General features: G+C 36.1%; 21 protein-coding genes across 27 annotated transcripts; 12 read left to right on the top strand and 9 right to left on the bottom strand.

The window, feature by feature from the left end:
* Positions 1–9,102: 9,102 nt before the first annotated feature.
* LOC144551977 (putative germin-like protein 2-1) lies at positions 9,103–10,106 on the bottom strand. The gene is made up of 2 exons (XM_078300089.1): positions 9,932–10,106; positions 9,103–9,704 (listed from the first exon to the last, which is right to left on the bottom strand). Exons 1-2 carry the CDS (start codon positions 10,047–10,049, stop codon positions 9,172–9,174), a joined length of 651 nt encoding a protein of 216 aa, XP_078156215.1. The 5' UTR covers positions 10,050–10,106; the 3' UTR covers positions 9,103–9,171.
* Positions 10,107–35,893: 25,787 nt separating this feature from the next.
* Positions 35,894–54,026, top strand: LOC144552101 (phospholipid-transporting ATPase 2-like). Its single transcript, XM_078300204.1, has 24 exons — positions 35,894–36,053; positions 36,450–36,663; positions 37,901–38,017; positions 38,220–38,312; positions 38,416–38,590; positions 38,927–39,093; positions 39,317–39,421; positions 39,686–39,783; positions 40,353–40,495; positions 40,860–40,956; positions 41,526–41,635; positions 41,775–41,936; positions 42,183–42,337; positions 42,747–42,827; positions 43,229–43,349; positions 43,950–44,056; positions 44,784–44,915; positions 45,063–45,216; positions 45,846–45,963; positions 46,038–46,211; positions 46,624–46,675; positions 47,043–47,170; positions 53,082–53,232; positions 53,529–54,026. The coding sequence occupies exons 1-24, from the start codon at positions 35,932–35,934 to the stop codon at positions 53,757–53,759; spliced, it is 3,207 nt and encodes a 1,068-aa protein (XP_078156330.1). The 5' UTR covers positions 35,894–35,931; the 3' UTR covers positions 53,760–54,026.
* A 49,674-nt stretch (positions 54,027–103,700) lies between these two features.
* Positions 103,701–104,636, bottom strand: LOC144551506 (uncharacterized). Its single transcript, XM_078299478.1, has one exon. The coding sequence runs from the start codon at positions 104,634–104,636 to the stop codon at positions 103,701–103,703; it is 936 nt and encodes a 311-aa protein (XP_078155604.1).
* Positions 104,637–107,389: 2,753 nt separating this feature from the next.
* LOC144551498 (uncharacterized) lies at positions 107,390–107,764 on the top strand. Its single transcript, XM_078299468.1, has one exon. The coding sequence runs from the start codon at positions 107,390–107,392 to the stop codon at positions 107,762–107,764; it is 375 nt and encodes a 124-aa protein (XP_078155594.1).
* Positions 107,765–110,888: 3,124 nt separating this feature from the next.
* On the bottom strand, positions 110,889–116,914 carry LOC144552100 (70 kDa peptidyl-prolyl isomerase-like). The gene is made up of 13 exons (XM_078300202.1): positions 116,397–116,914; positions 115,910–115,996; positions 115,329–115,589; positions 114,905–114,979; positions 114,727–114,807; positions 114,131–114,325; positions 113,775–113,864; positions 113,312–113,487; positions 112,874–112,996; positions 112,371–112,517; positions 111,834–111,961; positions 111,627–111,747; positions 110,889–111,161 (listed from the first exon to the last, which is right to left on the bottom strand). The coding sequence occupies exons 1-13, from the start codon at positions 116,575–116,577 to the stop codon at positions 111,108–111,110; spliced, it is 1,719 nt and encodes a 572-aa protein (XP_078156328.1). The 5' UTR covers positions 116,578–116,914; the 3' UTR covers positions 110,889–111,107.
* Positions 116,915–120,161: 3,247 nt separating this feature from the next.
* LOC144552098 (kinesin-like protein KIN-12A) lies at positions 120,162–128,664 on the bottom strand. The gene is made up of 16 exons (XM_078300200.1): positions 128,234–128,664; positions 127,255–127,392; positions 127,071–127,154; positions 126,823–126,948; positions 126,460–126,519; positions 126,304–126,357; positions 126,103–126,195; positions 125,745–125,840; positions 125,100–125,245; positions 124,557–124,706; positions 124,219–124,348; positions 122,952–123,782; positions 122,766–122,864; positions 122,004–122,156; positions 120,927–121,691; positions 120,162–120,696 (listed from the first exon to the last, which is right to left on the bottom strand). The coding sequence occupies exons 1-16, from the start codon at positions 128,489–128,491 to the stop codon at positions 120,382–120,384; spliced, it is 3,498 nt and encodes a 1,165-aa protein (XP_078156326.1). The 5' UTR covers positions 128,492–128,664; the 3' UTR covers positions 120,162–120,381.
* A 7,079-nt stretch (positions 128,665–135,743) lies between these two features.
* LOC144552097 (cell division control protein 6 homolog) lies at positions 135,744–141,389 on the top strand. The gene is made up of 17 exons (XM_078300199.1): positions 135,744–135,931; positions 136,028–136,133; positions 136,534–136,754; positions 137,135–137,209; positions 137,294–137,391; positions 137,543–137,649; positions 137,865–137,924; positions 138,055–138,128; positions 138,504–138,554; positions 138,830–138,879; positions 139,297–139,360; positions 139,562–139,651; positions 139,882–139,947; positions 140,322–140,426; positions 140,618–140,707; positions 140,790–140,952; positions 141,211–141,389. The coding sequence occupies exons 1-16, from the start codon at positions 135,776–135,778 to the stop codon at positions 140,829–140,831; spliced, it is 1,455 nt and encodes a 484-aa protein (XP_078156325.1). The 5' UTR covers positions 135,744–135,775; the 3' UTR covers positions 140,832–140,952; positions 141,211–141,389.
* Positions 141,390–143,099: 1,710 nt separating this feature from the next.
* On the bottom strand, positions 143,100–145,359 carry LOC144552096 (U1 small nuclear ribonucleoprotein C-1-like). Its single transcript, XM_078300198.1, has 5 exons — positions 145,207–145,359; positions 145,046–145,087; positions 144,516–144,602; positions 144,110–144,245; positions 143,100–143,636 (listed from the first exon to the last, which is right to left on the bottom strand). The coding sequence occupies exons 1-5, from the start codon at positions 145,255–145,257 to the stop codon at positions 143,464–143,466; spliced, it is 489 nt and encodes a 162-aa protein (XP_078156324.1). The 5' UTR covers positions 145,258–145,359; the 3' UTR covers positions 143,100–143,463.
* Positions 145,360–146,663: 1,304 nt separating this feature from the next.
* Positions 146,664–148,099, bottom strand: LOC144551490 (uncharacterized). The gene is made up of 4 exons (XM_078299458.1): positions 148,023–148,099; positions 147,300–147,496; positions 146,842–147,066; positions 146,664–146,755 (listed from the first exon to the last, which is right to left on the bottom strand). The coding sequence occupies exons 1-4, from the start codon at positions 148,097–148,099 to the stop codon at positions 146,664–146,666; spliced, it is 591 nt and encodes a 196-aa protein (XP_078155584.1).
* A 2,315-nt stretch (positions 148,100–150,414) lies between these two features.
* Positions 150,415–151,113, top strand: LOC144551484 (uncharacterized). Its single transcript, XM_078299452.1, has 3 exons — positions 150,415–150,714; positions 150,806–151,008; positions 151,095–151,113. The coding sequence occupies exons 1-3, from the start codon at positions 150,415–150,417 to the stop codon at positions 151,111–151,113; spliced, it is 522 nt and encodes a 173-aa protein (XP_078155578.1).
* Positions 151,114–154,919: 3,806 nt separating this feature from the next.
* SEC (Tetratricopeptide repeat (TPR)-like superfamily protein) lies at positions 154,920–171,550 on the top strand. Its single transcript, XM_078300201.1, has 28 exons — positions 154,920–155,225; positions 155,686–155,831; positions 156,337–156,435; positions 156,674–156,724; positions 156,818–156,934; positions 159,702–159,758; positions 160,214–160,333; positions 161,049–161,111; positions 161,210–161,288; positions 161,700–161,809; positions 162,455–162,508; positions 162,591–162,658; positions 163,427–163,529; positions 163,929–164,131; positions 164,536–164,632; positions 165,212–165,283; positions 165,568–165,644; positions 166,062–166,172; positions 166,600–166,684; positions 167,008–167,175; positions 167,939–168,049; positions 168,143–168,229; positions 168,721–168,848; positions 169,137–169,219; positions 169,516–169,621; positions 169,903–170,049; positions 170,216–170,336; positions 171,115–171,550. Exons 1-28 carry the CDS (start codon positions 155,102–155,104, stop codon positions 171,214–171,216), a joined length of 2,889 nt encoding a protein of 962 aa, XP_078156327.1. The 5' UTR covers positions 154,920–155,101; the 3' UTR covers positions 171,217–171,550.
* A 2,671-nt stretch (positions 171,551–174,221) lies between these two features.
* Positions 174,222–174,659, top strand: CYS2 (PHYTOCYSTATIN 2). The gene has a single exon (XM_078299448.1). It carries the CDS (start codon positions 174,222–174,224, stop codon positions 174,657–174,659), a length of 438 nt encoding a protein of 145 aa, XP_078155574.1.
* Positions 174,660–186,490: 11,831 nt separating this feature from the next.
* LOC144552095 (small ribosomal subunit protein eS8-like) lies at positions 186,491–189,373 on the bottom strand. Of its 2 annotated transcripts, none has more exons than XM_078300196.1 (6): positions 189,169–189,373; positions 188,977–189,049; positions 188,014–188,248; positions 187,470–187,568; positions 186,980–187,161; positions 186,491–186,732 (listed from the first exon to the last, which is right to left on the bottom strand). In XM_078300196.1, exons 1-6 carry the CDS (start codon positions 189,170–189,172, stop codon positions 186,657–186,659), a joined length of 669 nt encoding a protein of 222 aa, XP_078156322.1. In that variant the 5' UTR covers positions 189,173–189,373; the 3' UTR covers positions 186,491–186,656. The 2 variants fall into 2 exon arrangements, with proteins under 2 accessions (XP_078156322.1, XP_078156323.1); XM_078300197.1 differs by having other exon boundaries at positions 186,980–187,158.
* Positions 189,374–191,384: 2,011 nt separating this feature from the next.
* On the top strand, positions 191,385–196,266 carry LOC144552089 (U11/U12 small nuclear ribonucleoprotein). 2 transcript variants are annotated; one of them, XM_078300187.1, is made up of 6 exons: positions 191,385–192,708; positions 193,108–193,222; positions 193,529–193,636; positions 194,334–194,740; positions 195,070–195,161; positions 195,257–196,266. In XM_078300187.1, exons 1-5 carry the CDS (start codon positions 191,537–191,539, stop codon positions 195,137–195,139), a joined length of 1,872 nt encoding a protein of 623 aa, XP_078156313.1. In that variant the 5' UTR covers positions 191,385–191,536; the 3' UTR covers positions 195,140–195,161; positions 195,257–196,266. The 2 variants fall into 2 exon arrangements, with proteins under 2 accessions (XP_078156313.1, XP_078156312.1); XM_078300186.1 differs by having other exon boundaries at positions 191,386–192,708; positions 195,271–196,266.
* A 1,386-nt stretch (positions 196,267–197,652) lies between these two features.
* Positions 197,653–201,872, bottom strand: LOC144552094 (Gut esterase (DUF1350)). The gene is made up of 11 exons (XM_078300194.1): positions 201,770–201,872; positions 201,239–201,556; positions 201,010–201,079; positions 200,140–200,264; positions 199,810–199,918; positions 199,649–199,712; positions 199,514–199,569; positions 199,078–199,185; positions 198,738–198,887; positions 198,460–198,630; positions 197,653–198,074 (listed from the first exon to the last, which is right to left on the bottom strand). Exons 2-11 carry the CDS (start codon positions 201,493–201,495, stop codon positions 197,835–197,837), a joined length of 1,350 nt encoding a protein of 449 aa, XP_078156320.1. The 5' UTR covers positions 201,496–201,556; positions 201,770–201,872; the 3' UTR covers positions 197,653–197,834.
* Positions 201,873–203,971: 2,099 nt separating this feature from the next.
* PUB9 (plant U-box 9) lies at positions 203,972–207,372 on the bottom strand. The gene is made up of 2 exons (XM_078300185.1): positions 206,931–207,372; positions 203,972–205,292 (listed from the first exon to the last, which is right to left on the bottom strand). Exons 1-2 carry the CDS (start codon positions 207,207–207,209, stop codon positions 204,207–204,209), a joined length of 1,365 nt encoding a protein of 454 aa, XP_078156311.1. The 5' UTR covers positions 207,210–207,372; the 3' UTR covers positions 203,972–204,206.
* A 21,334-nt stretch (positions 207,373–228,706) lies between these two features.
* On the top strand, positions 228,707–231,611 carry LOC144552192 (U3 containing 90S pre-ribosomal complex subunit). Of its 2 annotated transcripts, XR_013510968.1 has the most exons (7): positions 228,707–229,080; positions 229,244–229,439; positions 229,704–229,776; positions 230,114–230,163; positions 230,753–230,866; positions 231,270–231,484; positions 231,517–231,611. XR_013510968.1 is itself a non-coding variant. In XM_078300328.1 (6 exons), the coding sequence occupies exons 1-6, from the start codon at positions 228,783–228,785 to the stop codon at positions 231,388–231,390; spliced, it is 852 nt and encodes a 283-aa protein (XP_078156454.1). In that variant the 5' UTR covers positions 228,707–228,782; the 3' UTR covers positions 231,391–231,611. The 2 variants fall into 2 exon arrangements, 1 of the variants encoding a protein (XP_078156454.1); XM_078300328.1 differs by having other exon boundaries at positions 231,270–231,611.
* An 870-nt stretch (positions 231,612–232,481) lies between these two features.
* PRD1 (putative recombination initiation defect 1) lies at positions 232,482–241,139 on the top strand. Its single transcript, XM_078300184.1, has 9 exons — positions 232,482–233,189; positions 234,125–234,237; positions 234,531–234,745; positions 235,054–235,365; positions 236,263–237,229; positions 237,658–238,354; positions 239,035–239,315; positions 239,757–240,417; positions 240,592–241,139. Exons 1-9 carry the CDS (start codon positions 232,680–232,682, stop codon positions 240,811–240,813), a joined length of 3,978 nt encoding a protein of 1,325 aa, XP_078156310.1. The 5' UTR covers positions 232,482–232,679; the 3' UTR covers positions 240,814–241,139.
* A 4,736-nt stretch (positions 241,140–245,875) lies between these two features.
* On the top strand, positions 245,876–253,966 carry LOC144552091 (lipase class 3 family protein). Of its 4 annotated transcripts, XM_078300189.1 has the most exons (14): positions 245,876–246,204; positions 246,336–246,445; positions 246,544–246,606; positions 246,973–247,135; positions 247,574–247,682; positions 248,418–248,547; positions 248,882–249,380; positions 249,965–250,030; positions 250,335–250,411; positions 250,684–250,965; positions 251,364–251,694; positions 252,138–252,287; positions 252,647–253,102; positions 253,614–253,966. In XM_078300189.1, exons 1-14 carry the CDS (start codon positions 245,911–245,913, stop codon positions 253,800–253,802), a joined length of 2,919 nt encoding a protein of 972 aa, XP_078156315.1. In that variant the 5' UTR covers positions 245,876–245,910; the 3' UTR covers positions 253,803–253,966. The 4 variants fall into 4 exon arrangements, with proteins under 4 accessions (XP_078156315.1, XP_078156316.1, XP_078156317.1 ...); XM_078300192.1 differs by lacking the exon at positions 245,876–246,204 and having other exon boundaries at positions 246,396–246,445; positions 247,005–247,135; XM_078300191.1 differs by lacking the exons at positions 246,336–246,445; positions 246,544–246,606 and having other exon boundaries at positions 246,086–246,204.
* Positions 253,967–254,123: 157 nt separating this feature from the next.
* LOC144552093 (Tetratricopeptide repeat (TPR)-like superfamily protein) lies at positions 254,124–263,163 on the top strand. Its single transcript, XM_078300193.1, has 11 exons — positions 254,124–254,580; positions 254,756–254,980; positions 255,337–255,805; positions 257,729–257,767; positions 258,167–258,288; positions 258,684–258,830; positions 259,667–259,756; positions 260,615–260,739; positions 261,673–261,878; positions 262,457–262,581; positions 262,754–263,163. The coding sequence occupies exons 1-11, from the start codon at positions 254,143–254,145 to the stop codon at positions 262,916–262,918; spliced, it is 2,151 nt and encodes a 716-aa protein (XP_078156319.1). The 5' UTR covers positions 254,124–254,142; the 3' UTR covers positions 262,919–263,163.
* A 20,148-nt stretch (positions 263,164–283,311) lies between these two features.
* On the top strand, positions 283,312–284,844 carry LOC144552090 (uncharacterized). The gene is made up of 2 exons (XM_078300188.1): positions 283,312–283,485; positions 284,349–284,844. Exons 1-2 carry the CDS (start codon positions 283,342–283,344, stop codon positions 284,640–284,642), a joined length of 438 nt encoding a protein of 145 aa, XP_078156314.1. The 5' UTR covers positions 283,312–283,341; the 3' UTR covers positions 284,643–284,844.
* The last annotated feature ends 3,514 nt before the right edge of the window (positions 284,845–288,358 follow it).

The raw sequence follows: 288,358 nt of genomic DNA, 5'->3' as shown, positions 1-288,358 counted from the left end.
ATATAATATATGTATAATGCATGTATATGTATATGTATATGTATATGTATAATACATGTATATGTATATGTATATGTATATGTATATGTATATGTATATGTATATGTATATGTATATGTATATGTATATGGAGAACAAGATGAACGGTTCGGATCGACCGTTAGGATTTTGAAAAGTCGAATATTGAGCTGTAGCACGGGAGGCCTCTATCCAAATCCTATGTATATGGACTTGGCTACGGTGCTATGGGTTGCATAGAGGCCTCTCGTGCTACGGCTCAATATTCGACTTTTCAAAATCCAAACAGTCGATCCGAACCGTTCATCTTGTTCTCCATATTAATATAATATATGTATAATAGAGATGAGATTGGGTCGTGCGATACTCATAAAATGGAAGAGGTCTGTACTCGTTTGTATATATGACCAAGTAATTAAATTGGGAAGAGAGACGCATATATATATTCTGACTTTCTGAGGGTTTATCCGTTTATGAGAAGAAGTCATATGGATATATGAATGCTTTGAAGTTGATATAGTAATTAAACGCCTGCCTGCCCCGTTGCAAATGATATTTATTGTAAATCAAGTCCTGAAACAAATGCCAGTCAGGTTTTGGTCCAAGTGATTATATATTAAATGAGCGAAATCTTAGACTTAATTAGTCAAACGGGAGGGACGCATCACGCATGCAGTATAAAAGGAATCTTCTCTTCTTCAATAGAAATATATATATTAAATGCATGTGCTTGATGAGGTAGATTTTAGATAAAAAAAAAAAAAAATTCTACAAGCGAAAGATCGATGAATCGATCATGGCTGACGCGAGCTAGAACGGGGCACAATTTCCTTTTCCTTCTTGATGTGTAAAACAACTCAGCCTTCCTTTTCTTTTTCCTTTTTTTGAGGAATTTCATTATACTTCTCAAAAACTTTGAAATTACATATTTCTCTCTAAACTTCAAATTATCGTATTTAATCTTCTAAAATTTAAAAACTTATAAACCTATTACATATCCATTTCATTGTCTTTTATATTAAAACTCATTTTAATTTTATAAAGTATTAATTTATCATTTATTAAAAAAATAAAAATATATAACTTGTTTAATAAAAATGTAAATCTTGTAAATTATTAATTTTCGAGAACAAATAATTTATTGTTATACTTATTAGAACATATACACAATTGTATACCTAAATGTTAATGTGTAAACGCGAGGCTTCCTAGTTACTACTAACTAGCTAGGAAGGAATTGCATTTGTAATTATATCAAAAGGTTGTTCTCAAATATTTTTGAAATAGAAAGATGAAAATTTATTGTTCCAATTAATCTCTATTTAATATTTATAAAGAATTCATATTTAAATTTCGAACTGACGACTTTTCATATGAAGAGTGTTGCACGCAGGGGCGGGCCCAGAATTTTCTTCAGGAGAGCAAAAAAATATCGAATCTGGTTTAAATAGCTAATAAAATTTAAACCCGTTAACTAATTATGTACTCGATAAAAAACAATACTTTAACTTATACTTTCAGAACGTCCAAATCTCCACTAAAACTCGAAATCCAGGGAGGACAGCTGCCCCCCCTGAGACTACATGGGTCCCCCCTGGTTGCACGTAAATAGTTATGAAAATTCATCAAGATCAAGATTAAACACTAGTACAAACAATCCTTTCACTGACTGTTCAAATACCCTTACACCGACTGTTATAGCGGTGTCAGTAAAGCCGGCGCCAGTGAAGGTTACCTTTTACTGACGCTTGAAAAAGCGTCAGTGTTGAGCACAACACTGACTGTTTTTAGAGCGTCAGTGTTAGTGTGTAACAGTGACTCTTTTTGAAGCGTCAGTGTTGAACACCAACACTGACGCTCTAAAAACAGTCAGTGTTGGTGTTCAACACTGACTCTTTTTTAAGCGTCAGTATTGAACACCAACACTGACGCTCTAAAAACAGTCAGTGTTGGTGTTCAACACTGACGCTTGAAAAAAAGTCAGTGTTGAGAACTAACACTGACTGTTTTTAGAGTGTCAGTGTTGGTGTTCAACACTGACACTTGAAAAAAAGTCGGTGTTGATATTAAAAACGTCAGTATATATATTAAAAACAGTCATTATTAGCTTTAAAACGTCAGTGTTGATATAAAAATTTTGGCATGGTTCTGTTTATATTTGGGCTAGCCTCCATATTTTTGCTAGCCATATATTACTATTTAACATTTATTGATGTTAAACAATGTATCATACAAATAATTTAGACAACATAATATATTCATTCACCAAAAAGCACACAACATAATAGATTCATTCACCAAAAACACACACTATAAAAAAATTTACATGACAAATATGAACAAAATATACAACTAAACTATGAACAAAATATACAACTAAACTATGAACAAAATATGCAAATATAACAAAATTTACCAAGCATTACATGTCTTGTAAATAGATTAGTAGTTGTCCAAGAAAAATCTACACCATTGTCTTGTTATTGCATGAAGTTGCGTCGATGTATATTTTTTTGTCGGTAAATCACACTGCATGAGTACATATTAAGTTAATTTTATCCAAGTTATATGAAAACTGAATCAAGTTCAATTGTAAAATACATACATCAGGAAAAACATCAAATTGCGTAGTGACTAGGTCTTGCATGTGTTTCATGACGGAAAATCCACACACCTTCCCACCTTCTTGCTTAGGGCTCTGAAATGGTCAATTTAAATAAAAGCAAGCAATAAAATAGGTTCTTCACTATATATGAAGTTTCAGAATAAGTAAATTTAAACACATTAAGGGGCGTATAGAGAAAAAATAGAATCACAATTGCAGCTGATATCCTCAAGAAGACTTTTTAAACACCTGAATGGTTATTTATATATATAGAAAACTTTTTTTTTTCTTATTCTATTTAAATATGAAATGATATCAATAATCGCTCAACTATCAAAATCAATATATAAAATTAAACAAGATAGAAAAAGAGTACTGTGGGCTGATAAAAACAAGCATTGCAATGCATGACTGACTGAGCTCTACTCATTTGCTAAATATCTCATTTATGGTGAACCTTCTTTTTTATTTCTATTATTTCAAGTAACCTAGCTACATGACCTTTTTACCGTTAACAGAATGAGCCCCGCTTTGTAAAACGAACAATTGATTAGATGCCCAATTCCATACAAAAGAGCAATTAATATTTTTTAAAAACCGTCTGTGTTGAGAACAAACACTGACTGTCTTTTAAGCGTTAGTGTTGAGAAACAATACTGGCTGTTGTTTAATAAAAGAGTCAGTGTAGGTATAGCAACACTGATGCTTCGGTTAAAACAGTCGGTGATGAAGGGTCGGTGAAGGGATTTTTTGTACTAGTGAAAAGAAATATATATATATATAACCTGCTAAGTTGATCCAATGGAAACATATAAAATTAGTTAAAATACTAGGGAATTGTAAAATACGAAAGGCTAGCGTTATTTTGAAGGGGTAGCACAGCATGTCACTATACTATAGATAGTATGCTATAGCCTTAGTGTAACGCTCTGTCATTCCGAAAAAAATGAATTATTATTAATTATGGTTACAAAAATTTGTCATCGTAATATTTTGGCACAACTAGTTATATTTTATTGCAGTTGAATAATTTTTTTTGAAAAGGAACAAATGACAGGTCATTGTCAACCCTCTAATGACAATAGCCTATTTTATACCTCTAACTTAAGCATATAAAATAGCAACATGGGTCTTAGACACATATAAAGATAGACTCAGGATCAAAACAATTTGAAATATTCATGTAATAAGAGAGCGACGTTCAGTCAAGGAAGCCACTAAGAGGTTGGAGGGTGCAATATGGATCAAGACATCTAGAGAGAATCTTGTTCAGGGGACTGGACAAGGATTTTAAGAAGGGAGGGTTGTAATACTCTGTCATGTGAATATTTTTTTTATTATCAATGAATTTAGGAGCATATAATATTGAACGTAATTATAAATAAATAATAATTTGAATTTTAAAAATTATCTATGCAACACTAGTCGTACCCGAATCTTTGATTCATGCATGCAACAAATTCTATAACTATGTCATGATAATTTATTAGAAGTTAATATGATAATATATTAAAGATTTTTATGTGCAATTTGTATGTTAATGCTACATAAAGATAAGCTCCACGTATATATAGGAACCAGATAAACTCACCTAAAATAAAATAGGTCTAATATATATAATTATAAATTAATATATAAAAAAATATATAGAACATGATGAGAGATTGGATTTCGGACCTAGATTGAGGTCAATTAATTAACTAAAGAATGAGAATTTGCCGGAGATCTTCATTTGATATAATCTACGTATATATGGAAGGTCCTTTGCAAAATGTCCAGGTTTTACATGAAGAATAAAAGCATGCCACAAATTACTCCTAAATTTCTGTTGACTTCCGTAATTTCTCTGAATGAATTTGGCCGGCCAATTAGAAGGATACCATGCATGTAAAGTTTCTTATAAATAAATCATATGTACATAGGATGCTGTAATACCTAGCGCCTCCTCTTTTTAAACAAAAATAAATATTGTGGCAGCCACCCTTAACCAAGTCAGCAGCCCGCCGCAGCTTCGGCAGCCACTACAACTATGTGCTTCGACCATGATGCGTCGCCCCACTGAACACCACCCGTAACTGTCACCTTATTTTCTGCGCGTTCCGAACCTTTGAGGTAACCACAAGACCGTTAATTAATTAGATTCAAATATTTAAATTAGTGTAGTAATTCGATCACCACAAAAGTAATGACATATATAGATGAATAGTAATTAATAATCTTGAAGAAATTATAGTTTATCGTGTGTATAATTCTTTTCTTTCTTATATATTTCGTTCTTCTATGTTATTCTTATATTATTTCAAATCTTTTGCTGTTATAGAATTTATATTCAACTTTTATTTAAAGTGAAACTTATTTCTATTATATATATTCTACTGCCCTATTACCGGATACAATTATTTTAATTGTAGTAGATCAAAGACTCTGATATTTCATTTATTTATTTTTAATTGGCATCAGATACAATTTTTATTATCTTTATTTCTGTTACTAGATGATCAAAGTTTAGAAACGAATTTATCACATCTTCCTTCAATCAAAGTTTTCGGATTCTTATGAACTTATAAGTAATTAATAAGTTTCGGATTCTTATTAAGGTTTATATTGATATGATTAATTTATTTCTAATTCTAAAAAAAATATATATATAATAAGTAAATATGAAAATGATCCGGAACAGAGTTTCAAACTTACTTTGATTACTTTCTTGGTTTCTTTTAATTATTTGTCTTTACATAATAGTATTAAAATATCAAAAGATTTAACTCGTTTAAAATTTAGAAGAAGTCTAATAATCTGCAACTATATATGATGATAAATAGTATTAAAGAACTTCAGAAAATACGGATAAGTATTTATGTGACTTAGGTTCGAATTCTAAAGTACTAGAAGACAAGAAGATCGATAAACGGTAACAGGTGCGGGATTCCTAGACTTTATAAAACTATTTTACTTTCCTATTGTCATTCAATTGTTTATTATTATTGCATTAGTTGGAATTATGCATGCTGTTGTCGAACCATTCGTATGACTTGAGTAGACACAAATAACTTGCATGAAATGATAGGATTCATATATTGACCAATGGACTTGCATGAATATGATGTGTTGAGCATGGCATGAACTGTGTGATTGAATAAATGTGTGTTTTTTTTTTAAAAAGAACGAATATGCTAATTGAACAGGGGCCAATATGCTTGCATATTGGGATGTATACATTGGGTTTAGTTTCGACTAGACCCCTCGTTAATGTGACTGTAGGCGAAAGCGGTCCTGTCACGGATGTGATTGTAGGCTGACGCGGTCCCTTCACAGACGTGATCGTAGGTGCAAGCGGTCCTTTCACGGACGTGATTACAGGCGGAAGCGGTTCTATCACGCCAAGACCTAGCGGCATATGAATTCACCGTCTAGTGAGGCAAACGAACAAGATTAACGGATTTTTCTTTAAATAAATGAAAGTAGTAAGTAATGATAGAATATGCATTGCATTAGAAGAAGCATACGTGTTTTTATTTTCTTATCATATTTGTGAATGTAAGTAAATGTTTTATAAGCTCTGGGCTGTAACTAAATCTCGCACTGAAAGAAGGTTCGATCTCTCACCCGTTTCACTTTTATGTGGGTTTCAGGTAATAAAGAGGAAGGATTCGAGCAAGGACAAGAGTGAGGCTGAGCGGGAAGACTTATGATTGATAAATTGCCACATGTTGTTTAATTTTGTTTCCATGATTCAATAATTGATACATTGAGCAGACATGGCAGCGCCTGTGTTACTAGCCATGTCCGCCATGATCGTTTGTTTAACTCGTTTGATTTTGAAATAAATGTGGCTTTATTTATATTTTTATTGATAATGTATGTCATGTGCATACGCCTTATGTAGAAATACGTGGCAGATTGTCTCGGGATGTGACACTTAGTCTTTTTATTTTGAAAAATATACATGTTTATTTTTATGTTTAGTATATATGGTTTTAGAGGTAACACTAGTACAAAAAATCCCTTCACCGACCCTTAACCACTGACTCTTTTAAGCAAAGCATCAGTGCTGCTCACACTATACTGGCTCTTTTATTAAATAACAGTCAGCGTTGCAGTTCAACACTGACGCTTTAAAAACAGTCAGTGTTAAACACCAACACTGACTGCTTTTAAAAACAGTCAGTGTTGGTGTTCAACACTGACTGCTTTTAAAAACAGTCAGTGTTGATACTCAACAGTGACGCTTTTTAAAAACAGTAAGTGTTGGTACTCAACACTGACGCTTTTTAAAAACAATCAGTGTTGAGTACCAACACTGACTGTTTTTCAAGCGTCAGTGTTGGTACTCAACACTGACGCTTTTTAAAAACAGTCAGTGTTGGTACTCAACACTGACACTTTATAAAAACAATCAGTGTTGGTGTTCAACACCGACTATTTTTTGAAAAACCGTCAGTATTGATAATTTAGTGTTAGAATTCAGTTTAAAGTATGAGATTCATCGTTTATCTATCTAAATAGCAATATCGTAAGAATCAAATTTTGAGTTAGTGTAAAATACATCATTTTTTTGTGTGAAAGGTCATCAATTTAAATATTGGATGTGAAATCTTAATAAATAATGGAGTTTTGATGACCGTCTCTATTTTTTTCTAAAAAAAAAAAATTCTAACTAGCAATTAGATATAACCATTCTTTAGCTTGTGATAATTTTGGTGAGTCAATAAAAAAATGTTTGTGGAGAATGAAAATTCATTGGTATCTTGAAAATTATTGTTCCAATTAAAAAGTTCAATTTGTCCATTTTTATTGAATAAATATGACACGTACCAAATTTAGCTCAAATTAATAAAAAAAATTAACTTTTCATCGAATAACATTTTTAAACAATTGACTTGTCATTTTTGTGTGAAATATATCATAATTGTTAGATGTAAGCAAGAACTGTCCTTGAGTAAATGTAAACAAATTCAATGGTCATTGCAAAATATTGTTCGTACTTAAGATCTTTTTTCTATTGTGAAAACTGTATTAATTAAGTACTTAAAACCAGTGTAGTAAAATAAGGTTATATGCGGCGCATATGCGGCCGCATATGCGTATAAGGTCTCAAACCGCATAATTTTTTACTATGCGGTACTATATGCGGATTTGAACGCATATGCCAATAGTAATTAAAATTTCAAATCCGCATCCAATAAAAATACGGATTGGGTAACCGGTTTTAACAGAAACCCACTCATCCGAACGACTCCGTCCAGTTAAGTTATTCTCCAACCTCAGTCTCAAGCCTGTTTTATAAGCTACCGAGCGACTTATTCTATTTTATTTGGAGTGGTGGGACTACAGAGCTTCATTTCTCCAAACTCAGTCCGGACGACACGTGCGCACGCGAACAGCCAGAAGAGAAGTCGCTTCAATCTTCTAATCTTTTGTAAATCAAAGCGTTGGGCTGCAGCATCAATATTTATATATGAACACTGGGCTTTATTAATATGGGCTGTGTTTGTTGAAAACTCTAAAATACTCATTGTTGGGCTGTTGTATAAATTTGAAAATTACTAATAGTTTTGAAATTGTATGAATGGGCTGTTGTATAAATTGCAAATACTACTAAAATCCGCATATATAAATCCGCATAGAAATCCGCATATGCGGCCGCATACCGTATATGCGGTATGCGGTGCCCTTCCGCATACCGCATAGAAACCTAATATTACTACACTGCTTAAAACTCTAAAATATCATAGGAAAAAAACTAAATATTATATATTATTGTCGAGCCATAGTAATTGCACCTATCAAGAAAACTAAAAGAATTATAAAAATGAGTTCAAAGGGAATAAAAAAAATATATGTTGCTAAATGAATCCCAATTTATTGAACATTATTTATGAGATCATGTTTTATAATTTCATTTGAAGAATTAAGAATCACAAGAATATATTAACAAAGCTCCAATTCTTGACGGGAAGCTGGGGCACCAAAGCCTATGCCCTTCCATTAATTCCTTGCTTATATAGATAGAGGAGGAGGGGAGAGCTTTTGGTTTTTTTCATGTTGTCAAAGAGTTGGACGAGAGTATATATATATATGCGATCGATGGTATCAAAATTGTAATATATTAAGTTCATTATCATCATTAATAATATTTGTGCCGTTGTGCGGTACGTAGCTATAGTCAAATAGCACATGCGGTCAGGGCAAGAATTAAATTGTATTAACCAAGTCAAGATTGACGTGGACAAAAATCAAAGTATATATTTTCCGTGCATAAAGAAAGCAACAAGTATTAACAAACAATCAACAAGTACATTTTATCTAATCGTATACATATCGATTTGTTACATCACAATTGATAAATAGAAAAAAAAAAAAAAAATCCAAACCACACGCATAAAAAAGCGAATTCTTGTATCAAATTAGAAAAATAAAACAATACATATAATGCCTATTTAGTTCAAACTTTAGAGTTGATTACAAACAATACATATAATGCCTATTTAGTTCAAACTTGAGCTAGAGTTGCTTGTAATCATGAAACCTAGCTAGCTCAAATTAGTTTACTGGAACTGTGATTGGATGTAATCAACGGTTTTCTGATCCACCATGAATGCCTTCATCAGAACAGCATCCGAGATGGGTGGTTTGGTTCCGAAGAGTGCATCGGCAACTCTAATGACTCCTGGATTCTGGCTACTCAAGCCGGCAAAGGCCACAGCATTAGTAGTGCCATAATTGTATTGAAAGTGAATCAGGCCGATAGGGAACACGAAAGAATCGCCTTTATTGAGGACCTTGGCAAAGAGTTTATTAGCTGTGGTAACAAATCCGACATATAGCGATCCTTCGAGTACGACTAGTACTTCGGTGGCACGCGGGTGAGTGTGGGGAGGGTTGAGGCCATACGGTGCATAGTCTATACGAGCAAAGGAGATGCCAAAGGTGTTTAAACCTGGGAGCTTCTCCACATTGACTAGGTTTACCGCAGAACCCAGTTGGTTGCTAGTGTTCCCAGCCTTGTCCAGTCCAGAGAAGGAGAAGTCGTCCACTGTCACATGGTTTGGATTCTTGCATGCTACTCCATTAACAAATACTGCAAAAGAAAACAAGAGAAAATTATAAGAGGCTGGCTAATTATGAGAGAATATATCAAATTAATTTGATTCTTATTTATTTTTTCCTCTTACTAACATTGAGGTTATATATTGATCTGTTATATATATATATATAGTGATCTATATATGGAAACTAACAGGTAACATATACATATGTTGGTATTTACTCGTTTAAGAAACATGATAACGAAAGCATATATGCTACCTTGCGAGTCTTTGTCGGCCACACAGAAATCCTGAAGGGGGCTTGGGTCAGAACCGAAGGAGAAGGAGAAGGATAGAGCGAAGAGAGCAACCAGGAGAGAGATACGGGCAGTTGCCATGTATATATACCTTTGCTGATCGATCTCTTAATATTTAAGAAGTTTGGAAGGAGAAGCTTTGATTAATGGTTTATGATTTATATCGCTAGTCGAATACTAGATGATATATATATAGATCAAGAGGCTTTGCTTTCTTTGACTATTACAAAATTCAAACTGTTGGATTTGGTTTTAATCAAGTATTATATATAATTGCATCATTTGACTTTGGAAACGATATTCACATCTCAATTTTATATTCTGCGTACGTACGTACAAAGAGCGATATTTTACCACACTTCCACCTCTCTTATATATGTCTTCTTGCTTTTGAAGTGATTTATTTATTTATTTATTTTCTTCTTCTCTTATGTTTTCAGTTTTTTTATTTTTTTTTTGTTCTGAATAAAGTTTCAAGTCATTTTACTATTTAATATTCTTGTTATTACAATAAATAATTTTCTCATAGCTTCTCATATAGAGATCATCTATCTTTAACACTAGATCAAATGTTAGTTCTCTTCTCTTATATTATAAATTAAATTTGCTTTATATATATCTATACCTAAATCCCTAAAAATGCCTCACCTTAACTATTTGCATTTGTTTAGATGATAAAGTGTGAAGTAATAATTGTAGTGAAATCAACCTGCTCATGAAAATTAGGAATCAATAAAGTTGTTTGGTCTGCTTATTCAATAATCAGTATTATATTCGATAAGACAGATATTGATATAATTGTTTTTTATCATTAGCGTAATGCATAAGGGTACATGTAAAAAAAATCATTAACTTATCGGACATAAAAGGATATTTCGTATATGTTGATATGATTATGTACAAAATTATATATAATATTTTTTATATATGTAAATATAATCATATAACGTCTAATAATTATCGTGCGATTGATTAATTTATACAATATTATATATATTTCTTTAGATTAATTATTTATTATAATATTGATTCATGCCATGCACATCTTATATTATTTTATGTAATTAGTAACTTAATTATAATTGTTTAAAATTAATTGTACCAACAATTATAAATTCTTTTATATTTTATTTTATTTTGGAATTAAATAAGGCTTAAAGCCCGTTCCATTAGCATGAAACTAAAGTTACAAAAATCAGTGTTTCATCAGGTATATATATAGTGCCTGATATGATCGAGTTTCACACTTTCTCCCTATTCCCTAAGCCCGGAGGATAATTGTTCTGAAAAATGTAAAAACAGCTAAGTTTAAGCCAACATAGACTAACAATAATTTTTTTTTATATTGTATGATATTATGTACATGATGTGTTTAAACTTTAAAAATAATATATTTACTTGTTTGTATATTTTTGGACTGGATATTAGATTATTTAAGCTATCAATTTATTCGATAATTGTTCATTATCCGTTTATCAAATCATTAATATTAAATAATAAAGATATATAAAATACTGATAAATCTAATGCTTAACAAATAGGAATTAACAGAGTACCTATAAAATTAATTTTAAAGACATAAAATATAAAAATAGTACCGCGCCCAATCACCATCCTATAAAAATAGTACCGCTCCACATGTTGTAGGACCAAGTCAACGGGGTGGGAAAGCATGTGGCTATGTAAAAGCATTAATTGACTATTGGAAATTTGGAATTGGTCTTAATTATGTGCACTCTTGATATGGTCCTTGTCAAAGGCATAACTAACTTTTATTAGGTTATAATTAATAATGTCATTAGCGTAGCTGTATATACCCAATTTTAATTAAGAAAATATTATTAACCCATCTGAACCGGGAAAGGTAGAGAGACATCATTTTCGGAATAAATAAATGTCCTGAATAATTGGGTAACAAACGTACTCCCTTTTAATTGGAATGAAACTAGTTTTTGTTTCCTACAGCTACAGGGCAGGCTATCCCTAGTCCCTACTCACAAGCTGACAAAGGTCTGTCTATAAAAGAGCTCAATTCATCGGTAAAGGCCCAAAATAGCCCAACTAAGGAAAGAAACAATCAAAAATTGAACTTCAATACAAACAAAGAATAAGTTGGCACAAAATATTAGTGTCACAAACGGAGATATCAAATTTAGATGTGTCTATCTGTCTAAGAGTGTCACAAATAATTGTAATGGTGGCTCTTGCTAATAATTTTTTTCTTTTACAATAAAATAATATAAATTGAAACTTAAAAAACATTAGCGAGGGTGACTCTTGCAAATATATAGTTAACACATTCACAATAAAAAAATATAAAATGATACTTGAAAACAATTGCAACGGTCCCCCTTGCAAATAGTTAAGTTCTTCACAATAAACTAATATAATCTGAAACCTAAAATCAATTGCAATGGTGTCACTTGTAAATATTTTAGACTTTAATAATAGAATAATATTAAAGAAAATCGTAAAACATTTGCAACGGTGACGCTTGCAAATAGATATGACATTCACAACAAAAATAGTATAAACAACATCCTAAAAACTTTTGCAACAGCGACTCACTACAGCAAAATTACCCATCTGAGATCGATAGAGAACTAAATCCGACTGCAGATAAGCTGGCGAAATGGGGCAGGAGAATGAAATGGGACCTTCTACAATTTACTTTTCCTGCTCTGCCTAGGGATGTAAACGGATCGGATATTATCCGGATTTATCCGGATCCGTATCCGAAAAAAAGCGAATTCGGATATTCGGATACGGATATTTTCGGATACGGATCCGGATTCGGATAATTTTTTAACGGATACGGATACGGATACGGTTTCGAATATGAAGTCGGATACGGATCCGGATACGGATAATTATCCGTATCCGACATTTTCTTTATTTCGGATATCCGAATTTTTTAATGGCCAACTGTCTCTAACCCGCACAAAAGTTATAAATGAACCATTACATTTTGGGGCTAAGCCCACCGGCCTGTTAGAATAAACTTTCAAATATTTGGTTCTCTCTTGTGACTGTATACAACTTTACACCTTTGGATCTACAGATAATATATTTTAATATTTATTTTCTTACTTTACAACTTTACAACTTTCTACCTTCTTTTTACTTTTTACTATGACTCTTCGTATTTGTCTTGCAAGCTTCGAACTATCTTAGGTAATTTTAATATTTGAACTGGTATTGTTGATGGAGATAGTTCAAGACATTTTTTTATTTATTTATCCTACATGGTTGAAAGAATGTTATTCAGCTTAAATGGATATATTTTGATAAACAATATGACATGAATAGTATTTATTATTTTGTTAACATATCTTTTGTAACTAACAAACTTATGAAAAATATTAAATCTAATTTAAATGAAAAATGTTATATTTAGATGTTACTTTTTACTAAATTATACATTAGTATTTTATTTTTAATTATCCGAATTATATTGATATCCGTATTCGTATCCGTCCGAAATCCGATTCGTATCCGTATCCGTTTAATATCCGATCCGTATCCGTATCCGGAACTATCCGTATCCGTATCCGAAAAATTATAACGGATACGGTTTGACCACTATCAGATCCGTATCCGACCGTTTACACCCCTAGCTCTGCCCCTTTTTTCAGTAGGGAAAGCAAGGAGAGTGATTATTGTAATTTGCTTAAGGGCGTGTTCTAAGCAAAAAAAAAAAAAAAAGGATGGATACTGATAAATATGCTATCATATTTGGTAAGACGGATACTGATAAAAAATATTTTCATTAGCGTAATGCATAAGGGTACATGTAAACAAAATCATTAATTTACCGGATTAAAAAAATATATATATTTTTTGGAGATGGGCTACGGTGAGTTGCGAAGTAAAGCGACTATTTTACTTCACACTCATATTTTGCGATTTGAAAATTCAAACGACCGATCCGAACCACTCAACATGATCTCCACATTGAAATGTGCTTGGAGACCAAATTTTACATTTTTTGGATTTTTTTTTTTACTATTTATTAAGCAATTTTTAAAATCGTTGATCCGATGATCCAGAAATTTTTACTGTTTTCACTGTTCACAACAAAACAACAGTTTTCAAAATTGCTTAATAAATAGTAAAAAAATTCCAAAAAATGTAAGCTCATCTCATATTTTTTGTATATGTTGGTATGAATATATATGTACAAAATTATATATAATATTTTTATATATGTAAATATAAATATAATGTCTAATAATTATCATGAGATTGATTTATGCAATAATTTTTATAGTTTTTTAGATTAGTTATTTATGACAATATTGATTCATACCACATCATATATTATTTTATGTAATTAGTCACTTATAATTATTTAAAATTAATTGTACCAACAATTATAATTTTTTTTTTATTTTGAAAACGGGCTTAATGAAACTTAAGTTACAAAAACCAGTGTTTCATCAGGTATAGTGCCTGATATGATCGAGTTTCACACTTTCTCCCTATTCCCTAAGCCCGGAGGATAATTAATTGTTCTGAAAAATGTAAAAACAGCTAAGTTTAAGCCAACATAGGCTAAGTGGCTAACAATATTTTTTTTTTTATTGTACAATATTATGTGCATGATGTGTTTAAAAATAATATATATAGCTGTTTGGATATTTTGCACTGGATATTAGATTATATAAGCTATTAATTTATTCGATAATTGTTCATTATCCATTTATAAACCATTAATTTTAACTGATAAAGATAAAATACTGATAAACCTAATGCTTAACAAATAAGAACAGAGTACCTATAAAATTAATTTTAAAGACATAAATTAAAATATAAAAATAGTACCGCCCAATCACCATCCTATAACTCCCTAAAAATGCGGAAATAAATATGTTAGATTTATTTCCTAAAAATGCTCCAGCCAAGTACGTAGTCGCTGACGCTCCATGTTGTAAGGACCAAGTCAACGGGGTGGGAAAGCATGCGGCTATGCAAAAGCATTGACTATTGGAATTGGTCTTAATTATGTGCATCCTTGATATGGTCCTTGTCAAAGGCATAACTTACTTTTATTACGTTATAATTAATAGAATAATTATATGAAACCCCCCACTCTCATTCCTTCATTTTTCCTGCAATCTCTCTCTTCCTTAACTGTCATATATCCCCCACTAATTTCGTTAAAAGATTCCTTTTATCCCCGCATTAAATTAGATTGTCATTTAATACCAATCCCCGCATTAATTATGCATTCCTCTAATAACAATTCATGCATTAATTATTCCTTTAAAAACAATCTCCGCATTAATTATACTGTTATCTAATAACCAATGTTATCAGAACCGGACCGTACATCGAACCGCTAAAGCTTCGGTTCAATGGTTTATTGGTTGGACCGATGGTTCAACCAGTTTAATTACTGATTTTTTAAAATATTATTATCTGAGTGCCAAACTGATTATATGATTTTATATCTCCTAATTAGCTGTACTTGCTGCATGAATGTTTGACTCGGATTACCAATAAAGGATGTTTTGGTCTTTCTTGCCCAGTTCGCCAATTGATGCGCCTCTCTGCACACATGTTAGACCCCCACTCTATGTTGCATTTGTTGAAAACTCTTGATACATTGTGCCACAGTGCACGCGGCTTGCCAGTATGGTAATTCACTCACATCATTTTGCTAAATTGCTGTAACCAGGTTCTTACAATCTGAAAAAACTATGTACCTATCTTGTACCAGTCCTTGTGTTTCAATGCACACTAGTGCCCAGTTAACTGCCAAAGCTTCAGCCTCCAAAGGGTTGTGCGTCCTAAAAGAGCTTGCATGCGCCATCATCAGCATTCTTGATGTATTGAAAATCATCACCCCCATTCCAGCTTCGCTAGATTGTTCCCATGAACCATCAGTAATTATAATATGAGTGCAATTCGGTATCTGCACGCATTGTATCTGTTCGGTTTTTCCGGTGCTGTAACCAAAACCTGTTTAGGCTTAAGCTGCGGAATGACCGTAGAACAAAAATTTCTACAGCCAACTTAAGCTCAGGATTAAACGGGGTATGTCAGGAAACTTTGCAAGGCGGTCCACCTTCAGTATTCATTTGGCATCAAAACCCAATTTAATCCTTTTTACAGATCTACTCCATGATTGATTTCTAAAACTTTAATCCACTTACCAATTAAATAGATTAATATAACATATTTATACCTTGTTTCCAAATCACAGTTGGAATGCAGACCGAGCGAGTAGAGCTGCATCACGGGAATGATTCTCCTCGGAACACCAAACGTATGGTGCCTCTATAGGTTATCCACCAGGACTAACCAGAGAGCGGTTTATTTCTTTTGCCAGAAATACCGTAAACTGCGAAATTCTGCAAAAACACTATTCACAGAGAAAAAGACGAAAACCTGTAAACATGAATTTTCGGTTACTCAGTTTCACAAATAAGCAAAACTGACATACCGCAAAATTCGGTAAAACACTATTCATCAATCCCGTAAATATACTCCACAACAACCCGCAAGATTATACGTCAACTACGTATAACTTTCTTTTCTCAACCGAAACACTATTTGGGAGAGAAACCGAGAAAGAGAGAAAATACTGATTCGATTCTGCACGAAACGATACGTGTGAATTAGCGATTTTTCTCTCTACCCCTCCACCCCTATTTATAGGGTTTAGGGTCGGTTGCCAAAAGACCAAAATGCCCTCCAAGTTCGGCCTATTTACAAGATATGTCATTGAATGGATAAGGATGACATGTCATGTGGATAAGATCGATGATGTGTCATCTGGATAGGATCGATGACATGTCATGCGGATAAGGACGAATCTGAAAAGACCCGAATGCCCTCGGCCCGAACACAAATAATGCTCGTATAATTATTCTGAACAATTATATATATTTTTCTTGCGGTTGTTTGTTTCGGTATCGATGACGTGTCATCTGGATAGGATCGATGACATGTCATGCGGATAAGGACGAATCTGAAAAGACCCGAATGCCCTCGGCCCGAATACAAATAATATTCATATAATTATTCTGAACAATTATATATATTTTTCTTGCGGTTGTTGTTTCGGTAATTTATACAATGTGTCCTGCACATTTATAAATTAACTGGTTAACTTTTATACAATGTGTCACACACGTTTATAAATTAACCAATGTTTTTGCTTGTTATTTTTACATAACATTTATAATTTAATTATAACACGTATAATTAATTATAACCATCTTACTATTGATCATAACCAATTTATAATCAATCACAATAAGATTCTCCGATTAACTCCTATATGGTGTGACCCAATAGGATCTGTGTTATGTTGGTAAATAGAGTTAAAACTGTTTTAACTTCTATAATCATGAGCGGCATCTGGCAACACATCATGACCATCCAATTACATAGATGATGCTGTACTGTACAATATCACGATCCAGTAAACAATTTACTTGTGTATGTTCTTCTGTCTCATAGCTATCAGATTAGTTTCAAGATAAATGTGTGTCATCCTTGCTAACTGAATCTTTTCTTGATCTTGAGCAGATTATCAAATATAATTACTCTTGTAATTATACCGCTAGCAGATAATCTTACTCTATCAAGGGGCCCAGTGATGCTATAGCTCGTATAGAGATACGAGGGACAAATAGTATTCTTGGTAAACCATCACTACCTCAGCTAAGCCATGTATATCGAAGAGCTACCGTTATAACTGCATTTTACCGACAGCGTTTGATAACAATCACACATATACATTTCTTAGTAGGAAAGATGAATACCTCATACTGTAGAACTTGACACTGAATGAAAACATAAATGACACGAACACAATTCTATTTAATGTTTCATTCGGGGTCTGTCAAATACCATGTTCCTAGAACATGTATCTATGTGATTAAAATGACATCTCGTGTCAGGTGGTTTGTAAAACTTAACCATCTTTTAATCCACATACTAACCTTATCGCGGTAATTAGTGTTCCTGCTAATTTCCTTGGTCAGTGACTTTTTAAGAGTATATATTATCTATATTATGGAGTTTCACAATTTCAGTCATGAACTCGAAATGATCCATAAATTCAATAATACTCAAGGCAACAAAATGATATTAATCATCCAATTCATGAACAAAGCTTTATGATAAATTATCGTATTATTGACTTCTAGATTATTACACTAACAGTATCCCCCTTGGTTGATTCACCGACTTCCTCCAGCTATCGCCCATTGTCATACCCTTTGCTTGCCTCATGACTGCCTCGGGTTACTCTTTTTTCCTCGAAAAATCTCCTCATTATGCGATTTCCAAAGACACCACATCAAATTACACATGAGGGCTATCTGTTGTTCATCTAGGATTCTGACAAGGGATATAACTGGTGGTTCATTTATAACCAAACAAGTTGTAAGAATTGTGTTTTAGTAAACTGATTGTTTATCATACTTTCCATCTAATCTCTTGTCCACTGCTTCAAGAATTGTGTTTTTCCCATATAATTTTCATACCCATGGGATCAACCTGACCTTGTTTTTTTCTTCTTTGGACTCTGCTGGCCTCCTACCACATGTGATTTCCAGTGCAACAACACCAAAACTATACACATGAGATTCTTTACTAGCTTTACCAGTAGTAAAGCACTCTGGTGCCGAGTAACCTAAAGTGCCAGCCAATACAGTAGCTTGAGCAGCACCACTGTGAACCACTGTGATCCACTGCTCTCATCTAAAATTCTATTTTCATTTGAGCATTTCATCAAACACTTAAAATGCATGCATAAATTCAATAAAGTTTACTAAAAAATTCAACCATTTTACGTATTTTACATATTTGAATTTATTAATTAAATGAGATTACTTACAGTAATGGATGTAGACAACTTCTTTTACGATTTCATTTCAACTTTCAAGCTACTTGTGCCACTGCGAAATACACATAAGATCAACGATATTGAAGAACACAGCCAAATTGAGAATTGGGAGGTTGTAGGAAGAAGGAGATCCAATTTCCAGGTGCTTTTCATCTGGGGGATTTGAGAAAAAGGAAGAAAATTCTAAGATCCCAGAGAAAATCGCAAGAAAAAGAAAGAAATTTTTAAGATCGCAGAGAGAATCGCGATTTTATGAAATAAGTATTGAACCGGGTTTAAACCTCGGTTTTTTTAGGCGGTTTAATAAAAACTCATCCGGTTAAATGGGTTTTAACCGAGTCAGTTGCTTAGGCGATCTTTAAACATAACCAAACCGGACAGGAGACCGGTTCCGATTTTTTTTAGTTAAACCGGCGGTCCGGTCCGGTTCTGATAACACTGCTAATAACAATCCCCGTTAATAAATGCTTATATGTTAATTAATGTTCAAAAAAGTATTTATCATTATTTCTGAGAAGTATTTACCCTTGTAATATAGAGTATTTATCATTATGTCTGAGAGTATTTATCATTGATGTTTTACTGTAAGTTGCTATTATGTCTGAGAAGTATTTATCTATGTAATACAAAGTATTTATCAATGTAACATAAAGTATTTATCATTATGCATGAGAGTATTTATCATTGATGTTTTACTGAAAGTTGCAAGTATGCCTGAGAAGTATTTATTCATGTAACATAAAGTATTTATCCATATAATGTAAAGTATTTATCTATGTAACATAAAGTATTTATCATTATGTCTCAGAGTATTTATCATTGGGTGAGGGGATTGTTTATTTAATGGTCTCCAGTTGTGCGGGAACGATTCAAAAAAAAAAGAAATTTTGTGCGGGGACAATTAATGGATTGATTTATTCTTTCATAAACAGAGATCATTGCATAGGGTTTAATACCTAACAAATTCAAGTTAAATATTTTGATGCTTCAAGTTAAATACCCGCAGTTTTTTAAATGCTCATTAATGATTGAGCGGTCCCCCCATGTTTAATGGTCCCCAGTTGTGCGGGGACAATTAAAAAAAAAGGAAATTTTATGCGGGGACAATTAATGGATTGATTTATTCTTTCATAAATAGAGATCATTGCAGAGGGTTTAATACCTGACAAATTCAAGGTAAATACTTTGATGCTTCAAGTTAAATACCCGTAATTTTTAAACGCTCATTAATGATTGAGCGGTCCCCCCATGTTTTTTTTGACAGTATCTGCGGGGATAAATGCGGGGATTGTTATCACCGTCCTAATTAATAATGTCATTAGCGTAGCTGTATACCCAATTTGTTTTATTTATTTTTTTGATAAAAGTGACAAGACACCCGTTTCATTAGAAATATAAGAGTTCATATAGAGATAACATAAGAGTTCAGACAAAGCTGAAAAACTAGAAATGATCATAAAGATCCGTAAGGTGTGAAGCACCAAGAAGACATCTAAGGCTAATGTCATAAAGCATACGACATAACATGTTGTCAGGCTAACTAGAACTTATCAAGAAATCTAAGACAAAATACCACAAAACAAATCATAGACAAAATAAACTTGACAAGCACAAACTAATCAATCCTGACAATAGAACGAGTAAAGGCATTAGCAAAGGAAGAGCTAGAAGAACCAGAATCTACAGTAAATGGGTCAGCTGCCATAAAAGCAGCATCAATAGCATCATACTCAGCACGGTAATTAAGGTAATTAGAAATAACATAGCCCTCTAGACCAAGACATGGGTCTTTCTCTGACTGGCTACTTACCCTTTCCTGGGTATTTGTATCCGATAAAATTATAATGTTGTCTGCCTGATTCAAAAGATTAACATCAATGGGCAATATTTAAGTTAATTTAAAATAAGAATCATCTAAATTAGCTTTACACCAATAAGAAGTAAGTGTAATAATCTGAGACCCAAGTGATTTACTAGAAGGTATTGGTGCATAATTAAAACACACCTTATTTCGAGCTAACCATGTATACTACTCAAATGGTAATTGATCTAATTAGTTCAAGTAACCTACAATCTTTTAGTGGTATCAAAGCATCTAAAAGCCACAAGTCTGAGACAGTATCACAGTTAAAGGTAAAATTATTAAATTGTGCAATCCATGACCAGATAGAGTTAATTAAAGAAAAAGTAACAAATAAATGATTTGTTGTCTAAATAGAATTGCAAAAAAAAGACAACTAAGAGACCCTTGCCATCCCCTTTTTGCAAGGTTATGTTTTATTAGAATCTTATCTTCTTTGACGAACTACATAATTAAACACCTTAATCTTTAGAGGGATTTTAGTTTTTCATAGAATCGAATAAATAGTGTTCTTAATGCCCTCATATCCTAACCACATATACAATAAATGAACAGCAAAAAGTTATGACTGGTTCCATCTCCAAGTAATGGAATCAGAATTATTCAAATCAAGAAAAAAAAAATAGATAAGAAATACTAGATTGAAGATGGTGCAATTCAGTTAATATAATACTAGTCAACTGTCTATTAAAGAAAGGAGTTAAAGAAAATTGTGCTACAGCATCAGCAACAGTAATTTGAGGATTAGAAGATATTGTAAACAAGTTAGGATAACAATAGTATAAAGCACATTCACCAAACCATCTATCAAATCAAAAAGTAATATCATGGCCATTTCCAACTTTTCTATTAATGCATGCTAAGTCAACAATAAATTTGATGGACATAATGCTTGACCACAAATTAAGAAGAACATCTAAAAATTTCCAATCGAGAAGAACTATATATATTTATCTTGAAAAATGAATTTCCATTTACCTAGTACAGTAGGGTCCTTAAAACGAAACCACCACTTAGTAAGCAAATCAATGTTCATTCTTTCTAAATTTAAAATATCTAAACCATCTTGAAATTTACTTAAACAAAACTCAAACCACACTTCAAAAAATTAAATGATACTTTCTCTTGGAAGTGCTGCCAGATCATAAAAATATTTTCCTAATTATACGATCTATCATAGTTGTAATATTAATTAAGAAAATATTATTAACCCATCTGAACCGGGAAAGGTAGAAAGACATCCTTTTCGGAATAAATAACCCTGAATAATTGGGTAACAAACTCCTTTTTAGTTGGAATATTGAAAGTTGTTTTTGTTTCCTACAGGGTATAAAAGAGCTCAATTTTTCGGTAAAGGCCCAAAATAGCCCAACTAAGGAAGGAAAGAAATAAACAAAAGAGCCCAACTATGAAAACCTTATATCCAATAAAGGAGGAAAAATAAGGCCGAATCCAGTAGTAAATAAGCAATCAAGCATCTGCTACTTATTTTTTTGTAAAGAAAAATAAGTGAGCATCTCTCTCTAGAATTACCAAAAAAAAATCATGAATATCTATTAAATTCCAGGAGCCATGAAATTATTTTGGCACACTGTAAAATATTACTTGTTCAAATCATATAATTTTCATTTGAACTACAAATTTTAACGATCTTAAACTATAAAAAAAAAAAAAAAAAAACTAGAATTCGGTGACTTTCATATGCTATAATTTTTTTTCTGAATTGAATTTTGTGCAACTTTTCTATTACTATTGTTACAGAACACAATCATTGCTTTATATAAATAGAACATAAAGATTGGTTATTCTGTTATTATTTTCTTCACGTAAGGCCAGGGTATGGATTTGAATTTTATGATCTTTTATATAGATTAATGAGTTTTTCAATTGGAGATCGAATAAATTTTATATGTTTTTTGAAATGAGATTATGATAGGTACTTTTTCTTTCACAATAAATCCCTAGGCAATGAGAATTTGCATTCTTTGTATTAACTTATCGCGTGCGTTAATTTTTAGACCGTATAATCAGAATTCAAACTAATTCAATTCACATCTAGATAACGTACGAATCTTTAATATTAGTGCAGATTTAAATTGGACAGTTCCGACATTACCTCAAGAAGTCTGTAGGCGGCTTTTTAAGAGTCTGTATCTTATGCATTAACTCAAAAGAGAATCTTTTGAATTTAATGTATTTCGGTTGTCTAATCAGTATCGGAGCCAATTCGGCTCACACCTATTATGCACATTTATAACGTATTGTTTGAGTTAATGCATGTTCAGATTTATCAATGCACGTTCTGTTAATGTAGATGACGAATTTGAATTTTTTTTTTTTTTAGAAACCATATTTAGAAAAAAATTACTAAACCAACTTGGGTAGTTTTGTTTTCACAAAAATTATAAGAATCGAATTGTCATTTCGGTCTGAATTTTTTTTTAATGTACTTAATTGTCATTTCGGTACTAGATATTTTCATAAATTTTCATGTAGAGTAAATTAGTTTTTTTTTTACATTAAAACATCTTGTATCAAAATAACAATTTGGTACATAAAAAAAAATTCAAACCAAAATAGTATTTCAATTCTTAGAATTTTTGTAAAAAGGAAAATAGCTTCAACTTATTTTGCATCTCCCTCTCCATCGCTCTTTGCTGCTGGTAAATTATATTTTTAATTATGGTTTCTAAAAGAATTATACGAATTCACTCATTGAAGTTTCTGGAGAGGAAACGACCGAGACTGACACTCTGTACAATGAAGAATTTGAGTTTATCCTCGCATTAAATGCGCGGAAGCATGAGGCCCAGCATGTGCTACTCTTTGATCGCACAAGCAATGAAGCAAGTCACATTTAAGAATTAAGATGCAACGTGATCCGCATGCAAACAAAGCCGATGCCTTCCATTTCGCCGTTACATCATCGTGGCGCCATTTTATGTTTCGCGTGACAGCTACGGGTTTCCAATCACAAAAAAAAAAAAAAAAGACAGCCGGACGAATTCGTATTCTCTGAGATATCTCAAACTTTGCGTAACTTTACGGAAAATTTAAACCGTTTAAATAAGTTCTACACGAATCTCAAAGCGCACACAATACTGACCCCTACAACACCCCCGAATAGGCACCGGACACGTCGGTCACGCAAAAGTTGACATATCTCAGAGGATAAGCACTCACGCGGACCCCACACGTGGGTAAGACACGGATTTTTTTTAAAGTTGGCTGTGGCAGGAGGTGATGAGTCTGTATCCCCCTGTACCGGAGATACAATTGAAAACAATGGACGGTCCAGATCAATTTTATTCATATCAAACTCAATCCGGAGCATGTTGACGCTGTAGGGGTCTGCTTTGAGATTTCATGCCAGGTAAAATAAACGGTCTAGATTTACCACTTGCACCTCAGGTACCTGAGATGATGCGGATTCGGAGGTGATACATTCATTACTTGATAAGATCAAACGGTACATGAAACTTTGTTGACTGAACTTGACGGTGCCCTCATTTCTCACTGAGTCACTGGTCTTTCAGGATATCATATATCAATTAGAGGTGCTACTTTTATTCGATTACCCGGATTTGATCTGGAACCGATCCAGATCCAATTAATTTGGATAGGGTATGGTTTAAAAAATATAACCGGTTAAATTATGGATATGATTATAAAATTAATAATCTAATATCCGACCCGGATCTGAACCGGAATCGATACTGTAATGGGTAAGATATGTGTTTCATTTAATTATCCGACCCGATACCTGTATAAATACCTGATAAAACATTTATTAATAACTATTAATATATAAAAATACAACTTTGCATATTAATTTTTGCATAAGTCATGGTAAGTCTGGTACTTTTTTTAATGTGAGAAAATATAATACAGTCACATATTCACTATGTTTATACACATATATGGATGCCAAATTTATTACTTCCATAACAACCGCATTAGTTTTTTAAATAAAATTTATTACTATGAATATATCATTCAATATTTGTCTTAATATCATCTGCATAATAATGAAAATTTATTGCTCATTGATATCTTTTCTACAAATTATTAAAATTCCATTCATAGATTTTTTGAACCATAGAAAAGGAAATCCTCATCTCTAATATTTTACTTTTTAAAAATTATATCTCTTTTTTCAATATTTTTATTTTCAAAACTTATTTTCTCTCCATCCACCTGATTTTTTTGTGACATATACCCGCTCTGGATTCGGAACCGTTCCGTATCCGAACCGAACCGAACCCGATAATCTACAAACAAGTTATGGGTATCTATCTACCTAAAACCGAAAGACTGGACCCGAAATATCTACGGGTAGATAGGTATCCGGATCCAGACCCGACCCGAATTAAAACAGATAAGTGCATGGATCAAAATTTGGACCCGAACACTTTTAAAGTACGGGTTCAATATAATAGTATCCGGATCCGACCCGACTCGATAGCACCTCTAATATCAATATACATTTAAATCTTGATTATATTAACATGTTGGTCAATGATCACGGTGATCGCTTTATAATTTGATTTCATCCTCTAATTGTTATTTTTTTAAAGGGAAAATTTTCAGCGTGCCCATCTAAATGTTTCAAATAGCCAATTTTCCCATCAAATTATCAAAATAAACAATATCCCCGTACAAATTTAACATACTTTCTTTTATCCCTTTTAACTATTTAACAATTTAATTAATTATTATAAAAAATAAATTGACCAATATGCCCTTCAATTTAAATTGACATGTCCATTATTTATAAATATCTTAGAATTCATCTCTTTCCTTCTCACCATCTCCGCACTTCATCTTTCTTCTTGTTTCATAAAATAGAGTTAATATATATTAATAACAATGGCAAATACTTACAAATGGACACGTGCTGTTATTGGCACCCAAGCACTTTTCAACCATTTCTATTAGGACATTCATTGGTGAGTGATATGAGAGTTAACATTGAAGGCCAACTAATTACCACTAAAGCATTTCATCAAGCACTTTGTGAGCGTAAAATTTGACCCAAAAAAAACCAATTTTTTTGTTCCGAACCACTGTCAAATAGACGATCAATCAAAAGAAATTTGCAACGAAGTTTCACCCAGGAAATCTCAACTTGGTATTACAAGAAAATTCAGAATTAGTGACCACCAATACATGGAGCGAAAAAGTGTAATTCTTACAATAACAAAGCTGGCAGCTATTACATAAGTTTTGGAACAAATCAACAATATCATTGACAAGTGCTGCTAGGAAAATCAATTAGGACAGATGGTCGTCTCTTCCTTTGAAACCCCACACATGGATTGGAATAATGGGTCCGCTTGGACTTTGATCTAATTGACAATATCATTGACAATATCATTTCTATAAAGTCGTACAAACCAGCATTCGACGTAGAATTGGAATAATGGGTCCGCTTGGACTTTGATCTAATTAACTTTTAAACTGGACTACCACACATGGATGAGGGACGAGTTATCAGCTTGTTTGACTTTTTACGGCCTTGACCTTAAGAAGGTGTTGGGTCCGAATGGAAGAAATATTGTTATTTTTGAATTGTTGGGATCGGTAAAGGTAAAATTGAGAGAGGATGTTGTATTAACAAGGAACAAAAAGAGATGAATTCTGCAGAGGAAGAGGATACTCATGAATAATGGACATATCAAGTTAATATGAAGGGCATATTGGCCAATTTGTTATTTTAAAATAATTAATTAAAATGTTAAATGGTTGAAAGGGGATAGAAGAAAGTATGTCAAATTTGTATGGAGTTATTGGATATTATCATGATTTGATGGGTAAATTGACTATTTCAAATATTTAGATGGGCACACTGAAAATTTTCTCTTTTTTAAAACAAAAGTATGACATGTCCAATAATACGCTAGAGAAATGATAAGTAAGATGATATTTATAAAAGTTTTAATTTGGCATAAATCATTTTATACTTCCAAATAGTCCAACAAACTGTACAATGAAATGCGTATTATTTTTATTCAAGCTCAAAGCAAATTGAAATAATCAGAATTTCACACTTTAATTGTAAGTTTACCTTAAAATTGTTTCAAACTTGAGAAGTGATCCACTTACAACATCTTATAACATGATTTTTCAAAGTCCAAACAATTAATCAAAACTGTTCAACAATATCTCTATATTAAAATGTGCTTGGAGATTAAATTTTACATTTTTGTACTCATCTTAATAAATAGTTAAAAAATTCAAAAAATATAAATTTGATCTCCAAGCACATTTTAATATAGAGATCGTATTGAACAGTTTGAATAGACTGTTTCAATTTTGAATTTTTTTTTTTAAATATAACTATAGAATGTTGTAAGTGGATCCATCCTCTTCAAACTTTCATTATACAAATATTACATTTATATAACGCGGGCTTAATTTAATTTGCTAACTTCAATTTAAATTGCAAGAACACAGGAACACGCCAGTTTATTGATGTTTGATTGCAAAAAATTGAGAATAATGGAAACTTTTATGGATACTATCAGTTGCAGATTCGCAATTTAAAGGGAAAAAAAAGTGTATTATTGCAAACCTATATTTTGTGTGATTTTAGATAACATTATAATCAACTTATAGCTCTTTTGAATTATATAATAGAAAATCTTGAAGCTTGGAATACGGGGTCGATTATTATTTGTCATTAGCTTCTACTTGAGCTAATTCTTTTTTTATACTCAAATTTTAACTTCTCTGAATTGATCAGTTTCCTTAAACCCAAATTTTAATTTAACTTCTTTATTTTATTTTTGGTTTGAACAGTGAAAAGGTCATTTCTTCTGTTATAACATTGCCATATCTGTACGTGCGGCGGGTCAGAAGAATCAGAAATATACTATCAAGTATCAAGATGCATATCCATCGAAACCTGGATAGCTACACGAAACACGATAAGTTGAGCAGAAAGAATATCAAGAAGCATATTGAAATGCGTTGCTTTGAAAAGAATCATTAAAATGGCCGCATCGTATGCATTAACTTAAAAAGAGTATTTAGCATATCTTGACCATTTAATTTTAAGTAAAGCTAATTCATATAACATATAATTCAGAAGCTCTTTAATATTAATATAGATTTAATTTGCACGAATCTTAAAACATATCGAATAATTAAGATACATTAACTCAAAAAAATTATTTTTTGAGTTAATGTAGAGGATGCGAATTCAACGACGTATGGGGCCCAACAAATGAACAATGTCGGTGATTCTGTTGCCACTCTCAGAGTGTAATACTGTGAACTTTTAAAATTCAGATTTAATTAAAATAATAAGTGGTTAAATCGAGTTATATATATATATACGTATATACGAAATTAGTGACGTGGATGGTGAACAATAATTATACGATTAATTGTGTTAAGAAAGAGGAACAATAGGTGTTATATAAATCATTTAAACAATATCGAACAAGTGGAGGGTTTATTTTGCAAAAAGACCACTTACAAGTGGGGGCCCCTTGTCATTCCCTCCTCTTCCCCTCCTTCCTTTCCTTTCCTGCCCCCATCTCTTTTCTTCTTTTCCTTTGTTTCCGCCAAGAGAGAAAGAACGAGAGAGAGAGAGAGTGAGAGAGAGACACCCCGGTGACCATTTTGCCCGAAAACCGAGATCTAGGAAGAGGAGCTCAAATCTCGCACATCCATCCGTTCCATTGGTAATTCTCGTTTCTATTTCTCTCTCATTTCGTGATTCCTTGTTTTTAGGGTTTCGGTGAAAACCTGTAGAATCGTACCAAATTGATTATTCCGTGCCTTTGTTGTTTCTAAAGTGTAAATTGATTGATTTCGTGTTCCAAAGTGCAACCAAATTTCCAAATTACGGATTTTCCCAAAAAAATTGATTAGGGTTTAAATTGTAAAAGTGCCGGAACTTAATAAATTTACCTATGGATAGATCCTAACGAGCACGGCTAGCGGGATTGACGAGCTTACCGAGTCGCGAGATCGCGGACCCTCTACGTGCCCTACATAACCAGGTGCGGGGGTTCACAGGATCTGTTTTGGGGTTTATTCGTAGAACTAAATAACGGTGCATATTATTATATTTATGTTGATTGCTTGATTTAAATAAACTGTGCATAGCATGTTGAATCTCTGATTGAAAGCATTTGTTGCCGCATTGCATGAATTGTGATATTAGTGAAATTGAATTGTATAACTGTTATGATTCTCATGTTGGTACGGTTTATCGATTGTTGATCTGTCGTTTTGAATAAGTGAGTGGAACCACAGTATGACTTGGATTGATTGTGTGAAGTGAACAGTGTATCATAGTGGAAAGTCTAGGTAGCTACTAGACTTTCATCCAGGACCCTTATGCGCATCTGGAGAATGGCCCTAGTGAACCCAGTACCGGTTGGGTAAGGGAAGTGCAGTGTAATTTTAGGTAGAAATGTGGTTCAGTGGTTCAGTGACTCAGTGAAAGTGTCAGTGATTCTTTTTGAGAAAATTTATATTCTGTTGCATATTCGCGGAATATGCCCGTGTATATTTTAAGTGATGAATTGATGAAATTGTATGACTTGAAACCAGAAATTAGAACTGTTAAGCCGGAGGTGACCGATAGTTGATATCTGTACCTCATAACCAGACTTATATATATTATATCTGTGAAACCAAATCTTTCTGGAAATTCGTTGATTGATGTTGATTTTATGTAAATTGAAATCCGTTTGAATCTATTCCCGGTACATGTGCATTTATTATTATTGGTGAATAAATAAATAGATGCCCTATTGCTAGTGTATTTAGTTCTGGTGATGGATTTCTCACAAATCCAGTAGCCCTTTAAATTCCGCACTGAGAAAACGGATGACAGGTTTTCTCACCCCCTCCCCTCGGGGAATTTTTCCCTTTGAACTGATATGTGCAGGTAAACGCGAGTATAGGCCGAGCTAATAGGTTATGCCAAACCCTTTTTATGCCATTTTGAATGTGTAGTTGAAACCGTAGTCGGTTATTTTGATGTATAGGTTATTATCGAACCGTATTATGTTATAAAACCCTAACGGTATGTTTTAAATGGTTGTTATGATTTAAATGTTGAAATTGCATGTTAAACGTCATTAAAATTTCTAGTGAATGGGGAATAGTTGTTTAGTTATACGGGGATTTGATCGGGTTTGAAAACGGGGTGAAATTCCACGAAAATGGGCAAAGGGATGAAAAACAGTACCCTTATTGCGGGCCGCAATAACCCTATTGCGGGCCGCAATGAGAGTAGACAGAGAAAAATTCGCAGCCTAAAAAGCCAACCAGGTCATTGCGGGCCGCAATAAATTCATTGCGGGCCGCAATGAATGGAGGCAGAAGTGCTGTGCAGAGGCTGGGAATTTTGGAATTTGTTGCGGGCCGCAATAAATTCATTGCGGGCCGCAATAAATGGAGACAGAGGCAAATTTCAAAGGCTGGAAATTTTGGGAAGTGTTGCGGGCCGCAACAGCCCTATTGCGGGCCGCAATGGGTTCTGAAAAATGCTGTTTTAGGATATAACTTAGTCAAATTAAATCGGTTTTGAACAAAACTTGTTTTAAATCAAATCATATGATAATTTGACTAATCTGGGCCGTCGGTTAAAGGATTTTCATACCATTTGACTTCTCCAAAATAAAATTTTCCGTGCTCTATTGAGCGGTGCTTCGTAACCTCAGACAACGCTCGCAGGGGGCTGCCGCCCCCCTGCCACCCCCCGCATACTAATAGAATCAGGCCCACCCACATAAAAATATAATAATATAAATATAAATCCGCATGCATGAACAAAACCGCATTTTAAAACAAAACTGCGCGACCCCCTGTTCCGGGGTGTGACACAGAGTTATTGTTTTTTTTTTTGTTTGAATTAGTCACATGTCTATGAGCGTTAGTTACGACTTACGAGTGCATGTTTTCAGACGCCTATAGGCATGTGGCTGGTCCAAACAAGAAAATCAGCAATATATATATGTCACTATAAAACACAAATTTATGCGCAGGAAGCGAAGCATAAGATCCAAAATGTTGAAAAGAAGGCAACGTGGAACGCGTGTCGTCAATACGGTATGCAGAGAGCAGAAGCCGCATGTGAGGAATAAAATTATAAAACTAGTCCGATTTTTAAACAAAATAAAATAAAAAATATCAACAATAAAAGGATATTTTTGTTTCCGAGATATAAGAATAACGTTATAATTCATAATGTTTATAGGATGTCATAAACTATAATGTTTTGTTAATCAGCTCCATAAATCTTTAATTAAAAAATAGCGAAAAAAAAATCCGTTATGCTGCATAACATCTATAAATAGATGAAAAAAAATTGAAAAACACAGTAGACATAAAATCTGATATTACAAAATTACAAAGTAACTAAATTTTAAACTTATATAATTTTGTATAATTTTTAGCATACAATTTATGATCTAATATTCACTATTACAGAAAGATATAAAATTTGGGTGTAGCCATTTACTCACAATGATTTTTGAAAACTAAGCTGATCAGAAAAGGTAAAACTGTCAGTTCAGATCTGAACTTTGTATATGAAATTGACAATTAAGCATGTAAAAATCATAAAAAAAAAAAATTAAAGGCACGCATGTAAATATCCCATGGACTCTAAACCTAGAATATTATATATAGCACTAACAAAAAATTGATGAATAAACTAAAACCGTGAAGGCCAAATTGTAACATCATTGCATAATACTATGTCAGTATAATTTTCTTTCCTCCTTTATAGACATTATGATTTATAACGTCCCATGAATATGAATATTATGAGCCATGCCCATGATGTTCTTTTTATATTCCGAATTTCTACATAAATCTTCTCTATTGTTGATATTTTTTTTATTTTTCTAATAATAAAAAAATCGGAAAATTAGCAGCTGTTTAAGTGATTTTTTGTTTTACATCCTACGAAACCCATTGTGCAGCATGTACCTGTCAACGGCTTAATAGGTAACGACATGGTATTGCACTCGGAGATGTACGTGAGCTAATTCTTAAATAAATGGTAAATATAATATATTTACTCTTAAAAATATTCTCTCTCTGATAAGAGTCTTCGTTGTTCAGCCTCGATCATTCTTTAAGCGCCACTGCTCTTTCCTTTCTCAATCATTTTTCAGAGTACAACTGAGTTACTAAGCCCAAATTTTTATTAATATCCAAAAACAGGTTTTCGTCTTTTTTTTTTTTTAAATCTACTCAAATTGTAATTTTTTTATTTTTGCAGTAATTCAGTCTAAAACGGCAATTTTTTTTTTTTTGCAATTTAGAATTCCAAAACTACAAAAAAAAATGCAATTTTAAACTTTAAATTCCCAAACCGCAATAATTTTTAGCGGTTTTCAATTTTCATATTACTTTTAAAATTTTACAGAAATATTTATAATTTATTTATTTTTTGTATTGAAATATTAGAAATATTTTATTTATTTATTTGAAAATAGATGGAATACTATATAATTTGATTTATTAGAAAAACTGCTACAAATAACCCGGATCAACATTTTTCATGCCATATTTTTTGCAGCTGTAAGAAAAATTAAAATATTTATTTATGTGTTATTGAAAAAAAATAAAATTGTTTTGAATCTGAGTTATTGATTCCAGTTCAAAAGTCACTTCTAGATAAATACATAAAATATTTGGATTCTTTTATCTCTGAATTTTTTTTCAAAACTCAGAACTGTGTTAGAGCCAATTTGATAAAATTATTATTTTTTCAAAAATAAAAGAATCCAAATATTTTATGTATTTACCTAGAAGTGACTTTTGAACCGGGATCAATAACTCAGATTCAAAATAATTTTATTTTTTTCAATAACACACAAAGAAATTTGCAAAAACAGTGATTTTCTAAATATCTAAAAAAATAGTAAAAAAATTTCAAAAAATGTAAAATTTGGTCTCCAAACACATATTAATATGGAGAACAAGATGAACGGTTCGGATCGACTGTTAGGATTTGAAAACTCGAATATAGAGCCGTAGCACGGTACCAAATCGTAATATGCATAGTACCACAGACTCACTCAAATTATAGAATAATTATATTAGTCCCCCCTATTCTATCCCCGCACCATCCCCGCATATCCTAATTAGATATTAACTGTCATAACTGAACGGTCCCCCCCCCCCCTCCATTAACTAACTGACTGACCCCGTGATATACCGTATCCAACTTTCCTATTTTAAATTCAAAATTTCTGTTCTCCCCGCAATATCCTTTTTTGAAGCTCTGTCCATCTTGAGGCAATTTTTGTTATTTGTGCATTACTAGATCTATAAATTTGTCATTATCTTTTTGTTATTTTTTGATGTGCACAGAGATTAATACTTGATTGATATTCAGTAAATACTTTATTCAGATGCAATTAGTAGTACATAAATTCATATTTTTTGATGTGCACATAGATTAATACTTGATAGATATTTAGTAAATACTTTATTCAGATGTAATTAGTAGTACATAAATTCATATTAATATGTCTTTAATCAGCTTTCCTTTTAATATTCTAATATCATGTGCATGTACATTTTATCGAATAGGTATTAATACTTGACAGGGTTAGATATAAATCATATAATACAATAAAGTTATTTGTTAACACATATGTATATATCAGAAAATTACCGGTTAACACAATAAAGAATTTCTCATTCTCTCACATCTTTCAATTCAATAATAAGTGGTTGACAATTCCCAGAATTTATATTTTCAGAACTATATATGTTTGTTCTAACTAATATTTTATGTATAACTTGAACTTTTTATGACATGTAGTATTTTTAATACGATATTTTACAAGTATTTATGTTTGTATCTTAAAGTATTTATATTTGTATCTTAAAAAATTTATTGTGACATTTTACTGTGATTGTGTCAGTTATTGTCCCATTAGTTTTTTGTTTTTACATCAAAAGAAGTATTAATTTATGTTTCAAAAGTATTTGTTTGTATCCTATTTTAGTATTTATTTTAAATAAAAAACGACACCTTACTATATATATATATATTTCTGTATATATATATTATAATGTTTATTACTTACGTCCAGTGTCATTCAATCATTTCTGTCAAATGACTTGTTGGCAATTCCAACAAACTCTTTTTTCAAATTTTTTTACCTAATACGTGTCACTTGTCCAATCAGTTTTCGTTTTTCCATCAGTTGTCATATCAGTTTTAATTTATGGTCTCAAAAGTATTTATTTGGATGCCATTTAGTATTTATCTTGAAGGAATAATTGCCTTTAGTATTTATTTGAGTTGTTAATTATTTTCAAGTATTATACTTTGTAGTTATTATATCATAACAGTATTTTTGATTCTGGGCCGCGAAGTTTTGGAATATCCGGTCCATAAAGTTTCGGCCCACGTTGTATAATTTTACATTTGTAACGCCGCAATTTTCGGTTCATAATATTTGTCCATAAGTATTGCTATATTCGGTCAATAATTTGCGGGGACGATATTTGGAATTTAATGAAAAATTTGCGGAGATGGTTAAATGACGTTTCGGGCTTACAGAAATATAGTTCATTGAGTGGAGGTTAATACTTCGAAATGATGGGTAAATACCTTAAAGGTTCATGATAAATATTCAGATATTTGTTAATTATTGTTAGTGGTCCCCGACAGTTAAATGCGGGGTTAATTGCGGGGTTGATTTTGCGGGGTTAATTATCACCGTCCCAAATTATATAGTTAATTTTAATCACACATCGAGATTCATCACACAAAATAAATAATGGAATTACATGATTTTTTTTTTATATCATACTTGTAAAATAGTAAAAGAATCTGTGTTTACTTTCCAAGGTGATTTATTCCTCTGCAATATACCTTTATTTATTTTATTGAGACATGTTCTTTGTGTTTTCAGATAATAAGATAAAAAGTTATTTAATAATACCTTATTTGATAGGAACAAAACATTCTACCAAAAAATAAGATAGATATAAGCATTTTTCATTTATTTTGTTTGTAGGTCTTCAGATCAAAAAGTATCTATTAGGTGTTTAATATAGAGCACATAATATAAAAAGGATATACAGCTGTGCATGTCATTTCGTTTCTAACTAATTTGAAATGTCATACAAAAGTATGTATTTCTATTTATCTAATATTAACTCAGCGTTTTAGAAAAAAAAATTAGTATGCTTTTATTGTTGAAAATATCTTTTGTTTTATTACAGATTTTATAGTAAAAAAATCCCTTCTTTATTACTGGTTAAGTATACTTGTATTACTGTTTGATATTTATTCAATAAATTTTAGATTTATTTAATTTAATTAATTAAAACAAAAACAATAACAACAACCATCAAGCCTTTAGTCTCAAACAAGTTAGGATAGGGCCGGTAGGTTAGAAATGAAATTCAATCATAATCATAAAATAAAGATAAGTAATAATAAAAATAATAAAAATAAAAATAAAAGTGAAAGTGAAAGTAACAGTAATAATATTAATATCAACTATATTTAAAAAAAATAGTGTTTATCATTTATCAACTATATTTTATAAATTTGGAATGTATTTTAATATAAAATACAATAAAATGGGTAAATATGTGAGTTTTTGGAGTTTAGAGGGAAAAATATGTAATTTTAAATTTTAGAGAGGGAAATACGTAATATTGAAGTTTTTGAGGGGTATACGTGAAATTCCCCCTATTTAATTTTACAATTTATATACAAAAATTATATAGTTTATAAAGTAACTAAATGAAGCGAACCGCCGAAGCAGTTGGCATAAAAAATGGAATGATTCCTTTCGTATTCTCTCCAAGTCTCTCGAAGCGCGAACCCCCCAGCGATCGAGAAAGAGAGAGAGAGCGTGTGTATTGTAAATTTGTAATTTCGCTCTCTTCTCTCTTTCCCTTGCCCTGGCTTCTATTTTAGTACTCTCGAGCTCTCGGTTCCCTAGCACTCTGTGTAGTTTGTTGAATTGTTGCTCAACTTTTGCCACTTATAACTGAGCTTAGATTTAAGTTCGTTTCCCTCGAATTTAGTCACGGTTTCGGTTAATTGCACATAATGCGTGTTTAGGAGCACGACAAGCTACTCGCTTCTTTTTCCCGTAAGAGCATTTATCTTATAAATATCTCAGTTCGGATGGTGTTTTTTTAACAATAATAAATAATTTGTTTTTGTTTTTGTTTTGTGAGGGTAAGTAATTGTATATAACAGTGCGCGAACTGATTTTCTGAGAATGAAGCGATTTGTGCGCATCAATGACGATAGCTGCCGGGGGTATTTCTGTGACAATAGGATATCAAATACAAAATATACTCTTCTAAATTTCCTGCCAATGAACTTACGGGAGCAATTCAGGTTCGTAAAAATTCAGGTTCTACATCCCTTTTTGGATCCATACCAATAAATGCACCAAAAACCTGTTTGGCCAAAAGCCTTCCCATTCGGGCTTTCTTTTTTTTCTTTCCATGGTGCCTTTTGGTACTTAAATTGAAGCTTCAGGGAGGGTTGATTACACTACTGATGATTGAATTGAGGCTTCATAAGCGCTTAATTAGGTTAACTGGGGTGTGACTGAATAATTCAGTGAACTGGTATCATTCTAGTCAGTTCTGGACTTCTGGATTGGGCTAAATTTGTTTTACCAATCAAAATTTAATCACAGTATCCACCTCTTGGACTTACATGCTTCATATAAGACAGAGACAGATGAAGTTTTCTACTGTACTAATGCTCATGTTTCCTATCTACCAGGCGGTTTCTTAATCAATACTTCCTACTGATTGCGTGCCTTCAGCTGTGGCCTGAAATAGCTCCCGTAAGTCCCGCAACCGTGTGGGTCCCACTACTTATTATCTTCTCTATTTCAGCCATGAAGGAGGCTTGGGATGATTATTTTAGATACCTTGCTGATAAGAAAGCCAATGAGAGAGAAGTACAGGTTGTGAAGGATGGCATCCTTAAGCAGGCAATCTTTTTCTTTCTTAATTTCCATTTTGGGTTTAAGTTTGCGTGTTACTGTGCAAACAGTATTGGACATTGGGGAAAACCTGTAACTACCCATCCTATTGTTTTTGGATTGCATCACATGGGAGAAAAGAAGGATAGCATGGATATGTTCAGAAAAAATGTGTATATATATATATATATATCTATATATATAGAGTACGGCTAACGCGCTTCCTCTAGCATATGGGCCGAAATGCTTCCGGTGGAAATTTGAAATTTCAAAATCCAAAAAGTCGATCTGAACCGTTAATCTCCTTCTCCATATTAATATCTGCTTGGAGACCAAATTTTACATTTTTCTGAAATTTTTTACTATTTATTAAGCCACTTTGAAAATCGCTGATCCAACGGTGGCTTAACAAAACAGTAAAACCATTGGATCAGCGATTTTCAAAGTGGCTTAATAAATAGTAAAAAATTTCAGAAAAATGTAAAATTTGGTCTCCAAGCAGATATTAATATGGAGAAGAAGATGAACGGTTCAGATCGACTTTTTGCATTTTGAAATTTCAAATTTCCACCGGAAGCATTTCGGCCCATATGCTAGAGGAAGCGCGTTAGCCGTACTATATATATATATATATATATATATATATATATATATATAGTGTGTGTGTGTGTATCTCTATAAATGATAGGCATATGTGATATACCTTTTTCTTTTAGGAAAGATATACCCTGTTTTTCCAGTGTGCATGAGATATTTCTCATTTTGGGGCACACGATATTTATTCTTGAGGTGCCTGCATGAAGAAATCTTTTTCTTATTTTCTTGGTTTTTTTAAATCCCCTGCAAAACTTGAAACTTCTGTTTTACTTGGCGAAACTACAAGTTTAGATATACCCCTATCTGACCTAAGAATATTGCAGTATTCTATTCTGTTTATTCTAATTCCGAGTAAATTACAAATTGCTCCTACTGTCTCAGCATCCTTCCCCCATAAGAAATAAACTTTTTAATGAATGGAGAAGATATATAATTTGTGCTAATTCAAATGATATATGAAGGGAATTATAAAGAATATTTTTTTCAACATTGTGAGATGTTATTGCAATAATTTGAGTTATTTCAAGATATGTCAGAGGTGTTGGAACTGACCTGATTTCCTCACAACTCTGATCTACTATATTGGAATATCAGCATATAAAGTTTTAAATCAATCAGTTCTGAAATATCTGAATATGGTTTGTCACAGATTAAAGCACAGGAGATACGTGTAGGGGATATAGTGTGGCTACAAGAGAATAATGAGGTACCATGCGACCTTGTTCTGCTTGGTACTTCTAATCCACAAGGCATTTGTTATGTTGAGGTAGAATCGTTTCCTTTTCTTTCCCTTGTAATTATATCAAAGGGCATGACTCCACCAGGATGCCAAAGACCTATCAGAAAAGAAATTTAATGTCTTACTTGCTTGTTCCTTTGAATTGGTTTAATATTTAATACTATGTTTAAGACTTAACTCTTATTTGTTGGTTATATGTTTTATACTTCTGTTTCAAAAAAAAATTCAGACTTCTGCTTTGGATGGAGAAACTGACTTAAAAATAAGAACTGTTCCACCCATATGTCTTGGCCTATCCTTAGAACTGCTCCGGAAAATCAGGGTTAGCATATTCTCAACCTTAGTACAATTTTAAATGTATAGTTTTCTATATTTCTCAGCTTCCTTTTTTCTTTTTCTAATGTTATTTACAAATTTTAATACAGGGGGTTATTGAGTGCCCAAATCCTGATAACAACATACTGAGGTTTGATGCAAACATATGCTTGGACCCTCCTTTCATTGAAAGTGATGTTCAGCCTTTAACCATAAATAACACCCTTCTGAAGTTTTCTTACCTTAGAATTACCAACTGGGCATGTGGGGTTGCAGTTTATACAGGTAACTACTCCTGTTATGATGCCATCTCTGTATATGTATGTTTTTTCTCTTTAGTATTCTTTGATGGCTATTGTCATTTCCCTTGACTTGTCGAACATTTCTGGTACTAGTTGATTTGTTTCAAAAATCCTGATTATGCTATTACACCTTGATGGCTCCTCAGTTGTGCATGTATGTCTCAATTTAACCCAAACTACCATTTGTATTGAAATTTAGCACAATCATAAGAATACTTGAATAGTTGAACTGTTAGGACACTGGATCGAGTTTGGCAACCTTGGCCTGTAGTATTGTTCCTGTAAACAATGTGTTGATATTTGCTAACTTTGATTGTAGGTAACGAAACCAAATTGGGGATGAGTAGGGGCAGTCCGGAGCCCAAGCTAACTGCCTTGGATGCAATTATAGACAAGCTTACTGCTGCAATTTTTATATTGCAAATTTTTGTGGTTTTGATTTTGGGTTTTGCTGGCAACATCTGGAATGACACTCAAGCACAGAAGGTAAATCCAAGGTCCCCCTTTTTTTATGCGAGCTGATGTTGTAGCAACCTCTTTGTGTGCAAGCTGTCTATGAGTGTCATGTCACTGAGAATGTACAGATTACATTTGGCCAAGCAATGGCCATATCATTTTATATTATTTGCTTGTCATCATGTATTTGATAACTTGAATGGTGCTTTTTTCTACTCTTGACCTTTTTTTTTCCGTTTCTTATGTTGTCTAGCACTGGTACCTCATGTACCCAAAGGAAGGACCATGGTACAAACTCTTGGTGATCCCTCTTCGATTTGAGCTATTGTGTTCAATCATGATCCCGATTTCTTTGAAGGTTTATGCTCATTTTTTCTTCATGTACTCTGTTCTTCATAATTTAACCTTGCAGTTTTGCTATGTATTGTACATTATGATAATCTCAATCTAGAATAAGGGATTTAGCACCTTCAAAAATAGAATAATGGATTTAGCAGAGACTTTTCAAAAATATTTAGCGGGACTAATCTAAAAAAAAACCCTCTTACAAATAGGATCACGTTTTATGTTTGCTCTATTCTGCATTGAGCTTGATGTTATTTATATATTTTTTCTTTTATAGGTGACTCTTGATTTGGTGAAGAGTGCATATGCTAAGTTTATCGAGTGGGATGATAAAATGTTTGATCAAGAAACTAATACTCCTGCTTATGCGGCTAAGTGAGAAAATCTTTATTATTATTATTATTTATTATTACACTACTACTACTACTACTACTACTACTACTACTACTACTATTGTTCTTTTTGTTCTGTCTTCAATTTTGGCCAGATTTCTCTTTATTTTCCTAGAAGAGCAAGCACTGAACACTTTGGAAGAATATAGTTATAGTTATACCAATACAAAGGAAAATAGTTCAGGATACTTAGTATTATATTTATTTGGTTGAAATTTCCAATTAGGGCCATGTTTTGTCATTTTATTTTCAAAGCAGAGGTCAATTACCATTTTTGAAGAAAGATAAATCATTTCTTATTTGCTTTTTTACATATTATTCAACATTGTCTTGCATAGTTTCCGGTTGTTAGAGAACTAAATCAAAAGAACATAAGCTTTACGACCACTTTATGTAGATGAAAATTATGAATCAAGTTAAACAGTGACCTGCATGATTAAATGTAGAATATTCTGTATGAGGGTTCTTTTGTTTTGTATCAAACCTTTCATTGGAATAAAAAATGATTTTGCTTATTGGTAAGTTCTAGAGATAACGAATGGTCTCTTTCAGCTCGGCTATCAGTGAGGATCTGGGGCAAGTTGAATATGTTCTGACTGACAAAACCGGGACTTTGACCGAGAATAAAATGACCTTTAGAAAATGCTTTATAAATGGAACATTTTATGGCAACCAGAGTGGAGATGCGTTGAAAGGTTACCTCTCTCTCTCTGCTATTTGGAATGTTTAATTGGGGTCTAACAACGTTTCTCAAAAAAACACAGAACTAAGAAGGTACTTAATCTTAAATTTGTTGCAGAAGCTGCAAACTTCAATAGAAAAACAAAAATATGCTCATCTGTAAATTCAATTAAAAACTGTTGCAGTATGAGATTTTTTTTCTCTGGTAGTTGCAATATGAAAACTTAGATTTTGTTTTTCTGTTACAAGCATAAAACTTATCTTTGAAACATCTTGATCTTTGGATACTAACCATATTTCTGCATTAATGTATGTTTGGGTAAAAGTTCTAGTAAAGTATTCTGATAACTTTTACCAGTGATCATTTCATCTTTCTAGATGTTGAGCTGCTTAATGCTGTGAGTACAAGTGATCCTTATGTCATCAGATTTCTGACTGCTATGGCTCTCTGCAATACTGTTATGCCTATCAAAAGGCAAGTCCTAGTTGCAGAACTTTTGTTACTGGATACTTAATAAATGGAACTTATGTCTTCGTGATGCAAATATGTGTGGTCTTTTTCCCAAGGAGTAACATGCTCTATCGTGATGCTGTTACCAGTCAGATCAACTAGGCCAACTGCTATTCTTGTTCATTTCCTTTTTTAATTTTTAAAAAGGGGCGTGGTTGTCTGATTTTTAATTGTACAACTGAGGATATAAATTGGATACCTAAATTGCTGGTTAGCTGTCCTTAATGGCTAAAATGGGTTAGTTGAGGTTTAAATTTGAATTATAACATGACTGTAGAAGACTCCATTTGTATTTGCTGCCTCATTTGGAAACAAGTTGCCCTGAATGTTCCTTTGTAAACAAGTTGCCCTTAATTGGAATGAGAATGCCCATAAGGCTTAATTTTCAGGCAGCTTCTGCCATGAATTCTCAAAAAAAAAAAAAAAAAAGGAGAGAGAGAATGCCCATAAGGCCTAAAATTACTTTTTGTCCTACTACATTTTATATTTTAAAAGCTTGATTCACATTTTCTGTCCTTTTCTATGTTTTTTAGTGGCAATGGAGAAATTGTGTATAAGGCACAGTCACAAGATGAGGAAGCCTTAGTACACGCGGCTGCTCAGTTGCATATGGCTCTTATCAGCAAGAATTTTAGTATAGCTGGTATATGACCACTTCAGCAGTTTTTTTCAACTCTTTGCTTTTTGATACAATTGCTTCTGAATATATTGTTAAATTTGCTTTTTTTTTAACTCTTAATTTGTGCTCTGTTTTTTTGGTTAAATTATGTACACATCTGCAGTACTCAATTTTTGGGATGACAATATCCAATATGAGATATTGGATGTGTTGGAGTTTACATCTGATAGAAAGAAAATGTCAGTCGTAGTGAAGAACTGTAGGAGTGGAGATATTATGCTCCTGTCGAAGGGAGCGGATGAAGCTATTCTTCCTTCTTTTTCTGGTACTTTTTTTTTCAATGTTTATCTTCCGTGTGCTTATTGTTGTACAAAAGAGAATAGTAAACAAAATTCTTCTTAAACTACTGATATTTATCATATCCTATTCAGGCTCTTGGTCAAATTTTAGAATGGTTCCTTCTTGATTTATTTAATTTCAAAAGAATGACAAATAAGAAAGTTAAGAGATCCATGGTGCATCCTTTTGAAGAATTCCTTGAACTGCTAAGGATTCTTTGTCTATATTTCAGGACAAAAAACAAGAGCATATGCTGATGCAGTAGAGCATTATTCACATCATGGGTTGCGAACTCTATGCATCGCTTATCGAGCATTACAAGAAGAAGAATATAAAAGTTGGTCTCAAATGTATAAAGAAGCTAGTTGTTCTCTGGTTGATCGAGAGGTACATTTCTCTGAAAAAGTGTCAGGTATCCCTGCCAAACCCTAGGTTTCGTGTAGAATTACCATCTACATAGAAAGTACACGTGTACAGAGAACAGTCACTAAAGTTTCGTTCATGACTTGTCCTGCTTGGAAGATACATATCCTATATGCCCTTTTAAAATATACACGTGCAGTGACCTAAATTCCTTGTTTTATCTTAGTTTTTTTTTTCTGACCTCAAGAATAGTCAGTAAGGTCACCAGCAGCTGCTTTCCGAACAACAATGGTTTATCTTATGACTGATGCAAGAAAAGTCTGTGCGCCAAGAAAGGGCATTTTGGTTATTATAGGATCCATTTTTTAGCAAATATTGTTATGCGGAAAATTGCAAAAATCTAACAGTATATACTTTTTTTTTGTGGTAAAAGAGGAAAGTTGCTGAGGTTTGCAGAAGGTTAGAGCGTGACCTTGAAATCCTTGGAGTTGCAGCAATTGAGGACCGCCTCCAGGTACAGATATTCTTCTGTCATTTGTTTGGAAATAAGCATGAATGAGGATTGAAAGATATTTAGTCCCTACCCTATTCAAGTGGTGGAGAATTCCAATGACTATTATGGCCCAACCTGTGCCAAAGAATGCTTCCATGTCATTGTAGTTGGCTGATCTGGTTACTGTTCACAGCCAATTTTCAACACCTGCCATCAGAAAGGTTTTGATTTATAAAAATCAAACTGGGTCATATAATGTATCATCATTACATTTTTTTATTTAATTCTTTTCTTTTAAAACCAAACTTTGTATTTACATTATAATTGTACCATCATTTGGGTCTATCATATGATTTTCTTTTGGAGATTATGTATCAGATGTGCCCTTCAAGATCTGATGTGCTATCATGCTTCCTTCGTAGGATGGTGTTCCAAAAACAATAAGTACACTAAGAAAAGCAGGAATTAAAATATGGATGCTAACGGGTGATAAGCAAAATACAGCGGTCCAAATTGCTCTTCTTAGCAATTTAATTGCTCCAGGTACATCACATCAAAGACGTAGTCGAGTTCTATATCGGTCATTGTATCTTTCATTCAATTGGCATGATTGGTTCCTTATTTGACATAACTCTGTTGATTAGTATAGCTCCCAGGGCACTTAGTAGTTGCTGTGAATGTACCAAATTTAAGGTTCTCAGGGTATTGGTAGGCGGTATGGTACAATGTTACTATGGCCCTTAGGGTGACTTGAGGGTGCATTGTGCCAAATTGAAGGTCAACAATTTGGGTCCAGTGGAGGAATAATTCGTGTTTTGGTGTTTTGAGTTTGGGTGTGTTGTGCAATCAAGAGATTGAGGATTAGTTGCATACATATGGGATGGGGGAACACCATTGCATTCTCATTCTTGACACAAGTTTTAGGTGAAAGATTGTAATTTTCTGTTTACTGTTTGTATATCCTTGAAGCCTAATGGTAACATGAGATCTATTCCATGTATTTACAAGTTGACCATATTGTGCGTGGTATAAATATTGCACCTTTGCATTTAATTTACTATAGGAAATTTTGTAAGATAAATAGATAATTCTGTGTTCTGATCTTTTTAATTATGTTTTCAATTATTCTTGTACTTTCATTAGAACCAAAAGGGGAGATATTGTATATAAATGGAAAAACAGATGAAGATGTGGTCTTAAGCCTAGACAGAGCATTGCGAATAATGAGAATAACGGCAAGAGAAAACAAGGTACTTGACAAATTACATGTCCTTGGAATTGGACCTTTGTACCGGAGATTGTAATATACTAATATTGACCAATTTTATGGTCTTTGCTTTACTTTTTTCCTGAGTTGTTTTGGTGTGTCCTGAAACAATCTAAATTAAAAGTTAGATGATTATTCAAATGAATTCTAATTGCAAAATTAGGGCCTCTTTTTTCTATTTATTTTAAGTTGGCACCTTGGTGAGAATTAATATAAATATTGACATCAAAATTATTTGTATACCTGACAATCAACAAAATGCTTATGAAAATAAAAAAGCTAATTGCAGATATATTCTCTGTAGAAGGCTGTATATCAGATTACGTTTAATTTGTTTGGTCATCCAATGAGCAATTGGTAAATAAACAGTTCAACTGGCACTTGATCTATGACCAAACAATTCTCAAATTGCACCAAATTTTATACACAGCCTATCTAAACTATAGAGAACATAAGTACATTGCAGTCCGCATCAGTCTGCTATTAACTGAGGCTAAATTTTCATACATAACCGTTACTTGTCAATATATCCCTTCCTTTAACTGTAATATAATTGAAGTCCGCATCAGTCTGCTGTTAATTGAGGCTGAATTAGGCTGCATTTCCTTTCACTATTTGGGTTTACGTAGGTCAAACATTGTGGCTTGTGTTCCTCTGTATTGAGATAGGACCAATCCTGAAAAGCTTTATTATACAAAATGAAACAACAGGAGATGACATTTGTGGTGGATGGGAGGGCACTTGATATAATCGTCGAGAAGAACAAAGACACTTTCACTGAGCTTGCTGCTCTCTCTAAAACAGCAATATGTTGCCGCATGTCGCCTTCCCAGAAAGCGCAGGTTCACACTGATGGCCTTTTATACTTCGGAGGAATTTAATTCTAGACTATGCTTACATCATCTACATTTAACTAAAGTAATTTCTTACGGTGAAGTTTTGGTCACAATGTCAGTCACCCTGATTATTCCCTTTTTCAATGTTTGTAGCTCGTTGGACTCCTAAAATCATGCCACTTCCGTACACTAGCAATTGGAGATGGTGGAAATGATGTTAGAATGATACAACAAGCTCATGTAGGTATAGGAATCAGTGGTAGGGAAGGGCTTCAAGCTGCTCGAGCTGCTGATTACAGCATTGCAAGTAAGTTACACTAATCATAATTTGATTTTGTTATTATTTTATTTTGGTATTTAGCATGAACACCAACCAATCTTTATCATTTTGTCAGCATGTTTTCATGTTTATTTAAAAATAGAGCTTGCGGAAGATGCGGACTAACATGAGTTAAAATGAAACATAATTTCTTTAATTGAGGCAAATTTTGGTTAAATTAAATGTTACTTGTGGTTGAATTGCATAATTGAGGGTTGAATGAAGCTCAGTGAGCCTTAGTTTGTTGTTAGCTTCAAAATTGGGACACCACCAATACCATATCATATGGAGACTATTTCGGTAAGAGCCAGTATGGGAAGTACTGACCAAAATATTTGGCAGCACATCCAAACATTACATATCCTTGACACTGATAGAGAAGTTGATAGTAGTGAGTTAGCTTCTTTGGCAAAGGGAGATGGAATTAATGTCTTTGCAAAAAGAAACTTTTGGACATGAGAATATTCTGGTTGAACCCCTAAGCGCTTACTGACAGTCTGACAGATTGAGGATGGTGTTTTATCTTTACATGAAAACATACAGAGCCGTTGTAAACTTTCTCCATTATACTTAATTAATTTTAACAGTTCTTTAACACCTTGTTGATTGTTTTGTAGAGTTCAAGTTCCTTGAAAGATTGATTCTTGTTCACGGGAGATACTCGTACTGCCGCACAGCCTTTATTGCCCAGTATATCGTCTACAAGTCATTGCTAATTAGCTTTATACAAATACTGTGAGTCCCCCTCCTCTGTCCTGTATACAGTCTTTGTTTGTAAAGCACCGCTTAGGTACACCTTTTTCTTGCAGTTTTTCAGGCTCCTCGGGTCTTTCTGGGACAAGCCTGCTCAACTCCATTAGCTTGATGGCATATAGTGTTTTATATACAAGCATCCCTGCTTTTGGTAGTGTTCTTGATAAAGATCTCTCAGAGGACACTGTCATGCACCATCCACATATTTTCTATTTTAGCCAAGCTGGAAGGTGAAATACATAGATTTGTCTTTCAGGAAAGCTAAATGATTGGTTGTTTATGATAAGCAGAAGTAATAAAAATTATACAGAACAAATAATAGGCCTTCCAAGAGTTGGGAAACATTTTCTATACCTATCCTTTCACAAGTCCTTCAATTAATTATCTGGTATACCTTTACATCTCACTCTTTTGACACTAAAAACAATGGGGACGGAGGCAATTTTCAAAATTTTGAAGAAAATAGTGAATGAAGATGGGAAAAAAAAAAATCTGGGGATGATGTTTAGTGGTTTTACCACAAAAATGATCCCTCGTTATGTTGGAAACTGGCTTTGTTACTTGCTACCAAACAAATATTTTTTTTCTTTTTAGTAGATGCATATGCAGTTCCCCTAAATGAAACTTTTATCATGATTTCAGGTTTTTGAACCCGAGTACTTGTGCTGAATGGTTTGGCCGGTCACTCTACCATGTAGGTTCATTTGTTTCTCTGAGAAGTATGGAAAGATGTCCTAATTTTAAGCAGTTCTGAAAAAAAATTACTTTTTCCTTAATTGCAGTCAACTGCATTATTTAAGAAATTTCAAAAAGGTCCTCCAGAAGTTAAAATCATTAACTTTTGACCAAAAGATGAGATAAATGCAATAACAAAAATGACTGCTACTAAAATGCTTATCTTATATTTTTTTTTTCATCAAGCCTTAAAGAAAAGATTCATCATGCTTTTTCATATATCTTTTTTTTTTCTTGATTTGCATCAACGAGTAGGATTAGAATGAAGCTTCCTAATTGTAGCTTATTAGTGACTGGAAATTTTCTTCTGCTATGTCATTTTTCAGGCACTTGTGACATATGTAATAGCTGTTTGTTCTTATTGTGACAAAACATGTGATATGGAAGAACTTGCTATGGTAGCACTTTCTGGCTGTATTTTGTTACAGACCTTTGTTATTACCCTGGACACCAAGTAAGTCCTATCCTTTTATCTACTGGATAAGCCTTCATCAACGAATAGTTAACAAAGGTGTTGAATATTGTATAGTTAGATAAGGGTATTTAGGTAAAAGTGTGAATATAATAGTTATAGGGACTAAAGTGTAAGATTGTGTGTGTATATGTAGACAGACCTAAATCAATGAAAACTTCTAACAGTTTAGAAATCACCGTAACCTTTATGGTATCAGAGCGGGAGTCCGTCGCGTGAGCGTGAGCATCCGCCGCCGCCGCCGTGGTCCGCTAGTTTCCGCACGCCCAGCGCGGGTCGTGTCTCCAGTGCGAGTCGCTGTCGCCGCGTCCGCTAGTTACAGCGTGAGTCGCTGTCTGCAGCTCCAGCGCGAGTCACTGTCTTCGCGTTCGCAGCTCCAGTGCGATTTCCTCTTACTCATCTGAGCGTGAGTAAAGAGTGTGAGTGAAGGTTCGTGTGAGTCTGTTTCCCCTTCTCGTTAGCGTGAGCCATTTTGATCCGTTTCCCTTTCTCGTTAGTGTGCCGTTACTCTCAGCCCTAAAAAAAAAAATAAAAAAATAAAAAATTAAATTAAAAAAAAAAATGGCAGAAGACAGCAGACACTTCTCTAAACCGTCTCAGGTCATCTCAGTGAGATTGATTGGGGCTGAGAACTATCTGTTGTGGTCAAGGCAAATGCTTATGCATTTGAAGGGTCAGAGACTAACCGGGTATGTTACCGGTACAGCAAAGAAACCCGTAGCTGTGGGAGAGGAGAAGATAGAGGAAAAACCTGAGTTTCAGAAGTGGGAGGCAGACGATGGGCAAGTTATGTCGTGGCTGGTGAATTCGATGGAGGTGAGACTGCAAAATCAGTTTATGTCAGGCAGTCTGGTACAGGGAGCAGGCAGATCTATCACCTCAAAAGGGCTGGTGAATTCGACAGGTGTGGGATCAGGCAGCAGAGATGTATTCTCAAAAGGGTAATCATGGGCAGATCTATCACCTCCAGTCTAAGTCAGACAGTCTGGTACAGGGAGAAATGGGTGTGACTGAGTATTTCTCATAATTGAATAATATGTGGGAGCAAATGGATTTCTTTGATCCTTTGGCGATGACATGTTCAGCAGATGCACTAGCCTTCACAAACTGGTTGGAGAAAAGAAGGACCTTTCGCTTCCTTGCTGGCCTCAACACTGAGTTCGAGTAGATCCGACAGAGTCTCTGGCAGAGGAATCCTCTACCTGCTCTTCGTGATGCCTTTGCAGTAGCAGTTCAAGAGGAAAGCAGGAGGAAGGCAATGGTATCTTTGCCAGTGCAGGAGGGTTCGGCTATGTTCAGCCGGCCACACAGTATCCTCCCAGGGTGACAAAGTCTATGATCATTGCCACAGGAAGAATCACACTCGAGAGACTTGCTGGGATTTACACGGAAGACCAGCTAGAGGTCGAGGTCGTGATGGTGACCATGGCAGAGGACAAGGTAGAAGTCGTGGACCAGGACGTGGTGGAGGATACCAAAAGGCGCATATGGCTGACATCACTAGTACACCAGGATCAGGCACTAATGATATGGTGACTCAACTGGTGACTCAGCTTGCAGCTCGGTTCTTGTCCACTACCCCAGCTAGCAGTGCCTCGTCCACTGCTGCTCCATCTGGGGCTGACGGTTACACTCTCTCCTCTCTTCTTACCACTGTAGTTAGACCTGTTGGCACTGTTATAAAAGCCCTAATAGCCGAGTCTAGTCCTGAACGATCCTGGATCGTAGACTCTGGGGCATCTAAGCACATGACCCCTGACCCTACAATGTTCAAAACCTATAAGTCTATGTCTGGGAGAGAAAAGGTACAAACAGCCGATGGCTCACTTTGTTCGATTGCAGGAGTTGGGGATGTAACATGTACTCCAGATCTCCAGCTATCGTCGGTCTTTCATGTTCCTAACTTCACCAATAACCTCCTATCAGTTAGTCAACTGGTGGATGATCTTAACTGTGTTGTTTCTCTGTCTCCTACCCATGTTGTGTTGCAGGAGCTGAAGACAGGAAGAGTGATTGGTATTGGCAAGAGGAGTGAAGGCTTGTACCGACTCAAGCAAGGAGGGGAGGTTTTGGATCCACGAGCCTGTTTGGCAGAGACTCCAGAATTGGAGATGGTTTTGCTACATAGCCGTTTAGGGCATATATCTTTTACTGTGCTTGGCAGGTTGTATCCCAAGTTGTACTCTAAGTGTAGCAAGACTAAACTAGTATGTGATGCGTGTGAGTTTGCTAAGCACACAAGAACAATGTATCCCTCTTTTGGTAATAGAAGTTTTTCTTGCTTTGATATTGTTCATTCTGATGTTTGGGGGCCCTCGAGAATTACTGCTTTATCTGGTTCAAGGTGGTTTGTCACCTTTATTGATTGTTATAGCCGAATGACTTGGCTGTACCTGTTGAAGAGTAAAGAGGGAGTTTTGGAGTGTTTCAAGACTTTTCACAAGATGGTGGAAACCCAATTTGAGAAGAAAGTGAAGGTGTTACGCTCAGATAATGGCACAGAATACACCAACAGGGCAATGCAAGACTTCTTGCGAGGTAATGGTATTATACATCAAACTACATGTGTGAATACACCTGAACAAAATGGTGTTGCAGAAAGGAAGAACAGGCACATCTTGGAAGTGACAAGGTGCCTTCTCTTTGCCATGAATGTTCCGAGGTACCTTTGGGGAGAAGCAGCGCAGACTGCTACATATTTGATCAACAGAATGCCTTTGAGAGCGGTGGACTTCAGTACACCACTTGAAATGCTCACAGGGACCACCTCATTTAAGATACCTCCCAAAAAGTTTGGTTGTGTGGGTTTTGTTCATAACACAACTCCAGGTATTAGTAAACTTGATGCGAAGGCCCACAAATGTGTATTTGTTGGGTACTCCAGTGGAAAAAAGGGGTATAAATGTTATGACCCTGTCAAAAAGAGGATGCTGGAAAGCATGGATGTGACATTCCGAGAAACAGAACCCTATTTTACTCTCTCCGATGCACAATCCAATACATCTTCAGTCCCATTTCATGATCTTCTTGAGGTGGTCGTCACCCATTCCTCAGACCGAGTTGGTCGAGAGGGGGAGAGTAAGGAATCTGACAACAGTATAGCCAATGGTACTACGATCGGCCTGAGTCCAACAGAGACAGATCTGGACTCAAGCATGAACCAAAGCCTACCACCTCCTAATAGGCAGATCAACAAGGTTTACACTCGAAAACCTCGTCATGAGAACGTTGAGCAACCTCCGGTCCAAGGTCAATACCAATTACTTGCTCCTGTCGACGGCTCGCCCACACCAGAACCTTCAGGTAACTCAGAGTTACCCTCAGGTACTCCTCTTTTCTCTGATCTCGATCTTCCTATTGCATTGCGCAAAGGAGCTCGGTCAACTGTCCTAAAGAAAGGGGAAGATGCCTCAACATCACATCCTATCTCTCACTATGTCTAATTTGAGACACTTTCCCCGACTTACAAAGCCTTTGTAACCTCTTTACACTCTAACTCTGTTCCATGTGATTGGAGGAAAGCAATGCAGGACCCAAAGTGGAAGAAGGCAATGTTCGAGGAGATGAGAGCATTAGTCAAGAATGACACCTGGGATATGGTCCCTAGACCGTCCAACAAGAACACTGTAGGATGCAAGTGGGTATACTCGACAAAATATACTCCAGAGGGAAATGTGGACAGATTCAAGGCCAGATTGGTGGCGAAGGGCTACACACAGACATATGGTGTGGATTATGAGGAGACCTTTACTCCAGTGGCTAAAATGAATACTGTTAGAACCCTCATCTCGTGTGCGGTAAACTTTGGGTGGGATTTGTGTCAGCTGGATGTTAAAAATGCATTTCTTCATGGTGACCTAAAGGAAGAGGTATATATGGAGATCCCACCTGGTTTTGACAATGAACAACTGAAGGGTAAAGTGTGTCGTCTGAAGCGCTCCCTGTACGGGTTGAAACAGTCACCACGAGCCTGGTTTGACAGGTTTTCTATGGCAATGAAGAAACTAGGCTATCAGCAAAGCAGTGCTGATCACACTATGTTCATCCAAAGGAAAGGAAAGAAGATTTGCATTCTGGTTGTGTATGTGGATGATATAGTATTAACAGGTAATGATCCTGTTGAGATGAAGAGGCTTAAGGCCAGCTTAGCCACAGAGTTTGAGATGAAAGACCTGGGTGAATTGCGCTACTTTCTAGGCATTGAGGTTGCTCGTTCAACAAAAGGGGTAGTTCTCTCACAGCAAAAGTATGTTCTAGATCTGCTGAGAGACACTAGGATGCTTGGGTGTCGACCTGTCAATACACCCATAGACCCTAATAATAAGCTGAAGGGAGAAATAGGTGATCAAGTAGATAGAGGACAGTATCAGCGCCTAGTAGGCAGACTAATCTACTTGGCACATACTCGACCCGACATTGCATACGCTGTGAGCGTAGTGAGCAGATATATGCACGACCCTAGAGTTCCACATCATGAGGCCGTGTATCAGATCCTGAGGTATCTCAAGAGTTGTCCAGGAAAAGGTGTGCTATTCAGTAAGAATGGGCACACTAGGATTGAAGTATATACAGATGCCAATTGGGCAGGGTGTTTTGATGATAGGAAGTCAACTTCAGGCTACTGTTCATTTGTTGGGGGTAATATGGTTTCTTGGCGAAGCAAGAAGCAGAATGTGGTAGCAAGGTCCACTGCAGAGGCTGAGTATAGAGCTATGGCCCAAGGTGTGAGTGAAGGGTTGTGGTTACGAAGATTGTTATCGGAGTTGGGGTTGTTGGAGAACAAACCCATAATGTTGTACTGTGACAACAAGGCGGCTATAAACATAGCAAACAACCCAGTACAACATGATAGAACTAAACATGTGGAGATTGACCGACACTTTATCAAGGATAAACTTGACGAGAGCATTATATGTATGCCTTTCGTTCGAACCAAGGAGCAAATCGCTGATATCTTCACAAAAGGGTTGAGTGTCACGGACTTCTCCAATGTAATAGGCAAGATGAGCATGATCAATATCTATGCATCATCTTGAGGGGGAGTGTTGAATATTATATAGTTAGATAAGGGTATTTAGGTAAAAGTGTGAATATAATAGTTATAGGGACTAAAGTGTAAGATTGTTTGTGTATATGTAGACAGACCTAAATCAATGAAAACTTCTAACAGTTTAGAAATCACCGTAACCTTTAAAAGGCAAAATAATTTGTTGCAACTAGGGGTGGGAAAACTTCAGGTCAGATCAAGAATATTCTACTATCATCCTTTTATGGGTCAGACCCAACCGGCTACAGTGTTGAGATTTCCCAACCCACATCTGGCTTATCAGGTCATGGGTCAACCCGGTGTGATCAATATTGACTTAAAATATATATGTATTAAATGAGGTCAGTCCAGTTGGTTTGGTGTCCTGGCTTCCTAGCAAGAGTATGAAATTAATTTCAGCACCATAGCCTTGTCAGCCTTTTATCATCTCATGCTGACCAGAGAAGGGTGAACTCATATCTGATCCACTAACCCATCTTACCAATGTTGCATAGGATAAGGTCAGGTCGGGTTGACCCTTGGGTCGGGGTCATGATTATCAACCCTAATTGAACCTGTTATCTTCATTCTTAATAGAAGTATTTTTTACCACTTGAGAGTGGAAGTACTCTTTAGTGCCAATTACTCTGTACAGCTAACAGTTAAGAGATCAAAATTCAAGACACGAGTTCTACTGCTCACTGATAGCAGTATTAGCTAGACTGAGTGGGCATACTGGTTCCTTTTTTCCCCAAATTGTAGGATATTGTGGTTTTCACTTGTGTTATAATACCTCTCAACCTTTGGAACTTTTACTGTACAAATTCTTATCATAGACCTTGTAATTTACCATCTTCTTTGCTGCAGTGATTTCACTATGATACAAATTCTTGCCATTTGGGGAAATTTTGTGGCATTCTATGTCATAAATCTTGCAATAAGTTTGATACCATCCACTGGCATGTACATGATAATCCACCGGCTATGTAAACAGCCGTCATACTGGATGACTATTCTTGTAAGTATTATATCTTCTGTTTAGTTTTATATATGACTGCAACTGCAAGTCTCTAAAGTCCAAGATCCAAATCAGCCAGTGCTTTACTTTTACTGGTCAAGGAACTTATGTGGTCAGCCAGTTGTCACATTTATGGGACTCAGTTTGAATTTAAACACATTGATCTCAGTAAGGGTCTCTGTACTTTGATTGTACTTTATTTAGGCCCATTTTGGCCCCTGATGTTCAATTGAGGCCCAATAGGATAAAATGTCGAGTTCCTTTTTTTTTCACACTAATATTTTCCCCCTCTTAAGCTGATGGTGGCTGCAGGGACAGGTCCACTTTTGGCAATCAAGTACTTCCGTTACAAATACAAACCCAGTACCATGCATGTGCTTCAGCAGATGGAGAGATCTCATTGTGAACCCTTTACAGTGACAAATATTGAGTCTCAGCCATACCAACCATTGCTTTATGATTTGCAAGTTGCTACAGAATCAACAGGATTATCGTCCTTTGATCCTCACACTAAATTACAAAGATAATTGAGCGTTTCATTTTTGTAATTTCTCCTTGATTTCAGGCATTGTACAGTCTTCATTGCATAGAGCTTAATAGTTAGTCTCTAGTCTCGACAGGTTATAGGATCCAGCAGTCCAGCATTTAGGGCCTTCTCTAAACAAGGCAGTAAAGAAAGAATTAGCAAAAACATCTTGCATCTTGATTGTTTACAAGTACCAATACCAAAAAGAAAAGAAATAAAATAAAAAGGCAATTTGAATTTGAGAGCCAATTTTTTTTTAAACTGTTCACTTTATGTTTGCCCCCTTATCTTTATTTTTAGTTGTTCACTTTATGGTTGGCAGTCATCTTTATTATCGCGCCAGCGACCCACGCCGTTTCCCTGCACCTTATTCATGGATCCTTTCTCTCTCTTCTCTAGTTAAGGGCGTGTTCGGATGTCACGGGATTATTGAATGGGAATGAGAATGAGAATGAGAATTTACTTTTGAAAACGTGGGAACCCATGGGTACGGAATGCACGGGATTAATTATGGGAATATGAAAAAATGAGTGTTCGTTTGTATCATGAGATTAATTGTGGGAAATTTTTATTTATTTTAAAATATCTATATTTATTTAATTGTTTTAGTTTACTTTAGTTATAAATAATTTTTTTTATTTAATTATTGTTTTTGAATAGTATAGCGTTACGTTATGTATTGATTTTAACCAATTAAGTTAAAGTTAGTTTAATATAAAATTACAATGAAAAAAAAAAAACTGTCGTGCCACCATCTATTTATTCAGATCAATAATATATTGGAAATTTAATATTTTAATGGATTGTAAATTGTAACATTTGGTAAACATAATTTTTTTTAAAATTATATTAATGAAATTAAATAATAATAATATTAAAAAGATTAACCATTTCTAATGAAAAATATTACTAGAATGGTACAAATAAAATAAGAAAATATTTATAAATAAATTAAAAATAAGAAAACAATTAAATATACTTACAAAAAATAAACATTTAAAAACATTTACAAAAAAATAAACATTTATAAACAAACAAACAAGCAAGCATTTAAATAGTGAATATCCAAAATAACTGTCATCACAAATAAGTAAAGAGAAAAAGAAGACTATTTTATATTTAGAGTGAGTCTATGGTACTATGCATATTACGATTTGTTACTGTGCTACGGCTCTATATTTGAGTTTTCAAATCCTAACGGTCGATCTGAACCGTTCATCCTGTTCTCCATATTAATATGTATTTGGAGACCAAATTTTACATTTTTTGAAATTTTTTTACTATTTTTTTAGATTTATTGAAAATCACTGTTTTTGGATGGCCCAGAATTTTCAGATCAAGTGATTTTCTAAATATCTAAAAAAATAGTAAAAAAATTTCAAAAAATGTAAAATTTTGTCTTCAAACACATATTAATATGGAGAACAAGATGAACGGTTCGGATCGACCGTTAGGATTTGAAAATTCGAATATAGAGCCGTAGCACGGTAACAATCCGTGATATGCATAGTACCATAGACTCACTCTTATATTTATAAATCTCTTTCAAAATCATAATTGATAATTAAAAAAAAAACAAAGGTGAATTCAAGAGTAGATCATGTTTAGTGACAGACACTCCAATTAATTTAAGAAACAACAAAGAGGAACGAGAAGAATACAAATGATAGAAAATTTAACTAAACTAGAAGGTATCTTTGTTTGATCTTAATTGAAAAATAATAAAATGTGTTGAAAAGAAGCATTTACTTTCTAAAATCAGGATCAGGACTAATATAATATCACACAAATTTTTTTGGGATCCAATTCTCTATCTGTCAAGAGAAAATCTGAGCCGTTCATTATATAGATCTCAGTCACTCATCAAAACAGATCTCAATCTCAGCCATTAAAAATAAATCATGATTTTATACATATGTTTCATGTAATCAGACGTATAAAAGTCTAAATTTAATTCAAAATGTAAACGCCACATAAAAAACTACATAATAATTGCTTCACTTAAACAAATAGAAAAACGTGTTTCCTTTGTCTTCGCTTCTTCCCAACGCGAATACCCATCTCTTTTCTTTTTTTCGAACGATCGACCGTCTCCTTTTTCAATATGCCACGTGAGAGAGAGCAAAGAGAAGATGGCGCTTCTAGGGTTTCCATTTCGCATCAGGCGGAGCCTCTAGGTTTCCATTTTGTGGCCATGGGGAACGACAATGGCTCTGATGCGAGAGTTCCTCAGAGAGACGGCCACTTACTACCCTCCCTCAACGACGTGTTGCTCGCCTCGGCATCTGCTAGCTAAGATGTTGTTTTCGGAGCATACATGCAAGAAGCCTCTCGAAATTATGAAATCAGTAATTTGGGGCAAATTTGTCGCAGGAGCAAAGTATTTTCCCTTTGTTTCTCTTTTTGATTTCTCCATTTTTTTACTGGTTTCTTTTTTTTTTACTGGGGTTTTTTTTACTGGTTTTGTTTTGTTGATTCTTAGTTTGTAGCTTTTGGATTCCAATTTAGTTGTTTACGATTCTGAAATCCAAATAAGAATATGATCAGAAATCCAAATAAGAAATCCAACCACACAATTCAATAGAGGACACAAAAACAAATAAAATGATGGAGGTGGAATGATTTTGAGCATTTTCTGAAGTATAAGGATATGATAGAGGATTCTACAGGATGGTTATTGTATATTTGTGAGATCACCACTCATAAAACCTTGAGATTTTATTATCTGTAATTGCAGGGCAAGATTTCAAGATAGGAGATTGCACAGATATGCATAGCAGCGCTAGATAGCCCAAATGCTTGTGACAAGACTTTCATGGACAAGCAAATACCGTTACAAAGAAACTTTATAAGATTTGAGTATGGTGTTTCAGATATGTATATCTTGAAAGGCTAAACCTAACTGGAACTTTGTACTGGCAACTAGCTAGCTTAATACCGGTAGAAACAACAATTAAAAAACAAATGGTATGTTGTTGGAGGGTCATTTTTTAATATATTTCTACTCTCAACCACATCACTTTTCCATTGGGTGGTATTGGTTTACAAAACCTTATACCAGTGTTATATATGTTGATGTTATAAAGCATTTTGATTTTGGTATTTATTGATAGAAACTCCATAAACTGAATTGTGAATTACTTTCAAATTTTAGAAGGCCTTATCTTTATCAATTTGAAATATGTGGTAAATACTTCTTGTCAGAGGGGCTTAAGCACAAATTTGTATAATTGGCTTGGTATGGATTTGACTGAAATCAAATTGGTAAATTGGAAATATAAATGGTTGGGTCTATGCAAGTAGTTATAAATAAATTAAAACTGAAATGAGTCTTGACTGCTTTGATTTGAGACTTTAATTTAATTTAGTGGATTTTTGATAATATTTGTTTGGACAGCTTCTAAGCCGAGAATAAGAAAAAAAAATACTAGGCTTAGACTCTGTTCTGGTTTGGTTAAGAAAATGAAGAGAGATTTAATTAAGCATATCATTAGTATTTATAAGCATGTATAATAGAGTTTTTCTTTGTAAATTTCAGTATAAGCGTCTCATTAGTATTTATAAATAAATAAAAAAATGCATGATAATAGGGTTTTGCTTTGTAACAGCATGCATGTAATGCTATGCCCTTTGTTTAATTCATATTTTTATATCATATCTACATTCAGTCTATCCTCTTGAGTGTTTAAAGGCCAACCGATCGCAAGAAAATCAAAGAAAGTGATCAAAATAATATTTCAATCCCCGTTGCAACGCACGGGCACTTGACTAGTAACAAGAAAATTGTTATATTATTTGTATGGAATTGAATTTGTTAAAATGGATTTTACGAAAAAATTGAACAAAAGTGGACTGCTAAATAAGTATTTCTATTGTTATAATTAATAATAAAATAACATCCCAATTTAATTTGTTAACAAAAAAAAGTGTTGTTATCGTCCGGATTTTAAGGTCATCACTTAGTCCCACAAGTGAAAATTTAATTGAAGGGGAAGTATTTATATATTGGCATTTGATTGTTGAGACACGATGAAGGAAAGAGAAGATAGAAATATATAATTAAAAATTCAACAATTGGGAGATAGAGGAGGAGAGAGTGTGATTGGGGAAAAAATAATGAAGTCTGAGAAGATGTTTTTTTTCCTATCAAATTGAACTGATACAGGTTCCGAGACAGGAATTAAAATGGGTAGAAGTAGGAACAAACCTAGCATCCTAACGGCCTTCGGGAAAAAAAATAGGAAAAACCCAAAAACCTCTTGAATCCCATAGGAAAAGGTGCAGTCGAACAGGACCTAAATGTACGATTTTCATTTCTTATTTTTCTGCCCCGGGCCCTCTACTTTTTACCATGAAGTAAATTAAAATAGCCGTTCAAATGGATTATGGTGATTTGTTATTACTTAAAAAAATAAACATGCGACAGATAATAACAAAAATGATTTCTTATTAGTTTTACGTCCTTTAATGGTCTAATCTGTCATATTTCCAACTCCCTACGAAAGCATAGGCCGAGTAGACAAGGATCGAAAATATGGTTGGTGAATGGGTCATTCTTCTGGAAGCAATTGATCAAAATTATGCTTCTCTTTCAATGGTCTATTAAGTGGGATATAGGTGATGGCAAACTAATTTCATATTGGTACGATAATTGAGGAGAAGGGGGCTCACTAAGAGGCATTCGTGATCGTCAACCGAGGCTACCTTCACAACTAATTTCATTGAATGAGGCGATTTCAGAGGGCTCTGTTCTGCTGGACCCACTTACCGGTACGATACCGCTGCTGACAGATCGGGAAGACACCTTGATTTGGTGCTAGACGGATAGTGATCAGTACTCGGCATCCTCTATGTATAATTTGATCATCTCTGCTGGTAAGATTCGATGGAAGTACATGGAATTGTGGGTCTCACCTGCACTTCTAAAGTAAATTTTTTCACTTATTTGGTTCTTCAAGATAGAGTACTGACTCATGAAGTGTTGCAAAGGAGAGGCATGATTTGCGAGATGAAGTGTGTCATATGTGATACGTGCCCTATTGAAACTATTCTACATCTTTTTTTTGAATGCCCTAATGCTATCGAGGTTTGCGGAAGGTTTCAGCATCTCTTCCAACTTGCTGACACAGTGGAAGAAAATGGGATGCATCTTTGCGATGGCACTGTCAGACAATGGGTAAGAAGAAACGCAAATGGGCAACTATATTCATGGCAATCCTATGGGCATTGTGGAAGCAAAGGAATGAGGTAATTTTTCGGAGATCTAAATTGCCGACATGGTTAGTAGTGAATTGGGCAAGGAAAGATGTGGGTTTGTGGACCCGGTATTGTGGTAACTCCAATTTTAAAAAAAAATTAAAGAGTTAAAGAGTCACATTGGCCCCGCCGTCTATCTGGGCCTAATTGTGAGCAGCTGAATTTTAGAGCCGCGCCATTGAAGGCAAAATCTGAGGCATAACATTTCCCATGAATCTATATGATGACCAAACCAGAACTCTCAGCTAAAACTGCCCCATAACCTGTTTGACATAAAACCACCACTCCGCTCCCCTCTTGCTATCTAGAGACACTACTAGTGTGCTGTAAAGGCATTCAATTAGAGTGTTGTATTCAGTTTACAGCAACCATGTTCTCTTGCTATATGGAGATACACTACTCAAGTGCTACAAGAACATTCAACTAGAGTGTCGTATTGGGGTTGCAACCACCGTTTTCTCTTGCTATCTGGAGGCACTACTAGTGTGCTACAAAGACCTTTAATTGAAGTGTTGTATTAGGGTTTCAACTACCCTCTTTTCTTCCCATCTGGATACACTGGTAGAGTAATGTAAAGACCTTCAAGTAGAGTGCTATATTAGGGTTGAAACTACCATTTTCTCTTGCCATATGAAGACACTAATAGAGTATTGCAAAGACTTTCAATTGGAGTGTTGTATTAGGGTTGCAACTACCCTCTTCTCTTTCCATATGAAGACACTACTAGTGTGCTGCAAAGACATTCAATTAGTGTGTTTTATCCGAATTATAACTACCCTGTTCTCTTGCTATTTGGAGAGACACTACTAGAGTGCTACAAAAACATTCAATTAGAGTGTTGTATTGGGGTTGCAACCACCCTCTTCTCTTGCTATCGGGAGGCACTACTAGTGTGTTGCAAAGACCTTCAATTGGAGTGTTGTATTAGGGTTTCAACTATCATTTTTTCTTCCCATCTAGATACACTACTAGAATGCTGTAAAGACCTTCAAGTGGAGTATAATATGAGGGTTGAAACTACCTTCTTCTCTGGCCATATGGAGACACTAATTGAGTGTTGCAAAGACTTTCAATTGAAGTGTTATATTAGGGTTGCAACTACTTTCTTCTTTCCATATGGAGATACTACTATAGTGCTGCAAATACCTTCAATTAAAGTGTTGTATTGGTGTTGCAACTCTTCTCTTGCTATATGAAGATACTACTAGTGTGCTACATAAACCTTCAATTAGTGTGGTTTCTTTGATTTACAACTACCATGTTCTCTTGCTATTTAGAGAGACACTACCAGAGTGTTACAAAAATATTCAATTAGAGTGTTTTATTGAGGTTGCAACCACACTCTTCTTTTCCTATCTAGAGGCGCTACTAGTATGCTGCAAAGACCTTCAATTGGAGTGTTGTATTAGAGTTTCTACTACCCGGTTTTCTTCTCATCTGGATACACTTCTAGAGTGCTGCAAAGATCTTCAAGTGGAGTATTATATTAGGGTTGAAACTACCTCTTCTCTTGACATATGGAGACACTAATAGAGTACTGCCAAGATCAATTGGAATGTTGTATTAGGGTTGTTACAACTACCATTTTCTCTTTCCGTATGGAGACACTACTAGAATACTACAAAAACCTTCAATTCGAGTGGTGTACTAGGGTTGCAACTACCTTCATCTCTTTCCATATGGAGACATAACTACAATGCAACAAAAACCATAATTTGGAGCATTGTATTGGGTTGCAACTATCCTCTTCTCTTGCCATATGGACACATTACTAGAGTGCTGGAAAGATATTCAATTAAAGTGTTTTATTAGGGTTGCAACTACCCTCTTCTCTTGCCATATGGAGACACTACTGGAGTAATGCAAAAACATTCAATTGGAGTGTTATATTAGGAAATACTCTCTTCTCTTGCCATATGGAGACACTTATAGAGGTGCAAAAACCTTCAATTGGAGTGTTGTATTAGGGTGACAACTATCATCTTCTATTGGTATATGGAGACATTACTAAAGTACTGGAAAGGCCTGGAAAGGTTTTCAATTGGAGTGTTGCATTAGAGTTGCAACTACCCTCTTCTCTTTCCGTATAGAGACACTACTAGAATTCTACAAAAACCTTCGATTGGAGTGGTGAATTAGGGTTGCAACTACCCTCATCTCTTGCCATATGATGACACTACTAGAATGCAACAAAAACCATCAATTGAAGTGTTGTATTAGGGTTACAACTAGTGTTTTAAAATGCGATTTTGTTCATGCATGCGGAAGGCCACCGCATACCGCATATGCGGTATGCGGACGCATATGCGGATTTTCATGCGGATTTATATATGCGGATTTTCAAATAAAAATTCACGTATATATATATATATATATATATATATATATATATGTATAGAGAGAGAGAGAGAGAGAGATAGGCTAATGTGCTTCCATAAGCACTTGGCCCGAAGTGCTGCCACCCCATTTTCGATTTTTCAAAATCCAAAAAGTCGATCCGAACCGTTCATCTTGTTCTCCATATTAATATCTGCTTGGAGACCAAATTTTACATTTTTTTGCTATTTATTAAGCCACTTTGAAAATCGCTGATCCAACGGTGGCTTCCCAAACAGTAAAATCAGGGGTTCACCGTTGGATCAGCGATTTTCAAAGTGGCTTAATAAATAGCAAAAAAATTCCAAAAAATGTAAAATTTGGTCTCCAAGCAGATATTAATATGGAGAACAAGATGAACGGTTCAGATCGACTGTTTGAATTTTGAAAAATTAAAAATGGGGTGGCAGCACTTCGGGCCAAGTGCTTATGGAAGCACATTAGCCTATCTCTCTCTCTCTATATATATATATATATATATTCATATTCATATATTTGAATTTATTTTCACATAATAACATAATCAACAATAATTTTTTGATTTTTTTAATATAAATTTTAATTAAAATACAATCAAATTATCAAAACCGCATGGAAAACTGCATGGCCGCATATTTCAGTCCGCATGGCCGCATATTCAGACCGCATGGTCGCATTTTTAATCCGCATGACCGCATATTCGGACCGCATATGCGGCCGCATTTTTAACCTTTTATTTTTTTCTTTGCCATTTTTACATGACATTTATAATTTAATATAACCATCTTAATATTAATCATAATCAATTTATAATTAATCAATAAGATTCTCCGATTAGCTCCTATATAGTGTGACCCAATAGAATCTGTGCTATGTTGGTAAATAGAATTAAAACTGTTCTAACTTCTATAATCATAGGAGGCACCTGGCAAAATGCACTATGACCATCCAATTACACAGATGATGCTGTACTGTACAATACCATGATCCAGTAAACTATTTTACTCGTGTTAATTCTTTGTCTCATAGCTATCAGATCAGTTTCAAGGTAGGTGTGTGTCATCCTTGCAAACTTAATCTTTTCTTGATCTTGAGCAGATTATCAAATATGATTACTCTTGTAATCTGCATGCAAATAATCTTACTCTATCAAGGGGCCCAGTGATACTATAACTCATATAGAGATACAAGAGACAATAGTACTTTTGGTAAATCATCACTTCCTCAGCTAAGCTATGTATACCGAAGAGCTACCATTATAACTGCTTTTTACAGGCAGCGTTAGATAACAATCACATATACACATATCTTAGTAGGAAAGATGAATACTTCATACTGTATAACTTAACACTTAATGAAAACATTAATGACACGAACACAATTCCATTTAATGTTTCATTCAGGGTCTATCAAATATCATGTTCCTAGAACATGTATCTATGTAATTAAAATGATATATCTTGTCAGTGGTCTATAAAACTTGACCATTTTTTAATTCACATACTAACCTTGTAGCGATAAATTAATGTTCCTGCTAATTACCTTGGTTAGAGACTTTTAAGAATATATATCATCTAAATTATGAAGTTTCACAATATCAGTCATTGACTCGAAATGATTCATAAATGCAATAATACTCAAGGCAATAAAATGACAGTTTATTAATCACTCAATTCATGAATAAAGCTTTATATGATAAATTATTGTATTATTGACTTCTAGATTACAAACTAACAGAAACTACTATCTTCTTTTGACATATGGAGACACTAATAGAGTGCTGCAAAAACCTTCAATTGGAGTGTTGTATTAGGGTTGCAACTATCCACTTCTCTTGCCATATGGAGACACTACTAGAGTGCTGGAAAGAGATTCAATTGAAGTGTTTTATTAGGGTTGCAACAACCCTTTTCTCTTGCATTATGGAGACACTATTGGAGTGATGCAAAAACATTCAATTGAAGTGTTCTATTAGGGTTGCAAATACTCTATTTTCTTGCTATATGGAGACACTAATAGAGTGGCACAAAAACCTTCAATTGGAATGTTGTATTAAGGTTGCAACTATCATCTTCTATTCCTATATGGAGACACTAATAAGAGTACTAGAAAGACTTTCAATTGTAGTGTTGTATTAGGATTGCAACTACCATCTTCTCTTTCCATATGGAGACACTACTAGAGTGCTACGAAAACCTTCAATTGGAGTGTGGTGCAAAGACCTTCAATTGGAGTGTGGTATTGGGGTTGCAACTACCCTTTCTCTTTTCATATGGAGACACTACTAGAATTCTACAATTGAGGTTGCAACCACCCTTTTCTTTTGCTATCTGGAGGCACTACTAGTGTGCTGCAAAGACCTTCAATTGGAGTGTTGTATTAGGATTTCTATTACCCGGTTTTCTTCTCATCTAAATACACTTCTAGAGTGTTGCAAAGATTTTCAAGTGGAGTGTTATATTAGGGTTGAAACTACCTCTTCTCTTGACATATGGAGACACTAATAGAGTGCTGCAAAGACCTTCAATTGTATTGTTGTATTAAGGTTGCAACTATCCGCTTCTCTTGTCATATGGAGACACTACTAGAGTACTGGAAAGAGATTCAATTTAATTGTTGTATGAAGGTTGCAACTACCATCTTCTCTTATCATATGGAGACATTACTGGAGAGATACAAAAACATTCAATTGGAGTGTTATATATGAGTTGCAAATACTCTCCTCTTACCATATGGAGATACTAATAGAGTGTCGCAAAAACTATCAATTGGAGTGTTGTATTAGGGTTGCAACTATCCTCTTCTATTGCTATATGGAGACACTAATAGAGTGTCGCAAAAACGATCAATTGGAGTGTTGTATTAGGGTTGCAACTATCATCTTCTATTGCTATATGGAGACATTACTAGAGTCCTAGAAAGGCTTTCAATTGGAGTGTTGTATTAGGGTTGCAACAACCATCTTCTATTTCCGTATGAAGACACTACTAGAGTGCTACAAAAACCTTCAATTGGAGTATGGTGCAAAGACCTTCAATTGGAGTGTTGTATTAGGGTTGCAACTACCCTCATCTATTTCCATATAGAGACAAAACTAGAATGCTACAAAAACCTTCAATTGGAATGTTGTATTAGGGTTTCAACTACCATCATCTCTTGCCATATGGAGACACTATTAGAATGAAACAAAAACCATCAATTAGAGTGTTGTATTAGGGTTGCAATTATCCCATTCTCTTGTCATATGGACACACTCCTAGAGTGCTAGAAAGACTTTCAACTGAAGTGTTGTATTAGGGTTGCAACTATCCTCTTCTCTTGCCATATAGAGACACTACTAAAGTGATGCAAAGACATTCATTGTAGTGTTCTATTAGGGTTGCAATACATAAAGACCTTCAATTGGAGTGTTGTATTAGGGTTGCAACTACTCTCTTCTATTGCTATATGGAGACACTACACTAGTATACTCAAAACACCTTCAATTAGAGTGTTGTATTAGGGTTGCAACTATGCTCTTCTCTTGGCATATGGAGACACTACTAGAGTGTTGCAAAGACCTTCAATTGGAGTGTTGTATTGGGGTTTCAACTATGCTCTTATCTTGCCACATGGGGACACTACTAGAATCCAACAAAAACCTTTAATTGGAGTGATTTATTAGGGTTGCAACTACTCTCTTATTTTGTCATATGCAAACACTGGTAAAGATCTTCAATTTGAGTGTTGTATTGGTGTTGCAACCATCATCTTCTCTTGCTATCTAGAGACACTACTAGTGTGCTGTAAAGACCTTCAATTAGATTGTTGTATTCGATTACAGCTACCCAGTTCTCTTACAATATGGAAAGACACTATTAGAGTACTACAAAAATATTCAATTAGAGTGTTGTATTGGGTTGTAACCACCAACTTCTCTTGCTATCTGGAGGCACTACTAGTGTGTTGCAAAGACCTTCAATTGGAGTGTGGTATTAGGGCTTCTACTAACCTTTTTTTTCTTCCCATCTTGATACACTGCTGGAGTGCTGCAAAGACCATTAAGTGCGGTGTTATATTATGGTTGAAACTACCCTCCTCTCATGACATATGGAGACACTAATAGAGTTCTGCAAAGACCTTCTTCGATTGTATTGTTGTATTAAGGTTGCAACTATCTACTTCTCTTGCCATATGGAACATTGCAAGAGTGCTGGAAAGAGATTTAATTGAAGTGTTGTATTAGGGCTGCAACTACCCTCTTATCTTGCCATATGGAGACAATACTGGAGTGATACAACAATATTCAATTAGAGTGTTCTATTAGGGTTATAAATACTATCTTCTCTTACCATATGAAGACACTAATAGAGTGTCGCAAAAACCATCAATTGAAATGTTGTATTAGGGTTGCAACTATTCGCTTCTATTGCTATATAGAGACAACACTAAAGTATTAGAAAGACTTCCAACTGGAGTGTTGTATTAGAGTTGCAACTACGATCTTCTATTTCCATATGGAGACACTACAAGAGTGCTTCATTAGTGTTTCCCGATGGTAAGATAATAGGGTATTACAACCCTAACATAATACTCCAATAGAAGGTACTTGGAGCACTCTAGTAGTGTCTCTATATAGCAAGATAATAGGGCATTTACAACTCTAATACAACACAAAAATTGAAGTCCTTTGGAGCACTCTAGTATTGTCTCTAGATTCTAAGATAATAGGGCATTTACAACCCTAATACAACACTCCAATTGAAGGTGTTTGGAGCACTCTAGTAGTGTCTCTATATGGCAAGATAATAAGGCATTTACAACCCTAATAACTATTGAATATGTTTGGTTCACTCTAATAATGTTTTTATATGGCAAAAGAAGAGGGCAGTTACAACCATAATACAATACTCCAATTAAAAGTCTTTGTAGCACTCTAAGTAGTGTCTCTAGATGACAACATAAGAAGATAGTTGTCCCTAATAAAAGACCCCAATTGAAAGTGCTTGGAGCACTTTAGTAGTGTCTCCAGATGGCAAAATAATAGGGCATATACAACCCTAATACAACACTCCAATTGAAGGTGTTTGGAGTACTCCAGTAGTGTCTTCAAATGGCAAGATAATATGACATTTACAACCCTAACACAACACTCCAATTGAAGGTGTTTGGAGCACTCTAGTAATGTCTCTATATGGCAAGAGAAGAGCGTAGTTATAACAAAAATAAAACACTCCAATTGAATGTGTTTGGAGCACTCTAGTAGTGTCTCCAGATGGCAAGATAATAGGGCATTTACAACCCTAATACAACATTCTAATTGATAGTGTTTGGAGCACTCTAATAGTGTCTCTATATGACAATATAATAGGACATTTACAACCCAAATACAACACTCCAATTGAAGGTGTTTGGAGCACACTAGTAGTGTATCTATATGGCAAGATAATAGGGCTTTTACAACCCTAATACAACACCCGTAGTGAAGGTGTTTGAAGCACTCTAGATATGGGAGTAGAGGGTAGTTGTAACCCTAATACAACACTCCAATTAAAGGTGTTTGGAGCACTCTAGTAGTGTCTTGAGATGGCAAAATAATAGGGCATTTACAACCCTAATACAATACTCCAATTGAAGGTGTTTGGAGCTCTCTAGTAGTGTCTCGATATGGCAAGTCAATAGGACGTTTAGATCCCAAATACAACACTCCAATTGAAGGTGCTTGGAGCACTCTAGTAATGTCTTTATATGGCAAGATAATAGGGCATTTACAACCCTAATACAACACTCCAATTGTAGGTGTTGGGAGCACTCTAGTAATGTCTCTATATGGCAAGAGAAGAGCGTAGTTGTAACCCTAATAAAACACTCTAATTGATGGAGTTTGGGGCACTCTAGTAGTGTCTCCAAATGGAAAGATAATAGGACATTTACAACCTTAATACAACACTTCAATTAAAGATGTTTCCAGAACTCTAGTAGTGTCTCTATATGGCAAGATAATAGGGCATTTACAACCCTAATACAACACTCCAATTCATGTTGTTTGGAGCACTATAGTAGTGTCTCAAAATGGCAAGATAATAGGGCATTTACAACCCTAATACAACACTCCAATTGAAGTTGTTTGGAGCACTCTAGTAGTGTCTCCATATGACATGATAATAGGGCATTTACAACCCCAATACAACACACCAATTCAAGGTGTTTGGAGCACTCTACTATTGTCCCAATATGGCAAGATAATAGGGCATTTACAACTCTAACACAATACTCTAATTGAAAGTGTTTGGAGAACTCTTGTAGTGTCTCTATATGGCATGTTAATAGGGTATTTACAACCCTAATATAACACTCCAATTGATGTTGCTTGGAGCACTCTATTAGTGTCTCCAAATGGCAAGATAATATGGCATTTACAACACTATTACAACATTCTAATTGATGGTGTTTGGAGCACTCTAGTAGTGTCTCTATATGGCAAGATAATAGGACATTTAGAACCCAAATACAACTCTCCAATTGAAGGTGTTTTGAGCACTCTAGTAGTGTATCTATATGGCAAGATAACAGGGCTTTTGCAACCCAAATACAAGACTCGTAGTGAAGGTGTTTGGAGTAGTCTAGTAATGTCTCTATAGGGGAAGAGAAGAGGGTAGTTGTAATCCTAATTAAATGTATTTGGAGCACTCTAGTAGTGTCTTGAGATAGCAAAATAATAGGGCATTTACTGTTGTAATGCAATACTCCAATTGAAGGTGTTTGGAGCACTCTAGTAGTGTCTTGATATGGCAAGATAATAGGACGTTTATATCCCAAATACAACACTCCAATTGAAGGTGCTTGCAGCACTCTAGTAGTGTCTATATGCCAAGACAATAAGGCATTTACAACCCTAATACAACACTCCATTTGATGTCGCTTCGATATGGCAAGATAATAGGGCATTTAAAACCCTAATACAACACTACAATTAAAGGTGTTTGGACCAGTCTAGTAGTGTCCCTATATGGTAAAATAATAGGGTATTTACGACTCAAATTCAACACTTCAATTGAAGGTGTTTGGAGCACTCAAGTAGTGTCTCTCTCTGTATGGAAAGATAATAGGGCATTTACAACCCTAATACAACACTCCAATTCAAGTTGTTTGGAATACTCTAGTATTATCTCCAGATGGCAAGATATTAGGCATTTACAACCCTGATACAACACTCCAATTGAAGGTGCTTGGAGCACTCTACTAGTGTCTCCAGATGGTAACAAAAGAGGGTAGTTATAACCCAAATAAAATACTTCAATTGAAGGTGTTTGGAGCACTCTAGTAGTGTCTCCAGATGGCAAGATAATAGGGCATGTACAACCCTAATACAACACTCAAATTGCTTCGAGGACTCTAGTAGTCTCTATATGGCAAGATAATAGAGCATTCACAATCATAATACAGCACTTCAATTGAAGGTGTTTGCATCACTCTAGTAGTGTTTCTATATGGCAAGATAATTGGGTAGTTGCAACCCTAATACGACACTCCAATTGAATGTCTTTGCAGCACTCTACTAGTTTCTCCTGATGGCAACATAAGTGAGTAGTTGTAACCCAAATGAAACACTCCAATTAAAAGTGTTTGGACCACTCTAGTAGTGTCTCTAGATAGCAAGATAATATGGCATTTACAACCCATAAACAACACTCCAATAAAGGTGTTTCGAGCACTCTAGTAGTGTCTATATATTGCAAGATAATAGGGAATTTACAACCCTTATACAACACTCTTTGTTGAAGTTGTTTTTTGCACTCCAGTAGTGTCTTTAGATGGCAAGATAATTGGGTATTTACAATCCTAATACAACACTCCAATTGAAGGTGCTTCGAGCAGTCTAGTATTGTCTCTACATGGCAACATAATAGGGCATTTACAACCCTAATACAACACTCCAATTGATGTCGCTTAGAGCACTATAGTAGTGTCTCCAAATGGCAAGATAATAGAGCATTTATAACCCCAATACAACACTCCAGTTAAAGGTGTTTGGACCATTCTAGTAGCGTCCCTATATGGCAAGATAATAGGGTATTTACAACTCGAATACAAGCACTCTAGTAGTATCTCAATATGGAAAGATAGTAGGGCATTTACAACCCTAATGCAACACTCCAATTGAAGTTGTTTGGAGCACTCTAGTAGTGTCACTATATGACAAGATAATAAGGCATTTACAACCCGAATACAACACTCCAATTGGTGGTGTTTGGAGTTATTTAGTAGTGTCCCTATATGGAAAGATAATAGCTCATTTACAACTCGAATACAATACTCCAATTGGTCTTTGCAGTACTCTAAGTAGTGTCTCCAAATGGCAACATAAGAGAGTACTTATAACCCTAATAAAACATTTCAATTGAATGTGTTTGGAGCAGTCTAGTAGTGTCGCTCTATGGCAAGATAATAGGGCACTTACAACCCTAATACAAGACTCCAATTGATGGTGTTTGGAGCACTCTAGTAGTGTCTCTATATGGCAAGACAATAGGGAATTTACAACTCTAATACAACACTCCAATTGAAGGTGTTTGGAGCACTCTAGTAGTGTCCCTATATGGCAAGATAATAGGACCTTTACAACCAAATACAACACTCCAATTCAAGGTGTTTGGAGCACTATAATAGTGTCTCCAGATAGCAAGATAATAATGCATTTACAACCCAAATACAAAACTCCAATTGAAAGTGTTTGGAGCACTTAGTAGTGTTCCAATATGGCAAGATAATAGGGCATTTACAACTCGAATACAACACTCCAATTGAAGGTATTTGGAGCACTCTAGTATTGTCTCCAGATGGCAATATAATAATGCATTTACAACCCTAATACAACACTCCAATTGAAGGTGTTTGGAGCACTCTAGTAGTATCTCTATATGGCAAGATAATAGAGCATTCACAATCCTAATACAACACCTTCAATTGAAGTATTGTATTAGGATTTTGAATGCTCTATTATCTTGCCATATAGAGATAGGTATTTGCATCACTCTAGTAGTGTTTCTATATGGCAAGATAATTGGGTAGTTGCAACCCTAATACGACACTCCAATTGAATGTCTTTGCAGCTCTCTACTAGTTTCTCCAGATGGCAACATAAGTGGGTAGTTGTAACCCAAATGAAACACTCCAATTAAAAGTGTTTGGACCACTCTAGTAGTTTCTCCAGATAGCAAGATAATATGGCATTTACAACCCATAAACAACACTCCAATAAAGGTGTTTCGAGCACTCTACTATTGTCTTTATATTGATAATAGGGAATTTACAACCCTAATACAACACTCTTTGTTGAAGTTATTTTTTGCACTCCAGTAGTGTCTTCAGATGGCAAGATAATTGGGTATTTACAATTCTAATACAACACTCCAATTGAAAGTGCTTTGAGCAGTCTAGTACTGTCTCTACATGGCAACATAATAGGGCATTTACCTCCCTAATACAACACACCAATTGATGTTGCTTAGAGCACTATAGTAGTGTTGCCAAATGGCAAGATAATAGAGCATTTATAACCCCAATACAACACTCCAGATAAAGGTGTTTGGACCACTCTAGTAGCGTCCCTATATGGCAAGATAATAGGGCATTTACAACCCTAATACGGCACTCCAATTGAAGGTTGTTGGAGCTCCCTAGTAGTGTCTCTAAATGGCAAAATAATAAGAAATTTTCAGCTCTAATACAACACTCCAATTGAAGTTGTTTGGAGCACTCTAGTAGTGTCTCTATATGACAAGATAATAGGGCATTTACAACTCTAATGCAACACTCCAATTGAAGGTGTTCGGAGCACTCTAGTAGTGTCTCCAAATGGCAAGATAATTGGTCATTTGCAATCCTAATACAACTTTCAAATTGAAGGTGTTCGGAGCACTTTAGTAGTGTCTCCAGATAGCAACATAAGAGGGTAGTTGTAACCCAAATACAACACTCCAATTGAAGGTGCTTGGTGCACCCTGGTAGTTTCTCTAGATGGCAAGATAATAGGTCATTTACAACCCTAATACAACACTCCGATTGAAGGTGTTTGGAGCACTTTAGTAGTGTCTCTATATGACAAGATCATAGGGCATTTACAACCCTAATACAACACTCCAATTGAAAGTGTTTGGAGCACCCTAGTAGTGTCCCCAGATGGCAAGATAATAAGGTATTTACAACCCTAATAGAACACTCCTATTGAAGGTCTTTGAACCACTCTAGTTGTGTCGCTATATGGCAACATAATAGGCTATTTACAACTCGAATACAACACTCCAATTGAAGGTGTTTGGAGCACTCTAGTAGTGTCTCTATATGCCAAGATAATAAGGCATTTACAACTCTAATACAACACTCCAATTGAAGTTGTTTGGAGCACTCTAGTAGTGTCTCTATATGACAAGATAATAGGGCATTTACAACCCGAATACAACACTCCAATTGAAGGTGTTTGGACCAGTCTAGTAGTTTCCCTATATGGCAAGATAATAGGGTATTTACGACTCAAATACAACACTCCAATTGAAGGTGTTTGGAGCACTCTAGTAGTGACTCTCTATGGAAAGATAATAGGGCATTTACAACTCTAATACAATACTCTAATTCAAGATGTTTGGAATACTCTGGTATTGTCTCCAGATGGCAAGATATTAGGCATTTACAACCCTGATACAGCACTCCAATTGAAGGTGTTTCGAGTACTCCAGTAGTATGGCAATATAATATGGTATTTGCAACTCGAATACAACACTCCAATTGAAGGTGTTTGGAGCACTCTATACTGTCTCTATCTGGCAATATAATAGGACATTTACAACCCAAATACAACACTCCAATTGAAGGTGTTTGGAGCACACTAGTAGTGTATCTCAATGGCAAGATAATAGAGCTTTTACAACCCTAATACAACACCCGTAGTGATGGTGTTTGAAGCACTCTAGTAATGTCATATGGGAGGAGAAGAGGGTAGTTGTAACCCTAATACAACACTCCAATTCAAGTTGTTTGGAGCGCACTAGTAGTGTCTCCAGATGAGAAGATAATAGGGCATTCACAACCCAAATACAACACTCCAAGTAAAGGTGTTTGGTTTACTATAGTATTGTCTCTATATGGCAAGAGAAGAGGGTAGTTGCAACCCTAATACAACACTCCAATTAATGGCCTTTGCAGTAAAGTAGTGTCTCCAGATGGCAACATAAGAGGGTAATTATAACCCTAATAAAACACTCCAATTGAATGTGTTTGGAGCACTCTAGTAGCGCTCCAGATGGCAAGATAATATAGCATTTACAACACATATACAACACTCCAATAGAAGGTGTGTCGTGCACTCTAGTAGTGCCTCTATATGGGAAAATAATAGGGCATTTACAACGCTAATATAACACTACAATTGAAGTTGTTTGAAGCACTCTAGTAGTGTCTCTCCAGATTGCAAAATAATAGGGCATTCACAACCATAATACAACACTCCAATTGAAGGTGTTTAGAGAACTCTAGTAGTGTCCCTATATGGAAAGATAATAGGGCATTTACAACCCTACTACAACACTCCACTTCATGTTGTTTGCAGCTCTCTAGTAGTGTCTCTATATAGCAAGATAATATTGCATTTACAACCTTAATACAACACTCCAATTCAAGGTGCTTGTAGCACTCCAGTAGTGTCTCTATATGGCAATATAATAGGGCATTTACAACCCTAATACAACAAATTCAAGGTGTTTGGAGCACTCTAGTAGTGTCATATGGCAAGATAATAGGTCATTTACAGCTTGAATACAACACTCCAATTAACGGTGTTTGGAGCACTCTAGTAGTGCCTCTATATGGAAAGATAATAGGGCATTTACAACCCTGATATAACACTCCAATTGAAGGTGTTTGGAGTAATCTAGTAGTGTCTCCAGATGGCAAGATAATAAGGCATTTACAACCCTAATACAAGACTCCAATTGAAGGTGGTTGGAGCACTCTAGATGTGTCCCTATATAGCAAGATAATAAAGTAGTTGCAACCCTAATACAACACTATAATTGAAAGTCTTTGTAGCAGTCTAGTAGTGTCTCCATATGGCAACATAATAGGGCATTTACAACCCAAATACGACACTCCAATTGAAGGTGTTTGGAGCACTCTAGCAGTGTTTCTATATGGCAAGAAAATAGGGTAGTTGCAACCCTAATACAACACTCTAATTAAAGTCTTTGCAGTAGTCTAGTAGTGTCTCCATATGGCAACATAATAAGGCATTTACAACCCTAATACGACACTCCAATTGAAGGTGTTTGGAGCACTCTAGCAGTGTTTCTATATGGCAAGATAATAGAGTAGTTGCAACCCTAATACCACACTCCAATTGAATGTCTTTGCAGCACTCTAGTAGTGTCTCCATATGGCAAGATAATAGGGCATTTACAACCCTAATACAACACTCCAATTGATGGTGTTTGGAGCACTCTAGTAGTGTCTCTATATGGAAAGATAATAGGGCATTTACAACTGTAATGCAACACTCCAATTGAAAGTGTTTGGAGCATTCTAGTAGTCTCACCAGATGGCAAGATAATAATGCATTTACAATCCTAATAGAACACTCCAATTGAAGGTGTTTTGAGCACTCTAGTAGTGTCCTAATATGACAAGATAATAGGGCATTTACAACTCTAATACAACACTCCAATTGAAGGTGTTTGGAGAACTCTAGTCGTGTCTCTATATAGCAAGATAATAGAGCATTTACCACCCTAATACAACACTCCAATTGAAGGTGTTTGGAGCACTCTAGCAGTGTTTCTATATGGCAAGATAATAGAGTAGTTGCAACCCTAATACCACACTCCAATTGAATGTCTTTGCAGTACTCTAGTGATGCCTCCATATGGCAAGATAATAGGGCATTTACAACTCAAATACAACACTCCAATTGATGGTGTTTGGAGCACTCTAGTAGTGTCTCTATATGGAAAGATAATAGGGCATTTACAACTATAATACAACACTCCAATTGAAAGTGTTTGGAGCATTCTAGTACTCTCACCAGATGGCAAGATAATAATGCATTTACAACCCTAATACAATACTCCAATTGAAGGTGTTTCGAGCACTCTAGTAGTGTCCCAATATGACAAGATAATAAGTCATTTACAACTCTAATACAACACTCCAATTGAAGGTGTTTGGAGAACTTTAATCGTGTCTCTATATAGCAAGATAATAGAGCATTTACCACCCTAATACAACACACCAGTTGATGTTGCTAGGAGCACTCTACTAGTGTCTCCAAATGACAAGGTAATATGGCATTTACAATCCTAATGCAACACACCAATTGAAGGTGCTTGGAGCACTCTAGTAGTGTCTCTATGGCAAGATAATAGGGCATTTATAACCTTAATACAACACTCAAATTAAAGGTGTTTGGAGCACTCCAGAAGTGTCTCTAGATAGCAAGATAATAGGGCATGTACAACCCTAATACAACACTCAAATTGAAAGTGTTTGTAGCACTCTAGTAGTGTCCCTATTTGGCAAGATAATAGGATATTTATAACCCAAATACAGCACTCCAATTGAAGTTGCTTGGAGCACTCTAGTAGTGTCACTATATGGCATGATAATCGGGCATTTACAACCCTAACATAACAATCTAATTAAAGGTGTTTGGAGCACTCTAGTAATGTCTCTATATGGCAAGAGAAGTGGGTAGTTGTAACCTTAATAAAGCACTCCAGTTGATACTGTTTGGAGCATTCTAGTAGTGTCTCCAGATGGAAAGTTAATAGGGCATTTACAATCCTAATACAACACTCCAATTGAAGTTGTTTGGAGCACTCTAGTAGTGTCTCTATATAGCAAGATAATAGGACATTTACAACCCTAATAAAACACTCCAATTGATGGTGTTTGGAGCACACTAGTAGTATTTCTATAAGATAATAGGGTAGTTGCAACCCTAATATAACACTACATTTGAAAGTCTTTGCTGCACTCTAGTAGTGTCTCTAGATGGCAACATAAGAGGGTAATTGTAATCCAAATAAAATACTCCAATTGAAGGTGTTTGGAGCACTCTAGTAGTGTCTACAAATTGCAAGATAATAGGGCATTTACAACCCTAATACAACTCCTATCGATGGTGTTTGGAGCACTCTAGTAGTGTCTCTATATTGCAAGATAATATGGCATTTACAATCCAAATACAACACTCCAATTGAAGGTGTTTCGAGCACTCTAGTAGTGTCTCTATATGGCAAGATAATAGGGCATTTACAACCCTAATACAACACTCCAAATTGAAGGTGGTTGGAGCTCCCTAGCAGTGTTTCTAAATGGCAAAATAATAAGGCATTTTCAGCTCTAATAGAACACTCCAATTGAAGGTGTTTTGAGCACTCTAGTAATGTCTTTTTATGTCAAGAGAAGAGCGTAGTTGTAACCCTTATAAAACACCCTAATTGATGATGTTTGTAGCACTCTAGTAGTGTCTCCAAATGGCAAGGTAATACAACACTCCAATTGAAGGTGTTTGGAGCACTCTAGTATTGTATATGACAAGATAATAGAGCATTTACAACCATAATACACTCCAATTGAATGTGTTTGGAGCACTCTAGTAGTGTTTATATATGACAAGATAATAGGGTAGTTGCAACCCTAATACAACACTCCAATTAAAGATTTTTGAAGCACTCTAGTAATGTCTCCAAATTATAACATAAGAGTGTAGTTGTAACCCTAATAAAACACTCCAATTGATGGTGTTTGGAGCACTCTAGTAGTTCCTCCAGATGGCAAGATAATAGGGCATTTACAACCCTAATACAACACTCCAATTGCTGGTGTTTGGAGCACTCTTGTAGTGTTATATGGCAAGATAATGGGGCATTTACAACCCTAATACAACACTCTAATTGAAGTTGTTTGGAGCACTCTAGTAGTGTCTCCAGATGGCAAGATAATAAGATATTTACAACTCTAATACAAAACTCCAATTGAAGGTGTTTGGAGCACTCTATTAGTGTCTCTAGATGACAACATAATAGGGCATTTGAAACCCTAATACAACAATTCAATTGAAGGTGTTTGGAACACTCTAGTAATGTCCCTATATGGCAAGATAATAGGTCATTTACAACTCAAATACAACACTCCAATTGATGGTGTTTGGAGCACTCTAGTAGTGTCTCTATATGGAAAGATAATAGGGCATTTACAACTATAATACAACACTCCAATTGAAAGTGTTTGGAGCATTCTAGTACTCTCACCAGATGGCAAGATAATAATGCATTTACAACCCTAATACAATACTCCAATTGAAGGTGTTTCGAGCACTCTAGTAGTGTCCCAATATGACAAGATAATAAGTCATTTACAACTCTAATACAACACTCCAATTGAAGGTGTTTGGAGAACTTTAATCGTGTCTCTATATAGCAAGATAATAGAGCATTTACCACCCTAATACAACACACCAGTTGATGTTGCTAGGAGCACTCTACTAGTGTCTCCAAATGACAAGGTAATATGGCATTTACAATCCTAATGCAACACACCAATTGAAGGTGCTTGGAGCACTCTAGTAGTGTCTCTATGGCAAGATAATAGGGCATTTATAACCTTAATACAACACTCAAATTAAAGGTGTTTGGAGCACTCCAGAAGTGTCTCTAGATAGCAAGATAATAGGGCATGTACAACCCTAATACAACACTCAAATTGAAAGTGTTTGTAGCACTCTAGTAGTGTCCCTATTTGGCAAGATAATAGGATATTTATAACCCAAATACAGCACTCCAATTGAAGTTGCTTGGAGCACTCTAGTAGTGTCACTATATGGCATGATAATCGGGCATTTACAACCCTAACATAACAATCTAATTAAAGGTGTTTGGAGCACTCTAGTAATGTCTCTATATGGCAAGAGAAGTGGGTAGTTGTAACCTTAATAAAGCACTCCAGTTGATACTGTTTGGAGCATTCTAGTAGTGTCTCCAGATGGAAAGTTAATAGGGCATTTACAATCCTAATACAACACTCCAATTGAAGTTGTTTGGAGCACTCTAGTAGTGTCTCTATATAGCAAGATAATAGGACATTTACAACCCTAATAAAACACTCCAATTGATGGTGTTTGGAGCACACTAGTAGTATTTCTATAAGATAATAGGGTAGTTGCAACCCTAATATAACACTACATTTGAAAGTCTTTGCTGCACTCTAGTAGTGTCTCTAGATGGCAACATAAGAGGGTAATTGTAATCCAAATAAAATACTCCAATTGAAGGTGTTTGGAGCACTCTAGTAGTGTCTACAAATTGCAAGATAATAGGGCATTTACAACCCTAATACAACTCCTATCGATGGTGTTTGGAGCACTCTAGTAGTGTCTCTATATTGCAAGATAATATGGCATTTACAATCCAAATACAACACTCCAATTGAAGGTGTTTCGAGCACTCTAGTAGTGTCTCTATATGGCAAGATAATAGGGCATTTACAACCCTAATACAACACTCCAAATTGAAGGTGGTTGGAGCTCCCTAGCAGTGTTTCTAAATGGCAAAATAATAAGGCATTTTCAGCTCTAATAGAACACTCCAATTGAAGGTGTTTTGAGCACTCTAGTAATGTCTTTTTATGTCAAGAGAAGAGCGTAGTTGTAACCCTTATAAAACACCCTAATTGATGATGTTTGTAGCACTCTAGTAGTGTCTCCAAATGGCAAGGTAATACAACACTCCAATTGAAGGTGTTTGGAGCACTCTAGTATTGTATATGACAAGATAATAGAGCATTTACAACCATAATACACTCCAATTGAATGTGTTTGGAGCACTCTAGTAGTGTTTATATATGACAAGATAATAGGGTAGTTGCAACCCTAATACAACACTCCAATTAAAGATTTTTGAAGCACTCTAGTAATGTCTCCAAATTATAACATAAGAGTGTAGTTGTAACCCTAATAAAACACTCCAATTGATGGTGTTTGGAGCACTCTAGTAGTTCCTCCAGATGGCAAGATAATAGGGCATTTACAACCCTAATACAACACTCCAATTGCTGGTGTTTGGAGCACTCTTGTAGTGTTATATGGCAAGATAATGGGGCATTTACAACCCTAATACAACACTCTAATTGAAGTTGTTTGGAGCACTCTAGTAGTGTCTCCAGATGGCAAGATAATAAGATATTTACAACTCTAATACAAAACTCCAATTGAAGGTGTTTGGAGCACTCTATTAGTGTCTCTAGATGACAACATAATAGGGCATTTGAAACCCTAATACAACAATTCAATTGAAGGTGTTTGGAACACTCTAGTAATGTCCCTATATGGCAAGATAATAGGTCATTTACAACTCAAATACAACACTCCAATTGATGGTGTTTGGAGCACTCTAGTAGTGTCTCTATATGGAAAGATAATAGGGCATTTACAACTATAATACAACACTCCAATTGAAAGTGTTTGGAGCATTCTAGTACTCTCACCAGATGGCAAGATAATAATGCATTTACAACCCTAATACAATACTCCAATTGAAGGTGTTTCGAGCACTCTAGTAGTGTCCCAATATGACAAGATAATAAGTCATTTACAACTCTAATACAACACTCCAATTGAAGGTGTTTGGAGAACTTTAATCGTGTCTCTATATAGCAAGATAATAGAGCATTTACCACCCTAATACAACACACCAGTTGATGTTGCTAGGAGCACTCTACTAGTGTCTCCAAATGACAAGGTAATATGGCATTTACAATCCTAATGCAACACACCAATTGAAGGTGCTTGGAGCACTCTAGTAGTGTCTCTATGGCAAGATAATAGGGCATTTATAACCTTAATACAACACTCAAATTAAAGGTGTTTGGAGCACTCCAGAAGTGTCTCTAGATAGCAAGATAATAGGGCATGTACAACCCTAATACAACACTCAAATTGAAAGTGTTTGTAGCACTCTAGTAGTGTCCCTATTTGGCAAGATAATAGGATATTTATAACCCAAATACAGCACTCCAATTGAAGTTGCTTGGAGCACTCTAGTAGTGTCACTATATGGCATGATAATCGGGCATTTACAACCCTAACATAACAATCTAATTAAAGGTGTTTGGAGCACTCTAGTAATGTCTCTATATGGCAAGAGAAGTGGGTAGTTGTAACCTTAATAAAGCACTCCAGTTGATACTGTTTGGAGCATTCTAGTAGTGTCTCCAGATGGAAAGTTAATAGGGCATTTACAATCCTAATACAACACTCCAATTGAAGTTGTTTGGAGCACTCTAGTAGTGTCTCTATATAGCAAGATAATAGGACATTTACAACCCTAATAAAACACTCCAATTGATGGTGTTTGGAGCACACTAGTAGTATTTCTATAAGATAATAGGGTAGTTGCAACCCTAATATAACACTACATTTGAAAGTCTTTGCTGCACTCTAGTAGTGTCTCTAGATGGCAACATAAGAGGGTAATTGTAATCCAAATAAAATACTCCAATTGAAGGTGTTTGGAGCACTCTAGTAGTGTCTACAAATTGCAAGATAATAGGGCATTTACAACCCTAATACAACTCCTATCGATGGTGTTTGGAGCACTCTAGTAGTGTCTCTATATTGCAAGATAATATGGCATTTACAATCCAAATACAACACTCCAATTGAAGGTGTTTCGAGCACTCTAGTAGTGTCTCTATATGGCAAGATAATAGGGCATTTACAACCCTAATACAACACTCCAAATTGAAGGTGGTTGGAGCTCCCTAGCAGTGTTTCTAAATGGCAAAATAATAAGGCATTTTCAGCTCTAATAGAACACTCCAATTGAAGGTGTTTTGAGCACTCTAGTAATGTCTTTTTATGTCAAGAGAAGAGCGTAGTTGTAACCCTTATAAAACACCCTAATTGATGATGTTTGTAGCACTCTAGTAGTGTCTCCAAATGGCAAGGTAATACAACACTCCAATTGAAGGTGTTTGGAGCACTCTAGTATTGTATATGACAAGATAATAGAGCATTTACAACCATAATACACTCCAATTGAATGTGTTTGGAGCACTCTAGTAGTGTTTATATATGACAAGATAATAGGGTAGTTGCAACCCTAATACAACACTCCAATTAAAGATTTTTGAAGCACTCTAGTAATGTCTCCAAATTATAACATAAGAGTGTAGTTGTAACCCTAATAAAACACTCCAATTGATGGTGTTTGGAGCACTCTAGTAGTTCCTCCAGATGGCAAGATAATAGGGCATTTACAACCCTAATACAACACTCCAATTGCTGGTGTTTGGAGCACTCTTGTAGTGTTATATGGCAAGATAATGGGGCATTTACAACCCTAATACAACACTCTAATTGAAGTTGTTTGGAGCACTCTAGTAGTGTCTCCAGATGGCAAGATAATAAGATATTTACAACTCTAATACAAAACTCCAATTGAAGGTGTTTGGAGCACTCTATTAGTGTCTCTAGATGACAACATAATAGGGCATTTGAAACCCTAATACAACAATTCAATTGAAGGTGTTTGGAACACTCTAGTAATGTCCCTATATGGCAAGATAATAGGTCATTTACAACTCAAATACAACACTCCAATTGATGGTGTTTGGAGCACTCTAGTAGTGTCTCTATATGGAAAGATAATAGGGCATTTACAACTATAATACAACACTCCAATTGAAAGTGTTTGGAGCATTCTAGTACTCTCACCAGATGGCAAGATAATAATGCATTTACAACCCTAATACAATACTCCAATTGAAGGTGTTTCGAGCACTCTAGTAGTGTCCCAATATGACAAGATAATAAGTCATTTACAACTCTAATACAACACTCCAATTGAAGGTGTTTGGAGAACTTTAATCGTGTCTCTATATAGCAAGATAATAGAGCATTTACCACCCTAATACAACACACCAGTTGATGTTGCTAGGAGCACTCTACTAGTGTCTCCAAATGACAAGGTAATATGGCATTTACAATCCTAATGCAACACACCAATTGAAGGTGCTTGGAGCACTCTAGTAGTGTCTCTATGGCAAGATAATAGGGCATTTATAACCTTAATACAACACTCAAATTAAAGGTGTTTGGAGCACTCCAGAAGTGTCTCTAGATAGCAAGATAATAGGGCATGTACAACCCTAATACAACACTCAAATTGAAAGTGTTTGTAGCACTCTAGTAGTGTCCCTATTTGGCAAGATAATAGGATATTTATAACCCAAATACAGCACTCCAATTGAAGTTGCTTGGAGCACTCTAGTAGTGTCACTATATGGCATGATAATCGGGCATTTACAACCCTAACATAACAATCTAATTAAAGGTGTTTGGAGCACTCTAGTAATGTCTCTATATGGCAAGAGAAGTGGGTAGTTGTAACCTTAATAAAGCACTCCAGTTGATACTGTTTGGAGCATTCTAGTAGTGTCTCCAGATGGAAAGTTAATAGGGCATTTACAATCCTAATACAACACTCCAATTGAAGTTGTTTGGAGCACTCTAGTAGTGTCTCTATATAGCAAGATAATAGGACATTTACAACCCTAATAAAACACTCCAATTGATGGTGTTTGGAGCACACTAGTAGTATTTCTATAAGATAATAGGGTAGTTGCAACCCTAATATAACACTACATTTGAAAGTCTTTGCTGCACTCTAGTAGTGTCTCTAGATGGCAACATAAGAGGGTAATTGTAATCCAAATAAAATACTCCAATTGAAGGTGTTTGGAGCACTCTAGTAGTGTCTACAAATTGCAAGATAATAGGGCATTTACAACCCTAATACAACTCCTATCGATGGTGTTTGGAGCACTCTAGTAGTGTCTCTATATTGCAAGATAATATGGCATTTACAATCCAAATACAACACTCCAATTGAAGGTGTTTCGAGCACTCTAGTAGTGTCTCTATATGGCAAGATAATAGGGCATTTACAACCCTAATACAACACTCCAAATTGAAGGTGGTTGGAGCTCCCTAGCAGTGTTTCTAAATGGCAAAATAATAAGGCATTTTCAGCTCTAATAGAACACTCCAATTGAAGGTGTTTTGAGCACTCTAGTAATGTCTTTTTATGTCAAGAGAAGAGCGTAGTTGTAACCCTTATAAAACACCCTAATTGATGATGTTTGTAGCACTCTAGTAGTGTCTCCAAATGGCAAGGTAATACAACACTCCAATTGAAGGTGTTTGGAGCACTCTAGTATTGTATATGACAAGATAATAGAGCATTTACAACCATAATACACTCCAATTGAATGTGTTTGGAGCACTCTAGTAGTGTTTATATATGACAAGATAATAGGGTAGTTGCAACCCTAATACAACACTCCAATTAAAGATTTTTGAAGCACTCTAGTAATGTCTCCAAATTATAACATAAGAGTGTAGTTGTAACCCTAATAAAACACTCCAATTGATGGTGTTTGGAGCACTCTAGTAGTTCCTCCAGATGGCAAGATAATAGGGCATTTACAACCCTAATACAACACTCCAATTGCTGGTGTTTGGAGCACTCTTGTAGTGTTATATGGCAAGATAATGGGGCATTTACAACCCTAATACAACACTCTAATTGAAGTTGTTTGGAGCACTCTAGTAGTGTCTCCAGATGGCAAGATAATAAGATATTTACAACTCTAATACAAAACTCCAATTGAAGGTGTTTGGAGCACTCTATTAGTGTCTCTAGATGACAACATAATAGGGCATTTGAAACCCTAATACAACAATTCAATTGAAGGTGTTTGGAACACTCTAGTAATGTCCCTATATGGCAAGATAATAGGTCATTTACAACTCAAATACAACACTCCAATTGAAGGTGTTTGGAGCACTCTAGTAATGTCTTTATATCGAAATATAATAGGGCATTTACAACCCTAATACAACAATCCAATTGAAGGTGTTTGGTTCACTCTAGTAATGTCTTTATATGGCAAGAGAATTGAGTTGGTCCAACTCTAATACAACACTCCAATTAAAAGTATTTGCAACACTCTATGTAGTGTCTCTAGATGGCATCATAAGAGGGTAGTTGTAACCCTAATAAAACACTCTAATTTAAGGTTTTTGGAGTACTCTAGTAGTGTCTCTATATAGCAAGATAATAGGGCATTTACAACCCTAATACAACACTCCAATTGAAGGTGTTTGGAGTACTATAGTAGTGTCTCCATATGACAAGATAATAGGAAATTTGCAACTCATATACAACACTCCAATTGAAGGTGTTTCGCGCACTCTAGTAGTGTCTCTATATGGCAAGATAATAGGGTATTTACAACCCTAATACAACACTCCAATTAATGTTATTTGGAGCACTATAGTAGTGTCTCCAGATGGCAATATAATAGGGCATCTACAACCCAAATACAACACTCCAATCGAAGGTGTTTGGAGTACTCTAGTAGTGTCTCCCTATGACACGATAATATGGCATTTACAACCCTAATACAACACTCCTATTGATGGTGTTTGGAGCACTCTAGTAATATCTCTATATGGCAAGATAAATGGGTATTTGCAAGTTGCTACCATAATACAACATTCCAATTAAAGATCTTTGTAGCACTCTAAGTAGTGTCTTCAGATTGCAATATAAGAGGGTAGTTGTAACCCTTATAAAACACTCCAATTTAAGATGTTTGGAGCACTCTAGTAGTGTCTCTATATGGCAAGATAATAGGGCATTTACAACCCTAATACAACACTCCAATTGAAGGTGTTTGGAGTACTCTAGTATTATCTCTAAATGGCAAGATAATAGGGCATTTACAACCCAAATACAACACTCGAATTGAAGATGTTTCTTGTACTCTAGTAGTGTCTCTATATGGCAAGATAAAAGGGCATTTACAAGGAACTGGGATCGAGCGGTGGTGGCAAAGGTTATCTCTGATAGACATGTCATCCCTGCCCAATTCTCTATGCTCATGTTTATAGTCTGGGGGGTGCACCTGGGCACCCAGATAAACATGATTGGTATTAATACCTTTCTTATAGATTTTTTTTCTGTGTGGAGGAGATAGAAAAGGTGCTCAAAATGGGTCCATGGTCATATCGACAGGATCTAATTGCTATGGGAAGGGCGAGATGTCAGTCGGAGGTGTCGGTTAACCATGTCACACACATAGGGATCTGGACACTAATACACAATGTCCCACTTGAAGTTGTGTCAGCTGAGGGCATAGCCATTACGTTGGGTCCTCAATTATCGGAGGTGCATAAGATAGATGCTAATGGTAGAGCAGTTCTCAGAGTCAAAGTCTCATTTCTGATCAACCAAATGCTCAAAGATAGGTTGTTCGTCGACCACCCAACGTTTAATCACAGTCTACTCGATTTACGAGAAACTTGGCTGTGTCTATACATGTTGAGGAGGAATAGGGCACAAAATATCAGACTATGATACATATGTAAGAATCCTACAACTTGCAAATGATCTGCTTTATTCCAACAGGCCTGAAATTATTGTACTCATGGAGAAAAGAAAGGGGGCCTGGATTAATGCTGCAAGCCTTGTACCCAGGCCGCAAAAGTTAACAACTGGGCTTCAAGAAGATGGGAACTAAAATGGGTTTCAGGCTGATCGCAGCCCTCACTACTATCAGTCGAGCTCGGGGCAGGGGAGTGAACAGTATGGGCCCTAACATTATGGGCCTGTCGGGAGGCCGAATATGGCGGCAGATCTGGGGATGAATGCTGATGAGGGGATGGGTTTTACACACTGTGAAAGGGGAATACAACACAAAACTGGGTTCAATCTGGAAGAAGCAGTCTTAACGGATCTAGCTATATCGGAGTCGTCAACAAGAAGGCACACAGTGAGGAGAGCAAAGGCTGCTGCCGAACAACAAAAAAGGAAAGGTTTAGTAGCAGGATACTGCTATAAAGGAGAAGGATCTAAGGGAGGGATACTTGTGGTTAATGAGGAACAAAAGCATCTTGCTACCACACCTGCAAAGAGGCCTAGGGCGGCAAGCCGTTTATCATCGCCCCCGGCCCATTGAGTTACCTATCGTGGAATTGTCGCGGGAGTGGAGGCCCGGCGATAATTCAAACACTAAAAAGGTACCTCCACAGTACGGGTGCGGCAGTAGCTTTTATCTCGGAGACTAGATGCAATGAGAAAAAGGCTAGGAGAAGCATCGCTAAGTTAGGGGACTATATTTTTTAGATTGTCAGATCGGCTGATCAGAGTGGGGGACTGTGGGCTATATGGAGAAGTGATCTGAAAGTAAGTGTGCTTGAGAAATATTTCCACTTTATATTTCTAAGAATTGAGGATCCGGATAGACCTACAGTACTGGAAATGATCTATGGTGACCCTCACCACACGCTAAACGGGTATATTTGGGAGCGGATTCAGTTCTATGCTGATCAACTGAACCATTTATGCCTAATTGGTGATTTTAATGCAATTTATACCCTCACGAGAAGCATGGGGGGTCTAGAAAGTTTAGGGCAAGTTGTTTTACACTTAAAATGTGACACATAAAATATAACATACAGTATGGCACGCTAAAATGGACCTAACTTAGCATCAAGGGCCAATGGTAGTCCAACATTAGCCAAAATGTGCATCTCTGTGATTTGGAATGCCCCGACACCTGTCATTGTTTTGACCATAAATGAATCACATCGGGTCCAATTTTAAACAAAGTAAAATTATGAGAAAATAATACAAAGATACCTTCAATTCTTATGTTGGAAGTTTTCTCATAATCATGATGTAAAATATGGTAAAGAAATGAACAAAACAATGATGCAAAAAGATATTTTTCCCGATAATCCATGTAGGACATCCTTGGCAGCAACCAGTGTTCAGGCCATAAGTTTGTCATAATGAGCCGAATTGAGATGAAATAAATTATCTTAAAAAGTTCATAAAAATATGCACGATATTTCTGTTTCAAGTCTGGGCAGAAATCTAGTGTATCATGGAGGGATGATTAAAATTAGTATCCCAAGATCAACATGAGCTGGACAGCCTCGACAGCTGTTAATATTTCAATCATATATCGGTCATCCTTACTCCGATTTGGGTGATCTAAATTTATATGAAACTTAGACGACGATACCTACAAGATTCATGAAATAATGAAACCAAAAATCTGGACGGATCATGATCATAAGGTTCGTACAAAATGAGGTACAAATATTGTCGTTACAGCTTGCTTTGGAAATCTGGACCGCCTGGAGTAAATTGGTCACAGCTGAATCATATCAACTCCGATTTGGGCACATGAACATGCGTTGGAAAGGTGAGACTAGAGGTTTGCTAAACCCGTTAGGGGTTGAACCCGTTTTGCCCGGCCCGTACTCGTTACCCGTGGTACCCATACCCGTTGCCCGGGTACAAACGGGTAGACGGGTACGGGTAATAAACGGACCGGACAACATAATTTTGAAAAAAACCCGTTGTACCCGTACCCGTCTACCCGCCAACCCGTACCCACCTACCCGTACCCGTTTACCCGCATACCCGTACCCGTACCTGACCCGTTACAAAATTTGAATTTCAAAATTTTTTTGGCGGCACCCCTATAGAATTCAGATCCAGTGCAATACCTGACTGAGTAGAATGAGATCTGAGTCGTCAATTTTAATTTGGCATGAATCTCAAAACAGACCCCTATATCTAAACGGACTCCGAGATATGTCCTTTAACTTGGCACAAATCTCAAAGCATAAAAATTCAGAAAAAAACAGAAAAAAAAAACCCGCCCGTACCCGTCAACCCGCAACGGGTACGGGTAATAAACGGGTAGGGTAGAGGTTTTGGGAAAACTACCCGTCTACCCGTTGCGGGTTGTACCCGTACCCGTCCTACCCGTTACCCCTAACGGGTTACCCGGAACGGGTCACGGGTAACCTGTTAGCAAACCACTAGGTGAGACCAATACCTACAACTTTTGTGTTGTACAAAAGTGCAGGTTCAAAAGATCTGATGAATGACTTCTCAATTAATGTGTTGCTTTTAAGGACTGATATTAATATGGCATGATTCATGGCTAAGATCCATGCCATTACTTTTGGACAGCTAGGCCACATCAAGGCACCTTCTCCATCTATAAAAATACCTCTAGAGCATGGAGAAAGAACACAACCCCCCCCCCCTCCCCCCCCCCAAAAAAAAAAAAAAACTATACCAAAATTCTACTCAAATAGTCACTCGTGCCTCTCGCTAAAACCCTTATACATAAACTAACATCGTACCCATGCGTTGCAACGGAAACAGATTATTTCATTATAAAATATTATAAAATGAAGAAGATCAAGCGTTTCATTATTTGCGTGACCTTTTCGAAAATCAACTGTTTAAATACGTGCTGCACAAATCTCAAAGCAATAATAATACTGATACGATACGAATACGGTGATACGGCAATTTTCAAAAATGAAGGATACGATACGGCTATTAATATATATATTTTTTTATTATTTATATATGATATTTATATAATTATAATTTAAATCAAATTTGTAGAGAAAAATAGTTAAATAAATTTATCTACAATATAACACAAGTGAATTCTAGTGTAGTGGTAAGAATTTTGGCACCAACAGAACCCAGGGTTCGAATCCCACCTTCAGCAGAAAAAAAAAGGGTGCGCAGTGCACAGGCTCGGTCCGCAGGCGCCGTGCGTGGTTCAGAGGCGCGGTCCACGGGTGTGGCGCGCGGTCTACGGGCGCTGGGATCATATGCGACACGACCAGTGCATGCTTAAGTGTTGAAGCACATAATTTGGAAAATTCGTCTATGTGCGATCTGGAAATTCAACGGCTGAGTATCCTTCCGAAAAAAAAAGTAAATCAGGACTCTTGCAAGATCTAGACATTAAGCTCCTTAATAAGGAGAAGAGATACACGTCCAAAATCTGGACAAATGTTCTCCATGAAGATTGTAGTTCCCTGAGTCTTGAAACTACAGCCACCGAAATCACCTAAATCGGAGTTCCGAGCGTTGAGATCTGGCGAAAACTGTACTGTGACTGCTGCCTATACTCAAAACTGAAATCAAACTGAACCAGTCACCTTATTTCCACAGAAGACTGCAAACCGTACGTCCAAAATCTGAAAAAATGTTCTACACGAAAGTTGTAGTTACCTGAGTCATAAATCCATAGAAACCAAAATCCTCTAAATCCGAATTACCTTCAGCGAAATATAGCAAAAACAGTGACTGTTGCAGATTCCTTCATAAATCGCAAACTCCACAAACAATCAAAAGCCAAAACGAACGTTAAAACCTTCCACCACAAAATACCGAAAATCCTAAACCCCAAATATACAACCACAGACACCACTTCACAAATGAACCTCAAAACATAATCACACAACGGCAATATTCTAAATAACACTCGCTACTTCCGGACTCGAAGCACTCGGTGCATGTCGGGTACCGGTTGGGCAACACCATCACACAAACACTCGCTACTTCTGGACTCGAAGCACTCGGTGCGTGTAGGGTGCCGGTTGGGAAAAATTACACAAACACCCGCCACCATCGCACTCGAAGCACTCGGTGCGTGTAGGGTGCCGGTGGGATGATTTAATGGGCTCGAAGCACTCGGTGCATGTAGAGCGCCAACAAAAAAGGATCCGAAGCACTCGGTGCGTGTAGGATGCCACAATCATGCTAATCATGAGAACAAATGAGACAAAAATGCTGTCAAAATTCCCTCTTGATTAGATATAAAAAATAATACTTGAAAGAATAAAATTGAAGCCGAGGTGCTGTTGAAATTTCAAATGAACAACAAAAAGTGCTTAGCTTGAATAAAGTGATAAACAAATGGTGTTTACAGTAAAATTCAAATAAAACATTGCTGGATATAAAAAAAAAAAAAAAAAAGGTGCCAATCAAATAGAGCACTAACAGTACATGAGGAATACCAAGTTATGGATATACGTATATGTACGTAAAATAAAATAAAATAAAAAGCATAAATGACATGTAACGTGATCAGGTGATGCTCTGTGCTTTGAGTATATCATAATCGCATCAATTGAAGTCACTTGATTTGGAGAAATAAATAAATGTGACTAGAATCAATTAATTTAAACATACATGTCAGAGGCCATTATTATGGAGATGCCAACTTTGACCACTTTTTTTAATCAAGGTGGTGTAAATATTATTCGATGGCATAATTTCTGATTAAGGCTTGCGGTGACATGGAACTTGCTACAAAACCCATCCTTAGCATGTTAAACTGACCAAAACATCAGAGTTTATGCTTGCTCAATCCTAAACCAAGTGAGTCTATATATCTTCATACGGACCACAATTCCTAGCAAGTTCACTCAAACCTACAATAAATATGAGACAAGTCCATATCAAAGACTCAAACCAAAATGCAAAATTAAATCCAAGACCAATCCAAAACCTGTACTAATTAACCAAACATATCCAAATAAACCGAATAAATCAAACAAGCCAACAAACTCAAAGCGAACCGAGGAACCGCAATCAAATCCAAGACCAATCCAAAATCAAATAAAACCAAATACAAATCGAATCCAAGTTTAAACCCGAACAAGCCAAAACATAAACCAAACACGAGTAAACTCAACTCACTAAAGTAAACTCAATCCAAACCAAACTCAAAGGTTTCCACGCCAACTAAAATAAAAGGCTTTCACGCCACTCTAAACCAAAGGCTTCCACGCCAACCTAATCCAAAGGGCTTTCACGCCAACCCAAGTCAAAGGCTTCCATGCCAACTCAAGTCAAAGGCTTACACGCCACCCAAATTCAAAGGCTTCCACGCCAACCCAAAAACAAAGGCTTCCACGCTAACCCAAGTCAAAGGCTTCCACGCCAACCAAATACAAAGGCTTCCACGCCAATCCAAAACCAAAGGCATCCACGCCAACCCAAAAGAAAAAGGCTTTCACGCTAACCCAAAATAAAGGCTTTCACACCATTCAAACCAAAGGCTTCCACGCCAACCCAAATAAAGGCTTCTACTCCACTCTAAACCAAAGGTTTCCACGCCAACCCAAGTCAAGGGCTACCATGCCATCCAAACCAAAGGCTTTCATGCCAACCCAAATCTAAAAGCTTTCACGCCAACCCAAATATGAAGACTTCCATGCCAACTAAAATCAAAGGCTTCCACGCCACTCTAAATCAAAGGCTTCCACGCCAACCAACTCCAAAGGCTTCCACGCCAACCCGAGTCAAAGGCTTTCACGCCAACCCAAATAAAGGCTTTCACGCCTGATACGGGCTATGTAGGGTAGCAGGCCGTATGCTGAACTTAGAGTTAAACTGGGCTCGTCCTACTATGGTCACAGGCCGAAAGAGTCGAATCAGGGAGATCAAGGGATGATCTCGGATCCCAAACCCCGGAAATTGGTAACAACCTCGGAGATAAGGGAATAAGCCTCGGAGATATCGTATTCTGTCCTATCTGATATCTCGGAGTATGGATGCAGAAAGTAAATGTGTAAGGGAATAAGTGTGTCTTTTTTCTTGGTCCCCTTTCCCTGTGAAAGGGATGGCCTTATATAGTATGTTCTACGTACCGCCTTCCCCCTGCCAGGGTAAGGCAGAACGTGAATCAGTTATACAGTTATGTGAGCGTGACCACTTACGATCGTGTGATCATGGCGGTTAGGGAGACGAGGTCAGTAACCGGCGTGGCTGCCAGTTATAAGAGGTTACTGCCTCGATAGGGACTTTGAGGCCTCTATCCTCAAGGCGTAGGCGGTCTAAGCCTTTTATTGGGCCGGTCTATAGTGGGCCTCAATCACGGACTTTGCATTGCGTCCCGGGTTGGCCTCGCAGAACGAGGTCCTAATCCCGGCCTTGTTTATGGCCCAGATTGAAGCTATATGGGCCGCGGAACATGGCCCTATCATTAGCCCCCGAAGTCAAAAGGTATCGCATACAGATGCTTTTGGCTTGAAGTAGTCATTCATGATCACCAAAGCTAAAAAAGAAAAAGTATCTCGGGACATAAAATAATTTATTCTTATTACCTTTTCCATCGTACATTTATCGATTAATACTTCACATAAAAAGTTACAATAGATCCCTAAGTCATAGAAACTTATTCGGAATCGGACTGCCATTGTTTGTATTTCCTTTTCGGAGTGTATTGTCGTTTAGATAAGTATTTTGTACAAGGCTGGCAGAAGAAGGTTCGCCACCTCGGGTCATTTTCGTCTTTTGGCAGGTACTCCGTTATACACGGGGGATGCCATGCTTCCCTACACTCCAAGCATGTAAACATGTCCTGTCGTTTCCCATACTGTTGGCACGTCGGACAAAAATCTACCTTATCTCGGGAAGAAACTTTGTCGTCCGAATTTTGTCCGGGGTGGGTATTCATGTTGTGTTTTCGGAAGTTATCGGCATATATCCGGAATCATATATAATAGTATAGACGGACGCGGTAAATTTATTAGTTTACCCAGATTTTGCCGCTCGATACGCTTTATTTTTAATATATAAATATATATTGTCCCCGTTTTTTTTTTTTTTTTTTTGCAAGATTATCGCGTGAAAGGTAAGGGAAAATACTGTGAGAGACGGCGGAGGGAAAGGATATGTTATGAATCAATACGCATCCCGGGGGAGAGCCCCCGAGAAACAAACATCACAATGCGACAAAAGTAAAATATTTCATTCATAACTTGAAACATCTTACAGGATCATATTAGTCTACAACAAAAGTAAATAAATAGACCTATTAGTCTACAACAAAAGTAAGAACATTTACGCCCCGCCTGCATTTCGGTTTCCATGCTCGGCAAATAGTCGGGTGTGATGTCGTTTTTGGACAACAACAAACGTCACAACCGACTAGATGAGCCTAACAGGGGAAGGAAGCATGTAAGCGTGCTATCCCTCCAGGAACCAGACTCAGGGGGAGGTGGACATTGCCACAGGAAATGTCCCGGCTTGCGAGGGTCTTCCCGGGCGATCCACCTCAAGCACGAGGTATGGGTCTTCTTCCCACAGTACCAGCAAGATGTTATGCGGGTGCCAACATCTAATTTCCTGCATACCTCACAGGTTAAGAGGGGAACACCATACACATCCCGCGGGCCAGTGTGCAGGTCTTCGTCATCCGAACTACTTTGCTCTAGCTCGGCCCAGTTAATGTCGTCCTCCTCGGGTGTCTGTTCTAATTTGATCCCCATCTCGAGGAGGTCACCGAGGGTGAGTTTTTCGTTATCAATAACCCACTCTAAAGTCCAGAGTGGGGTAAACCGGAAGGAATATCAGGGGGAAGCTGCGAGGTGGAACCCTGGGGCTTCGCCTCCAGCATTTTACGTTTAAAGGCAGCTCGTGTGAGGGGCATAGTGGATAAATCTCCGATATAGAGAAGCGAAGGGAAAGCGTATATGTGCCTCTGCTGGGAGCCTCGGGAGGATATTTATAAATGACTAACGTTATACTGGTAATAAATGTGGTGGGACCTATCACATCCGTCCCGCCTCGGGAAGGCGAGGCATTCCCTTCCCAAGTTCCCTAGGCGGCGTCATTAAAGCGAATGGACAGCGTTTCATATTTTCGAGGTTTGACTGGAACGCCCGTCAGAAGACATTAAATGTCCCCTGAAACTAAGAGGCGCGAATTTTAATAATATAGAAAAGCGGAAAGAGGCAGGCAATTAAATTATCAAGGCAAAACAACACCATGAACAAGAGATGAATCTTTTCATACAACCCTCATAAGAATTACATCAAAGCAAAATGTAGTCCTTCCATAGTTCCTACATCGGGGACCGAAAAGGAAATACAAGATTTTTAACCTCATACAATTACTCAAGACTATAAGGAGGGAAGAGATGACGATGGGAGATGCATGTCGGGCACAAAAAGGTATCGAAGCGAATGTCAGTCCTATCCCGGGGTAGTTGATCAGAAACACATCCGGGATGAAAGCTTTCCTCACACCCTTCGCAGCTGAACATGTCCAAATAATGTCCTCTTAGTGCACATAGGGCGCACTTGTCCTGGGACAATGGGTCCACTACCTCCGAGGTGGTATATCGCATCGATTCTCCTACCCGGGAAGGATTTGACGGAAAACGAGGCGACCTAGTCTCATTTTGTGGAATGGTCAATTCAGAGTGACCTATCTCGTGTAATACATTGAAAGCTCGTTGGCAATTTTCGTTAAATTATGCAAGAACAAGATCAAAGAAGGTCTTCCATTTTCCAAAGTCGTTGGATTGGGATTTGAGGTTACTCATGTCGCACACACGTATTTCATATGGGGGGAAGGTTGGGTTGGATTCGACCGACGAAAACAGGTACATATAACCTTGGCTCGTTGGTAGTTCAAAGGACGCGTGAGGTGGTCTTCATCCAATCAGGCGTCAGTCAAACTTACCAAGCCGCGCGAAACGGAAGTCGAGGAAGGGTCATTAGTGTTATGGGCGTAACGGGTTAAAAAATGTCACGTGTCGGGTGGCAGTAATGACACTGATGGGACAGGCATACACCAAGTTCACCACGAAGAGACCGCCTTCCTAATCCTCGGAATTAGTGCCCCTGGTGCATAGCGCGGCTATATAAGGCGCCACACCCCCTCTCAATGGTCACTTTGTGAACTTGCTTAGGGTTTATCTCGGAACATCAGCCTGTCAAGCCCAGAATACGTACATCGCGCGAAACATTTGACCCCGGAAGGAAAGCACTCGAGGTAATTCTTTTTGCATTAACTCGCGTGGTATAGTTTTAGCTTTCGTACTGGTTACGGCCTTTTAGCGGGCTCGGAATACCTAACCCAACTTACATAACCCTTGTACTTGACCATCTGTGCATCCAAGTAAACCTATTCCTCTGCTGTCTTATAACCCGTAGATATGGCCGATCCATCTGATAGTCCCGGGGCATTTTCTGAAGAAACCTCTCCACCTCGGTCGGCTGAGGGAGTTGTCCCCGAGCGATCCATAAGCCCAGGTTTACCTCGCCCTCGTTATGGTGGCGGTAAAGGTCCGATGATACCTCCTCCTCACCCCTTGCGGGGTCAAGTGAGGGAAGCTCGTAGTGGTACAGATTCCGAGGAAGATAGCGAAGCAACCACTTCGGGTAACTCAAATTTTTCGGGAGAAGACGAGGACAGAAATCCCGAAGTTGAGGAACAACTTGGCGGGGAAGAGGGAGAACCGGAGCAATCGGAACCCCCTCGTAAAAAGGTTAAACTATCCACTGGGGCCACTTCTAGCAAGGCCTCAAAGAAGAAGGGGCATGACCCCGTAGTCCGCCCGGGGCACGCAAATGACCTCGCTTTTCTCGAGTCAGCCAGAATTGGTTCTAGATCGGAGGTAAGGATGGAGGGGTTCTTGGATGACTTGTATCAAGCCCTTGTCCCCGAAGAGCAAAGGACAGAATTCCCGCGAGACAAAATTCGCTTTTGTGTTCCCGGCCCAGATGATCGGGCACATGACTCTGGAAAGGGGGTGGCCATTTATTGGAAGATGCCCCACTGCGGTTTTAGGATGAAGTTGTCATCATTTGTTAGGAGGCTATTGGCCGACCTCGACGTTGCCCCGGCACAAATCCCGGCCGCGGCGTGGTGCTACATCTCCAGCTTTGAGGAGATGTTTAAACAATTCGCTCATGAACTAGAGAATCACAGACCGACAGTACCCGTGTTCTGGACTTTCTTCAACCAGATGTGGATGAATGGTTGTTATGTTGGGATAAGGAGGCGTACCCCCAGCCCTTGTCTTTTTGACACCACAAGGGCTGCGAAATGGAATAAATTTGACGAATGGAACCATGCGTGGGTGTATCTGGTAAATCCGAATGATTTTGGCTGCTGGCGAGGGGTGCGGACAGAATGGAGGCCTTTGGAGAAGCCTCGTCCGCTTTCCAAAAAGGCCAAGAAAGAGGCAATGGAATCGGTGTTTACTCTCTCTTCTGCCGACAAGGTCCGAATGGACCTCGTCACTGCCTTTGTTAAATGTTAGTACCCCCTTCGTTTAGTACCAAGTCTGTAGGTATTTGCATATCATTTACTACTGTCATCCTATCATGCTCCATCATTGATCCCCCCTCTTCTCCTTTGCTTATTTTTGCAGTGTTCGGAAGCATGCGCCCCGCGTTCCAATTTAAATCCCCGCTCCCATTGCCACTTGATCCGGCGAACAAATTGTTCGCGGGAGCTGTGAAGGATTCTTCTCGGACAACTCCCAAAACTCCGTCGTTGACCCCGAGTGCTGCCACTTCAGAGCCAAAGGACGGGCGAGGTTCATCTCCCCGAGCTCCCATCCTGAAACATAGTGCAGCAGAGAAAGAAAAGGGTGCTGCCACAGAATCCTCCAAGAAGAGAAAGTCCTCAGAAGATCCCTCCACCAAGAGGCCGTCGCCGAAGCGTCCTCCAACTACTCTGACCCTAGCTCGGGCTACTCCGAGGACGGGTCCTACCCCGGCCCCTATTGGTGTAAGTCGACTCCCCTCCTCTTCCCTTCCTCCCGAGGATTATCTTGCAGAGCTGCCCGAGGAACTCGAGGGAGAGTTCCGCAAGCAACTCCAAGCAATTATCCCTGATTCTGAAAAGGGGAAGGGGACGGTGTGGAAGACGCATCTTCCGAAAGAGTACCCCGATAGTCTGGGAGTCTATTTGCCGGGTTTTAACGATATGCAATGGAACCTTACTCCTACTGACGAAGAGCGTGCGCGGTTTGCACGGGAAGCTTTTCGTGTAACCTCGTCGTTGGAAGAGCGACGACTGGTCGAGGTAGATCCTCGGGCCGCCCTTGGCATGGCGATGTTTTACAACCATCACGCCGGGGTTATCAACGGGTGTCTCTGGGATAAACTCAAGAAGGAGGCCCTTCATCTGGAGGCTCCAAAACCCGGTGTTCCGCAGTCTACTTCGGCTATTATCGAAAGGGATTTTTACAAGGACCAAATATTGAGCCGGAACCGTCTGGCCAATATCATATTGGAGGAAATTCGCTCCTATAAAAGAGAAATTGAAAACTTCAAAGGAACCCTCCAGAGGCAGCAATCTGCGCTGACTCAGAAGGAAGAGGAGCTGGCGAAGGCTCATTCCCGGATTGCCGAGCTAGAGAAGGATGCGGCTGCCTGTTATCACATTATTAGACCTATCATTTCGACTTGTTTCCATACGAAAATCTATGTTTTGAACCAACAAAGGGTGCCTTTTACATTGAACATCCATAGAATGTGGTACTGCTAAGTTTTGGTTCTTACTTTGCAGGAATCAGGCGAAATTGGGCAAAATCAGGCAATTGGCAGACTTCAGGAAGCTCTGATGCGAGTCGCATTCATCTGGTGCGAGTCGCATCCAAGCCCAAAGCGACCTGCGATGCGACCCTCACTGCTCTCTCTTGAAGACCATCTGATGCGAGTCGCATCTACCTGATGCGAGTCGCATCAACTGTTGCCGCCCAGTTCAAATTAAATCTGACAAGCCCAAAGTCAACTCTGTTGCCTATATAAGGAGGTCCTATGCCAGAATTCGAGGAGCTTTTTCCCCCTTTACATTCGAGTACATTTAGAGAGCAGAGATCAAGAGAGAAGGAGGAGATTGGAGCTTGATTGAAGAAGAGGAGAAGAAGGGAAGATTTCAAGATCATCTCCAATCCACCTTGGATCTTCGAGCTTCATTATGATCTGCCTATTCTATCTCTCTTTTATGCTTTCTTTTGCTATGCTTGAGTAGATCTCTAGTTCTTAGGGTTAGGATGTAGTCTCTAAACCTTGTCTTTGAGTTGCATGATGATTCGATCTAAGTTTGAACTTGTGTGATTGTTGTTTGAGTATTCATTGTTTGCTTGATTGTGATTTCTTGATTGATTCTTGATTGTCTACTGTTAGATGTCTATAGCATCTCTTCTAGTAATTTGGCCTTGATGTATCTTGTAATTGTGATTGAGCATTTGAGGTAGATCTAAGATCAATAGTAGCCGAGAGGTGAAATTTCTATTATCGAAAGGTTGTAGATACTTCTAGTTAACCAGACAATCAATTGAGGTTAGATACCAGTAGGCGAGAGCCACAGGTTGAAGCCTCGCACAAGAAATCAACTTAGATACGAACACATGTCAGCTCTGCTCGAGGGCCATGCGACCCGCATCAGAGATGATGCGAGTCGCATCATACGGGTCGCATCAGAGATGATGCGAGTCGCATGATAGGTCCAGAGAAGGCAAAGTTTGGGATGAAACCTGAAACCCTAGGAACGCCTTTTATCATTGTTCAAAACCAAAACTTTTAATTGCTTTCATTTACTGTTAATTGAATTGACACCCGAAATTAGGAAATTGAAACAAATTCAAACCAAACCCTTCACACTTCTAGTACTTAACTCGGATTTGTAGAAATTTAGAATCGAATTAAACCGTGCCTGAGGATCGATACCTTAATATACTACACGGATAGGGTTGTGCACTTGCAACCTTAGACGAGAGTAAATTCAAGGTTTAAACTGGTACAACTTGTTGTACCTGAAACTTTGTAAGCACACTCTGAGAAGCGAACACTGCCCGCAATGAAGAGTTGGGCGAGATGAAGGAAAGCGTCACACGTCGGGAGGAAGAGATATCCCGAAAAACTTTGGATGGATTTCTGAACAGTAGGGCCTTCACCGATGCTGCTAGGATTGCTACAGGCAATCTAACAAAATCGGCCATTTATAAGGAATTGAAAAGGTTGAGCAAAATTTATCCCTTCGATCCCCGTCGTTGCGGGTTCGTGCCTATCAAAAAGGCAGATAGCTACGCCTCTGCTCTTCCCGGGTTCACCTGGGACAAGAAGAAGGACAAGATGCGAAATCCCTTAGGGCAGGTGGTAAAGCCTTGGGATCATTTCTTCAGTGCCGACCCCTGCGACATTGCTTGTCCATGGAGGGGTGTCTTCCAATGGCCCGTGGATGTTAATGATCCAAGCGCCGGATGGATAAGGGAGACGTCACCAGATGAGCAGGAATGCGCGGAACATCAGGGGGATCAACGGGGGGAGGCCCCTAGCGAGATGGACCCCACAGATCCTATCGGCTCCTTGGCTCAACCTAATGAGGAGGACCCTATCCCGCCCGAGGACCTCGCGGGTTCAGGGAAAGCTCAGGCCGTTATCCCCCCCGAGGAAGGGACCTCATCACCAGCCGTGACTACGGAAGGAGAATTGGCCGGTAACGTTTCAGGACCTCTTGGGGGGGACGCCTCTCCCACTCGCTCTGCTGCTCCCTAACTTGACTATGTAAGTTGTTTTCGATGAGTTTTACTTAACTATACTCAGAGTACCGTTATTTTCTGATTTTTACTTTTCTATGGTTGTAGGGGTCCGCTGAGGTGCCTTCGCCTGGTCAGAGTGGATGGTACAAAGAGTCGTTGGATTCATCATGGTTTCGTTTAAATTTTGAAAGTCATTTGAGAACCCCCGAGATGTGGGGGTGACAACAGAAATAGCTGTAATAATTAAACATGGCCCTCCTGCTAGGAGGGTATAACAGAAGCTTGCGAGATTGTTCCCCGGGTTGTGGGGATATAACAGATATTTGTGTAACTTATTATCTTTTGCCTTGTGCTTGAAATTGTGATGTATTGTGTGATAAGTTTTTGTAAAGGGGGAATACCTCTCTTTCTGCACTGCAGCTATGTTGATCCCGATGAAGTATCCCCTGGTGCTTTGTGACGTAGATAAGCAGTATTGATCGTATTGATCCCCGGAGTTCATTCCATTCGTTGTTTTATTCATTTTTCATGTACTTCGTTATGATTGAGTATGCGAGGTCCGATCCGTTGCTTCGTGAGCCTTCGTTGTTTACAGACCTGCGTGTTGCGAGGTTCAATTCGTCGCCTGTAGGGCTTTCGTTGTTTATGAACCTCGTTATTATTAAGTATGTGAGATCCGATCCGTCGCCTCTTGGGCTTTCGTTGTTTACGGACCTCGTTATAGCGTATATTGCGAGGTTCAATTCGTCGCATGTAGGGCTTTCGTTGTTTATGAACCTCGTTATTATTAAGTATGTGAGATCCGATCCGTCGCCTCTTGGGCTTTCGTTGTTTACGGACCTCGTTATAGCGTATATTGCGAGGTTCAATTCGTCGCGTGTAGGGCTTTCGTTGTTTATGAACCTCGTTATTATTAAGTATGTGAGGTCCGATCCGTCGCCTCTTGGGCTTTCGTTGTTTACGGACCTCGTCGTTTAGTTATATTCACAGCATTATTGCATAACTGTTGCTTATAAATAAACAAGATTGAATAGTACAAAGTACGGCACATGATGCCTATCACCTATGGAGGCCCAAGGTTAGGCATACATCCCCTTGAAAATAAAATAAAAATAAGATAAATAAGAAAAAGATAAATCATTCAGAAAACTTCAAAAGATACAACGAAATAACCGAGCACTGCGATATATTTCGATATGGTGCAACTCTAGACGTAGAACTTGCGAATGTGGATTGCGTTCCATGGTCGGACAAGATTTCGTCCTTCCATATCTTCTAACTCATACGCCCCTTTTCCTCGTGGGCATACGACTCGGTAAGGGCCTTCCCAATTGGGACCGAGCTTGCTGACGTGCTTTCCTGAGGCTTCAATCTTCTTTAACACTAGGTCCCCGGGGGAAAAGTCCCGGGGTACCACTGTCTTGTCAAATGCACGCTTAATGCGTCTCTGATATTCTTCTGTGCGAACTCTTGCTTGCTCCCGTACTTCTGTCACAAACTCCAAATCAGTGGCACGGGTGTCCTCATTGTCAGGCAACTTATAAGTCATCACTCGAAGGGAGGGTTGAAGGAGTTCTATCGGGGTAACAGACTCCATCCCATACACAAGGTAATATGGACTCTGTTGGGTTGCTTCCCTAGGCGTGGTGCGGTATGCCCACAGCACTTGATCAAGCATGTCGGGCCAATTCTTCCGATTGGCTGCCACCTTCTTTTTCAGGCCGTCTAAGATTGTACGATTGGTTACCTCTGCGAGCCCGTTGCTGGCGGGGTGACTAACACTCGCGAAGTTGTTGTGGATGCCAACGTTGGCGAGGATTTCCATCGTGACGGCTGCGTTGAATTGTGTGCCGTTGTCCGAGATGATGGCATAAGGTACGCCAAAACGACAGATAATGTTTCGCCAGATAAAGTTTTTTGCTGCTACTGCTGTGATCTCAGATAAGGCTTCCGCTTCTACCCATTTAGTAAAGTATTCAACCGCGACTATAATCCATCTCTTATTTTGCGAAGCCTTCGGGAATGGGCCCACGATGTCGATCCCCCAGAGGTCAAAGGGCCAAGCCCCCGAAATAGAAACCTGGTCATACGGGGGAACGTTGCTAAGCTTGCAGTGGAATTGGCATTTGCCACATTTTCGGACTAAGTCCGCGGCGTCTTGTTGCATGGTTGGCCAGTAAAATCCAGCTCGGATGGCGCGTTTGGCGAGGGTCTTGGCGGCCTGGTGACTTCCGCATAATCTGTCATGAATATCCAGCAGGATCCGTTTCGCTTCAACTTCAGGTACACACTTCAGCCATGGTCGAACATATCCTCGTTTATAAAGACAGTTGTTAAAGATGGTGTATAGGGGTGCTATCCTCTTAAGGCGCCGAGCTGCCAGCGGGTCTTCCGGTAATGCGCCCGAGGTTAGGAACGAGAACATTGGTGTCATCCAGGATTCCGTAGCTTCCACCAATAATGTTTCGCGGCTTTCTTCCCCTATACTCGAAGCGGGAACCTCCAGTACTATGATTGGTCTGTCTCTATCGAGGTTTCCTGCGGCCCCAAGTTTGGACAATGCGTCAGCTTGGTTATTTTGCGTCCTCGGGACATGTCGTAACTGAACCTCGTCAAAATGCTTCTTTAGAGTGTGGAAATGCTCATGGTATTTACGCAGCTTGTCATCGATCGTTCGACATTCCTCGTTAAGTTGACGCACTGCTAGCTCTGAATCGCTGTGTAGGCATATTTCTCGAGCGTCCACTTCTTTAGCGAGTCTCAACCCGGCGATTAGTGCTTCGTATTCAGCTGTGTTATTGGTTACTGGGAACTGAAAATGCAACGCGTAGTTCAACAACTCGCCCCGCGGTCCAATCAGGGATACTCCAGCCCCTGCCCCTTGTAGCGAAGAGGCTCCATCCACGTATAGTTTCCATTGCCCTTCCAATTCCGCGGGCGCGCCGGAGTACTCAGCTATGAAATCGGCGAAAATTTGTGACTTGAGTGAGCTCTGAGGGTGGAAAAAGATGTCAAACTCGGATAGTTCTAGGGCCCAAGCCAACAATCGTCCGGATGATTCGAAATTTGCGAATGCCTTTTTTAACGGTACTCCCGTGTATACTTTGATTGGGTGGGATTGAAAGTATGGTCTAAGTTTCCGGCCTGCCTTAACGAGGGCGTACGCTGCTTTCTCAATGTGGGTGTACCGTGTTTCCGCATCCCGCAAGATGTGGGATACGAAGTAAATAGGCTTCTGTTCCCTACCTTCTTCCCTTACTAACGCGGCACTTACCGCGTGTCCTGTTGTTGCGAGGTATAATACCAGGGATTCCCCCGGTGAAGGTCGGCTAAGACACGGAGGGTTAGCAAGGTATTCCTTGACTCGTTGGAATGCTGTTGCGCACTCTTCTGTCCATTCGAACCTCGCAGATCGTCGCATCGCTTTGAAGAACGGAAAGCATACGTCGCCCGACCGCGCTATGAACCTGTTAAGGGCGGCTAACCTGCCTGTCAATGCTTGAAGCTCTTTCAAGTTCCTGGGAGGCTTCATGTCCAATATCGCCTGAGACTTAGAGGGGTGGATTTCTATACCTCGCATCGAGACCATGAATCCTAAGAACTTGCCCCCTATGAGTCCGAAGAAACTCTTCTTGGGGTTGAGTTTCATGTCAGCCCCCTTCAATGTCGCGAATGCCTCCCTAAGGTCCTCGATATGCCCTGTTTCGGACATACTTTTTACGAGCAAATCGTCTACATAGGCTTCCATGTTACGCCCAATCTGGTTAGCGAATACTCTATTAACCATACGCTGGAACGTAGCTCCGGCATTGCGCAGGCCGAAGGGCATCATCTTGTAACAGTATAATCCGGAGTGTGTCGTGAATGCAGTTTTCTCCTCGTCTTCTTTGCTCATTCGTATCTGATTATACCCCGAAAAGGCGTCCATGAAACTCAAGAAGGCATGGCCCAAGGTAGAGTCTACCAATTGGTCAATCTTGGGTAGCGGAAAAGGATCTATGGGACACGCCCTGTTCAAATCTGTGTAATCAATGCACATTCTCCAGTCCCCATTAGATTTTTTGAGTAAAACGAGGTTAGCTATCCATTCCGGGCAATCGACATTCCGGATTACTCCCGCATCGAGCAGTTTTGCTACTTCCTTTGTAACTGCCATGCGCCGTTCTTCTCCCATGTTGCGCTTCTTTTGTCTTACCGGCTTAGCTTCCGGTTTTACATGCAGCTTGTGCTCGGCAATATGCCGCGGGATCCCGGGCATGTCGGCAGCGGTCCAGGCAAACACAGCTTGGTTTTCTTGGAGGAAGGCGATCAACTCGTTTCTGGCCTCCCCTTGAACTGCTTTTCCTATGTTTACCAATTTTCCTTTTCCTACTTCGATCTGTTCTATCTCGTCTGTCAGTTCTAACTGGGTTTTGGACTCGGTGACGTCCACAGGGTCTAGCGGGAACTCGGTACCCGGCGGCATGAAGTCTGCACTGGATTTTAACTGGAGTTCAGTTGACGATGAGTTTCCTGCAGATCTCTTGTCTACCTGATGTATTGCTTCCTTATGTTGGGAAATGGAAGAAAAGTAGCATTCTCGGGCTGTGCGCTGTTGCCCACATTCTTCCCCAATGTCCTGATCTGTGTAGAACTTGATTTTTAGGTGGGGAGAAGATATGATTGCACCTATCCGATTTAAGGTCCCGCGACCGAGTATCGCATTGTATGCCGAGGGGGCATCGACGACCAGGAAATCTACCATTGTTTCAACAGTCCTTGGCTGGGTACCAAAGGCGACTTTAAGCCGTATCATGCCTTTTGGTCGCAAGGTATCTCCCGTGAAACCAATCAAGGGTGTGGTGACCTTTTGGAGCATCTCGGATTTTAAGTCCATTTCCTTGAAGGCGGGAAAATACAAGATATCTGCGGAGCTACCTGTATCGACCATGATTCGTCGAACCCGGTGTGTGCCGATTTTCAAACTGAGGACGATCGGGTCGTCATGTGGCCCAATTATATCCCCTTGGTCTTTTTCCGAAAAGGAAATTTCCTCGTCGGCTCGAGGTCTCTTCCTGCCGGGAGGTATATCCGAGATCAATATGGTCGGGAACGGCTTGGCTTTGTTTCGGGATAATCATTTGCGCATGATGTGTACACTTCCCCCACTAATCATGTTAATGACCGGACTGGGTGGCCTCACTGGCTGACGAGGTCTCTCATTGCCGTTATTTCTATTTTCTCCTTCTGGTCTCCTATCTTCTGTTTCTCGTCTGTAGGGTATCTTCTTCTTAAAATCCCGTGCCCGGCCGTTATATTGCCACATGTATTTCTTATAGAAGTCGGGGTTGATAAACTCGGTCAATTTCCCTTCGCGTGCCAGTTTTTCCAGCACATCTTTGAGCTGGAGGCAGTCGCCCGTGGAATGGCCGTCAGAGTTATGATACAGGCACCGCTTATTGATGTCTCGTACTTCGAACAAATCTTGGGGTAACGGGGGCGGTAGCTCAAACCTTTCCCTCACTATGTGGAACATTTCGTTTCTCTTCCTGACGAAGGGGGCATAGCGGGTAAAATGCGGGCGGTACCTCTCGTCTCCCAAATCCCTCCGTCCTCCATCTCGTTCTCGCGGCATAACCCGGGGGGGGTTCTGGCCGCTTGTTCTTTCTTTCTTCGATCTATCAAATGCGACTATCTTTGGAGGGGAGCGGGACCTCGGCCGCTCGAACCCGTCTTCATCTTCTTCAGCCCGGATGTACCCTTCTGCGAAAGCTGCGAATTCCCTGAGAGTCTTGACATTCTTACGGCATGCGTCGTATCGTAGGGTGCCGGGACCACCCTTACGAAGTCCTTTCTTAATCGCGGCCACGGCAAATTCTTCATTCAGGTTTTGGATCCTTCGCGATTTCTGTATGAAGCGATTGACAAACGTCCTGGTTTTCTCCCCAGGTTCTTGTACAATATCCAAGAGCATCTCACAGGTCACCTGAGGGGGTTTGATAACGGTGTATCGCTCTAGGAAACGCTTGGCGAGGTGTTTGAACTTTCTGATGGATCCACGGGGTAGTCCCATGTACCAATCCCACGCTTCGCCCGATAGGCACGTGGTGAAGACTCTGCACATGATCGGGTCAGTGGCTCCAACGAGACGAAGTCGTTCTTGAAAGCTATGCACGAAATTATGGGGGTCCTGTGTATCGCCGCTTCCTCAGAAATTTGGCAATGTAGCGGGATACTTGAAGTCCGCCATAGATGCCTGGTAAATACGTTTAGAGAGTGGTCCCTTGTTAACTCCGAAAGGTTTATTGCGCTTCGTGATCCTTCCGACTTCCATCCCAGCCAACTCCCGAGCAACTCCCTTCTTTACTAAATCCCGGATGGTCGCCATGTCAACCACTGCTGATTGAGCTTGTGTAACGGAAGGTCCTTGGTTAGTACGTCGGGTGAGGGTTGGACCGTGATTAGGTGCCGTGCTGCCAGTGTCTGAGGTATCCCTTCCGGTGTCGTAACCTTCCCCTTCGCTGTCCTCGGACCTATTTGCACTCCAGTCTTCGTCTTCTTCATCGTCACCGTCGCTATCGCTATCGCCCCCGCCCTCCTCCGTGGTTCGGGCTTCATGCCCATCCTTGTCCTCCGACTATTCTTGATCGAAATCAGACAGGAGGTTGCGTCCCGTATTCAACTGTAGCCTCCTGGCGGGGTCATTGTCCATTCGGTTATTACGGAGGGCGCTGGTCGTAGGGTGATGGGGTTGTGAAGGTGGTAGCGAGGCAAAAGGATAAGGGGTCGCCATTGGGCCCGGCCGCGGGGTAGGGTCCGCGGGAGGGGTCATGTAAGAGTAGTGGTAGGGAGAAGGGTACCAAGGTAAATAAGGATGAGGGGGGAACCAAGGTGGCATGTTCCCCTGGGGTGTATCGGCCGTTTTGCGAGGTGTGGGCTTCACTTTCACTCTTCTCGAACGGCGAGTAAGGTTGGCTTCCTGAGAATGACCTGCAGGGTGGGTCACTCCATCCTTCGATCGGTCCGGATTAAGGACAGGAACTACCCCCCCGGGTCCTGCAAGAGGGTCCCTGTCCCCTGCTGGGTTTTCAGCGTCCCTGGGAAGGGAGGCGGTATCACCTTGAGCGGACTCCGGCATCTTCGAAATGAGATCAGAAAGCCGGTTAAGATCATCGGTGTTGGTGGGCGGTTTGCGTGTGTTGGTTGCCATGTCGCTCTTTGGTAAGGCGTGCCCCACGGTGGTTGATACGGGCTATGTAAGGTAGCAGGCCGTATGCTGAACTTAGAGTTAAACTGGGCTCGTCCTGCTATGGTCACAGGCCGAAAGAGTCGAATCAGGGAGATCAAGGGATGATCTCGGATCCCAAACCCCGGAAATTGGTAACAACCTCGGAGATAAGGGAATAAGCCTCGGAGATATCGTACTCTGTCCTATCTGATATCTCGAAGTATGGATGCAGAAAGTAAATGTGTAAGGGAATAAGTGTGTCTTTTTTCTTGGTCCCCTTTCCCTGTGAAAGGGATGGCCTTATATAGTATGTTCTACGTACCGCCTTCCCCCTGCCAGGGTAAGGCAGAACGTGAATCAGTTATACAGTTATGTGAGCGTGGCCACTTACGATCGTGTGATCATGGCGGTTAGGGAGACGAGGTCAGTAACCGGCGTGGCTGCCAGTTATAAGAGGTTACTGCCTCGATAGGGACTTTGAGGCCTCTATCCTCAAGGCGTAGGCGGTCTAAGCCTTTTATTGGGCCGGTCTATAGTGGGCCTCAATCACGGACTTTGCATTGCGTCCCGGGTTGGCCTCGCAGAACAAGGTCCTAATCCCGGCCTTGTTTATGGCCCAGATTGAAGCTATATGGGCCGCGGAACATGGCCCTATCAACGCCCAACCCAAATAAAGGCTTCCACACCACCCAAATACAAAGACTTTCATGCCAATCCAAAATCAAAGGCTCTCACACCAACCCGAAACCAAAGGTTTTCATGCCAACCCAAAACCAAAGGCTTTCACGCCATCCAAACCAAAGGCTTCCACGCCACCCAAATAAAGGCTTCCACGCCATCCAAATAAAAGACTTCCACGCGCTACCACGCCAAGTCAAAGGAAAGGAAAACCCTATAGATGCCATGTAACAGGAACCCCAAGGGAAGGAAAACCCTATAGATGCCTTGGGCATATGATATGCCCTGGTCTAAACCCTCTGCGCCAGTTCAACCCGTAGGCTATCGAAGTGTTTCAGACACCCACTCAAGTAGTCCGGTGTCACCCATGACATATAAATTCAGCTAAAGCCCTTGCATATAACAGGCACCCCAAGGGAAGGAAAACCCTATAGATGCCACGGGCATATGATATGCCCTGGTCTAAACCCTCTGCGCCAGTCCAACCCATAGGTTATCGAAGTGTTCCAGACACCCACTCAAGTAATCCGGTGTCGCCCATGACATATAAATTCAGCTAAAGCCCTTGCATGTAATAGGCAACCCCCAAATTAAACAAAAGCCCTAGAAAATCCTAGGCATACAGCATTAATATGCTCCTCGAATGTTGAATCAGTACTACCCCTCTGATTCAATATCACCTTCTCTTCTAAAAAGCACTTCATGTCATTTCGTCTAGCCTCTTAATCGGAGGTTCCTGGATATTATCCAGGGTAATTAACGGCAGGGGCTTGCACTTGCCGGAAGGAAAAGAATCCCCATAATCAAATAATAAGCTTCCTCCCCTTTACCTACTCAAGGGAGGGAGTGTATCTGCAGAGATGTTCGTGCCGGTCTACACCAAACTAATAGGCCGACAAAAATACCTCAACACAAGTAACATGGCTTTTAGGCGAATGACGGAGGATGTAGGCCTGGTGGATCTAGGTTACCAGGGGCCTGCGTATACGTGGACAAATAGAAGAGAGGGTGCAGGTTTGGTGCTCAAGAGGTTAGATAGGGCAACGGCAACTGTTGGGTGGACGGGATTGTTCCCAAAAGCTGCGGTATATCATCTACCACGTTTCAACAGTGATCATAACCCTATTTTATTAAGGACAAAGGCCAAGCCAGTTAGAAGGAAGAAGACTTTTAGAGTGGAGAATTGGTGGATGCAATACCCGGAGTTCAAGGAGAGGTGTTCTACCATAATTGCCGAGTCAAGTGATTCCTGGGAAGAGATGGTCACATACATCAGGCAAGGGATAACCAAGTAGAAGAAGGAGATACCAAAACCTGACATGGAACTTAAGGAAATTGAGACTGAAATGGTGCAAATACAGCAGCTAAGCCCGAACCTGTTGCAGAAAGAGGAGGTGCGCCTACAAGAAAGATATAATGAGGCTCTTTTGCGCATAGAATGTGGAGGTGCTAACGGAAGCAATGGGATATTTAAATATGGTCACAATCATAACCGAAGTTAGGATCAGACAAACAAATGAGAGGGGGGGACAAAATCATGTTCAAAGGGGCGCGAAATGGGTTGTTCTCTATAAGAGTGCGTACCAGTCAATCACAGAACAATCGCTGGTGTGCAGCAAACGATTAATAGAGATAGCAAATTCTAGCTCTCAATTTGGAATATGAAGGATGTTGCCCCAAAGGTGTGTTTCTTTATCTGGAAAGCGGTACAAGGAGCAGTACCGATGGCTGGGGAGATAGGGTGCAGGATAACAGTTATGAGCAGAGCTTGCAAGTTGTGGGGTGCTGGTGATGAGACGGTAATTCACACACTGTTTCATTGTACCATTGCGAGATTGGTATGGTTCAGGTCACCACTCTCGCTTAGAACCGATGGGATCCAAGGCAGTTTGGAAGAGGTGCTACTGATAAGCCAAAATTGTATCTATTTAAACCTAGGGTTAGGTATGTAAATTAAGCCAAGTTTTGGTTAAATTAGTTTAAATTAGGTTTAATTAGGTTAGAAATGTCCAAAAGTTCAAGTTACTGCCCTAGTTATGTTTGTTTTACAGGTAATCAAGTGTTTGGACCTTAACGAAGCAAAACGGGTGAGTTAGCACGAAGAAATGAGCTTCTGCCAACATTTATTGCGGCCCGAAATGGAGTTATTGCGGCCCGCAACCAAACAAGTCAGAGCCTCTTCATTACAGCACAGTTATTGCGGCCCGCAATAAAGTTATTGCGGCCCGCAACACACTGTAGCAGTCAGCCAAAAATAGAGTCTGAACTTAAAACGGCCGTAACTTTTGACTCGTAACTCCGATTTAGGCTTGTGACCACTTTTTGGAAAGCTAACGAGAAGATCTACAACCTGAGAATATAAAAGGATTGTATTGCGACCCGCAAGGACTTTTATTGCGGCCCGCAAGGACCTCTTCAGAATTTTTCTGCGCAGTCTGTTAACTGCTACAGTACATTGCGGCCCGCAATTAGGTCGGTTCAGAGTCCGAATTTGCTATTTTTGGTTGGTTATTTCTAGGTTTTAGAGGGGGCTATAAATAGGAACCTGTAGAACAGATTGGGGGACATTTTTTAGGCAGAATTTCTAGGTTTTTAAGAAGGAAAAGCAAGGAATAGCAAGAGAAGAGAAGAAGGGAGGAGAGATCATTGATCAACCGGTTTTATTATTTTCTTTTCTTCCTTTGGAACTCTTTTATTCTTTTGATTTCATTTGTGCTTTAGCCATGACTGGCTAAAGGCTTTTCTAAGGTTGATTAGGGTTGTACTTGAAACTTTTGTTATGATTTAGTTGGGTTTATTCTATATATTCTTGTTCTTTGTTATGATCTATTCTTTATTTTAATTGATTGTGAGGACTTAATCGAAATCACATGAAACCCTAGGATTTGGTATTTGCAATTGAGAAATTGAATATTAGGTCCAGACCATAAGGAATAGGGTATTTGATAGGCTAAGTACCGAGAGGTGACGCGTGTCTTATACGGGCTTTACCTAATAGTTTAGAGAATTATGCCAAGTACCGAGAGGTGAAAGATAGTTTTCTAGATTTATTGGGACAGTAAGAACTTAATGACTTTAGATTAGAGTAGCCAAGTACCGAGAGGTGACGTTTATTCTAATCGAAAGATGGTATTAATATAGAGATATCACTTTGTACCTACAACACCCAACTGTGCCATCATAGATAAAAGAATAAATTTAATAAACCAATTAGTCGTAACACTAGTGGATAGGAACCCTAAGAAACCCTAATTTCTCATACTTGTTAAAAATCAGAATTTCTCCTTGAGACTTAATTTAATTTAATCGCAATCAAACCAACCAACTGAACAAACACAAAAACCTCTTTACTTTCTTTCACTTTCTTTTACTAAATTAAATTGTTAGGTTAGACTTAATATTCCGACTTGTCCCTGTGGAGACGATCCCTAAGTACTACTTGACAAGGTTGTACACTTGCAACCGAATTGAGCGTAAATTAGAATTTATTACTTGCATTGCATAATTCACATCAGCTACGAAATTTGTGGGAGGAATGGATCAAAGTCAATTGGCCGTGTTTGCATACACACTGGGGAAAGTCTGGAAGAGCCGATGTGCATGTCTGTATGGAGGGAAAAAACAGTCGGTGGTGGGTGTATTAATTGCGACCCTAGCAGGGGTAAAGGGGGGCAAGAAATAGTGGAGTGAGGGCTGTGGAGGGGGTGGAAACAGGTCGGATTAAGAGTTATCAATGAGACGGAAGACGAATGTCAATGCTGGTTAACAAATCAACAGGACCTCATACAGTATGGACTCAAAACCTTTTGAAGCCTTCTCCGCTTTTCAAATGGAAGCAACGGCAATGCTATTGGCAGCTCAGGGTGTCAGGGAAAAGGGTATTACAAAATGCGTTTTCTGTACAGATTCAGAGGAACTGGCACATACACTACACATGGATGAGAGACCACAGGCACCGGACTGGAGGGGCCACTAGAAAATTGAAATGTTAGTTAAGGGAAAATTGTAAGAGATTTATGCAATTAGTAGAGAGGAAAATGATAGGGCACATAAACTTAGCATATTTTGCCAAAACTGACAAGGTCAATTATCAAGGGTATACACTACCCTCTTTCTACAATATGTAATCCCAGGAACATGTAATCTGTTTATTATATGAATGGAAGCCTACGGGCATTTGAGAGAAGATGTACCAACAAGAGAAATCTGAAGTAATTTGAACACCATCACCAAGATAACCAATCTTTTCCAGAAAGACGACCAAATTGTACACAAGCCAGCCTGGTACGGTGCCAACAACAGAAAACAAACAGTACCAGCAGGCCTGGTACGTTACCAGGTTGCTGATATGATACCATACCAGCAAAGACGATTTCCTTCCCACTACAGCTTTGTTTGAATCCATAACGGACCAGAATATATTAGTACAAACATATATATTTGATTGAAACAGCACCAGCTGACAACTTATATCAAACAATTCATCAAATTAGCTATTACATCAGAGACTAAAACCAGCACTTGGAGGTTGAAAATAATTCATACAAAAAAACAACTGTCAAGCACCAGCATTAGAGGCTAAACACATCCATACAAACCACATGACATGCATATATTGTCATATTAGTTCAAAACTCTTTAAGCAGCACTGTCAATTACCATAGGCTGAGCATCCTGCTTTTTATCCCCCTTCTGCATTTAACAAAAGATTGTACTCAATTAGGTTAAGAACTAGAAAAAGGGTAAATGAGATGGGACAACTAATTCCCTAAACATGAAGGAACTAACAGAAAATGTCAAGCGGCCTCAAGCGGTTTTAGATAAAAGACAATAAGTCAAGCCAGGTCTGTAATTCTAATTCCCTAAACATGAAGGAACTAACAGCAAATGTCAAGCGGCCTCAAGCAGTTTTAGATAAAAGACAATAAGTCAAGCCAGGTCTGTAATTCTAACAGGTTTGATGCTATATATTAACCCTTGCAAGGTCCAGATATAGTTATCAAATAAAATAAAAAATCCTTCCCAATATATTTATAGAAAAAAAAAAGATCCTCCGAAGTAAAATAAAGGTCATCATCATCATACAAAGCTTTTGTTTAAGCCCTAAACAGTTGTGTTCTATGTATCATAAAAATTGGGAGGAAGATTTTCACTTACATTAGCCTCCATGTGCTCTACCTTGCTCCATTTAGCAAACATATTGCCATAAAATTTGGCATCTCGTTTGTTGTATTCCTTCACCTTTTCCTTCAAAACCTTGTATTCTGCCTTCACATCTCTGAGCATATTCAACAATACCAGTTTTCAGCAACCAGAATCACACAATACGCTAAAGCCATGAAAAAGGATTAAGCAAATAGATACCTATTATTTGGATCGATTTCAAGTGCTCTCTTTATGTCCAACTCCGCTAAGTCAAAATCTGCAAGCTGTATGTATGCCTGAGCCCTTCTGTACAGGGCTTTAACATTTGTGCTCTCCATCTCCAAAACCTGAAAGAAACAGTTAATCAACAATATAACTATTTGTACCAAAGCATCTGGTAGTACTGGACATACCTTCACTTGAAATAACTTTCATTATTAATCTGAGGTACTCTTCTATCTTATTCCCTATTGGTGCAATATCTCATTGCATTTACAGTTATACAAAATTTATAACTTTTTTGGTCCAGTGTTCTGTTTTCTCAGCTGAGAGCTAACTTCCTATTTAGAAAAATTCTTTCATTTGATCTCGCAAATCAACTTATCATGTGCATTACTGCAGCAATCCCATAAGTGATGGACCACCAAAAATATCCTTGCCATTGCAAGAAACTCTACTACCGCACAACAGGTGCACACAATAAGTTGTAGTGAAATCTTGTTTAATGTTACAACTACTTGATACTTCTATACTTACCTTAGTGCACAACTTCTCAGCTTCCTTGTATTCCCTGAGCTTGAGTTTGCATGCAGCATTATTAAGCTTGCAACTGATTTTCAATGCCTTGGATTGCTGCTTCTCCTCATCGCTAAATGAGCTATCATATTCTATGTATTTTGCCGCCTGTCAACAACACATTGTATTGAAGGCTCAACACAGAAAATAAGCATCTTTCCCTCTAATATTGAGATACAAACATTATTTTCTTCCTTTTTTTAATGCACAAAAAATAAAACATAAAACACTTTTCTTATCCTACCTCAGCATATTTTTTTCTTAAATAGGTATACATATAAGAATGGCTGATGAACCATTAGTCTACTTTCCCCATCTTTTTGTTTGGCTGAGATTGTCTAGAAAAGCTCAAGGAGAACATAGGAGAAAAAAAAAAAAAGTTACAGGGAAACCACCCTTTGCACCTAAACACCAAAACTGCAATAATTTAGAAAGATCATTATTTTAAACATTATAGTACTAACCTTCTCGTATCTCTTTGAGGCTCTAGCAATTTTGCCAGCTTTGAATAATGCATTTCCTTCCTCTTTTTTCTTTCCAGCAGCCTCTATCTTCTCTGACGTGTTCATGTCCCATGATTCTTTTTCCTAAATAATAAAACAAAACATGCATGAGGAAACACATTTTGGTAGGCTTCACCCAATCTTCAAAGCAAAACAATTTGTTGTAGGCCTTCGAATTCATACACGTCAAATCTCTTTCAGAGAGAGTGGCAAAGAAGAATTTTGTTCAGAAACATCTTATTAGGGTATCCAAGAATAATGTGGGAGGTAATTTATCTATATTCATGCTAGTAGGTGCAGAAGAATAGCAGGATACTTCTCATAATTTATAGTCCTTTTTGGCAGTGTGGTAGAATTGTAGGGTAACTGCAACTTGGAAATTGTTACTATCTAACTTACCTTGTCAAATGAGACTAGCTCGACCTCATAGTAGACAGTGGAGTTCGGTGGCACCACAGCCATATCCTGCTTTGATTCATTTGAACTAAAAGCATGCTCAGGTGGAATTGTGACCAAAGCCACTTCTCCTTTCTTCATTGTGAGTACAGCTTGATCAAGTCCTTCAATAACTTGTTCTGACAAACAATATTGAAAACCTCTTCTATTAAATACCAACCATCTCAAGTATGATATGAAGAAATGGAATTACCAATTTGAGATTTACATTTCTAGAAGTCATTCTTCGTTATATTAGAGTTCAAAAGAACCTTATTTAAGTGTCTTGTAAGCATATTTCCATAACAAAGTTTGTGTGTTGTTAAGATGTCCTATTCATGGTTCGACTAACTTAACTTGCAGATAGACACATAAAGAGAAAAAAAAATAAAAAGCATAGCTTGCATAAGAGAGAAAAAAAGATTACCTTCATCAGTCTTGAACTCTAGAGGCTCATCTCCATCATGGCCTTTTTTCACAAACACAGTTCCATCTTCTAACTTCCCAACTATTTTTACTGCAAAAGAACAAAAACTGCAGTTAGTTCTAGCATTTAAGCATCCAATCAACCAAATAGAAAAACTACCTTTACAATACCAATTTGGTCCTGAATGCACTTGCCAGATTTTCTCTTGGATGTTTAATTCTTAATTCAGAAAGAAGAATGGTAAGTTTTCATTCCATTCAGGCCCAAAATACCCAAGTATGGTAAAATATACCAACCACAATGTGTACTAATATCAAGCAGAACAAAGGCCTCACTTTCAACTCAATCTACTTTACCTTTAACAACAGCACCATCATTAGGGCGCTCATATCCTTCTCCTTCCTTGAGTATCTTCTTTAGTATCTTCTTGTCATCTCCAATCTCCGTGACAGTTTTCCAAGATACCAATTCAAGATCCACATTGAGAGTGGCATTAGGTGGCACAAAACTTTCAGCTTCCGAGGCTTGTCTACCCATCTCACCAAACCCATCTGTCAAATTTTAGATACAAATATTAGATAATATAAGATATTTACAGATTAAAAGTAAGTTATATTAATACAGTTTAAAGCAATATTTCTACAACTAAAGACTTAAATTGCAAGTTCATTTTGCACCATTCCGAATTTTATGGTGCCCGGTTCACGTAATATATAACAGTGGTCCTGCTTACCTTTCTACTTTGCTGCAGAACTCGCTGCAGAATTAATGCTATTCTAGTCCAATGAAAACTAAAAAATAGCTTAAATTTGGTCATTGCAGAGTTGGGATTTAGCTTCGGTTTAAATGAGCAAAATGAGAATCAAAATAAACTCAAGTCGATGGGCAATAAGAACGCTGCATCACTTAAACTGGTAGGTTTGCACACAATTAAATATTCTGTGAAACTTGCATTGTGGCTTGACTGTAAGGAGAACCTTCTCGCCCTTCTTCATTGTCTTCACAGCTTTTGATATTGCTGGGCAGAAATATCCTAGACAATATATAATACAACAAGGAGGTTCAGTAATAGTCCGCTCAATCCAAATTCTGAATGTATTAGATATGATCGAGTTCCAGTCAGTCCATACCTTCTTTCACAGTGAACTCAACACCATCAGATTTGGATACCACAGTTCCATCCTCAAGTCTGGCCTCATATTTAACTGTACCAGATCACAACAATAAAATAAATCAATATCAAACCCTATAACAATAGAAAAATTAAAAAAATGTTTGTCTATTTTCTTCAGTTAGCACTGCAAATATATAATTTATTAATGCTGGCAAAGAAACAGTAGCTGCTTTTGTAAATTGTAATGCCATAAGCTACTTAATACAAACAAACTGCCAATTGAGCTCACGAAAGATTGAGTAGGCATATAAGAAGGCACACCGGTCCATACGTTGGGCAATGTATCAAGGTCACCCACGTCAATGCAAGAGGATTTTATAATCTAAATATATTTACCCAAAATTTGATGATTGCAAAAATAGTTGATAGAATTCACTCACCAAGAACTTCATCCCGGTCTTTTGGGTTATCCCACTTTTCACCTTCCACCAAAATTTTCTTGAAAATGCCACCATCCTTGCAGATGTCCTTCACGCTAGCCCAAGAGAGCAGCTCCACATCAAATTGCAGAGTAGCATTGGGTGGAATTGTGGGAGGGGAACCCGATTCACCATAGGCCAGCTCTGGTGGGATGGTTAAAATTGCATTCTCTCCTTTCTTCATGGTCTTGATCCCTTCATCCCATCCTTTTATCACTTGACCTGAAAGGTTTTTAGTTTTAACAGCATGGTCAGTTACATGTGACACCCACTTTTTGCATCAAGGCAGCACACCTATTGGTCTTAGCTTCCAAATTTAACTAACTTCTTTTTACATTAAATGTTTATTTTCTAGTTTCGTGTTTTTGCTCAAAAAATTACAGGTTTCTGAGGTGCAACATTCATATATTTGCATTCCACTTGATTAATTAGTCATGGTTTAGAGAAGCATTCCACTTTTTGAAGTGCTCTGTATCTCTTAAAGGAGTTCAATTTTTAGAAGGAAAATAATATGAGAAGTGATCAAGGAATAAAAGCCAAACCTTTGCCTAGCTTAAACTTGAAGGGTGTGCCACGATCACGGCTGGAATCGAACTTTGTTCCATCAAGCAGTGTCCCAGTGTAGTGTACTACAAACAAAATCAATTCCGTTTGTTTAAAATATGAACTAAAACCAAAATACAAAGGAAATTATGAATTGTTCAAATTGCCTTCTACACTTTCATAACAGTAAATTAAGACTGTTAACAATAGGATCCGTGTCCAGACTTCACCAAAATCCTATTTATCTATCTTTTCTCTTTAATTGGAATTGTTGTTGTCAGATTAGGCAGAGGGAGCATTGAAATCTAGTTAGCTCAATTTGAGGTATAATTTAAAAATGGTGGGTTTACTGAAGGCTTGCTATGATCTATAATCATTCATTTATTGCGTATGTCAATTACATTATATTTATATTGAGCCAACTTGGAATTACTGAAATTTAGCTAAATCAAAGAAAACAACAAATTTGAGATGTGACGGCAATACCTTCAACCTCATCTCCGGTCTCTGGTGTCTCCCATCCCTCCCCTTCTTTAACAAGTTTCTTCTTCAACCCTTGCTTTCCAATCTCCTTCTCCTCTCCTACCTTCATTAGTGGACTATCGACCTCATCTCCAATCTCCATAGGTTCCTCCTCTCCGGTAGGGAACTCAAAATCCTCCTCCATTGCTCAAAAATTGATTTGATTTTTTTGCTCGAGAATTGCAAGGTTAAGTGAAGATGACGAGAACTCTAAAGCTTAGCAAGTGCTTGATCGATTTGAACCCAAAGGCAAGGAACGGGAGGAAAAAAGATGGTATTTATAAGCGTAGGAGCGGAGTCTAGAGAGTTCGCAGGAGACGAAGGATCAAGGATGGATGGTAAAAGATTGCACTGTTACTGTATGGCTGTGTGGATGGATGTTTCTGGAGAAATGGAGAAGCGGAGTTGCAAGTGGACCCGCTTTTGTTTCCAACTTTCCATTGTCATTGGCATCAAGAAGTCTCTAGAACTTGGAAGATCGCTCAGTCTCCCCATTAATTCCCGAGGGGCGAGGGGCGAGGGGCGAGGGGCAGAGGAAAACAAACCTCTCTAAAGCTGGATATTGTGCGGCACTGTGGTGCATCTAAATGTATTTTATTAGACTGCACGTGTCCTCTGCCTATTCGATTGTGGGGATGCCGCAGGGCAGTATTATTTGAGCTTTGAGATTTGTGCAGAACCTATTTCAACGGTTGAGATTTTACAAAAGGTCCCGCAAAATATGAGATACCTCAGAGGTTGAGAATCCAGTTAATCCGTCGGTCGTCGGCATTATCGCCATCCAAACTCCTGTGCTCCCCAGTACCTGCTGAGATATAATTTGAGAAAACGAATAGCCACATTATCCAGAAGTGAAAACAGAACGGATACGGAAAGAATAGCGATAAAATCGGAGGCAGAGAGGGATGACGTTAGCCAACATCAGCGTAAAAAATAGACAGAACCCTCCATATCCCATCCGACGGCACAGAGAAATAATCAGATCCGGTCCGTATTTGGTTTGATTCTTCAGAATAATCTATTAAGTTAAAGAGTGAGTCTATGGTACTATGCATATCACGGGTTGGTCCGTAATACGGCATAATATTTAACTTTTTAAAATTCTAACGGTTGATCTAAACCGTTTATCTTGTTCTTCATATTAATATGTATTTGAAGACCAAATTTTATATTTTCTGAAAAAAAATTTACTATTTTTTCAGATATTTAAAAAATCACTTGATCTGAAAATTCTGGACCATCCAAAAACAAAAAAAAGTGATTTTCAGTAAATCTAAAAAAATAGTAAACAAATTTCAAAAAATGTAAAATTTGGTCTCCAAACACATATTAATATGGAGAACAAGATGAACGGTTCGGATCGACCGTTAGGATTTTGAAAAGTCGAATATTAAGCCGTATTACGAGCCAAATCGTAATATGCATATTACCATAGACTGAACCCGTCAAATCCGATTTATTAAGCCGTTTTTTATTAAAAAAAATTGCTGAACCAAACTGACAAAAACCCGGATTCAAAACGAATTCGTTTCTCAAATCTCATTCTATTCCAATTTGTTGCCTTTTCTTCAACAGTAACGACTTCAAACTTCCTTCTACGTCAATCTCTCTATGTTGTGGCTCTTTTCTTCCAAACTTGAATTATTCTCAAGACTGTGACTCAATCGCATTCTCAATACTTTGTTTGAAACATAATCACAAAAGAAGCTACTAAGATAAAGTACTTGGCAATTTTATGAAAGTTTTGAGTTAATTTTATTGCATTGATTCATGCATTTTGATGACATGCTCAAACCAAATTGCATTTTGGTCATATATATATAGGGCCTGTCTAAATTGCTGCTGGCAGCATTTCAGCAGAGGTGCTTCCGGGGCTATATTTAGCCGTGTGATGTTGAAACAACAAATTCAAACCGTTAGATGTTTAATCTATATTATAATCTACTTGGAGACCAAATTTTACATTTTTTGGAATTTTTTTACTATATATTAAGCTGGTTTGAAAACCGCTGATTTCAGTAAATTTCTGCAGCATTGAAATCAGCGGTTTTCAAACCAGCTTAATGTATAGTAAAAAAATACCAAAAAATGTAAAATTTGGTCTCCAAGTAGATTATAATATAGATTAAACATCTAACGGTTTGGATTTGTTGTTTCGACATCACAAAACAGAAAAATGAGCGGCAGCACCGCCGGCATAAATGCTGCCAGCAGCAAATTAGCCACAGCCTATATATATATATATATTATCAAATAGCAAAATTGACGTAGAACCAAGGCGAATTAGGTTCAAATCAAATAGCTACATTACTGGGCAGGTTCTAAGTTGCTTCACTTGGTGTTTTTATTGCAGTATGAAAAAGTAATTTCTCTTTAACAAATTGAAATGGTTGTCTTATTACACATGGAGGCAATAATAGTCAAAATTATCATGTTTGCAATATACACCTAGGGTTGTTTGGTTATTAGAAAGACAACATTTGTCATGTCTTGTGAAAAAAATTGCTCGTGTAAAAATTGGCAGAACTATCTTCACCTTTTCATTAGTAAATAAAGAGACTAAAATATTCATACCTTAAAAAAAAATGATGTCACTCGTGAAATTGCTTGAACCAGTTCATATGAACACGGAATCAAACCTGAGATTTTCCATCACAACAGTTCAAATTAAATTCATTGGTAGATGCCAAAATATAAAACGTAAGATTCTATATATTGCAATACAACTGGATTTTGGATTTTAACGGAATGTTTCTTAAGATTTGTAAATTTTTAATGAGTCAAGAGCCAATAGTCTCTATTGTCCTTGTTAAGGTTTTCAAAGAACTAATTTTTTTTTAAATAAAAGAACTTGTAGTTCAAGGCTATTTTTTTAAGTTTATATGTAACTACTATGTTAGACATTTTTTTATAACTTGATATATGAAGTTCGCAGCAGTTCATATCTAACTACTATTTTAGACATTTTTATATAAGTTCATATATGAATCCTGTAGAATCATAATAACTTTTTATTTGAATTGTACTAGAATTTGATTCTCTATTGACAATACAGTTGAATTTTACGAATAAAAACTCAATCCATAATTTATATATAAAAAAAAGTTGCCTGAATTAAGATTTCATTTTTTTCATGCTCCATCCCCCTCGTTACGAGCATTTCCGTAAATATTCATGCAATAAAAGAATACCACCGAATAGTATTTTTTTTCTCCGTATTTTATATATTTGTGTACTCCTAATTTCTTATAAAATGCTAAAATTACACAGTTTATTATGTGTTATTCAATAAATTATAAAGAAGTAATGCATATCTAGTTATCTACGAATATTCAAAAAATTGTCTGAACTTTTTGGCACCGTAACCACTTGGCATATCTAGTTAATGATTTTTGAAGTTAGAACGACTTTTTGATACTGTAACAACTTCACAAAAAAATAGCATGCAAAGAGCAATTATCTTGTATTTTTAGTTATCTCATTCTCATATCGTACGATATATTTAAAGGTCTTACATTTTATGAAATCTTGACTCAATCGTCTTTCGAACGTGTGATTTGTTCCTGGATGGAGCACTTGCACAATTCTGAATAAATAGCCGCAGCTTTTGCCAAACGGCAAGACAGCGCTTGGTAAATAAGATTCATCGGTTATTTATTTTGAGCGACTAATTGTGTGAAAATTGCAAGTTTACAAAAGTCACCGTTCTCTATAAAAGAATAGGTTGGATTTGTCACTGGTAAAATACTACAGGAACTAAAAAATATTAATCAACATGGGTATTTAACAAAATACTCCATTCTAAATTTACAAATACACCAAGCAAAGCATCAAATGCCGACGAATCTTCTAAACAAAGAGCCGCTACCTTCTCTTCTATTTTACGAAATTATAAAATATTTCTCAAAGAAACAACATTATTATTGGCAAAGCAACATTGCTTTGCTTCTTAAATATTGCACCGGTCATAACCAAAGAACCATGAATTTGGATCTGTCCCTTTCGACACCTCACCTGACCCATCGATACCGCCAAAAGGCTCAAACTCCTCGCGCCATCTTTGATCAGAGAGGCTATCACTTGCATCATACTTAGCTGCCACATTGGAAGGGGTTTCTTCCTTTTCAGGTGTATTTTCCAGAGCATCTTCAGGTAATGGAGACTCAGCCTGAAGCACAACAATCTGTTTGTCATAGTTCTTTTTCAGGTTCTCCATCTCTTGGTATACCTTTTCTGTCTCTTGTTCAGCAACACGAGCTCGTTTCTGTTAAATATTAGATACTGGTTATATTAAAACAGTTGCAGCTAGAGCTACTTTATCTGATCTAGAATTTCTATACTTCAATCATATCAGTAAGGAGTTCAAACTGAGTCTGCAGTTCAATTCTACTTCCAGACAATTAGACTCTGACCAAAAGAAAACTAAAAGCTAAAAAATTCCAATTAACCATGCACAGTTGTACTGAAACACACCAATATCTAAAAGCACCATACCTGTGCACGTTTGACTGATTCTTCGGCCTCTTTTAATCTCACGACCAACTCACCAGCCGCTTGAACCGCATCGGCCATATCTCTCAACTGCGCTTGAAGCCCTCTACTCTCATCCCTCCAATATCTCCTCTCCTTCTCCCTCTCAACCCGCAACACTGAAATTTCTGCTGCCAGAGAGTTAATAAACTTTGACTCGGGCCGGCTAACCCCTGCCTTGGTGGCCGCCTTCTTTACATCCTCTATCCCATCACTGATCTTTCTATTCTTGGCAAGCAGGGACATGTGCTTCTCCTGTAAATCAGCATACTGTTCTAGTATCCTAGCATGACCTTGCACTGCCATTTGTAATGCCTCCTTTAGTTCCTCGGTGCACCGCCTCTCTGAGTTGAGTTCAACTCTAAGGTGCTCAGCTTTATTGCGATTCGAATCAAGCTCCATCTCAAGTTCCTTTGTAAGGGTTATCCATTTTCCCTCAGATTCAGACCAGCTCTCCCTTTTGGTATCATTTTCTTGTTCCTCCTGTTCTGGGATGGTGCTGAGTGGACCCATTGGTAGAGGTACTGGATTCCTGAAGCGAAAAGAGGCGGAAGGACAGGTCAGGTAGTAGTTCAGCTGTGTCTTTAAGTCTTGAATCTCTTCCATTAGTACATCTCTCTCCCCCAGCTCATAGAAGTTGTGGTACTTGTCTAGCTCCTCTTGCGCCCTCTTGAGCTCAATATTTATTCGTAGTATCTCAGGATGGTTGTCATACACACTTCGAAGGTGCTGCGATATGAATAAATAAGTGAATCAATAGCGGTCAAAGAATATAAAAAATACTAAATGCTTCTTCAGCCAGAACAGAATAGTAAACAATTAAACAAAGAAAATGTGACATAATATAGCCATGTTTTTAACTTCAGGTCTGTCAAGCAAAGGTTAATATTATAATCTATAACCATGTATTTAACTTCAGGTAGTAGTTCATGCCTTTTCCCCCACCAATCCATCTTGATAATTTGCACTTAAAGAGTTAATTTCGGAATGTTTGAAACGACAGGACATGTGTTTGAAAATAAAAAAGAGAAAAAAAACAACCTTGTGCTCATTCTGCAAAGCTAGAAACTCCTCTTCCATGAACTCTTCCACGGGTAAGATGCCATCCATTAAAGTCTCAAGGCGGGATATCTTATCTTCTCGTGTTTGTGCAATAACTGCATTGCACTCCCTTTCATGCTTGTAATGCTGGACCTGCTCAGGTGCAACAAATTGTCGCTATTAATTGTATAGAATAATTAGAAGGCACACCATTTCATTTATGAGAATGATTTTTTAGACTAGAACCATTTACAAGCAAGAAAGTTGGTCGAGTTCCATTATGAAAAGACTAAAATATGATAGCTGTTTCACCCACGCAAGGATCATAGCATGACTAACAATTGACCCAATCTAACAGATTAGCTCAAACCAGAGTGCTACCAAGTCAGGTTTGTGTCAGGAGTTATTAGCCTTTCTGTCGGCAGGTCAGGTCGCCCCAACCCAAATAATACGTTGAGTTATTTTTTTCATTTCTTATACAATAAATAAAAGGAGAGAAATTAAATGTCTAAAACCAAAATTATTTGCCAATTTAACATGTCACCGGTCCAATGGACAAGTAGAATACTTCTAAATACATATTATATTTCACAGATTGCAATACCTGCCTAACAGAACTGGCTGCAGCCATCTAGAAGCTGGCCTTCAGAAACCCAAACATGCATTAATAGCATGCTGGTCGTGATTCAGAACCATCTTTTTCATAGGGCAATCAACAGCAGTAGGAACATAAACAATAAAAACAATAAGACAAGTACATACCAATCTGTTCAGTTGTTGAATCTCAGCAGCTTGTCTTGCATTTAAAGTCTCCAATTCCATTTCTCGCCTAATGGATCCAGCTAAAAGCTTCTTCACAGCCTGTACAGTTTACAACAAAATAATTAGCACCTAAAATAAGTGAAGTATCAGAAGAGCCACATATAAACCAATCAGATTTAGTCTTACTTTTGGAACCTTCTGCATCTTGGATTTCTCTGTAGGTAAAGGTGCATCAGCCGGTACCAAATCCAAGCTGGGGTCTTGATCCATGGCTAAAATATCATCTCCAGAAGCACTTACTGAAGAATCATCATTCATCACTTCCTCCAACTCTTCCGGAATAGTCTGTGTACCAGCATCAACTTGACAAACAGGCTTTACCTGTAACGAAGCTGATACTGATACTGACTCCATAGCCGATGGTGGTTCTGGACTAATTGGCCTAACAAAGAAGCTAAATGACGCCCTCCTCAAAGCATTGTTGTTTTTCTTGGGGCCATTATCAAAAACTTGGAGCCCACGGTGTATACTAGCAGCTAGACTCTCAGCCTTTCGGTTTGGTAAAAGGGGAATGTCTAGAGCACTAGTAGCAACCTCAGTGCTCTCTACTATAGCTCTATGAGATGGAGAGATTGTAGAAGTGGTCCTAGGGCTTTTCCTGATCTGGCTTTCTGACAAAGACGAATTGCTAATCTCTGGCACAATGCTAAGTTTTTTATGAGATGCAGATTTTAGAGAGGATGATTTTCTCTCCATGGAACCAGAAGACAAGACAGGTCCAGTGGGCACCCCACTGGAAGACGAATCCAGGCTCTCTTGGCTTGTTTTGGAAGGCTTCTCAACATCATTTTCATCGATCTCCATTTCTTCGTCACTGTCATCTTTAATGGAGGGCATAGCAGTGGCACAGGTGAGGCTCATTCGAAGGAGGTTCAGCGTACGTCTGGCGTCCTCTGCAGTGGAATAGCCATCTGCAATTGTTGCCCCCTTATTTGACTTGATGCGCACGAGCTCATCCTGAGAACCAAAGACAAGTAAAATAATGTTGCTTTCAGGAATATCTGAAAGTAAGCCGTGTGAAATACATACATGCATCTCAGTGACATAACCAAAAGAATTGACACAGCAAATGGTAATGCGCTGCTACAAGTGCGCCTTCAAACAAAACAACAATTGTCAATCATCATTGTTTGTGTGAATTCTCTTATGCAGCTTAAGTTGTGTATTTCAGGGCTTATAAATCATTATTTTTTAATTGGGCTCTTCATCCAGCTTTGCAAAATGCAAATCCAAAATATTGTGTGCTTTGTCTTTCCCATTTTGCCTATTTGAGAAAATGAACGCTTTGAATGTTATGTTTTGGACAAAAAATTATCCGAACTGACTGGTACCGAAACAGAAATCCTTTACTTTATCTAAGACAATTTAGCATAAGAATAGGCAAAGACTGTACCCTAAGTAGCCGCACTTGCTCTCTTAGCATGTTGACATCATCTTGTGTTGTCTCATTCACAACAGCTTTGTTTTTAATTGCCTTTGCACGCTGAGCAAATCTGAGGGTGCTTAAAGTCTCATTCTTGCACCTGAAAATAATATAATATCAGGCTTTACAGTTGAATGTCACGAAAAGAAACATCTGTTTACCATTACTAATTCATTTATCATCTACTTTTTTTTTCTTATCCTCCAGTTTCTTTGTATTTAACTGAAGCATAAGCCCACTCATAATTGGTGCCAAAATATCAAGATGAGAAAAGCAGAATGGTGAAGCAGAGTATGAAAATCATATACCCCGCTGATGGTGAGACTGCACATATCATGGCCAGCTTGGCATTACCACCAAGAGATTCTTGAAGAAGGAACGTAAGCTTGGAATCACGATAAGGTATATGCCTTTGCTTTCCCGACTGCGAAACCTCTCCTAGTATATTGATCAAGTTCCTAAGCAGGAAAATTAAAACTTATTCTCAAAGTCAAATATATACTATTCAAAAGATACAGTACATAGAAAAATTAATTCTTCAATCAAGTGCATGTGATTTTTGTGCCGGTCCAGCCCAATACAGGTTGTTTCATAACTTACATAGTTGCATTAGGTTCTGGCACCCTGTAAATTATATATGTTCTTTTTGTCATCAATATTTGGGAACCTATTAATTAAGTTAAATATCTATCATTCTCTTGTAATTAAATTTACTTGGACCATGCTAACTTTCCCCAACGGAGAATTACCAAAACAATCAATTCACAGTCATCCATGGGTAACTATAAACATGCACGCACATATACAAACGCCGCATGAAAAAAGTAGAAAACTAAGCAAAATAAACTTACCCAAGTTGGGAAAGAGACTTATTTATATTTCCTGCTTCCTTTAAACGGTCTCCAGCAGCCTTTGTTAGTTTTTGTCTCTCAGATCCAGCAAGATCAACCAAATTTATCCTGCTTGTTCTAGCAGCGTTGAGCCCATCTTCCACATTCTACAATTTTTAGCCCAAAAAATTCCATGCATTAAAAAGAGATTCGAGGAGGTTACTTCTAATACTGGGAATGCACCTTAACCAGCCACAACTAGTATTTCAATTTTGGTTTAGCAAGGATACAATAACTTTCTTGCTTCCAAACCTCAATTTGGCTCAGAAAAACTTTAGAAGTTAACAGCCTGGCCCAATTAACAATGATCAGGGGAGGTTTGGTTTCAATACAGGCAGACTGAACCTGAAGGTACCCAAGGTAACCTGATCTAGGTATCTGACACCAAAAAGGCAAAATGCAACTCCAAACCAAATTACAAATATGACAAGAAGGCAAGAAGCAACCAGAACCCAAATGAATCTGGAACTGGCTCAGACCAAAATCCAAACCAAATTATAACAAATATGACAGGGTCCTTTCTGCTCAACCTGATACACTATATGACCTAACCTGAACTGTCAAGATGTCAACTACTTCTTATCAAAAAAGATGCAAAGTACCGACCTTAAATTGGGATCTTATTACACAGGTGAACACACAATGTGATCGTGAACTCTCCAAATTTACACTTGTTGCACCGGTCCTTCTATTTGCTAGCCCCTGCACCAAGAGCAGAAGCAAAAATGTGATGCTACTCTCCTAGTCAATAATGAATCAGTAGCACGATACTACTCAAAAGCATGAGTCAGGGCATGACTGATAAGGTAGTAGCAGTGAAACATTTTTGGAGGTTCGCATGTGGGGCACAAACTAATTGTTGGCAAGATATCATTCAACTGTACAAAACCAATCATGACTGAAGAATAATTATTTCTGTACTCTTTCACTCATTATTTATTTTTCCTCTCTTTTTGTTACATACCTTCATTAACAACTGGGTGACATCTTTCAATGTGTAAGCAAACTCCTCCGTTAAAGACTCCACGTACACACCTGTCCCCACATCTTCTCTAATCTGAAATTTTAGTCAGGTGTTATAAAATTAAGAAGAACAGAAGGAAAAATTTTAAGAGGTTCTAGCACAAATTAAAAGTTCACAAGTTGAAGTGTCAGATATGTTTACCTGAAGGTTCCTCTGTGTGGGATCCAGCAAATCAGTAATTTGCTCATTGTATATCTGCATGCAACAACATAAAATATTAATCTGGAATCTACATAGTGTACCAAAACAAATCAAGAATATGAACACAACAAGAGACACCACATTTTTTAAACTGACCTCTAGAAAAGAACAAGTACAGTTATACGTCAACTCCTTGCTGGAGTGCTTGATTTGCTCCTGTAAAATGGAGAACAATTACAACTATCATTCTTATATAATCTAAAGACAAGGATTACCATACCTCCGATCTGTATTGTTTTGGATACAGCCAGCATGGCCAATTTTAAGACCTATTTGTTTGTTGTTTTATTATTTGTGCTTGCAGCTTGTTCATTGTACTGTCAAGCGTCTGAAGTATATTTTCAAAAATGAGATTTAGTGGCGACCTAATAGGGCTTCCAGTACAATCTGCATGTCATGCTAACTTAAGTCTACAGCAATCTTGTTTAAAACAGATAAAATAAAAAATAATATTAGTACCTCATTAATACGAGAAAAGAGTAGCTCAAAGACCCGAGGAGTCAGTCCTCTCTCACAGTTAAGCAAATTCTCATCTGACAAGGCTGCTGCTGGGCCCCACATGGTGTAAGTCTTTCCACTTCCAGTCTATTCAGACAGAAAAAAAAAAGCTATTTTTGTTCATATACTATATTTGTTGTGCATGTTATTTTGAGGTCTTCAGAGCATAACATGAACATCTTTATGAAAAGATAATTTAAGCTTATTACCTGGCCATAAGCAAATATGGAGCTATTGAACCCTGCTAAGCAGTTCTCCACTAGCGGAAGCCCGACGAGATGAAACACATCTTCCTGCTTAGTACAAAAAATTCAATTAAATTAATGAGAAAAAAATAGGCAGCAAGGTAACATTTTTTTTTTTTTTACAAAGTTCTAAGAGATTAAAAATAACCTGACTGCAACCAGTATCTGCAACTGAATCAAAGGTAAATGTATGGTCAGATATTGAGACAGAATTGCCAGATAGTTTCTGCACAACAGATCCTCCTTCCTCCTCGTCTTTCCTCGGAGGCCTTATTCGCACAATTACCTGAAAAGATCCTAAATTATCTCCAAGACCAATAACAGTAGTTACCTTTTGCATATAATTATGATACTTGCACAGTAAAAAATTAGTCACGCGTGGGTGCAAGAGCCCAATAAATGAAGTATGGGAAGGTGTTGAGAAATCCTAGCAGAAAATTCTTACTATTACCAACCATAAGAACAAAATTTATCTAATAGAAAAACATACAAAACAGTTTTGAAAGGCATATTATTCTTTAACATACTCGTGCAAAAAGTTTATTGGGGGAATATGTTTTTAATAACAGTAATTACATAAGATAAGCAAACTAAATTAGAAAGGTGCAAATAAACTTCAGAAGGTATTCTGAATTCTTTATTTTCCAACACTATTATATAAAGACTTTAGAAAACCACCCACTCTACTGACACAACATACCCAAATTGAATGATTTAGCAGGTTAGGTATGGGATCCCAGATGTGTAAAATTAAATGAAACTACCAGAAATGTTAACCAAGTATAAGAAACCACTAACATGTCTATTCTATAAAAAGGATAAATATTAAACTCGCCTGAAAAAAGAAAGCTACATAAATCCAAAATGTAAGATATCATGTGAATACCAAATTCAAGGATATTGATGCAAAAAATAGATATATTCTCTTTATATATGAAATGCAAAAGAAAAAAAGTAACAATTGACAAATGTTGCACAAAAGCGCCAGAATCAGAAACAGTACGGATCTCATTTTGGGTTTCAGATGCAAAGTCCGCATTTTGTAACGGTTTAAAAGTAAAACCCTATTTTTCCACTCATCATTTCCGAAGAGTAAATAATTTAACCCAAAAGGCAAAGAAAACCACCTGAACGCCTGAATCAGACGCAGTAGAGATTGAAGATGCCGCCTCCAAGGTTTCTGAGCTGAGCTTTCTCTTGAGAGGAGGTCGTGGTGGTAGAGGGCTCCGACATTTGCCAGAAAATAGTTTACTAAAACCAGGCGACCGGTACGGCGACGAATCAGACGGTGTAGAGTTTGGATCCAAGTTTTCCTTAGGGACCTTCGGTGGTTTGTTTTTTTGCGAGTTAGGGGTTAGTGTTTTTGGGTTGAAGAGAGCCTTCATGGCGATCTAGGGATGAGTGGCTAGGGTTTGAAACGGAGAGACTGAAACCCTAGGTGAGCGTAAGAGGGGGAGGAGCAGAGAAGAAACGTTACAGAGAGGGAAGCAAGATTTGAAATGGAGATCGGGAGATTTTAAAAAATAAATAAATAAAAGAAAAGAAATGGAGGGGGAATCAAAAAATTTAATTTTTAATTGGGAGGGCTTTTGAAATTTTGGCCTCGCTATTGGCGATGGGATCCTGATCCTCTAAAGTAACTTGAATTTTGTGTTTATATCCGGACCGTCCGATCATAATTCTGCCAAGCATGTAATGCACTGGTGATTTTAATATTCGTGCAGATTCTGATCGGACCGTCCTGATCTGATTCCAAAATATGAGTTACTTTATAAATATAAATTCCTGGAGACGGGAGAGTGAGAAACCAAGTATTGGTTGGTCTTGGAGCACCGATCAGCAGCGAACTCCAAAATCAGATAAGAGTAGCTAATTTTTGCCTCGAGAAATTCTGAAAATTGAAAGCCGATGAATCTATCTTGACGGTAAGTTTTCATGAGGTGTGGTTTTACAAAGAAATTGAACTAATAGCAAATTATCTGATATAATCCAATTGCGAAAATGAGCTAATGGATACAATATTAGAGCTGCATGCAGCATAATGTGAGACGATTAAAAGATATTTGCAGGGCCCGCATGGGTGCGTATCCTCTGAGATATCTCAACTTTTGCGTGACTGACGTGTCTGGTGCCTATTCGGGGTGATGTAGGGGGTCAGAATTATGTGTGCTTTGAGATTCATGCAGAACGTATTTAAACGGTTGAGATTTACCATAAAGTCACGCAAAGTTTGAGATATCTTAGAGGATACGAATTCCGCCCGCATGGGGTTTTTCTATCTTTTTGGGAGGGTTGGGTGTTTCGTGGCGTGGTGCTCCCAGAGCAGAAAGAAATCTACTCGGCGGGTAAACGGTACAAATTGGTGCTTGGAAACTGCAGATCGTTGAGATAGTACGTATGGGTATTTGACTAAATCGGACGGTTCGATTTGTGACCTGTAACAGTATGTCTGTATGTGGGGCCCAGTTGGAAACCATTTCGAATCTGTAAAGCAAGAGGAGTCCCTACTCCCTGATCCTGACATAGTCGGGAATCTCCTTCTCCTATACCATCGTCAATGAATGCATCAACGGATAAAGCGGATTGCTGTCGGAGAGGATCAGAAGAGAGTATAAATGTATAATCCCAATAACTAAGTTGCATCTATGCTCAAATGACCGAAATTTTTATTAATATCTAAAATATTTAATTAATTTCAAAATATACTCACTTTTTGATGGGATTTTCAGAAATGATCAAACCGATCAAAATATTACTAGTTTTAAATCACCTTTCTGGACAAAATTTCACTGGTTAAAAACCAAAAAATTCACTTTTTTCACCGGCCAAAATTTCACTGGTTAACAAAAGTCCACTTTTATTTTTTTACAAAACAGAAAATTACAAGTGTTTAATATATTTCTTTGAAAATAGATGTAATACAATATAATAAATCCTTGATTTATTGATAAGACTGCGATAAATAATCCGGATCAATATTTTTCAGGTTGAATTTTTTGCGGTTATAAGAAAAATTAATATATTTCTTTGTGTTGTTGGAAAACAATAAAAATACTGCAATAAATACTTGGAATACAATATTCAAGAATAATCGTCAAAATAGATACAACTTTTTAGAAATTAAATGTATTACAAGGAATACAATATTTTTTGTATTACCTGAAAAATGTTGATCCTGGTTATTTGTCACAGTCTTTCTAATGAATCAAGAATTTATTATATTGTATTACATTTATTTTCAGAGAAGTATATTAAATATTTCTAATCTTTCAATGCAAAAAATAAATAAATTATAAAATTTTATGTTTTGTAAAAAAAACGTGGATTTTTGTTAACCGGTAAAATTTTGGCCGCTGAAAAAAGTGGATTTTCTGCTTTTTAACCGGTGAAATTTTGACCAAAAAGGTAATTTAAAATCGGTAATATTTTGGCTGGTTTGGTCATTTCTGAAAATCCCATCTAAAAGTGGGTATAATTTGAAATTAATTAAATATTTTTGAATATTAATAAAAATTTCGGCTCAGATGTGTGCTGATTTGAAGTTTTAAACCAATGCATCCCGAGTACATTTAAAACATATTTATATGTGTTCATTAATTAGGATAGACTTTGAAATTTAATAATCATCAAATCGACAAATATAATATATATTATATATACACTAGTCAGAATGATGTCTCGAATATTAAGAAAAATAACGAGCTCAGATGCAATTCCAGCACATCATTAATTAGGTGTGTCGTGTGTGATCAGTTCAATAATCACGTTACGTAACGTATAAATACGTGACGTATATTGTGCAGATAATGAATATGCTCAGATTTATTTACAGCGTACCGACTGTTTGTTGACATTTTCAATATGCGGGATTTCGTTTCCAGTCCTATAATAAAAAAAAAAACACGCAAGTACCGAAGTACGTATACTCTAAATATTACGCACCATGTATCAGCTCGTGAATAAGTTCGCGCAAAGTATAGTGCATTTTAAATTTTATTTCTTTTATTAAAATCTTCTAGTTTCATCTTACTTGAGATAAGCAACTGTAGAGATGCGTCGATGTTCAAAATTGCGAGTGCCAACGACCTTCTGAGAAACGGTCCCAATAAAAAGTCACCCATTGTTAGAATTTAACATAAAATTAATATTGATGACTATATATCACTAGTTGTCAATAGTATCTTTTTAATTGTTTTTCTATTCCTACCGCATTCGATAGAGTGGGTATGAGTAAAACAAAAAAAATTATTAGCTTATCAGGTATGGTATGGTTAACGGGTTTTTTCGTTAGATAAATGAGTAAGAGTATGGGCAAAGAGTATTGCGTATCAGGTAATTCTAAAGATAAAGTTATACGATAATGTTTGAGCAATAATTAGTGATTAATTTTTTGTTATTTAGTGTGTATTTGTGTTGTAATAAAAATGTTAAACATATTACATTATTTGCATGTCTTGTTATTTAGTTAAATAATTTAATATGCTCGAATAATTATTTGTGTTTTTTGATTCACTTGATTTATACAAAAAATTAATTATAAATAATTGTCATTTGCTTTTTATTTTTTTTATTAGTAGCGTGATTGCATGTGTGTGAAATAAATGAGTTTTGATGTTTCATTTATAAAAAAAATACAACTAATTATTATATTAGTGTTATTCGTTATTATCTCAATACAGTTTTGTTATCCACTAATTTTAACGGGTCATAATAGAATAAGATAAGATCAATTCTTAATAGGTACGAATAGAGTGTGAATAAGATAAATTTTTATTGAGTGTGAATAAGCAGGAATTTGCGACACCTCTACTATTACGTCCCTGTTTAATGTATGAAGCAGTATTATCAGAACTAAACTGGACCGGTCGGTTCGATCGGAAAAACGGGACCCTGTTACCAGTCCGGTTCAGTTCTCATGTAGAATCGTTTATGTAAATAAACCGGCCAAAACAGATTATATCGGTTGATTTTATTAAAAACTATTGACCCAAAACGTAAAAAAAAAAAAAGATTCAAAACAAGTTCATTTGTGTTTTTGAGTTTGTACAGTTCTCCTCTCCGTTCAATCTTCTTGCATTGTCTTTGCTCGTCAACACGAAAAGCAAAGCGTACTGTTGGATTATATAAAGAGAATTGGTTTGATTTCTTTTCCCTTTTCTTGATTTTCTAATCTCCCCTGCACGAGACTCAACCTCAACACCTCAGGGTTGCTCGTTCTCGAGGCTGATTTTGAAACGAAATTACAAAAAAAACTGTTAAGATCAAATACTCCAGGAAGTCTCATGTAGTCAATGTAATCAAATTGGTAGAATACTTAAAAGGTTAATATTTGAGTTAGATTTCATTGAATAGATCAATGCATTTAAGGTGTTTGATGAAATGCTCAAATCAAAATTAGATATTTTAGAAACGAAAACCTTTCATAACTGGTAAAAACCCTGAGGTGAAGGAAGTTCTGTCAAATCAAGAACATTTCAGCACTTAAAACTAAATTTTGCTCTCCTCGATGGAATTGCTCGACCAATAATAGGTCTTAAAATGAACAAGAAATAGTACTTGTAAACAAAGGTTTGTTTGGACAAGACGGCGATGAATTGTACACATTTGAACTACAGAGAACTTAAATAGAATTTCCTTTTAATTACTACTAGTTAAGTAACAGGACAAAATATATTCCGAATGAGCTTTTTAAAACTTCGGGTTGTTTTTGTTTTGAAGAAAATGAAGTTGGTGCTGAAGGGTTTCGAGTAGGTCGTATGTGCAACAATTCGATTTAGTTCAAGATTTGTTCACTATCCGAAAATTAAAATTCATGTGTAAAACTAATTCCGAGATAAATAGAGTTTACTACTAGACGCGTAGCGGAAACTTCAAATCCTAGCAGTAATCTTCTTCACTTCGTACATCTCGTGTCAGATCCACGCAACAGTAACCACAACCACGTGTCTACCTGTATCCACACGAACAGGTTGACAAGCAACTACGAGTCGGAGTGCTAGCGCCAACTGCCAGTCAGCTCTTAGTCTTTCATTCTCTCTCAGTTTATGAAGTGGTGCGAATTCAGACAGATCAGATTTTCAATCTAATCCGATAAAAAAAAATACCGTTCTTCTATATTTCTATCTCCTTTTCTCTTTCTGTGTAGTTTCGGATAATTAACTGAACATCCAAAAATGAAATACTAACACACACACGTATAGACTAATACACCAATTCGCTTGCACCATACATTCACACCTAATCAGATAGATCTTATATGATCATATCAGATCGTAGAGAGAACAAATATTCTGGGCTCATATTTTGATGCAGCCTAATAAAACACAATCCATATTATCAGTTAACTATTAATTACAGCTCAAAAATATTTTGACATGTAAGACATTTATGTTCAAATTGATAGAGCTTTATTTTACTGATGAATCTGGTCATAGTTGTAATCAAGCTTGAAAAAGAGAAAAATGGGACGTATGTGCCGATTTTTTTATTAATATCCTAAAAAATAATCAAAATATCAAATATGCTCTAACCGCCCAACTGAGGGGCGGCCAGCTTTCAGCACCAAATTGCCCCCCAGTGGGGTAGTAAACTTTTTTTTAGATCTTAATATTTTCATTTAAATAATTTTGTGGAGTTTTTGTTTTCTTGTTTAGGGTGTATGTTAAAGAATAAAACATTTGATATATTGATCAGTGATGTCGTAACTCTTTATAACTTTGACTTGATTTGTAAGTTTGATATCATAAGTCTAAAGATAACACTAATTAAGGACCTGACATTGATTCTTAATAATTTATTTTATTTAAATATACACACGGAAATTTGGTTAGATTGCCTCAATGATGTCAACTTTTTTTTTTTAGATCTTAATATTTTCATTTAAATAATTTTTAGAACAAGATTATGAAATCATAAATATAACTACTAATTTTTTATTCCAAACAGGATGCTTTCGATGATTTTTGAATCATAAATATAATCATAATTCATGCTTTCAATGATTTTTAAATCATAAATATAACCATAATTCATGGAAAACATCAACAAAAAAGTTTAGAACATGATTGTGAAATCTAAGAGGAGACGGTTTTGAATTTTGAAAATAATAATAATTACCGTGTAAATCACATATATTGAACAATCATAGATAATTTCAATGATCTTTGAATAATAAATCGTAATCCATTAAAAAAAATAAACAAACACACATAATAAATAGTAAATACATTTTAAAGTTATGGTCATTTAGAGAGCACTTATCATGGGATCATCCCCGGGTATTCGATGGAATTAGAATTGAAAAAAAACATCGTTTAGTGTCTCAAAAATTCAGTTTAATTTTTCTATCAGCGGTAGACATGGAATGACCGATATTAATTTTTTTCGAAAGCTTAAAAGATTATTTAAGAATTAACCATATAATTATTTTAAAATGCATTTACTGTTTATCGTATGCGTTTGATTATTCAAGCAAATGATACATGTTAACAATAATCAAATAATTCAATTATTCTCTAAAAAAAAAAAAAAGAAATTAACCGCCCCACTAGCGGGTGGTTTGGTCCAGTTGAGCAGTTAGGGCATTTATAAAAAAAAAAAATTGAGGACACATTCATTAATTTCATTTGTTTTTAGAATATTAATGAAAAAATCGGTACTAGTTAGATCTTGTATAAGGAGCAGATTTGGTACTGGTTAGATCTTGTGCAAGCTGCATATTTTGCTCTATAAATATTAAGAGGACACTAATATTAATATGAAGTTATAATTGTTTTAAAAAACTAATAATTAAACTGATTAATTCACCGGTTCGACTATTGAACCGTTGACTTGAAATTTTAGTGGATCATCAATATCTGATTCAGTTCGGATAACATGGATAAATTGATAAGCTAAGCGCCAACCCAAAGCATAAATCAATTTCATTTCCCGGGCATCCTCTATTCCTCTCTCGTGACTCGTGAGTCGTGACGGCCCAAACTAGATGAATGGCGGGAGCCCCAAAATCTACTTCCCGCGCGCTCCCAATCCCTCGCCTCTTTTTCTCTACTTCCATGCGGGATGCGCCTCTCCCCCTCTTATATCTTATAAACTCTCTCTCTCTCTCTCTCTCTCTCTCTCTCTCTGTTAATTTGTCGCCTTTAATAAAAAAAAGTAAATAAATCTGTCGCTCCTAATTTTCTCCCCTGCGCTGCGCGTAGCTCTCCCTCAAATTTTCTAAATAATCATTATCAATTTTGCTGAGGCTCTGACTGAAATCGCTCTCCTCTCTCTCAAGTATCTGAAGTCGGAAGCAACTTCGACTCTCTCTCTCCGCTGAAGCAATAAAGGTCAGAAATCAATGAGGTGAATTACCACAGTAGGAGAAGTGCAAAACTAGTTCTAATTGAACTGGTTTCGATTCATGCTCCCTCTATTATTTTCCAATTTGGTATTTTTTTTGTTTTCTAATTTGTAATTGGATGAAAGTTTGAAATTTCAAATTAGGTTTAAATTAGAAGTTAAAGAGAATTGTAATTTGTAAATTTGGAATTAATTATAGTTATATTTAGGGTTTAATTTGTAACCGATTAGTTAATGGGTTTGAACCCGATAAGCTATTTAAACCCGATTCTTGCCCCCCTTCTGGCAGAAATCCTGCGTCCGCCCCTGGGCCTGAGCCTCTCACAATGCCTACACTAAGAAGCGCATCAAGAGGCCTTCAATCGCCTAAGAAGAGATCAGAATCTGACTCAACAACACCTACAAAGAAGAGATCTAGTCCAAGATCTAAAGAAACAGATACGTTGGTATGTTCAAGCCCAGCCTCACCTCCATCCGATGATGTCAGTCGATGAATCTTTTAGATCTTGATCTCGTCAATAGTTTTTCTTTTTTTGGTTCCCATGTAATTTCTGGATTTGATTTCATTGACTCTGCAGGTGTTTGGGAAGGTCGCAAAATGCAAGATAATATCTTCCCCAAGATCTTCTAGAAAAAGATTGTACGGCGACGAACCAACACAGGGAAACAGATGGAATCCGAAAGGTAAATTTATATTTAATGCTGGGGTTAGGGACTTAGGTGTGCTTCGTCTAATTGATCTGGATTTTGGAAACAAAAAACTTGCAGGCTCTAATGAATTAATTCATCCCAAGTCAGCAACTTGTTGAACAGTTCGTAGTTAAGGAATAAATAAGCACACAGCAGAATCAGATAAATATCGGAGAATAAAAAAATTGAAGAATGTGAATTACTGCCATTTTTTGAGATGATTAAGACGCATTTTGTACACAGTCTTCATGAATTATCCGTAATAACACAGCAAAAACTGTAGCAAGTGAAAGTATAACAGTGTTTCCTCAATTTTCTTAGTTATTTAGGAATTCTAAAATTAATTTTGGACCTGGTTAATAAGCGCCACTAAATGATTTCCTTTTTACTTTAGATCCAGCACAAATGAAAGCGGTTAAGGAAGCATTGCACTTGGCTACTGTACCAACCAGTGTTGCTTGCCGAGTGGGAGAGCAGAATAAAATTTTTGACCTTTGCAAGGAACATTTTGAAAAAGAGAGAGCTGCCAGTTTGTATGTTTGTGGTTGTCCTGGCACAGGAAAGACACTCTCTCTTGAGAAAGTTAAGAACAAACTACTCACATGGTCAAAGGAGGTATTTTACCACAATTTTGCACTTCCTTTTTCTTAAGTTTGTATTCCAGTAAAGAGGGAATCCAACCTTAGCCCAGCAAAACCTCAATATTAGGTACCCCTGCAAGAGAAAAAATATCAAACATTTCCCTTAGCTTCCTATAAATGCCCAGATTCTGACCTTTTTTGTTTTTTCTACCCTAGATAAATTAGTGAGAAAAGAAGGGTAGCATGGGTATTTTCAGAGCAAGGAGGGGTAGAAGTTCTTTTTACCATGTTTATCGGTTCCTTACTATGTGGGGTTGGAAATAAGTATGGTCTTTGAACTTTCATAATGGTCAACATACCACTACCAGTGTGTATTTTTTATAGTTTCTAATGTATTTTGTTGGTTCTCCGTAGATGGGGTATGAAGAGCCAGATTCATTATCAATCAACTGCACTTCTTTAACTAGTACTTCTGAGATTTTCAGCAAGGTAGTTACCTGATATAATATAATATTGTTTTGTTCCACCACTAAATAGATTGTTATTTTTGCTGATTTTCTATTTCAAATTCAGATTCTTCAAATGTTCAAAAAGACATGCAATGGTCTTACGCCCCTCCAGCGACTGCAACATATTTTCTCTCAAAAGCAATCTTCACCACGTAGAATGATGTGAGAAACATGTTCATCTCTATCTTTCCAAATCTTTATGCTCAAAGTATCTGGTTCAGCTAGCCTCAACCAATTATCTGCATAACAAAATGATTATAAATAATGTACTAATATTTACAAGTAAGCAAATTGAATTGATTGCTTGTGACAGGTTGATCATAGTAGACGAGATGGATTACTTGATAACAAGAGATCGGTCGGTTCTTCATGATCTTTTCATGCTTACTACTCTTCCTTTTTCTCGATGCATACTAATAGGTAAGATATTTTGAGGATTTTATCTATAACGGGCTCAACTAAATTGACATGAAAAACAACAACCATGATTTGTTAGTTACCCCAAAAAGGATAATCGGAGTCCATAGTGCCAAAATTGAATGTTTGTTTATATTGTGAATAGACAAAAGTAGGTGTAATTGGTAATAAAAGGCCTTTTGTCCCATTTTCAAGTTCTGAGAGTGAGTTGTGTACAGGAATAGCAAATGCAATCGACTTGGCTGATAGGTTTCTTCCAAAACTTGCATCGCTAAATTGTAAGAAACTATTCTTTCTTTCTATCATTATCTGTTCTATTGTAAATGCTACATTCTTTGTGTGAGGTTCAAGGTGTTCCATTTTATTATAGGAAACTGATAACAATATGCATATTTGCACTTTTCTCAGGTAAGCCCCCTGTAATAACTTTCCGTGCTTACAATAAAGACCAAATATACGAGATCATTCAAGAAAGGCTAAAGGTACTCATCGTTCTATCTTACTGTTTTACTGCTTAGCTGAACACTCCTGACACCCCAGTTCTTAGTAAAGGAAAGGTTGTTTTTGCTGCCGTATACATGTGATAATCCAGCAGAGCTATTTATATTAATTTGCTTGATTGGTGGACTTGACTTTGCTGAACAACTTTATAAATGAAAATTTAGGTAGAAATAATCAAGTAAAAACCTCTTCAATCAAAAATCACTTTTATTAATTACCGATTAACATGATTATTCCTGACAAGTACCAGGATAAATCTGACATGGACTTGTATTTTAGCCTGTGTAATAAGCTAATCTACTAAGCTTAATACTATGGTGCCTGGACTTTGAACTGATATATCATAAAATTTTCAGGGTCTTGGATATGATGTCTTTGATGCTTTGGCTCTAGAATATTGTGCCAGAGTAAGTCTATACTTGCATTGATTTTTTCCCTTTTCAAATACTTGAATCTTGATGATAAATTTTGAGCTTCTTGTAACAAATGTTTGAATGCTTGACACTTTTGATATAAGGATTTTATATAATCCTTTTGCTGCTTGGTGCATTTGACTTGCTTGTAAATTTTCTTATTTTTTTGTTTATTCCTTTGAGCTGAGCACATATGATTTTAATAATACCAGTGAAGGTTTTAGAAATTTTCTTTATTCATTTTAAGCATGACTTTTGTTGTTCCTCAGAAAGTAGCAGCTGCCTCTGGAGATATGAGAAAAGCACTTGCTGTTTGTAGGTAAATTACTATTATTGTATATTTTCTTCTTGATCATTTAGACTTCACCCTTCATCGTAATAATTTGACCCCTTGAAGTATCAATTAATTCTAGGGAATCCTGTCAAACACCAAAGTTAATCCTTGTAAAAAAGCTGACTTGTGATGTCAAAAAAGAAAGCTGACTACATGTAGCAAGTAATATTTCTAAATTCAATCCATGACTTGCAGCTTATGTTCAAAAAGAGAGAAAAAAAAGTCAATCTTTGGTTGGTGTTTTCAAGTCTGAAAGGTTTGCATAATAACTAATGTGTATAGAGATCAGTTGTCAAACCGACCTGAAATTAGTTTTAGTTGATTAGTTAATCAATTGACTGCATGCTTCTAATTTAAGTTAATGAGTTTTCTATTATTTGTTAATTGATATTTTCTTTGCAGGAGTGCTGTAGAACTTCTTGAAGCAGATTTAAGGGATTCTTGTGAGCTTCAGGAATTTCACACCGTAAGTGTCATCTTACTTTCTGCACCACATCAATGTCCCCTGAAATTATAAAAGAAATTCCAATTAATCTCGAGTAAGGATGTCCATAATAGCCATTGCTGATATACTTAGTGGCCCAAAGTCAATGTTGAAGCTGCAAAGTAGGCCTGGACCCATGCTTAAAGTTCTGTCCCGAACTTCTAATATGTTTTCTGTTTGTAGGTAACATTTGATCACATGGATAAAGCTTTATCGAAGGCATTCAAGCCTAAAATTGTAGATACTATTCTATCTCTTCCACTACACCAGCAGGTAACAAAAATTAAATAGATTGTATTTAAGACACGATAATATATTAGCTTAATCAAATTGAAACTTTGTAATTAAGTGTTGCAGTTCTTTTTTCATTATAAATATAATATAAGTTAGGGCGTTGACCCCTATCTATTTAAAAAAATATATAAAGCAGAGTGTTGCAGTTACCAGCATGCTTGAGCCTGTAATAAGGAGTGCTGATGTACGCGTGATTTTTGCATATGCAGATAATTTTATATGCAATTGTCAACCTATTTAGCCAAAGTAAGAAGAGCTCTACTACTGTAGGAGAGGTATGCTCCACTGATTTATTCTGTACTCTTTTTTTTATTCTCCCAGTGATTGATGTAAATGATACTTTTTTGGTCTGAGGCTAGGAGCATTTACTGGTACAGTACTTGTATAAGGGCCAGTGTGAATGATAGGTTGGCTTATTTTTCCTTTTGTTCACAGGCTTCTCTGATTTATAGTTCCAGTGGTGAGTAAATGTGCCTGTCCTCCAACCAAAACCATTAATTGATGACTTGTTGTGCATCAACAGTTATTTTAAAGAACAAAGTTATCTAGATGCCTTGGACTGTATGCATGAACAACATGGCTGGGAACAGTTGGAATCAGTAATCTTTCAGCAGCACTCATAATTTCTTACATGTTTTATCATAAACAGCTTAACAGGACTTATAATGAAACATGGAGATCTATCCATAGAAACAAAAGGACAGCTATTGGTGCAGTGGAATTCACCAACATGTGTCAAGGACTTAGTGATCAGGTTTTAATCTTTGAAAATATAAAAATGTGAATGAGTTACCTTTGTTGCTTTTAATATCAAATAACTTTTTGAAATGAATTTTCTTGTCCCCATGATGGAGAGAAAAAGGAAAGGGTGCACACAGTTACATTTTTTTAGCGTACAGGTTATTTTGAGGATTAACAATAGATGTCTTTTGTTTTGATTTGCAGGGGCTATTAAAACTGGGACAATCCAAAGAAGAGAAGTCAAGGAGAATAGCTTTAACTGTTGATAGTTCTGATATAGCTTATGCTTTCAAGGTTCCATCTATATTTGCAAAGTAACCTTCTCTACGATGTATTTGGCTATGGAGCATCAGGGCTAATATTCTCTGTAATGCAGGGAAATCGGTTCTTTCAAGATTGCAAAAACTCAGAAGAGTGAAATTTCGGACGGAGAAACCTAAATTTTTTCAGAAAATGAGGAAAAATAAAAGATTTACTTTTTAACAACAGTAATTTATGGGTTCATTTTAACCCTCAGCATGCTGTGCTCTGCTAATTAGGTATGTCTTTAGTTACTTGACTATCTTGGTATGATTCTTTTCATTTTGTGCAGAGGTGCCATGCTTTCCCAGTTAATGCATTTACAAAGCTGATAGAAAGCCCAAACTAAACATACTGACAAAAAAAAAGCATACTGACAAAAAATATGGAACAATTTTGCACTAGTATCCTGCTGGCAGGCAAGTGATCACCTTGTATCAATGATATAGGGCTGTATTAAAGTTTATTAAATTTTGACATGATTGTCATTGCATCAGGTGCTTCTGAGAAAGGTTGCACAAGCAGATGGCAAGGTACAGCTGGTTTGGCTGCTCCTGTAACAATTTATTTTTTGTCGATACTAGATGAAAATGAAATTGAAGAAAATAGAAAGTTTTGTTTTAGGCTCAAGAACAGTGCAAAATGTTTGTATCTATCAATGGATTAATTCCTCAATCCCTCTGTTGTTTCTGTAGTGGGGGACATTTTGTACCTCTACTAAAGTAAGTGTTGGTCTGTCCAAGTGGCTTAGCCCTAGGATAAAAATATTAACAGTTTAAATTTCATCAAAATATTGAAAGTACAAATTTCACCCAAATTGATAAAAATTCTAATATAATATTTTTTTTATAAAAAATAAATATAGTAATATTAAATTTTCTAGTCGATGAGTAAAGTTATCGCTGACTTCGTAGGTCAATTCTATTAAAAGTACGTATTCGCTTCTGTAACAATTTCAGTGTTCATTCATTCTAATGAATCTAATGAATCTAATCGCAGACTTGAAGAAAATAGAAAGTTTTCTCAAGTCACAGTAGGTGCTAGGTCAATTAAAGTTGTAATATTGAAGAATCATTCGCTTCTCATTTTGGTCCTCGTAAGTTTTCTATTAAATTAGTCCACAGTTGAGGTCTTATTTCCATACCATCATGATATGTACATTGCACGTATTGCTTTAGCAGGTATAATATGTAGGGGTGTCAATGGTACCTTTTTAGCCGTTTACCTGACCCGTATCGTATTCGATAAGGCGGGTATGGGTAAGTTTTTTTTTTCGTTAGCTTATTGGGTATGGGTATGGATAAGAATTTTTTTTCGTTAAATAAATGGGTAAGGGTATGGGTAATGACTATTTCGTACCCGTTACCCTATAGGGTAATTATAAAATTCAAATATATATTCAATTCAATTTCCAACTCACTTAAATGTATATTTAATTCAATTTCTAACCCACTTAAATGTATATTTGTGTTTTTGAAGTTTTATTCTTTATAAAAAATAATTTAATTGGAATTGATTGCATATTTATTTTATTTTTTTATTAGAAATGCAATTATATATGTGTTAAAATGAATGAGTTTTTGATGTTTAATTTGTAAAATATAATAAAACTAATTATTATACTAGTATTATCCATTATTCACCCGCTACCGTTTCGTTACCCGATAATATTAACGGGTAAGGGTAGGGTAGGGTAAGATCAATTTTTAATGGGTATGGGTAGGGTATGGGTAAGGTCAATTTTAATGGGTATGGGTGTGAAAATGTCTCCACCCGACCCGTACCGTACCCATTGACACCCCTAATAATATGGCATAGTTGTTACCACAGTGACAAATGAATTATTTGGGTTCGGTTCGGCGAGATTAAAAATTTGTTATTCGGGTATAATTCAAGAATGATTTGGAATTATTCGGACCAAAGACCTCAGTTCTTCAAGATAGCAAAAAAAAAAAATGTTATGGGAAAAATTAACGAATAATTCAAAAAATTCAGAAAAAATTCGTAAAATTTGCGAATTATTTTTGTTTAATTCAATCAAAGTTCGGTCAACCGAATAATTAGGCATTCGGTTCGACATCACCAAAAAAAAATATTAGGATTTAATTTGACAGACGATGGCATCTGTGTGACCATATCTAAAATGAATGTTTACATGCACGTCAATAAGTACTGGAACAGATTATGATTCCACCCATGGTCTTGACTCTTGAGCAGTGTAAACTACAAAGGCCAATTTGGTACACTTCCAAATTCTAAATTCGGAGCTTAAAAGCTTTTATCAACCAAAAATTTTAGTGTGTTTCAATTTACTCGACAAAAAGTACTAACAAAGTCGGACCTGTCAAGATTGTGCAACTATGAGAGTGTTGAGAAAACACCTGAATAGCCAAGGAGAGAGAACCACAATAACTAAATATCAATTATACATAACTTTTGCCTGATCTAAAATTGCAACATAAGCTTCATTGTCTTCAAGCCACTCAAAAGAGCTCTATAAAGTATAAATGGTACGAGATTCATGCATCCGTCCATATTCACTCTCGAGCCCTCTCCCAGAACTAGTCTAGGTAGATTTCAATTTATAGCTCCTCAAATTAACCATATCACACGGTAACGTCGGTAAGCCATCTAATAGTAAAAAATGAGACATACAAAATCAACTCCAGGAGGAGGTGATTCCTGAGCCCTCTCCCACATACAAAATAAGACATGCAAATGTTATCTAACAGTTTTAACAAAGAACCACCCTACAAAGTGCTTGGAGGAGGACCTCCTTGTGGGCCAGGAGGTGCGGCAGAACCTGTTTGTGGTGCTGGCCGATACATCACCGGTACAGGTATAGGAGGCCGAGGGAGACTAGACATTTGCATTGGCATGGATGTGGCACCTGGTGGCATAGTTGGATATCCGCCAGGATAGCCTGATTGATTTGACAAAGTGATATGAATTACTACAAAATATTATATAATATCCCTACACACAAGTGATCCGACTTCACAAGTGATTCTCTACGTGCAATGCCAAATGGAAGTTTTTTTAAGGAAAAAAAAAAGATACCAATAAATATTAATACAGAAGAAGTACACAATAATATTTACGTTTTAAGTTTCACCTCAATTCATACTAATAGTAAGCAATGCAAATCTACATCATTCATGAAGGGACCAAACCTAAAGATACCTTCAAACACTGACAGTAGAGACCACCCTGAATAAATGACCCAAATAATTCCAAAACAAAACAGAAAAGATAACAAAAGAAAAAATGGTTTCAGTACATGTTCTTTCAGTTATTGACCTTTGGGTAAGAAAATGAGGTCACTAACAATTAGGTTTCTCTTTCCGAATTTCTTGTTTCAGAGAATACTTTCTGAAGATTTTTTTTGCATATTACCTGCAGCACCGACTGTTGGGGTAGACAAGATAGGAGGTCTCATGCCGGGAATAAACGGCATAGACATCATAGGCAAACGGGGCCTTGGAATAGCTCCTGGTAGAGAGAGAAGGTGCTGATTGAATTGTGCACCGACCTGCTCATGTAATCAACAAGCCATTTTTTTTTGGTTAATCCAGTAGGCATCAATAACTTGTATTTGTTAAATGAAATATGCAAAATTTTGATCTGAGACAAATAAATTTGGACCAAATCTAAATTATGTTTAACCAATTGGTAAATCAGTAATAATCAAGCTGATCTTAAGAAAGCTTCATTAGGAATGCTTGGCTATTGTTCTTATATCAATTTCATTCCAGCGTTGAAATTTTGTGTTAAGAAATCTTGTGGCCTGGAAAGCAGCTACCTGACCTAGATGCTCTTTGATCCTCTGGTCAATTAGGCTCTGCGTCTGCTGCTCCTCAAATTGCTGGTAGTAGCTCCTTACATTTGCCTGTTATGCGCAATTGTAATGTGTAGAGATGCATAGAACGTGCAGAGATAGAAAAACATAGATTGGCTGCATCTAGACTGTAGAATCAACATGGTAACACAATGCATTGATTGGTAACAACCCCTTTATCAATCACATAAACAAACAACCTTTTCTTTTCTTTGTTGGGGTCAAAGAATGGGAGGCAGTATCAAGCGCTCTTAACATTGAGTCCATAAAAAAAAAGCAATGAACAAGACAACTGAATCATGAACAGGCCAAGGCCAATTTACTGGTCTGATCTGATCAGTACTGCAAAGTTCTGATGTCATCGACAATATTGAATAATCCACGGAACCATTTTATTTTACCAGGTGGACCTAGGACCAATACAAAACAGTTTAGCTTCCATATGAAAATATTGGGTTACATTACTAAATCAATTGTTTGATAGAAAATGGTACCTTGTGCTTGTACCCAGCATTATGTTGCTTTCTGACAGAGGGCTGCTCCAAATCAAATTAAAAATTAGTCAAATACTACGAAGTGGAGTTTATTGTTGAACAAATGTTAAGATTTAAGAATAATTGAATATGAAAAGAAAGGAAATTAAAGAAAGGCACACTGAATCGTGGGTCAGATAAGTGTCGCAGTAGTCGCAATAACACCGAGGCATGGTGGTAAAGGGAAAAGGGAGCGAGCGAATGGAGATCTCTAATCTCGATAAATTATGACAAGTAAAGTACGAGTGGGGAGAAAGATTCAGAGAAATTGTTGAAAGGCGGCGACCGGCGAAAGTGTGATTTGAGTGTTTTTTTTGGAAAATCTTAACCGTTCAAATACCTTGTGCTTCTGCACGAATTTTAGAGCATAAATAATACGGAAGCCCCCGTTCCATCCTCTGAGATATCTCATATTTTGCGTGACTTTTTGGAAAATCTTAACCGTTACAATACGTTCAGCGCGAATCTAAAAGCTCAAATAATACTGGCCCCCTACGTCACCCCGAATAGACACCGGACACGTCGGTCACGCAAAATATGAGATATCTCAGAGGGTACGCACTCCTCTAAATTTGGACCGGCTATACCTTAATGGGCCGTTTGATTGTGAGACTAAATTAAAATACTTAATTCCGAAATAAAAATGTCTTCAAATCCGAACAGAAATTAAAATTTCACGTGAGATGAGATTAAACAAAAAACTGATTGAACAACTCATCTGATGGAGTAGCCAATTTGCGAAATGATGTTCGATTAGTCGTATTAAATGAATTAGGTACTAAACTGTGATATTGGGTCTTCAGATGTTGTCGATTGCTTTCAGTTTGTATCGGTAATTATCAATATAAAATACTTGTATTTCCTGTGCCCTGGCAATGTTTGATGAATTGCTACTCAGTGGCAGAACACTGTAGAGACTAGGGGTGTGCTCCACAAATCTTATAAGAGAGGGAAGGGAGGGGACATGAGGGTGTGGGGATGGAAGGGAGGGCGATAATTTATAGTCTTTTACTTGCTCCAGTAAAAGACACGGAAGGAAAGGAAGTTGGATACAATTTGTTATTTTGTCTTCTACTTTATGTAAATATGACTATTTTGCCCTTACATTACATTCAAAACAATCACAGAAGAGATAAAACAAAGTGGAAAGATCACAGTCATATGATCAAAATAAAATAAAACATCTATGCTTATTCTAAGATATTCAACTCTTGTTTTATCTATGGATAGTGGATACACGTGACTGACAAGATGAACAAACGATTTTTTTTAACAAGTCCCTCAAACATCTTATATTTACAAGGATGATCAAAGTGACTATGGACATAAAAAACAAAAAAACAGTAATCATATTATTTTTAACAAAATAACTTCTTAATACATTTGATCTATGTTTCTAAGAGAATCACATCAGAGATGCTTTCGTTGTTACGTGCAGGTTAAAGCAAATAACAATCCTTATAGCTGTTCTTTGTTTAGAAAACATGAAGTACTGATATCAAAATTTGGTTTTTCTTTTTCTTTTGGTATCAAAATTTGGTATAAACGAACTGTAAATAAATCTGCGCCGGAACATAAATTAGAGTAAAAAAAGAAAAACGTAAACATGAAAACGAAAGAAAATTAATCCACTCTTTATCATGAATCCAGCATCAACCAAATAATACTTTCCTACAAAAGTTTTTAGAAATAAACATTACAAAACATAAATTGTGCAATTCTTTTAAAATATAATTGTCTTACAAAAAAATTGTTACCTTGTGGTATTTTAAGAGGATACCTCTTAGTTAATGCATTTTTAATCATTTTTGAGTCAGATACCGTCCCCTCCCAACCCACCAAGACATATGTAAATTTTAGATCAAAGGTACACGCAGCCAATGCATTCATTGTTGGGTTGTATTTTCTACCACGGTATTTAGGAGCTTCTTTGTCATCAACTCTAGCCCTAACATGTGTACCATCGATAGCACCGACATAATCTTGTCATTGAAAAAATTAAAAAGTAATGACGAGTGAGTATCACATTGCATATTTGATGAATTTTACGGGCTTACAAGTAAATTAGAGTATACCTTAAAGTATGGATAAAATTTTTCATTGTTGAGTATTTCTCAAGGAGTTCTTGATCCATCAGGTTGGATTAAAAAATCTTGTTCTAACTCTAATACTGCTCTCATAACTCTATGAAAATCACGACTCACTGTAACTCTACCACGCCACCAATAGAATGCTGTTGGACAGTGTTTTTCATTATGACCAACCGCGTAGAGAAACCTTGCAACAAGCTCGTGGATGCGCACACGTCTACTTGGTCTAAGACCACCTTTTTCTTCTAACAAAGAAGACAAGTTGAGAAAGGAGCGAGCAACCATTCGAACTATGTCACGACATTGCCCGCTATGAAGAAGCCTATACATCAATTTATCTCTTTCGAGATCACAATCTGCTTTCAACTCTCGTTGAATGATGTCGCCATATTCAATCTATTGTTCTGACCAATTTGAATACCAAAACATGTATTTAGAACCATCAAATAGCGTCCATTACATTGAATTTATATAGAATGTGGTACTGCTGCGTTTTTATTCTTATTTTGCAGAGAAATTGGCAAAATCAGGGAAGTTTCTGACATTTTGAGATCTTGATGCGACCCGCATCATGGCCAACGCGAGTCGCATCACACCCTGGAGCTACCACAAGACGCGAGGCGCATCACGCAGGTCGCGCTGCCAATTCACGCGAGGCGCATCAGACAAGTTCCAACGCGGGTCCCATCACTGGTGATGCGACTCGCGTCGATGTTTCCCAGAGCATGAAGCGGAGGCCTAATGACAGCCCAGCAAAGGCCCAAATTTGAAGGATCGTTTGGGGAAAGCTATAAATAAACCACCCTCTGCCACTGGAGGGGGAGTTCAGAAAATTTAAGAATTCAAACCTCAAGGCCTTTGAAGTATCGCTCAAGAAAGAGGAGGAGCTGAGGAGGGAAGATTGGAAGATTCTTGCTAGATCCATTTCTTCATTCGGTTTTATCATGATTTCTTCTCTTATCTCTTTCTTTATGATGTTTGAGTAGATCTTTCTTGTTTCTAGAGTTGATGTAATCTAAAATTCTGTTTGTATGCATTGAACTTGAATTTGAGTTTTTCTTGTGTTTGATTGCCTGAGTATTATTCTTCCATTGCTTGATTGTGATTGTTTGAATAAATCTTGATGTCTACTGTTAAATGTTTCTTGCATCTCTTCTAGTACTTTGACCTTGATGTTTCTTGCAATTAGATAAAGTATTTGAGGTAGATCTTAGATCCGAGAGGTGAGATCAATAGTAATTGAGAGGTGAAATTTCCATCTATTGAGAGATATTGGATACCTTTAGCAAACCAGACAATTGACTTAGGTTGAACACCAGTAAACGAGAGTTTGAGGTTGTAGATCTAAGAAGGTGAAGTTGCATATCCTTACTAGGTTCATTAAGCCAATAAACGAGAGTTGAGGTTTAGGAATAATAGGTACGGTCAACAGATCCTTACACAAGCAGATAACTCAGAAACAGGTCAAATGCTGCATTCACTCGAGGACCACGCGGGTCGCGTGGGAGACCACGTGGGTCGCGTCACAAGGGTCGCGTGAAGGTCTAGAGAGGCAGAGTTGAGGATGAAATCTGAAACCCTAGAAACTTCGTTTTAGAATCAAAGTAAAACCAAACGTTTAATTGCTTTCCTTTTCTGTTATTGAACTTAGGAATTTAAACAAATCAAACCAATCTTTTCTCAAAATCTAGTACCTAAGTGAGACAAGCAAAGGTTTAGAGTTGAACTGTACCGTCCCTGAGGATCGATACCTGATTGTACTCTTGAACGAAAGTTGTGCACTTGCAACCTAATTCGAAAGCTAAATCACGGTTTAAAAGGGTACAACTAGCTGTATCTGAAACTTTGTGTATACACTTGCGTGTGAACATTGAACTTGATTAGCTTTCTCCCTCATCGTTGAATCATTAATTGGTAAGCATGACAACAAATGTATGCAGCTGCCAACATCTTGTTGAAAGTAACTAGCTTATTGTTTCTTTGTTCGTCCATCTAAGAAAAAGATAAAATTACCGAGTCATTAGTACCAGTACAAGTTACATTGAGGGAAAGGAACAGAGAGTGGTGAAATTACGTCCCTTCCTTAATATCAAGTAAATAAATTGAGTTGTAATTTTACAGTTAAATATGAAAATGGGAAAAAAAATAAGATTAACTTACTTGGTTAAACTGCACTATTCTCTTCAATATAACTATTCTTGTAAAGAGGATTGGGGCAGTAGGTCCAACAAATACAATATGACCCTACACATTCTCAAGTGTTTTCCTAATTTAATTAAATCTGCAATAAAATTTGTTTTATTGCTCTGTGTGGAGGAAGTTATAACATGGCCTTACATGTTGCATAAATTTAACCATAACTAATTTCAGGATTATATTATCACAGTACTATGCAAATTTATTTTGCTGCTTCGTATCACAGGTGCCAATTTGCTAGCAACTAATCAATGTTATTTACACATTATTAGAACTTAGAAGGCAGGACAAAATAAATACATAGGAAAACTATGTGTAAGTTACTACAATTTTGCAAATGATTCCGTGAACAAAAGCAAATGTTGTATCATAAAAAGAAAAGAATACAACACCACAATCTTGAAACTGATCAATTACTCTCTTGGTTGTTTTTTTAACTCTTGGAGTTAAAAATTCCAAAGAAATCAGAGAAGAACTTACCTGGCGACGCTGAGAAACTCATTGAGAGAAAGAATCGCACCAAGAGGAAGATAGCGTGGAAACTAAAAAGTGATTCACTTTTGTTTATGGAGGGAAAACGAAAATGAGAAGTGTCGACGGAGGCGGGAAAAAGGGCAAAATTGGTAGATCCGTTGGTGGGCCCGTTTTTTCTTCATCTAAACCCCAATTTAGGAGTAACCATTTTCAGTCGCGTAGGGTTAACTGCTAACTCTCTAACCATTTCCCTTCCTTCCGTATTTACATTGTGAAGTAGGTGAAACTCAAAAATTGTCGTCCCTCCCTTCCTTTCCCCTTTGTTCCCCCTTTCTAGAGCACACTCTAAGGCACGAACAATAGAGATGAAACTAAAAAATAGAGATATTTTATACTTTAGTCCATTATATTTTGTAATGTATATATATTAATACATTTTATTCTTTATAAAATGAAATTACATTGCATTTGATTTTTTGGCCCCCCGTCTCTATTTATATGTATTAATACATTTTAGTCTTCTTGATGTATATGCTTCTTCATAGCGGGCAATGTTGTGACATAGTTCGAATGGTTGCTCGCTCCTTCCTCAACTTGTGTTCTTTGTTAGAAGTAAAAGGTGGTCTTAGACCAGGTAGATGTGTAGGCATCCACGAGCTTGTTGCAAGGTTTCTCTACATGGTTGGTCATAATGAAAAACACCGTCCAACGGCATTCTATTGGTGGCGTGGTAGAGCTACAGTGAGTCGTGATTTTCATAGAGTCATGAGAGCAATATTAGAGTTAGAACAAGATTTTTTAGTCCAACCTGATGGATCAAGAACTCCTCGAGAGATACCCAACAATGAAAAATTTTATCCATACTTTAAGGTATACTATAATTTACTTGTAAGCCCATAAAATTCATCAAATATGCAATGTGATACTCACTCATCATTACTTTTTAATTTTTTAATGACAGGATTATGTCGGTGCTATCGATGATACACATGTTAGGGCTAGAGTTGATGACAAAGAAGCTCCTAAATACCGTGGTAGAAAAGACAACCCAACAATGAATGCATTGGCTGCGTGTACCTTTGATATGAAATTTACATATGTCTTGGTGGATTGGGAGGGGACGGTATTTGACTCAAGAATGATTAAAAATGCATTAACTACAAGGTAACCATTTTTTTGTAAGACAATTATATTTTAAGAGAACTGCACAATTTCTGTTTTGTAATGTTTATTTCTAAAAACTTTTGTAGGAAGGTATTATTTGGTTGATGCTGGATTCATGAAAAATGTTGTTCTAGCAATAATCTTTTTCGTCTATTTGACTAATTTGTAAAAATATACAATTATTGAATTTTACGATTTCTTCTATTTTTGAAAGCTATGCAGGTTCAAGTCAAATGTAATACTTGAACTGAAGAAATCATGAAGACACTTATCAATAATACAAATTGTAAAATCATAAACTTGGTAAAGTAAGTTTGTGACTGTTTAAACAGGGAACAAACGTTGGTAACGTTTGTAAAACGCTGTAACGTTTTCAGCCTGTCAGAAACGCTGAAGTAACAGCTTGATCAAACTCAGAAGTAATTGAAAACGTTGTAACATTTATAAAACGTTATAACGATTTGAGAATGTCAGAAATGCTGAAGTACAGCTGAATCAAATTCAAAATTGAATTACAAGCGTTGGTAACGTTTGTCAATCGTTATAACGATTTAATTAAATTAGCATTGTAATGTTTGACAAAGTTTTAACGTTTTAATTAAATCTGAGCTTCAGAAATTTCTTTTTTTAATCAATATTTTATAGTATAAAATATTACATAACATTTTATAATTGTTGATAACGTTTTATTGAGCTGTCAGAAAATTGAAACCCCAAATCGCATTTTGAACTAAAATTTTGTAACGTTTTAAGTCAAACAGCTCATTTTTGAGCTGTCTCTATAAATAGGGCTTTCTTCCCAAAGCATCTTAGCCGACCCTAAACTTTTAAAATGCAATTTTACGAGAGTTTTGCTTACTCCATTGTTGTGAGAGCTTAAAACATCAAAATCTCTCAAACAACCTCAAACCCACTTCACTAATCTTGAGTTAGATTATGTTAGAGTGATATTTTGAGTGTTTCTCTTGAGTAGCTTAAACTTTGATACCTTGTTCTTATCTCTAGTTGGCCGGTTGACTTCCCGCTTGGATTGTAAGGGCTCAACGATTCACAAGTTGTAATCCTTTCGTATTGAGTAATAGAAAGACACACCTAGAAGAGGTTGCGAAGTCCCGGAGACGTAGGCCTTTGTTTTGCCGAACTCCGTTAACATCCCGCGTGTCAAATTTCTCTAAACTCATTTATTTTACTTTCAATTGAATTTATTTCAGTTTTTGAGTGATTAACGGTGCATTTAGTATAACAATAAATAGTGGATTGATTACACCATATAGAGGAGAGCGATCCTTAATTTTATTTAATCTGGCCGATCCTTAATTTTACACCGTGACTGCTTTATATATAAAAGCATAATCGCATTACATTTTGATTTGATGCTAAATGCATATAAAATACATAAAATATTAAATCGAAAAAAATCAATTGAACCTTGTATCGGTACAGTATGTTTCCTAACTCAACGGTATCTACATTTGTGCGGTTACCACTACGAATACATATAAGCATTTAATCTTTTATAAGAGTAGCTAACTTATATAAAAACATAAAAAAAACAAAAAAATCAATTAAACTTTAATATACATAATTAAAAATTAAGAATTATGGAGGTGGTTTAGCTATTTTTGGAGTACACCGAGATATGTCCTTGTAAGGTGATATATACGTAGGGATCTCAACGGGTACGATAATGGTTGGGTGAAAGTATTTCCGTACCTGTATCCATTATAAATTGTCCGTACTAGTATCCGTACCCTTACCTGCTACGGATTACCTTATCTGTACCCTATCCTTATCCGTTATGGTTGTTAGAAAACGAAACGGTAGTTGATAAATAACGGGTAATGTTCTTCTTCAAAAAAAAATAACGGGTAATGTTAGTATAACAATTATTTTTATTATTTACTAGATAACACATTAAAACACATTCATTTCACACATACATACGTGTTATGAAGGTCTAAACTTTGTCGGGATTTGCTGAAATTTATTTATGTATTTTAGTAGTTAATAAAGCGTAACACAACTATCAAGACTAGTTGGAGAATAGATATTTATTGTTCATTAATATATAATTACTCGATTAGATAACGGGTGAGAAGAGCCTTTACCCTTATCCGTTTAAATAAGTAAAAAAAAATTATTCATACTCAATAAATTTATAAAAAGAAAGATAAGTCCAGCATGGATCAGATAAATGAATAAAAGGGTGTCATTGACATCCCTATATATACGTAATTAAGCTATAACCATAAATTAGAATAGATGGACTAAGTTAACTAATGTAATTGTGCATTGTTATTGAAGATTATTCATCATGCACTTCGTCAAGAAATAAAAATTTCCAAAGTAAATGTAAAAGCTATATGAAATGCTTGACATACAGTTTATTTGGATTACTGGACTGCGGATTGCAAGTTTGCTGCACTATTTATTTATTTATTATTTTTCTGCTAATACGACGTCCACAGGATAAATTTTGCAATTTTTTTTTAATAGAACAATAAAAGCGAATACCTGACCGAGAGATAGTATTTGCGTTTTAAATACCCGGAATCGACGAGAAAAAGTTGGGATTCCTTTCCTCTTCCGGCAGCGCTTGTCGGCTTGTCGCTTGAATTTGATGTCCAGATGCTTCCCCCTTTCATTCCGAGTGCGTATCCTCTGAGATATCTCAACTTTTGCGTGACCGACGTGTCCGGTGCCTATTCGGGGGTGATGTAGGGGGTCAGTATTATTTGTGCTTTGAGATTCGTGCATAGCGTATTTAAACGATTTGGATTTTACATAAAGTCACGCAAAGTTTGAGATATCTCAGAGGATACGAATTCTTTCATTCCTGCATTTACTTTTCGCCGCACCAACTCTCAGGCTTACTTCCCTAGACTCGGCCTAAACTAATAAATGAACGAACGAATGTACAAGGACCATATATTCTATTATCTTATAATTCTATACAGATAGAATCTCGCTTATTGTTTGGTGGAATTTGTTGATCTCAATGAGATTGGTTGTAACACTTTAGTTACATGTACATACATGTTTAATTGAATATAAGTTAATCAGTTATAAAGTGAGGAGTATTTTTATAATACTAAATTAACAATATTGAATTTACAAATATAACAAGAAACATATATGATCTTCTTTTGTTATTACGTATCATGATTATTTATATTGTTAAGTATTACGTATCATGATTATTTTTAACCGCGCTATAGATCTTTACATATCGCTCTATCTGTTTATCATCTTTAATGTTAAACAAAACGTCCATTTACATGTTTCGAACAACACATAAATCTTTTTATTGTGTTTAGAATATGCATTCAAGTTTCCAAATTTATTCTTTAGTATATAAGTATATGAAAAAAGATATTCCAACTCAAAGTCTTAGGATTATAACATATTTCTAAATAAGTTATTTTATGTTATGTGTATATTTTGTTGATAGAATGACTAAGCATAAATATAATTATGCTGTTAAAGCATTTTCAATCCTACGATTAGTTACAATCATAATATTGATCTCCACTATTTACCTATCAAATCAATTTTTTGCAACCATGCAAGGTGAATTTAACTCTACAGTTTATTTCAATTTTTATTTATAAAATCCATTCAATATTCTAATATGTTTTATTCCCCTGCAATTGTCGTTGAAGGTGCTATTGGTACGGATAAACCAGAACCAAGTAACGATTTACAAAACAGGAAAGTTCGCAGAGTGCGGATCCTCTGAGATATCTAACTTTTGCGTGACCGACGTGTCCGGTCCCTATTCGGGGTGATGTAAGGGGTAGTATTAAAGTCTGCTTTGTGATTCGTGCAGAACGTATTTAAACGGTTGAGATTTTCCATAAAGTCACGCAAAGTTCAAGATATCTCAGAGGATACGAATTCAAGTTCGCACAGGCATAGCTAAGCCTAAGCAGGCTTACAGTTCGAGAATTTTCTATTCCATATTTCTTGTCTCTCATCGGCGTGCTGCTCCCCCTCTCTCTCTCTTACGCGTCACCTCGCGTTTCGCGCGATCAAAGCTGGAGAGGCTTCGCGCCTTCGATCCTGGTCGTTAGATCTAGGGTTTGGCCAAAATATGCTATCCCGGGAGACACCGGTGCAGCCTCCGGTCGGCGTTGCCGACTGGATGAGGTGCGGTGGCGCGGAGCTCGAAGGGAGATCTGAGACCAAGGCTCTACTCCTCAACAAGCCACACGATCGTAAGAATTTTTTCCGTGGTTTCCTTTTCTGAATTATGGTTATGTAAAACTTTCTGTTCCAGTACCATAATATCGGTCAATTATGATATCACAGTTACTGATGTCTTACCATGTGTTTTCTCCGCATAACTATTATTTTTTTTCAGCTGCAATTACTAATTATTGATCAAAAAGTTTTCTCATTCTGTAGTCAAATCGATGCAGTTAGTCTTTTCAGATATTATTTTTTTTGGTGAAAACGAAGTCCCGCAGCCATAATTTCTACCCGGGAGGGGTGGGGGGGTAAACCTAGCACCCTGCACCTAAACCACTAAACTATTTACCCATTTTTATATCGATTGATTTCATTTTAATTGCTGATTAACGCGCTATTATTAACTGGTTTACTTGTGTTTATAGTAGCATTTATTCATGCTACTTAATTTAAACTGAATTCCATTTGAATGGCTTGTAATTGTAGTGAATGAAGAGACACTATTGTCGCTTGCACATCAAAATTACAAGGTGGGAAAGTACTCAGAGGCTCTCGAGCACAGCATTGCTGTATATGACACAAATCCTTGCCGTACTGACAATCTCCTCCTCCTTGGCGCCATTTATTACCAGGTCAGCTCGCTACCAACTCTTATTCGAAATATATTGCTTTTTTTAAGACAATTACGTACAGCGAGTGTGCATGCCTGCCTCTTCATTAGAATGACAATTTTTTGGGGACCCTTGACAAGCGGGAACTTGGTCTGCAGTTCTATACATCACAGCTGACTAGCCTTATTTAATATGAGAAGGATCTTTTGTGCTCTAGTTTTTTTGTTTGGAATTTGCTCCAAATATTTGTTCCTCTTAGGTTTAAGTGTAAAAGGATATTGTGTCTTATTTTCTAATGGTATGTGATATTTTCCTTAAGTGCAAAAGGATATTGCTCCAAATATTTGTTCCTCTCTGTTTGCATTTTAGTCTTTAATCTTTTGAGTTTTTGAGCTGCATTGATATTTCACCTGAAAAACCCAAATTTGATAGTCAGAAATGAGAAGAAGATTGTACTGATTGTTGTTCTTGTTCTGGATGTTTGCACTGGTTTGTTTTAGTCTTATTTTATGTTTGTTTCATGTAGTTGCGTAATTATGACATGTGCATAGCAAAAAATGAAGAAGCAATTGCCATTGATCCTCGATTTGCGGAGTGTTATGGAAATATGGCGAATGCTTGGAAGGTATTTGGTTATTGTTATTTCTATTCCTTTGAGCATTTTCTTCTTACTGTCAGACTTTGTTAGATATTCTAGCAGGACATTTTATTTTGTTAACAAATGGTTGATAATTCTTATATTTATTGCTGCTGCTAAAATTTTGAGATACATGGAGAACTTTTGGTATTCTTCTGTGCATGCCTAATTGCTATATCCATTGTTATGTCATGCAAAATGCTAATTGCAACTCCTCTCATTTCAGGAAAAGGGTGATATTGAGCGTGCCACCCGTTATTATTTAACTGCTATTCAGGTTTCCTTTTGGAACTCATCTCCCTCTTTCCCCTCTTGCATTCCATCTTGTTCATGTTTCGTTGGCTGATGTTACTTTATTTTTATTTCCTAGCTTCGGCCGAATTTTTGTGATGCTTGGTCTAACCTGGCTAGTGCCTACACCAGAAAAGGAAGGTTAACAGAGGCAGCTCAATGCTGTAGACAAGCTCTAACATTAAACCCTCATTTGGTGAGTTCTCATCAATTTCAGTTTGCAAGAGATTTGAATTGACTTTGTAATAGGTTTATGTTGGAATTTGAAACTAATTTGAGCATAAAATGTTGAGCTAAAAATATATATCTTAAAGAGTTTAGATGTAATTGATAAACTTGTTTAAAAAAAAGGTTAAACAAGTATTCTGAAGTCAGAAAACTGAGCTTTCAGAGCTTACATGTTACTGTAGAAACCAATGTTATTAAAACCAGACCGGACCGGACATCGACCCGGTAAACCTTCGGGTCAACGGTTCACTGGTCAGATTGGTGGGTCGACCGGTTCAACTGCATTTTCTTTTTTAATTATAAAATAAATGGACATTGACATACTAATACATGGACCCTAACATACTGTAATTGGATTAACTATTAAGTAAAGCTTATAATTAACTTAATAAGTAGTTTTGATATGAAATGGACTAATACAGTTTGGTTTGACCTTAATATGTTTATTTACATATGTTGCATGAACACTGGAAAACAGCTTCACATAATTTAGAATATTGAGCATTTCATCAAACATATTGAGAGCGTTAAACTATACAATACGAATAACGAAATTATGAGCTCGTCAAACTTCCAAATTCCAAATGCTACTTAGAGCAATGGAAAATGCTAAATTATTTGCATCCAAGCAATCTAAGGCACAACATAACATTTTGCAAATCTCATAATAGCATGTAGCCATATGCTCCAAGTGCTAGGCTGCTATGCATACACAACAACACAAGTAATGATAAGATTAAATTAATTTTTGAATGAGATTACTTGTAGGCTACAGCTTGGCTTAGAGCGTTGAACCAATGAAGTTAAGACTTGAGGATTCTCTTTTCATGCTTCGGTTTAAACTATAAATTAAGATTTTATGTTTTCCTAGTAACACGGATGGATATGTTTTTCACTTCCAAGGCTTTGTAAAAAGAGCTTTGCAAATCCAAAGATTATTACCTTGTAATAGCTTGAGGGCATTAAGCTTCAGTAAAATGTAAAAGAAAACCAATTATTTTCATAAAACTGCACTAATAATTTGGTTTGAACATTTTATCAAACACATTGAGGGCATTAGACTCTTACACTATGGGGTTAAATATCATCCTTCTAGGTGCCTTTTACAAACTGAAATGTCACAAATCATATGAGATACATTATTTGCTTTTGACTGCGAATTCTAATCACTAGAAGATGATGAGGATAAGCTTCTCTTTGATTGAATGATGAGCCCTTCACTGTAAGACTGGACGTGGGAAGATTTTGAAAAAAGATCAACACAATTTCTCCCATTTCCATCGATCTCTCCAAATTATGACAACTTTTCAATCCAACTAGAGAAAAGATGGGAAAGAGATCGAAAGAAAAAGGGAATCCAGAGAAAGAAAGAAGCATCGATAATATAGTCTGTAGACGCGAAGAAAACTTGGGTTTTTTTCTTTGAACGGTTCATCGTTTTTTCAAAAATATCGTTCAATTAACCCGGGCTTTGACCGGTCCAATTACTTATCTGGTCTATTCAGCAGACCGAACCGGTGTAGCCTCCGGGTCCGGTTTTAATAACACTGGTAGAAACTAAGTTTGCAGATCAGCAGAATTAAAAAAAAAACGTCGGATGTAAAAAAAGTGGGATTTGAAATACATCAGCTTATGTGCTTTTTCAATGGAATGTAATAACCAAAAAGTGAAATTTAAATTTGTACAGTTAAGAATATCTAGAATTTAACTGGTCCCTGAACTTAATAGTGTCTCAAGACCAAGCCAAGAATGAAAAGGGAGGCCAAATAAGCCCTGGCCTCCTCCTCCTCTCGCTCACTTCTAAACTTTAATCCCTGCCCACGCGTCACTTCTATGCGAGAGAGAGGGAGGGAGGGTAGCCACTGCCAAGATTTTTCAAAAAACAAAAGGGAGGGAGAGAGAGAGAGAGAGAGAGAGACGATGTCTGGATTCAGAGAGGCAGGCACTACCTTTTGGCCAAAGCCGAATCTACGGAATTTGGTTGCCAAGCAGGAGAAGCAAAAGGAGGGAGGGGAAGGTTGGGTAAAGAGAAGGAAAGAGAAGGGAGAGGAAAAGGAGATTTGCTGGAGCAAGAAAGAGTACAAGGGCTGTGAGCCCTATCCTAAACCTCTGTTAAACGTTACGTGGAATTTAAACAAAATGCAGATAGGCTTCAGTACTTTAATTGTATTGTTTACGACCCTGTTAAGTTTAAATTTAATTATCAGTATTTTATTTTTTTTTAAGTAGGGGCAGTTCTTTTCCTCTTTTGGAACTAAATTGGGCTGATTTTGTATGCTGTTATTTAAAGTATTAACATTTGTGTATAAATTGGCATTAACCTTATAAATTGGCATTTCTATATAAAACAGGAAACGACCCTAACTACACTACGATTCTAATTTAATAGCACAAGTGACCTAGCATATTTAGAACTAATCAAACTCTACACTGTCGCAACTGATGTCTCCATTTTTATTCGAATCAAGAGGAACTAGATGATGGTGAGACGTGCCACACTATCTTTCAATAAATTAATAAATGGGGAAAGTGATTAGGGTATTAGACGAGGGAAGTTCACAAAGCAAAATTAAGTGTTGTTGTTGCTCTTCTTCTGTTTGTCTTGATTCCTATTCTAATCGTCAAGATTGCTTCCGCTAATTGAAATGTCTTGCTGATGTACTCTCTATTATTCTTCTTTTCTAATTAAATTTAGTAGATAATAATATTTACCTGCTACTTTTCCTTCATTTCAGGTCGATGCCCACAGTAATTTGGGGAACGTAATGAAGGCCCAAGGTCTGATCCAAGAGGTAAGCCAATAATCATTTGGATACTGCTATTCTGCTTATTTCTTTTATATTTGTGTTCATCGGACATTAATAGGATGAACCCAACCTTTTTTCCCGACGTAAAACCTCAATTAGAATGTTTAAAAATATCTATAATTTTTTTTGCTGCTGAGTTTTAAGGAAAATTATAAAAAACATATAAAGCATATTTCTTTTCCAATGCAAAAAGGAGTGCCCATGAAAAAAAAATCATGGGCAATATTGTTATTGCACATGATTATTGCTGTGTAACCAGAATTGGCAAATTATAAAACAAATTAATGCATATATTTCCTCAAATTATTGCCGGGTCACCATAATTAGCAAACATCTTATTCCTCGTTAAACTATTGTGCCCATCATAAGAGCCTGTACACTGCAACCAGGTTATTTTTCTTTTTTCTTATTTTTGTAATTCACGGGGCAATATGTTTCAGGCTTATAACTGCTACCTTGAGGCATTGCGCATTGACCCCACCTTCGCAATTGCGTGGTCTAACCTAGCTGGTCTGTTTATGGAGGGTGGTGACCTTAATAGGGCACTTATTTACTACAAGGTTGTATTTTGTTTGTATTCCCTTTCTCATATATCTAGCAAGGATATCATACCGGACAATGCCCCTCTCCGCAAGTACCTGCTGGTACTTCCTAGCCAGAGATTGATTCCGGATGAATCACAATATATTTTATTTTTTGTTTGTTTTGCTTTATTGCTGTCATCTTGTTTAATTGGTTTAATAATTTCTCGATGGTTTAGTTGCGCCTAAAATATCAACCCATTATATTGGACCCATGCCACTTTGGTGCTGTGGAGCTTCATTTATATATCTGATTGTGCATTTGCTCTTCTTACTATATATTCTTTTCATCATATATAGTAACTCATCTTTAGTCTTATGATATGGCATAACTTACCTTTGTTAATTAAAGAAGTGTTCCATTTTCCTAGGTGCCTCTACTTTTTAAATCCTTAATAACAGAAAAAAAATCTAAAGTCAAATAACTAAATAGATCCCATCTAACAGTTCTATATTTGTTATTTGAGTTCTATAAATTTGCTATTAAGTATTGAAAAACATGAAGACATGGCAAATGGTATCATTTGAACCATCTTCAAATTATTTATACTTAAACTTGTATAGCAACTGGCTAATTTTTATTTGACTCTCCGTAAGGACACCAGCTAAGATGTGTCTTCTTGAATGGCGAGAAGCAATCTTGAATTTATCAGTCAGATATCCCTAACAATTTTCCAAATTCTGGTGTTCGCAGGAAGCTGTTAAGCTTAAGCCGTCCTTTGCTGATGCATACCTTAACCAGGGAAACGTGTACAAGGTAAGTCTCAGGAAATTGTGGCAAAAGATAGAAAAAGCCATTGTTAGATGTTGGGAATGGGAATAAAACAATATACATCTCTTTTTTACTTTGTTCAGGCAATGGGGATGCCTCAGGAGGCCATTTTATGCTACCAACGTGCACTCCATGCTCGCCCCGACTATTCAATTGCTTATGGTAAGTGCTAACATGTTATAGATGATTCTTTTGAGGATGGTTGAGAAGTAAATAGAAATACAAAATCTTTAGTGTCTTCTCAAGTTTTAAGGACATGGGACCGCATTCATATGCTTATACATGTCTTGTTGCATGTATGCTGGTATGTGCCCAGTACAGGTACTGTGACAATACTGTACTAACTAGTGCCAGTTGGTAACCCACACAGCACTGAGCATATGTGAAAACAATTGACGGTTTTATCTCGTTACTTATTCCTCAGGTACGAAAAGTTAAAAGAGTTTAAGCACTGGTTCAACCATGAGAGAATGAATAGTGCCTTTCCTCTTTTTCCCAATTTGAAAACTGTGTGGGGCCCGGTAAAAACAGTAGTATAATAGAAAGGTAAGGGGGCCACAAATTTACATGCAGGTAATCTTGCGAGCACCTACCATGAGCAAGGACATCTTGACTTGGCAATTGTACACTACAATCAAGCTATCATCTGTGATCCAAAATTTGTGGAGGCATACAACAACCTGGTACGAAATTTAATTTTCTGCTTGTAGTTTGAATTTCTTGTATTTTTGTTGGATGATACACCTTTATACTCGTGGCTTGCATAACATGCTATCAACTTGCGTTAACGTTTAGAATTGGCTGACATTTTATGTGATCCAAATGGGGTCCATAGAATAACATGGAATTGCTTTACTAACTCTTTTAATTTTGCTTGGGCCTTTTGTCGAGAAATGTGCATTCTTATACACCTATCCAACATGGAAGCATCTAATAGCTTAGGAAATCACAGGGAACAAAAATATGTTTAAGTCGCTCCTCCAAAGGGAGACATCTTATTCAAGGGAAAGAATAGGGATGCAGGGTTGAGATATTCCTCCTGTCTTGCATGTTTTATAGGAAATTGTTGTTTGTTTATTTATTTTTTCTTGTTTTTTGGGGGTTCCGAGGACAGATATATGATACGCATATGGTTCGACTTTAATTTCCTGAGGACAGTTAGCACACAATAACTTTTGCTTCTTTATTTGTTTCCTTCCTTTTTGGCAATTTCCACTGTAACTCTTGCATTTTCATATTTCTACTACCTCAAGATTTTAATTTTGGATAAATCCTGTTTGCTTGGATATTGTGAACCAATGTGGTAAAGTATCTATTTGAACATGCAGGGCAATGCACTAAAAGATTCTGGCAGAGTAGAGGAAGCAATGAATTGCTACAGAGTACTTCTCTCTCTCTTTTCTTTCTCTCTGAAGTAGCTTATATGTGGCAAGCTAATTCTTTCTTTTTTACTACTGTGTATAGTCTTGTCTCGTCATGCAAGGAAATCACCCACAAGCACTCACTAATCTGGGAAACATTTATATGGAATGGTAATAGTTCTATTTTTGTTAATCTATATCTTCAGGAGGTTAGTGCTCAACAGTATTATCAACATAAGATATTTTCCTGGTTCAACAATCTTTTGGAATCTTAAAGGTCTATTTTTTTAGTTGCCAATAAATGAAAAGATGTATTATACCTGATTTTCATTCTAGTCCAGTGATATTAGTTCCGGTACTAAGCTGGATGTAGGAAGGAGCTACCTATACTGCATAGTAGCATTCTTGTTTTGTTTGACTTCTCTACCTTCTGTATTAAAGTGCGCAATTTAATAAGAATTTGTGTAAATTGACATTTGATCAAGGTTTGTTTGTATAATCTTTGGGTGGTTAGGGTGATAGTTGGAATAAATTGGGTCTTAGCTGATAATAAATGGAGGCATATATTGTCTCTCATTTTGATTACAGTCCGGCAATACTAGTCCCGGTACAAAGCTGCATGTAGGCAGGCATTACCTGTACTGCTTAATTGCTTTATCTCTTTTATTTTAGCATTTTATTGACATTTTTACCTTCTTTTAAAAGCGCACAGATTAATATGAATTTGTGTAGGTTGGCATTTAATTAAGGGTGACAGTTGGAAAAAAATTGGTCTTATTTACTATTTGGGAACATATTACTATATCAACTATGTAATGTCACCAATATAATCCTTGGTTAAGAATCAGGACCTTTCTGCTGATTCTTCGTGATCATATCCTGAGTCATTTTGAAAAATTTGATCAATTTAACTTGGAGGATATTTGTTTGTTACTGTAGGAACATGGCTACCTTGGCAAGTTCGTTTTACAAAGCAGCGATAGCTGTGACCACTGCACTGTCTTCTCCGTTCAACAACTTGGCTGTCATATACAAGCAACAGGTATTTGTTGACTTGCATAATTGCTTCTCCACCATGTATTTGGTGATTCCAGTAGCAGAACTTCAGATATGCAAAACATTTTCCTAGATGAAGCTTGAATGAATGTTGTGGAGCACACGCTGGAGTCTAGAAACTTTCCTTTTATAATGGATATCTCTGCATTGTACATTATGCAGTGTGTTTAGTAATTTATTTTTTGGACAAACATCATTGAATGAGGCTTTAGATTATGTACAAATGTTGGTTTGATCTTCTTTCTGGGCCATATTATAAAGATGAAAAATATAGCATTTAGTATTTGAGGTGTGATGTTGGTTCTGCCCTGAATTTTATCAGCTTAATCACATGATTTCCTATTGGAGGTATCAGTTCAACCAATTTCATGTCATGATTTGACAGGGAAACCATGCTGAGGCTATTCTATGCTACAACGAGGTACTAAGAATAGATCCGATGGCGGCGGATGCATTGGTCAATAGGGGAAACACATTGAAGGAGGTTGGTCGTGTCAGTGAGGCCATTCAGGATTATATACGAGCAGTTACGGTTAGGCCAACCATGGCTGAAGCCCATGCAAACCTTGCTTCAGCTTACAAGGACAGGTAGAACTACATTTGTTTTTCTTAGCTACAATTCTGTTTAGTAAAAGTTCAATCCTTGTTTAAGCTGATTAACTTTAGATGGTTTTTATACTGGCCGTCAGTTTGAGTCTAATTGCCGTCGAGTCTTTCATTTGTGAAATAATTCATGCTCTTTGCAACCTGAACAATACCTTTGTTTCCTGGATTTCTCAGAGTTGGTTTTTCAAGTCATGTTGTAACATAAGGCAATTAGCTAAAATTAAGGTGCAAGTTCGAATAATAAATTACTTTCACTGACCAAACTATATCTTCTGTCTTGGCTACTGTGGGGGGGTAGATTCGCAGGGAATGGACTTTTGCTGCATTAGTTTTATGTGTTTAGGTTGTATCTGTGGTCTGATTTTGTGAGATGCCTTCATTTGCAGTGGATTAGTGGACCCAGCTATAACTAGTTATAAACAAGCTTTGTCACTGCGACCCGACTTCCCAGAAGCTACTTGCAACCTTCTGCATACATTACAGGTGAGCTACTGCTTTGTGGTTATTTGAAGTCAGCTTTTAATACCCCTTAAACTCTTTTTATTGACTTTTTTTTCTGGTGAACTGTCAGAATATCTTGATAAACTCCTTTATTTGTTTGCTTGTTTTGCCTAACCCCGTTTCGCTAAAACAATCTTATGATTTGCATTAATTTAGCATCTAAAGTGATATCCTCCATTAATTGTTGGCTTCTGTCAGTTTACCCATTCCACTAAAGTGACTGTAATGTGTCTGTATGTTTGATTAACAGAATAATACTTGTTTTGCTTCAAGAATTCTGAAAGATTCATTATTTGTAGCACAGTTCTGAACTAGTTATGTTCAAACATAAATTGATTGGTTTTGTCTTGATAGGGTATTACATTAGTTTTCTCTGTTTTTCTATAAACAGTAATGAGAGCATGGAATTAAAGGTAAAATAAAAGAGATACAACTTAACCCCCTTACTGCGGCGAAACAGAACTTTTGAAGGTCTTGAGTAAACAAAAATGTTAAGGGAACCTCAGTAATTTTATCCTGTTCTCACGTACTCCCCCTTGTCTTTGTTTTCTTGGCGTGCAGTGCGTCTGTGATTGGGAGAACAGGGATCAATTGTTCCTTGAAGTTGAAGATATTATCAGACGGCAGATCCAGGTTATAAATCATTCAATTCTTTTTAGATATTCTGCTTCAGCAGTTGTAGAATGTCTCAAATTCTAGTGTAGTTTAGTAATTGGCACATCTATCATCTTAAGTATTAAGTTCTTTCCTTTCAAAGAGACCGGCCATTATTCTGGTGTAGTAACAAAAGGATCTCTTCTTGGGGCTTTTCTTGTATTTACATCTTCTCATAGGGTTTTCATATCTGGTACATCTTTTTTTATTAATTTCTTTTGTATTGGATGGCAAATGTAATTAAATATTATTCTACGGTACAGAATAATATCCTCCCAAGTGTGCAACCATTCCATGCTATTGCTTACCCGATTGACCCCATACTTGCATTGGAAATCAGGTACTAGACCTTTACTTATCAAAATGTTTAATTTTACTATAAAAGATCACATAATTTTGCTTTTGGCCCCAGATATACATTTCTCACTTATGGTATTATTACATTTTGTAAATTTCCATGAATGATCGGCATAATGTGTTATTCAGTTTAATTTCATTCGCTCAGTTCTCCAAGGAATTTATCAAGGTTTACTTTCCTATAGCAAGACATTAGTGAATAGAATAAGTGAGAGTTATATCAAGATTGAAGCATGTTCTGGAAAGACCATGTACATACCTCCAGTGAATCCAAAACAAACAGCAATGATTAGGGGGAGGGACAAATGGTCTTTACCTGTAGAACATAACATTTTTCTTTTATAAGCATAATTATGGTTGCAATTGAATGGAAACAATGCATTTTCTTGTTTTGTTTCAGCTGCAAATATGCTGCTCATAGTGCTTTGGTGGCCTCCCGTTTTGGGCTCCCTCCTTTTGCCCATCCACCAGCAATTCCTGTTAAAAAAGGTCAAGGTCGTTTAAGAGTTGGGTAAGTCACATTTCAATTCTTATATTTCTTCGTTTACTGGAAATAGAGTTCATGTTCTGTACCAGTTAAGTTAGGTCCCGCCGAAGGCACACTGGGTTAAGATCAGAATCTTGGTTAAGGCCAGGTGGCAGATTTTGAAAGTGGCATTTATGTCATAGTGGAGGGTTGGTGTCCGCTGAAATCTTGAATAGGTTCAACTGAGTGCAAACTCTGTTCATATTAGATTGGAAACATAGTTGGGTGCTAGCTAAATTATTGAAACTTGCTTCGATATGTAATTACAGTCGTGTCAACAAATTAAGTCTCAAGTGTAAATTGATGATTAATATGTCTCAGTTTTACATTGGTGCTCTCTTCATACCTACTTGATCACAAGTGTTGGTTTACTCAACTGGTTAAATTTGGTTGTCTTGTTGAATTTTTTCAGGTATGTTAGTAGCGATTTTGGTAACCATCCTCTTTCACATCTCATGGGATCCGTTTTTGGGTTGCATAACAGAGACAACATTGAGGTTATTAACTTAATTCAATTCTTGTATGTGATGTTCACTACCTTAGCAGTAGCTGTTGGGTTCAGAAATTCATATCACCAGTATAGATTGAATTCTGTGATTGCTGAACTTTCTAGAGATGTTTCAGTACCGAAGTTGGGGGTATTTCTAAAAGTACCATTAAATAGGGTGTGCAACAGAGCTTTGAGATTCTTTAAGAGCTGTATTTGATTATTCAACAAGCTCATGAAGAAGTAATGAATAGGAATTTAACAAAATCTGAAAAGCTGAGATAGTCAAATTTGTGTTTTGGATATTTACTCACGCAAGGCTAATACTTGTAGGTATTTTGCTATGCTCTTAGCCCAAATGATGGTACTGAGTGGAGGCAAAGAACCCAGTCTGAAGCAGAGCATTTTATCGACGTCTCTGCCATGACATCTGATATGATTGCTAGATTGATCAACCAAGACATGATCCATATCCTAATTAATCTCAATGGTTATACCAAGGTTAATTATTATTCTGTATAATTTTTGGGCTATATACATTAAGCACTGAAAGCTTAACCGGAGGCTTTTTGAGATCTTTGGCTACTTGTGCATTTTTTTTTTAAAAAAAGAAAAAGAAAATTACCTGCAAATAGCATCCAAGATTTCTCGTAGTCACGACTAACATCAGATACAAATAATAATTAACAATAGCCATTAAGAAGCGACTGCCATTAAATACTTTGTCTGTTTCCGAATACATTTTATTATTCTCATGATAGCAACAACCATTTAATCCTTGTTTTCAAATAACAAAGCTAGTGTTGTGCTAGTTTGATAAAAAAAAAGGGTTATTCTGTTTAAATGTTGACAGCTTTGTCTCATTGTACGATCTTTGATTTCTGCTAAAGCAAATTGGGCTAAAATTATTCCCATATTACTGGGACATGAGATCACAAAATTGTATGGACAGTTGTTTGATTTATTTGACTGGCGATGAAATGGTTTAGGTTTAAAATCTTTTGTTTGTTTTGCTTGACATATTTATGTTGGATGCATTGCTGATAAGCTAGAAGATAATAATAGTTGTTAGAAAATGTTGGGGGTGTTACCTGAGAATTTGTTAAGCAATTGGGTGCAATTTCTACAAATTAAAACTGAAACAAGCAACATGGATGGCCACTGTTATTTAGTGTGGTCCAATTATGGGTTAGGGATCCAAAACTCTAATAACCAGTGTAAATTAAAATTTTCCTGCTGAATTATCTGCTTTCTTATTTTTCAGGGGGCAAGGACTGAAATTTTTGCGATGCGGCCATCTCCAATCCAAGTTTCCTACATGGGGTTCCCTGGGACTACTGGTGCAACATATATTGACTATTTAGTAACTGATGAGGTTGAACATCTGATTTTCTGACTTCCTTTCCAGTTTCCACTTTCAAGTATGAATTAGTTATTTAATATTTTTTTCTTTAATTTTTTTTTGCAGTTTGTGTCACCAATGCAGTATGCACATATTTATTCAGAAAAGCTTGTACACCTTCCACACTGTTACTTTGTGAATGACTACAAGCAGGTAAATTATCGAAGTTCTTACTTCTATACTGATGTTGGTTGTTGAGGGAGATTTTGTCCAAACCCCAGTAAGAGGAATAATTTGAGGCAGGTCAAAAATGGATAAAGTAGGTCAAGACCAATGGGTCGAATAGGTCATACAACAAAAAATTACCACAATTGCTGCAGCATTAGACCTAATAGTTGCTGCACCAATCTGGTGTGCTATTGTTTCGACATTTTGTTATCTCTCTTGAAATCAATTTTGTCACGTCTTCAATTGCTTATTTCCAAAACCTCATTTGAACTCCAAATTAAAGAGAGAGAAAGTAATGCAAGATAGAATAAAACAAATTAGCGGTCTGTCTGTGACCCTGTGATACAGATCTGTACTGTTGCATGTCCTCACTTGAACACTTTTGAAGACATTTTGTGCATACAACTCTGAGATAACAGCAAGTAGGATGAAGTGCTTGTTTTTAGTAATAATAGATTCTCTTTTATAAATGACAGGCTAACCGGAATGTGCTGAGCACTGTGTGCCCTCATAAACGGTCAGATTATGGGCTGCCAGAGGATAAAATTATTTTTGCTTGTTTTAGTCAGCTTTATAAGATGGATCCAGATATATTTAACACTTGGTAAAGTTTCTAAATATACATTTCCAGAAATCATGCATGACATTGATTTTGTTTTTTTTTAACTCAGAGATCGCTGGGCCAACATATTATATTACAACAACTTATAAAGTTTTCAAAAAAATCATTTCAACAGATGAATTAAGCATCCCAATGGAACTTTATCAGATAGTGTTCAATTACCATTTGCTCGTGAAAGCAATGATGTCAACATTAAGATGCCTTTTCTTTACACTTGATTAGCAATTTTGACATAAAAAGCCTCATGCTCCTCTTATTATTGTTTGCAAGGTGCAATATTCTCAAACGGGTTCCAAACAGTGTGATGTGGCTTCTTAGGTTTCCAGCGGCCGGAGAGATGAGAGTGCGTGCTTGTAAGTATTTAGTAGCAAACAAAAAGAATATTATTTATATTACATATTGATAGACGGATACCATTTTGGACATTCAGTTTAAAATTTCAATCTTGAAATTTGCTCCATTTACTTGTTCATTTACAAATAGATCTTAAGGGTGAATTGGGGCTTCATTGGGGTTTAAGTTGATTCAGGTCTAAATTGGGTGAAGTTGGGAGCATTTTTTAAAACTGCCAATATTGAGGTATAAACGTTACTCTTAGCTTTCATACATCATTCTTAGATTTTTTTTGTGTGTGTGTGTGTGTTGGTAGATGCTGCCTCGAAAGGTGTAAGGCCAGAACAGATAATTTTTACGGATGTAGCTGTGAAAGATGAGCATATAAGACGGAGTGCCTTAGCTGACCTTTACCTTGATACGTATGAATTCATACTTCTATTCTTATTCCCAAATTCTTTCATATTTGAACTGTGATAATTTACGCCTTTTGATTTGATCCTGACACCAAGCTTGGTTATTACATTTTAATCTATTTACAAAAGATTAGTGACTACCCAGCCATCTTCAGCATGTTAATAGAAGTAAAAAATAGTAGACTACATGACACTTGCGCTGTTGCTATCATTAAAATGATTATTTTATTATTGTTTGCTTAATGGTACAACTAATTGTCACTTGCCTATTTATTTCTGTTGGTCAGACCATTATGCAATGGGCATACTACTGGTACCGATGTTCTGTGGGCTGGTTTGCCTGTGATAACTTTACCTCTGGAGAAAATGGCTACTAGGGTTGCTGGTTCTTTGTGTATGGCAACTGGCCTTGGCGAAGAGATGATTGCTTGGAGGTAGGTGTTATAATTCTATTTGATTTATCGGTGCAGAATGCCATGCTTCTATAATCATTATAATAGCATCAAGTACTTCAGTACTTGTTTAGAGTCAGTTAACTTGTACCAGCTAGTTTTTGACTTGCTGTTTTCTGTTGCCTTTTTTGTTCTTTGTTCTTTTTAGTATGAAGGAGTATGAAGAGAAAGCAGTTGCTTTAGCTCTCGACCCCTCCAAACTCCAGTCACTAAGAACTAGGCTCATGGAGGCCCGTCTGACTTGCCCTTTATTTGACACTCATAGATGGGTTAGTTTTCAAGTATTGTCGTTTCTGGTTTGACATATTAACCATTATGCAGTTAAAACAAAAAAAATACTCTAGTGCAATTAGCACCCAATTCCTGGTTGCCTGTGACAACGTGAAGCATTTTTAAATCACCTCAAATATGAATATTCTGCATTTGGCAACAGTAGTATCCAGCGTTTCAAAATGCGATCGCATATACGAGTATTCGGCCGCCTGTCTGTGGTTTGCATATACGGGTGTTCGGCTGCCTGACACAATATGCAGGGCACATGTGGCCTTGTCGTGCGTGTCTCTGGCTTGCATATACGGGTATTCGGCCGCCTGACACAATATGTAGGGCACATATGTGGTTCTGCCACACGGTTTGACTTTGAGGCAAGCCACAGATAATCAGCGCACACGAGGCATACCTCAAAATTGGCTTTAAAAGGCTGCTATTCTGTGATTCAAACTGTGGACTTGAGTGTTCTTATCCAAGCGTTGGACCATCAAGCTTGCTCACGCTCATGTGCACACACTTTAATTAATTAATTATATTCTTTGTATGAAATACATTGCAAGAGAACTGAAATCCATAAAATTAAGTTGCACATATGTATCTGCATATAAATCCATTTTTATAGCTTTTACAAGAAAATTCATTGTTCTTGTTTTCATGGGGGGGCATTTCATTTTTTGAGTATTTTGCATGACCTGCCATTGTCCTATCAAGCCAAGGATACAGACTTCCTTGCACCTTGAAGAGTACATAAATATTGATGTTGGCTGATGGTTTCAGGTTCAAAATCTGGAAAGGGCCTACTTAAAAATGTGGAGCTTGTACTGTGGTGGCAGCCACCCTCAGCACTTCAAGGTGACAGAGGATGATACTGAGAGATAGAAGCATACCGGTTTTGTATAGAAAGCAAAGAGCTGTGTGCTACCATGGTGTATCAAGTGCCGTGCCCATAGTGTATATGTTAGGTGTATCTATATTGTATGAGTATTAATTTTAGTGGGTATTTGGGTTAGCTAACTTATTGCTAGTTTAAAAATGCCGGTCTATTGTAGAGTTGTATCAAGCTTTTTTTAGAAATGGTCAGGACTATTGCTCAGGGGCTATAGATGATTGTGAGGTACCCAAATGCATAGTTTAGGTTCTGTTGTGCTTATTTGGTTGGTCTGTGTATTGTGTTCTATTAGATATTTTGTTGGCTGTTTTTTAGCCTTTGATATGTTTTCCCTAATACCATATTGTTGTGTTCCCATGATAGGCAGCCCTCCCCGATGTAAAAAGATCTGAAATTAAAATTTTCTAACTGAACTTTTAAATTGAAGCACCTGGTTTTCACTTCCTAGCATAAATTTTGGTTCGCATACGGGTAGTGCGGTTTTTAGTTTCTTAAAAAAATGTTTAAGCTCCTGCAGGAGGGATAAAAGAAGGTAAAATTGCTTCGTAAAAGCTTTAATGGGTCAAGAGAGAGCAAATTGGTTTCCCATCTAAAGCATGAGGTCTTCAATTTTTTGTGAAATAAATAGCACAGCTCGAAACATCAAAGAGAATTCTTTCCAGACCAAAGAGCTCTTCAGCGAAATCGGCAAGTTGACTTTAATTTGTTATTCTAACTATCTTCCGTCCGATAAGCAAAAGAAATCACACTTCTCATATTATCCTCATCTTGCTTTTCCATAAAAAGGGTGGAAAAATAGAAGAAAAATGAAATGAAATGGAGCGCTAATATTTAACATATCAAGTAACATTGAGAAGTTGCAGCAGCGATGGAGCTAGAGAGCGAGCTGCGGTATTTTAAAGTTTGCTTGAAATGCTGTGTACATTATGAGTCATTAACCAGGGAGTCCCTTGGTTTTGGGTAAATTAGACTAGGGATTCTTGTAAATAAATAACCATTTTAACTTTTATTAATACAAATATTAGCAAGCCATTGCTTGCTGACCTTAGAAAAAATTAGAGAAGTTTCGAACAGGGAGAAATCTGCGCAGTATTAGGGGCCCGGTTTTTTCTCTGGTTTGTCAGTGATGAAAGTTGTATTTTGTGAAAAAGACTGCTCCCCCGTGATTTAACAAGTCGAAAATTAATATTTTGGGGATCCCATGTGGCCCCGTTAGAATACTATCTATCATAGAACATCCTTCCCCAGAAAGGATCAAAGGATATGGATAAGTTTTAGTCGAACTCGACAATTGAATTAGATTTTCTGGATTTAAGTATATATATATCCTTGCAACAGGCAATTGAATAAGATAAAAAGAGTTCATGGATTCATGTCTGGTGCTTAATTTCTATAGTTGGGTAACCTTCGCGTGCAAGCAACTGCTACCTCTAGTACGCAACGTAACTAGGCATGTGGGCTAGCTGAGACACTGGTCAAAATTCTGCTGACGCCTGTCATGTGTGTTTAGTCGTTTGCTTAATTACCAACGAGAAAATGGTTAATTAAAATGATGACGTGTTTTCAGTGGAAACATGCATTATCTCTTTTCTGCATTTTTTCGATCGGATCGGTTGACTTTGACAAGGATGAATCAGAAAGTGTATTTTTGAGCTTGGTATTTGATCGTATATATATTCGATCACATGTGACCAGCTGGGTTTGATACCAAGTGAAGTCACTGCACAGTGCACACAGTACCAGCTGGACTGTGTACTTTTGTTGATGCTAGCTAGTCTAGTACTCTAGTTTAGTCTCTAGCAAGTAAGAGTAAGACTAACATTAATTTAATCACCGATTTTCTAATAACCTAACCTTGATTCCGGAAAACTAGGGTAAAATTAACGTGTTGGTGCATATATCATATATGTGACCTCTATATATTCTGGAGTCTCTGGAGTCTGGACCATCATTTGAGATAAATGGACGTATCCAGTCGGTCACATAATGGAGACCAACACATGATTCTACGTACAAAAAGCATATTTCATATTTAGGATCAATAGTTGTCGGTTCCGTTCAATGTTTTGAGCTCAATAGTCCATACCCAGCGGCAGCGGGGACTAAGGTAAACTTATCAAGTAGTGTCACGTGGCTAACGCGGATCCACATTTAATTATTACGTACTAAAGACTAAAGAGTAGATCCTTCTACGTACATTGTAGTTTTTTTTTTATTCGAGTACGTAGATTTCGATAAACCCGATTACCCGAAGGATGGTTTGACAACCCAGCTTTGAGAAAGACATGCAGTGACGTCGGTTCTTACTTGTTATTTTGTGATTTTTATTACATATATATATTAATTTCTTGTCTTCTAACTTATAATTAATCGTTATATAATGGAGCCTCCACAATCATATAGTCAATTGCTAACGGGTAGGACGGGTAAAGGGGTAGGTTGGGTACGGATAAAACCCGTAACGGGTAGACGGGTAATTAGGCCAAAACCTATATCCGGTCCGTTTATTACCCGTACCCGTTGCGGGTTGACGGGTACGGGTACCGCGGGTACGGGTCCGGGTATCCGGGTACGGGTCCGGTCCGCCCGTTTTTTTTTTTCTGTTTTTTTCAAAAAAATTCAAATTTTTTTGAAGTGAAACGGATCGGGTACGGGTATCGAGTACGGGTATGCGGGTAGATGGGTACGGGTATGCGTGTAGATGGGTACGGGTAGGCGGGTACGGGTTGGCGGGTACGGGTACAACGGGTTATTTTTTAAATCATGTTATCCGGTCCGTTTATTACCCGTACCCGTCTACCCGTTTGTACCCGGGCAACGGGTACGGGTACCACGGGTAACGGGTATGGGCCGGGCAAAACGGGTTCTACCCGTTCCGGGTTTAGCAAATGCCTACAATCATATCACTTATATATACTCCTCCGATCCACCATAAGTACCAGCTTAAAATATATAGCCTCCATTAACCTCCAACCCCAACCCAAATCTCCTCACAATGTCGTACACGCATCACTATTATCCCTTCTTCTTCTTCTCCTTTCTCTCCACAATCTGCCTCCTTGCATTCCTCACTGCTGCATCCTCTGACTCATCTCCTGCTCCAACCCCTGTCGTCGGTGGCCGCACTGTCATACCTCATGTTGAATCCAACAAGGAGGTGCAATCCCTGGGTCGATTCTCTGTAGCGCAGTACAACAACCGCTTGCGTAGCAGCAATGCTACCGCTACACTTCATCATCATGCCAAACCTCTCACTTTCTCCCGTGTTGTCAAGGCCGAGCAGCAAATCGTCTCGGGTGTGAAGTACTATTTGAAGGTTGTGGCAAAGGAAGGCAAGTATAGCAGCACTGAGAAGTTGTTTGATGCGGTGGTGGTGGTGAAAGCTTGGCTCAAGTCCAAGGAGTTGCTCTCCTTCACTCCCTCTCCTAAGTGAAAAATTAAATTAATGATTCATTGTTTTCTTAATTAATTTGCTCCTTAATTAATGTTGTCCCGTTTAATAAAATTACTTCTATTTTTAAGTAATGGTTTTGGGTTAATTTCTTCTTAGTTATATATTACTTATTAGTACTCTCACTAAGGAAGTTGGGTGTGGAACTGGTTTCTGCAGAATAATCCGGAGCTAGCTCCATGAGTAAATTATAGTGTAATATGTTCTTAAGTAATTATAGTGTAATATGATCGCACTATAAAATTTTGTAGTGCGATCATGTGCTCTTCAAAATTTTATTTTATTTTATTTTTTATTTTAAGTTGGAGTCAAGTTACTTGACTATTTTTAATATCCACTAGAGATTCTCTATTCAGATTTTCAGTCTACGATCTCCGCACGAAGAAATTCATATCCTATGAAGTAATATAATATTTTGTTTGGATCACGGTTTTCTGATCGGAATCCGGACCAATTCGATCTGAAGTAGAATGCACGAGGCTGCTTTAATAGTCATGTAGATTTTGATTGGACTGCGTACAGATCCAAACATAAATATTATGTTTTCTTAGGTATACGAATTTCACGGAGGATATTACTTTTTGCCAATAGATCAAATACATTAATTAGTGGATTAATTAAAAGGGTTAAATGTTTGGCATAGTTAATATCAATTGTTTCATTTATAGGTCGTACCCGAAATTTTTAAATATAGCATAATCCATAAAATAATAAACCAAAATATCATTTTTTGGTGGAAATTATAAAAATGACATGGTCGCATCTACGCAAAGTGGCCACTCTTTTGGTGGCCGCATCTAGGGAAAGCGGTCCGTATTTTGAGTCGCTTCTACGGGCTGCGGCCATGGCCGCTTCTAGGGGATGTGGCCCGGCGATTTTTTTTTGTTGGTTTGATTTTTTGTTTTGAATATTTGTAGTTATAGCTGTGTATGGTGTTTAATTTGGAAGAAGAAATATTATGTTAGTTTGATTTTGTTTTTATTTGAAAATATTAAATTAAGATACGCCTAAATAAATATTCCATACAAGTACTACTAAATAAAATTCTTAAAACTATTACAACAAACAAGCAATGCAATCATAACATAAAATTGACTATTAGATAAAAATACACTGCTTGCCTCTCTCTCAACCTGAAAATTGACAAACAAAAATGTATTGTTATTATTAGTTTTTTTTTTAAGTTGGAATTTAATTTAAAAATATGAGTTAACTACCTCGTGTATCTCGAGCAGCTATGTTTTGTTGTTCTTGTGTATCTCGGCGAGCCTGATGTCCTCTCCTTCTATTATGCAGTAAATCAAGCCACATCGGAATCCTATTGACTCACCTTCAACCCAAAGTAATATTTTTGTCATTTGGAATAAGGGTTGGGCCTCCGTTTTCCGGCCAATCAGACTGATTGTCATACACATGCCATTCACCCATCCATGTGTTGATCAGTGTCTGGATGTGGTAGTAGTAATGTACGAACCTGCCAGGGTCGATGCCTCGGAGACGGCACACTGCCAGAACATGAGAACACGGTATTAGGCCAACAGGAAACAGTTCAGGAGGGGGATTCAGAGATAGAGGTCGAGCACCCTATGCTGACTCAAGAAGATTTAACCCATATGCTTGGGTTAGAGTTTCTAAATGATTAGGAATTGTTTGTTGTCTGATGTTGTTAGGAGTTTCTGTTGTTGCCTGCTAATTGTTTTTGATGTTTCAGTCCTATTCTTTGGACGTTTATTAGCCTAGGGCTGTTTCTGTAGACCAGCCTTTTTGGATTTTTTTTGTTTGTTTTTTCTTGGTACAAACTGTATGCGTTTCCTCCTCCAATTGTTTTGAGATTGGAAGCAAACAATATTATGGTTTCTAATGAAATCGGTGGGTGACCACTTTTTCAAAAAAAAAAAAAATGTTTAATTGCGGCTTCTGGCATGTGCATGTAACCGTGTTATCATCCATGATTACCACCATGTATTTGTAATTGGCCTTGGTAAACCGGGTAGAAGCGTCAGACATGTATGCATTAACTTTCTATTGTGTGGATGTTACCTCAAACTCGGTCCAGTTGCCAAATCCACCGAGCGTTGTCATAGATTGTGACCTCCAGCACCGTTTGTTAATCAACTACGAAAAAATTGATGATATTAATGTATTAAAATAATTGAATGAAAATAGAATAATTTACAATTAAAAAATAAAATAATTTCATGAAAATAAAATACCTTGTGCACACGATATGAGAACTGTTGACCCTGGCTTGCTTCAAATTGCGCTTTTGCCCTCCTTTGAGAAAACCATTGCTGACATTTCTAAAATATGTCCTCAATTATTGCTGCTACCGGTAACCTACGAGATGACCTAAAGACATTATTAAGCTGCTCGGACCCATTTGTAGTCATAATTCTCCAACGGTAACCCCCATCCAGCGCTTCGAATATCTTCTATGGTTTTGGACACTCATTCTCATCTTGATCCAGATACTTACCCACACCGTCCAACCAATTTAAAGCACGGTCACATACATCCCCCATTACTTGCATTCCTTGCTCATATCTCCTCATCTTCCTCTTTGCCACACATATCCTGAAGTACTTGATTGCCTGGTCATTGCAATGGTTCTTCTTCATATTTTCTGCTATATAAGTAGCACAAAGATGGTGAACGCACTCATCCTCGTCTTCCTCATTCCATCCCAGATCATCCTGTCTAAACACCTTTTTTATTCCCTTGCCCCTGTCAGTGATGACACACGCAAACCTGGAGCGAACTACATTGCGCTTCCACCATTGCATGAACCATGCACAGTCTTCAAAATTCTCCGTATCTACCAAAGAAAAAGCCAACGGAAGGAGCTGATTTTCTGCATCATACCCGGTTGCAATCAACATTTTACATGTATTAAACCATAAAAAAAAGTGACTAAAAAAATGACATATCAATTTCGACTACATTTGAATAAATAAAATGACATATTAATTTCAAATTTTATTACCTTTGTACCGGCTTGATAAGAAACATGCATCAACACTGATGACAGGTCTCAGGTGTTGAAAAGCCTCTATGCACGGTCCAAATGTCCAAATGCACGGTCCAAATGCATCAACAGGCCAAATGCACAAACGTACAACGGTCAGGTACCTGCGTATAGGGATGGCAATGGACCGAGCCCACAGGTATTTTACCAATCCCATACCCGGCCTGCCTGATAAAAATCTATACCTGACCTGTCTGGCCCATTATAACGGGCCTAAAAATTGATACCCGGCCTGCCTGTGGGCATTTTCTTCAAACCTGCACCTGCCTGTGCCTGCCTGTCGCAGCCCATGGGCTGCCTTACCCGGCTTGGCCCGACCATGCCTGGTCTCATTTAATATCCCTAAATATCCCCAAATATCCCCAACAACAATTTAACATTCAAATATTCACAACAGCAATTTAACAATCGATTATAACAGCCAATTCAGCAAATATAGCAAATATAACAGCCAATTCAGCAAATATAGCAAATATAACAGCCAATTTAGCAAATATATAGCAAATATAACACCCAATTCAACAAATATATAGCAAATATAACACCCAATTCAGCAAATATAACAGCCAATTCAGCAAATATAACATTCAAATTACAAAATATAGCAGCCAATATAACAGCCAATTTAGCAACCAATTCAGCAGCAAAAACAAATACCTTCACTTCAAGAGCTGATAGCCTCTAACTGCAATTGATCAATTGATAATCCATTACAAAATTACAAAATCATACTATACAAAAAATAGGGAAAAGTATATACCTCAACATTATTATCAGTAGCCGAGCTCTCACTTTCGGTTGCATTTTCACATTCATCTTCACCTTCATCTAAATCATCACAATATGTCTTAAACGGATTACCATTACTCAGATCTGAAAAAACAACAACTAAGAGTTAAAATATGAGCATATATAATCAAAATACTACAAAATGAAATTACAATATTTATACCTTCAAATTCAGTCCTTAACCAATTTTGTGCACATGCTAGAGCTTCAACAAGTGAAGGATGAAGTCTATTTCTTTGTGGACTAACTATTCGTTCGCCCATACTAAAAGCTGATTCAGAGGCAACAGTTGAAACAGGTATCGCGTATATGTCTTTAGCAATTGTTCCCAAAGTTGGAAATTTGTTTCCATTAGATTTCCACCAAGCTAGCACGTCAAAGGATCCTGGCCCACTTGGAAGCAATGCTTCTTCCAAGTAAAGTTCCAACTCCGTGGTATTATCAAATTTCATTTTCTTCATAGTGTGGGCAAATCTCTGAAAACCAATTGGGAGGTCGCCACCTTGTTTCCTTTCCATCTGTGGTTCCTCATCTTGGGGTTTCTCAACTCTTCTTTGATACTCGCGAAACAATTGATGGCTCATTTCAACAACTTTTCCAACTTCGCTCTCAAAATCATTACCATAAATTAACTTATAGTAATAGATTATGACAGCCATCTTACACCTTGGATCCAAAAGTGTGGCAACACCCATGATAACGTGTATGTTACTCCAATATTTATCAAATTTTTCAATCATTCTTGATGCCATATTCGCAATAGTTGGGTTATTATCTTGCAACCAAGTTCGCAAAGCTAATCTTATTTCACAAATGTTTGAAAAATAATGGTTGGCTGTTGTGTATTTTGTCCCCAAAAATAATTATGTTGTAGTGTAAAAAATCTTTAATTTTTCACTTATATTCTTGGCATTCTCCCAATCAGCCTCAGAAGGCACGGTTTTGTATTGCGTATCACGTATTTTCTCACGAAAGAAAACATCCTTATATGTTAAAGCTATTTGTAACATATTATAGGTTGAATTCCATCGTGTTTTCACATCATAACACAATTTTTTGGTATTGGTAATACGCAATTGCCGGGTCGCCTCTTCAAATTTTTCAATTTTTTAGGAGTAGAGGACCAATATACACAACTAGCACGATTTTTTTCTAAACTTGGAGCAATTACATCTAACCCATCCTTTACGATTAAGTTCAAGATATGCGCACAACAACGCATGTGCAAAACTGACCCACCAAGCAAGAGTTGTTCAACGTCTAGTTTATGGACTAAACTTTCAATAACTCCATCATTAGTACTACAATTATCTACAGTTATTGTAGACAATTTACTATCTATATTCCAATCTAAAAAAACATTCATCAATTGTTCCGCAAGTACATCTATGGTGTGGGGAGAAGGTAAGTGTTGGAACCTACAATTAAATTTCAGCACATAAATTCAGCACCTAACTGTAGATTTCAGCAATGGTCCATTCACTATATGATTCAGCAGCTAATATACCATAAATTTTACTATCTAACTTCAGCAGCTTACAGTTCAGCACCTAACAATTCAGTAGCTAATTTAGCACCTAACAATTCAGCAGCTAATTTAGCACCTAACAATTAAGCAGCCAATTCAACAAATTTATAAGCACTTAATTTCAGTACCTTAATAGTCGTTGTTGTAGATTCCATGAATCATCTACAAAATGTGTCGTCACCACCATATAGGACTTCTTTTGATTGTCTGCCGTCCACATGTCGGTTGTAATAGCCACTCTCCCTTGATTGCTCTCCAATAGGGCCATAGTCTTATTCATTCGTTCCTTGTATAGTTTTAAAACATTGCTTCTCACAGTATTAAGGGTTGGACAATTGAATAATGGCTGCAAGGTGTTGACAAAAGCCTTGAATCCTACTTGGTCAACAATTGAGAGAGGGTGTTCGTGCAACACTACCATCTCCACAAGTGTTCTTCTACATGCTTCTTGATCAAAAGTGTAATTTGTTATGGTAGTTTTCCCCTCTAGTTTTTTAGTAACTAACATTTTTTGGAAAGCCAAATTTAACAAATCTAACATAAAAATATAAAATAAATCTAACAAATCTAAATATCTAATTACTTAACATCCAATAAATCTACATAAACTAAATTTACTCTACAAAAATAAATTAATCTAACATGAAATAAATGTAACCTTTAAATCTCGCGGAAAAAATTTGCGGGAGGTGCCGAACTTCGTAATTTCGATACCTTCGTAATTTTGTTTGCGTATTTGTAGAAGGAATTAAATTTACAACTATATATTATTTTTAAACAATAAATTTAAAATTTGAGAATAATAGAAATTTAGATTGAGAGAATGAGAATTGAAATGGAGATGTGAAAATGAAAGGAGGAAGAGGGGTATTTAAAAAAATTTTGATTGGAGGGATAAAATTTAAATTTAAATTTTTTAAAGAATAACAGAAAAAAAAAACTTTACATCCCATCCGATCGATCCGGTCGGGTCCGGATGGGATGGAACCGGTGGGACATTGGGAGGGAATTTTGGGTTTTTGAATTTTCAATTAAAGTATACGGGTATCGGGTAATGGTAGTCGGGTAGTCGGGTAAGGGTAGTCGGGTACGGGTACGGTTGGGTACGGGTATGGTCAGGTATTTGTCCAAAAACACCGGTCCGGCCCGTCCTTTGCCCGTACCCGCCTACCCGCGTACCCGACCTATACCCAGGCTCGGGTATCGGGCACCCCGGGTATCGGGTACGGGCGGGCAGGGTAGGGTATACCCGACTGGGGCAAAATCAAACCACTAGCTGCGGCAGGCAGGCACAGACAGGTGCAGGTTTGAAGAAAATGCTCACAGGCAGGCCGGGTATCAATTTTTAGGCCCGTTATAATGGGCCAGGCAGGTCAGGTATAGATTTTTATTAGGCAGGCCGGGTATGGGATTGGTAAAATACCTGTGGGCTCGGCCCATTGCCATCCCTATACGCAAGTACCTGACCGTTGTACGTTTGTGCAACCGGGATTCTGACAGCATTGATACTCAAATCCACGTCATTTCTCATGTGCGCGGTGATGCAATCAGCAACCATAGCAGCCGTCACTGTGCATGATCTATTCTTTTGGCATCCGTATGACAAACATGTTTTGTTGGGCACCTGGATACTTTCCATTGTGTACCAAAACCAGTGGCCCTTGCTAATATGTACCAACCACATCTGGGGTCCCTGCACTTGAACCTAAGGCGTTGTTTGTTGGTGTGTGTATTTTCAATCTCTTTATTACAAAGAATGTGAATCTTGTAAATTGCAGCTTTCATTTCCTCCTTTGAATTATAGCATTGCCCCTCTGACAATTCATTCTCAAATTCTGCATGTCTACCAAACAACCCCACATTTGCTTCCTGAAATCCTCATAGGTAATTGAAAGCTGCAATTGGGAGCTGAACCCCGCGACCCATTATCCGAAACCCCTTATCAACATTGAATTTTTTTCTTTGCCCGAGCACATACCCGGTATCTTCCTGGTCACTTCGATCGCTCATGCAATTAGGATCAACATCGCCCCAATTTTCCCCTGCCTCTTGTATTTCCGGATCCACCGTCTCCTCGGTTTCATCCGGATCACAAGGCTGACTCCAATGAGCGGTCCGACTACTACTAGCAATTTGGTCAGGTTGGGGTCGGGACCGACATGAGGGTCGACTAGTAGACCGTCGGCCCTCCTGAACTGGGGCTGACTACTCTCAGGCATGTCAATCTGCAAAGGAGTTTAGGACCGACGGGAGGGCCGACTAGTAGACCGTCGGCCCTCCTGAACTGGAGCTTGACTACTCTAAGGCATGTCAATCTGCAAAGGAGTTTAGGACCGACGGGAGGGTCGACTAGTAGATCGTCATCCCTTCTGAACTAGGGCATTACTACTCTCAGGCATCTCAATCTGGAAATGGGACACTGGACTTGAGGAGCTTGACGTATTACCCCGAGTAGCACTCCGGATTAATCTCGCAAGGGGGTTGGGACGCTGGACTCGGTTAATCTCCACATAGAGTTCAATTACCTTGTATCAACCCCTAGGAAAACTAATGGTCTGGTTGTACAGTATCTGCCAGACTCCATCATTCTGAACAAGAAATAGTTGGAACAAGTGGGCATGCTAATTTTGGCCTGAATATCAAGGTCATATCAATCCTGATTCAATCACAGGTTTTGACAAATAATTGATTTCAGAATCAACAAATCAATACCTGGCATTACCGGTATCACAGAAACAGGTCCGATACTATAATAAACCCCATTAGGGCCTGTTAGAACCTCACCACCAGTGTAAACATATACCATAACAGCCATTTTAGTCTGACTATATAAGAAAACCTAAAATTACAAATTAACTAAATTAATTACAAATGCTGAAAAATAATTTGAAAAAAGAGAGAGAAGAAAAAAGTTACAGTTCAGCTGAGAAGAAGAAGAGGCTCAGTGAAAACGACCTGTGAAATGAACTCTCTTTCCAGAAAATGAGATTTTATAGAAATGTCGGTTTGGGCCGCATCCGCTAGAAGCGGCCCAAAATACGGGCCGCTTTTCCTAGATGCGGCCACCAAAAGGGTGGCCGCTTTGCCTAGATGTGACCATGTCATTTTTATAATTTTCACCAAAAAATGTTGTTTTGGTTTACTATTTTTTGAATTATGCTATATTTAAAAATTTCGGGCAATGTACATTAATGATTTGAAAATTTAGGAATTTGAGCTATTGGTGTGGATAAATTATACAAATAATTTAATTGCTTGTTGGTACTAAATGATGCTTTAATTTATTTTTATTATGATATTGCTATAGAAATTATAATATTGGTAGAGAAAACTAATTTACTTTCAGTATCTTTTATGATTCAATATCTAAAGAGAATATTATCGATGTAAGAATCTAGTAATTAGTCTATTTATAATTTAAAAATTCTCTGTGTAACGATAGCATGGAAACATTAAAATTGAGAAGGCTTCTGCAAAGGTTTTTAAAAAAAACATTAAAATTGAGAAGCATCTTCTCTCTCTCTCTCTCTCTCTGCGCTTCACCAGCCGAATTAATCCCAACATATTTTTTTTTATTATTTTTATTTCGGTTTTATAAATGAGTTACAAACTTACAATGATATTTCCGTCTCAAATAATATATATTTATTTTTTAAACACAAGCGATCACAAATAGTATTATACACTTTTACTTAAATTTTTAATTTAAGTTATAGCGGTTAAATTCATGCGTTCATAAAATACTTCTGAGAAACAAGTCAGAGAGCAGCATCTGTTCTACACGCTTCATGGCTTAAAAATAAAATAATGAGAATATTTAAAGGATGAGAATGACTAAACATACTTTTAGATATTATTTAATAAATTATAAAAAAGTTGAAAAAAAAAAAAAAAAGACGGACTGAATATTGCCAAAAGTATAAGAAATGGAATCAACGGAGAGAAAAATGTTACATTGAAAAGGCTAATATTCTCAAATATATATATAACAAATAACAAATGGAGAAGGATTATTAAGTTTCTTCCCTTTTTTCTTTAATATATATATGTAACAATTAGTGTTATGATGGTATACCACACCACCCCTTAATTTGTTTTCGATGTATGGTTTTACAAACACTTTACTTGCAACCCCTGAGCCACTACTATATCACCATGCTAAGCCTAAGACCTCCAAAAATCCTTAAACAAAAACAAACAACTAAATGCCACCTTTTTATACGAACATGCAAAATTTACATCCAAAACCCACAAAATATGCATGAGAATGATGCTTGGGATCGAAGGTGCTCTGATCTGTAAGCAAAGGAAAGCAACACCACAACTTCCTCGTTTATCTTTAAAAGAAGCGGTTCCGATGGTAAATTCAATTGCACCACAATTGATAGGGGGTAGAATACACTATACACTTGGAGGAGATCAATTGGATAAGTTTGCGCCAATCCTAATTGGATGCGGATACTGGTTCATTTGGAAGCAGAGCAAGGAAACAATTTACAGAAACAAGACACTTCCTCCAGAGAAACTTGCAGAGAAGGAATTGCTAGATTGTTTTTGCTGTTGAGGAGGATCTCTTGCTATTTATTTGATGAGTATAGCTATGGTACTTTGCAATGTCCGGATTGTTCCGTGCTTTGAGTTTATATCTTTATTTTCAAAGTTTAAATAGTCTATCCGAACTGTTCAACATTATTATCATATGAAAATATAATTGAAGACCAAATTTTATATTTTTTGGAATTTTTCTTTTACTATTTTTTGAGACAATTAAAAAATCACTTAATTTAAAAATTCTGAACCATCCGAAAGTAATGATTTTCTACCTACTAAAAAAAAAATAGTACAAAATTTCAAATAATATAAAATTTGGTCTCCAAGTATATTTTCATATGATAATAATGTTGAGCGGTTTGAATCGAATATTTGAGCTTTAAAGACAGAAATATGAATCCAATACACGAAACAATCCGCGCATTACAAATTACTATATATAGCCTCACAGCCTCACTGTTGTTTGGTAGTGTAGGAAGTAGCTAGATGGATGTAATTTACAGACTTGTACATCTTAGCCGCCACTGCTAAGTTTTAAAAAAAAAAAAAAAGCAAAGCATATAATAATAATAATTACAACACAAAACACCTTCGATCCCTGGTCTTGGTATAACAAATAAAAAACCTGATCAAGGCACTGCTGCCCAAAACAGATCCAATCAGAAAAGCTATTTGTTACCATCATTGGCATAATATTCGTTCTGAACGCATGCCCCCAATAGCAGGTATGGTACAATACTTTTGTCCCTGGCAAAGATTTGTCGTTCTTTACACCCCCTAAAATCTCTCTCAAAGAGAAACAAAACACCCAATTGCCCCATTTTTTTATTAATAGAAAATAAAAATAAAACTATCGAAATAGAAGTACATATTTATAAAATGTTGATATATATGGAGGAGGGAATAAACATTTCTATTTTGCTACAGTATAGGGAATGTCTATTCCGTATTTCCGTTCTTTCAATATATCAACATTTTATGAAAATGTACCCCTATTTCCTATTTTGATATTTTTTTTCCATTAATAAAAAATTTGGCTCAATTGCTTACGTCATTGAAGACCAGCCGTTCTGTTGTTTCTTTTTTAATTTTTTTTGTAGCAGGTTATCTGCTACAAATTTCGCTAAAACAAATAAAAAAATATATATTTGTATCATTAGTTTTAGTAGATCTCATCTGGCATCCAATCTAAGGTGATGTCAGCATTGTTGTGCTACATGAGTATTGTATGAAACAATAAATCTAAACTTGATTTCTTTATAGGGATAAAAACGGTATGAATAAAATTTGATTTGTATTTGATTCTTATTTGAAAAATTAGATGTGGATATGCAATATCCAAATATCCGTGTGGACAATGATATTGATATAATTTTACATTTCAATTATATGTATCCAAATAGTTGATATATATTATTCAATGTTATAATTAGATAAATATTATAAACTTTAATATTTTTTAATAAATATCTGATATGTTCCAGATTCGTATCCGTACTCCATATCCGTATCACGAAAATGAAAAGAAGAATATGGTATGGTTTTACCACACTATCCGGTCCGTATCCACTCCGTTTTCACCCCAATTTCTCTATCAAGAATATCCAAATGAATTACAACAATATCCTAACTGCTAATTGGTTGACAACACTTCACCTGGTATTCTAATATTTCCAAGGAGATAGATATTTCGCCTATATACGCATCACAGCAGAGGAAAAAAACGATTCTAAAGAATGCCCTTGAACGTCCAAAAACGTTCCAAATTTGACGAATATAGCAAGTTATATATTACGCAATAAAAAATAACGCAAACCAAAAATACCATTCCAGTAGGCAAAATTGGGTGGTGTTAAGAGTTAACTTTGTTTAATATAATAAGGCATGAAAAGGAAACCATCAATATATTTTGGAGCAAAATTTGTAGTGAAAGATGATCCACAAGGCAAAAAGATTCAACAGGTGACAGATTTCGAGTTCATATGGGCTCAAAGCCTAAAATCGTTTCAACACAATCACACAACAAGTTCAAAATCTAACTGCAAAAATAAAAACACTGGTTCTAAGTCGCTCTGGACCTCATCATTTAGGCAGCACTCTTGCCCTTCTTTTTCTGGAGTTTCTTCATGTAAAACTCCAGCTCTTTACCTTCTAGTATATACCTATTACAAAAAAAAAAGTTGAGTTACAATTACAATAGATGCAAAATCTAGTAAAAATATAAAAAAAAATATATCCATAACTAAAACACCCAGTGGAGAACACTATGAAAATTTCATAAGCAGCACAAGTCAATCGTGCAAGGCATCAAATAAAACATACCATCTATGAGAAGACATTATTTCTAGCGAAGGCAACCTGCTAAGGCACTAATGTAATAATAGCAATACAAAGGAAACAGAAGCTTACCCATCGGCACGGCCACACTGACCGGGGCGGGAGGAGATGCATGCAAGCAGACGGCCACTGCTGAACTGCTCCTCAATGTGGGCATCAAGGGTACGTTCCTTTTGCCTCTTCTCTATTTTCCTCTGAACATGGTTGCTCTTTTTTGCTTCCTCTGTGGTAGCAGCAGCAGCCCCTTCAGCCTCCTGCCCGTTTGCACAGGTAAAAAGGTGAGATGAGCATCACGACTTGATCAGTAAATCAATCAAGCAAGCAATGCAATAATAAGAAAATAGTCTGCCAGCTTGCAAATTTTTGGTGTCATCAGTCACTGGAAAGTTCAGCATAATTCAGCAAGTCTGAGGCAGTCTGGTAACTAAGTTGAGGTTTCAAGATGCACAGGCCAGAACCAATACACTATAACATACAAACAGCACTCAGTCTAAAGCACCTATGGTCTGATTGCATAGTACAGGATTTTGAATGATGAATAGTGTAATGCAATAAGCAATACCTCAGTGCCTTCCTTCTTGCTGGCTGCAGCCTTCTTCTTCCTACCAATATCTACTCCATAGTGCTGGAGGTACCATTGCTTGAAGGGAGCAGCATCCACCTACACAAATAGTTAGAAAGCTTGTATTAGCTTAATTTAATCAAGGTCAGTACCAGCTTCTGTTACTTCAATTTTCCATTAACTTGCTTATTTGTAAACAAGATATTAAATTGTTAGGCAACTATCTTTTGTTTTTTGGATGACAGATTTCTACAGAAGGGGAATAGTCATTAATTACAAGTTCTCTACATGAAAATTATCAGTTTTGTTTTTCACTATATTCATTCTTTTGGAAGAAACTTGAGACAATAATAATCATAAATTAACTTTTGAAAATTATTCATAATAATACAGAAAGTTTATCCTCACAAAGCAACTATATCTAAAAGAAATTATAGGCAGTCTACCAGATTCATTTCACAGTTTCACAAATATAATCAATTTTCAACCAGTGTTTTACCAAGAAGATAAATTTAACTTAAAATTAAATAAAAAGAATAAAAACCTGCACAATGGCGCTCTTGACTAGCGTCTGAGTTCTAACAAGCTCATTGTTGGAGGCATTGTACACCACATCAAGTAGACGGGTCTTGCGGGTCACAGCCTCACTACCCCATGAGAAATTGCCTGTGTCAAGACGCAGAGCCCTCCACTTAACATTGCCTCCCCTGACACGCACGCGCCTCACAGTCTTGTTACTTGACAGCTTGGTGTTTGCTGGCTGCCTTCCCAACTCGTACCTAATTTGTTTACAGAAGGTATTAAATTTGTGTATAATTTAATTACCGATCTTGATGCTTTGCAAATATTGACATGCAGAGATTTAATGGGGGTCCAACAATTGCTTGCAGGTGGACACCACTATATAACCTATATAAATCTTTTTAATCCTCTCAAGCAAGGTCACTGTCTCTCACTCTAAAGAGCAAAATAAACCCTCCTGAATTTGTTTAAACTATCTAAACTTCTCTTGATTATACCTTATTTGTGTAGAAAACATAAACCCAGGAGATGTAGCAAACACCTTCTGGCACCAATACGAAAGTCATGCAAAATAGTTTTCGTACCAAAAGAGATGGGGATCACAAATTTTCTATATTCCAGATCAATGCTTCAATTTCCCATGCTTTGAAGGCAAGAAAAAAGATGAAATTTTACTAACTACATAAATTTGGTTTCAAAAACAAACTACATAACCTATGATAATTGGTCAACAGTACTTTCGCTGTTGAAAATTACATCATTATATTAAGCATCTCAATTCTAGATCCGTTCCATTAGGTCCGTTCCATTAGGTGATGACACCTTAAAATGACCATCTAAAATCTCACCCATTACACGGTTGATTTTTTCAGTTTCAGATATTTAAATTTGAAGGCATGATGAATTCTGGAACACCTGACCGAAGCGATGCAAAAAAAAAAAAAGCTTACTGAAAAGATAAAAAAATAAAGATCGAGATGCTTACTTTCTCTTCTTCCTCCATGCTTTCTTCTTCCCTCCAGTCTCCCTCCTCTTGTGCATCGAATCACGTGAGATACCTGATCATAATAAAACCGAGCTTCAATTAGCATTTTTCTACTTTAAAAACAAAAGAAGCGATATTTTTCTCGGCATTGAAGAACAATCGTATAATCAATCTAGCGTTTCCTTCCCGTACCCATCTTGTCCGAGCAGGTTTAGCGACTATCTCCTCTCTCTCTCCCTCTCTCGCTGTGAGCTCCGCCGCTCTCTTGTTAAAACCCGAGGATTTAGAGAGAGGACCAAATGCAACCCTAAGTTGTATTTATATGCATGGATCGGATGAATGATCGGACGGCTGGTTTTAGCTGATCATTTGCGGGGCTTCGGCTAGGGTTTTCGCCACAAACCTTTCTTCAATAAACAACCTTAAGGCCCGGACAATTGGGCCTTAAATGGGGGTAAGGCCTTCTGTTCAGGGTGGGCTAAATAGCAAAGGTAACAGGCCGGCTAATAGCTGAAACTATAATTCATTATCATTTTATTAAAACTTAATACCCTTTATTTTTTCTTAGAGTAAAATGGAGAGATTCAATATTCATGTTCGTAGTGCTCCATTACCACCGCAAGTTTTTTCATTAATAATTCAATTTAATTCACATATAAGAATTGTGAGTTATTGTGTTAGTGGTTTTGTTATATTTCTAAATTCAGTTTAAAAATATAAATATTTTAGCTTTATTTTATCTGTATGATCCAGAAGTTAAAAAAAAAAAACCACAGAACGACTTTACCACCTTCCGATTTAAGAGGTTTTAATAGGGAGGAGAGTTCAAATATCTCAATTTGTTGTGTCTCCGTTATATCTCTACAACAATTTTCTTTTAAATTTATATGTCAAAATATAATTATTAGATGTAATTTTTGTATTGTCTTTTGGACATGCATAGAAACATTTATCAATTTTGATTTGAAATGAATTAGTAAGTTGAAAAATCAATAGACAAAATTTATCCACATTGGTATATTTTGCAAAATCTTGATATAGAGAAATAATATAGATTATAATTACAGTTTTATTTTAATATTTAAGTTTTAATATTAAGTTATTTTAATATTAAAAACGAAGATATAACAAGGACAAAAAATAAAATATTTTGAACTCTTCTCTCTAGTAAATCTGGTGCAAAATTCTGTTTTGGTCCATTGTCTTTTCTAATACTCTATTTGGTTCACACAGGATAAAAGGAAGGGAGGCAAAAATCACCAGGGGGAGAAATGAAATGGAAAGTAAGGTTAATATATTTCTCATTGTGTTGTTTGATTCATCTTGTTTACCTCTGTTTAGGGGTGTTCAAACTTTTCGATTTGTTTGATTTTCAACTAAAGTACTGGTATTCTGCGGCCTGTAGGCTGGGACCGCATCAGCAGAGTGTGGACCCTAGTTTTGGAAACCACACCGGTACTCTACGGTTAGGGTAGAATTAGAATTTCCCAAAAAAATGAAGCATTTTGGTTTATTTTTTTTTAAAATGGTAGAAATAAAAATTTCGAAAATGACATATTACATATCAATAACAAAAAGATAGCAGCAGTAACTAAACTTTAAAAAAAAAAAATTGTATCATGTTTTAAGCTTTCAAATTTACATCAAAAAAAGAATAGCTTAAATCATAATATAATTTTAGACACAATCAAATACAAAAATTTAGACTAATTTAAGTTGAAATAATAAATTTAAACTTCCTTAACTTTAGGAAGGAAGGGGATAGAGCGATGGGGAGACAACCTTCGAACAGTAAAACCTACATCTCAAATTAGAGGTGACAAATTTCATCAAAATTTTCTTGTCGCTCCCCTTCGAACAATATATGCTCCCTTTCGTTCCTCTTCACTCCCTCTCTAATTCTCCTATCTTGAAGTAGGTAAGCTCGTTTGATCAATTCAGATCTCACAAGCTCTCATCTCTGCACAGTCCCTCCCTCTGCATCTCCCTTCTGAAGCTAGGAAGTGTATCCTCTGCGGAGCCAATCTTTGCGGAGCTATGTGGAACTTTTAATCTGGTCCGTTCATTTTGGATCTAATCTGGTCCGTCCAATCTGAAATGAACGAACCAGATTAAAAGCTCTGCAGAAACCAGATTAAAAACTCGCACAGCTCCGATACACTTCGTCTGATGCTCTAAGCCTCAGTCTACAACCAAAAACCACCTGTATTAAATATTCAATCAAACGAGAATTATTATTAACGAAATTTTCTTTTGCTTCCCTTCCCTTTCCTGTCTCCACTCTCCATCCAAATTCCAAACAAACAAGGTGTAAAGGAGATGAAAGTGGAGAGAATTTGAGAAATTCCAAGTAGCAATGCTTCGCGAATCGGTAGTTACTACGCCTAAGGGCTTTTCACTCAAAAAAAAAAAAAAAAAAAGAATCGGTAGTTACTAGTTAGTACTTGCTTGCTACCCCGTTCCCCAAGTCCAGGTTTACTTTTTTGTTTTCACCGGTGATTGATTAGTTTGGCGGCGCTTTCCCTTTCCCTTTCCCTCTCCCCTCTCTCGCGCTTACACCATGAATCCAACCCATTTCCCTTCCCGCGGTTTCCCCTCAAATCTCCAGCCTCCACCACCTCCTCCCTCCGATCTCCCCGCTGCAATCTCGCACCTCAAGTCTCTTCTCTCCTTCGCCTCCTCCACCTTGTCATCTCTCCCCTTCCCCTCGCCTCCTCTTTATTCCCCTCCCCTCCTCCCTTGCCCCTACAACCCCCACCATTTACTCCCGCCAGAATCTCTTTACCGCCATTTCCTCAAATGCCCTACTCCTCTGCCATCCCTTCCATCCGTAGCCCCTCCCAAGCCCCAATACCAAATCCAACAGAGTCAAACCACTTCCCCTCCTACTTGCTCTGGTTCTGATTCTGACACCGATTTTATTTACACTCTCGAGTCTGAAATTGGCGATCTTGGGTCTGCGTTTTTCTACAAGGACTGTCCTGGTGTGGTTACTTCTGTACCACACCTGGTCAAGTCGTTCCCACTACCAGGCTTTCTCTCATCGGAGCGTGGTGTTTTTACCACCAGTGAGAATGACACAATTTCTGATAAATTTGTAACTGTTCTCCCATCAGAGTATTGGGTATTAAGAAGTGAAGTAGAGGCATGGCAAAGTTTTCCAACTTCATACTCTTACACGGCTCTTCGTGCAATTTTGGGGTTTATAACTGTCTCAGAAGGGGATTTGAAGAAATGGGTTATTTCCAATTCACCAAGATATGGTATTGTAATCGATGTGACTGTGAGAGACCATATATGGTTTCTACTGAAAGTCTGTTTGAAGGCTGTTAGAAGGGAGGCACTTTGCTATTTGGATACATTTTTGAGAAATGGTGGGGTATTTAATCCAAATTTTCTCATTAGTTGCCCCAAATTATCCGGGAGCTTTGCTTGGTTAAGTAATCAGCTTTCTATTTTGTATGGTGAGGTTTGTGCAAGATCTTTTTCATTGGGTATGATCAAAGAAGCTATAGTAAGATCCGGATTTTGCATTTTGATGAGTAACTTCACAGAAAGAGGTGAGGAGAGAGATAATAGAGAATCTGATGAAGTGGCTAAAGAGGGTGCTTGTAATGGAAATGTGCTTGTTTCCCAAATTGCTTGCGCAATTGGTGCACTGCATCAAAGGGCATTTTTGGAAGAAAACATCAGGGCTTTGAGATCTACTCAACCGGTTCCCAAACCTCATCTGTATGCTCTGTTGCTATTAATGTTCTTTACATTTGTTTTACATTTCAAAATTGACATCATAGTGCCTATATGACCAGTCAGTATGATGGAATGGCTGATGTTAAGTGGTATGGTACAATTGTTCAAAAAGGGTACAAGGCATTAATAAGTTAAAAAAAAAAAAAAAAAAAAAAACAAAAAAAAAAAAACAGAAAGATTTCCATACCTGTCCCACCTGAAAAAAAAAATACTACAAATAAGCAGGTAACAATTTAATATCCACTATGAACAGGACTTCTATTGTTCATGTAGTGTATACTGTAACCTTGCATGTACCTTCAATAAAATGTAAAGTGCTTTACTATATACACTTCTCTGTGCCCCATGATTATCTTACCAACGATTTGATATTGAACACAGGCTTATGGAGTATGCATATATGTCATCTAGAGCTGCTGACGAGAGATCAAAGCGCCCAAATTATAGACCTATTTTGGACTATGACAGTTTGCCATCAAATAGAGGGCAAAATCAGGTAATTAGTATAATGCTTGGCATGGTTGATTTAGTGCTTATGTAGTTATGCAATGGTGTTTAAATGATCATTTTAATTTTTATATTTGCATTTGTTATAAGCAGGGTCCAAGGAACATTTTAGTATTTTAATTTTATTTCTATAAATCCAATTATTATATAACTTTTTTTTTTTTGGATTTCGGTAATACTTGTAGTATTTAGGTGACATAAGATTTTTTAAAGGGGATCTTATATAAGCAGCTTTTAGCAAGTAGAATCATTGTTTTTACATAAAGTACTTTTTTAAATTTCTTAAAATTTATAGGAAGGCGGTAGAACAAAGTCAAAAGAGGAGTTATTAGCTGAGGAGAGAGATTACAAAAGAAGACGTACTTCATATCGTGGGAAGAAGGCCAAGCGGTCTCCAACTGAGGTTAGTCGAAGTCTATTATATATGCAAATCCATTGGGTCAAAGTAACAGATACGTATTAGTAATTTATCACATAATCAGGTAACCTATGTTTTTTTTAGTTGACTAGCCTGTCATCTCCTTGGGTTTTAATTCTGACTGCTGAAGTGTACAAAATGGTTACAAGCTTAGTGGTTACTACTCTGGACTTTGGATCCAGAGACTTGGTTTTCAATTTGTTTCTTTCTGTTTTGTTTTCAATTCATATTAGTTTTTATCAAGATGGTGATGTAACTAAAGCTGGTAAGATTAACCCCACAAACCCCAATTTAAACCCCATCTATACTGGAGTCTGAGAATTTTCAAAATTCAAATAACTACCTTGACTAAACCTTGATCTGGAATAGATTTCACCATATCCTTCCTAAATTAGGAAATAGAAGGTAAAAACTGAAATAATTTTAACAAATTGCAGAGATGTTTGTTAAATTGGAACTGGGAGCTTCCTCTTTTTTATTCAACAAATTTATTGATCCTTTGATTTTCTTTATGAATACATTGCAATATTGCATCACTGTCGAATGAGCCTTAAGAACTTTCCGCCAATTTAGGAGTAGGACGTTTCTTGAATTTGTAGGTAAAGATGTCATGGGTTCACATGTGTCGTAGTAAAAACCAAGCTAATCATTACTGATAAACTTGCTGAATCAACTGTTTTAGATTTTGAGAGACATAATTGAAGAGCACATGGAGGTCATCAAACAGGCTGAAGGGTTAGGGTCCCACCAAACAAGCACAGAATATGCTTCTTCTAAGCCTGACAATTCTCAAAAATCAACTGCTTCAGATAATTCCCCGTTTCATAATTCGCCATCACCTAGTCACTATAAATCATATAAAAGGGGTAGTAGGTATGAAAGAGAAGACGATGCAGGTACTGGCTATTCCAGGTCTTATAAGGAGCATGATGATCGGCATACGGGCCCAGAAAAGAGTAAAAATGATGCAGATTGCTATGCGTCTAGATCTTACAGTGAACATGAAGATCGGTACAGGAGTAAAGAAAGGGGCAGAGATCACCACAACCGTGGGTCGGAGTCTGTGGTCCAAGATTTATTTGATGACAGGTACGATATATGTCTTGTTCTCCCTTTTTTTTCTGATGATTTTTGGTCAAAATTATTTACGAATAACCAAGGTCATCATAGATTGCAAAGCAAACATTGTACCAATTTCAATTTCTGTACAGAATCAAGTATCAGTTACATTTTTGCCTTCCCATGTTGTTTTGGTTGGTTTACAGTTGTGATTTTAGATTAATTTAGGAAGTGATTCAAGCTCTAGTTTAACTTCCTGTGTTACCATCCTTGTTTGAATTGCTGTTCTATTCAGATCCATTGCTGCTATGAAAGAAATCGTATGAATGATTCTTAATGCCATATTTTGTTGGTGATAGGTATGATACATATAGAGATAGAGATAGAGAAGAGAAGAGATGGAACCACCGATATGATAGAAGCAGATAGAGGCCTCTTAATCTTTCTCAGTGTAGGTTCTGTCCTTTGACTGTTTCTCCTCCTTAAAATAGTCCCATCAATTATTTTGTGATGCAACTTCGATAAGTTTTCCCTTTTTTGATCAAGGTAATTTTTTGCAGTCGACTTCTGGAATTATTGTCCTTGGACGTATCCTTTTAGTATCCTCACAGGAATGGTTTATTCTAGTTCAATTCTTTTTATATTTTTTTTTCTAAATAACAGCCACTTGCTATAAGGCATGATTCTACAATTGAACAACTATGCTTTTACTTTTAGTGTGACCACCCACATACAAAAAGTGACTGATAAAAAGAAAAAAAAAAAAGAGTAAAAATAATAAAGGAGCTATGTTGGCAAGTACAAAAATTTGCAAATTCCAACATCTTTGGCTGAAATTTTTAATGATTGGTTTATTCATACATTGAATAGATACTTTTTCTCCACTTCTAGACTTCTCCCCACAAACAACTGTATTATTATTTCTAATAAGTGTATGTAAATGACCAAATTGCAACGCATCTAGTTTTCTTCGATTGAAAACTCAAAGAAAGAAACTACACAAGGAATGTAAAAGGTATGTTGACCTTGAGCACAATGAGTGGAAGCAATGCTGTGGTTTACGGTCTAATTAAAGGACAGTTTGGGCATTTTGGTCCCTTCCGTTTTATTTTTGGGATTATTTTAGGCTGTTTATGAAATTTTTCATTATGCAAGGCCAAAATTGTTCTATAATAGCTTTTGGTTGGCTCTAGTGAAATTTCACTTCAAAAAAGGACTGCTCACTGCTTTATAAATTAGTGCTGCTAAGATTAGGTTGTACAAAATTTCACTTGCAAGAAGTTTTGTATCCATCCCTATCTTTATAAATTAGTGCTGCTAAGATTTGGTGATGATATTTTAGTTTGTTTGCATTTTCTTTAATATGAAGAAATGAGGCCAACTTTGTGGCACGTTTGATTTTTTTTTTTTTCTGTTTTGTTGGTCGCCTGAGTATTGTTGTTTCATTTTACCTTCATTTTTGTTTCTTTACGGTGTAAATTATAGTTGCGGTTGAATTATATAATCCGTGAAAAGTTTTCAAGCATGCCTATAAAACTTATTAGTAATTTGCTTGCTAGTTCAATATTTATAATTATATTGTAATTTGCAAACTTGGACCTCCAACTTTTCTTTATTCATGGAACGAGTCACGCTGGAAAAGTTGTACATTTTGGGTTAATCAAGCGATTTTTGGGTTAGACAATCAAACAACTGTTCCTGCATATGCGTCTGTCACCATTGTTTTGTTTGAAATTATAGAGAGCAAGTGAGCAACTGTGGAGTGGAGTGAATACCTACAGATCCTGCACTTCTTAAGCTGAATCCACTCACCATTTCAGTGGGAAGAACAAGCTACACTGGTAGATTTTGAAGATTAAATTGGTAATCGACAGTGCACTTCAGTCAGTATTGTCTGCTTGATCTATATTCTATGGTGATCGTGCAAATGCCGCTGCCTTCCCTCTTGCAAACTTTATTTTTATTTTGTCAGCACCACGACCATTTTTGTAGGCCATAATGCTTCTCTGTCACCGCTGCTTCCCACAACCTTTGCCGGTCCGAATGATATGTTAGGAAAGAGAGCGCTGGAGTTAACAGGGAGGAAAGAATTTGGTCCAATGATTCGCCAGAATCAGCTGTGTGTACTTCTCATGATCACTTCGCTTGGTCAATTTCCCTCCATGCAATCTAACTTCTCCGCTGGTATCTTGATCTACCAGTCCACAAGACTTATCTTTTCTGTGTCCTCTTTCAGCTCATCCAGGCGTTCAGCCACCTGGGGACACGCGTGTTTGCTTTTGTATCCTTAAAATGGACAAGAGGTAGCTTTTCTGAGCTGGAGAAAGGCCTATTTTGATGGACAGACTGACATGCAAAGCTTGGGGTTCATGGATGAACTAGCTTTTGACACTAACCATCCTCTATTTCGTAAGAGAGGAATATATATATGGGCAAATGCAAGTTTTGAACAAAGCGCAAACAAAAATAGAAAGTATGAATTGCTACACATTCCATAATCTCTATCAAGCATCAACCTTGGTTTGCTTTCTGCAGCAGATAGATATCTTTTCCTGCCTTCCTGAGACATGTTTTAGGTAGTTGTTGACAAAGCAGATTTTTATGTCGGTGTATTATTTGCCAAGTCTTTGCTGATTCTAATAGATTCTTGTCCCTTGCAGTCTAGATCTGACTGCTCAATCTATCACGTTTGATGAAATTACTAAAAGAAGGAAATCACCATCTATTTTGAGCATACGATGTGGTATACTAACCTGTTTCTTGTATGAGAGTTTTGGACCGCAACCTTCCTTTTGTACCAGTCTATTGCACACCTTATAATATCCAAGATAAAAAATTAAAAAAAAAAAAAAATTTGACATCTACAATGCTCCAAAACATCAAGTGAAATTAAATTGCGTACTAAAAATATATATATAATATAAGTGGTGCTGTCCAGTGGATGACCAAAATTTAACTTTTATTTTCTTCTTTTATTTTTCATGGTAGAAAAAGCTATTCAACAAGTTCAGCTATACAATGGAAGTTACATCAAAGGTATGCATGCATAACCCAAGTAAACGCAACAACCAATGATGTGTGAAATAATAAAAGGCCAGCTCCTTTGCAAAGAAACAACAAGTGATTAAGGTGGAAGAAGCCTTGGACCAGAGTTAGCAGCCATCCAGGCTGAAATTACATCGACCAAAGAATTAACATCCTTTGAGATCTGTGCACGCAGCACACCCCCGGTATCTGTGGTGCCTAATGTGTTGCCTACTTCCTTGGCCACTTCTTCCCATGGGGTCCCTGCCGTCAGATTTGCTAGCAGTTCCCCTCCTCGGTTCACAGCATCAGCCATTGCCGGTGGAACATCTGGCAGCAGCTGCACATGCCAAATGTTGTTCATATCTTGGTTGCCAGTATATAAAGGAAATTTATCAATTGACCCAAAAGTGGTACAGGATTCCTGACTGGTAGTCTGGAGTGAGAATGATTGCTGGTGGTTGAACCTGACCATTGGGTTGACCCAACCCATTTAGCAGTTGGCAGTTTTCTTAATTTTTAACTAAAAAGCACAAGCTCGCAGTAAAACCAACTTTTCTCAAAAAAAATTTATTAAAAGCCAGATCATGTATATACGAAACCTATTGCCAGTCCATATTTATACTAAGGATGCATATTCTCGTAACACATGTATGTCAACTCAATCATTGCTAGAATTGAAGGCAATGAGCCGAGCTGAAAGTTATAGACGGAGAAGTTGTAACCTGTTGCAAGGGGAGACCATGATCACCCGGGACAGTGCGTATGGACATGTCAAGCACAGAGCTAATAGCAGCTTCTGAGCTCAGAACTTGTGCTAGTGTCGGTGTCTCATCAATAATATCATCCTTGAACTTCACTAATAAGTTGCGGGAAATACCATAGTATGATTTAATCTGCATGTGCATCACGATGGGTTACTAAAGTGGGTACTGCATTATAAGTACACTATCTGTGTTCAAAATGCCCTGTAAAAGGATAAAAAAGTATTGTTGTAACATACCAACTTGCGGGTTTCCTCTGGTTTAGGTATGAAGTCTTCTCTCCCTTGAACCAAATCCATATACAGGGGAGGAAGCTGCTCTACTAGAGGTAGAACCTGCTTCATGATTGGAGGACTCAGGCTCTGCAATTGCTTCATGGCCATCTCAGCCTAACAAAAAGAGAGAATAGAACATGAATGAAGACCAAGGAAGATAAAAGAGATATGAGAAGAGAAAAGACATTATGCACCAATTATTTTGGTTAGTAAAAGGCATGCAAGATGATAAAAAAATTGTAAACATAATTTAAAGTGGCACCACACATTATATAGGTATGAATAAGGGAAGTAAAATTCTAACCCCCATACGAATAGTAGGAGAAGAGCTGAGTTGGGATAAAATGGGGCCAAAACTTTGTGCCATGGGAACTATCACAGGAGAAAACAATGGAATCGCCGAGCTTGCCTCCTACAACACCAAGCATTACATTAGATACTTCCATGCAAAAATCAGTGTTTCTTATTATTTTTTCTCAATTTAGGACTAAAATTGAAATATTGCCAAGTAAGACTATCTGTACTGTTTGTTGGATATTTCACTTTTCACAACTGAAAACATTTTAGGTGGTCCTTTGAACTATAAAGATTGGTACAAGCTCAAAATATTCTTCCCTGTTTTCAAACTGTGCTCCAATACACAAGCCAACTTAATGAATTCCGTCAGAAATGCAAGTATTATAATCGTTATCCTTTCAAAGCTTCTTAAAAATAAAAATAAAAACAGAGAGTGACCATACCTTGTTATTGAAAGACATTAATACATTCCCACTTCTTTGCACAGCATATCTGGACCCTGATACATATTATGCGAACAAAACTTATTCAGTGCCTATGTAAATTGGAGCTCTGAAAATGAAGACAACAACACTCACCTATTAGAAGGTGGATAACAGATCCCAAGGAATGACCAACACCAAAGCTCGGTAGTTCTTTCACCTCAACAAAATGTAAAATGTCACCCCATTAAGTATGTTTTGGGACTCAAATAGAAAGAAAGGAGAGGGAGGGGGAGAGAGAGAGAGAGATAACTCACTGGTTGTTGCAAGTAACGCAAGCACCTATCAAACTTGAACTGCGCCTCGTCTGCAATCGAGAAATGGTCAAACCCACTAGCGTAGGGTGTTGCAATCACCAAAGCTCCCCTTGAAATGAGCACCATAAATTTAATTGCAGATTAAATTAGAGTAAACAAACTACAGTGGCAAACAAGAGGACCAAATTACAATGCATACTTCGGTGGATAACTTGAAGAATAATTTCAGGGGCCAGATTGAAATATAAAAAAGGTGTGGACCCAATTGCATACTATACACTAGGGCCTAAGTGTACAAAGAAGCAAAAAATGATAAGTTCAAAAAATTACTTATCTGCAAGACGCTCAAGAAAATAACGATAAGTAAGTTGAGGAGCTGCTCCTACAAAGATACCACCAATAAAGTGAACCACTGATGTAGGCTCTGACGATTTTGACCTAAGCACCCACGCACCCTACCCAAAAAGTAAAATACTGAAATATCAATGAAAAATTGTGCAAGGATCAGTATTACAAATTGTCAGAGGTACACCAGTACTGTACCAAGGTTCATGCAATTCATGCACCATAAGGTTCTTAAAAAATACAGAACATGCAGTTTGTCAACCTACTTGGTGGACGGTAGAACATACTGCTCATATGAAGAGTCAATATCTATGGTATATCACCTCCAATCGTTAGTTCCAATATAAGAATCTATTAACAACAGTTATCAATGATTGTCAATTTAATGCATTCTCAACGGATCCCATCTCACATCTAATAGCCAATCACAAAATGAATCCTACTCAACTAGATGTATGACACAATTACAATACTTAATAAGACTAAAAGCGAAAATTCTAAAAGTAAAAAACAGGAAGTACATTTCTGGCACAACATGTTCATTTAGTATCCTTCATGAGCAAATTATAAGCAGACAGCTTACAAGATTCTAAGATCAATTACAATACTTGTGGTAAAACTAAAAGTGAAATGCTCAAAAACCCAACACTAGAAAGTTCTGCTATGGTTCCTAACCTGTTTCATTCATTATCTTTTATAATCAACAATATAATAATAATTGTAAGATATTAAAATCAACGAGCAGTGATCAGGAACCAAACTAAAAAAAAAAAAAAAAAAAACTTGCTTTTTTATGCAAACTCAAACAATTTATTTAAAAAAAGGGGGTAAAGCCATTGAGCATGAGGTATTGACCTCAATTTCACTCCAATCTCCTGATGAAGCCCAACCACCTTGTGACTGCCTCGCTGTTTCTGTAATTATTCTGCAAAAAAAATATTCAAATCAAACCATCTGACGCTGCTTTCCTTGAAGGAATTTCAAAACATAGAGATTAATTCAAGCGGATCAAATAAATATCTGAACTACCATTTTAAAGCACAAAAGCTAAAAAGAAGCAGTCTATTTATGGTGTTGAACTCACTTTTCAATCTGTGAATAGACCTGGATTGAGGTAGAGTCAGTGCTGGTACTGGCATCAGTACCAGGTTTCTTTACAGGTTCTTGAGAGTAGCTGGCACAAACCATACTACGGCCATTCCAACTACTTCTCCTGCTTATCCGTATTTGTTGTTTATAGCTCTGCTGTGGAAAGAGAACTAGTTTACTGTAGGAATGAATGCGTGAACATCGGGGCTTAATTGGTGGTACTGTAGTTGTCATTAAACTTGAACTGCCCATTTATGAAATGGCTCACCAGTAGACAATTTCCACAGCTCTTTCTTTCTGTCTTGATTGAGCACTGCAAATAGTTCAATACTCATTTCATCAAATAACCAATTATGAACAAGTTGGAATCATCCGAATTCATTCTTTCCTTGACCAATAACATAAGAATTATGGGCTAAAATTATCCAAAATAAAAAAGAACTGAGACACAACGGACAGCCACCCACCCACCAACACACACCACACACACAAATAAGCATACACGTAGAGAGAGAGAGAGAGAGACCCCCCAAGGGAACAAGCTAGGCGAGGACAGTGGAGTGTTCTCACGAGGCCAAACAGAGAAAGAGAGAAAGAAGAGAGAGGAGAGGGCTATGGATCGGGGGTTCCTTGGGAATTCGCATATATCTCAACTTTTACTTGTGTTATTAGAAAATCTCAACCGTTCAAATACGTTCTGCACGAATATCAAAGCAAAAATAATACTGACCCCTTGCGTTATCCCCGAATAGGCACTGGACACGTCGGTCACGCAAAAGTTGAGATATTTCAGAGGATACGCACTCAGGTTGCTTGGGGAGTGTGCTGACGAGGACGGTTACTGGTAGATATCACTTGCGACTTGCGAGAGAGATGATACAAGCAGCAACCAAACGCTGAACTTTCTCCGGCCCATTATCGCTCATTTTTCATATTAAAGCCCATTCTCCTTTTACTGGGCCATAAGTCCGTAATATAAGTTTGGTGTGGTGAGTTCAATTTGACTATTTGACTAATATTTAGTATTGATCTAGCAGCCCGAATTGCCCCTTTTTATTTTTATTTTTGTGACTCGAGTCCAGGATTGCTAGCTCCAATTTGACGAAACTTTTTAAAACCTTTGGAGTTAATAGGTACATAACTTGTGAAGATGTCAAAATTTGGCAACTTAGAACTGCGTCCTTGAGGTACCTACCTATTGAGCAAACAACGGGAACCAACTCTGAATTTTTTGTTTTGTTATATTTTTATGTCCGATGTAACCATGTCAAGCTTTCCATTCCAAGTGTAATCTGATTTGCAAATACGCACTCAGATTTTTTATCATCCTTGTACTCAAATCTTAATTATAATATCTCGTATATTTATAATATTGATTTGCACGAGCAATATGGCAATGAATAGCTCAATATAATCATTTTTGCTTTAATGGTTTTTCTATAGGTGACCTTTGGGAGTTAAGAGGATTGTATTCCATTAAAAGACTCAAATATTGTTGAACTTATTCGAGGGGCTGTGTTATGGAATTTGTGGTTAGACAAAAATAGAATTATTTTTAATGGGGAACAGGTACAGGATGTTCATATTTTAGGGAAAAAAAATTTAGCTGTTGTTAGATTTTGGGCTTTGAATCAAAAATCATATCTTACTTCTAAATTATACTTATTTTTTTCTTGTGATTTGAAGGAACTGATAGGGTCTACACTGGTAGTTTCCATGGTGGATACACGGGCTTCAATCCCTATGTTTGGAGCTGGGATCAGTTCCAGTGTTAGTATGGTATATTATGTTTGTTTTTGTTACTTATCAGTGTATTTGTATTGTGCTTGGTATCATTGGTACTAGTTAACTTTGTAATAGTTTCTTGCAATGGAAATCGGTCGGCCCATTCAAAAAACAAGGTCTGGGCCTTCATTTGAGATTTATTGGAACAGACAAAATAGATAAAATAGATAATAATCACACTAATTCCAACAAAATTCCCTTCAGATTTGAGACTCTCGTTTCATTGCAGGACTACTCTTAATGTTGAAATTGCACTGTAAGTTTAAATTGGTTCAAATTAATACATCATTTTATGTCAAATTCCATTATGCTTGTATTACAACGCAGTGTACTACTGTTTGCAATCTTCAATTTGGGGATTGTTCATCAGTAAATAAGTACAGCAACATTCACATAAAAGCGTAATGACAGAGACGGATTAATGCAATACACCATTTTACCACGAGTGGAAATGAGATTATAATATATTATAGGCCATTTGTAATGGCAAGTGACTTTGTGTGGAAATTTCAGATGAGACTTGTATGAAAGTGTTCTGTGTTCAGAATGCAATAATTGTATTGTACTTGTTTATGGTGAGTCTTTTCTTGAGTGCATATTTCGACAACTGGTCTCTCCTATTGTAGATCATTTTCTATGGTTGTACTTGTACATATCCTCTAGAAAAGTAAACTTCTAAGAGGATATGCTTGACTATATTATTTAGAGCCTTACGATCTAATTGTCTTTTATTATCATCCATTTACTTGGTGCCAATCTAAACGCACCGGTCAAAGGTGATTGCTTGCCTTCAATTCAATTGACAACCAAAACCATGTCAGCGTACACAATTCATCACTGAGCTAATAACAACTTTTTTAACCTCAAGACTCTTTTCATATATATTCTCATGTTCTCTATAAATTAAATTGGGGTAGGGTAGTCTTATCTGCAATGCTCCATATTGCTGAAAGCTTCTATTATTATTATGTACCAAAGCAAAATTGTCTGATTATATATCTATTCAAGTATTTACAACCAACCCATCACCAACAATACCCTTTTACCTCTCTAATGATCCCTTTTACAGATTTTTGCAGCTACACTAACACTTTTGAAACCACTTATTAGATTTGAATTGCTTAAATGCGCGGTCCTTTTTGCAAAAAACCCTTTTTCATCAAAAATGTAATCATTGGTTAACAGGAATATGGAGTCTTCGGCATAGTTCTCTTAATCTTGTCCAGTATTCCGGCCGCCTTTCTTTGCGCCCGGGAGGTGCCGTTTAGTGCAAGCCATTCCATCGTACCGTTCAATTTCTCATCCTTCGCAACCTCTCTCAGCATCTTTCTATTGTACATACAAACTGCAAACAGAACCACAACCGCATTCTCTTTATTTCTCTTGCACGGGTTCTCTCTTATCACTTTCAGCAAACAGTGAACCCCATTCTCTTTTATTTCCTCAACTGCTTCCTGGTCACCACACAAGAGTGCAAGTATAGCCAACGATTCATCTACAAGTGTCTCTTGTATAATATGCTGCAAGACCACATCCACTACGCCACACTGTATCGCTCTCCCCCTGTTTTCATGGACCATGCAGAGGCTGAAGATAGCTGCGGCTGCGTCCTTCTGGGCTTCCAATGTACCGTCTTCAAGAAGGTCTACCAAAAACTTGATTGCACATAAGCCCCCAATTATCACCTTGTTCGAATCCAAGGCCGAGAGGCTGAACAAGGCAGCAGCTGAGTTTCTACGGGTCTCCATGGTACCGGTTCTCAAGCCTGTTACGAGAATTGGTACCGCCTCACCATGTTCTCCCAATATCTTCTTATTACTGTCATGTATGGATAGGTTCAAAATGGTCGTCACAGTATCCTCCAGCACTTCTGGGTTGTCTTTCAAGGTTGGTACTGATAAAACTGAAAGAAATTGTGAAATGCCCCCTGGCTTTTCACCAATTACTGCACGAAAAGATTTGTTTCTCTTGGTGAGCAATCGGAGGTCCTTGATGGCTTGCTTTTTTACAGAAATTGGAGAAGACTGAGAGGAAATGTTGTCCAAGAGAGAGGTGAAGGTTGAGCGGTCATTTCCTGTCACTAGGTCCAGATCAGTGTCAGAAGGAGGGGAGAGAGAGATGCCATTTTTGGTGCACCAATCAAAGATCATGCCACGGACGAGATGATTGGGGGTTAGAGTTATGTGCGAAAGGACTTGCTGGGTTCGTGGGCAGGTGCGGTTGCCAGTGCTCAGCCATTCTTGGATAAAACACCGTTCATAAGTCTGCAAAAAGTAAAGAAATTTTGGTTGAGATTCAGTCAAAATAGGGGACCCCGTTAGCGGAATATAGAGCTGACCTGGCATTATTATTAAAGAAATTGGTAACAGCAAAAAAAGTAAGAATGCAGGGGAGAGAGAAAAATTAAAAAACTGTAGTGAATCAGAGTCGATGAGTGCATGACTGAGTATTTGGTAGATATTACGATGAACCTCCCAGTAGAATAGAAGAGAAGCATAGTCCGCATAGCTCGTTTATTAAGGAAACAGATTGGGAGAGAGAGGGGAAGGGGCAAAATCATAATTTCAAGTAGATAATTGCAAATATCCCATTTCTGGAAGGTGTGCTGCCATTTTAAAAGTTCAATTCATGAAGTAAAATAAAATAATGAGAGAGTTGTATTTTTCTTGGGTAAATGTAAGCACAAATTTATAAATTAAATGATTTTAATTTTTATCTCTATCTTATTAACTTGAATAAATTCAAATAACCATGAGATAGGAAAAGGAAGGAATAACCAAACACCAATTGAACCTGACACTTTACTAAGAGATATTAGGTGGATTTGATCCATGACAGTCAGATATTTTGAATTCTTTATTTTTATTTTTTTATTCAGTTATTGTTTTATCCTTAATTGACTGTACTATTTGGTGGCCAGCTATTGCCATACAATCTATCACTATAATACAGCCCTTTTACCAATTGCCCAATTCTCATTTAATAAACAATCCTAATGTGGTCAAATGACAAAAATAATATTAATTAAACTGCAGTATTCTTCTATACTGATTAGAAAATTTAGTGCAACTTAGAAGTTGCTTTTAAATGACGCCCCTTATAGTTCAAGTTTTGAAGATTCCAGCGGTTACGATAAAATAGTCAAGGAGACACCCTTAAATGCAGGAGTAATTTGGCAAAAGGAATGGATAAAGAAAGTAAATTGCAAGTATCCAAAGAAATTGAATAATTTTCTGCTATTTAAGCAATACACTATTTGAATTCTTCTTTTAGTATAATATCATATATAATGCAGGATAATAATATTGCAATTATATAGAAACACGGACGGCAATTCGCAAAGATTTATTTGGAAAAATTGTGCATGTATTTCCTTGAAGAGCAAATGGCATATATTTGTAAGCAACTAAGGAAGGAAGGCAAAGTCGAATTGTAATCCAACAACTGTAAAAAGGTCAAGCAAACCTAAAGAAGTTGTTAGTTTTAGAAACCCTTTGTTAGAGGGGAGTTTCCTTTGCTACTCAGTAGTGAGTCCCCACCTAACCCCACTCTAAAAGAAGCCCGAGATAGAGAATGAGAAAGGAAGCAAGTTTAGTAATTTATTTCTTTATCTAAATTAGAAAAACGAGTAGTCATGCTCTGGAAATGGTACAATACAATTGTAGATGCAAATTACAAAAAAGGCTGTAAACTCTCCTGCTTATTATCCAAAAGAAATTAACAAAAATGCAAACCCTTAAATGCAGGTGCTGGCAAGAACTTAAAGAATCGACATAATAATATCCTTCAATAAGCGAATTCAAGCAAGAATTCTACTGATCCCAAGTATATCAAAATTGAAAAAGAATTGTCAAGAACAAAAAACAAAAGAGAAATTGATATTGATATTGATATTGATATACCTGACCCGACGAAAGAAGAACAGGATCCCTCATTAACTCCGACGAGAGCGGACACAAGAAATGTTCAGGAACTTTGACAACCGACCCCTCCTTCTTTTGAAAATTACCTCCTCCTCCTTTCCCATTCCGCGCTGCCCCAAATTTCAAATCCCTGATTTCCAGAACTAACCTTGCCACCTCATCGTACGTCTCCAACTCGTCGCATCCCTCGCCTCCATCGGCGATCGCATCAACCAACCGTCGCAGCTTCGTCTTCAGACCCTCCGCACCTTTATCCATCTCCTCAATGACTGGGACCGCCACAAGAAGAATTTAGGAAGTGGTTTTTAGTTTTTTTTTTATTTTTTTACTGGGGTTTTCGTGTGTTCTTGGTTAATGTTCTTCTTCTCTTTATCTTTCTCTTTCGTGAGGGGTGGGTCGGTTAAGCATTGTGAAATGAAATGAAACGGAGGAGTGAGAAGGGATGAGGGAAAGAGAGAGCAGTTTAAAACAAGCTAGCTATTCAATTTTGATTAACATAACATGCATTACGTGTACAGTTTACTGTTTAATACACGGTGGATTATGGATAACAGCCTTAACAGGGTCCCGGTCCGGAGACGTCACTCTCCTTGTTCCGCAGGTACAGCTTAGACGATGATAATATTAGTATGATGATTAGTAGTATAATTATAGGGTAAACAAACACCAATTTTAGCAAAAAAAATACTTTATCATTTCTGCTCGCTCAAAATATTTTCAAATTTAAGTGATTGAATTTTAATGGTTTCAGATTACATTTCACGTCGCGTCATTAAGTGGTGATTAAATTTTCAATAGTTTGACATTTATCTATACATTTATATTCTGAATTTCTACTTGAATTGATTTCATATATATTATCAAAATCATTGTCAAGGATTCCTTCCCATTAGATGTGTAAATTTATAATAATATTCATCCAGATAAATAATTATACTTTTTTAATAACCATATTATTTTAAGGTTTCATTTCCTATTTTATGTAATGATTTTTTTTATTTCATAAAAAAAAAGTATATTTTGCTATGGTGTTCCCTTTGAGCAAATATATAAATTAATGAGCTTTAAATGTGGTATTTATTATTGTAGATTTAAAGGCTGAATTAGTCATTTTTCTTTGGTTTTGTAAAGCTCGGCAATGACTTTTATAGCAGCAATTTGAAGACGATGTATTCTTTGCATTAAATGTTATTGTCTTTTGACTATTTTGCCCTTTATTACGTCAATGCTTCAGATTTCATATATGAAAAATCAATCATCGTTATGGTGGAAAACAAAATTGTAAGATCTCATAAAAAAAAATTAAAAAGGCACAAAATAATATGACAATTTTATTGTTTTGTATGCTATATAATACAAGGCTGAACAAGTATTTATTATTTTTGTTATAAAAAAGACCTTGTATTGAATAAAGCCCGGAATTTTTATTAATATTAAAAAAATATATCAAAATTTACAAATTTGCACAAGTTTTGCAAACATTTTAAAAACTGCTCAAATCAGAGAATTATTTTCCGGATCCAAAAAATAATTCTCCAGATTCTCAAATCCTATTTCCCAAAATTAATCTCCCGGCTTTAGGATTTTTTTTATTTTTTTCATTGAAATATTATATTGTGACTTTTAGGAATTATTCTTTTTTTTTAGGATTTAATTCTTCAGATTCCCAAATATTTTTTTTATTTATCCAAAAATAACTTTTGAACTCTACAACTCGGATCCAAAATATTTTTAATTTTTTTCCGATAACACACAAAAAAATATTTTAATTTTTTGTACAGACGCAAAAAATCCGGCCTAAAAAATATTTGATCCGGATTATTTTGTCTCAGTCTTTCTATTAAATTCAATTATCTAGTATTTCATCTATTTTTAAAGAAATATAAATATATTTCTAATATTTAAATAAAATAAATATATAAATCATAATATTTTTTATTTTATTTAAAAAAAAAATTCAGAGAATTATTTTCCGAAACTCCAAATCCAGAAAATAATTTTCCGGAGAGACCCTGTAGATCCGAAAAATTATTTTTCAGATATAGGCCTGAATCGAAAAACAATTCTCCAGTTTGGGCAGTTTCTAAAATATTTGTGAAGATTTGTAAATTTTGAATCTTTTTATAGTAATACAAACCTAAGGAATAGCATATAGTCCCTCAACATAACTCTCATTTTATATAGTGGTCCTTTGAACTTTGAAATTTTCATCAACAAATTTGAGCAGTAAATTTTAATTTCTTTCGTCTGACGTGACAGACCAAAATTCATCCAATTAACTAGCTAATATTTTACAAGTCATGAGTTGCCATAGTCTTTCAATACAACTAAGTATTCAACGACAAAACCAAAATTGAATATATGCGCACGTGTAAATTTCTACGAAATCAATAAATTTGTGGACCGTCCGAGAGTAGTGATTTTTATCTACCTAAATAGCAGTAAAAAAAAATAATTCCAAAATATATAAAATTTAATCTATGGATATATTTTCTTATGATAATAATATAGAACAGTTTGAATTGATTATTTGAATTTTGAAAATAAAAATATGAATTCAATGTACAAACTTATCTGCACATTGAAATGTACCATAGCCTCACTCATCTTTATATTAGTTCACGATGTATTGAGAGTCAATAACGTTAGACCGTCGAAAATTTTAAATTATTTAGTAATTAAAAATAACATAAAATCGGGAGCTTTTAAAGCGTTTGATTTTTCTAATAATTGTCGAAGCAAAAAAAGTATTATCGAATTAACTTTCTTTTTTTAAATATATCTTATGCATAAATATAGAAATACTCGTAATACAAAAAACAAATTCAGTACCTAATGCACCAAATTTATTTTAGTTACCACTAAAAATATATATAGAGTTGCCATATCTTTCCGGAAAATGTCAATTTATCTAGTACGTACATAGATATTATTATATGCGCATAGCGCACATGTATTATTTAGGTGTACTGATATTCGGTGATATTATTTGGTGTGTAACTTGTCAACATTTGCGTAAATAATAGTGGTGAATATATCTATTTTTTTTTAAAAGATATAACAACTCTGTGTATTTTTTTTTTCAACGGTAACTAAAAAAGTTGGGCCTAATGCAAGAAAAGAGATCTGTGTAAGTTATTCCGCAGGAACAAGTTAGCAAAGTGGGGTCCGGTAGAAGGCAAGGACCAAGGAGGAGGAGAGGAGGAAAGGGACCGACACGTCACCAGTGCTGGCTCCTAAATCGTTATCATGGAACCCGTGTCCGGACAGCTGGCTCAAAATATTTCCTTCCTTCCTTCCTTCCTTCCTGTTCTCAGAATATAATTCAATGAAACTTGTTCTATCATCTATGATCTATATGTGCTTCCTTCCTCAGGTAACCTGAACCCATGTCTTTTTAGTTTTTACACTGCGCATTCAACGTTCATGCAGAGGATATAATGACGAATTCATTCAACACTCCTAAATCTATCCTGTGGCTGTGAGCTTGTCTCAATTCCAATAAAAAAAGAATTAAAATTGGAGACAAGACAATTGTGGTGTCGTTTTGGAGACGCTGTCTAGGTTGAGCCGTCAATCTCACTCACATCTCTAGTCCTCAGGTCTCTGTCGCGTTTAAACGGTTATAGCGGGTAGTTTATGTATTTTAATTTACCTGTTGTAGAATTTCATATAGAAGTCATGCCACAGATAATCTGAAACAGCCAGTTTCCACTTTCCACTTTCCAGAGCGCCGCCTCCTGCATTACATATTATTTAGATGAGGTACCCCTGTTTCCTTTGGCATTTTGAACTTCTGAATTCTGATTCTTCGTACATTGTTTATTAATTAGTCTACACACTTAAATGACCAGACTGGGAAGGTAATGGTGTGAAAAGGGTGCTTAGTAAAATTTATATGACAGTCAGAATCAAACAGAAAAGAAACAACAGTTCATAACTACATCTAGGGAAAAGACAATATAATTAATAAAGAAGAGAAAATGCAAGTTTCACAAACCAAGGGCATGTAAGCAATATGATTAGACAGAAAGGGATAAAAGAAAGCAGCTTTGAGTACGTGTATAATTATATGTTTCTTTTTCTTTTCTTTTTTATCTCTTTTGGCATTGAGAGTTTCAACTAATTATAAATTTGCCTACGGGCGTGAAAGTTTGCATAAAAATTTGAACTAATTATAAATTTGCGATGATGTGGTCCAAGAAAGATGATGACATGGCCTCATTATATAGGTCCCAATCAGGCTCAGGCTCCTGTTGGAGAGAGAGTTCCATAAAATATCTAGACATCCAAATTAAAATATCCTTCTTTGTCTGTCAAATATCAATGACAAGCATCTTTTGACGACAGCAAACAAAGTCATTTAAATCACCACTCACTACTCAGAACTCTAGCTGCGCATACAACTCTTAGGATGAGTAATGAGTTTGGATAGTAAACAAATGCTACAAATTAAGACAATTGCTAATTACTGTGTCGGAAATCGGAATAATGGAAAAGGCGTGCTAATCGGATTGATTTGGAAGTCTAGCTCTGCTACTGTGTAACGTGAAAGATGAAAATATGTTAGAATTATTGTTAATGAAAGTTTTCAAATACAATGCACGTGTCCTTAATAAAAAGAAGAAGATAAAAATAAAGATTTATATTTATTAACGGCGTGTTATATAAGTTTAAAAATCCAAATAGTAGGATGCAGTGAATATGCATGATATCTTGGAATTAAATAAAATTATTGTCGGATAATAAATGTATTATTAGGAAATCCCTAAATATATATAAGGTACATCGATCATTCAAAACGAAAAGAATTTGGCCACAATTAATCTTCTTTTAATGCAACAATATATATAATTCAGACCTGAAAAGTCATACAGTAGAGGTGGGGTCCGTTTGAAAAATATCCGAACAGAACAGATACAAAAAGGAAAATTGAAATAAGACTTTAAGTAAATTTTTTAAAGTAGAAAGGGTCTCGAAATGGTGATACAAAAATATTTCCATCTACCGTACGTATCAGTATCTATAAAAAAAATATATATATATTTCTATACAAATTCAACCCGATATTTGATTGGAATCTTTCTAGGTATCAAGTATTAAAATTTTCATAAACAACTTTAAAATACATGCTATACTTTGACCTTAATTTCTTATAAAAAAAAAGTTGAAAATATATGCAGATTGCGTGCACATAAATCTTGATACGAAACTATTACAAATAGTTTGGAGCAAACATTAGATTAAATTTAATTAATGTGATTATATATTATCGTATGGGTAATGGGTATGGCCTCTCACTCCTGAGGTGATGATGAGCTGGTTAAAGTTTATATTCGGAAATGAATAATCTAGAAACGAAAAATAGGATGTGATGATGAGCTGGCTGCATGACCATGACCATGACCTGCGTGGAGACTCAGACGTGGAGTCCATCCAAACTAGTTTCAGCACAGATTGACAGTATCAGTATGACATCATGCGAATTTTTGCACAGTGCCTCCTCCATCTACCATCTTATTGGAGATTTCGATTCTTTGCGACCAGAGTTGTGTTATTAAGGCTAACAAATTATCCTTAATAAAATAATATAATTAAAGGAATCTTATTGTAGATGTAGGCTTACTTGCCACAAGCGTGACGTGGATCCTTGTTTCTCAAGTCACTTTCTAAGATTCCTATATATCTTTTGGTGCTCAATAAATAAAATAATATAATTAAAGATAAAATGAAAATTCTAGAAGAGCTAACTAACAATCTGACCGATCGAGGATTTAGGGATGGATGCCAGATCGACTTCCATCTTTTCTTTTTCTCAAATCTCAATTATTAATTATGATGGCTCAGCCTCAGCATAGTCAGAATCATAATTTATTAATTCACAAATAATTCATTCGGATTTAAACTTGTGGCAAACCAATTTCTATTATTTGCTTTCTCAATTTTTTCTTAAATTGTTTATAAGTAATTCACAAATTTTACGAATTGACAAATTATTATTATTATTATTATTATTATTATTATTATTATTATTATTATTATTATTATTATTATTCTCTTGTGGGACTAACATTTTCGGTATAAATTCAATGTACAATTGCGAATTATTCTCAAATTATATTTGAATTATTCTTCAAATCATGAATTTATTGTACCATTATTTTTTTCCCGAATTATTAAGTCATCGCTATAGTTAGAACTGATATTATGTCCTAAAAGTTAAAATTCTTATGCTAGACGCATAATACTATTTTGTTAATAAAATATGCAAATAAGTTTTAAAATATTGTATAAATGTATTAACAAATTTTTTTTTTTACTTTATATAGCGTGCAACTCGTATATTTTATTTATTTATTATTATTATTATTATTATTTTTGTGTTGCGTTCAAAATAATTTTGTTAGCATCTTTATTCAAAATATCACCAATTATTCTTGTATTTTAAGCATCCACATCTCTCGTACTATAAAAGTTTTTAATCTGATGTGGCAGTTTCTAATCTAGTTTCAGGAATGTGGGGAGTTTCTTATTTAGAAATTATGCATGAAAATTTCTTTTTAAGAAATTGTTTATAGAATAATCATTCAAGAACCCGCGTTTCCGTCCCCGCAGCGTACCCGCGCGTATCGTGTGGCGATTAACTGCCATAACTGGATCGGTGGGCCCCACAAACTACCGACCTAACTAACTATCTCGTCCCCACATTCCATTTTGAATTTCAAAATTTCCATTCTCGTCCCCGCATTCATTCTGAGGCGATTTCGAAGCTGACAATTTGGAGGCGATTTCAAAAATGAAATAATGCTATTTTGTGCTGATCTAAATTTTATTTGCGATTTCGTTGTGTAATATGCGTTGAATCACGATTTCTGACAGGTGATCATCGAGCTTTATTTCATTTTTCTTTCGTTTTGATGAATTGATTTTTTTTTTTTTGCGAATCAATTTGATAGATCGTATCGATTTTTTGAAATGAAATCGCTCAGCAATTTGGTTACAGAATCGTTTTCTGTTTTTATTTTCAATCGTTTAGCTATTTCTGGTTATATTTGAAATTTTGAGATGTTTTCTGACAATCTGATTTGCGATGATTATGTTTTGATGGAATGTGTGTGAAATTGATTTATTTTGTAAGAAATAGTTAATAAATCTTGTGTTAATACTTGACATTGCATGAAAGCGCTGTTAATACACATTTATTTGCGTTATTTGTAATTATTAGTTTTGCAGTATAAAATATGTAGGTTAATATATTTGTTTCTATAGTGTAATTGTACATATTTGAGTTGTCAAGTGTTATTATTATAATTGTCAAGTATTAACATAGTTATTTGTGTTATTTGTGTGAATTTATTATATTAATTTATACTTGATAGATTTGGTATTAATACCTGATAGATCTGGTGTTAATAGCTGATTACTTGATGGATCTAGAGGTTTGCTAAACCCCTAACGGGTTGAGCCCGTTTTGCCCGGCCCGTACCCGTTACCCGTGGTACCCGTACCCGTTGCCCGGGTACAAACGGGTAGACGGGTACGGGTAATAAACGGACCGGACACCCCTATTTTGAAATAAACCCATTGTACCCGTCTACCCGCCAACCCGTACCCGCCTACCCGTACCCCTATACCCGCCTACCCGTACCCGTACCCCTTTACCCGTACCCGTATTCCTTTACCCGGTTGCCCGTACCCGTTACCCGTTACCCGTACCCGTTATCCGTTACCCGTACCCGATCCGTACCGCAAAATTCAAATTTTTTTGAATTTTCCGCCGGTTCAAGACGGGGCCCGGGCCAGGTCAAATCAAACCCGGCCGGACCCACCCGGGTCACCTCAACCGGTGGTTTTTTTTTTTTTTTTTTTTTTTTTTTAATTTCAAATTTTATTCCCTCTCCAATTTTTTTCTTTAAATACACCCCTCTAATCCTCTTCCTCTCCACACTCAAATTTTCAATCTCTCAAACTCAATCTCAAATTCTCATTTTTCATTATTCTAAATTTTTAAATTTATTGTTTGAAAAACATATGGTTGTAATTTAATTCATTTTACAAATACGCAAACGGAATTAGAGGTTCGCTAAACCCGTGACGAAATTACGAAGGTATCGAAATTACAAAGTTGTGCACCTCCCGCAAGATTTCTCCGCGAAATTTAAAGGTTAGATTTATTTTATGTTAGATTAATTTATTTTTGTAGAGTAATTTAAAATTTCATATTAGATTAATTAATTTTTGTAGAGTAATTTATTGTTGTAGATAAATGTATAATTTAAATTGAATGTTAGATTTAGTTTATGTTAGATTTGTTACATTTATTTAATTTATGTTAGATTTGTTAGATTTATTGAATGTTACATTTATTTAATTTATGTTAGATTTATTAGATGTGATTATGTGAACTTGTGAAATAATTAGATTTATTTTGAATATGTTAGATTTTATTTTTGAAATTCGGATTTATTTTTAATAGGTTAAAAAAATATGTTAGATTCATTTTTGTGAATATGTGAAATATTTTGAATATGTTAGATTTATTTTATGTTAGATTAATTGATTTTTGTAGAGTAATTTAAAATTTCATATTAGATTTATTGTTGTAGATAAATGTATAATTTAAATTGAATGTTAGATTTAGTTTATGTTAGATTTGTTACATTTATTTAATTTATGTTAGATTTATTAGATGTGATTATGTGAACTTGTGAAATAATTAGATTTATTTTGAATATGTTAGATTTTATTTTTGAAATTCGGATTTATTTTTTATAGGTTAAAAAAATATGTTAGATTCATTTTTGTGAATATGTGAAATATTTTGAATATGTTAGATTTATTTTTGAAAATGATAGATTTATTTTGAATAAGTTATATTTTTTGAATATGTTAAGTAATTGTATTTATTTTTGAATATGTTAGATTTTTTTTAAAATAGATTAGATTTTATTTTTGTTTTTTCAAATTCTTTTTTTTTCTGTTTTTTCCGGATTTTTTTAATTTTATTTTTTTCTGTTTTTTTTTAAAAGAAGTTGTATTTGAAATTCATTATATAACTAGGTTAGATTTATTTGTTGAATATGGTAAGTAATTGTATTTATTTTTGAATATGTTATATTTATTTTTAAATAGATTATATTTTTTTTCTGTTTTTTCCAGATTTTTTTAATTTTATTTTTTTCTGTTTTCTTTTAAAATAAGTTGTATTTGAAATTCATTTTATAACTAGGTTAGATTTATTTGTTGAATATGGTAAGTAATTGTATTTATTTTTGAATATGTTATATTTATTTTTAAATAGATTATATTTTTTTCTGTTTTTTCCGGATTTTTTTAATTTTATTTTTTTCTGTTTTTTTTAAAAGAAGTTGTATTTGAAATTCATTATATAACTAGGTTAGATTTATTTGTTGAATATGGTAAGTAATTGTATTTATTTTTGAATATGTTATATTTATTTTTAAATAGATTATATTTTTTTCTGTTTTTTTTTCTGTTTTTTCCAGATTTTTTTAATTTTATTTTTTTCGGTTTTTTTTAAAAGAAATTGTATTTGAAATTCATTATATAACTAGGTTAGATTTATTTGTTGAATATGGTAAGTAATTGTATTTATTTTTGAATATGTTATATTTATTTTTAAATAGATTATATTTTTTTCTGTTTTTTTTTTTAAATAAGTTGTATTTGAAATTCATTATATAACTAGGTTAGATTTATTTGTTGAATATGGTAAGTAATAAACCTTATTTTTGTGAATAGGTTTACATTTTTTAAAAATGTCATCTCATCGTGATTCGGTGCAAGAAGATATCGCGAGAATGTCGGCCGATATTTTTGGCCCCGAAATACCAACTACAAATTATCCACATCCACAACCTTATTTTGATAGTTCCTCTCAAATGCCGCCACCTAATTATCCACAACCTCCCCAAAATTATCAAAGAAGAGACCAAATGCTACAAACAAATTATCAACTCAACCCCCAAACGGGTGCACCGTATTATACTTCAAATGATCCAAACATATTCATTCCACAAGAATCACATCAACTACCACCACCGTATGCATATGGAGGCACTTCTTCTGTTGCATCATCGAGTCAACTCAACCCCCCTATTTCAGGTACTCCTTCGACAAGTGTCACTGAAATTCAAGAAGAAACTCTCGCTCCTCCTCCGCCCGGTTGGTCATTCGGGGGTGTGCTCAACCAATGTACAAGAGGATGCATCATAGAAAGTTGGTTGGTGAAATAAAAAAACAGTTTACAACCATAAAAGATGACCTCAAAGGTACATTTGCATATCAATCCAATAAGGTCTCAATTACCTCCGATATATGGACTGCTGGTAAACATGGCCTTGGGTACTCTTGTATTACTGGGCATTGGATCGATGATCAGTGGATATTACAAAAGAGGATATTAAGTTTTCGAGTGTTAGATTCTCCGCACACCGCAAATGTAATTTTTAAATCTATTATTGAGGTTTTACAAGAGTATAACCTTAAGAGGGATATGGCTAACAAGGTTTTTTCTATATCTTTCGATAATGCTAGCAACAACATTGCTTCCATTGAAATTTTTAAACGGTCACTAAACCCGATTATGAATGGTGAAATGTTTCACCAAAAGTGTGCTTGTCATATACTTAACCTCGTCGTGAAGGCGGGACTTAAAACAGAAGCCATAAAATTATTGATAATTAAATTTAAGGATGCCCTCAACCACATTGTTTCAAACCATGAAAGAAGACAAGAGTTTGCGAAGTTGTGCGTAACCTATCGAGTAAGCAAGTTGAAAGTACCTTGGGATATAGATACCCGTTGGAACTCAACTTATAGGATGTTGAACCGATGCCTTCCTTACAAAGCTGTCATAGGGGAGTTTTTGAGGGGATCCACCCCTGAGGGAATGCAATTGGAACCCACCGGCAGGGAATGGGACCAACTAGAAAGGCTTTCAGCATTTCTAGGAACCTTTTTTGAAGCAACCGTCAAACTATCCTGCTCGTATTCACCGACGGCATTTGAGTTGTTGGGGCAAATCTATCAAATTTCCAAGATTTATCGTAATTTGGAACAAGCAGAAACTCACGATAAATCTCTCACACCGATTGTAGAGGCCATGAAACTAAAATTTCTAAAATATTGGGAAGATGTACCCCTCTTGGCCATTATTGCAAGTTGCCTCAACCCGGCATACAAGAAATATTACACGATAAAAATGGTTGAAGCGTACAAAGATAATCTACATTTAGTCGCAACCGGGGTCGAGGCATACGTGGATGCGAAGTTCGCTGAGATGTTTAACATATACAACTCAAGAATTAGTGGCAACCAGAACCCCTCTTCGTCCCGGGCTGGTCCTAGGTATGAATAAATATACATTATGCTTTTAATCTTTATTATTTATAATATCTACATTATTTGTCCACTAATTTTTTTTTATTTTTTAATAGTTCCACTTTCAGGAGTACTAGCAGTAGTGGATTGTTAGCAGATTTTCAATCAGATGGCGAACTGCACGCATCCACAAACGAGTTAGTGAGCTATTTGAATATGCGCAACGAAAATGAAAACGTTGACATCATGACGTGGTGGAAGAGGAATCAAAGGTCTTATCCAACACTGGCGATGATGGCCCGCGACGTCTTTGCCGTACCCGTGTCAACCGTCCCTTCAGAAAGTTGTTTTAGTTCGGCGAACAGGATCCTCTCCGACAAACGCAGTAAATTGGGTCCACATGTTTTTGAAAGACTTGTGTGCTTGAAAGATTGGATTAATGCTGACGAGCGCAACCAACATCAAGCTCAAGAATCATCTTCTGCAGCTGATACTGAAGAAAGCGTTACCGAGCCTCAGCCTCAACCTAATTCAGATTCAGACGGTGCGGAAGAAAACGAACAATGGTATATGAATCCAAACTACTAGATAGGTAGTGTCGGTATAATTTTCTAACCTCTTTTAATATTTATGGTTATTTTAAAAATTATAATTTCTAAACATTTCAATTAGTTTTTAAATTATTCATTTTAAAGAACAATTACTAACAAAAAAAAAAGTTAGAACTCCGCCTATGTTATTTTACATAGCCGGTCCCAAGCCCGGAATAAAGGAGGAGGGTAACTTTTATTTTTTAATCTATTGTTTTCAAATTATTCATAATTATTTTTAATGTAATAAATTAATTTAAGATATTATTATTTATATTTTATTGTTTTAATTATAATGAGAATTTGAAAATAAAATAAAATGACTTGCTTAAAGAAATAAATAAATAGATTTGTACTTAGCCGTATAAATATACAAATTTTCGTACGAATAATTTTTATATATAAGGTACAAATTTTATTCATTTATAAATTATAAAGACGCGAGTTGATAATTTCATGTATATATATACTCTATTTGATATCGAACTATTCATATTATAAAAATTGAATTATAAACACGTAATAATATTTATACGACACTGTAAAAAAAACAGAAAAAAAATATTAAACAAAACAGAAAAAAAAAACAGAAACAAAGACAGAAAAAAAAAAACGGAAAAACAAAACAGAAAAAAAAAAAAAACAAAAAAAAAAAAAAAAAAAACAAAAAAAAAACAGACAAAAACCGGAAAGAAAAACAGAAAAAAAAAATGGAAAAAAAAACGGAAAGAAAAACAGAAAAAAAAAAAAAAAAACCGGGCGGACCGGACCCGTACCCGCGGTACCCGTACCCGTCAACCCGCAACGGGTACGGGTAATAAACGGACCGGATATATGTTTTGGGAGTTTTACCCGTCTACCCGTTACGGGTTTTACCCGTACCCGTTGTACCCCTTTACCCGTCCTACCCGTTACCCGTAACGGGTAACCCGTTAGCAATTGACTAGATGGATCTGGTGTCAAATACACTGTTTATTTTTTGAATGAATTAGTTTACTGTTAATGAGGGAAATATATCAGTTTTATTGTGTCATTTTTCATATTTTTTTGACAAACATTAATACTACGCTCATAACATGTTAATACTTCTGTTGTAGGTCTGAGATCAAATTAATATTGCGTGATTTTCTCCTCAGGTAATATTTCCATATGTTTATGTTATAAATTATTTTTTTTTGTAGTTGTAAATACTAGTTGTATGTAGTTTGCATGTGTTCTAACATTTGTTGAATATAATACTTCATTAATGTATAGTTAATACATCAGATGATATTTATTCATATTGTGGTATCATATGTATGAATTCTTTTATAATTTCATATGCTACTTTTCATGTTGTTTGTATATATAGTAGATATTAATGCTTGTATATATTGTTGTTAACATTTGAGTAAATGCAGAAGTGTTGTTTGTACATATATAAATACTTGTGTACATATAGTAGATATTTTCATGTTGTTTCTACATACATATATTAGATATTAATGCTTGTACATATTGTTATCAATAGTTGACTATATGTACATATGTATTAGATATGTAAATACAACAAGATATAGATATAAATACTTAATATTTTAACAATATGTAGATATTAATACTTTATATTTTAACCTCAATGGATGTATACATATAAATACTTCATTTTTTAAGATTACATTAGTTGCAAAATGAATTAATTTGATATTGTTATATTTTTATAAGTATACAACTTACGTGTTAGTACTTTATTAAGGTTTTAGTACTTTATTAAGGTTATGTAAATATGACAACGTATACATATAAATACTTTATGTTCAAATATCGTAGGTATATTATCATAGGTATATTATCGTAGTTAATATTTGTAGTCAACATTTTCAGTCAACATTGCGTGACCAATTTGAGTGGTCCCTAGTGCGGGTACGACGCTAGGAATCTTAAGAAAATATGCGGGTACGCTTTGTTTATGTATATTTTTTATTTTTGGTAACGTTCATTGCATAGATATGTATACTTGATGCATTTATAAAGAATACTTATATTTATAGTTATAAATACTTTAATTACAGTTATAGAGTTATGGCAGTTAAGTGCAGTTTAAGTGCGGGTACGCAAGTGCGCGTACTCATATCAGCTTCCTTGTTTATAAACTCTATGCTGGCCAAATAATTAGCTGAAATTATTTCTCCTTTTAATTTTAGAGACGAAGAGGAAGCACATCAATTCAATAGTTTAAAGTAGATAAACTTAATAATAGCGTTTTGTTTTTTTGTTTTGTTTTTTTTATCAAGGTTATTGTTCTAGCAATAATCTTTTTCGTCTATTTGACTAATTTGCAAAACATACAATTATTGAATTTTATGATTTCTTCTATTTTAGAGTTATGCAGGTTCAAGCAAATTAGAATTGCAATATAGATTACTTGAACTGAAGAAATAATAAAGACATTTATCAAGAATTTAATTTGTAATATTTTAATTTTGATAAAGTGTGTTTGATATTGTTTCAACAGGATACAAACATTATAACGATTTAACATGTAAGAAAATACTGAGGAACAGCTTGATCAAATATAAAGGAATAGAAAACGTTACCAGAACGATTTAAAACGTTGTAACGTTTTAATTAAATTTCCAAACCTCAGAATCCTTGTTTTTGATCAAGTTTCTACAGAGTGAAATCGTTGGTAACGTTTTGATCAATCTCGCAGAAAAAGAAAACCTAATTTGAATTTTGAACTAAAACGTTGTAACGTTTTACAAAACGTCTGTAACGTTTTTAGTCAAATTGTTCCTTTTGGAGTTGTTTTTATAAATAGAGCTTTGAGCCTCCGTCCCAACCTCTCCCAGCCGACCCAAACTTTCAAAACACTGTTTTTCTGTGAGCTTGGTTTCTCCATTGTTGATTGAGTTTAAAACTTCAATATCTCTCAAACAACCTCAAATCCACTTCACTAATCTTGAGTTAGATTAGGTTAGAGTGAGATCTTGAGTGTTTTTCTTGAGGATCTAAATTTTGAGACTTCGTTCTCTCTTTGAGTTGGCCGTGTGACTTCCCGTTGGTTTGTAAGGGCTCACCGGTTTACAAGTTGCAAACATTTTTCGTGGGGTATAGAAAGGCGCACTTAGAAGAGGTTGCGACGTCCCGGAGAAGTAGGTCTTTGTTTTGCCGAACTCCGTTATCAACCTGCGCGTCAAATTTCTCTAAACTCATTTATTTACTTTTTAATCGTAATTATTTTTTAATTTTAAGCGATTAGCGGTGCATTTAGTATAACAAAGATAGCAAGTTACATTTCGCATTTAAAAAAAAAAATATGTGTCAAGGGATATTTGAGAATAGGAAATTGTTGTTGGGTAGTGTCACAGGAAATGGTCTTATCATTTCAAAGAAATAATTGAATTGGGAAATAATGAAATCCCCTTTCCATTGTAATTACCCATGGCCAATATGCTTGTTTCGACCAATTGTATTATAAGCCCAATCAAATAAATTTAGAACAGATGTTCAATTTATAACTCAAAGTATGTGTACTATATCAATATGTATAATGTTATAACGGTAATACAATATTTTCTAGCATTGTGATTTTATTCAATTTTTTAATTGTCAAAATTAAATTAAAAAAAATGACTATACACTTTATAGTGTATGATCAGTTCACTCATTTATTAAATTACAATGTATAGTCAATTCACCATAATATCATTTTGCAGTGTATAGTCAATTCACTTGAAATTAAATTACAAATTACAAAAGTAAATTTATCACAATATTTAAGTCGAATCGAACCGAATTAAACTAAATGAACTGAATCATTTTTTTTAATTTTTTTTTGATAAAAGGTCAAAGTCGGTTTCATTGCAGAAACAAGGTTAAGTTACATGATGACGTCTTATGAAAAATATCTCATAGCAAAATGATACTATGCATGTGTAAACAAATGCCTCATACTGGCATCTGGAGTAATACTTAACCACCAACTGAAAAAAAAAAAAAAAAAAATACTAAGCCTAAGCCACACACAAGAGCTGCAGAAATTAAGCAACCAACAAGGAGCAGTGAAGTAAGTTTGCAGAAAATTAAAAGTAAACGTAAGTTTGTTAGCGTTCATTGCTCTAAAAATTAATTAACAAGCTAGAGTGGTATCCCCTGAATAGTCCACCATCATTTGGAATTTTGGATGCCAGCTGAGATCGATTTAAATACGGCGGTTATATGTCAGTTAGTTGCAAGGTTGCCACCTGTTCCTCTCATCCTACGTAGATATCTTAACAACTACACCTTAATTTTTTCTCGAAACTTGACAGAAACTGTCAATTCAACATTAAACAAGCAAACAACTATATATAGACTATAGTCCAATAGTCCAATATCATATTTTTGTTTTCTTCTGGTAATTGCTTTCCGCCAAACCACTTTCTACAAAAGCTACACTCGACGCTCGACACTCGACACGATAGCAAATATTGCTCCTTCCATTCAGAAAAAAACATTTCTACTCAACATTATTTAATTTAATTTAATGTACATTTTTTTGGCAGAGTACAGTTTTTTTTATTCAGAAAGTGTATAGACAATAACGTGAAAACAACTCTGTATATATCTTGTGTTCGGTTTCTGTATAAATTAAAAGCGCCTCTGTCAAAATAGGTACACTTAATTTGTGACTTTATCTTTTGTCAGGATATAACAGGTCCAGAGCAAAAAGAGGCAGCGTGTCATTCACTACCAACAATTTATATTCTATAACTCACAGGTGTAAATGGTTATAAATGTCAAACGTATCATTTTTTTTATATCATATGTGAATTACTAGATTTAAATTTAAACCATTAACTTTATATTAACTTAATTAATGCCAGGTATATAAAATATTAATTGTACTATTTTGACCACACACACACACACGCATATATATTTCGATAGCCAATCCAATCCTATGTAATTACATGTAGCACTAACAAATTAATTATCAATCATCAGACTATAAAAGATAAGTGGTTGGCATATATATGGGATCGAATCTCCTGCCCCCCTGGAGCAGGAATTTCCTGTCCCCAGAGTCACTGTTAGTGGGCCCCCCTAAACTCTAAACCCTAAACCCGGTCCCATCCATCCTAAATCCGACCCCACCCCACAGTGACTGAGGGGGCAGGATTTTCCTGCACCCCAAGGGGCAGGTGATCTGCTTCCCATATATATACGTTTCTCTTATTGTGGGAACGGAACTTATATATATATATTGAATTAATCAATGATGGTCAGCTCAATCCAAATTATCCAATCAAGCACTAACACGCTATTCATCAGGCAATTGATTCCGAACTGAGTTTCGAATCATGAGCTTTTTGTCACAACATGTCATTTGCTCTGCTGTTTCTCCCTCTGCAAAACGTCCCAATTTTTTTTCATGTCAGTGTTCTCTAACTATTGAATTGTACATCTCACTAAATAATTCATTATATGCTAGTCATACAGTTTTTTCAATGTATAATTAAGAAGAGGAGAGTTCAAATGCCTTCATTTTTTGTGCCTCCATCATGCCTCCATTTTTAAAAACTTAAATAACTCAAAGTTTAAAACTTAAACGTCAAAATAAAACCGTTAGATGTAATCTATGTTATTTTCTCTATGTGTCCATAAAAAATTATCACATTTTGATTTTGTTTTTTTATGAATCAATAAGTTGAAAAATCAACGTCTAGAAATTATCCACATTTGTATACATTTTTACAAGCTCAAGATGACAATCAAAACAAAGTTGAAATGCCATAATTTTTTACATGTGTATAGATAAAATATAGTTCATATCCAACGGTTTTATTTTGAATTTTAAGATTTAAATTTTGAGTTATTAAAGTTTTTAAAAATAGAGGCATGATGGAGGCACAAAAAATGGAGGCATTTGAACCCTCCTCAATTAAGAAACCCCCTCCCGCATAATCAATCAATTTTTATGATCGACTTCTTTTAGTTACCATTTTAAAAAAAAAAAATTATAATAAACAAAATTGTTATGAGTTTTGGAAAATTTTCATTCATACAATGAAATCAAGCTATGCCAGTTTTTTCAACCTCCTAAAATTCACCCCATATATATAATCCATTCAGGAATGACCGACTGTTATTCAAAATGGAAAATATTATACATCTTATCTTAGAGCACGTTCTAATTTTTAATTTTTAATTTTAAGTTACCCACGGTTTCCTATAAGGAAAACAACGGAAAGACGACTCAATTAATGCTCATTATTGAAGACGAATAATTGTCAAAGGAGCATTTATTTGGATAAATTATTTCGGAGGGGTAGGTGTTGCCGTGTTGGAACTCGTGTCCTCCGAGATATCTCAAACTTTGCGTGACTTCATGGAAAATCCCAACCGTTTAAATACGTTCTGCACGAATCTCAAAGCACACTTTAATACTGCCCCCATACATCACCCCGAATAGGCACCGGACACGTCGGTCACGCAAAAGTTGAGATATCTCAGAGGATACGCTGTTGTTGCAAAATCGATGATTCAATTTTTTTTTTTTTATTATAAATGTCTTTATGCAGCATTTTTCTTAGAGATATTTAGCGTTTATTTTATTCCATATATTCTGCTACGGTACAGCAGAAAAAAAAATTGAAATAAAATATTATCCAGACAAATTATTGTTCCCCTTAACACGTCATATGATTGGTGACGTGGAGCGATAGAAGAAAGGGACTAAGAGCATCTCCAATTCAGCAATTGAAATTAATTGCTAAATTAACAATTATAGAAATTTTAAAAATTAAGCAATCCACTCTTACACTGGTGCAATCAACCAAACAATTGAAAATTAAACATTTGACCAATAAGAATTAAACATTTGGCCAACTCATTTTTAGAAAATGATTTCTTATTAAGCAATTTTTTCCAACAATTACTAAATAAGCAATAGCCATACAACCCAGCAATTACAAAAACAATTGACATATCAGCATAATCAATCCATAAGCAATCACTGTTGGAGATGCTCTAACTAGCTGTTAAGCTTTTCTATTCACACGGATAAGCACATCTACATCTCTAATAATTCAGTTTCTAATCTGAGGTGACAGTTTCTAATTCAGTTTTAAAGATATGAGAGAGTTTCTTATTTAACAATTATGCAAAAAAAGTTTTTTTATTAAGAAATAATTTATAAGTTCTACGTTGATTAAATAATTAACTTAAATTATTTCTTATTTTTGATTTATTACTAAAGCGGCTTAATAGAAAATCTAAAATTAATTTCAGAGATGTGAGAGTTTAGAAACTTTAGAGAATTTAATTTTTAAAAAGTAATTAACAATTAGTTAGAAACTCATTTGAGTTGGTGAGATGTATATGCTCTAAGTCTTGTAGAGATATTAATATATAATGTACAGTGTTGTTGGGTCAATGAACTGATTTTTTTTATTAATATCCAACATTAAATATAAAATAACACAAATGCCCACGATTTTTTGGAAATTTTTAAAAATGTTCAAACCGCCAGGACGGTTGGCGATTCACTTTTTTTTCTTCAGAAATGTAAGGATTCCTGGCAATTCATAAAAAATAATTGGACCGCCGAGATTCCTGGTTGTTTTTTTTTTTAAAAAAAAAATGAAGTCTGGTGCTTACTTCCTCTCGGTTCACAAGTACCGAGAAAATTATATATTGATCAAATACAATTTAGATTGTTTGTGCAACAAAATCTTCTACAAGTAAAAGTTCCTTGAAATTATTTATTTTTATTATAAATATAACATTTATTTTTCTGTTGGAATCAATTTTTTTGAAATTTCAATTGCAGTTTTAAAGTCATAAACGATATTTTTTTTTGCAATTTTGAGTGCGCGGGACATTTTGTAAGGTAACCCATAGTTTAGGGTTTAGGGTTTAACTTCAAAATCCATATCTCCTCCTCTCAAGTTTTCTGAAAAGTGGTTGAACGCTCAAAACAGAGTTTTGTACAAAAAGTTATAGTGTCATATTAGGTTTTGATCACTAACTGTGTGTCATATTAGGTTATGATCAAGAAATAATAGATTTAATATAAATGGAGAGGAAGTAAGCACCATATCTCAATTTAAATAAAAAATAAAAATAGGACTACCAAGAATCTTGGCTATTAGAGTATTAGGGGTACAAACAGATCATATATTATCTGATCGTATCTGGATTAATATATGAAAATTAGATATAGATATCTGATATTCAAATATCCGTGCAGATATGAATACAGATATAGTTTTAAATTTTAATTATCTGTATTAAAATAGTAAATATATATATATAAAATTATGTTATTCACTGTTATAAAAAACAAATATCCAACATGTATTCGTATCTGTCTACTATCCAACCTATATCCGTATTTGAAAAATAAAAGCGGATACGATAATCTATTTTCTTCTTGGACCGTCAATTTTTTTGTGATTCTGAAAGAAAGTGGATCGCTGATATTCTCGACGATTTGAGCATTTTTATAAATACCAAAACAACATTAACATTTGTGTTATTTTTTTATTTAATATTGAATATTTTTTAATTAAAAAATGGGATCAATGTATGGCCACTTTTAAATCCACCAACTGACAAGTGACGTGTCGGCATAAACGCGGCTTACACCTGTGATAAGTGATAACCACCTCCAAAATTGGTCCCATTTAGAAGTCCACATGACGGTCTGGTCTAGTCCATATCCTCTGAGGCTCTGACAGAACATACTATTTCTGTTTTAGTTCTGATCGTCCGATCAGAATTCCAACCAATCTTATCTTATTCTTGTGAAATGCCAAGTATTACGGGTGCATGATGAGGAGCTATTTAAAAACATAATCACTTATGGATATGAAATACGGTTGGTTAATTAAATTAATGAATTGATGTGCGATTGGATTAAGATTGATTGTTCTTCTGTGTGTGTATGACATTATGACCTACCCATTTATTCCATTTGACGTATATACTGTTATGCTGTCACTTCAAACTTCAAATCAAACATCGGCTAAAGTACCAACGGATTAATATAATATGGGTCCTTTCTGATTGTGACATTACACTAACCTCTTCTCTTTTATTACATTAATATGATCACGAGTTAGTAGAGCGTCAAACCAGATATCTGATGCTCTCGGTATATCTATCTATTAAAAAAAAAAGGTTTTGTTAGACTGCTTCCGACAAATTTTATTCAAAGTCGGATCTAAATCATTCAATTTGTGTGAGGATTCATGAAACTCAAGTACTTATTAAAATTGACTTCAAATGATGAATCTAAATTGTTGAAACTAATTTACTTCATAAATAATGTGTTTACATGCAAAATCTATAATTTTTTTAATTAATAGTATAAAATCAAGCTGTCAAAAAATAAATGCATTGAAAAAAAGGAAAAGGAAAGAAAAGAAAAGAAGAAAATATATATACTGATCCAATGTACATTTATGTTGTCCCTTTCAACTCCTAGTCACTAGTGCTACAAAAATATTACTTTCAAGATATATATACTTAGAGTTAGAGCCAATATTCCTCCGAATGTTCCGAGAGGATTACTTTAAATATAAAAAAACTTTGTGCATTTATGATCATACGAAACCTATGACTAAGAACTTGATGTTTTACTGTTGCAAATAAAATGAAAACAGTTATCATTCAACATATAAAGGTTAGACTATTAAAAAAAAAAAGAGATTTCACTTTTGATAGTGTAGCGGCCCATAGGCCCAAAAAGCATGTAGAACTTAGGCCCGTTAATTGAGAGAAACGCTGCCAAAGCAGCAATCTAATGGGGATGGGTGGAGGAACGAGGATCGATAAGATAAACCCTTGAAAAACCTTGTTAAGAAACAGAATACAATTGCAAGGAACGAAGGTCGACACGACAATCGCCAGTTGAAACTTGAAAGCGACAATGGCCAACGGGAGCGCGAAACCAAAATCTCCCAAAATTAAATCAAAGCTTAAAGTTAAACCCCAGAAATCCATCAAGCACAAGAGAAAAAACAAAAACCCTAACCTTGGCACTGGCACTGGAGCTGGAGCTGAGGAGAAAGAGGGGAAAAAGGAGGTAAATACCAATGGCGGATCCGGATCTGCCTTGACATTGATATCTGCAGGGCCTGCAGATCGGCAGCTGCATTTCTTCCTGCACTCTTATCAGACTGCCACCAAGTCCAAGCTCTCGCCTCTTGAATTAGAGACTTATCAAGGTACTACAATCTCTATTTTATTACTTCTGCCATAGCCCATAGCTACAACTGACCAATATGCCAGTTAATTTAGAAACTAAGCTGCTGAAGCTACCCAAAATATTTACTTGCTTGATTTATTTGGTGCTCTTTCTTCTCAATTTATTTTATGAATTATATGCAGAGCGTTGTATGGTTGAGTTGGCTGAAGGGGTGGATCAAGATGTAGACAACTTTTCTGACCATATAAAAGAGGCCTTTGGTGTGTTATGGAAGGAAGAGCTTTGTCAAGCAAAGGAATTAGGAAGTTATGTGGAAGTCGGCAGCCCAACATTACTTGTTATTAGCATATCTGCCTTGAGATCACTGGAGCTTCTTAGGTTATTCTCATTTTTTTAAACAAGCCTCTCTTATGCAATCGTTGCCAACTACACAAACTACAGAAATATACCTCCAAAAGTTTTTTTAAATCAATCTGTTTTAATGCCTGTTTTGTTATCTGTTTTACTTATATCATTTGCAAACAACAACCTCCCCCAAAGAAATGTCATGTCAACCAAACTAAGCCACTGCTGGCATTTCCTTTTTCATTTTGTAAATTTGTAAACCAATTTAGGGGCTGAATGAATAATTGGTTTTATTAGGGGCTTAAAACCGTTTACGAAAGAATGCCGTCCTGCTAAGCTTTTTGCCAAGCACTTGAAGGTGGAGGAACAGGTATTAGTGTTTTCTTTTCTTTCTTATGAGATCTTCGGTATCGGTATTTCCATTTGAGCAATTATACAACAACAACAACCTAACTCCCAAACAAGTTGCGGTAGGCCATTTAAGCAATTACAAAAATTTTAATTGTTGTTTTCTTTGTTCTATAATGCCCAGTTGGTTTCTCTCTCAGATCTTTCTTTTGCCAATCCCTAAATCTTTCTACCGAGTCATGTACTGGCTTGTACCCATTGCAAGTTCAGTCTTCCAAATGGTTTGGAAAGTATAAATTATATGAGGCACTAAATGCTACCTTTGTTCTTTCACCTTTGATCTTCATCTTATTAAATAGGTGAACTTGCTAAAGGTCCAAGTAAATATTGCGTGTGGCACGCCAAGCAGGTTACTATTATTTTCATTTTTCCATCTAATTTTTTTCTTTTGCTCACAATTTTGCCCAATGCAAGTACAGGTGCACGTACTGGGTGACATGCTTAGGTTATATGTTATATGCTGTAAGGATATGGGTAAAAAATAATCCTTTTTGGATAATAAAGCTCAGAGGGATAAATATTTGATGTAAACCAAACCAATTAGTACAACTGTACAAGTCCATACCAGTCAATATATATATATATATATTTTTTGAAAGAAGTGGCCATGCCACCAATTTCCATTAGAGTGAAAACCAAACCAAAGTATTACAAAGTTTTACTGGTACCACCAATCTGGTACCAATGACAAACGTACCAAAAACCTACACAGTTATTAAGCAAATACCGACAACTACTAACCTGCAACATCCATACCAGTCAATATTAAATATTAATTGATCTTTATACCTTTGTGCGCTGTGCATTGTGCACAAAAGAACATGCAGTCAAAATCCAGAAGTATTATTCACTTCTGTTAAAATTTGGAGTATATTTCCAGATAAGTTTTGGTTCTCATCAATTTTTGTTTTTTTTTTGAAAAATAATTGTATGAACAGGATAAAGAAATTAATTGACATGGAAGCTTTATCACTGAAAAGGTTAAAGCTAGTTGTACTAGACATGCAAAGAGATGCCAAAGCTTTCTCATTGTTTACTCTTCCTCAAGTCAGGTTAGATACCAAAGTTTTGTCATTTACATGTTTGTTTTGAAGGGAAATTTTCTTACATAGACTTGAAAATAAGGAAAAAATATGATTAGGATCACATTATAATTTTTCCCCAATTTCCTGAAGAAAGGCCCACCCCTTAATTATAGCTCATGAATGAGTCATGAGGGGAGGACCACTTTGACTTTGAATTGTATTTGATGAATGATTGATGAGGGGAGGAGTAAAAGAAGGTACCGACCAGCTTTTGTTGGGGCATTTTTTTTTTCATTTATGTGGGGGTCTATTTAGGATATTATGAAGCCTATAAATGGATATGTGAATTTTTTTTCCATAAAAGTTTTGACTACCTAAAAAGTTCTCATAATTGCAAACTGAGGTGGCTCTTTTGTTCTTATCTTTGTAGTGCTGAATTTTGGGACTTGTACAAGACCTGTTTGGAAGAGAAGGTTACTAAAGGTAACACAAGAATCTGTTTTTATGGTGCCGTATCCAATAAAGAAATAAACAGAGCATTCAAGGAATGAGTCACTGGTTTTGTACCATCAATTGAAATTTTGTTGTGCGGTGACATTATTGTACTCTACATTTTTTCTAGTTAAAATTTTGTTTTTTTTAGTTGTTATATTATAGTCTCGACCTTAAGAGCCTAGTTTCCAAGTTCCAGGCTCTAGTCTCGACCTCACCACTTTTTTGCACGTTCAGTTTTATTAATATTTTTCTGGCTGCTTTCTTGGGCTATATGATGTTTTTCATGTTTCATATAAGGTATTCAGATATTTTTATTTTGCCAAGTTTGTAGTGGGGTCTATGAACAAGTTTGAGTGGTTTTACAGGGTATCTGTGATATCTTTAACTTATTACTGTTAATGTGGGATCGTATTGTTCCTGAGTTACAGAGAGAACGCCTGAGATTAACTTTGAGCCGAGTTGTTTGATCGTCATCTAATTCTAATAGATACAGCAGAGAACGCCTGAAAAGGTATGAAATGTCAACTCAGTACAAAGTATTTTCTAAATCGTTCGATCGGTAAATTACTTATCAGATATAATTTGAAAAATATTTTCTAAACACCGTTCGACGTATGTTATTTTATCCATACTGTTTGAGTAGAATTTGAAACCAATTTCCAAAGTAATAATTGTCATAGATTAGATTATTTTTTAAATCACTCGTTCGATTCTTGTAAGTTACATCCATAAATTTTCTAGCTTGTGCTAGGCTTAACAAGATTTTTAATGAGCTTAACTTCAAATTTATTAAATTGAGTTCAAAGGAGCAAAATCAAACTGTTAAACCAAACTTCAAATTTATTGAATGAAATTCATTTAATATAAAGTCAAGCGGTCAAACAGTAATTTAAAGTAATGTGTCTACATATAAAATTTAGAAAATTTTGATCAATCATTACAAAGTCAAAGCGGTCAAGTGTTTTTTAGCTCTTTGACTTTGTATTAATTGAATCCAAAAATTTCCAAAATTTTGAAGAACACAAATTACTTGTGAAGAATCATTGAAAACTCCTCTTGTTAATGAATGTAGTAAAAGCATTAATAGAAGTTTAAGAAACCATGAATTACATAAAAGGTAACCAATCAAAATTGGAATTTACATGCTTTTTTTTGTTTTCACTTTTTAGTGCATTAGTTTACAATATGGAATACCAGAGTCAAGTGAATTAGTGAAATATGAAACCAACTAATTTGACACTTTAATTGCTACCTGAAGATATATTGATTATTCCCACACACAGAAAATAAGGAAAAGCATCCATTCATCACTCCCCAGTCCCCACCCCAGTCAGGCCAATGACCGATGGAGTTCCTTTCTAAAGGGGGAAGACAAAGACCAATGGAGTTCTCGCAACACCTCGGAGAAGAACCAGAAGGATCCCAGCCTTACACGTGCGCTAAGGGCCACCGCTCCTCTCTCTCCCTCCTCACCCCTTCCGACGGTCAGATCTGCCTCGTCTGCCTCACCACTCTCCTCTCTGACCCCCATTCCCTCTCGCATCACCTCTCCTTCGCTCTTTCCAACCTATCCCTTGCCCTTCGTCTCCCTTGCGATCGCATCCCCTCCACCCAAACAACTTCCTTCATCGCCTCATTACGCACGTCCCACCCTCACTTACTAGTGGCTCCCCTACTCCGCGCCCTTTCCTCAGCATCCGACAGGGCCGACGATGCTCTCGCGCGACAGGTGGCGGAGGTGGTCATTCAACTAGCTGCGGCTCTACAATCAGATACTTCAGTTGTAGGGGATTTTGTTACGAGGATTAGCGAGATGCTTTGTTTATCAGGATCTTTGATAAGACAGCTCCACACGGTCTCTCTCTCTTTCTCTCTCTGCTTGTGTCATTTCAAAAGTTAAAGAAATCTGAACATGGATAAAAGGTGAAACATAGCAGCAATACAAAAGGTATCAAGTTCTGTGGGGGGCTCACATTTCTCAAATGCATACAATACCTGACCATCAGCGGCACTTCTGCAATTTATTAGTGACCATCAAAACGTGCTTCTGGTCTATAAGTTATAGTAGGAAATATCAGCCGATACCGATCCGGATCGGCCGATACGTATCGGTATCGGCCGAGACCGATCCAATACCTTGCCGATATTTGCGGATTTTGTGTTTTTCATCCAATTTCTGTCATTCTGGTCCGATTCTGGTCAATATTCGTCTGAAAACTTGAATTCGTGATCGATTAAATAGAGTATAAACTATGCACATGCTGAAAACTTGTCACATTCATTGATTAAATAGAGTATCAAGTATCAACTATGCTGAAATAGAGAAATATGAACCCGTGATTAAAGATGTTAACAATCTTTCATTTGGGTTTACAATGTTTTTTTTTTTTTTTGTTCCGGACAACAATATCTCCATTTTTATCATAATACAATAGACGATAAAGTGACCAGCCAGCACGATATAGTTTCTGGCAGTGAAAGAGTGTGTTTATAGTTTTAATGCTTGTATTATATTGTATTAGTAGATTATTTAATTGTAATCATTTATCTAAATATAAATTATTGACAAATTAATTTTTTTATCAATTTTTTCCCCTTTTTTTAGTGTAAAACAAGCTTCTGGCCAAAAAGTCCCATTTTCTGATCCGAATCGGTCGGACCGCCCGATCCCGATATTTCCTACTATGTCTATAACTTTACTTTTTATTGAATCCATATGCCTCATCATGTGGAAACCTTATCAAATTTTCTTACACATCCTACTTTTTCTTCTTTTTCTCCACCATGTAGTTACACTGCTTTGGGCTGTTGCTAGCTTCACATCATCATTGTATCTCTGCAACAAGTATTCGGGACAAATATGCTCTCTTCTCAAAACTTTTGGATGGACTCCAACTCCCAAGGTGAGAAATTATCAAAATGGCCTTCGCAAATCAGTATTTGCTATTTTCTTTGTCCCACCTTATATGTGGTATGTGTATGTTTAAATAGCAAGTATACTTCATATTGTTATTTAATTATGCTAATTATATCTACTTACCTTTCTCTTAACGAACAAGTTGTGGTGTTAGGTGGTAATTATTGGTGCCGGTAGGACCAAGTGCGCTTGCTTGTTACTGGTAACTATACCAATGCATATACTTTAGTAATTATGCAAGATGGACAAAATCTTTATTAATGTTCTCTACTTATGCAGTGAAGAGGTACGTGGAGAGATACTATTTATTCTGTTCAAACTGTCACAGTTGCAAGCATCACCATGGGATGATGATGATGATTACAATATATATAATGATGATTCATGTGGCAACTACATGGCTGATCTGTTGACAGTCGGGGCACTATTGTTACGCCACTCTCTTAATGTTCTTCTCAAGACTCAAAGTGATGATGTTCGATTAAACTGTATTGGTATGCACCAGTGCCTCTCTATGCAAGGCTAAGTTTCTGTGTGTCCCTCACAAGTACTGGGCAGTACCGGTCCGGTACTGGTAATAGAATATATCTACTAGGGACTTGGATTAGATTGTACTGTTGAGAGCCAAACTACCAAATGGTTCCAAAAAACAATGACTCTGGCACAGTTAAGCAAAATGGTAAACACAACTATAAATTTTGATGTTGTACCAGAAAAATAGGGAAATTGTACGGGTCTAAGACCAGACCTGCATATAAACTGTTGTGTAAAAATCAACGTGCAATCTAAAATTGTATTTCAGCATTGCTCCTGGTGTTAGCTAAAAGAGGCGTCTTTGACAACCTATTGGCAAAAGACCGCAACTGCATTGGTGCAAGAGAAGAACACAATTGTACTGATACGTCAAATGAGACTGTGGCCTGTACCCCTCTGGTGAGCCTATTTGCTGATGCGGTCAAGGGGTCTTTGCTTTCTTCTAACACTGAAGTTCAAGCCGGTGCACTTGACTTGATTGCTCATTTCCTGTCATGGGGCCCGGGCTGTGTTGACCAGATCCAAGCTTTTATTGAGGAGAATATTGCTGATTACATATTTGAAGTGCTTAGACTATCAGGTAACTCATAAATTATGTGTAATTGGATAGATCTTCAAAACCAGCAGTAAAATTCTGGCGAGTTACTGTTTTTAGCCACAATGGGGTCAACTTATCACCATGGACATTTAAAGCCATTTTTGGTTATCTTATTTTTTGTTTTTGTTTTGTCTGTTCACTTGGTTCTTTGGTCTATTTCATAACTGAAGTGACGTAAAGGTTACTGCACCAAGGTAAATTTTGGTTGGGATGTAGTTTCATTATCAAGGGTAACTAAAGGGAAGAAGTGTTTATTGAGGTTCAATTCAGATAAATGAGGTACAAGAGGGCAAGTTTGAGGTTAATTCTGGTTAATTGAGGCATAGTCAAGGACAATGTTTTAAAATGCATTTTTTATGCAGTATATGCAGTCGCATGTGCGGATTTTTATGCGGACTTATATATGCGGATTTTAAATGAGAATTCATATATATATAAACAAGTATGCGGTAATATGCGGTCGAAAATGCAGAACCGCATATTTGACCGAATACATATTTTCTATTCGGATTGCAACCGAATAAGAATATGCAGCCGCATTGACCGAATTTTAATAAACTGGTCAAGGGTACATATGCACAAAAGGTTAGTTAGGCCAAGTCGGGGGCGAGGATTATTATCGCACAATATAAATTGAGGCTTACTTGCAATTTATGCTGCTCAAATGTGATAAGTTAGACAGGACTTGCAGTTGAAAGTTGAAACTTACCACAGTGGTCTCTAACCATACCAGCCAGCCCTGATTTTGGTGTATTAAATGAAAGTCAAAATCCACAATTGATGCTGAGGAACTGAACTATTTTGAAGGATATAGTGACTGACTTGTCGTTTGACACTTCACAGAAAACAATTAGTCTAATTATTCATCACTGTTCATAGGGAAAAATGATGCGTTGGTTATCTCTTGCATCGAAGTTCTCTCTCTCCTGTCAACAGCTGAAGATTTCAAGCAAAAGCTCGCAATAGGGTTCCAAACGGTTCTGTCTGTTCTGCACTATGTTGCCGAAATACCATACCACCCAGTGCAACCTGATGTGCTCAAGCTCGTTTTTAGCTGTGTGACATACTGTACTGGTATAATGTCACCGCACCAAATGAAGGAAATAGCAGTAACTTTGACCCAAATCTTCAAAAGCCACAACTCTGGTAACTTGGGGTTGCATTTGGAGACATTTGTCCTTGCATCTCTAATATACGTTGAGATCTTGAAGTCTCAATCAGCATGTGATGTGAAGGAACTGCCTTCATTAATTAAAGAGGCATCAAATCATGCAATCTCTTCTGTTTTATCAAATTATGAGGCCTCTGATTCGACTTTACTACTGCATTCACTTTATCTTCTGAAGGAGGCATTACTGTATAGTCATGAAGGAGAAACTGCAATAGACAAAAATAATGAAAAAATAAGTCTCGAGACTGGTATTGTAGAAACATGTGAAGCATTCCTACTGCCTTGGATTCAGAGTGATATCCAAGATGAAGATGCGTTGCTTGGAGTTCTAGAACTATTTCATACAATCCTACTTAATGGATCACCGAAATCAGCTAGCCTGTTTGCGAGTTTACTCGTCTCATCATCTTGGTTCAGCTTGTCATTTGGGTTTCTGGGTGTGTTTCCTGGAGAGAGTTTAAAGTCAATGGTGTACATGTTACACAGCTTGGTAGTGGACCGGGTGTTGGGGGCTGAGTTTGGAGACAAAATTAGAGATGTTTATCTTCATCTACCATCTGACCCACTTGATTTGTTGTACCTACTTGGTTTAAAGTGTTTGCTTGATTTTGACTTGGCTTCATGTCAACACGCTGTTCTTGTTTTATTGTATGCCAGCTCATTGCATGGTGAGAGGTAAGATCTGTCACCTAATTAATTTATTATTTATGTACCACATTTATTAAATGTGGTCAACCAAGCAAAGAGGGTACAACAATATTACTGGACTGTAATTACTTACCAGTATTCATTGTGACAACCAAAACTTCTTTATCTCCGTTTCAGGTTAATATGTGTGCTTCTATTGACTAGATCCGAATGGATTTACTGTTAAAATAGTGCTTATTGGTATCCCACTGTTTATAGTCGGTACCAGGCCAGTCCTGCTGAATGATTTACTATGCCTACAGTATACTGTAATTACCATTCTTTCTCTTTTATTTTACTTTGTGGTGTTTGAGCGTGTCCTAATTGTCCCTTTCTTCCAGTGCTTTTGCAAGTTTTAAATGTAAGTTGAAAACCATTTCCAGTTTGTCATCTCACTGAACACAATGTGTAACTAGGATTGCAGATGAAACCCAGACACTCGCATCTCTGGAGCAGTACATATTAATAAACAGCAGCAACTTCACTCGTGGGCGAACTGATTGCATGATTTTGACTCTACTAATACTTCTCTACAGCGGCATCAGGGGCACACTCTCAATGTGCCAGGCCCCATACAGCCCAGAAGCAGAGAAAACTGTTTTCAACTTGATAACCTACAAAGAATGGGATTTGCTATCTATGCGGGTTGATCCCGTGGCACTAAAATGGCTCTTTCAACAGAATGAGATCATCAGCCCACTTTCAAACCAGATTTTAAACTTCTGTCAGTCAAACTCTAGCAACTCAACTGTCTTGCAACTTGACAGAGTTCACTCGGTAATGGATTTGCAGACAATTGCTAAGCTAGCAGTCACTGGGGACAATCACTTAATTTCAGTTCTTGTGTTGATAATGGGTCAGGTTGTGGAAACGGGTCAGGAGGTCGATGCGCTATGTGTGTTGAATGTCATAAATGAAATTATAAGGGTCTTTCCAGAAAGTTCAAACCGGTTTTGTCTATGTGGCATTGCAAATGCATTGAATAGCTTATGTGGTGCTTTGAATTCTTCTGTGATACTTGAGGCAAGCTCTGTTATAATATTTAATATTTTGTACTCAGCTAGTTACAAGGAACTTTCTAATGAGGAGGGGTGGATTGCGCTTACTCTCAAGGTTTGAACCCTTTCTATTTAGAACAACCTCATTTGTTGTCCTGAAAGATCAAAGTATCATATATGCCACTGCAATATGATATTTGCCAGATGCCCTGCAAAATAGCAAATATCATATCTCCTGCAATATATGGAACTTTCCATATGCCTTTCGAGAACTATCAAAATATCAAGCACTCTGGTTCTTTTCAATTTGTAGTTAGAAGCATCTAAATTAATCCTTTTTTGTTCAAGTAATTTGGAGATATCACCGAGGAAGGTGCAGTTTATCTTCAAATTATTCTGCAAGAGGGTACAGGATATTTATCTATATTTTCTAGGGTTACATATGAATTGTCTATGTTTTGCAAAGGTGTGCATGACGCTGTTTTGTAGGGTTAAAATAATATGTTAAGTATCTTTTACCAGCTATATTAACTTTTTAAGACATTGCACCAATAAAATATTGGAACTACCTTTTGCTCTCAAATTGGTATATGTTGTACTCATACTGGCTGGTTCCAGCATGGGATTTATGCACCTGCTAAAATTTCTACCATTGTTGATTGATCCAGCTCACAATCTTTTTTCTATTTTTAAAAATTCTTTTCTTTTGTTCTTTTCCTCTTAATTTGTTCAAATGAGGCTTAAATTGAAACTATTATCATGACATAATGAGCTAATGTATTATAATCTTTGTAGCTACTAGAGAAACTAGAAAATTCGCAAGACTCGCAACTGATAGTTGAACAAGAGAATATTCTACTGGGAATATTCTGTCTAATCTTGCATCACTCGACAAGACAAGTCTTAAAAGTTGCTGCAAAAGCTGTGATATTCAGTCGATCCTTGGTTTCCTTGATGGATCGGGTTGTACAGGAGGCCTGTGCCAAAGGACCAGCCTTGTCAGAGCATGGCGAAGAGACTCCTTTGGGGGAATTGCTGATTTTTGTTCTCTTGTTATCCTTCTTTTCTTTGAGAAGGTGAGTACATGGACTCAAAACAATTAGCCTGGCCTTAAATGGGTTACTCAGCCTCTTTGTTAAGACAATTGCTGGTGATTAGTTTCAATCGCACAGATTATCAAGTTATAATCAAGCTATCAAGGGATCGATGCACAACAGTACCAGATTTCAGTACCTTTTTTACCGATTATCCTTAGTACTGGTTGTCAAGCTACCAATTGAAGCTAACTTTTTTTCCCATGTCTGTTCTGGAGCCCCATTACATAGTTGTGGGTAGGCTGGCTTAATTTGGCTACTAACTGAGACATACCTGCACAACTGAGGGTTAAGGCAAGTTTTGGTTAATTAAAGTATAATTGTAGATCTTTTGAGGCATCGGTCAAAAGCACAGATTTCACAATTTATACTTAGAGAAACAGGCTCAACTGGCTAACGTCTCTTTCTTACTTTCTGTTCCAGTTTACGTGCAATCTTAGAAGCAGAAGTTGATTGGCAAGATTTTTTCCAAAGTGGCACCGACTCCCATTCCACTTTGGTTCTTGGCATACCTTGCCATGATTTATGCAAAATTCTCAGCACCGGTTCATCTCTTATCAAGCTTGTCTCCTCTCAGTGCCTGACTGAACTATTTGACCGGATATCTGAGCAGAAAATGCGCTCAAATGAGGAGCTTAAATGCTCTCCTAGATACCTCCAATCCATTATTTCTGTAGCAGAAGGTTTCGTTTTCCATGAAAATGGAATTGTTTCCAGAAATTGTGGTTCAATATTAGCTACCATCTTGGGCTGGGAAAATAGGGTTTTGAGGGACTGTAGTAATAAATGGTGCAAGTTAATTGTTGAGGAACTTGTGGTTGGTTTAGGTACTGCTTCTGGTCTATCCTCGAAAGGCTTTGCCTACAGGCAAGAGGGTTTGGTTGGTGTAGTGGTGTCATTGCTGAGATGGGAACCTGTACCCATCTGGATAGGGAAGTTGTTCCGGGAAACAGTTGTAAGTGGAATTGTAAATCAACTTACAGCAAGGAACGTAACTGGAGAGATTGTGAAGCTTTTTCGGGAATTAATGAAGAGGAACTACCTAACACAAGAACATGTTTCCATTCTACACCATTTGTTTCAGGTCATATTTATATTTGAACTTGTGATTTTTTATTTTCTTGCATATTTGGCATTTTTCCTATATTTTATTGAAAAAAATATCAGTCAGTGGTCGTGACTTATGACCCATACGGAGTTTACCAGATCAAAACAAGACAAAAGTATAACTAAGACATTTTGGCAATTTACATTTCAGATTTGTCGGAGGCAGCTATACGGTGAAACTGAAGCAAACCAACTTGATCCGGAGGAAAATGAAAAGTTCGCCATGGGCCATGATGACAGTGGCGAACTGTGGATCCAGCTTATTCACTTAATGCAGAACCAAAGTAAAGATTATGAAGCAAGTCGAGTGAAGAACAAAAAACTCTTGGATGAGATTGATTTGTTCTTTCAAGAGTCCGGAAAACAAAACTAAACTAGCTCGAGTCCTTGGTATTAATATATATTTTCCTGCTATGGGTGTATCACTGGTGGGTTATGAATTATGATAGCATACTTGAAATGCATGAAAGAGGGATATGCAAATAGGGTTTTCAAAGAGTCTTTCTATGCAAACTTTACTTGCTTTCTGCTGCTCCAACTGTTCATCATTAGAGAAGTGTCTTCTCGATTTGTCTGGTTAGACAAGATTGATAATCTCTGATCAAGTCACTTCTGCTTGGCTATAATTTGACATACTTAATATAAGAGGGATCCAATGTTCATGTTCATGGTGCTTAATCAGTGCCAATGAAATTAAATTTTCGATAATTTAAAAAAAAAAAAATTAAATAAGATAACTAATCGATTAGATATGTATATATCATGCAATATGTGTACGCAAAGGTTTATACTTTATATCATTTCAATTTGTTTTCCAATATACACCGAGAGTCGAAAAAATGATATAACCCTCTTTCTTATTGCTATTAAAATGAAATCAAAATGGTATTATATACATGTAATTGAGATGATTTAAAGTATGTCTAACTGTTTATATATATTAATTTAAACACGAATTAAAATTTTAACGTCGTTTGATACTAGTAAGTAATAATCATGAACATTGAATCTCTCCTCTTAAGATACTAGATAAACTCAGAATTTGGTACTGGCGAGAATCTGACTGAGAAATATACTCAGATGATTTCCCAAGTTAAAAAAATTGAAAATAAATCTGCTGTGATTCTTCAAGAATCACAAGACCCTGCTATTCCAAATCCAATCCTTTATTTTATGAGATGTACAAATCTCAAAATCAGTAGTTTTCTGTGCACGAATCTCGAAATAAATGAAGGGATGAATTTGGAATAGCAGGGTCGCAGATTTATTTCCAAAAAAATTATAGTATGGTCGTGGGCCAGGTCTGTATGGAAGCCAATTTGCTCATTTTCTTGAGAAAAGGAGGACCTTTCTATTCTCCAATCCGAACATGTGACACAAAAAAAGAGATAGGTTTAAGTTAGGTCGATGTGGGAAAGAAGCTCAGTGCTTTGGGTATGTATAAATTTTTGTCAGAAGATACGGGTCATCCTATGGCAAAGATCATTTTTTTTATGGGGATCTATGGCCAAATTAGGGGTTATCACTCCAATTGACTAATAGAAAACGTTATTTGATACTTGTATACTCGTATAGATAGAACCGGAGAGAGAGAGAGAGAGGATTTTGAATGAAGGGCAAAATTGTCCATCTATGTTTTTTTTATTGTTATTAAAATGTATTTTTAAGTAATTAAATTAAGGAATGAGGGTATTAATAAAATTGTTAAGATGGGAAAATATCTAAATCTCTCTTTAATTATAGTGTTGAAATTTTTTCAGATTTAATTAAAAAATGAGAAAATAAAAAAAAGTATTTTAATTTAAAATTTGAATATTTAATTGAAAATTAAACAATTTAGAATGTTTCCAGTTCTTTCTATTTTATATAGATCTCAAATATATAAAGTATAAACAAACAGACAAATAAGGCTGCTGATGAAGTGTTGTTGTAACTTAGGACTCCATTTCCGTGCGCTTATTGCAACTCAAATATTTATGTAATTTTGCTTTGTTTTTTTTCTCCATTCTTTACTATCTTAGATCTGAGAACTGAGAACTGAGAACTGAGACTCTCCCAAATTTTGTTCCGTTAAGAAATGTCTCTTTGACTAAGCGTTATTTCGAGAGCACTACAACATACGGCCCAATTTCAGAAAAAAAAAAACAAATTTCAGATGACTACTAATATGGGCTTGTCCTAGAATTTTGACTTAAAAATTGAACACTAATATTCATTTACTTACAGTTGAGTCAGATTTTCAAACTATATAAATTAAATGCATATAAAATCAATTATATGATTTTTTTTAATAAAAACAGAAACTAATTTTGCAATATATGCTATTTCACTATAAATTATATAGAAAATCATATATAAATATAAAAAATAGAGGTGAATTGACCTCCATTCCTTCTTCTTCCCTCCGCCTCGGGTAATATCACCAGCGTTTATATTAGATCGGAACGTTAGTATTATATTGATTTGAAAATTGAATGCTAACTTTAGCAGTGTTTTTAGTTTGAATCTGGACGTTAATATTGTTGATGTCTATGTTATCAATATATATATTTTAGTTTCATAAAAAATCGGTTACAGGAGAATTGGAAATGAAATATTCATCGCAAGTACAAAAGCTATATATATCATGTGGAACAAAGCTAGGGTGTGATGTGCTCAATCGTGTATAATGTTTATAAATTGAATAGAATTGGACAACAAAAAGTTTTTATAATGAGGATACATTCTGATTGAAATCGGCTTCTGTTAGTGTGATCTTCTCACACACGGATAGTATGTGATTGTGATGCATTGTCTTTTATCACTAAATTAAATATTGGTTCTAAAATATGCTTGTCTTTGCCTCAAAGAATTGTTAATTTGAGAAGCTACAACAGCAATTAATGATTTAAAATTTAATTAACGTAAAGCATTTAATTATAGTGTTAAAATTATTTAAAAAAAGAAAGTAAAATTTAATTACTGAAACATTAACCGTTGTAATTATAAAAGATGTCAATTTTGTTGAGTACAGGATTCATTGGCAGCAGCTTTGATGGTATGCATTGCATTTTACTTGACCGTTTAATGTTCGTGTTCAATAACTAACATGAAATCATCAATATTTTTGCAATAACAAAAAGATGCTGATGGTAATAGTCTATAACTATACATGAGTAAGGATTGGGTGCTATGGATAGCATAAGGTCATCCGTGCTATGACTTCGAAAACCTAACACATAAACTTCAAACTTCAGTTTAAGTAGCTCAATAAATTGGTTATCCAATAAATTTGTAGAATGCTAATTTTTACTATTTTTGAATTTTTTTTTACTATTTTTTATAATTTATGAAAGATGACAAAAAATAGCTTAAAATATTAACAATTTTATTTTATTTTTAGGTCATTTTTGGCCTTCTTTTATAAATCATACAAAATAGTAAAAAAAAAAAAATCCAAAAATAATAAAAATGAGTGTTTTACAAGTTTATTATATAAACAATTTATTAAGCTACTTAAATTAAAATTTGAAATTTATATGATATATTTTTGAGATCGTAACATGAATAATAGCACCCAGGCCTTACTCACTATCATAGTGACAAATGAAAAATTCGGGTTCAGTTCGGCGAGATCAAAAATTCGTGGGTCGGGTATAATTCGGGGATGATTCGGTACAATCAGAACGCAAAAAAAAAAAAAAAAGGTCCAAATTCAAGTTACCATACAAACTTTATATAATTCATGAGCACAAAAGATCCTAAAAGCCATTCAAATTGTATAAGTGGGAAATCACGTGGGCATGGCCCACAGTTCAATTACTTTTATCTCTCCTCATGCTTATTCACGCGCTTATTCCCAGTAAAGCAGACGAATTTTTAGTGAAAAGAACGGGTTTAATTCGGAAAATTCATCAAATTCGCGTTTTATTTGTGTTTTATACGGTCAAACGTTCGGTCAACGTAAAATACGCTGTTTGGTTCGGTAATAGCAAAAAAATGAATTATTTGCGAATTAAACGCGTACCTTGTCACTATGCTCACTATATATATCACACGTCCAGTGTGCAAGTATAGATGAAATTAACATTGTTCCCACCTGCTCTCGACCTAGAATCCACCTAACCAAATTGTGCACAAACACTTTTTAATCAATTTGTTTTTCAAAGACATTACATATCACTTGTACAGCAATCACACCCGTTGTTCCATCATTTTATTTTAAAATATGATAGGTCCATGTAAACAAGAGCCTTAGAAGAATGGATTTGGACCATGAATAACCCGGACTAAGACTCCCTTAGGAGACTAGACCGGGACCAAGAATAAGGCCCCTATCCCCAATGAATCAACATGGCATAACTTAAGGCCCAAGACCCGCATGGCGCAACCCTGGGCAAGCGAAAAGGCCCGAGGCCAAGCCCGACAAGAAGGCCCATCTCGGCATGGCCTGCCCGAGACATCCGCAGGGGCAGCGCATAGGGCGGTTACACAACGCTAACCCGCTCTCGTACGGTCTCTGACAATCCTGACAACGCGGAATGATTGTCGGAGGATCACCTATATAAGTCCCAAATCCCGAGGCACTCGGGGTTGAACCTTTAGACAATAGAAGGTACCAAGAGATTAGAGTACGTGTACCTTGACAATCACCCTGGGGCTGTTCGGCAACACCCCTTAATCCTAGTTAGGATTAAGTCCTAAGGAAACTTAAGGAACCGGTGTTCGGTAAGCTAAAGAAAGGGACAACGGATTAAGGAAGCTAAAGGAGGGGGGAAGGTGCCTTAAGGAATGGGCAGCGGATTAAGATCCGGGCAAAATGAGACTAAAGGAGGTAAGCTTAATCCGTGCTAAGAAACCGGTGTTCGGTAGGATTAACCGGCTAAGAAAGCTAAATGAGACTCCTTTAGCCTTAAGGAGGCTTAATCATGTCCAGTCGAATAGCGCCCCCCTAAGTCTTTCCGCGAGACTCGGACCGGACTCATTGAGCCGGGACGAGTTGAGCTTCTGTAACCTCCGAAACATTACGATCTCGTCCCCGGGACTTGATCCGTATCAAAATAAAATTTACATTATAATTTATTATTATGAAATTTCATATTCTGAAACTAAAGTTTTGAAAAATACACTGATAGACAAGGAGAAATTTGGGGGTTGTACGCCGATCTGGATATTCTGGCCTCGGTGCTCGCAGATCCGGATCTTCTTCATCTCATGTTCTCACGGAAACTGTTAACTTGAGCATACAAAGTTGTGTGGAACAAGTCCATTCACGAGTGACTTGCTCCATTTGTATCGACTCCATAGACGCCGCAGAGAGAGAAATTGGATTTGTTGTATGTACTGTACTGGCTCTTTATCGAGCAAAATTAATGCGGGATGCCACAGCAATAGCATATAGGCATATAGGCATATAGCTAGCTACCTTTTCCCTCTCTCTCTCTCTCGAGTCTCGACTGTTTCCCCGTTCTCTACAAAAAGACTACGTAGAATGCTATCTTTGAGGAGCCGCGTGGAGACGTGGATAAGGGATCAAACGGCGAGCATTGAGGCCCCGTGGCATAATAATCCAGTTCTTCCAGGACTAGGACTGCCTACGTGGAGGGGATGGCAATGGCAGTGGCCTCCTTGGAAGGGAAGGGAGGAGGAGAAGCGCCGGATCAGGGAGGAACTCGATTTGCGGCGAAAACACTTGCAACAACTCTGTCGTGCGGTGAATGTAGAGTCGGTGGCCGAGTTACAGGATGTGCTTTGCTCTATGGTGCTAGCTGAGTGCGTCTACAAGGTACCTACTACCACCTTCTAATTCTAAATTAGTTACATATATGATATGGATATGGATATGGATATGGGGCTTAATTATATATAGTTATTGCTTCCCTGCTTAATTCTCTATTTTTCATTTCATGATCTAAGAGGCCATCTTCTGAGATGCTCAAGTACATAAACAAATTCAAATCTGATTTTGGAGACCAGGTTGTATCTCTTCAGCGGGTTCAACCTTCCCTCGATCATGTGCCTCATCGGTCAGTCACTTTCCTCTTTCCCTCTCTCTCACAACTTACCATATTTCCCCTTCCTCCACCGACCTCACACAATCATTCTTTCCTTCAAAATTATACAGGTACTTATTAGCCGAAGCCGGTGACACATTGTTTGCATCATTTATTGGTACAAAACAATACAGGTATGCACCAGCCAACCAATATTGTCTTGCCAAGACCTATTTCCTTCTTTAAAGTCCTCGGGTTATTGCTTTTGCATAATATAATCTTCATGATCCACTTTGAAATGAGTTTGCTATTTGCCGATCTAAAATAAAGAATGCTACAAATAATTCACTTATTTTTTTGTAAGGGTTCATGTTGATTAGAGGCCATAATTTGAAATAGCTAATGTCTTTTGGTTGATAACTGCAAATACAAGAACTATTGGGTGTTATGTGCAGATACTGTAGAATTATTGGTTTTGATTTGCAGAAGGAACAATTGAGCAGCTTTTGTTATTCTTACTAGTTTTATTATCATTCTTTTGAATCGGAAATCTTTTATAGAGATGTGATGGCTGATATAAATATACTTCAAGGGGCTGTTTTTCATGATCATAATGAAGATTCTGATATGGTTGAAATAAATGAGAGGGAAGAAGAAAGCCCTGCAAATTTACCTCAAGGAAAACTGAAATGGTCAAAGAAATCAAAGCCAGCTGCACATAAAGTATGACTAGTCTCTTTGAGTATTCTCTATTGTTACTGTGCTAGTAATGATCAGTATCTATATTCTGTCACCAAAGAATTGTTTTCTATCTCAAAAACAACATTACAGAACTGTACATGATGAAATTTAACCCATGAAAAGGGATAATCAGCACAGGAATTTCTCATATAGCATGACAATGTATTTGTACTTTATCATGAAGATGATTCAGCACCCTGTGCTGCTGTACCTGTATATAGTCACTAGTATTGCTACATCCAAAACTTTACAGTTTGTCACTAGTTCCTTCAATATCCAAATCCAAATTGAAGTCTTAAACAATTCATTACAGGTACATCCATAAAGATTTATTGCTTTTTAATTATAATCAGAAAACACGTATTTGAAGCAACAGTTTCAGATTCTTACTTTAGGATTCTGATTCTGTAAATATTTCAGGGTTTCTTAGCTCGTGCAAAGGGCATACCAGCATTGGAGCTGTACAATCTTGCACAGAAAAAGAATCGGAAACTTGTTCTTTGTGGACATTCACTAGGTGGTGCGGTAGGTCTCTAGTTTCAGTTGTTAGCTAAATTTTGGGGACTCAGTAAGCTGATATCTCAAGCTTCTGTAGTGCTCAGTAGTGCAAGTCAATCTCAAATCATGCAACTTTGCTTGGATTAAATATCAATTTGGCCATACAAACTTAATTGGCAATTGAGCGCAAAACATCACTGAAAAGAAAACTAAATAGGAAACCAGCTCTCAAAAAGAATATTTTTTTTCTCTTTTTGGCTATGGCAAAGTTTTACAATTTCTTTGGAAGTTCCATTTCTAGACAAAAGCCCTCAATCTGACATGAAGAAATGCCTATGAAAAGCCAATTATTTACATATGAAGTGACCTACTCGCTAAATCATTTATATGTATTTGGGGAAGGGATATTTTGACAACCGTGACAACCAACAGAATCACTGTCAATATTTTTTAAAAGAGTAAAGTTTTGGATATGTTCTTTATATCGTATATAGGTTGTGTATCAATTTTGGTGGAACATTGGAGTCGTTTGGTTGCCGATCAAGTGCTAATAGAATCTACTGTTAATTTTCCGAATGCTCAATGGATGATCAATTTGTTTTCAAATTACACCAAATTTGATAAACAACCTACCTAAACTACAGAGAAGAATATCTGCAATTTTACTCCATTTTATTTTGATGACCATTTGGTCAGCTGTCACGGACTCATGTTGTCAGACAAAATTTGTTGTCAATATAACATATCCCATATATTTGGCAGGTAGCTGTCTTGGCCACACTTGCAATTCTCAGAATTGTTGCCTCATCTTCTCAATCAAAGGAGAGTAATGGGAAACTCCAAGTGAAATGCATCACCTTTTCTCAGCCACCTGTTGGGAATGAAGCTCTAAGAGAGTAAGTCATGTTTGAGATGTGTTATCTCATGTTTGTGGTTAAGTGCTAACCCCTGAATGCCCTTTCTTTGTCAAATTATCTTCCTTCCTTTACTTTTGGTAGAACTATTCAGAGCTAATAAGGAATATTTCTTCCATTTGTTCAAACAGGATAAGTATTCATGAAGAAACAAGTCCCGTAATTGATCTGTAATCCCTACCTAATATTAGTTGTGTGTCTTAAATAAGCTATATAACTTCTTATTAACAACTGCTTTGTAATACTAGTGTAAAGTTCCTTCCTGGGCTCTGAATTAGTTTCTTTTTGTCATTTTTCTTCTGCTCCCTCCCCCTAGTTATGTACACGAGAAGGGATGGCAGAGTTACTTCAAAACTTACTGCATGCCAGAAGACTTGGTGCCTCGTATTTTATCTCCTGCCTATTTCCACCATTATAACAACACTCAACCAGCAGAATCGACGGTTGGAGAGAACAAGAAGTCAGTGAATTTTAAAAAAAGAACAGAGAATGGGACTGAGCCACAATTGGTTCTCGGGATGGGCCCTGTTCAGACCTCATTTTGGAGGCTGTCAAAGCTTGTGCCAGTAGAGGCGATCTCTAAAAATCTGAGAACATTCTGGGGCAAAAGTCAGGAGGATAAAGGGTTACCTGATATGGCAGATGATGAGTCAGTGGAGGTGGGTCAATCCCTTGAGATCCGTGAAAGGCCCGATGGGATATGTCTGACCCCAATTCCTGACAAAGTTGGTCAAAATGCTAATAGTAATGCAGCTGAAGCTTCTAAGCCATGGGGCAGAGTTCCTTCTTTACCGTCTTATGTTCCTTTTGGTGAGGTAAAACATCTTTATTACATTTTCAGTCCAATTCGAGATATTTATGAGATTTTTTTTTTTTATCTTTTTACCAGTAGCAATTGGTCGGGGTTAAGTTCAATTAGAGTTGCTGATTTTGGTCCAAAGGAGTGTAAGTGTTGGGTCTGACCTCAAGTGAGCCAGAATTACTGATTCATGTTTTATTTATTTTGAGATATGTGTTGCATTCTGCTCATTTATATATTTCAGCCAAAAGTATTGGGCTAAAAAGTAAAAAACAGTGGACCGTTTGGAAGTTTGGTCTAATATTTTCCTTTAATAAAAAACAACAAATAAGAGTGCAAATAGGTTGGGTCAGACCTGATCCAACTTAAGCTGGTAAGCAACCTGATCAGAAACCCAAATCCTATCATGGTAATCCCGACTGTTTGGAAATTGTAATATATAATTTCTTTCTAAAGATCTGTACTTTTATGCATCCATCATGGGTTATGTTGCTATGTTTCAATTATAAGAGCGAGAAGCGAGAATTCATTTATAGAGTTTGTTTGAGTTCACATTCTATATGTAGAAGATTTCATCTTTCTTTTTCTTGATTTTTGTAGCTATACCTCTTGGGAGATTTGTCAGTCAAGTCGCTCTCAGATTCTGAATACTCCAAATTGACGTCGGTACGTTTGATTTAAATTAGTTGCATACTGGAAATGCATGATTTTATGTCTAGCTCAAGGATTGCAATTCTGCAATTGGTACATGCTGTTACCAGGCCATAGTTGTAGAGGTAAGCTTCAATTACTACATGTTGGATTCAGGTAACCGAATCCCTGCACTGTCTTGGTTGGTGCAGTTTCTAAATCGGGCACTGAATCCTAAGCACTTCTTGCTTGATTGTTAATTTTGTTTATAATCACTTCTTTTGCCATGTTCTTCTCACCATAATGCTTTCACGTTTTGGCCTGGCAAAGGCGATTTCAGGTCAGGTCAGTCATTACAGAGATGAAAGACTTTTTCCGATCTCACTCCATGAGGACTTATAGGTCCCGGTTTCAAAAGTATATCTTTATATCTCAGCCTTTTGTTTCTCATTTATATATTTAACAAACATAAATATTAGGACTATTAGCTGTTGTTTCATATTGCATGTCGTTTTTTCCTTGGTAGAAATCACTTTTGGACTTCGGGATTCCCTAATTACATTTTCTGGTTGTGTAATGCCGTAACTGAACCTTTGTTTAATTAACATTGACAAGTGACAAAGCGACACTCTATACTTATAAATTTGTGTGTTTATTTTTATTTTATTTTTTCGTCATCCTGTTTGTAGAATATATGACTCGTGCATGTGCTCGGACATATCCCCCTTTGGAGGCATGGATCAACTGGCCCAATTCTCTCACCTCCAGCAATTGTTGGGTCTCTCTACTGTTGAAGCAGTTGAACTAGGCAACATCGTGGAGCCACCTATTGTTCGGACAGCAACCACTGTTCTCCCTATAGGGTGGAATGGCGAACCTGGTCATAAAAGCTCTGACCCATTGAAAGTTGATATAATGGGCCATGGTTTACATCTATGCACCCTTGTTCAGGCTTATCTTAATGGAAATTGGTATATCCTCTTTATATTTTTATCATTATGTAGGGTAACAACCATGATGTTTGATCAGGTTCAAGTTGTATCAGCAAATTTTATTGGAGATAATTAGATAATCACACTCTACAAAAATCACTAGCAGCTCATAAATTCCAACCCTGAACCGACCTCTTAATATATTAGGTCTGTATAAGGTGGTTGATCAGATTGGGCCAACCATAATTCTCAAATAGGCTCCTGGATAGTGTTTTTGGATATGTCTTAGATGTTGTCTTTCATTATGTATTTGTGAATGAAAAGCACTGGTCTTGCTTGAGAAATTGGCTTCTGTTTTTATCTTGACAAAAGCTTGTATAGGTTCTATTTCTTCTCTTCCTGTTTATTTATTTACTTGTGTTTATATTCCATTGAAGGTGCTCCACAGCTGTTGAGTCAGTACCTTCAGAGCCTCCCTACTCATCAAACCAGGAAAATACAACACCAGATTTGCAAAAGATGCGTGTTTTGGTGGGCCCGCCATTGAAAAAGCCTCCTAAATATCCCATTGCCCAAGAATCCTTGCTCCCCATATATGTTCCTCCACTATCTGATTCCATTGCACCTAATTTGAGGTCCTTTTTCGAGGATAGAAGAGGCAGTGCTGATGGCTTGGAGGGTTTTGTGATATACTGTACTAGTGATTTTGTCACGGTGCAGAAAGAGGTACATGTCAGGACGCGTCGAGTACGTCTCCTTGGACTCGAGGTGATTACCCATCTCTGTAACTAACAACTTGTTATGAAAAAAAAGTTATATTGTTCGCTAATATGATTGGCTACATAACTTTTTGGGTACCCAAAAAAAGTTACTAAAAATGCAGATATCCGAATTATAGATTGTTAGTTTATGTATAACATTTATGATTGTCATAGATATTTGTATCAAATAAGTTGCTTCACAATAAGTTCCATTTATTTGTATAAAATTTAAGCAAGTTTTGTTTAAAGATCCAAATTATGTCCGTATCCGTTTAAAATCTGATTTGTATCTTTATCCAGGTCTATCTATATTTAAAAAAATAAAGATGGGTATGGATACGGTCTAATCACTATCCAATCTGTTTTCAGCCCTAATAGATATTATATTGCTGATATATTAGGAAATACAAAAGATATCTAGTTGTAAATTAAAGTTTTGTACTTTTACAGGGTGCAGGGAAGACTTCCTTATTTAGAGCATTATTAGGTCAGGTAGGGGAGAAAAACTGTGCTGCATTTGACTCCTATCCAAATGCAGACATTAGAGAAGGCGTGGCAGGTGGTTTGTGCTATGTCGACTCCCCTAGCTTAAACTTACAGGTCCTCTCCTGATACCTAGTTCTACTTGCAGTTTAGTCCCGTGTTTTTTCATTTGCTATGGATAGGGTTATATTTAAGTGTTCTTGCAGTGATACTGCAATTATCCACAGTCGTGGATACTGGTACCTTTACCTAACAGAGGTTGCTGCTAATGGGACTTTGACTAAATGCCAATCCTTAGCTATTTTAAAGCACCAAAAATCTGATACCCTGCCAGCGAGCCTAATGACCTGTATGGCACATGAATTCTATTCTCACTGTGCTTCCTCATTTACACTACTAAACAACATTTAGTACTCAATTTCAAAGTATAGGATATCTTTCCGTAGACCTTCACATTTTTTTTTTTCTCATTTAAGAATTTTCAATCCGAGGTGACTCGATTCAGACAAGAACTCCAATCAGGGACCAGCCATCTCAGCAAAAAAACTGACCTCATTATCTTAGTGCACAACCTCTCCCATAGAATCCCCAACTACCCGATTTTATCGAGCCCTTCTTCACCCCCGCCACAACCAGCTCTCTCTCTCCTCTTAAATGAGGCGAAGGCTTTCAGCATCCCCTGGATTATGGCCATAACAAACAAGTTCTCAGTTAGCACACACCAGCAGAATAGACTAATCAGCTCCTCCATGGAGGCGTACATGGCATCTCCAAGTGTCACCAAGGTGGTAAATTCGTGCCCATTTTTCATGCCAAATGGCTCTCTGAGGCCGTTTGGGAGGAAGGAGGCTGTAATGCCTGTGGAGGGGGTGAATTCGCTGCGAGAGGTTGTTCATGGGGTTCTTCGTGATAACGAGGAAGCAACTTTTCAGGTTTTTGCTTGCTTTTGATGTTTGGTGCAAATTTTTACATTTTTGTCAATATTTATTGGATTTTGAATAGTACAAGTTAATTGGGCACATGCTTAGCCCTCTCTTAAAATGCAATTTGCAAAAGCACAGCCCCTAAAGTACCCGCTGCAGAAAGAAAATAATCTGGAACGGAATAATGTTATCAACTTAGATGGCCCTAGGTTGAAAGTAGTCAAGGTTAATTTATTTATTTTATTTTTTTTGAAAGAGGCTACTGAAACAGAATATTTACAGAACTGCAAAAACATTCCTAAAAAATATTTATCCTTAGAAAAACTGGACGCATCTTATGGCCTCAGATAAATGTTTTTTCTTAACATAGCTTGGTCTTTAAGTGTAAAAAAAGGTATTTTCTAACTGAATGGTGAATCAATATCTTAAACAGTAGTGCATATTTTTGATACTTTTAATCACTGGTTTTTGTTTGTTATTTTTTCTTATCTATTGCTTTGCTTTGCTTTAAAATAAACAGGAATTAGCAGAAGAGAGATTAGCAATAGAATTGGCAAGAGAGAAAGATGCCTCTCTGAGCACAGGCCAGAAGCCTCCACAACATGATAATTCGATCACAGCAGCAGCTGTAGGTGCATCAGTTGGAGCTGGACTCGGTCTTGTAATGGCCATTGTTATGGGCGCTGCTTCCGCTTTGCGAAAACCGTAGTATTGTAACTATTGTTAACTTAAAAGAGATTGATTAGTGTCAAATTGTCTTATATTCTTTGAGTTGCAAAGTATATTTATATTTATTTTGGGCTTTTGTAGTTTTTAGACTTAAAGAGTCAATGCATGTATCACAATTCACAATAGCAGGTTTATTTATTTTTATGAGAATTAATTCACACGAAGGGCAAGTAAAATATGACAAAATTAATTCACACGCTTTCCCTCCGGACGGGACAAGAGTCACAAGAGTGAAGAGTCCTCATGCGATTGATGATGTGAAGTAAAGCAACCCTAGTTTAGAGTTTAGAGTTTAGAGTTTGGAGTTTGGAGTTTGGACGATGGCGTCAATAACCCCAGCGGCAGCGGCCATAGAAGGCCTCTGCGCCCTCGCCGAAGAATCACGTCTCTACCGTGACTTCCCTGCGGCCATCCGCTGCCTCGAGGCCTCTCTCTCCTCTCCCGACGCCTTCCCTCTCTCGCCTCTTCTCGAGTCCCAAATACGCCTTCGTCTCGCCTCTCTCCTCCTCGACCACACCCACAATCTCCATGATGCCAAATCTCATCTCGAGAGGTCGCTCCTCTTGCTCACCCCCCTTCCTTCCGCACCCCTACCTCTCAAGCTTCTTGCATACTCCATGCTGTCCAGCACCTACCATTTGGTCGGCGCAATACGCCAACAAAAGCATATTTTGTTCAAGGCCATTCAGCTCGTCAATCACTCCTCTGGTTTGGCTTTAACCAGGGACCAGGCTTTGATGTGGATGTGCAATTTTCAGGTAGACTTTTTAAATACTCCGAAATCTTGGTAGCCATTTCCATCCTATTCCTATTACATGGAAAGATTAAAAAAATAAATAAATAAACTGAAATTCAACTTATTTAGCCGAGCATGATTCAGTTGTATCTTACACCTTTTTTGGGTTGATGCGTATTATGGTTGTCAATATTCAGTCACAGATGGCATCAGCACTGGCAGTGGAGGCAGACTATCCTGGTTCCCTCGAGGCGATAGAACATGGAAAGGTGGCGGCAGAGGGGACAGGAAGTCCAGAGCTCAAGGTTTTCTTTGCTGCGTCAGAGCTGCACATCCATTTGCTACACTGGGATGACTCGCAAGTCGTTGACTCTGCTGTGCAGAGATGTGCTGGTCTATGGGAGGAAATTCCAACTTATCAGGTGGGTGTTATTGCACATTTGATTTCTTTGATTGGGATGGGGGTTCAACAGGGGAGGAGTTAGCATGACCATGTGCTAGGGACTTAGGTTGAAGTTTCATAATTTTGAAACCTCTTCAGTTGTGCTGATTTCATGTGATGACATTCTGTCTTGCCCAAGTTTGATGTTGCTACCATATCAATTTTCTTCCCCTTGCTTTGGGTTTGGCAAGTAAAATATCTTTATATCTACAATTTTTGTGCTTTGGGTTAACACTTAATATTTTCTGATTCAACTTTACGGAATAAATTAAAAATTCTAGTATAAAGCTTGTGGCTTAAAATTAAAAAACTTGTTATCCGTTGATGTTTTTGCAGAAACCACGTTGCACTGGCTTGTTTCTCTACGCTGAGCTACTCCGCACCTTCTATTTATTACGAACTTGTGACTACAAGAATGCCTCACAACATGTAGAAATGCTTGACTTGGCCATGAAAAAGGAAATGCAGAGGCTTCAAAAGGTCAAAGAGATAAACTCAGAGCTCCTATCCATTCAACGGAGCCTCTCGCAATCTGATCTGCACCAAATGGATAGATTCGCACTGGAGGAGAAACATGGCAGGTTGTGTGAGCATCTAAAGGCTGAGACAGGGTTGGATGCAGACTTATTGGACTTGGACTACGAAGATAAGTTGTATTTGGCGCCCCAGCCAATGGATGGAGAGTGGTTACCTAGAAATGCTGTTTTTGCCGTTGTTGATTTAATGGTGGTGATGGTGGGGAGGCCTAAGGGGATATTTAAGGAGTGCTGCAAGAGGATACAGTCTGGTCTTCAGTTAATTCATGGTACATTTTATATTTACAAGGGTATTTTAGCTCTTTGTTTTATTTTTTATGGAGTTGAAAATATGTAGTTACTCCATATTTAGAATTCATCAAAAAGTCTGTGCACTAAAATACTAATTCTTTCTGTTGTTCTATTTTGATTTTACAGGAAAAAGTTCAAAAGAAAATTTTCATTGAAATTTCTATAATAGATATAAGACTAATTTAGAAAAGGAGATCCAGTTGGTGTAGAAAATTAAAAGGATTGCCACTCAGTCTCCTTCCTATAGCAACTCTTGACTTTAGGCTTGACTGTAACCTCATGTGTTAATAATATAAAAATGATCTTTCTAAAATACAATCAAGGTTATTCATCATTGAGCAGCATAAATCTAGCAGTCAGTGCTGATAAATTTTACCTTTGTTTTCACAAGCGACGTTCCAACACTATAAAATTGTAAGCTGCGTGAAGTTTTGTTGGTAGATACAACGGAAGTGTCATAACAATCAGGAAGCGAATATGTTAACATGTTGATTTCATGAAAAAACTTAACCACTTTAACCTTGTAAGCTGTGTAAAGTTTCATGTTTTATTAACTCGTGAAGGAACTCTTATGACGAATAGTTAACAGAATTGTTAATGTTTTGATGCTTCAAGTGTTGAAATTTAGAAAGCATAATATAAATTAAAAAGTGAATTTAAACATAACTAAATATTATAGTTTGGCTTGGTTTGATTGATAATGATAATGATAGCACAATAAAAATATCTGGGAAATAGGTTAAGATCGGGGCAGCTTGTTACGGGTTGATGTAAGCCTCGTTGTCATGCAGATAAAGCCATTCCACATAGGGGAAGAACAACATGCTTACATGAAATAAACACAAAGTAAGCAATACATCGTGACATTCTCTTCAAAATATTTCAAATTTCATATATCATGGAAAACTTTCTAGAAAGCTGTAAACATAAGCTAAAAATAACTATAGGAGAGGACTGAAGATTGATCACCTGGGTAGGTCTCAGGGCAATACGGAGGAGGGGATTTTTTGAGAGATAAAGCTGCAGAAGGTAGGGCATGTCGTGAGAGAAAAGTTGTTGGCTAAGAATTTCGGTATACTTTTGGGTTAATTATGAGCAAAGGGAGAAAAAGTAAACTATTTGGAAAAAAATAATTAGTGAGAGTAGGTCAACTAGCTGGGATAAGAGAAAGCAGGCCTTGAAAGGAAGCTTCTTTTTTGGTGAGATTGAGAAAGAGAGCCTGTAAAGACAAGTTTTATGATATGGTGGGGATATGTTCATGGGAAGTGATGTAAGGGGAGCAAGGCAATTGGAATGATGGGACAGGGATGAATGCGGCATGGCAGTGTATCTTGGTGGGCAGATACTGTATTCTTGTTTGAAGAGTATTTTTGCATTCTGAACCAAGTTGCATATGCGCAGCCATAGTTTCTATGCTCAATTAGTTAACTTAAACACTAAAGATAAATAAGATTTTATGTTGACTTTTTTGTTCAAATGAGCTGTTAAGAAGTTATACGAATGAGTTAATAACCTAAAACGAAGAAGTCTTAGATAATATAATATTTCCTTACCTTGCGTATAGTTGCTCGGTGTTAGTTGCAAATTGAATATGGTTTGCAAATTAATCCTGTATCAAATGAATATGAGAGTTTAGGCCTCAGAATAATAACTATAGCATGCAAAAAAATTTGTAATCGTTCACAGTTTATTTAGTGAGGAAAATCAGTTCTCATCTGCCCCCAAGTGAAAAGAATGTAACAAAAAGAGGCGAAAGGTAAATTCAACTACAAAAATAGTGACGAGAAGAACTTAGGTCTGTAAACCCCTGTTTGCCAGTTCTTATGGTTGCAAGTACTGAAATTCTTCATTGCTTGTGGTTAATGTTGCTTATTCTATTGCACTTCTCTCATTTTCTATAGGGGAGCTTGTGAAGCTTGGGATAGTGGATGGTGTGACAGGTATGTATTGAAGTTTTAATCATTTTTTGTCTACTAAAACTCTAACTAGGTTTCTGCTTTGGAAAAAAGGTAAGGGGTAAAACCAAATCACATTTCTCTATTTATTATTTATCTCCAGGGTGACAGGGATTTTTGCATTTAATTACTACCGACCAGCACAGGCATGAGTAGTTACCAAAACTCCATTTATTAACTTTTTTTTTTTTTTTTAAGACTTCCTTTTGTGCTTTCTTGAATTTATTGGCTGTACTTTTTTTTTCCCTTGTGGTTTTACTTTGTCTATGTATTATTCTTTTAACTCTATTTAGGGAGTGTCTTGTGTTTCTATGAGGTTCTATTTTTATTTTTATGATTTTTGTACAACTATGATTCTACTTAGTAGTCAACACTTGAATGCAGAGGTGAATTTGCAGCAGTCAACAATATGGATGGCAGGGTTGTATCTAATGCTGCTGCTGCAATTTTTAGAAAACAAGGTGGCAGTAGAGCTCACTAGGTCTGAATTTGTTGAAGCTCAGGAGGTAACTGACTATTATTTCTATTTGATTAGATGTGCAAAGGAGTTTGCTAGCTAACAATAGTTGGGCACATGCTTTGCAGTGTATAATTGCATACCCAGGATAACTGAATTTTAGTTTCTTATTTAAAGTTAAATTGGGTTAAGTAGAGAGATTAGCTGATTGAATGCTGAAATTGCATTTTTGAGAGATCAGCTGGAATACTGAATAATAATATAACACTGAAATTTTTGTTTGCTGATTGAAATCTGAACTTTCTATTCTATCTAATCTAATTTGGAAATTATAGTATACCTAAACTCAGTTCTATCCTTTAAACAGTGAGTTTAAATATCTCATAATGTATTTTTAAGTTTGACCTGAGAGCTTGGTTTTGACCGACCCTTTTCTTTTTCAAGGCACTGATACAGATGAAGCACTGGTTTGTTCGTTTCCCAACAATCTTGCAAGGTTGCGAGAGTACAATAGAGATGCTTAGAGGACAGTATGCTCATTCAGTTGGATGCTTTCGTGAAGCTGCTTTCCATTTTGTTGAAGCTACTAAGGTACAATATCCTTGAAAGAGTTTCATGCCATGCATGCCCCTACAAAACCTCAAATATTGTATTTACCCCTGTGAGATGGTAATTATCTCATATATCACTATGAAACATGGAAAAGATGAACCTTAAAAAAAACATGGAAAGTATCACCAATAGCTCCTGCAAAAAAGAACCTTGTGCTTTTTTCTGGGTTTGTGAACTTTATTCCTGAAAAAAAAGATTGTTTACAGAATTGGCATACCTTAGGCTTTTGCTGCTACTGGTATTGGCAATCTTTGTATTTTGTTTTGAGAACTCAGCCAGTTCTCTGTTGGATTTGCCAGCCAGGTTTGACCTAAATTTCACCTATTTCAACCAAGGATTAATCCATAGATGAGATCAAATTCCAAAATTTTCATTTGAACTTTTTAAGCTGTCAGTTTTTGTAGAAGGCATAACGGGTAATGGCAACCCTTGGTATTATGTTGGAAGAATTTGATTTAGAACTTCCTGTTTATACAATTATTTTCTGATTTGAGTACTTGTAATCTCCTTTTTTATCTAATTTTCTAATTTGTAATCACCTGCCAGACTTTTGTCAGTTCTTGTTTATTTATATTGTACTGGAGAAGTATATTAGTGTAATCCATTTTTTGGCAGTGTTTAGATACTTTTTTCTTTCTGTCTTTTGATGCATAAAAGTTATTTTCTATGAAAAAGTTTGGAATTTGGTCCAGGTTGGCTGATTTTGATGTACAGGCTACATGCCTATCCTGATACTGAGTTTTAGTAATGTGCTTTTATATTTCTTGTTCTAATATTCCTTAATGAGTTAAACAAAAATATTGAATTTATGGCAGTTGACAGATAGCAAATCAATGCAATCTATGTGCCAGATGTATGCGGCCGTCTCTTATATCTGTTTGGGTGATCCAGAGTCCACTTCGCAGGTACTCTCTCTTTCTCTCGCCCTCTCTCTGTCTCTCTATCTGCACGACCCATACTATGGTTCTTTTTTAGTTTAGGTCCAAAATCTCTTTACTTGCTGGCATAATACTGTATCAGTTAGACCAAATTACGTCCTGCATTTTCCCCTTGGTTCTTTTTGGTATTTAGCTGCAGAAGTGAGTTTATTGAGGAGAACTGTGATAAGTGCAGGTTTAATGACATTGTAGTTGAAGAAAATTGGTTGAGTCAGGCTCCTACAATTTTAGCTTAAGTTGCTTTACTGATAGGGCAGGTGAAATTTGGTCAAATTATCTCTGGTCATGTTTGGTTGTGGAGTAAAATCAATGAGGATTAAATTGCTTACTCCATGTTACTCCTCATATTTTACACCTTATTTGGTAGTTGAAGTTATAGCTTAAATTAATCCACTTGGAGGAGTAAGATGTTGGGAAATGTGTCTTTGCTTATGAAAGTGGGCCATACAAGTGGATTAAGTTAATCTACCTAGAGAGTTGGAGTAAGTTACTCCGGATTAACTCCCTTCTTACTCCTTCTTACTCCATCTTACTCCTATTTTACTCCTCATTTGGCTACTCAAGTATGGTGTAGGAGGTTTACTCCACCTCTTACTCCACAACCAAACATGACCTTAATTTTTGGAATTAAGTCTTTTGTTGCTGAATGATAGAGATGTTATGTTTTATTAGCAAAGTTGGCACTTTAAGCAACAATCTTTTGTAGCTATTTAACTGTATTGATCAGGCTTTCTACCTTCCTCGCTGGATGAAATTGCAATTTGCTCTAGTGTCTTATTTCAACCTCTGTTGATTTAATCTTGAAGTTGCTGTTCTCTTTATCAGGCACTTGATTTGGTGGGACCCGTTTATCAGATCATGGAGTCTTTTGTCGGTGTGCGAGAGAAAACATGCATTATTTTTGTATACGGTCTCTTGCTTATGAAGCAACAAAATTTACAAGAATCAAGGTTAGACACTTATTTTATATATTTTATAATGACAGTAAATTTTGTTTAAAATACCTTTGTTTTCATGCTATTTTAGTGTTGTATCTTGACATTATTTAGTCAACTGAAAAGTTGGTACTCTCCTATGTAGAATTTTTGCAAGGAATCATTAAATGAATGTGGGATTAGGGATTTACATATAAAATGTATCTAGATCATTTTAATTGTAATCCACCTGAGTATAATAATTGTAATTATTTTTTGATGGAAGAATTTGCACATGATAACTTAAATTCAGGAACCAATTATCTTAAAATTATTGTTCTTTTTTCTTGTAAATGTTACATGGAAACGGATACGAGAATTGCATCTCTATATGATACGGTTATGGTGATATGCCATTTTCAAAAATCCTAGGATACAACACGTTTATTATGCATTATATTTCTATTTCTAATTTGGCACGAAAACAAAATATACTTCTTAAAAAAAATATAATAGACATCCTATTTTTATTTTTGAAATGTTACCTTTAAAAGTAAAAAAAAAAAATGTGTCTCAACAAACCTTTTTTTAAATAGTGTGATGTGAAAATTCATGGACTATATGTATGCATTAGAAGGAAAGTTGGAACCTGAGAGGAAACAATAGAAACAACAAATTGATACAATTTTAGGAGCTAAAGATAATTTCCCCCATTTTCATTGAATTTGAAGAAAGTTCAGGGTAAAACTGTTAAGTTAGTTTTCAAATTTGATCCTGCATGGTCCTGTCGATCCGTTCCATGGATGCATAAGACTATCCAAAACCTACTTGGTGCTGCCTTAATTAGCTTAGTTGTCTTGGCATTTTTGGTACTTTGCCATAGGATATGCAGGAATACGGGGACAGCTGATGATTAAACTTTCAAGTAAGGCCAAACAGAAATGGAGTTAACTTTTGTTTGAAATGCAGGATTAGACTAGCTAGTGGTTTGAGAATAGCACATCAGCAACTAGGAAACATACAACTAGTTTCCCAGTACCTGACTATTTTGGGTACTCTAGCACTTCAGCTTCACGACATTGCACAGGCCAGAGAGATACTCAAGTCTTCTCTGACCCTTGCAAAGACGCTATATGACATCCCAACTCAGATCTGGGTTCTTTCAGTTTTTACAGGTAAGAATGTAAATGTGTAGTTTTTTATGGGAGGACTGCAAATAAGAAAACTTTTAGTTAGGATAATGGAAAAACATTGTTGAATGTTGACAATTTCACCCTTGATTATCTTCCGTATCATACCTGAGACTTATGTGATCATCACATAATTAATGAGGTTATACATATCTTCCATATCATACCAAAAGCGAAATAAAACAAAATCAAATATTGAATTGGTAATAGTTGTTGAAAAAACTATTTTTATTTCTGTTGGACATACCCACCAACTGATTGTTTGTATGAGATCAACATTGTTCTGAATCTTTTTGCTATAGGATTGTTTGCAGTATCCCTTCAATTTTGTTGATCATTTGAAGAAAGAAAATAATTCACATGTCAGACTTGCCAAACTTTTTTTATTCAATTCAAACAAAAGAAATTAATACACATGTCAAATGCTAATCTAGATGTGTCGGTTTAAGGCTACTAGCAGAGTTCTTTATGATTGCACTGTGCATGAAGGCTAATCATGGTAGATTTTAAATTAAACTAAAAGAGCAAAAACAATTTAAAGTAGTTGTAATTACTTGTTGTAGATTTATATGGAGAATTGGGTGAGAAGGAAAATGAAAAGGAAAACTCGGAGTATAAGAGAAAGAAAGAGGACGACTTGCAGAGAAGACTTTCTGAGGCCCATTCACAGGAACACCACTATGAGCTGGTATGTACAGTTCCTCTTTTTAGTAAATATGTAGCTTATTTAACAAGGGAATATTATGAGACTAGTAAATATGTACAGTTCCTCTTTTTTCTTACGAATCCTTGTACAAAGGGACTTGTATAAATAAATAATCAGTGTAATGTCTGAAGAAAAGAATACAATTGTTAAACAGATTGTTATGGAGAGGATCAAGGTGCAGTCATTGCATGAAGTTGTATTGAAGAAAATTGAAACGACTCCATCTGTAAGGACGGATTTGGACATACCTGAATCCGTTGGGCTTCCCCCTACTCAACCTGCATCTGGTTCTCGACTGCGCTCCGGTAAAAGGAGATAGTCATTATCCATTTCTTTACCAATCTTTTTTATTATTAACTAATATTCTATTTAGCGCAGTTGGTTAGTTTAAGAAGTAGCGTAGCATAGTTTTGTTCAAATGTTTATTTGTATATATTTTGGAAACGAAATATGATGAGATGACCTTTATATATACTTGTATTGTGCCCGAGTTTGTTTTACTTGAAATGTTACTACCACTTTTCTAGTGCAATATTAATATTTTTTTCTAGTCGTTCTTTCTTTTCCTCGTCTTCTTTTTACTTTTTGAAAAGGAAGCCTTTAATTGTTCAGACTTTTGTCCATCATTTGTCTACATAATTAACTGACGCAAATACTGTAAAACTACTTCTACATGCTGTATAATTATACAATATATCACATAAAATATATCAGTTAATCACAAAACATCAAGTAACTATTTGAAATGATCTCATGATATTTAAAAAAAGATTGCAACTTGCACAACATGACAAATAATATATACTTTCAAACTGTACTTTCGGAAATTGCAGTTATAGGAAGTTATTGGCAGTTAGTGTTAGTTATTAGCGGTTATTTTGACAAAAAACATAATAAAAGGCAAAATTAAAATTTTCGATTAAATTTGTTTTTCTTAATTTAATGAACACAACTAAATTCTCAAAATAATGAATATTGTAAAATTGACCACTTTAACTATAAAAATAAAATGTACAAACTATAAAATTACAGACATGCAAAATTCACAGATGAAAATGATAAAATAAAATGTTGAAAAATATAAATTTTCAATACTGTAAAAAAATTAAGTTAAACTGTGAAATCAAAAGGTAAAAACTATAAAATTAGCAGATTAAATAAAAATTTAAAAATGTCAATTTTTAATACTGTAAAATTGTAAACTTACACTGTGAAAATAAAAATTATAAACTATAAATTTACAATAATGTAAAATTAGCCGATGAAAACGATTAAATACAATTTAAAAAATATAAATTTTCAATACTGTAAAATTGTTAATTTAAACTGTAAACAAAACGTAAAAACTATAAAATTTCAATAATGTAAAATAAGCATATGAAAATGATAAAATAAAATGTAAAAAATGTAAAATTTCAGCTTAAACTACAACCTACAAAGAATCAATACTGTAAAAATTCTAAATCTAAACCATAAAATGAATTCCATATATACTATAAAATTTCTAAATCTATACATACATCCATCATCTGTTTAACAAAATCATAATATTCACCACACACAACATCTGTTCAACATAAACCACAATATTCACCACAAAAATAGCAAACCTAATTATATCATTCAATATTCAGAATAGTATAAAAAAAACTATGGAAAAATAACATCTACATTAAAAACCTCATGTATTCATTGTTGGAATGAGTAAGAAGTCTCATCACAAGAACCACACGTTCTTTTGAGATATCATCCTGCATAAAAATAAAATAAACAATGAAATAAATTGAATTTATTACAAATAAGAATTACAAAATAATCTTACAAGTTATTTACCTGAGTGAAAATCATAGGACTGTTTGTAATAATACTGTACACAAAATGCAAGAGAAAGATAGCACAATCTTGTGATTTCTCTCCTTGTTTTGGGCAGTCCTTATAATCCACAGCAACATCTACCCAATCAGGTTTGGCTGAAAGGAATTTGATATCAGCAATTTATAAAAACTTTAATTCTTAAACCTGCAGTTAATTGCCACAAGAAAGGAAAACTAGTGTAGCAATACTGTAAAATATTTAGAAAATGAAAGTATAATAAAATAAAAAACAGATCCTATAAAATAAAGAAAAGAAAAACAATGCATAGATCTTGTGAACTTTTGTATATATCATATAAAATTGTTAAGTATATCCTATAAAAGACTCTACATAACCTTCAAACTTGATTGGTAAATCATGTAAAATACTGTATAAATACTGTAAACTTATTTGATAAATCTTGAAAATTTAAATCAGAAAAATATACAAAATCAGACCAGATCAATAGCGAATCTATAGATTCGATCAGATAGAGGATTGTCACAAAAGACACTAGTAAAAACATTGATTGTCAAAACATCAGATTGCTCAAATTGATAGCGAGCAACCTGTGATAATCACATTATTTTTAAAATCACATGCTAATCATGTCACTTTTAAATCAGAGACGCATTCAAAAATATATGATTCAACTAATTTGAAAAAATCCTCGTCAGTGAGGGCCTACTTATCTAATTTTCCAACCAACGAAGATCTACTAGGAATTGATCTTATCCAAATGGGAGCAACGAAGCATAGAATTATTTAGATCCAAGCAACGTGAGCCCTGGAGAGAGTCAAATCCATAAGTTTAATTTCAATCACAAGTATCTCCAGCGAAATAAGGCTTTCAGCCTGTGATTCGCGATACGATCAGTCGGTTCAACGGGATCTGTTCAACGAGATTTATAGATTGAAGATAAATCTGAATTAAAACTTCACGATACGATCAGTCGGTGATTCGCGATCGGTAAGGCTTTCAGCCGGCTCCTCTGACAATCTAATGCGGCCACCTCCGGTGACAACGATGAGACAGTTCTGGTTGATTTGGCGAGTGGTGACGATGCAGTTGGATCGCGTCAACGGAATTTTGCGATTTATAGATCGAAGTTGAATCGCGTCACGGTACGATCAGTCGGTGATTCGCAATCGCACCCTCTGCTCCATATTCGTACCTCCCTATTTGAGAGATAAAGGGGGACAGCGAGACAGAGGCAGAGAGAGAGAGAGAGAGAGTGCGAGTCAGCAGCCTGTGGTGGCGCCCGGCTAGATCCGATCAATGGTGTCCATGCTCAATTGAGATCAATGGAGGCGGAGGGATATTGATTAGAAATTTGTATGGGAGAGAGATTAGGAGAGAAAACAATACAGCGATATGGGGAGAGATATGAAATTTTGAAAATTGAAATTATGTTGACAGTGCGTTGGAGAGACGGTTAAGCAGACTTATGCAGATTTATTAAAACAGTTGAACCGGAAGTCGGATAAAACTATAGACAAACAGTGAACAAAATAGGATGGACGAAAACTTTTCTCATAAAAGGTGGTTCACTACTCAAATCTTACTGTCCTAATCAATCTCCAAACAAAACATTCTTCTTTGTCCTTCCTTATATCATCATCACGTAATCATGCCTATTTTTACGCATAAAGAATTAAATCAAGATACCATGCAAACAATTTCATTAATTCATTTATTCAAATAAGTGCTCCTTTTTGTTTGTTCTTCACAATTTGCATGATATCAGTTCATGAAAAAATAAAAAAATGCACTCGTATCCCTGCAACTGAAACTCGTGTATTGTTTACTGTTTTGTTGATTTAGACGATAAATCTTCTGTTAGCGAACCAGAAGGGAATGCGTAATTACGAGATAATACTACTGCTTGACAACGACCATAATTTTATCATGACCGTCTTTTTTTTCTCTCCTGCAATTCAAAGTCACTATTTAAAGCTTGACCCAGCAGCTGCCGATTCTTTTTTTTAGAATTTAAAAAATAAAATAAAAAACATGCTGCGTAATTGGGGAGTTTTTTTTTTTTTTTTTTTAAATTATTGAGTTGGAATTAGGCCATCTAACACACTTTTAAACTTCTGTATATACTACAAAGGATTTATCCACTTTGTGGATTTCAAACCCATAATTTCTCAAATAAGAGCCATATGTTTTTGCTACTAAATGAAAGATAGGTTTTTGATTGAGGTAAAACAATGTTATTGACAGTCTTTCAATCTTAGAGAAACAATGGCAATAATTATTTTACCATAAAAGAAACATTACTTAAGAAAATAGCTCTGCCCAGATAATGACTGAGGAGTCGGAATCTGTTGTTGTTTATTTTATTTTTTTTGGAAAAACCTGAATCTCTTTTTCTTTATCCAACCTTTCAAATTTTTTCATACACGAATTTCAATAAAATTTAAGAAAAAACAAATTCTTGTATTTCCAAAAGAAAAGGCAACGTGTTACATTCGATGACTGAGACCTCATTATCATTCATTTGTCGTTCTATATTCTTCGTTTATTTTACTTTTCTTATTTTATTTCCGTTGAAATTGTAAAGCTCAATCGATGGCACTGGGAGAAATAGCTGACTATTGTTCAGTGCCATCTAATGCTTTTCTTGGTGAATATTATCTTTTCAATCTGAATTTTTTTTTTAATTGGTTTTTATTGAAATGAATTGAAGTCGTCTGAAAGCTTGATATGTGAAGAAAAGGGAAATTTGAGACAATAACAGTGCGCACTGCTGTAAGCCTGTAATAGTCATTTTGCCGAACTTTTTTTAGTTAGCATTTAAAAACAAAAAAAATACAAAATTAACATACTTTTTTTTTTTTTTTAAATTTCAATTTTGGTCAGCACACGGGTATTATCTGCGCGCCTGCGAACTGCAAGAGTATTATTATTGGGTGATGCGCAGATAATAGAAATTTAAAAAAAAAAAAAAGTATGTCAATTATTTATTCTTTTAAAAATGCTAACTAAAAAGTTCCGGTCTGCTCAAAAAGTAAAAACTATGCCAAAAATCAGATTCTGGTGTAGGGGTCTAAACGGATTGGATATTATCCGATTTTATCCTGATTCGAATTCAAAAGATTATTTAAATTATCTGATTCGTATCCATATTCGAGACTATCTGTATCTGTATTCGAAAAATTATAATGAATAAGAATACGATAAGACTTTTAACTATCCGTATTCGACTATTTACACTATTAAACCACAACAAATGTGCTATATGTTCTTAAATTGATTTATTAAATTGCATATAGTGTTAGTTTGTAATAATCTAGAAGTCAATAATACGATAATTTATCATAAAGCTTTGTTCATGAATTGGATGATTAATATTATTTTGTTGCCTTGAGTATTATTGAATTTATGGATCATTTCGAGTTCATGACTGAAATTGTGAAACTCCATAATATAGATAATATATACTCTTAAAAGGTCACTGACCAAGGTAATTAGCAGGAACACTAATTACCGCGATAAGGTTAGTATGTGGATTAAAATATGGTTAAGTTTTACAAACCACCTGACACGAGATGTCATTTTAATCACATAGATACATGTTCTAGAAACATGGTATTTGACAGACCCCGAATGAAACATTAAATAGAATTGTGTTCGTGTTATTTATGTTTTCATTCAGTGTCACGTTCTACAGTATGAGGTATTTATCGTTCCCACTGAGAAATATGTATGTGTGATTGTTATCCACCGCTGTCCGTAAAAAACAGTCATAACGGTAGCTTTTCCATATGTATAGCTTAGCTGAGGAAGTGATAGTTTACCAAGAATACTATTTGTCCCTCGTATCTCTATACGAGCTATGGCATCACTGGGCCCCTTGATAGAGTTAGATTATCTGCTAGCGGTATAATTACAAGAGTAATTATATTTGATAATCTGCTCAAGATCAAGAAAAGATTAAGTTAGCAAGGATGACACACATCTACCTTGAAACTAATCTGATAGCTATGAGACAGAAGAACAGACACAAGTAAATTGTTTACTGGATCGTGATATTGTACAGTACAGCATCATCTGTGTAATTGGATGGTCATGATGTGTTGCCAGATGCCACCCATGACTAACAGAAGTTAAAACAGTTTTAACTCTGTTTACCAACATAACACAGATCCTATTGGGTCACACCATATAGGAGCTACTCGGAGAATCTTACTGATTAATTATAAATTGATTATAATTAATATTAAGATGGTTATAATTAATTATACGTGTTATAATTAAATTATAAATGTTATGTAAAAATAACAAGCAAAAACATTGGTTAATTTATAAACGTGTATGACACGTTGTATAAAAGTTAACCGGTTAATTTATAAATGTGCATGACACATTGTATAAATTATCGAAACAACAAATAACTGCAAGAAAAATATATATAATTATTCAGAATAATTATACGAATATTATTTGTGTTCGGGCCGAGGGCATTCGAGTCTTTTCAGATTCGTCCTTATCCGCATGACACGTCATCGATCCTATCCAGATGACACGTCATCGATACCGAAACAAATAACCGAAAGAAAAATATATATATAATTGTTCAGAATAATTATACGAATATTATTTGTGTTCGGGCCGAGGGCATTCGGGTCTTTTCAGATTCGTGCTTATCCGCATGACACGTCATTGATCCTATCCAGATAACATGTCATCAATCCTATCCACAAGGGCAAAATGGTCATTTCACACCTATGCCACCTTGCATGTGTAGAAGCATGGAGAAGAATGTGGAAGGGTGTGGAAGGGGTATTTTGGTCATTTCACATATAAAAGGATGAGGTGTCAATGGCATATCTTGTAAATAGGCCGAACTTGGAGGGCATTTTGGTATTTTGCAACCGAATCTAAACACTATAAATAGGGGTGGAGGGGTAGAGAGAGAAACATATATTCACATATATACATATGCACATTCACATGTATCTTTTCGTGCAGAAACGAATCGGTATTTTCTCTCTTTCTCGGTTTCTCTCCCAAATAGTGTTTCGGTTGAGAAAAGAAAGTTATACGTAGTTGACGTATAATCTTGCGGGTTGTTGTGGAGTATATTTACGGGATCGATGAATAGTGTTTTACCGAATTTAGCGGTATGTCAGTTTTGCATATTGATAAAACTGAGCAACTGAAAATTCGTGTTTACGGGTTTTCGTCTTTTCCCCGTGAATAGTGTTTTTGCAGAATTCCGCGGTTTACGGTATTTCTGGCAGAAGAAATAAACCGCTCTCCGGTTAGTCCTGGTGGATAACCGATAGAGGTATCACACGTGTGATACTCCGAGTCGATTCCTTCCCTGGTGAGGCTCTACTCGCTCGGTCTGCATTCCAACTGTGATTTGGAAACAAGGTATAAATATGTTATATTAATCTATTTAATTTGTAAGTAGATTAAAGTTTTAGAAATCAATCATGGAGTAGATCTGTAAAAGGATTAAATTGGGTTTTGATGCCAAAGGAATACTGAAGGTGGACCGCCTTGGAAAGTTTCCTGACATACCCCGTTTAATCCTGAGCTTAAGTTGGCCGTAGAAATTTTTGTTCTGCGGTCATTCCGCAACTTAAGCCTAAAAGGGTTTCCGGTTAGCACACCGCGCAAAACCCAAAAGTGGTATCAGAGCGCAAGGCTCTCCCGCTGATTGATTTTCTAAAAGTTATAACTTATGCAAATTAGGTGCATATACCGCATATCAGTTTAATTCTTATATTTGCAGCTTAAGTCCAAAACCGATTAGAAATGAGATTTTCTTGGATCGGTTCTACCGACTAAGAAAGTTAAATTAGATTTAAGCTTTCTTTATGCTCTCTTATGAAATGTAAACTTTTACATTTCTTGGATCGGTTTTCCGACCGAGAAAGATAAAATAGGATTTTATGCTTTCTTTATGTTTTTGTTTTTCAAAACTTTTGATTGCGTTAAAGTTCATCTAAGAATGTGATGAAGCAATAAAGTACCTGAGTAAGAGCTGTTAATCTCCACCCGTAAAAGACAAGGTTAATGATAAGAAAAGTCTTGGCTTTTCGTTTAACCCTCGTTTACGTGTCCTGATAGCTGGCCCAAAGGGGACTTTGTCACGTTACCAAATTTCTTTAACGCTTTTGAAATGGCAAAATTTAGTGTAACTCTTTTGCCTTTTCGAAAACCTTCGGATAAGTAAAGTTCATCGAAGAATGTGATGAAGCAATAAAGTACCTGAGTAAGAGCTGTCATTTCCACACAAGAAAGAGATGGTTCTGTCTAGGAAAGATTGAGTCTAAGCGGTCCTCGTGACCCCAATCTTTCCTGGGAGCCCCTTTCACGTGTCCTAATGACTGGCCCAAAAGGAACTTTGTCACGTTACCAAATTGCTTTATGGACCGAAAAGAATATCTGATTTTAAAACATATAAATTGTTTATGTGCTTTAAATGGTATAAATAAGAACCGAGCATAGCTGCAAAATAAAGAATTGGTAACTGATAGATTATATACCGACTTGGTCCCGTATATAAGTAAATTAGATTTACTGCTTTAAAATGAAAAATGAGTAAAATTAGATTTACCATCTTTCTAAGGAACCGTGAAAGAAAACTTTCTTTGAAGAAAAATATGAATGTGGGATCACATTTGACATTGTTTCTTTCTGACTTCCTTTCCACGACTGCTTGCTGAAGCATATGAAAGAGGTCTTTTAGGAAAATGTAAATGAGATCATATTCACTATTCTTTCTGTCTGACTTCCTTTCCACGACTGCTTACTGAAGCATATGAAAGAGGTCTTTGAGGAAGATAGGAAGTAGATCACAATCGGTATTTTTCTGACAAGCAACTTTCACGTGTCCGTAACGCTGACCAAGGTCAACATTACGAACTGAAAGAAATATACGTGACTCGATCACATATATAGGTAAATCAGATTTACTGCTATCATATAAAAACGTATAGATTAGATTTACCGTTTTTATAAGAAATCATATAAACTACCTCTACAAGATAGACGGTAGCTAAAGTCAGTTACAAGAACTGACTGCTTAACAAAGCTAAGCATATCAAAGAGGTACTGATAAGAACATAAACTAATGGAGATCACATTTCGTATTCAAGACTTCCTTTCCACGACTGCTTAATGAAGCATATGAAAGAGGTCGTTATAAAGATACGAATAGAATCACATTTAGTTATTCTTACATATGCTGAGAAAAGAAAGTAATGGGGATCACATTCGATATTCTAGACTTCCTTTCCACGACTGCTTAATGAAGCATATGAAAGAGGTCGCTATAAAGATACGAATAGAATCACATTAATCGTTCTTTCTAACATAAGATAAGAAAAGAAATGGAGATCACATTCAGTATTCAAGACTTCCTTTCCATAATTGCTTAATGAAGCATATGAAAGAAGTCGCTATAAAGATACGAATAGAATCACATTAGTCGTTCTTTCTCACATACCCCTTTGGAGATTGCTGGCACTGTTAAGCATAAACACCAACCCATTAAATACTAAGTAGTATGCCCTTCCCACTCTATCCTCCTCAAACCATTGTTCATTGGTTGATGGGTAAACTACTCAGTAGACATCGCCTTTTACCTTTGGTGGTCGAGGGTTATGTCCGACATATCAAACCAAATAGAGTGAGGTTACTTACCGATGATTTCCAAAACAGTTTTGGGCTCGGGGCAAAGTCTTCGTTAAATACACGTGATGTTTTAACGAAACCAAGAATCACAAAGAGATGTGATTAGCAAGTTTGCTTACCTAAGATAACTGATAGCCATGATATGCATACACTGCCTTGGTTATTAGTGAAAATATGGATCTTGGTCCTACTGCAAACGGGAATAGAACAAATTTGCAGTGGGAGTTTTATTATTGGAATAAAACATTACATGAACAAAGCTAAAATCTTTACTTTAAATGTTGTAGAAATATGGCTAAAGAAACGTCTTTCTCTTTACGCTCCCTACTCGAAAAGGTAGACATACGTGAGAAAAAGGAATATATCCTAAATACACCGGTCCCTGCTGAAATAGTAGAGAGCAGCTCTGTCAGTATTCACACGCTTCGTATGACAAGCGATGATGAGAAACTGTAAAAGCTTAACTGTCCGTTGAGCCACGAGTTGGCCACGGAAGTTATCCTGAACTTATTTCCTCCCAGCTATTCGGAGTTCATTGTGAACTCCCATAAAGCAAGGGTTGGATAAAAGCTTGCAGGAGCTCCAAGGGATGCTGAGGATCACTGATAAAGACATCGACAATAGCTCTCATGTCCTCATGATCCAAGAAGGTGGGAGGAAGATCAAGAAAGCAAAAGGGAAAAATGGCTATTAAGTACAAAGGCAAAGGGAAGTTGGTTCCAGGAACGAACTCTCCCAAGATAAATGTTTCTGCTAACTCTGACTGCTATTTTAGCAATAGCAAAGGTCACTGGAAGAGAAACTGCCCGGAGTATCTTGGAGATATGAAGTTTGAGAATGTCTCAAAAGTCTCAATCTCAAGTATTTATGTTATTGAAATTAATGTTGCGACCTCTCTTAATGATTGGGTACTGGATACCGGATCATGTGCTCATATTTGCACGAATATGCACGCACTAAGAGAAAGTTACGCAATAAGGAAGTACAACTCCGAGTTGGAAATGGAGCACAAGTTGCAGCCGTTACAGTCGGTAGGATAAAATTGTACTTGCCTAGCGGGTTTATTCTGGAACTAGAAAATGTCTATTTTGTTCCTACCATTTCTAGAAATATCATATCAATCTCGTGTTTAGAGATGAATGGTTTCTCGTTTGTTATAAAGGACAATAGATGTTCTATTTATAAAAATGAGACATATTATGGATCATCTTACTTGTTAAATGATCTTTATATGCTAGAAATGGAAAACCCCGTGTTTAACATCAATAACAAAAGACTCAAAACGTTTCATGAAAGTATTGACTTACATGAGACATAAGTCTGAATCCTTTGACGAGTTCAAGGAATTTAAGACTAAAGTAGAAAATCAATTGAATAAAAGTATTAAGGCATTACGGTAGGACCGTGGAGGCAAATACTTGAGTTATGGTTTTCAAAACGTACTTAAAGGAATGTGAGATAGTCTCACAACTCACACCTCTAGGAACACCGCAATGTTACAGTGTTGCCAAGAAAATGAAACAAACCATGCTGGACATGATTCGTTCCATGATGAGTAGCGCCACCCTTCCCAAAATCATTTTGGGGACACGCACTAGATACTGCCGCACTAACGATAAATATGGTTCCATCCAAGTCAGTTGAAAAGACTCCATACGAGTTATGGTTTGGAAAATCCCAAATATGTCTTATCTTAAAAATGGGGTTGCGAAGTATTTGTCAAACGTCAGACGTCTGACAAACTTGATCTCAAATCTGACAAGTGCTTTTTCGTAGAATATCCTAAGGAAACAAAATGATATTACTTCTATTACCAGTCCGAGAACAAATTAGTTGTTGCTCGTCATGGTATACTTTTGAAGAACGAGTTTCTTGCAAAAGGAAGTAGTGGGAGTAATGTAATACTTGAAGAAATTCAAGATACATCACACAATACAATATCTGAACTAGATCAGATTAACCCACCTCTTGATTTTTTGGCTAATGAGCATCTGGAAGTACCAAGTCCACAAGTAGCTGTGGATGAGGTTCTAGTCCCGAGCTCAAGTGCTTCGATGCAAGTTGAAGTAGAACTGGATCCACAGACAGTTGTGGATCAAGTTCGACAGCCTGAAGAACAAGTGCTACGTAGGTCAACGAGAACAGTCCATGCACCCGAGAGGTACTTGGGACTGCACGAGGTCTCAGTTTTTGACACTGAAGATCCTCTGACCTATGCGGAAGCAATGGATAGGCCTGACTCTGATAAATGGCTGGAGGCCATGAGATCCGAAATACAGTCCATGTATGACAACACGGTTTGGAACCTAGTTGTACCACTTGATGGGGTGAAGCCCATAGCTAACAAGTGGGTTTTCAAAGGAAAACAGACATGGATGACAATATGACTATTTACAAAGCACAGCTAGTAGCGAAAAGGTTTTAAACAAATTCTGGGAATTGATGAAACTTTTTCACCCGTGGCTATGTTTAAGTCAATTCGGATACTCCTAGCAATTGCCGCATTTCATGATGATGAAATATGGCAAATGGATGTCAAAACCGCCTTCTTAAAAGGAAATTTAAGAAGAGGATGTGTATATGACACAGCCTACGGGTTTTGAAGATCCAGAGAATGCTGGGAAGGTATGCAAGCTTCTTGAATCCATTTATGGATTGAAGCATGCATCACAGAGTTGGAATCTTCGATTTGGCGAAGAAGTCAAAAAGCTTGACTTCGTCAGATGCGAAAAAGAATCTTATGTGTACAGAAAAACTAGTGGGAGTCCCATCGCCTTTCTTAATCTCATATGTAGATGACATACTCTTAATAGGAAACGATATTCCTCTATTGCAATTAGCCAAGTCTTCATTAAAGAAAAGTTTTCTCGATGAAGGACTTGGGCGAGGATGTCTATATACTAGGCATAAAGATCTACCGAGGTAGATCAAAGAGACTTATAGGATTAAGTCAAACACGTACATTGACAAAATGCTGAATCAGGTCAGCATGCAGGATTCTAAAAGAGGATTCCTGCCAATGAATCATGGTACACAGCTTAGCAAGACTCAGTGTCTTTCGACAACTGATGAGCAAAGAAAAATGAGTAGAGTACCATACGCTTCGGCTATTGGCTCTATCATAAACGCCATGTTGTGCACTCGCCCTGATGTCTCGTACGCTTTGAGTGTGACGAGTAGATATCAGACTAATCCAGGCATAAAACACTGGAATGTTGTAAAGAATATCCTTAAGTTCTTGAGGAGAACTAAGGATATGTTTCTCGTCTACAACGTTATCACATAATACTAGAGATCATAAACATAATAAGATGTTTATAAATAATTATAAAAGATATAATTAATATAAAGGTGATGTAAAGATATGTAGAGTTGACACAGTCAGCAACACAGCTGATCCACTTACAAAAACTCTTCCTCAAGCCAAGCACGAGATGCTTAATGCTTCTATGAGTTTGGAACACATAGAAGATTGGCTATGTGATTTTCTCAGGATCTGCGAGATCTCAGAGAATATAGAATTTTGTATATAAGTAGGGCCTACGATGATTGGCTCCTAGCTTAAGTGGGAGATTGTTAGTTTGTAATAATCTAGAAGTCAATAATACGATAATTTATCATAAAGCTTTGTTCATGAATTGGATGATTAATATTATTTTGTTGCCTTGAGTATTATTGAATTTATGGATCATTTCGAGTTCATGACTGAAATTGTGAAACTCCATAATATAGATAATATATACTCTTAAAAGGTCACTGACCAAGGTAATTAGCAGGAACACTAATTACCGCGATAAGGTTAGTATGTGGATTAAAATATGGTTAAGTTTTACAAACCACCTGACACGAGATGTCATTTTAATCACATAGATACATGTTCTAGAAACATGGTATTTGACAGACCCCGAATGAAACATTAAATAGAATTGTGTTCGTGTCATTTATGTTTTCATTCAGTGTCACGTTCTACAGTATGAGGTATTTATCGTTCCCACTGAGAAATATGTATGTGTGATTGTTATCCACCGCTGTCCGTAAAAAGCAGTCATAACGGTAGCTTTTCCATATGTATAGCTTAGCTGAGGAAGTGATAGTTTACCAAGAATACTATTTGTCCCTCGTATCTCTATACGAGCTATGGCATCACTGGGCCCCTTGATAGAGTTAGATTATCTGCTAGCGGTATAATTACAAGAGTAATTATATTTGATAATCTGCTCAAGATCAAGAAAAGATTAAGTTAGCAAGGATGACACACATCTACCTTGAAACTAATCTGATAGCTATGAGACAGAAGAACAGACACAAGTAAATTGTTTACTGGATCGTGATATTGTACAGTACAGCATCATCTGTATAATTGGATGGTCATGATGTGTTGCCAGATGCCACCCATGACTAACAGAAGTTAAAACAGTTTTAACTCTGTTTACCAACATAACACAGATCCTATTGGGTCACACCATATAGGAGCTACTCGGAGAATCTTACTGATTAATTATAAATTGATTATAATTAATATTAAGATGGTTATAATTAATTATACGTGTTATAATTAAATTATAAATGTTATGTAAAAATAACAAGCAAAAACATTGGTTAATTTATAAACGTGTATGACACGTTGTATAAAAGTTAACCGGTTAATTTATAAATGTGCAGGACACATTGTATAAATTATCGAAACAACAAATAACTGCAAGAAAAATATATATAATTATTCAGAATAATTATACGAATATTATTTGTGTTCGGGCCGAGGGCATTCGAGTCTTTTCAGATTCGTCCTTATCCGCATGACACGTCATCGATCCTATCCAGATGACACGTCATCGATACCGAAACAAATACCGAAAGAAAAATATATATATAATTGTTCAGAATAATTATACGAATATTATTTGTGTTCGGGCCGAGGGCATTCGGGTCTTTTCAGATTCGTGCTTATCCGCATGACACGTCATTGATCCTATCCAGATAACATGTCATCAATCCTATCCACAAGGGCAAAATGGTCATTTCACACCTATGCCACCTTGCATGTGTAGAAGCATGGAGAAGAATGTGGAAGGGTGTGGAAGGGGTATTTTGGTCATTTCACATATAAAAGGATGAGGTGTCAATGGCATATCTTGTAAATAGGCCGAACTTGGAGGGCATTTTGGTATTTTGCAACCGAATCTAAACACTATAAATAGGGGTGGAGGGGTAGAGAGAGAAACATATATTCACATATATACATATGCACATTCACATGTATCTTTTCGTGCAGAAACGAATCGGTATTTTCTCTCTTTCTCGGTTTCTCTCCCAAATAGTGTTTCGGTTGAGAAAAGAAAGTTATACGTAGTTGACGTATAATCTTGCGGGTTGTTGTGGAGTATATTTACGGGATCGATGAATAGTGTTTTACCGAATTTAGCGGTATGTCAGTTTTGCATATTGATAAAACTGAGCAACTGAAAATTCGTGTTTACGGGTTTTCGTCTTTTCCCCGTGAATAGTGTTTTTGCAGAATTCCGCGGTTTACGGTATTTCTGGCAGAAGAAATAAACCGCTCTCCGGTTAGTCCTGGTGGATAACCGATAGAGGTATCACACGTGTGATACTCCGAGTCGATTCCTTCCCCGGTGAGGCTCTACTCGCTCGGTCTGCATTCCAACTGTGATTTGGAAACAAGGTATAAATATGTTATATTAATCTATTTAATTTGTAAGTAGATTAAAGTTTTAGAAATCAATCATGGAGTAGATCTGTAAAAGGATTAAATTGGGTTTTGATGCCAAATGAATACTGAAGGTGGACCGCCTTGGAAAGTTTCCTGACATACCCCGTTTAATCCTGAGCTTAAGTTGGCCGTAGAAATTTTTGTTCTGCGGTCATTCCGCAACTTAAGCCTAAAAGGGTTTCCGGTTAGCACACCGCGCAAAACCCAACATATAGATATATATTTTATGAACAATATAACACTATGACATAATTAATACGGAGATTGCTTCGTGACTGATTCAAATCCGATTTTTTTTTGCAAATCTTGTCACTATGGCTGTGGTAGAGGGAGTGGAGTGCATATTCTCTGAGATATCTCAATATTTGTGTGATCAACGAGCATAATGCCTATTCGAGAGGGAGAGGCCGAGAGGGGGAGGAGCAATAATATTTGTGTTTTAAGATTCGTGCAGAATATATTTGAATGGTTGAGATTTTTTGAGATATCTCAGAGGATGCGAATTCGAGAGAATGGGGGTTGTTTGGTCTACTTCAGTAGTAGTAGTAGTAGTAGTCATAGTAGTCAAGTAGAAGCTATCCGCTTCACATCATAATTCGTGAGTACTTGATTCGCTCTTCAAGTTTGTCGTGCGTAAGCGTACCTATAATAATAAGGCTAAAGAAATTTGACGAGATACTTGAGCACAACAGGCCTAAATTACAATTTATGTTGCACATGCAACTATGCAACCAATGTTTTATCTTGGACTCATGCCAACAGATTTAAAAAAAAAAAAAAAAAAAGGTCGGGCCCAAGATTCCAATTTATTTTTCCTTCCATATGAGATATGACTATGGTCTTTGATTGATGTATAAATTTAGACAACTAAACCACTATTCTGCTTCTTTTCTTCTCTTCTCTTCCTGTTGCCGTTGCGTACACTCCCAAGTGGACCAATTTTCTATTTAAAAATAAATAAAAATAAAGAAGCGGCACCATAAAGAAATCCACTCCATAATACCACAAACCTTCTTTTTTTGTTGTTGTTAAAAATTCTCATAATTAAATCGCTATTCAAACAAATTCCTAAATAGACTTCATGACTATATTAATAATTTTTTTATCTATCACAAAATTCAATCCCAACTGTTGATCACATAATCGATCGATCAAATTCTCTCCTTTTCTCTCTTTTCTCTTTTTTTTTTCCTTTGTCGTTGCGCGCCTCTCAATCTATGTCTCTATCCTCGATACCTCTTTCTCATTTTCTCTCTTTTCCTTCCCCACGCCTCCTTTTTTTTTATTGATCACTCTCTCTCGATCTCCTTCATCCTACCTACGAAACTATCTTATCTTTAGATGTGAGGTTCTCAACTACTCTTTTTCTCTAGCTATGGCAACAGCTGCGTAAGTTTCACAAGCTATCTCTATTACCAATCCGGTTGTTGCCACCACTGACCCCACCGCTTTGGTTGCCACTCTTGCGATCCGTAGCTTCATCTCGCACCTCATCAACATTATCTGCTGCTCAACTTTAGATTTATGACCATGGCCAGAGATGATTGACCTATATCCATAACCTAAAAATAAATAAAATCTAAACATAAGCTCAGATTTCTGAAATCTCGGATTGTGTACCTACCGCTGGCATTGATAGCGGTGCCCTCTACCTCCTACCGCTGGCATTTCAAACAAAATTAAAATTATGGTTGAGATCAATAACTCAGAATCCAAGCATTATTATTTTTTTACAATAACACAAAGAAATATATTAATATTTCTTACAGCCGCGACAAATTCGGCTTAAAAAATGTTGATCCGGGTTATTTGTTACAGTATTTCTAATAAATCAAATTATATTGTATTTCATCTATTTTTAAAGAAATATATTCAACATTTCTAATATTTCAATTCAAAAAATAAAAAAATAAAAAAAATTCTATTTTGTAAAAAAAAAGTTGGAACCGTGAAAAAATTCCACGGCTTGGGTAGTTTTAAAAATGTTCTTAAATCATGGTTATTATTATTAAATTATTTTTTAAATTGGGTAAAAATAAAAATGTCGGTTCAAACAACAAGCAAATTTATCTACAGGTTTCACTAAAAAAAAACAAGCAAATTTCAGCATCTATATATAGAGACTCGAATTAAATTGACTTTAAGGAGTATGGCTAATATAACATCAGTGTCATTTTAGTCTATAACACAAACTTCAAAACCTATCAAATCGAGTTCAGATGGTGAATCCAAACCGATCTACTTCATTAGTTGTACGTTTTTATGTAAAATTTATAAGTTTTTGAGTTTATTTGGTATCAAGTCAAGCGGTCAAATGTGTGAGTTTTTAAGTTAATTTTAATACATTCACTTTTCAATTTTTTTGCCGCTTGATTTGATACTAAAATAACTCAAAAATATAAAAAATTTGCATGTAAACGCATCACTCATAAAGTAAATTGGTTTGAACGGTTTGAATTCACCATTTGAACTCGATTTTATAAATTTTGAAGTTGGTGTTATATAGACTGAAATGATATTGATGTTATATTAGCCATATTCACTTTTAGATGTGGGACTAACTTGATAAGCTAAGACACCTGATTAACATTTTCCATTTGCATGTGACTATGGGTCCCAATTTTCTTTATCTCAGATTTTATGTGCCCATCCTCCAAATGAAGTGTATTTTATTTATTAGTATAACTTCTTTTACAATTTAAAGAATAATACTTTCACCAAAGGATGAAGGTAGATAAAGGACTAATTACTTTTGTTATATTATTATGTTATTATTTAAAGATAAAAGACTAATTATTTTATTTGTATCCATTTCAGCAATAATTTTTAATACATATTTTACATATTTATTTGTTTTCTAATTTTTGTAATTACATATTTTTAAATATTTGTACCATTCCAGTAATATTTTTTATTTGTACCATTCTAGTAATATTTTTTATTAGAAATGGTTCATCTTTTTAATATTATTATTTAATTTCATTAATATAATTTAAAAAATAAATTATATTTACCAAATGTTACAATTTACAACCCATAAAAATATTAAATTTATAATATATTATTGGTCTAAATAAATAGATGGTGGCACGACAGTTTTTTTTATTGTAATTTTTTATTTAATTACTTTTTTATATTAAGCTAACTTTAACTTAATTGGTTAAAATCAATACAGAACAGAACGCTATACTATTCAAAGACAATAATTAAATAAAAAATTATTTATAACTAAACTAAAACAATTAAATAAATATACATATTTTAAAATAAATAAAGATTTTCCACAATTAATCTCATGATACGAACGAACACTTATTTTCTCATATTCCCATAATTAATTCCGTGCATTCCGTAACCGTGGGTTCCCACTTTTTCAAAAGTGAATTCCCATTCCTATTCCCATTTCCATTTCGTAATTCTGTGACACCGAACACGCCCTTATAGATAGTTTTAACTCTTAAATACTTTTGTTTCAAACCAAAAAAGGAAAGATTTTTTTCATCCTCTTTTTAAAAAAAAAAAAATTCTCTAATCTTTTTAATCAATTTTCCCGACGATTCGTGATGAATTTTAGGAATCTAAAAATACAAACGTTTTATATTCGATTTTATCTTTCAAATAAGATCCATGAAGAAATGTTTTTGATTAATTTTGAAGTCATTTATTTTTTTTAAAGTAAAACTCATAAGTACTTTAAATTTTCAAATTTTTAAATCTTAGTCTGCAATCATTAAAATTTTTAAGGCTTTGTACATGAGGTTTATATGTTTTGTGCATGCAGTGTTATTGTTGAGGTTTATATGGAAGATTTGGAGGCTTGTAAACAGAGGTTTAAATTATTTTGAAGCAAAATAAAAAACTAAAAGTCACAGAGATTTAAAGTGGTAAAAAAAAGACGATACACATATAACTCGGAAGTTATTCTTCATGGATCTCATTTGAAAGAGAAAATTGAGTAAATTTTTTTGTATTTTTAGATTCGCAAAATTCATTACGGATCGTCGAAAAAATTGATGAAAATGATCAGAGAAAAAAAAAGTTGGTGAAATGAATCTTTATTACTCTTTTGGCTTAAAGACAAAAATAGTTAGGTGTTAAAACTATATAAATTTAAAATTTTAATGATTTCAGATAGAAGTTTAAATGCTTATGGGTAACATTTTAAGATGTTATAAACAAAGCTTTAAATGTTTGGATATTAGCGCTGGAAATAGAAGTTATACAATATTGAAGTTTTTTTTTTCTGTTAAACTACTTGGGGACACCCATAAATTTTGTTTGGGGTACAATACAGTTATCATGCTCCTAAATTATAATTACCAAAAAAAAATTGGAAGAATTTTTTTCATCAAATAACAGTCATTCGATCAAATCAATAATGACCATTCATTTTTTTTGTGCGTGTAAGATTCGCCTTTTACTTATTTTGTAGCGAAAAATTAGATACCTATTTTGAAAGAGATTGCACCATTTCCACAAAACTACATCCAAATTTTATAAGCGAATGGAACAATGCATGATATATTAAATTAGTTCTTACTGTTGTGCTGTTGAAAATTGTTGATTAATTTCATTACTATCCAATTTAATGAACTTTTACCCTAACAAAATAAGTGCGTGATTCATATATGACACAAACAGATCACTACCGGTGATTAAAACCATTTTACTATATTAAAATGTATACATTATATTGAAGCACTAAAATTTATAGACCAATCCTGTCGCCAAATTGAAATAAACGAAATATAAAAAAAATAATGGGCATATTATATTATAACTGAGTAATGAAGCTACTTGGTGATTCTTTTTGAGTGGTCGGAAGCATTTTTCTTTTTGTCTTTTACATTTTTTAGGTCATCCCAATATTTCTAAAAATTCCGCGTAATAAATTCCATGAATGACCATATTAAATTAAATTAAATTTCAACTGGGGTATATTTGGAATTAATGCAATCGCCGATTATTATACTATATCAACAACAATAATGACTGAGGCTGCTTTTGAGAATTTCCAAGCACTAGCAATATTTAATTCACCGTCACTTTTTCTTTGGGTACCCCTTTAAAAAAAAAGATAAACCAATGCACATTATGGAGAATTTCATATTTATACGAGCCGTTAAGTCAAATAAAATCTATTTATGAGGAGTTGCAATTGCATATTGATTTACTCAAATTTAAATATATTTAATATGTTGAGTCTTTCAATATATGTAGTTTTTAGTAGGTTTAATTTTGATTTGATTTGATTTGATCTGAAACAGTCGGATTCGTAAAGTTAAACCGTAGTGCACTACTAATTTTTGATAGTAAGATACGTAGCGGGTCTGGAATAGAATGAAGTTTGACCCGCTGTATGTAATTTATGTGGGAAGTTTGGGTGTGTGGCGTACGCCTACTACTGGGCAGTCTGGCGTCCTTTCCTCTTACCACGGTTATTTCATATTTATTTATTTGGCGACAGAGAAAGAGAGATAGAGATAGAGAGAGAGAGAGAGAGATGGATGGAGCCGGAGGTGCATCTGACGTGAACGGCGGAGAGAAGGCCGTGACTTTAGAAGATTTGGGAAAGAAAATGGCGGAGTTTGCTAGAGAGAGGGATTGGGAGCAGTATCACAGCCCAAGGAACCTCCTCCTTGCACTGGTTGGTTGGTTATCTTCTCTACCACGCCTAGCCTAGCCTAGCCTACCCTTCTTTTTAGTTTTTCTTCCATATTTTCCAATTACCTTTAATTAATTAAAATGGTTACGTGTTTTCATTCTTAATTAGTTTGCTACAAACAATTCAATTTCTTCCTTGGCCTCCTATTTACATGGATTTAGTTCAAATTTGAAGGCCTAGGCTATATATTTCCCTTGCCCATTCAGTAGAATGAGTGTTCTGTTCCCTTCAGTGGAAACTGGCTCTCCAGCTCTCCAGCTCTCCAGCTCCAGTCCTGTGTTGGGTTTCTTTCTGGCATTGATTTGATTTGCTAGTTGTGTCTTGTGTGCTTCCTTGCAAAGGGAGAGGGACCCTACTTTTTCGCTGTATTGTGTAAAGTCTCAAACCATTTCCTACCATGTGGCGTACAGAGACAATTGGATTTGGAGTGCCCAAAATAGACAAACAAGAGGGGGGTGTTGGCATGCCTTTTCTCTCACTTCTTTACTGTGCCTTTGGCTTGCCCTTCCTTTTATTCCGTTCATAATTTCATATGGGTTTTGATTTCATGGTTCCGGGGATTTTTGCCTCCTTAAAGGGGCCGGGGCTTATTTCTCTAATCTCGCTCTTCTTCCACTCTTCCTTTTTCTTTTTTTTGAAAACTTGGTAGTAGCTACCAAGGTTCGTGAGGGGGAATCGAACTCTCGACCTTTGGGTATAACAACTCTAGGATATTTTCCTAGCCAATTGTGCTGCCTCTCCTTTCTCTAATATTGTACCTGAATACAAGGTTTTATCATTGTTATCCTCCTCATCGTCATCATAATTATTTGTTTTCTTATTGTAACAAATATTTTTGTATATAGGTAGGGGAGGTAGGGGAGCTGTCAGAGGTCTTCCAATGGAAAGGTGAGGTGCCGAAGGGTCTGCCAGGATGGGATGAGGCAGAAAAGGTGCATCTGGGGGAAGAACTTGCTGATGTGTTGCTTTACCTGGTGCGCCTTTCTGACATGTGTGGTATCGATTTGGGTCAGGCTGCCCTTAGAAAAATGGGCTTCAATGCCATCAAGTATCCTGTTCACCAATGCAAGGGATCTTCTAACAAGCACACCCATTATGGCAACACCAGTGCTGAAGAACCGGACAACGGGTCAGTTTAGATATCTATGGGGTTTTTAGGATTTTGGGTCTTTAGATTTCTTAGAAAGAAAATATAGAGTTTGTTGCATAGGGTTATCTTTTTCTTTAGTTAAATCACATTATGGTCTGTTTTCGGTTGTTATTGTGTTGAGATCTTGAAGGAGCTCATTGTGTGATTGGTATATGAACGGCTACATTTTGTACTGATGCTATGGTATTACATTGTTTTCTTTTACTACATCTTAAATGGTGGTAGTTGAATGATTTAATTAATACATGTACCTTTTGTTGGTCAGAATCTTATACCCTTATTAATTGTGGGAATATAAATCAGATATATTGCATTGCCTCTCTCAGAAAAAAGAAATTACTTTCTTTCCTCTTGATGTATGGTAACATTTTGTAGACATAGACAGATTCTGCTTGCCAGGTAATTAATTAGGTAAATAACGAAGGTATTATTTGGCATACCTGTCAACGCTCTCAAAGTTAGAAAAATTTGAGCGGTTGAAATTTTCCAAAAAAAAACACTAACTTAAAAGGTTTGAGATATCTCGGGGAGGGGAGGGGAGGGGGGAGGCCAATCACCGAACTGAGTTAGTTTAATTTGATGTCCAATCTAAATCTAGATTTTAAATAGATTCGGGCTAATGGGTTTAATTTTGTATAAATCTAAATTCTTTGTTTTGTACAAATTTATACGAATCGAATTGTATAGACCAGGCATTGCACTGATAACTTGTAATTTTATATCATTCGGAAATTAAGAGTATATATATCAAATTTTGATATACACCATATTTTAAACTGTAGGATATATAAATAATTTTATTTCATAAAAGAAAAGATAAAACTTTTTATAACAATCTTGTTCATTGTTGAGATGAGATAAGTTTGATTATCAAGAGTCTGTACTCTGTAATTAGAAATTACATATCGACTCCACAGTCCACACCACCTAGTCATTTGGTAATTGTAATTAGTTAATTACTAATTAGGAATGTCTTTACCTCTTCAGTCTTCAGTCTTCAGTCTTGACTCTTGAGTCGGACCGCATGACATCATCTCCCTTGCAACACAATCAATCAAGTAGTCATCTCTCAATCTTTACCCTTTTAAAAAAAAATAATAATAATAATTTAAAAATAACATAATATAATATGTTGAAAAGAAAATGGTTGGAGACTTGGGAGTGAGATTCGTAAAAGAATGTAGAGAGCTTGCTCTCAATAATTTGGTGTAGGCGTCAAACTTTTTTCCCACCCACATCAAAGTACATATGCAGTTTTACTACGATTTGTGCTCATTACCATACTTTCTTAGATCATGGATTCAAGTCTTTTCCGGTGCAATTCTTTCATGGACCTTTCTGTATGAACTGCATTTGCGACTGTATATTCAAATTCGTATATGAGAAACTGCATGAAATTTTAAAAAATCTGCATTTTTTTTTTTAGATGTGGAGATGTTGCATTGAAATAATTTTTGAAGTGCAGACTCTCTGCACTGAATTTTTATTTGTTCTCATCTCTATCATCCTCTTTCTATTATATTATATTATTTTATTTCTATATACAAATAATTGAAATCCTTAACTATTGTATACTCTTTAGTCTTTATTACAGTTTATCCAAGAGCTTAAGGTTATATGATTCAAAATTGCTCTTGGTTACTAGTTTACCATCAAAGTATAGAAAAATATGTGTCCAATTTACAGAATTAATAAAATAATAATTTCAACTTCTTAATGAAAAATGAATTTTCAAATAAAACCATGAAATGGATTTAAAAAATATGTTTATTTTAACGAAAATACAAAAATTTGAATTCTCACTCAAATTTACAGTGCCAGAGAAGGTGAACACACATTTTGATTTGGTTAGGTACTGGAAGTGAGCAACGTAGGTAGCGAATTAAGTCACTATCATTTTTTCAAAGAGAAAAAAAATGAAGTCATCTTATCTTATCTTTTTGGTGCGTTTGGATTGTCAAAAATAGTATGGGGTTAGTGACTATTTTTTTTTTCACTATTCTAAGTTCGAATCACTTTAAATATAGAAAAGATCATTCAAACTTCAAATATGATATGTGAGCTCAAATATTATCTTTAATCATTAAATTAAAAACTGATTCTTAAATTGTTATTATTTACATATATATATATGAATCTAGTAAGAGGAATGGTTGGTTGGTACTTGGTACTTGGTAGAGTAGAGAATTTTTTTGATAAACCATAATTAAGAAAATGATTTTTACTGATCCAGCATGACTGCTTTTTTTTTTTCAAAAACCAGAAGGACCGGAGGAGCCCTCCGGTCTCAAAATTTTCCTTTACTCAAGACCGGAGGAGCCCTCCGGTCTCCCATAATTTTAACCGATTTGGTTTATTACAATTGCATTATAATTCGGGTGTCACATAAAATCTAAAATTTATGCATAAATCAAGACCGGATGGCCGGTCCGGTCTCTCCAAGAAATACTCAACCAAGACCGGATGGCCGGTCCGGTCTCTCCCATAAATAATTTCGTAACTGTCTGGTTAACAGTGCAAGTGCTCTAATATATGTTATGACTGTGCGAAAAGAATAAAATCCATGTAGTAACATCCAACTTTGATTTTATAAGGGTATTTCTAGGCTACATCCAACTTTGATTTGTGTATATATTTAAATAATATTACTCAAATTAAGAAAATTAATATTATAGATTTTCTCAATTAACAAGATGGGGTGTATATCAAAATAGATTAATTTGAAAGACGATCAGTCTTCCATCAAATAATTTAAATTTTTAACAGTGGAGCTTAATAATTTTATGATGAATAATCATTCAAATTTCAAATTGACTCCAATTTGATATACATCATATCTTAAATAAATGAGATGACATATACATTTTTATTTTATTTTGAGCAATATTTCTAAATATACTTACCATAAAAGTTGAATGTATCTAAATATTATTTTTGTTTAATGAAACATATGAACAACTTGAAAACTTAGTATATTTATAAAATAAATTATTATCTTGTTGTCCAGTTAATTTTGATGATTATTATATCTGCTGGAAATTCGTGATTGCAGTTTAGAGTTAATAAACTTCTCTTTTTGAAGGCCAAGACTTATGATTAGATTAAAAATAGAAAAATATACTTATGATTAGATTAAAAATAGAAAAATATTATTGCTCAAACAATAGTATATATAGAAAATCAATTACTAGCTATATAGTTGAAGTTTCATTTTATTCAATTCCAATGATAATAATTTGGCTGTGGCTAATTTGCTGCCGGCAGTGCTGCCACTGTTTTTTCTATTTTTTGATGTTCAAACGACAAATCTAAACCGTTAGATGTTTAATCTATATTATAATCTACTTGGAGACCAAATTTTATATTTTTTGGAATTTTTTTACTATATATTAAGCTGGTTTGAAAACCGCTGATTTCAATGCTGCAGAAATTTACTGAAATCAGCGGTTTTCAAACCAGCTTAATATATAGTAAAAAAATTCCAAAAAATGTAAAATTTGGTCTCCAAGTAGATTATAATATAGATTAAACATCTAACGGTTTGGATTTGTTGTTTGGACATCACACGGCTAAATATAGCCCCGGCAGCACCTCTGCCGAAATGCTGCCAGCAGCAATTTAGACAGACCCTAATAATTTTACTTCATATAGAAACTTTCATTAATTGATTTCAAATTTCTTTTTAAAAAGGGCAAAAATACCCTT

This window comes from Carex rostrata, chromosome 3 (genome assembly GCF_964058835.1).
Source record: "Carex rostrata chromosome 3, lpCarRost1.2, whole genome shotgun sequence".
NCBI lineage: Eukaryota > Viridiplantae > Streptophyta > Magnoliopsida > Poales > Cyperaceae > Carex > Carex rostrata.
The sequence above is the reverse complement of the archived record's forward strand: the minus strand, read 5'-3'. Positions and strand labels throughout refer to the sequence as shown.

Bases quoted from the DNA above. Each gene is read 5' to 3' on its own strand.
- LOC144551977 (XM_078300089.1), bottom strand. From the start codon at position 10,049: ATGGCAACTGCCCGTATCTCTCTCCTGGTTGCTCTCTTCGCTCTATCC. The intron at 9,705-9,931 runs GTAGCATATATG...TTTCTTTTGCAG, and splicing joins GGCCGACAAAGACTCGCAAG to TATTTGTTAATGGAGTAGCA.
- LOC144552101 (XM_078300204.1), top strand. From the start codon at position 35,932: ATGAAGCGATTTGTGCGCATCAATGACGATAGCTGCCGGGGGTATTTC. The intron at 40,496-40,859 runs GTTACCTCTCTC...TCATCTTTCTAG, and splicing joins GAGTGGAGATGCGTTGAAAG to ATGTTGAGCTGCTTAATGCT. The intron at 53,233-53,528 runs GTAAGTATTATA...CCCCCTCTTAAG, and splicing joins CATACTGGATGACTATTCTT to CTGATGGTGGCTGCAGGGAC.
- LOC144551506 (XM_078299478.1), bottom strand. From the start codon at position 104,636: ATGGGACTACCCCGTGGATCCATCAGAAAGTTCAAACACCTCGCCAAG.
- LOC144551498 (XM_078299468.1), top strand. From the start codon at position 107,390: ATGGCTTTTAGGCGAATGACGGAGGATGTAGGCCTGGTGGATCTAGGT.
- LOC144552100 (XM_078300202.1), bottom strand. From the start codon at position 116,577: ATGGAGGAGGATTTTGAGTTCCCTACCGGAGAGGAGGAACCTATGGAG. The intron at 115,997-116,396 runs GTATTGCCGTCA...TTTTGTTTGTAG, and splicing joins GACCGGAGATGAGGTTGAAG to TACACTACACTGGGACACTG. The intron at 111,162-111,626 runs GTAAGTGAAAAT...TGTTAAATGCAG, and splicing joins TAGAGCACATGGAGGCTAAT to AAGGGGGATAAAAAGCAGGA.
- LOC144552098 (XM_078300200.1), bottom strand. From the start codon at position 128,491: ATGAAGGCTCTCTTCAACCCAAAAACACTAACCCCTAACTCGCAAAAA. The intron at 127,393-128,233 runs GTGGTTTTCTTT...GGATCTTTTCAG, and splicing joins CGTCTGATTCAGGCGTTCAG to GTAATTGTGCGAATAAGGCC. The intron at 125,841-126,102 runs GTATGTAACAAA...CTCTTGGTGCAG, and splicing joins TCACCCAGTTGTTAATGAAG to GGGCTAGCAAATAGAAGGAC.
- LOC144552097 (XM_078300199.1), top strand. From the start codon at position 135,776: ATGCCTACACTAAGAAGCGCATCAAGAGGCCTTCAATCGCCTAAGAAG. The intron at 136,134-136,533 runs GTAAATTTATAT...TTTTTACTTTAG, and splicing joins AAACAGATGGAATCCGAAAG to ATCCAGCACAAATGAAAGCG. The intron at 137,210-137,293 runs GTAGTTACCTGA...TTTCAAATTCAG, and splicing joins CTTCTGAGATTTTCAGCAAG to ATTCTTCAAATGTTCAAAAA.
- LOC144552096 (XM_078300198.1), bottom strand. From the start codon at position 145,257: ATGCCTCGGTGTTATTGCGACTACTGCGACACTTATCTGACCCACGAT. The intron at 144,603-145,045 runs GTACCATTTTCT...TGCGCATAACAG, and splicing joins ATGCTGGGTACAAGCACAAG to GCAAATGTAAGGAGCTACTA. The intron at 143,637-144,109 runs GTAATATGCAAA...CAAATCAATCAG, and splicing joins CCCAACAGTCGGTGCTGCAG to GCTATCCTGGCGGATATCCA.
- LOC144551490 (XM_078299458.1), bottom strand. From the start codon at position 148,099: ATGGATCTAGCAAGAATCTTCCAATCTTCCCTCCTCAGCTCCTCCTCT. The intron at 147,497-148,022 runs GTTTGAATTCTT...ATTGATGTATAG, and splicing joins GATACTTCAAAGGCCTTGAG to GCTTCTTCATAGCGGGCAAT. The intron at 147,067-147,299 runs GTAGAGTTACAG...TTCAATGACAAG, and splicing joins AGCATTCTATTGGTGGCGTG to ATTATGTCGGTGCTATCGAT.
- LOC144551484 (XM_078299452.1), top strand. From the start codon at position 150,415: ATGGTTGCTCGCTCCTTCCTCAACTTGTGTTCTTTGTTAGAAGTAAAA. The intron at 150,715-150,805 runs GTATACTATAAT...TTTTAATGACAG, and splicing joins AATTTTATCCATACTTTAAG to GATTATGTCGGTGCTATCGA.
- SEC (XM_078300201.1), top strand. From the start codon at position 155,102: ATGCTATCCCGGGAGACACCGGTGCAGCCTCCGGTCGGCGTTGCCGAC. The intron at 166,173-166,599 runs GTAAGTCACATT...GAATTTTTTCAG, and splicing joins CAAGGTCGTTTAAGAGTTGG to GTATGTTAGTAGCGATTTTG. The intron at 168,849-169,136 runs GTAAAGTTTCTA...ATTGTTTGCAAG, and splicing joins CCAGATATATTTAACACTTG to GTGCAATATTCTCAAACGGG.
- CYS2 (XM_078299448.1), top strand. From the start codon at position 174,222: ATGTCGTACACGCATCACTATTATCCCTTCTTCTTCTTCTCCTTTCTC.
- LOC144552095 (XM_078300196.1), bottom strand. The intron at 188,249-188,976 runs GTAAGCATCTCG...TAAACAAATTAG, and splicing joins GCATGGAGGAAGAAGAGAAA to GTACGAGTTGGGAAGGCAGC. The intron at 187,569-188,013 runs GTTTTTATTCTT...CTATTTGTGTAG, and splicing joins TCAAGAGCGCCATTGTGCAG to GTGGATGCTGCTCCCTTCAA.
- LOC144552089 (XM_078300187.1), top strand. From the start codon at position 191,537: ATGAATCCAACCCATTTCCCTTCCCGCGGTTTCCCCTCAAATCTCCAG. The intron at 193,223-193,528 runs GTAATTAGTATA...TAAAATTTATAG, and splicing joins CAAATAGAGGGCAAAATCAG to GAAGGCGGTAGAACAAAGTC. The intron at 194,741-195,069 runs GTACGATATATG...TGTTGGTGATAG, and splicing joins CAAGATTTATTTGATGACAG to GTATGATACATATAGAGATA.
- LOC144552094 (XM_078300194.1), bottom strand. From the start codon at position 201,495: ATGGGCAGTTCAAGTTTAATGACAACTACAGTACCACCAATTAAGCCC. The intron at 199,713-199,809 runs GTGAGTTATCTC...CATTTTGTTGAG, and splicing joins TGCGTTACTTGCAACAACCA to GTGAAAGAACTACCGAGCTT. The intron at 198,888-199,077 runs GTTAGAATTTTA...TCTTTTTGTTAG, and splicing joins CTCCTACTATTCGTATGGGG to GCTGAGATGGCCATGAAGCA.
- PUB9 (XM_078300185.1), bottom strand. From the start codon at position 207,209: ATGGATAAAGGTGCGGAGGGTCTGAAGACGAAGCTGCGACGGTTGGTT. The intron at 205,293-206,930 runs GTATATCAATAT...TACTTTTTGCAG, and splicing joins TTCTTCTTTCGTCGGGTCAG to ACTTATGAACGGTGTTTTAT.
- LOC144552192 (XM_078300328.1), top strand. From the start codon at position 228,783: ATGGCCAACGGGAGCGCGAAACCAAAATCTCCCAAAATTAAATCAAAG. The intron at 229,777-230,113 runs GTATTAGTGTTT...CTTATTAAATAG, and splicing joins ACTTGAAGGTGGAGGAACAG to GTGAACTTGCTAAAGGTCCA. The intron at 230,164-230,752 runs GTTACTATTATT...TTGTATGAACAG, and splicing joins GCGTGTGGCACGCCAAGCAG to GATAAAGAAATTAATTGACA.
- PRD1 (XM_078300184.1), top strand. From the start codon at position 232,680: ATGGAGTTCCTTTCTAAAGGGGGAAGACAAAGACCAATGGAGTTCTCG. The intron at 234,746-235,053 runs GTATGCACCAGT...ATTGTATTTCAG, and splicing joins TGTTCGATTAAACTGTATTG to CATTGCTCCTGGTGTTAGCT. The intron at 239,316-239,756 runs GTGAGTACATGG...TTTCTGTTCCAG, and splicing joins TCCTTCTTTTCTTTGAGAAG to TTTACGTGCAATCTTAGAAG.
- LOC144552091 (XM_078300189.1), top strand. From the start codon at position 245,911: ATGCTATCTTTGAGGAGCCGCGTGGAGACGTGGATAAGGGATCAAACG. The intron at 250,412-250,683 runs GTATATCTTTAT...TCCTGTTTGTAG, and splicing joins TATAGGTCCCGGTTTCAAAA to AATATATGACTCGTGCATGT. The intron at 253,103-253,613 runs GTTTTTGCTTGC...TAAAATAAACAG, and splicing joins ACGAGGAAGCAACTTTTCAG to GAATTAGCAGAAGAGAGATT.
- LOC144552093 (XM_078300193.1), top strand. From the start codon at position 254,143: ATGGCGTCAATAACCCCAGCGGCAGCGGCCATAGAAGGCCTCTGCGCC. The intron at 254,981-255,336 runs GTGGGTGTTATT...ATGTTTTTGCAG, and splicing joins AGGAAATTCCAACTTATCAG to AAACCACGTTGCACTGGCTT. The intron at 257,768-258,166 runs GTATGTATTGAA...ACTTGAATGCAG, and splicing joins GATAGTGGATGGTGTGACAG to AGGTGAATTTGCAGCAGTCA.
- LOC144552090 (XM_078300188.1), top strand. From the start codon at position 283,342: ATGGATGGAGCCGGAGGTGCATCTGACGTGAACGGCGGAGAGAAGGCC. The intron at 283,486-284,348 runs GTTGGTTGGTTA...TTTTGTATATAG, and splicing joins GGAACCTCCTCCTTGCACTG to GTAGGGGAGGTAGGGGAGCT.